This window comes from Microcebus murinus, chromosome 17 (assembly GCF_040939455.1).
Source record: "Microcebus murinus isolate Inina chromosome 17, M.murinus_Inina_mat1.0, whole genome shotgun sequence".
Taxonomy (NCBI): domain Eukaryota; kingdom Metazoa; phylum Chordata; class Mammalia; order Primates; family Cheirogaleidae; genus Microcebus; species Microcebus murinus.
Genome location: NC_134120.1, coordinates 155,434 through 438,034, shown reverse-complemented (window position 1 = coordinate 438,034; position 282,601 = coordinate 155,434). Strand labels below are relative to the sequence as shown.

At 53.9% G+C, this 282,601-nt stretch overlaps 8 protein-coding genes and 1 long non-coding RNA gene across 16 annotated transcripts; 5 read left to right on the top strand and 4 right to left on the bottom strand.

Moving 5' to 3' along the window:
• Nucleotides 1-16,562: 16,562 nt before the first annotated feature.
• LOC142861612 (uncharacterized) lies at nucleotides 16,563-26,408 on the bottom strand. Its single transcript, XM_075993755.1, has 2 exons — nucleotides 26,005-26,408; nucleotides 16,563-16,941 (listed from the first exon to the last, which is right to left on the bottom strand). The coding sequence occupies exons 1-2, from the start codon at nucleotides 26,324-26,326 to the stop codon at nucleotides 16,640-16,642; spliced, it is 624 nt and encodes a 207-aa protein (XP_075849870.1). The 5' UTR covers nucleotides 26,327-26,408; the 3' UTR covers nucleotides 16,563-16,639.
• A 115-nt stretch (nucleotides 26,409-26,523) lies between these two features.
• CTDP1 (CTD phosphatase subunit 1) lies at nucleotides 26,524-79,651 on the top strand. Of its 3 annotated transcripts, XM_012788908.3 has the most exons (13): nucleotides 26,532-27,157; nucleotides 32,250-32,333; nucleotides 33,035-33,128; nucleotides 33,892-34,020; nucleotides 40,423-40,573; nucleotides 42,565-42,655; nucleotides 44,737-44,903; nucleotides 45,998-47,062; nucleotides 48,930-49,071; nucleotides 49,933-50,142; nucleotides 62,604-62,766; nucleotides 70,504-70,679; nucleotides 78,834-79,651. In XM_012788908.3, exons 1-13 carry the CDS (start codon nucleotides 26,844-26,846, stop codon nucleotides 78,970-78,972), a joined length of 2,925 nt encoding a protein of 974 aa, XP_012644362.3. In that variant the 5' UTR covers nucleotides 26,532-26,843; the 3' UTR covers nucleotides 78,973-79,651. The 3 variants fall into 3 exon arrangements, with proteins under 3 accessions (XP_075849898.1, XP_012644363.3, XP_012644362.3); XM_075993783.1 differs by lacking the exons at nucleotides 62,604-62,766; nucleotides 70,504-70,679; nucleotides 78,834-79,651 and adding an exon at nucleotides 50,375-55,802 and having other exon boundaries at nucleotides 26,524-27,157; XM_012788909.3 differs by lacking the exons at nucleotides 62,604-62,766; nucleotides 78,834-79,651 and having other exon boundaries at nucleotides 26,525-27,157; nucleotides 70,504-70,658.
• A 35,346-nt stretch (nucleotides 79,652-114,997) lies between these two features.
• KCNG2 (potassium voltage-gated channel modifier subfamily G member 2) lies at nucleotides 114,998-123,514 on the top strand. The gene is made up of 3 exons (XM_075993771.1): nucleotides 114,998-115,082; nucleotides 115,272-115,996; nucleotides 120,467-123,514. Exons 1-3 carry the CDS (start codon nucleotides 114,998-115,000, stop codon nucleotides 121,355-121,357), a joined length of 1,701 nt encoding a protein of 566 aa, XP_075849886.1. The 3' UTR covers nucleotides 121,358-123,514.
• A 3,233-nt stretch (nucleotides 123,515-126,747) lies between these two features.
• Nucleotides 126,748-162,765, bottom strand: SLC66A2 (solute carrier family 66 member 2). Of its 2 annotated transcripts, XM_020282232.2 has the most exons (6): nucleotides 162,710-162,765; nucleotides 161,951-162,250; nucleotides 155,931-156,064; nucleotides 145,642-145,695; nucleotides 133,400-133,616; nucleotides 126,748-128,454 (listed from the first exon to the last, which is right to left on the bottom strand). In XM_020282232.2, exons 2-6 carry the CDS (start codon nucleotides 162,151-162,153, stop codon nucleotides 128,247-128,249), a joined length of 816 nt encoding a protein of 271 aa, XP_020137821.2. In that variant the 5' UTR covers nucleotides 162,154-162,250; nucleotides 162,710-162,765; the 3' UTR covers nucleotides 126,748-128,246. The 2 variants fall into 2 exon arrangements, with proteins under 2 accessions (XP_020137821.2, XP_075849897.1); XM_075993782.1 differs by lacking the exon at nucleotides 145,642-145,695.
• LOC142861638 (uncharacterized) lies at nucleotides 132,100-133,346 on the bottom strand. The gene is made up of 2 exons (XR_012912861.1): nucleotides 132,997-133,346; nucleotides 132,100-132,943 (listed from the first exon to the last, which is right to left on the bottom strand). It is a non-coding gene; the product is annotated as an uncharacterized LOC142861638 (long non-coding RNA).
• A 14,324-nt stretch (nucleotides 162,766-177,089) lies between the features above and the next one.
• Nucleotides 177,090-181,784, top strand: HSBP1L1 (heat shock factor binding protein 1 like 1). Its single transcript, XM_075993781.1, has 4 exons — nucleotides 177,090-177,557; nucleotides 178,633-178,699; nucleotides 179,742-179,836; nucleotides 181,717-181,784. Exons 1-4 carry the CDS (start codon nucleotides 177,507-177,509, stop codon nucleotides 181,720-181,722), a joined length of 219 nt encoding a protein of 72 aa, XP_075849896.1. The 5' UTR covers nucleotides 177,090-177,506; the 3' UTR covers nucleotides 181,723-181,784.
• A 7,941-nt stretch (nucleotides 181,785-189,725) lies between these two features.
• On the bottom strand, nucleotides 189,726-206,830 carry TXNL4A (thioredoxin like 4A). 5 transcript variants are annotated; one of them, XM_012788920.3, is made up of 4 exons: nucleotides 206,737-206,830; nucleotides 205,316-205,489; nucleotides 193,773-193,876; nucleotides 189,726-190,068 (listed from the first exon to the last, which is right to left on the bottom strand). In XM_012788920.3, the coding sequence occupies exons 2-4, from the start codon at nucleotides 205,466-205,468 to the stop codon at nucleotides 189,897-189,899; spliced, it is 429 nt and encodes a 142-aa protein (XP_012644374.1). In that variant the 5' UTR covers nucleotides 205,469-205,489; nucleotides 206,737-206,830; the 3' UTR covers nucleotides 189,726-189,896. The 5 variants fall into 5 exon arrangements, with proteins under 5 accessions (XP_012644374.1, XP_075849893.1, XP_075849894.1 ...); XM_075993778.1 differs by having other exon boundaries at nucleotides 206,741-206,830; XM_075993779.1 differs by having other exon boundaries at nucleotides 206,693-206,791.
• Nucleotides 206,831-210,185: 3,355 nt separating this feature from the next.
• Nucleotides 210,186-258,716, top strand: LOC105884734 (putative 2-ketogluconate reductase). The gene is made up of 7 exons (XM_012788923.3): nucleotides 210,186-210,434; nucleotides 217,304-217,368; nucleotides 250,330-250,714; nucleotides 251,569-251,740; nucleotides 252,344-252,522; nucleotides 254,189-254,285; nucleotides 258,273-258,716. The coding sequence occupies exons 3-7, from the start codon at nucleotides 250,333-250,335 to the stop codon at nucleotides 258,427-258,429; spliced, it is 987 nt and encodes a 328-aa protein (XP_012644377.1). The 5' UTR covers nucleotides 210,186-210,434; nucleotides 217,304-217,368; nucleotides 250,330-250,332; the 3' UTR covers nucleotides 258,430-258,716.
• Nucleotides 258,717-260,173: 1,457 nt separating this feature from the next.
• Nucleotides 260,174-271,318, top strand: RBFA (ribosome binding factor A). Its single transcript, XM_075993777.1, has 7 exons — nucleotides 260,174-260,498; nucleotides 262,748-262,790; nucleotides 263,394-263,570; nucleotides 264,142-264,254; nucleotides 267,011-267,095; nucleotides 269,554-269,624; nucleotides 270,706-271,318. Exons 1-7 carry the CDS (start codon nucleotides 260,335-260,337, stop codon nucleotides 271,064-271,066), a joined length of 1,014 nt encoding a protein of 337 aa, XP_075849892.1. The 5' UTR covers nucleotides 260,174-260,334; the 3' UTR covers nucleotides 271,067-271,318.
• The last annotated feature ends 11,283 nt before the right edge of the window (nucleotides 271,319-282,601 follow it).

Here is a 282,601-nt window from a genome sequence, read left to right as displayed (position 1 = left end):
GTGGCAGAGGGACGTGGGGACGCGAAAACGTCAACTGCAGAACCCAGCGAGCGTCTGCGAGTGTTCGCTAGGGATTGTTTCCGCCTTCCTGCATGTTTGAGTTTTTTATGCTCTCATAGCAGAATGTGAAATATGGGACTCAGAATCCCACTGATGTGATCCTAGCACTCTGGGAGGCCGAGGCGGGAGGATCATTCAAGGTCAGGAGTTCAAAACCATCCTGAGCAGAGCCATCCACAGCAGAGCCCCCTGTGAGCCCCCTGAGCAAGAGCAAGACCCCGTCTCTACTAAAGATAGAAACAAATTAATTGGGAAACTAAAATATATATATGTATATAAGATTAGCTGGGCGTGGTGGCGCATGCCTGTAGTCCCAGCTACCTGGGAGGCTGAGGCAGGAGGATCGCTTGAGTCCAAGAGTTGGAAGTTGCTGTGAGCTAGGCTGACGCCACGGCACTCCAGCCTGGGCAATAGAAGTAAGACTCTGTCTCAAAAAAAAAAAAAAGAGAGAGAGAGAGAGACTCCCACTGAGCTGGGCAGAGTGGACGTCTGGTGGCTGCTGCTCAGCGTCCTTCCTGGCTTCTCCTGACAAGCACCCAAGTGTTCAGCTGCCCGCCCTGCCCCAGCCCCTGCTGCCACTCAGGGCTGGAGGAACCAACCCAGCCACGCTGCCCCTCCAGCTCTGGCTTCTGGGACAGGACAGGGGACCCTCGCTGTCACAGCCCCCGTGCTGCCAGACACCGCGTGGAGGTGGCGCATGGAACCAGTGCCAGGATGACACAGAAGAGAAAGGGTGAAAACAAGACTGTGGCTGGCAACACCGTCGGGCTGCTGGATGGAACCATCCCTGAGCCCGCACCTTCTGCTCCCATCGGCTACAGGAGCCAGTAAATCCGCCCACTACAGTATCATGTGAGTGGGTTTGAGCAGGCAGAACCCCATGGACACAGCTGGAGTTACCGCTGTATTTCAGTTCCACAGCACCGCGAAGGCCCTGCCCAGGCTAATGAAGCACGCGTGTGCATCCTTAGCACAGTGCGGCCACGCGGCTGGTAACGGTTTGCTCGCGTAAGTGGCTGCGACTGTGGGTAGAGGCTGCTAACTTCAGGGCCGCACGGCCCCACAGGAAGTACCGGCTCCTGTGCGGCTCCTTTTAAAGCCTAACTCTGGGCCAGGCGCGGTGGCTCACGCCTGTAATCCTAGCACTCTGGGAGGCCAAAGCAGACCGATCGCTCAAGGTCAGGAGTTCAAAACCAGCCTGAGCAAGAGTGAGACCCCCCCCTCCACCTCTACTAAAAATAGAGAGAAATTAATTGGCAAACTAAAATATATAGAAAAATGAGCCAGGCATGGTGGCACACACCTGTAGTCCCAGCTACTTGGGAGGCTGAGGCAGGAGGATCACTTGAGCCCAGGAGGTGGAGGTTGCTGTGAGCTGGGCTGACACCACGGCACTCACTCTAGCCCGGGCAACAGAGTGAGACTCTGTCTCAAAAAAGGAAAGCCTGACTCTCCTCAGGGAAGACGGTGCTGAGCAGCAGCAAGGATGCGATTGTGCTCAGGAGGCTGTCCTGGCCCCAGCGCACGAGGCTGGCAACAACTGGGCCTGTAAAGTGTTAGCCGGTTTCCTTAAGGAGCCTCTAACTAAACGGAGGGCCGAGGGGGACTTTCCCCGTGTGAGTGTCCTGCGGCCACGCTGACGCGTCCCGCTGCAGAGAGCTATTTCTGGGAAAGCAGAAACAATAAACTCACAGAAAATACCCATGATTGATCCCAGCTTCCTCTTTCAAAGAAAATCCGGAAGTTTCTCCTTCCCTGTTCTTGTGGGAACCCTCACGGTGCCGGGCACGCGGCCGGGAGTCTGGGGAGCAGAGCCCCCTGTGCCGCCTGGTCCGCCGGGCCCTGCGAGGAAGTTTCCGGAGCCTCGAGTCAGTCCCCGGCTGGGGAGCGATGACTAAACCGTGCGTGTGTTCTGTCCTCTGTGTTGGGACTTGGAAGTCCAATCTTGTCTCCTGGACAAGTAGCAAGAAGGTGAAACACAACACACCAGCCAAACCCAGCAGGGAGGGCGGGAGGGCCGCGCTACCCGCACATTCCAAGATCTGCAGAGACGCAGCCCTGGCCGGAGCAGCGTGGCGCGCGGGAGCAGGCAGGCGGAAGCGGGGTGCCGGAGCGAGATTCTGCCTCAAAAAAAAAAAAAGAAAAAAAAATAAGAGTCGGCTTAGAAGCCTTAAGACAGCACGGACTCCAGGCATTCGAGTTCGGGGTGGTGGGTTTTCTTAGACAGACTCAGGCCCAGACGTTCCGAGATCAGGGGCGCCGTGGTTTGCTCCCAACCCAATCCCCAGGCTCCACACGCAGAATCCTGAGGTCTCGTCGGGGGCCAAGAACGGCCAGACCTGGGAGCCGGGGCCGCGCTGCAGACAGCGCTTGGCAACAGCCGCACCACAAAATGGCGAGGAGACTGCCCCGTCCGAGGAGGCTGCTGAGCTCCCTGCAAGTGCCCGGCCCCCTGGTGACTGAGAGTGGGGACGGGTCCCCACGGCAGCAGCGAGGTCTGCCGGCCCGCTTGGGGGCCTGGGAAGGCAGGTCCCCCGGCAAGGCCCTCCCTGTCTGCCAGGGTCTCGGGACGCCCCGCGCCGCTCGTCCTGCTGGGAGGATGCAGGCCCCTCCCCCCACACAGCGTGGCGAGTGCCGCGGCTGCTCTGTTTCCACACGGGCATTCTGGGCCTGTGCACACGCGTGCCCCGCAGGCCGCACATCCGTGTTCCCTGTTTCCTCGCCCTGTGAGCCTTGGTTCCGCGCTCTGCCGTCTCGGGTCAGAGCTGACCGTGTTTTGTCTACGTTGTGCGTTTTATATCCCGTGCTCGTCTCCGCTCTTCTCTGGGGTGAGGCCGGAGTTAAAGCGAGCGTCAGACCAGCCGGCGCAAAGCCTGGCGGTCTCCCCGGCACCCGGGGCCCTGCGGGGGCGAGCCTCTGCGTGCGGGGAGGCTGGGCGGGCCTCTGCGTGCGGGGAGGCTGGGCGGGCCTCTGCGTGCGGGGAGGCTGGGCGGGCCTCTGCGTGCGGGGAGGCTGGGCGGGCCTCTGCGTGCGGGGAGGCTGGGCGAGCGGGGAGGCTGGGCGAGCGGGGAGGCTGGGCGGGCCTCTGCGTGCGGGGAGGCTGGGAGAGCCTCTGCGTGCGGGGAGGCTGGGCGGGCCTCTGCGTGCGGGGAGGCTGGGCGGGCCTCTGCGTGCGGGGAGGCTGGGAGAGCCTCTGCGTGCGGGGAGGCTGGGCGGGCCTCTGCGTGGGGGGAGGCTGGGAGAGCCTCTGCGTGCGGGGAGGCTGGGCGGGCCTCTGCGTGCGGGGAGGCTGGGCGGGCCTCTGCGTGCGGGGAGGCTGGGAGAGCCTCTGCGTGCGGGGAGGCTGGGCGGGCCTCTGCGTGGGGGGAGGCTGGGCGGGCCTCTGCGTGCGGGGAGGCTGGGCGGGCCTCTGCGTGGGGGGAGGCTGGGCGAGCGGGGAGGCTGGGCGGGCCTCTGCGTGCGGGGAGGCTGGGCGGGCCTCTGCGTGGGGGGAGGCTGGGCGAGCGGGGAGGCTGGGCGGGCCTCTGCGTGCGGGGAGGCTGGGCGGGCCTCTGCGTGCGGGGAGGCTGGGCGGGCCTCTGGAGCTCTTTAGACGTGATTCTTCGGTTTCTGTTCTGCGGCTCACAGGACAGCACGGGACCCGAGCCGGACCGTCGGACCCGGGCGGAGCCCCGTCAGCCAGACAGTCGCGGCAGCTGGCGCCCATCAGCGCCCACGCCCTGTCCGCGCGGCAGAGCTGCCATCGGAGAGCTAAGTATAACCGCGTCTCGTTTCATAGCCGGCGCAGTCAGAAAGCCTCTAGAGTTTTCCGCCCCCTTCCGGAACGCGCATTCGGGAGAACCACTGTGTTTACCGGGCTCTGATGGACAGGCGGCGCACGCGGCCCGCGCAGCAGCTGCAGAACTCGGGCGCTCACGTGCGAGGCCGGGGGCGCAGGGACCGCCCAGCCGGGACACTCAGCTGTCACGTCCAAATAAGCAGGTGTCAGTCTCCCTGCTGGCCCTCAGCCAGGCCTGAGCTTCCTCTTCTGCCTGACGGAGCAGCCCGGGCCGCGGGGAGAAGCGGGTTCACGCGGGGTTCCCTGGCAGGGACTCGGGGAGGGAGTCGGCCGACGCGGGGGCGGGGGGAGCGTGGGGCACTGCCGGGCAAAGGTGGCGGGCCGGGCGGGGACAGACAGCGGGGGGCTGGCGGAGGACGGAGAGCCGGCAGAGCCCCCGGGCGGCACACAGGCAGCGACGCCCACGACCCGGGCAGCAGCCCGCACTCACGTCCGGCGGGCGCGGGCCTCGCGGGGCGGCCTGTGTCCTGGCCCCGTGCTGACCGGGGCGTTCTCCCGGCAGCCTCAGGGACCACGGAGTCCCAGCGGCCGTGCCTCAGTCTCCACTTGTCAAACATGAGGCCGACGCTTAGAGCCGGCAGAGCAGGACGCGCTGCAGAAACAGAAGGGCCAGCGGGAGGCGGGGCCCCTCCTGGCGCGGCCTGCACACCGGCTCCCGGCGAGGCGCTCGTTCTGCTCCGGGCCACCGGGAGCTCTGGCAGAGCATGAGGCGTCTTTTATTTTCTGTTTGTGATTTTTCAGGGATGCTTGTATCCGTTAAGGTCACTAGACATACGGACAGTGACATGAACTTGCTGCATATGCGTGTCTGTGAGCACATGTATGTGCATACACACGGGTGTGCACACCGAGTGCACGCGTGCTGTGGTGCTGTGTGCTGTGTGCGATGGAATGACAGAGTAACGGTGTCTCCACGTGTTGCGTGCTTGCTCCCCTGGCTGGAGCCGGCTTCCCTTTAAGAATTCCCCCAAGTGAAGCTCCCACTTGTGGCTTTTCATGCAAGAGAATGTTGAGGCCGGGAGGGGTGGCTCATGCCTGTGATCCTAGCTCTCTGGGAGGCCGAGGCAGGTGTATTGCTCAAGGTCAGGAGTTGGAAATCAGACCAAGCAAGAGTGAGACCCCGTCTCTACTAAAAATAGAAAGAAATTAATCAGCCAACTAAAAATATATAGAAAAAATTAGCCGGGCATGGTGGCGCATGCCTGCAGTCCCAGCTACTCGGGAGGCTGAGGCAGGAGGATGGCTTGAGCCCAGGAGTCTGAGGTTGCTGTGAGCGAGGCTGACGCCACAGCACTCACTCTAGCCTGGGCAACAGAGAGAGAGTCTGTCTCAAAAAAGAGAGAGAGAGAGAGAGCCGCACTGGCAGGTGCCCAGGCCGTCTGTGCTCACGGTGACGCCACAGCGGGACCCTGCCGGAGGGGGCGTGTGACTGTCCCCGAGCCCACCCTGGGGCAGTCCCTCAGGGAGGACGCAGACATGGTCAGGGCCACGCAGCAGGCACACGTGGCCTGGCTGAGGGGACCGCACACGGGGACCCCAGGACAGCCTGTCAGCTCTCCCCTCGCGGGCGCTGGGAGCCAGTTCACCACCGCCCCCATTCTCAGTTCTGGGACGATTGCTAAACACACAGGGATCTTTTAAATAACAGTCCCATTTCTTTCATTTGTCCATTTTTTTTAATGAGACTTTTGTCCTTTGCCTAGTGATATGTTAATACCAGTAAACTTTCACGTAATGAATTTTGTAAACTATTTTGCAGCTTGTTGAAGCTTTAAAATTTGTGCTGTTTCCGACTGCCTGCCTGCCTTTTTCTTTGTTTTGCCTTTCATTTCCTTTATGTTTAGGAAGTTTTTCTCCATCTTAATGTCAGAAAAACATTCACTTTATTTTCTTCTACTTATTTTATAATTCAATTTAAATTTTTTACTTTTTAAATCATTTGTAATCTTTGTTGGTACATGTCTTAAATTATATAGAACAATTTAAACCACTGTTCTCTGGTTTATTTTGTATTGTTGTTGTTAGTGGTGGTGATGATGAGGGTGGTGATGGTGATGGAGGTGATAGAGGTGATGGTGGTGGTGGTGACGGTGATGGTGGTGATGGTGGAGGTGATGGTGATGGAGGTGATGATGGTGATGACGGTGATGGTGGTGATGGTGGTGGTGGTGATGGTGGTGATGGAGGTGATGGTGGTAGTGGTGGTGGTGGTGGTGATGGAGGTGGTGGTGGTGGTGATGATGGAGGTGGTGGTGGTGGTGGTGGCGATGGTAGTGATGGTGATTATGTTGGTGATGGTGGTGGCAGTGGTGGTGATGGTGGTGGTGATGGTGGTGGCAGTGGTGGTGATGGTGGTTGTGGTGATAGAGGTGATGATGGTGGTGGTGGTGGTGGTGGTGATGATGGTGGTGGTGGTGGTGATGGTGGTGGTGATGGTGGTGGTGGTGGTGATGGTGGTGGCAGTGGTGGTGATGGTGGTTGTGGTGATAGAGGTAATGATGGTGGTGGTGGTGATGGTGGTGATGGTGGTGGTGGTGGTGGTGGTGGTGGTGATGGTGGTGATGGGGGTGGTGGTGGTAATGGTGATGGTGGTGATGGTGGTGGTGGTGGTCGTGGTGGTGATAGAGGTGGTGGTCGTGGTGGTGATAGAGGTGGTGATGGGGTGGGGGTGGTGATGGTGGTGGTGATGGTGGTGGTGATGGTGATGTTGGTGATGGAGGTGATGATGGTGGTGATGGTGGTGGTGATGGTGGTGGTGATGGTAGTGATGGCAGAGATGGTGATTATGTTGGTGATGGTGGTGGCAGTGGTGGTGATGGTGGTTGTGGTGATAGAGGTGATGGTGGTGGTGGTGGTGGTGGTGATGGTGGTGGTGATGGTGGTGGTGATGGTGGTGGTGATGGTAGTGATGGCAGTGATGGTGATTATGTTGGTGATGGTGGTGGCAGTGGTGGTGATGGTGGTTGTGGTGATAGAGGTGATGATGGTAGTGGTGGTGGTGGTGGTGGTGGTGATGGTGGTGATGGTGGTGGTGATGGTGGTGGTGATGGTGGTGGTGGTGATGGTGGTGGTGGTGGTGGTGGTGGTGGTGGTGGTGATGGTGGTGGTGATGGTGGTGGTGGTGGTGATGGTGGTGGTGGTGGTGGTGGTGGTGGTGGTCGTATGGTGGTGGTGGTGGTGGTGGTGGTGGTGGTGGTGGTGATAATGGTGGTGGTGATGATGGTGGTGGTGGTGGTGGTGGTCGTATGGTGGTGGTGGTGGTGGTGGTGGTGGTGGTGGTGGTGGTGGTGGTGGTGGTGGTGATGGTGGTGGTGGTGGTGATGGTGGTGGTGGTGGTGGTGGTGATGGTGGTGGTGGTGGTGGTGGTGATGGTGGTGGTGGTGGTGGTGGTGGTGGTGGTGGTGGTGGTGGTGGTGGTGGTGGTGGTGGTGATGGTGGTGGTGGTGGTGGTGGTGGTGGTGATGATGGTGGTGGTGATGGTGGTGGTGGTGGTGGTGGTCGTATGGTGGTGGTGGTGGTCGTATGGTGGTGGTGGTGGTGATGGTGGTGGTGGTGATGGTGGTGGTGGTGGTCGTATGGTGGTGGTGGTGGTGATGGTGGTGGTGGTGGTGGTGATGGTGGTGGTGGTGATGGTGGTGATGGTGGTGGTGGTGGTGATGGTGGTGGTGGTGGTGGTGGTGATGGTGGTGGTGATGGTGGTGGTGGTGATGGTGGTGGTGGTGGTGGTGATGGTGGTGGTGGTGGTGCTCCGCGGCTGAGAGCCCTCAGGCCTCTGGGCTCGCAGCGGAGCAGGTCTCACACTGACCACGACGCACATGAGGCGGGTCTGGGGCCCGCAGCGGCGGCGGCACGCAACTCCCAGCTCTGGTGCTGGGAACCACTGCCTGGGGCAGGGCTGTGGCCATTGGGGCCTGCCGCCGGTCGGGAAGCGTGAAAGGCAACGGTAAACTCAGCACGAGGACGCCTGCCCGCGGGCACTGGCTTTGGAAATAGGCCACTCAGCATTAATGCCGGCAACAGCAGGGACGGCAGAGCCATGTCCTGCTCGTCTTGAGAAACCGGGTGGGGACACCCTGGTCCCCAGCTGAAGCCTCGGCTGCTAAAAAAAGACTCAGACCCCACACAGCCACACAGGGCCTGTCTGCAGGAGGGCTGCGGGCGCCCGGTGCCCAGCCTGCACACCCCTGCGGCAGCCCCCGTGGCGTGGGATGAGCGTGCGCAGGCAGCGTGAGTCCTGCTCTGGCTTCCCGGGTCAGTGTCTGTGCCGACGGGGCCCCGCCTGCAGCCAGGGCTGGCCACATCCACGCCGCGGCCACACGGCGGCGGCAGCGGTGAGGACCGGAGAGCAGCAGCCTGAGTTCCAGGCCCAAGTCGGAACGACCTGCTGAGCTCACCTGTGCGGCCTGGAGCAGCGATTGGGGAAAACCCGACTCCCCCAGCCTGGAGCTCAGCAGGAACCAGGGGCTGCGTTTGGCTCTGCACCGGCCAGCGGGCTGTGCTGGGGGCAGGGGCAGAGCTGGGCGCGGCTCCACCCAGAGTCCCACCAAGAGGTTTTAAACGTCAGTCTTTGCATTAAAATGAGAACGTTCCCCTCCCTTCTGACCTCACTTGCCTAGCATCTGTGCGGAGGCAACTTTGCCGTGTTTATTTAGACTGTAAATAAGGGAGTTTGACCCAAAAGCTGTTATAAGCTGAAAATTCTCGATGAAAACACTTGCGTAGCGCTGTTTCCTGAGAAGTGTGGTGTGAGAGGCCTTTCCGTTGCCCGCCCCGGCGTGCGGACGGCTGGGGACGGGCACTCGTGGCCTGTCCTGCCGAGTCTCACCCTCCAGCCCACCCGCGCAGGGACGAGGGGCCTTCACGGAGATCGCGGGGGTTGGGGGGTGTCCCTGCCCCGCCCTTGCCTCTAGACGAGAGACAGACACGTTCTCCCAGCCACCGGGACGGTGCACCGACTTCCTCTTCTCTGCCTCCGGCGGGAGGTCAGGCCGTGGGGTCACCCGGAGGCTGCAGGTGCCCCAGGGGGCCTGGCCGCCTGGAGTCCGCGTGGGGAGGCGAGGCCTTGGGCAACCGGGGGGTCCACAGGACATCTTCCTGCAGCACACGGGGAGTCCCTCTGTGGGGCGAAGGGGCCGTCACCTGCCACACCCGGCTCAAGGTCAAGGGGCCCACGGATCAGCCGGCACCCCCACCCCTGCGGGTCTCGGGGCAGCTCCGCGCGGTTCCACACCCACACCCAGCCCTCCCCACGGGCCTGCATCCCGCCTTCCCATTTAGAAAGGAGAATCAAAACAAAAACCGCAGTGTGTCCTTCTGACTGTGGCGGATCAAAGCACCCCAGGAGAAACGGGGGTGCTCTGGGAGCCCCACGCCCCAGGGGCCAGCAGGCTCTGCTCCCGTGAGAACATGCAGGGTCCCCGAAGGGAAGGGCCGAGCCTGCCGTGGGGGGCTGCACCTGTGCCCAGGTGTGGCGCACATGTGACGTGAACTCTCTGTGTAACCTCAGTCAGCACACTCGCCTGGTTGCGCGGCCATAACCATCCTCGTCCCGTCCTCCCAAACGGACGCTGGTCCCCACGAGACGCTGCCTCCCACCCCCACCAGCCTCGGCACCCTCCACCCTCTGCTCTGTGAACTCGGTGACTTGGGGGCCCTGTGTGAGTGGAGTCACAGCGTCCATCCTTCTGTGACTGGGTTTCACCGAGCAGGATGTCCTCAAGGTTCCTCTGTGTGGTCGTGTGTCGCTGTGCCATTCCGCTTCCAGGCTGAATGATAATCTGTCGTAAGAACCAGGCCAGGCGCCGTGGCTCACGCCTGTAATCCTAGCACTCGGGGAGGCCTAGGCGGGAGGATTGCTCGAGGTCAGGAGTTCAAGATCAGCCGGAGCAAGAGCAAGACCCCATCACTACTAAAAATAGAAAGAAATTAACTGGCCAACTAAAAATATATAGAAAAATTTAGCCAGGCATGGTGGCGCATGCCTGTAGTCCCAGCACTCTGGGAGGCTGAGGCGGGAGGATCGCTTGAGGTCAGGAGTCTGAGGTTGCTGTGAGCTAGGCGGACACCACGGCACTCACTGTAGCCGGGCAACGGAGTGAGACTCTCTCCCACTTGCGTTTCTGGGGGCAGCGATGGTGTGCCCCTCTTTTCAAAGCCTGAGTCCTTTCCTTCCCTGTTTACTGAACTAGGTTGTGCATGCTTTGTTTCGAGGTTGCTGTAAATACGGAAAAATAAATCTCACTTCGCACACATAATTTTTGAAGGTCCACTTTTGCCCCAGGGTGGTGACAGTGAAGAATCCAGTCGGGGACCCTCCTGCCAACGTGCGGGCCCGAGTGCCGGCAGGGTCTCCTCGGCACAGGTGCCGGGGACGGGCTCCAGGACCCCAGGGACGCCAGGATCCACAGAGCCCCACGTCCCTGACGTGGACAGTGCAGTTCTCGCGCGTGGCCGTGCACACCCTCCCGCACGCTCTAAATCACCTGCAGAGCTCGTATGACGCCTAATGCGATGCAAGTGCTGTGCAGATAGTTGTTGCATTGTATTTTATTTGTATTATTTCTATTGTTATCGCTTCCTTTCCAAATATTTCATGCCCCAGGTTGGTCGAATCCTCAGATGTGGAAACCAGAGAGACCGAGGGCGGACTGCCGTGCCAAGATTTGGAATAATTGGAGACGGCAACGGTGCCCTCCCAGCTCCTTTGCAGGACTTTGGTTTTGATGCTGCTCGACAGAGATTTGATTAGCCTGGTGAGTCCGTCAGGCCAGGTGCTAAGCTTATCTAATTTACTCATTCATTTCTTTCCTCAACAAAAATTTCTTAAACGCCTTTTATGTTCCCCCCAAGCATTTTAAGCAGATGCTTAATAATAGGAAATAGCACTCCCTTTATGCAGTAACGTTATGCAACACCACGATTTGTCCTCATAAAGGCAATTAGCACATGAATTGCCACCCCCTCCAAAAGAAATTGCAACACTTGATGCCGGGGAGAAATCCTGCCAGGTCTCTGGTGTCTTCGCTCTACTTTCCCCCCAAGGCAAAGCTGGAAGGTGGCCAGGGCGTGTACACGCACGATCTAGCACACTGCCTTCCTGGGCGGGAAATAATTCTGAAAAGGGGCAACAGTATGTTATTGCAGAAAATCTGGAGTGGACCAGACTTCAAACACCATCTCTCCAGTAGCAGTCAAGTTACTGAACTGCTCTGTCTGTCGGTTTCCTCGTCCAGAAAATGGGCACGGTGGGACCTCTGACCTCAGGGACTGTCACTCAAGCACATCACAGCCGGAGCAGGAGAAGCCTCCACACTCCCCACCGCGTCTGCGGCGGGAAGAGGCCTCAGCGCTGAGTGGCTCCACCTGCTCGCCCTGCCAGGTTTGGGTCCCCAACCCTCATCTGCGGGTCTCAAAACTGCCGGCGGAGCCCCACGATGGCCCTCCTATTTCCCGTGGCCCTCGTGGCGTCCGTAACCCCCCGCACAGACTCGGGGTGGCTGATCCCACCAAGGGCCGGCTTGCGTCACCCGCAGGAGGAAGCTCGGACACTGAGGGTCCCCCAGCCGCACCCCACGCACGGTCACCCGACAGCACTGAGCAGACCCAGGGCCCCAGCTCCGGCCGCGGGGGGAGCAGAGCAGCTGCGGCAACTCCCACGGCGGGGGTGGGGGGGCATAAACTGCCCGGTCCCGTGGAAGCTGAGGGACTCTTCCTTAACCCCCCCAGTCCTGCTTCTGCCCCAAAGCCTCAGCCAGGGCACCCACAGGTGCCCATCCTAAATCAAAGGGGGTAGCACCATGGACTTAACATACTCATTATAGTATTTTCTATTACACATGCAAATAAACATGTGATAACATCTAACAAATATTAACAAATACTGAAAAGAGAACTGTCCCTTCCCTTGTGCCGACAGCTTTAGGCGCGTGGCGTTTGGGGAACCTGCCTTGAGGACAGTCTGCCTTTGGGGACCAGCCCAGGATGCCCAAGCTCTGAGGACGGGGCGCACCTGGCGAGGCTGCGGGGGGATGTCGCCACCTAGTGGCCGCCTGCCCCCATTACACCGAGCCCCCAGGTCCACCATCCTCTGGATTTCCAGTGCTACGGAACCTTCTGGAATGAGAAGGCGGAGATGGTCGCTGGGCTGGGTGAATGTCCTAAAAATCCACTGAGTTGGACATCTTAAAGGGGCGAATTATGTGGTATACCTCAATTTTTAAAAAGAACTGTTGTGAAAGGTCTCGCCATGACCAGAAAGAGAAGACGCTGTCGATGTCTCCTTACGGTGAAATCAGGTCACCCAGAGCCTAGGGAGGGCGTCTGGACTTCGTCCCAGGGACCTGGCGCTTAAAGCTTAAAGCTTCCAGGGACCGCACGTCTTAAAAACAGAAATCCGCCGTCTCATTGGTGAATTTTTGTAAGCCACAGCTACGGGTCCCATTAAACACAAGTCTTCCAGGACTCCTTTATCTGATATTGTAATAAGTTCTTCCTTTTTTTAAGGCCGCTTCTCTCTAAAAAGTGCTTTCAAGCTGCGATCACACAGATCGAGAACGTGCAGCTCGCGCCTTCGCCCTCGCCCTGCAGTGGAGCTTGTGGGTGTGGTTAAATTATGATGTTTCATTCTAAGGGGAGGGCGACAAACATCTGCGCCTCGATGGGACCATGTGTTATTACGAGACGCTGCGCCGGGCGTTCCAACATGAGACACGCCTCGCAATTACGCTTTCTAAACAGAATACCCCGCAGAATCCCCACCCATGTCCTCACACACCAGCTAGAGGATCTTCCTCTGCACCTCACTCGGGATTGATCAGTGCAATTATTTCGTAAAGGTCTTTGTCAGTGGATTCAAACTAACCAGAAACAATAATTATTATTATTTAGCATTCAAGTGTTCATCTTCCAGCTGAGAGGCAGCCTCCGGCTTGCACAGCCACAGGTGTGGACGGAGTGGCGATGAAGTCGTGGGTGCCCGGCCTGTCCGCAGGGAGGCAACGCTGGGCCGGGCCCCTCGCTGCTCTGCAGGGAGCAGGCTCCCCTCAAAGGCCTGGGGACAGCCTGCTGCAAGGCCCCTGAGAGTCCTCACACCCCCTGGGTCTGTCCCTGCCGTGGTGCTCCTGCGCAGGGCCCCAAGCAGGCCCCCTTGTCTGTGAGCCTCAGAGAGAATGGGCCCTCAGGGGCTGCCCCAATCTGCCCCCCAGGAGGAGGGCCACACTGTCCAGCAGCGAGAGGTGACGTCCGGTCCGAGGCACCGAGGACGGCAGGCCACACCCAGAGCAGGGTGGCATCTTGGGACCCGTGGAGGGCCACCTTCCCTTCCAAAGGGGCATGCTGCCCGTCAGTGCTGGCTCTGCCCAGCCCTGCCCCCTCTCTTCCACAGCCGTGGACCCTGCACGCCAGCCCCGGCCTCCTGCCGGCCACAGGGCCCTCGGGAAGAGATTCGTCCATCCCCAAATGCCAGTCGTGCTGCGGTTAAGAGACCCTGACGGAGACTCACAAGCAAGAGAGGGGAGCCCTGAGTAGCGAGAGCCCTGAGTAGCGAGACCCCTGGTGAGACAGCAGGCGTCACTGCCAACCGCATTGGAAAAAAAAGGATCATAAGGGAATATTGTGAACAACTTTATGCCAAGGAAGATAAAATGGAAAATTCCTAGAAAGACACAAATCATCAAAACTGACTCAAGAAGAAATACAAAATCTGAATAGACCTATAACAAGTATGAACTTTCATCGGTGATTAAAAATCTTCCCACAAAGTAAAGCCCGGTCCCAGATAGCTTCACTGGTGAATTCTATCAAATGTTTGAAGAAAAAAATAACACCAGTCCCATTCAACCACTTCAGAAAAAAGAAGAGGAGGTGACACTTCCCAATTCATTCTGTCCAGGAGCACCCTGGAGCCGAAGCCAGACAAAACATCGCAAGAACACTTCAAACCCATATCTCTCATGAACACAGACACAAAAACCCTTTCAAGATACCAGCAAACCAACTCCTACAGCATATAAAAGGGATTATAACCTATGACCAACCAGAATTTATCCTAGAATTGCAAGGTGAGTCTAACATCTGAAAATCAACGTTGATTGGCTGATGTGAAAAGTCATCGACAAAATCCAACACCTATTCATGACAAACAAGGAATGTCCTCAACCTGCCAGCGAACATGCACACAAACCCTGCAGCTGACATCATAGCTCATGGGGAAAGACGAAATGCTTCCCTCCCAAGACTTCGAACAGACAGGAAGTCTGTTCACACCACTGCTGCTCAGCGTTGGGCTGAAGGGTCTGATCTGTGCAGTAACCCTTCTCCCAAAGGAAGGAAGGAAGGTGTGCACCAACACACCCAGCTAATGTCTTTCTATTTTTAGTAGAGACGGGGTCTCCCTCTTGCTCAGGTTGGTCTCAAACTCCTCAGCTCAAGTGATCCTCCCGCCTTGGCCTTCCAGAGTGCTGAGATTATAGGCCTGAGCCACCTCGCCCAGCTAAAATACTTAGTATTAAATGTCATGAAAGATGTGTAACATTCGTTCACTGAACACTACAAAGGATCACTGAGTTTTTGTTGTTGTTGTTGTTGTTTTTAGACAGAGTTTCACTCTGTTGCCCAGGCTAGAGTGCCATGGTGTCAGCCTAGCTCACAGCAACCTCAAACTCCTGGGCTCAAGCAATCCTGCTACCTCAACCTCCTGAGTAGCTGGGACTACAGGCACGTGCCACTATGCCTGGTTAATTTTTTCTATATATTTTTAGTTGGCCAATTAATTTCTTTCTATTTTTACTAGAGATGGGGTCTCACTCTTGCTCAGGCTGGTTTCAAACTCCTGACCTTGAGTGATCCTCCCAACTGGGCCTCCCAGAGTGCTAGGATTACAGGGGTATGCCTGGCCCATCACTGAGTTTTCATCACTGAAAACTACAAACATTATAGAAGACCTGAATAAATGGGGAGACATTCTGTTCTCACAGAGTGAAAGGTTCGATGTTGTTTGCATGTCAAGTCTCCACAAATCGCCGTAGATTCGATGCACCGTCAAAGTATCAGCGTGTTTTTGTGGAAATTGACAAATAACTATTTATTGATATGAACCTGAAAAGGATCCAGAATATCCAAAACAATTTTGAAAAAGAGGAAGGAAGTCTGGGAACTCGCACTTCTGAACCTCAGGCTTGCTATAAAGCCACGGTGATCGCGCTCATCTAGCATCAGCATAAGGACAGACATAAAGATCAATGAAGCAGAGCCTGAAATTCCAGGACGTTCACCATCTACGTCGTAAAATCTAACACAGAGTAACGTGTTCAGGAGTCACTGGGGAGAGATTTCTTTCTATCAGGGGCTCTCTCGAGCCTGCCATGGGTTCCCGGGTCTGCCGCCTGCCGTGGCTCTGGCCACCCCATGCTCCGAATCACGCGGAGACCCTCGCCCGGGACCTGCTTTTCGCGCACCCTCTCCAGTGGCTGCAGCGAAACTTGGCAGTGATGAGACGAGAAGCAAATTAGCAGGTAATTTGTGCCTAAATTGCCAGTGAAATTTGTATGGGAAGATTACTTCCTCTAACACATTTAAAATTGTGCATTATGAAAATTTTCAAGCAGACGTGAAAATGCTGACATTCCTATTGCCCCATCCAACCGTTATCAGCTTAGAACCATCCAGCTGTAGACGTACCTGAAACCCCTAACCCTGATTATTTTGAAATGAATCCCATGTGTCATAATACTTAATCTGTAAATGTTTCAGTACGTATCTCCAAGTAATAAGGATTCTTCTGAAACCAACATTCAAATAAATCATCACTGATGCCCTATAGGATTTTTATTTTTAGTTTATTTATTTATTTTATTTATTTATTTTTTAGACAGAGTTTCCCTCTGTTGCCCAGGCTAGAGTGCCATGGCGTCAGCCTAGCTCACAGCAACCTCAAACTCCTGGGCTCAAGCGATCCTCCTGCCTCAGCCTCCCGAGTAGCTGGGACTACAGGCATGTGCCACCAGGCCCGGCTAATTTTTTCTGTATATTTTTAGTCGGCCAATTAATTTCTTTCTATTTTTAGTAGAGACGGGGGTGTCGCTCTTATTCAGACTGGTCTCAAACTCCTGAGCTCAAACGATCCTCCTGCCTCGGCCTCCCAGAGTGTGAGGATTACAGGTGTGAGCCACGGTGCCCAGCTTAGGATTTTTAAAGCTAAACAGAAGAGAGCCTGCCACAGGTGCATGGACAATCTGCAGTCGGCCTATGAAGCCCAGAGATCTCTTTTTAAAGCCTTTTTTAGACCAGTCTGATGATGTAAAGTCAAATGAGCCCTACACTCATCTTTCCAAAATATATACTTTTTCCAGATGCAAAGAATACATTATAATACACAATAGTCAATAGGCTGTTGCTGTTGTTGTGCCAGAATAAGCATGTTAGGAAAAGTAAATACTTTAGAGCTCACTAAAGCATTCACTCCCCTGGAATGTACTGAGTATACCTTTGGTGACAACTACGGCACTGGAAAAGCTGAAAGGTGCCCAGAAACCCTCAGGCTGGCAGGAATGCTCACTATCTGCCTCTGCATCTGAGAAAGGGAATTATTAAATGAAAGCTTGGCTTGGAAATGTGAGCCAGATCCACTCCAAAATATGTTTTATTTTCTCAACACCTGTCTCACAATAACAATAGAAAATTAAAACCAAGCGAATGGGAAGCCTCAAATAGCAAACTCCTCCACGCCTTCTCTCTCTGGCACAATTAACGTTCCAGGGGAAGACGCCAAGACGCAGCAGAATCCTTCCAAGGCCATGGGCTGTCCCGAGAACGGCGGTCACAGCACCCTGCGCCCCTGGCGCTCTGGTCCTGAGGCCCACCCTGCTCAGCCACGCCTCTGCTCAGGAGCGGCAGGCTCCGCCTTCCACGCAAACCGGCCCGTGGGGCGCCCGCGGCCGTCATGGCGACAGGGGTGCAGATGTTGTCTTCGTGCCCAGAGCACATGCGCCCTGGCATTTCCCAGTTGTCGCTCTTTCGGAGATCCACACGGCGTGCTCTGCTGCCTCCTTTAAAATACAGAAACAAACAAGAAGGCAGCGTGTTCCGCGTAGCCAAAACACAGTGCGTTTGTTTTCATGGCTCTTCTCAAAGAGCCATCCCGCTGGAAGTGAAGCGCCCCACGGCTGGCCCGCGGGAGTGGTAAAAAGCGTCAGGGAACAGCCGATTAAGCCGCAATGGCCCTGGCACTCACGCCGTGCAGAACGGAGCTGCCTGGTGCGTGTGTCACTCGCACAGCGCGGTGGTTCTGGAGTTAATCTGCCGTGCAGCAGCGTCTCCACACACGTGCTCTGCACCCAGACGCTGGATCTCACGGGTGACCCGCCCGCCCGCCGACTTTAGTCTCTCCTGCCAGGAGGTCTCTCTCGGACATGTCATCAGGCCCTCCCACCCCGGACGGACGTCCTCTGTGCCACCCTGTCCCGCCCACACTCCCCAAAGTAAAGGGACTGTGAACTTGTGCACCCCGAGGGTTGGCGCTGTCTCAAAGACCACCCCAAAAGAAGAGGAGGAGGAGGAAGAGGAGGAGGAGGAGGTTCGTTGTCCCCTTTGGTCTGTCCGATCCGGTTCAAAACATATGGAGAAGAAAACTCAAAGGGAATTTCCACTTCAGGCGAGAGGCCAGCCTAGATGTCCGGAAGGCCTCAGGCTGCAGAACGGTTAGACCCTGCCTGGGACGCGGCACACGTTCAAGGCCCCCAAACCAACCCAGAAGACGGAAATGCAGTAATAAAATATACAAGGTGGGGTTGCCCCGAGAGAACTGGCCAGTAGCAAATGCCACCAGGCTCCCAGGGACTAACGTCGCCCACGTGTGCGGTCATAGTAAGGAGCGCCAGACACAGGCGGACACGCGGTTCCGTGGAGAGTCGGCGCAGACGCCATCAGCACAGCCACCCCGGCTCTTTTCGTCACTAGGTGCTTGGAGTGTCTTGTTCCATCCTTTCCCTTTTAATCCATTTGTGTCTTTGGATCTAAAGTGAGTCTCTTAGGCCGGGCTCGGTGGCTCACGCCTGTAACCCTAGCTCTCTGGGAGGCCGAGGTGGGTGGATCACTCGAGGTCAGGTGTTCAAAACCAGCCTGACCAAGAACAAGACCCCATTTCTACTATAAATAGAAAGAAATTTGCTGGACAACTGAACCTATATAGGAAAATATATTAGCCAGGCATGGTGGCGCATGCCTGTAGTCCCAGCTACTTGGGAGGCTGAGGCAGGAGGATCCCTTGAGCCCAGGAGTTTGAGGTTGCTGTGAGCTAGACTGACGCCATGGCACTCCAGTCCAGGCAACTGAGTGAGACTCTGTCTCAAAAAAAAAAAAAAAAAAAAGACACATCGCCCGACTTTACGACGGGCAACAGGTGTGAGTGGGCATTTCTTGAGAGGATAGATATAAATGACCAGTGAGCACACGGCAAGACGTCCGATGTCATTACAGGTCACGGAAATAGCGTTAGAGGTCAGGCGAACCGCAACGAGGAACAACTACGCACACCCACTAGGACGCTGCCACGGCTCGACTGTGCCCCCCCAGTCCACGGGCTGGAGACCTGACCCCCAAGGCTGCCCTGTTGAGAGGCGGGGCCTTCAGGAGGTGAGGGGTCCCGGGCTCGCCCTCAGGGCTAGGTTGATGCTGTGGCCGAGGCAGTGATGAGCTCCTGAGGAAGGAGGGTCATCAGTCCCCGGGCACTTTCTCTCTCACCCGGCCGCCTTCCTCCACGGGGCGGCCCAGCAGGGCGGCCTCACCACACGGAGCCCCTTGACCTGGGACTTTCGGCCTCCGGAACCATGACCCAAATGGATTCCTTTCTTTCTTTTTTTTTTTTTTCAGACAGGGTCTTACTCTGTCCCCCAGGCTACAGTGCCGTGGCGTCGGCCTAGCTCACAGCAACCTCAAACTCCTGGGCTCAAGCGATCCTCCTGCCTCAGCCTCCCGAGTAGCTGGTACTTGACGTGGGCTGCAGATACTCACCTGTGCCCGCCAAAGACTGCAGGCGAGTGCGGAGCCCCTGCCCCCGTGCCAGGCCCTCCCCTGTGAAAGGGCCTCCATGACAAGGGCCCGTGGCAGCCTCCTCATGGCAGGGCCTCCGTGACAAGGGCCCGTGGCAGCCTCCCCGTGGCAGCCTCCTCGTGGCAGGGCCCTCGTGGCAGGGCCCTCATGGCAGGGCCCCTGTGGCAGCCTCCCCGTGGCAGGCCGGCCCGACACTGGGGCCCCACAGCTCCGCAGCAGACCTGAGAGGCGCCCCAGCACAGCAGTCTGAAGCCGAAGCTGGGCCCCTGACCTCCCGAGGGAGGCAGCTCCCTGAGTGGCAGAATCGTTGCCTTGGCCGGGCCCGGTAGCTCACGCCTGTAGTCCCAGCACCCTGGGAGTCCGAGGCAGGAGGATTCCTTGAGCTCAGGAGTTCAAGACTAACCTGAGCAACAGTGAGACCCCGTCTCTATTAAAAAAAAAAAAGAAAAGAAAGAGAAAAGAATTGTCCCCTTATGTGCTGGTTGCAGGGACAGAGGAACAGAGGCCCCGTCCTTGCTCCTCTGATCTGACCCCCCCCCCCGGCCCTTCAAGTGGCTGCCAAGACCAAGGAAGCGCAGGCCCCTGTGAAATGCACCCTGACCTTTGCCCTCCTCCCCTGGTGCCGTGCAGGCAGGTCCTACACCCGCCGCTGGGACTCAGTCCAAGCCAGCACTCCAGCCTGTCCTAGCCGGACTGGTCTGGTGCACACCGACTCCTCCCTGCCCAGTCCTCTTGTAAAAAGAGCAAAAATAACATATCAAACAAAACATCAAATATATTCTGTATTACATGTGTTATCAATCATTTATTCAGATAAACAGTATTTGTTGGAAAAGCTGTTCCATTTTGTTTCGACGGCCCTTGGCATGTGGCCCCTTAATTACCTGAGAATGCAAAGGTTCCTCTCCCAGTTTTGGCCTCATGGCACGTTAGTGACCCTTGTCTGCTAGTCAAAAGGTGCAGTGGAGTCTGGAGGTAACATTCCCCAGCAAGGAAAAGTGACAATACGCTCCTTCGGTGTTTGAGCAAAAACCACTCTAGAGAAAGGAGGTGAGACTAGATTTCAGGGTAGAGCTGGCTGCATTACAGCCTGCTTATCTGTGGTCTCCAAATCCACGGTTCTAAGCGTGGAAAGTATTTCCTTCTAGCGTGGCAGCATCTCATCATGATAAACACGGAAAGTTTTGTGTAATTCACTTGGTGGCAAACACGACTCGAGCTGACATGCGGCTATCTGTGGTCTTCCCGTTCCACTTGCATTTTGCTACAGAAATCCTGATGCATTTGGTGACGGTACCGTGCCAGGCCCCAGATGGTCTATGCACACGTTACTCTCCTAAAATCTGGAAAGTTCTGAAATACATCTGTTTCAACGAATCTTGGATAAGAGGTTGCAGCTTATGCCATCTGAGAAAAGAAAAAGAGCTCAGAGCGGTGGGAGCTCGGTGAGGGATGCAGGCCCAGAGACACGGGAACGCGGGCCTTCAGCCATGCCCCACACCCATGCCCAGGGGCAGCTGTTTACAGTCCTCCGTGCCCAGCTGGCTGCCTCACCCACTAATTATCATCATGTTCTTAGAACTTGTGATGCAAAGACCAATGTAGAGCCAATCGATAGCCTATGACATTTTAATCCAAATTCTTGGTAAATAACTCAGGACCTGCCTCCTCTTTTCCTTTAAAAATCTGATTGGGCAGGCACAGTGGATCACGCCTGTATTCCCAGCACTCTGGGAGGCCAAGGCGGGAGGATCGCTCAAGGTCAGGAGTTCCAGACCAGCCTGAGCAAGAACGAGACCCCCTATCCCTACTAAAAATAGAAAGAAATTAATTGGCCAACTAAAAAATATATAGAAAAAATTAGCCGGGCATGGTGGCATGTACCTGTAGTCTCAGCTACTCAGGAGGCTGAGGCAGGAGGATCGCGTGAGCCCAGGAGTTTGAGGTTGCTGTGAGCTGGGCTGAAGGCTGATGCTATGGCACTCTAGCCTGGGCAACAGAGTGAGACTATGTCTCAAAAAAAAAAAAAAAAAAAAAGTCCGCTTGTAACTGCTGGTGATCAGACTGTATGTTCTAGGCAGCTTTAATCTGTGCTCCTGAGTTGCATCCTCAAGCTTGGCCCAAATAATCTCTCATTTTAATTTTGCCTCAGCTTCTTCCTTTTAGTCCAACACTATTTTTCCTTACTATGTTCTCACTTTCTGCAAAATAGTGTCCAGTGAAGAATGACGTGATTCATAATGTGGAAAGGAGAGCTTTCTTATGAAGGGTTGAAGCCTGCAGGCTGGGAATCCTAGCTTTAGGCAGAATACCTGAGAGCAAGCACTTTGAGGGTGAGGGAGGGACAGGAATTTGTGCTGAGTGGGGTGGCCAAATAGACATGCAAGTACTTTAAAAGCTGTGGGAGGAGTCGGGAGTATTTATAAAAGGAGAAACATGCACATGTGCACTTGAGCTTCATGGGTCCCATGTTGAAAAAATGGAGGCCTCAGCATGATCCGAGAGGAAGTTCTTGGCCCTTCGATGTCAAAAGGTGAGGCAGAGGACCCGAAAACCGTCTGTGGCACATCCTCTGTAGACCAGCCAGACCCACTCTGTGGTCACTGGTCTGTCAGGAAAGAGTGCTGGCCAGAGTGCAGAAACTGCAAGGGGAGCGGCATTCGTGATTGGTTGAAGTCAGCAGGGGGGCGGTTTTTCCAAGGATGGGCTCTGGTTGGACCCCCAGGAACCCTGACAGGGTTACCGAGGGAGGGGTGTAAGGAGGCGTGTCCAGCCTCCCACAGGCCATGGCTGGAAACTCAGTGTTAAAGTTTCTCTGCTGTCCCCTTGGCCAAGAGAGGGTCTGTTCAGTCAGTTGGGGGGCTTAGGATTTTATTTTATTTCTCAGTAATTAACTGAGGTCTAGGAAGCTGTTGTCTTTCTTTCCAATAAGGTAAAATTTTGTTTCAACTTGTCTGGTTGGATCTGAGGGCGATCTGGCTGCGACATCTGTCACCCCACTGATCGCCAGGGTTGATTCGGCTGATCTGGCTGGTGAGGCCGGCGTCCCCTTCCTCCCTCACCGCTCCATGTGCGTCCCTCCCGAAGGTGCGCGCTAGGTCCAGGAGGACGACCTTCCCCGCCAAAGGAGGACCATCTTCCGTCGAGGGTATACGAGTAGCTGTGCTCCCCTGCTAGAACCTCCAAACAAGCTCTCAACTTGCCTGGTATTTGTTTTTGTTTTTTTTTTCTATTTCATGATACTAGTAACATAGTTGATTTTTTATTTAATTTTGTTGTTGTTGTTGTTAGAGATAAGGTCTTTCGGCCGGGCGCAGTGGCTCACTCCTGGAATCCTAGCACTCTGGGAGGCCGAGGCAAGCAGATTGCTCGAGGTCAGGACTTTGAAACCAGCCTGAGCAAGACCCCGTCTCTACTATAAATAGAAAGAAATTAATTGGCCAACTAATATATAAAGAAAAAATTAGCTGGGCATGGTGGCGCATGCCTGTAGTCCCAGCTCCTCGGGAGGCTGAGGCAGAAGGATTGATTGAGCCCGGGGGTTTGAGGTTGCTGTGAGCTAGGCTAATGCCACGGCACTCACTCTGGCCTGGGCAACAAAGCAAGACTGTCTCAAAAAAAAAAAAAAATAGATAAGGTCTTTCTCTGTTGCTCTGTTGTCCAGGCTGTAGTGCAGTGGCACCATCATAGCTCACTGCAACCTCGAATACCTGGGCTCAAAGGATCCTTCTCACCTCAGCCTCCCAAACAGCTGGGACTACAGGCATGCGCCACCATACCCAGCTAATTTTAAAACGTTGTTTTTGAGACAGAGTCTTGCTCTGTTGCCCAGGCTAGAGTGCCCATGGCATCAATCAGCCTAGTTCACAGCAACCTCAAATTCTTGGGCTCAAGCAATCCTCCTACCTCAGCCTCCTGAGTAGCTGAGACTACAGGTGCATGCCACCACACCCGGCTAATTTTTTCTATTTTTAGTAAAGATAGGTCTTGCTCTTGCTCAGGCTCATCTCAAACTCCTGAGCTAAGCAATGCTCCCACCTCAGCCTCCCAGAGTGGTAAAATTACAGGCATGAGCCACCACACCCAGCCATTTTTAAATTCTTTTGTAGAGATGGTGTCTCACTGTATTGCCCAGGCTGGTCTGGAATTCCTGGCCTCAAGCAATCCTCCCACGTCAGCCTCCCAAAATGTTGGGATTTCAGGTGTGAGCCACCATGGCCAGAATGATTTTAATGAAAGGTGGCATACCAATTGAAGATAATTAAGATTCACATGCTATAGATCATCCCTATTTGAACTGATTTCAAGACGATATGGCATCTATTCAGGTTAAAGTCATAATCATCTATGGCTAGCTGTACCTATCTACATCCGCCTATCAATTCCATCAATGAGGTATTTCAGAGTCACTAATAACAAATGGTCCTTCCCATTTTATATAAGTTCACACACTGCTTGTAGTAATGAACACCAGCCTTTGTAGAGGGCAACGTGAGCATGTGCGTCAGCGCTCTTTAAGATCAATCCACTGATGCGGGGCATGGAGACCTCTGCCCCCACTTTGTCACCCCAGCATCACCGAGGGCTTGTGCGTGGTTTGTCCTCACGGTACTTGGAGTTCATGGGAATTCCTCATCATCTGGTTGTGTTGTAAATACTGCCCTTGCCCTTAGTTTTACCTGGTTGCTGTGTTTTTAATGGATTCTGAGATACCGAAAAACAATATCACTGCTGCACGATATTCCCACAACCACCATTTTAAAAAATTCCATAAAAATTCTCTGGCCAGCACCACGTTGCCCTTGTAGTCAGGGGGGCAGGGGCTGCAGAAAGCAGACAGGTGTAACTGAACCAAACTGGGTCTGTTTTGCCCATGTGCAACAGAAAGCTGAACACTAAAGCATCAGTTTTTGCAGCAACAAAGGTGTATTATCAGGTGGCCAAAACAAGGACACAGGAGTGGGACTCAAATGTCTTCCCAAGCTAAGGATTGGGGCAGGTTTTATAGTCAGAGGGTCATGAGGCATAATCCAACTGGTCCTGCCATGGGGTGATGCCAGAGCTCGGTCTAATTGGATCCTGGACCTCGCCAGGCAGTGTCCACTTCTTTGGTCCCTGAGCCAGTCCCCACTCTTCAGTTTGAGTACTTGGGTCCCACTGGTGGTTGCACACTTGGTTCATCTGGGCATGCTCAAGTTAGGTGACCATTAATCTGGGGGTCCTTGGCAATTGAAAAACTCACAATTTTGTTACATAAAAGTTGTGGTCTGATGCTGGGACACAGGGACAGACAAAACCTTGTTGCTACAGAAAAATGTTCTTGTAATAGCAAAAAGGTGATAATGGCTGAAAGATATTACTCATTCTGCTGCTGTTATAATTAAGAATTAACATAGTTTCCAAAATGCTTACTATCATGAGAAAAGCTATCATATAATGCCAAGTGTGTGAGAAAGCAGCAAATACAGGACAATCTCAATTGCATAGAAAATTTATATATGTCAGGACAGAAATACACAGAACAAAGAGAACAGTACCACTGTTATTGGGGGAAAAAACTCCAACTCTGCAATAATTTAAGAGATTTATTCTGAACCAATGAGTGACCATGCCGCAGGGGTACACAATTTCAAGAGTTCCTGAGAAAGCATGCCCAAGGCTGTTTGGATACAATTTGGTTTTATGCATTTCAGGAAGATAGGAATTGCAGACAAAATCATAAATCGATACATAGAAGGCCACCTTGGTTTAGCCAGAAAAAGTGTGCAGGAGGGGCTTACAGGTTATAGGTGGGTTCAGGAATTCTTTGATGGGTAACTGGTTAAAGAAGTAAACCTTTCAGACACTGTAATAGATATAAAGCAAAAATAAACCTGTTGCAAAGTTAAAAAAAAAGTAAAGCTTTGTCTAAAGGCTCCTATTCAGTAGAATCTTTTAAGTCTGCTAATCACACAGACAAGTCACAATATACAGACTCAGATCTGATAAGCAAATTAATGGCCTGCAGGTGTGACCTAACCTTTGCCCTGCAGGCCTTAGGTCCTGTTTGTAATTTAATGCTGTATTTCCAGAGTCTGTTTTGTCAGCCTAGTGATTTTTTTGTTTGTTTTGAGACAGTGCAGTGGAGTCATCACAAGTCACTGCAACCTCAAACCGTTGGGCTCAAGCAATTCTGCCTTGACCTCTCAGAGTGCTGGGATTACAGGCGTGAGCCAGTTGTAGTGTCCAACCTCCCTTCCTTTCCTGGCTGGGAACTCAGTTATAAGGTTTTTCTGGCCAGTAAGGACACCGTTCAGTTGTGGTGAGGGCCTTACAATATTATTTTTGGTACACACCGCTCACTACGATTAGGAAAGAAAAACTGCAGCCTGTGCTACAGGACAAACTTTATGAGGCCCAGGCAACATCTGGGACTTCAGTCAGGCCCCCACAGAGCCAGCCAGCCGGCTACTGTTAAAGCTGGCCTGCCCTTACCTTCCGGTTTGTCAATGGAAAAAACCCAAACTCTGTAAAAACATTTTAAAGAAATTTACTCTGAGCCAAACTTCAGGACCATGACCCGGGGTCACGCCCGAAAAGCCTTGAGCAAGTGGACTCGCTGTGGTTGGGTTACAGTTTGGTTTTATACATTTCAGGGAGACAGGGGTTACAGGGAAAGTCATTAATCAATTCGTGGGACATCTCAAAGGGTTATACATGGGTTTAAAGATTCTTTGGCTTGTAATTGGCTAAAGACTTGAAACCCTGTCTAGAGGCTTGCAATGTTTTAACTTAAGAGCTGCTTATCAGAGATAAGCCACTATGTATTTGTTGTGTAAATCGAGGACCTGCAGGTGTTTCTTGCATAGCCTTAGGCCTGTTAATGGGTTACAAAGGATGTCCCAAGAAGGGAGGGGGCATGATAAGACCTGTCTGACCTCCTCCCTCCAGGCAGGCAATTTAGTTCTAGGATATCCCTTCGGCCACGAGGGGTTCCATTCAGTCAGCCCGTGGGAGGAGGGGTGAGACTTAAAATTTTATTTTAGTTCACAGGTTCCTGCCAACAGCCAACGCTACTTTACCGTAAACCCTCACCAACGGCTCAGAAACCGCCTCCGCAGTGCCTGTAACGTAAGCGTCCCCCGGCAGCCGCGCCCGGGACCTCTGCGTCTCCGGCCGCGCGAGCTCGGGCTGCGCGACCTCACACCGGCTCCTGCGCCCGAGACCACCGGGCGGAGGCCGCGCTCTTCCTTCCACGACACACACGGAGGGCGCCCGCGAGTCCCGGAAACTCTGCCGCAGGAATCGGGGGACGAGCCCGCCCCCGCTCGGCTGCAGCAGCCCGCGTCGAAGCACCGGCGTTACGAGAAAGAGAAGCCGCCAAGACCGCGGCGCGCACGGCATGCCGGGACCCGTAGTCTCACGACGCTGCGAGAACCGGCGCGCCCCGGGAGTGGAGGACAGGGTTCGCGCACGGCAAGCCGGGACCCGTAGTCTCGCGACGTCGCGACTCGCGGTGCGCGCCGGGAGAAAACAGAGTTCGCGCTGCATGCCGGGACTCGTATTACGCGGTCGAGCCGAGCGCGTGACGGGGCGGGGGGGGGGCCCCAATGTCCGGCCGGCGCGGCGGTCCGGAGAGACGGCCGCAGTGACGCGCTCCCGCGTGCGGCCCACAGGCTCGGTCCCAGGACGCTTCCGGGCCCGTAGCTGGCGCGGCGCGCCGGGCTCCGCGTGGGCGCCTTGTTTACTCGCGGCCCTGAGCGTGCGTACGCACGCACGCGGCACACGCGGGCCGCCGTGACGTCAGCGCGCTCCAGGAAGCCGGCGCGGGCCGACGGCGGGTGAAGCCGGTGCCGGAGCGGAGCCGCCGCACCCCGGGCCCCGCCGCGCCCTGAGCTCTGCCGCCCGCCCTGCGTTCGCGATGGAGGCGCCGGCCGCGGGCCGCGTTCCTGCCGAGGGCGCGCCGTCGGCGGCCGTGGCCGAGGTGCGCTGCCCGGGCCCCGCGCCGCTGCGCTTGCTCGAGTGGCGGGTGGCGGCAGGCGCGACCGTGCGGATCGGCTCCGTGCTGGCTGTGTGCGAGGCCGCCGCCTCCGCGCAGCCCTCCGGGCCCGCTCCGTCCCGCGCCGCCTCTGGTAGCTGCGTGCGCTCCGCGCGGGCCGAGCGCAGGCTCCGGTCGGAACGCGCCGGCGTGGTGCGGGAGCTGTGTGCGCAGCCGGGCCAGGTGGTGGCCCCCGGGTGAGTGCGCCTCGCCGGGAGGTGGACGGTTCCGGGACTAGGGAGCAGGAGGGTGGCGGGTGTCGGGTCTGAGGGAGGAGGCGGGATCCTGGGCCGGGGACAAGGGTTCTGGGTCCTGGGCCGCGGAGGGGGACGGGTCTTGAGAGAGGGGAGTATTGTGCTGGGAGAGTCCTGCGCGGGCTTGGGTTGGAGAGAGGCGCAGGCCTGAGGATCCAGGGCGGGAAAGTGCCTCCGGGTTGCAGTGCTACAGCTTCTTCGGGGTGGGCAGGGGTGCCCGAAGGGGCTGCGCTCCGTGAGAACGTCGGAAAGAGGACCCAGACACTTCTCCACAGGTGGACGGTCGCCAGCTGTGATTTTGCTGAGGGGCATTTTGAATTGAAAGGAAAACTTCCTTAGCGATCTGGAGTTACTCTTTCTGGGAAAGCAATTGCATTCATTCCTTTCCTTCTGCAGTAGGCGGTCCCCCTCTCCTTTAAGATTCCACTTTTACAAGTTAAGAAAACTCAAGGGTGGCTGTGAGTGCAGGTCTAATTAGGCAAGCTCCAGACTTGTTATTGAAATATAAACTGCTGGGTGTGTGCTTGTTTTTACGTTCTGTAAACTTTGTGAAGCGCAGTTGTAAAACTTGGTGTAGTTCTGCCTCGTGACTGAGGAAGGAGCAGAACTCAGGTCCTGCAGCCAGTGCAGTGACCCTTTGCCTGGCCACAGTGGGCATCTTCGAGGGCTGTCGGAACTTCTGTTCCAGTCTCATAAGGGGATATGTTTCTTTTCGTGAAATGGGTGAGCACGTAAGTGTCCGGTTGATGTCTGAATTTACCAGTGTTGTGCTCTGAGGTTAGGTTGACATGTGGGTACACGTGGCTGAGGTTGTTTCGATTGTAAGGAACAGAAACTCCAGAGAAAGTGTGCCTGCATGCTGTGGGTTGGGTGTGAGAGCTTCCCTCGGGAAGGGACATCACGGTTTCTATGGGCCAACACTCACCCTCCTCTGCATGGCCACTGTGCCCTTTCCCTTTGGCTTGCACCAGCCTGCCTTCGCTGAGCGTCTAAGTGCCTGGTTCCACAGCAGCAAGGACTAGGACAGGGTCATCTTTTCATTGCAGCCCCTCAGTGCCCTGACTCCACGTACCAGATACAGAGGTGGCCCCAGCACATCATTTGGAGATATGGAGCCTGGGTCCTGGCCTTTGACATGGGCGCCCACTCCTGCCCACTGAACGCTGGTGGGTGTGCCCGGGAGGGTTCAGGCCACACCTTCAAAAGGAGCTGTCTGCCTGGCTTCCTTAGAAGGACGGGACTGTGGCTCTGTGGGCACTGTGGTTGGACCTCAGAAGAGTTACCCTACCTTTCTTGGGCCCTAATTAGTGCTTTGTAAGCCCACGGACTGTGGAGGTGAGTCCCAATGCTGGTGTGTTCGCCGGGTGGAAAACCACAGAATAGAAGAGCTCTTCTGGTTTTTCATTCTGCTCCTCTGATTATACAAAAAGAGCCACTGAAGACCAGACAGGTATGTAACTTGGTTATACAGCTAGTTAGTACAGACACTCCATGTTCAAATAAGTTAATGTAGTGAATCCAGCCAACCCAGTACATTGGTTAATCAGCCAGATAGTTAGTTTGATGACAAGTTCCCAACAGTGTGTACCTTACTTTTTTTTTTGAGGTCTCGAGGTGTTTTACAGCAGTGGTTTATCATCATAGGGCTCTTTGAGAAACGGATGTGTTATAGTTTCTCCTCTAAGGAAGCATCTAGGTGGCACCAAAGGTATTCCCGTAATTCAAGAGACTCACTGATTCCCGTGCCACTAATCCATGGATAGCAGTTGAGTCCCTGCTTTAGAGAAAGCCACACCAATATGACATTGAATTTAAAATGCGTCCTCCATTTCCACATGTCCCTGTGCGTGTGTGTACAGGGCGTTTGTGGGCGTTCCATGGCGTGTTGTGGTAATGTGAAGGTAGCGTTTCCAGGGATATTCCTGCGGGCCCTGCACGTGGGGATGAGGAGGAGCGGTTGGCAGAAGCATTGGTTCAAGCCCTGTTTGTGTTTCCTTTGGCAGTTCTCGTCATGTGTTAGGACTCAGTTTGTGACTTTCAGTTGCCTTAGCCTGGTGGATTCCACAGGTGTGTGTGTGTGCAGTTGGGATTCGGAGCTGCTCACTGTTCTGCGCTGTGGGGAGTTGGTCTGAGTGGACTGTGCTGCCCTTGGGGCTGCCGTCTGAAGCCCATGAATGCTGGCCTCCCCCACAATGCCGGCTGACCTTTGTGACACGGTTTGAAAGACAGTTGACTAGTGAGTTTCTGCGGCCCTGTGGGGGCTCTGCTGGCCTCTGTCCATAGAGGCCCGCAGGTAGAGATTGCCCTAATTTTCATTTTACAGCCCATCAATATTGGGTTTCTCTAAAATGTGAGTTTCAGCTGAGTCAGTCTTTGCTGACAATTTACAGTTGACCCTAAACAACACAGTTTGAACTTCAGGGGTTCACACAGATTTGTTTCAACAAACATAGTCTGTTCTGCACATCCGTGGGGTATTTGTGGGCTGCAAAACCTGTGTACATCGAGGGCCCACGTTTTGTGTCTCTGGGTTCTGCAGGGCCCATTGTGGGACTCGGGGATGGGTGAATTTCGACATCTGCAGGGGTCCTGGAACCAGTCCCCTGTGGATGCCAAGGGATGGCTGCGACTGTCTCTGGAAGTCTTCCCAAGGCAGGCTGTGTGTGTCTGTGAGGACAGGAGTACTGCCTTGATTCCAGCCTGGTGCCGGAAGGTGCTCGTCACGAGAGTCCGTCCTTGTCTCTGTGACACTCCAGACGTTGCCTGGCGAAGAGCCGTTTCTGTCCCTCTAAGGAGCCCAGGCCATAGTACTTGCGTTTAAACAGGGTTTCCTGTGGTTTTCTTTCTCCTCTGATCATCAGAGTGGCAGTTCCAATAGCAGCTCCAGGGTTCTAGCCGCTGGCTGCAGACCAGCAGGGCTGGACAGGGAGCTGCTCCGCGGGCAGCCTTCAGCTCTTCCTGAGCAAATCCTGCGGTCACACTCGAGTCTGTTTTACAGTTGATTTGTCTTGACAGCCTGCAGAGGTCTGCTTGAAGTGACAAGTTCCTGAGATCGTTATATGGGAGAACAAGGGTTCAGTTGACGTTTGCTTCAAATGTTTGTGGACTGTTGTGTGTGGCGCCCCTTTTAGAGTGTTTAAATGACATGGCATTTGTACGGACAAGTGTGAAGTGAAATCACAGCCACTTTTGAGCAGAATCTGGCCCTACCCTCAGCTAATCTGGGTGAACGGGGCAGGGGTCCGTTTGTGGTCCTGTCCTGAGAAGAACCCCCCCACCCCGTGCCGATGGCCCCGACCAAGGCTCTTGTCAGGGAGCAGCATCCACCCTCCTGGCAAGTCAGAAAGGCAGGTGTCCAAAGTGGAGTTCTCAGAGGGCTGCCTGACGAGTAAGCAGTAACCCAGCCAGCCAGGAGAGAACGTTGTGAGTTCTGGGCTCGGGTGAAGCCCTGGGGTGGTGGACCATGTATGTGGTCTTGGTACCTCCGGGTTTTATTGAGCTTCTACTTTCCCTGGTTCCTGACTTGTCGTGGGTCCTTTGGGAAAGTCTTGGGCACGCAGCCCTTGGATTTTCCGGGGGATGTTGTCCAGGACGGTGTCGGTGGCTTGTGGACTCCAGGGAGGACCGGCAGTGTCTGGCAGAGGCTGGATGGTTTTACCTGCCCTCTGGGTGTTGTGTGCTCACTTCTGGTCCAGAACGGCTTTGTGTCTGAGGCTTTCCTGCACACTGTTACCCCTCGTCCTGATCTTTTCACAGGGCTTGTAAAAAATGCTTGTTTTTAAGGAATGAAACAGTAACTTTGAAGAAAGATCATTAAACTTATTAAACTGGGGCTTTTGAAGACCAGACAGGAGAGCCCTGTTAGGAAGTGTCGGGAAGCCAGTCCCCTCTCTGCACCCCACAGCATTTCGCTGCGGTTCCTCCCACCCCTGCACATGCCCGTCCTGTTTGCTCCCGGGAAGAGCCCTCCACTCCCTGCCAGGACCAGGGTGCCTGCTGCAGACACGGCCCCCACACACCCTCCTGCGGCGACAGGAGCACCCCCAGCCCAACGTGCCCCGAGTTGAGGGAACCAGACTGGGAGCTGCGCTGTCTACACCCGGCCTTGCCCTTCCTGCGGGATGGGCCCACAGCCTGGCCTCCCCAACCCTCATCCCCTCTCCGGCTTTGGGCACCTGCTCTACCCTGGGGGAGCCACGTCCTGGGGTGGCAGAGTGGTCCCTGAGAGTGTAGGGTGGGGGTGGGGGTGTGTTCAGAGCCGAGCACCCAGGAAGGAAGCAGCTGCTGCCATGTGTGCTGAGGGCAGGGCTGCAGGTGGCTGGGTCCTGCAGGCGCCCTGGCCTCGGAGCCCATGGATGGGCAGGCCGGGGCCAGTGTCCCCAGGGCGCCGCATGCAGGGTCTCTGCTGGGCCGGCACAGCCTCGGCCTGGGGCACTGACCGACCGGCCCGCAGGAGCCAGGGCACTCTGGATCCGGGCTCCTTCCAAGGCTGCTGCCGGCTGACCAGTGTCCAGACGTGCGAAGAAAATAGTTTCTATTTACGTCAGAGATAGGAATATCGTATTAGTTCTGTCAGAAAAACACAGGTGAATCAGAACCGTTCTCTGTGCTTGGAATAATATATGGGATGTAATTCATTGCTTTTTGGTATTATACCAATGTGTTCCTTACTGCGTTTAATTAACACAGTTTTGGTTTTTATAAATTCTCTGTCACAAATGTAAGAGGATCATATCAGTATTTAATGTATTTTGAGGCGATTTTTATGTTGTCCCGAAGCCTCCCCCCCCCCTTGGGCGTGCTGAGTGTTTCCGCTGTTCTGTGGTGTGCACGGCGGAGGGTGGAAGACCCATAGGTGAAAAGTTCCTTCATTTTGTAAGCGAAGAAGTGCACCCTGGAAGGGCAACCTGACCTGTGTGAAGTTAAGCCAGGTCACTGTAGACACGGTACAGATTTCTTATTATTCAGGTGCTCTTTCTAGCACAGCATGATAAACCAAGCAGTTTGAAAATGCATTTCCTTTTGTGTTTTGTAGCACTGTTCTGGTGCGGTTAGAAGGATGCAGCCACCCGGTTGTCATGAAAGGCCTGTGTGCGGAGTGTGGGCAGGACCTGACCCAGTAAGTACCTGCAGAGGGGCTCCGGGTGGGCGCTCTGCTCTCGGATGCCAGATACAGCCTCCCTCCCTCCCTCCCTCCCTCCCTCCCTCCCTCCCTCCCTTCCTCCCTCCCGTGCCAGCTCACGCTCTGCGTTCAGCGCTTTCGCTCCCCAGTTTCTGGGGCCACCTGGTCACGCCAGTGCTCTCTGCAGCGTGCTGCAGACGTGTGTGGTCGAGGTTGTCTTCTCACCCGGCCATGGAGACAAGGGCCATGTGATGCCTGGAGACTGCGCACGTCAGAGGCCCCTCCTCACCGCACTCCCCCGCCCCATCTCACAGTCTCTCCTCTCCACACTGGGGCGAGGTGACCTCCAACGCCAAGTGCTCCTTCTCATTTCTCAGCTTGGCACTGTGAGTCGTTGCTGGGTCTTTTCCCCTGTTCTCGTGTTTGAGGGCTTCTGTTTCCGCGTGACTTTCACAGCGTGTTCCACAGCGAACTCTCAGTGTGTGAGTGCTGCAGCTCCGACTCTGACCAGGAGATCAGGTTTTCATCCGCTTTCCTGTCTTTAGATAGCAGAGGACATTGCCACAGTTGCTGATAGAACACAGTGTGTTAGTGCATGTATGTCAGTACATGTGAATTGAGACAGAAGCTGAAGCCTCGTCACGTACAGTTAAATGTGATTTTTGTGGAGCGAGTAACTCCGACCCTGCGTCCCCCAGGTTGCAGAGCGAGAACGGGAAGCAGCACGTCCCTGTGTCCACGGCGACAGTGTCGATGGTGCACAGCGTGCCGGAGCTGATGGTGAGCTCCGAGGTGAGTCACGTGCCTGAGCGCACTGTGTGTGCACTGGGGCTAAGGGGATGAGCGGATCTGCAGCCGGCGTCAGGCGGGTGCCGTGTGGCGCGCCGCGTCCCTGGGATGTGGGGCTGCCCTTGCTCCCGCTTTCTCATCTGCACAAACGGGTCTGCCTTTGCCGGTCACTCTCGAGGCTCCCTTGGCACGGCCAGTGCCGATGTGCACGCCTGGGTTGGTCTGGGTCCCTTTGAGCCAGGGAGGGATGTGAGAGGTGGCCGCACGCAGGGCTCGGGGTGATTGTGCCACCAAGGGCATCGTGGGGAGGGAAGCGCGGACCGGCGGGGACTGGCGGGGCATGAGGTAGATGGCCCTGTGCAGGCTCCAGGCTGCCCTCTGCTGGAGGGGCGGGGAGGGACCCAGGTGGCGGTAGTGGTGCTGCTGCAGGGGAGCCGGAGAGCCGGGGTGGGAGGTGGGGTGGCGTGGTGGACATAGTGGGGTGGAGGGAGCAGGCCTGCGTCCGTGTGCTGAGGGTACCAGTGCACAGGTTGAAGATGAGACTTGGGTTATCTTTGAAGGTCGGCTTCTTGTCTGCGTACTTCGAGAGCCGTGTGGGCCACTGCTGGTCCAAGGCTTCCTGGCACCTCGCGCAGTCCTCGGTCGGGTTCCCAGGAAGGGCAGGAGGCAGACACCCTCCCGCCACCGGGCATTTCTTGACAAAATTGTATTTTATTTTGGATCCAAATACACTGCCATTTTTCTTTTTTTTTTTTTTAAACTCTAGCAAGCTGAAAAACTAGCAAAGGAAGACCAGCAACGACTGCATCGAAACAGAAAACTAGTGCTCATGGTTGATCTGGACCAGACCTTGATTCACACGACAGAGCAGCACTGTCAGCAGATGTCGAACAAAGTAAGTACCATGAGCACTGTCACGGGAAACCGGGGATCCCATCGTCTCGATTCAAAAGCACCTTATCTTGTGTTTCTGTCCTATGGGTAAGCCTGGGCTTTGGAAGGAGACCAGTCACAGATGTGAGCTCTTTGCCTGTTCCTGGGCTGCTGTAGAACATGTGCAGTCTCAGGGCAAACCACCGCTTCTGGTGTAGGTGCCGCACACGCGTCCCTGTGTGTGCGGGAGCCGCTGTGTGCAGACCCACACTCGCCGCCCTGTGAGGACGCAGAGTCCGCGGGGGGCGGCCTTGCTGTGGAAGGTGTGCAGACTTCAGGTGCTGCTGTGTCCTGGGATCCTCAGGACAGGTGGCCGCCTGGGTCTGTCCTCACAGGAACCAGGTGGAGACGAAGGCTGCAGTCGCTGAGCTGGAATTCCAGTCAGGGAGGCCTGCGGGTCAGGGCGGAGCCCGCCTAGGCGTACGCAGACCTGGCCCACAGTTCAGCTCATCCCCAGGAGGGAGCAGAGAAGTTGAATTTATAGACCAGAAAACTTTAATGCCTGTTACACGTGGCTCACCCAAAGCTGTGTCAGCTTTTGCTGTCATTAGCAAAGAAGACCTCACCAACATTGAGTTAGCTTTTGTTTTTTTTTTTTTGAGGCAGGGTCTTGCTCTGTTGCCCAGGCTAGAGTGCAGTGGTGCGATCACAGCTCACTGCAGCCTCAAACTGCTGGGCTCAAACGATCCTCCTGCCTTGGCCTCCCAAAGTGCTAGGATTACAGGTGTGAGCCTCCACTCCTGGCGGAGTTAGTATTTTTTAAAAGTGTTTGCTATTAAACAGATAATGTGTATGTAGACTCTTAGTTTAGACCAGGGGTCCTCAAACTTTTTAAACAGGAGGCCAGTTCACTGTCCCTCAGACTGTTGAGGGCCGTTGGAAAGTGCGGAGCACATTCCACACATGTGCACTGTGGGCCGGGGACAAGTCAGCTGCTAAGCAGGACAGGCAGCAGCCACAAAAACACCCAGTGGGCCGGATAAATGTCCTCGGCGGGCCGCAGTTTGAGGACGCCTGGTTTAGACCTTGGGTTTTGAAAGGCTGTCTTTTGCTGGGCACACGTGGAGGTCCTGGCACGGCCTTGCGGCTATTCTCTGGCAGGAGGCCAGGCAGATGCCGGAGGGTCCAGCACAGAGCCCAGAGGAGGTGTGGTTGTGACCTGAGGGGTTTGGGGAAAACAAGTTCATGACAACAACATATAGTAGGTTCTGCCATAGACGTCGTCTGAGGGAAGTTCCGTCATTTAAACTTGGCTAAGTGAATCAGTCAGGTGCTACAAGCACGCAGGTGGGGTTCTAGGCAGGTCCCTCAGGTGATCTTGCACTCACATGGCATTTACATTGTTCTGAGTATGGAGGTCATTTAGTAATTGTGATGTGCATGAGTTTCTTTTATCGCTAGAATTCAGTCCCGTTACTCACAACGCAGTTTATGTTTTTAGTAGTACTCGTTTTTGTATAATGTGGGAACTTGTGTAGGACTACGTCATAGGCTTTTGTGCCCAGGCTAGAGTGAGTGCCGCGGCATCAGCCTAGCTCATAGCAACCTCAAACTCCTGTGCTCAAGCAATCCTGTTGCCTTAGCCTCCCGAGTAGCTGGAACTACAGGCATGGGCCACCATGGTGGGCTAATTTTTTCTGTATGTATTAGTCGGCCGATTAATTTCTTTCTATTTATAGTAGAGATGAGGGTCTTGCTCTTGCTCAGGTTGGTTTCGAACTCCTGACCTCGAGTGATCTGCCCGCCTCGGCCTCCCAGGTGCTAGGATTACAGGCGTGAGCCACCGCGCCCGGCCCCGTCATAGGCTTTTGTGCAGCGTAAGCTGTGTGTGTGTTGCCCTGGCTGTGTCTAGTGGTTACTGTGCCTTTGAAGTTGGCCGTTTGAAGTTAGTTTTAAGAGTTTCATTGCTCTTTATTGAGCTTTGTAGATACTGCTTTTATTTGTTGTTTGTTTTACAAATCGAAGGTTTGTGGCAACCTTGCACTAAGGAAGTCTCTCGGTGCCAGTTTTCCAATGCCACATGCCGACTTCCATTCTGTGTGTCACATTTTGATAATTCTCCCAGTATTTCAAACTTACTCATTACTGTCCTTTCTGTTGTGGTGACCTGTGGTCAGTGATCTTTGACGTTACCATTATAATTTCTTTAGAGGGTGCCACAAACCACACCTATATGAGACAGCAGACTGTATATATGGAGTGTGTGCTCTGTCTGACTACTCCGCTGGCTGGCCGTTCCCACCTCTCCCCCTCTCCTCAGGCCTCCTGTCCCCTGAGACACAGCAGTATTGACATTAGGCCAATAAATGACCCTACAATGGACTTGAAGCCTGTGTTCCCCACCCTGGGTCCATGGAAAAATTGTTAATATCTTCCACGATTCTCGTAGGGGGTGCACAGCAGCAGGCGAGTGGCGGGCAAGCGAAGCTTCATGTGTATTTACGTTGTTCCCCATAGCTTGCATCGCAGCTTGAGCTCCACCTACCTCCCGCCCCCCAAGTCCATGGGAAAAGAAAATTTTTTTTTGAGACAGAGTCTCACTCTGCTGCCCGAGCTAGAGTGCCATGGCATCAGCCTAGCCCACAGCAACCTCATACTCCTGGGCTCAAGCGATCCTCCTGCCTCAGCCTCCCGAGTAGCTGGGACTACAGGCATGTGCCACCATGCTCAGCTAATTTTTTCTAGATATTTTTAGTTGACCGATTAATTTCTCTTCTGTTTTTAGTAGAGACAGGGTCTCACTCTTGCTAAGGCTAGTTTCAAACTCCTGACCTTGAGTGATCCACTCGCCTCAGCCTCCCAGAGTGTTAGGATGCAAGCGTGAGCCACCGCACCCAGACGGAAACATTTTTTTTTTTATTGTGAAGCGGTGGGGGGGGGTTGTGAGTATGGGTGCTCAGTTTCCTTGTTTGTTTTTGTTGAGACAGACTCTCACTCTGCCACCCTGGGTAGAGTGCAGTGGGGTCACTGTAACCCAGCCTCCAACTCCTGAGCTCAAGTGATTCTCCCACCTCAGCCTCCCGGAGTGCTGGGATTATAGGCATGAGCCACCTCACCCGGCCAATCCATGGAAAAATTGTCTTCCGTGAAACCAGTCCGAGGTGCCACAGAGGTTGGGACCACTGCTTAAGTGTTCAAGTAAAAGGAAGAGTCACATGCCTCTCACTTTAAATCAAAAGTTAGAAATGATTAAGCTTAGTGAGAAGGAATGCTGAAGGCCAAAATAGGCCAAAAGCTAGGCCTTTTGCGCCAAATAGTAGCTAAGTTGTAATGCAAAGGAAAAATTCTTGAAAGCAATCAAAAGTGCTCCTCCAGTAAACACACAAATATGAATAAGAAAGTGAAACAGCCTGTTGTGAAAGGGAGAAACTGAGTGGTCTGGACAGAAGATCAAACCAGCCACAGCATTCCCTTAAGCCAAAACCTAATCCAGAGCAAGGCCCCGACTCTCTTCAATTCTTCATAGGCCAAGAGAAGTGATGAACTGCAGGAGAAAAGTTTGTTGCTAGCGAGGTTGGTTCGTGAGGTTTAAGGAAAGAAGCCGTCTGCATCACATGAAAGTGCAAGGTGCAGCAGCAAGGTATCCAGAAGATCTAGCTGAGATCACTGACGAAGGTGGCTACACTGAACAACTGACTTGCAGTGTAGACGGAACAGCCTCATCGTGGAAGAAGATCCATCTAGGACTGTCACAGCTGGAGAGGAGAAGTCGATGCCTGGCTTCAGAGCTTCCAAGGCCAGGCTGACGCTCTTGTTAGGGGCTAGTGCAGCCGTGACTTTAAGTTGAAGCCAATGCTCATTCACCATTCTGAACATCCCAGGGCCCTTAGTAATTATGCTAAATCTACTCTGCCTGTGCTCTAGAAATGGGGCAGCAAACCCTGGATGACGGCTCCTCTGTTTACAGCACGGTTTGCTGCGTATTTTAAGCCCACTGTTGAGACCTGCTCAGGAACAGAGCTTCCTTTCAAATATTCCTGCTTATTGACAGTGCACCTGGTCACCCCAGAGCTCTGATGGAGATATACAAGATTAATGCTGTTCTCATGTCTGATAACACAACGCCCACTCTACTGCCCACGGATCGAGTAATTTCAGCTTTCAAGTCTTATATTTGAGAAAGACATTTCATAAGGCTAGAGCTGCCATAGACAGTGATTCCTGTGTTGGATCTGGACAAAGTAAATTGAAAACCTTCTGGAAAGGACTCACCATGCTAGGTGCTGTTAAGAAAATCCCTGGTTTATTGGTGGAGATCAAAAAATAAACATTCACAGGAGTTTGGAGGAAGTTGATTCCAGTCCTCATGGATGGCTTATAGAAGTTCAAGCCTTCAGTGGAGGAAGTCACTGCAGATGTGGTGGAAACAGCAAGAGGACTAGAATTAGGAGCGGAGCCTGAAGAAGTGACTGAACTGTCACAATCTCAGGATAAAACCTGAATGGCTGAGCAGTTGCTTCTTATGGATGAGCAGAGAAAGTGGTTTCTTGAGTTGGAATCTACTCTTGGTGAAGATGCCGTGAACACTGTTGAAATAACAACGAAGGATTTAGAATGTTCCATAAACTTGGTTAAAGCTGCAGGAGTGTTTGAGAGGACTGACTCCAATTTTGAAAGTTCTACTGTGAGTAAAATGCTCTCAAACAGCATCACGTACTACAGGGAAATCTTTCGTGAAAGGAAGAGTCTATCAATGCAGCAAACTTTACTGTCGTCTTACTTTAGGAAATTGCTGCAGCCGACCCCACCTTCAGCAAACACCACCCTGGTCGGTCAGCACCACCACCACGAAGGCAGAACCCTCCATCAGCAAAAAGATTAGTATTTGCTCGAGGCTCAGGTGACTGTTAGTATTTTTTAGCAATAATGTATTTTTAAATTAAAGCATGTACATTGTTTTCTTAGCCATAATGCACACTTAATAGACTACAGCATAGTGCAAACATACCTTACTTTTATATGCAAGGGGTAACCAAAAAATTCTTGTGACTCGTTTTATTGCAATGTCTGCTTTACTGTGGCAGTCTAGAACCGAGCAGTCTCTCAGTGTCTCTGAGGTGTGCCTGCACAGGACAGTTCAAACTAGTCGTGGTGGTTTCTCACGTGCATGATCTGGGAGGTGCCTGTGTCGGGATGTGTCTGGTGCGGTCTGAGCACCAGCAGTCCCGTCTGCATCAGCAGCACTCATTGTACCCTCAGCTCTGCATGCAGCGGGGACCCCTGCGGCCCACACCCACGTCCTGCTGCTGGACCCGTGGGAAGCGCAGATGCAGGGCTCAGGGTGCAGCTACCCCTCCGGAAGCAGGGCACCTGTCGACTTTTTTGCTGCTGAGTAAGGTGCAAGTTGTTACCAACAGTTCTCAATCTTAAATCTTAATAGAACAGCTACATCATGTGACTACTTGGAGCTAATAAAACTTTAAATGGGCCTAAGTTATCTTTTTGTAAAAGTCATTAAAAGTAAATATTTTTTACTAAGAAAATAATATGATTGAAAGGATCAAAGTTTAGCTTTCTAAGAAAGTAAACTTATCTGTACATTATCATATGTAATAAGTTGGTGGTACTAATTTCATCAGTCTGCTAAAGATAATTTGGAAAACCATTTCAGCTTTTGTGTTGTATTTTTAAATTAATAACACTGTATTCTACAAGTATCCATAAGTTAGACTAAGATATCTAGGAATGTTTGGTTTACTTTCTTCAGTAACTCAGGAAAACACTGTCGATATGTTGTGTGGGGATGTATTCTAAGCAATCTACCTGGTTCTGCTATCCGACAGATGTGTTTGAAGAAACACGTGGGTGTCATCACTTCGAGATTCTCTTTTTATTTCTTATCAGACTAATAGTGTGGACAGAAGAGCCAGGATGGAAGTGTGAGGCTCCACCAAAGCCCTCAGAGCCCTTTTAGGGAGGCCTCTGTGACTGTTATGGGTAGTTATCGGGTTCGTTATAGTTATCGTAGGTAGTTAACATTGTCACAGGTAGAGATCAGGAGTAGTTAGAATGATCAGAGGTAGTTGTAATTATCATGAGTAGTTATCACAGAGGCAGTTATCGTAGGTTTGTGTCACAGTTGCTGTGGACAAGTATGGCCATCACAGGTGGTTACTGGAGGTGGTTATTTTTTGTAGTTATCCAGGTAGCCAACAGCATCACTGGTCATCAGGATGTCCCCCTGCGGGGAGGCGGTGCCACTCGCTCTCGGCGCATGCACGGAGAGTGTCGGCGTGGATGGCGTCCTGCTGGCAGGGCGGGCACGTGCGTGTCTTTGACACCTGTGCGAGGTGCGCGGTTGCAGGTGCCGCCTGGGTGCTCACGTCCGCGGGCCGCCCTTCTGACCGTGCTGCTGTTTTTCCAGGGCATCTTCCACTTCCAGCTGGGCCGGGGCGAGCCGATGCTGCACACCCGCCTGCGCCCGCACTGCAGGGACTTCCTGGAGAAGGTCGCCAAGCTGTACGAGCTGCACGTCTTCACGTTCGGCAGCCGCCTGTACGCTCACACCATCGCAGGTCAGTCTCCACGGCTGGCGTGAGTGGGGTTTGGACTGTGAACGTTTAGTCCACGCACGGTGGGTTTTATTTCTCTCCCGTTCTCAACAGTCAGTCAGTCCTTCCTTCCTTCTTTCCTTCCTTCCTTCCTTCCTTCCCTTCCTTCCCCTTCCTTCCCCTTCCTTCCCCTTCCTTTCCCTTCCTTTCCTTTCTTTTCTTTCTTTTCGACAGAGTCTCTCTCTGTTGCCCGGGCTAGAGTGCCATGGCGTCAGCCTAGCTCACAGCAACCTCCAGCTCCTGGGCTCAAGCAATCCTCCTGTCTCAGCTTCCCAAGTAGCTGGGACTACAGGCATGCGCCACCACGCCTGGCTAATTTTTTCTATATATTTTTAGTTGGCCAGCTAATTTCTCTTCTATTTTTAGTAGAGATGGGGTCTCGCTCTTGCTCAGGCTGGTCTTGCACTCCTGAGCTCAAACGATCCACCTGCCTTGGCTTCCCAGAGTGCTGGGATTACAGGCGTGACCCACTGCGCCGGGCCAACAGTGTCTCCTTAAAAATGGAGAAAGGGGCCAGGCGCGGTGGCTCACGCCTGTAATCCTAGCACTCTGGGAGGCCGAGGCGGGCAGATTGCTTGAGGTCAGGAGTTAGAAATCAGCCTGAGCAAGAGTGAGACCCCGTCTCTACTATAAATAGAAAGAAATTAATTGGCCAACTAATATACATAGGAAAAATTAGCCGGGCATGGTGGTGGATGCCTGTAGTCCCAGCTACTTGGGAGACTGAGGCAGGAGGATCGCTGGAGCCCAGGAGATTGAGGTTGCTGTGAGCTAGGCTGACGCCACGGCACTCACTTTAGCCTGGGCAACAAAGTGAGACTCTGCCTCAAAAAAAAAAAATGGATAAAGAAATGTAAGGAAGCTCTCCCTAAAACGCAGCTTTAGTCTTAGCACTGGCAGCGGTATAGTGGTAGTTGGGTGAGATGGTTCTGGCCCCAGGGCCAGGTGGGTGGAGCCGCCAACATTTGGCCAGTATGGGAGTTTGTCAGGACCACTGACACGTGGGAAGATAGAAGGTTCTTTTTTATTAAATGGGTAATTCCAGAAATTAACATACTTTAAAAAGTATTTTGTTGATTATTTCCAAGGGCTCTGAGCCGAGCTGTGTGTGTGTTTGCACTCATGGCCTCCCTGCGGGCCGAGGGCGCCTCGCTGGGAATCAGGAGGGTTGAGCGGGTCACACTTGCTCCTGCTGCCGGGTGAGGACTGGGTGCCTGTGTGGCTCCTCCTCCACGTGTGCCCAGGGCCCTGGTGGTAGCACTGCCCGGACCAAGCTCAGGAACGGGCCAGCCAGGTGGTCACCACCTGTTCTGCCCGTGGACATCAACCCCACCTGGGAGCGCAGTCGAGGCTCTGCGGTGTCCTTGGCAGAGATTGTTAGATTAAATACTTGGAAACCCCAAGGTCTTTACAGATTAGTCTTGGTCTGTTGTTGTTGATGAGGAAGTGAATTTTGAGTCCCCCTTTAAGCAAGAATAATCGCATGGACCGTGGTGTGTGCGTCTCTGCAGTTCAGCCTGTGTAGTTTGAGAGAAGCAGCCTCTACAGACACTTTTCTGCCTGGCACAGCCGAGAGCGCTGCACCACCACCCGCCGGGAGCTTGCGCCACACGGTTCAGGCACAGTGCTCAGGCCACGTGAGGTGAAGAGCCACAGCCGGCGTCCCAGGTAGAACGATAATGTGCTTGTTTACTGATGCAGGTGCTTTCTGTCATTTATCTCACCCATCTAGTTTCTATAGGCAACTCATCAGCATATTACAAGTTTTTTCAAATTAACAGAGTTATAAACACGAATCATATTTGAGAAGTTCCGGTTTACGATGAGAGGGAGGTTGTCTCAAGTGAATGAGTCTTACCGACTGGCGTGAAGAGTCGGTGCTGATTCAGGTGCCGTGTTCAGTGTGATGCAAATGCATCTCAGACGTGTGTCTTTGTCCTGTTTTCTTTCTAAAGGCTTTTTAGACCCCGAGAAGAAGCTTTTCTCTCACCGAATATTATCAAGGGACGAATGTATTGACCCATTTTCTAAAACGGGAAACCTTAGGTATGTACTTGGCCAAGTCCATGGCAGAAACAGCTTACTGTTCTGTTCCCAGTTTAAAACTGTTGAGAATTAGAGCGTAGCTCTCCGTGTTTAACGTTTTCTAGGAATTTAAACACACACTCCTCCCCCCAATTCTGGGTGTACTTGGAAAGTTCTTTTCCAAGCCAGACTCCTCCTCCGCTTGCCGTCTTCCAGGTTGGTGGTGCTGGGACCTCATGCGGTGGCCCTGGCGTCTGCCGGGGAGGCGGCAGCCCTCACCTCCGCCTCGTGTCTGTTAGACAGCCAGGCACCCAGCTCTGTGCTTTCCTACTCTCTGTGTCTGTCCTTGACCACGCCTGGCGCAGGTGGCAGTCAGCCCTTCAGCTCTGGGTTTTCATGCCTGCTCAGAGGCCTCACATCGAGGGTCACGGCAGGAGAGGCAGGAAGCAGATGTGCATCCCACAGCGTTCCAGCCCACACTCTCTGCTCTCCTGCCTTTGAATATCCAGGGAAGGGCAGGCTTCCTGGGGCCTCGGGGACTCCACCGCTGGGGTCAGGACACAGGAGGGTGGAGCTGCATGGGAGGGTGCAGGTGTGTAGGAAATGCCTATGAAGGCATCAAGGTGAAGAGACCAGTCTGTGGGCAAAAGAGCATCTGCAACTTCACCTGGTGTGCACCATCCTCAGTTTTGTGGAGCTCCTGTCCAGAGGGGCTTTTGACATTAGCACTGGCATCTCAGATTTACAATTTTTTTAGCAGCTTGCAAACTGTTAATCTTATCATTTATAACATCCTAAATTATCATATTGCGTATATTTTTGCCTATTGTGATTTCTTCCTTCCATCAGCTTTAGAAGCCCTTCCCGTCGTCTCTGAGCTTTCACGGCAGGGCTGGCTCCTCCCCACTCCCGTGTTAAGGACTGTTTTATATTCTTTGACATTTCTTGCTCGCTCTGTGCGAGGAATTTCCCCATTTCTACTGGCTTTACCTGCCTTTATAAATCTATCCAGTGTCGCTTATTTTTGTGGGTGATGGTAAAACTGTATCACTTCAGCCACAGCAGTTTTTTGGCTCACTCTGGCCACCTGCATCTGAACACAGTCCCTTTTCAGATCCACACAGACTGGGGGACCTCTGCAGGTTAAATATTATTTAAGGAGAATTTGAAGGTATTTATTTCAAAAACAGATCTCTTCTTTTGCTAGTTAGTATTGGAGTGGGCAGATTGAGGAGGGCAAAAGAAAATGAGAGATGATGCTAGTGGCTTATTAAGGAGCAAAGGTTCCCTGAATGAGGGTGTCAGAGTTGAATAGGGACACGTCCCAGGGTGGGTGCAGGTGGTAGGCACCGTGGCTTGCACTGAGGGAGCTGTGGGTGGCTTAGAAAATTCTAAACAGGCAGTTGGGTCTGTGTTCAGAGTCAGCAAATTCATTTCTTTTCTTTTTTTTTTTTTTTTTTGAGACAAGAGTCTCACTCTGTTGCCCAGGCTAGAGTGCCGTGGCGTCAGCCTAGCTCACAGCAACCTCAAACTCCTGGGCTCCAGCAATCCTCCCGCCTCAGCCTCCCGAATAGCTGGTACTACAGGCGTGCGCCACCATGCCCGGCTCATTTTTTCTCTGTATATATTTTTTAGTTGACCAATTAGTTTCTTTCTATTTTTAGTAGCGATGGTGTCTCGCTCTTGCTCAGGCTGGATCCTTCCGCCTCGGCCTCCCAGAGTACTGGATTTACAGGCATGAGCCCCGCGCCTGGCCAGCAAATGCATTCCTTCACAAGGGTCGAGGGGTGTCGTTGTGGCCTGCAAAGCCTGGTCGTTACTCTCTGGCCCTTTAAGGAAGAGTCGCGGACTCCTTGATGCGAGGAGGACCTGGAACACTGGCGCGGACTAGCGCAGTGGCTGCACTGGCGCCTCCTGGGAGCGCTGCGAGCTTGAATGCCCTACAAGACGCCGTCAGGGGAGTCTCTTTCTGTCCCTGATTAACTTCCCATCTGCGGGTTGCATAGAGAGTATGATCTTAAACCATTATGTTTGGCAAAATGAACAATTGTGTCACAGCTTTTAATTATTATCTTTCCTAAATTGCCCGTTTTTACATGTAGAAACCTCTTTCCTTGCGGAGACTCAATGGTTTGCATTATTGATGACCGAGAAGACGTGTGGAAGTTTGCGCCCAACCTGATAACCGTGAAGAAGTACGTCTACTTCCAGGGCACGGGTGACGTGAACGCGCCCCCTGGCTCCCGGGAAGCTCAGACGAGAAGAAAAGGTGGGTCCCCTCTTTCCTGATTCCTTAGAAGGAAATAATTTTCATTTTGCTTGTTTATCTCTTATTATCTCTATTTTAGCTGTTACAGATTCAAGGTTTACTTTCTTTTTGTTTTGCTTTTTGCATTTCAGTAGTTATAGAGGTTTGGGGGTTTATTTATGTAGCACTGAAAAGCAGGATATTTGATTTCAGTTGGGCTTTTTAAAAAACTAGCACTACAACATTTTCTCAATTTGAATAAAGATCAAAGAATGCTATTTAGTTTTATACATCTGAATAGTAGTTTCCATCCCGTTTTCCTTAAATGTGGCCCTGGGATTTGGCTGTGGGCTTCTTAAGATGGTGGCTCCCCTTGTAAGAACCTCTCAGGGCAGTGATCCAGGCCGTGCCCTGGCTTGGACCCCAAGCGTGGTGTGGGGTCGCCTGTCGGGCAGGCGCGCAGCCAAAGTCTGTCCTAAAAATTGATTTTGGTTTTAAGTCTTTCTGATCTTTACTTTTTAAATAAAATATTTTGAGTCATATGTTTGCTGCTGTTGTCACTGAAGTAGAACTTAGGTGTTAAGGCCAAGGGGCAGTGGGGGGCATTCTCGCAGCAGGTGTGGTTGGTGCAGGGCAGGTGGCCATGGCCACAGCCCAGACCTGTGGTCTCTGAGCTGAGGGCACGTCTCACATATCTAAAGGTTGTAAAGCAAAGGGACTGTGCTTGTGTGGCCACAAAGCTCGAATGTTCAGTGCGGGTTGAATATCCCTAATTCTGAACCCCAGAATGCTCTGAAATCTGAAACCTGAGAGCACCAGCAGGATGCTCAGAGGACATGCTCGTTGGGGTGTGTTGGATTTTCAGATTTGGGGTGTTCAGCTGATGAGTTTAATGCATAAATGGCACAATCTGGGGAAGAAATTTGATATTCAAAACACTTTTGGTCCTAAGTATTTCTGATAAGGAATACTCAACCCGTATCTGGCTTTTGACAGCAAAAGCAGGCTGAGGCCTGGCCTAGAGCATGTCAGGTTCATAGCTGGGGCAGTGTACTGCCTCATTCTGAATGTCGTCTCATGCTGTGACAGTAACCCTCCTCTGTGTGCATGTGCAGTCAACCATTCTTCCAAAGGTGCTGTCTCAGAGCAGGCGCCACCTGCCAGGGACCCCGAGGAAGGAAAGCAGGCACCTGGGCCCGAGCAGAGGGACGGCCTGGGGCTGCCCACGAGGCAGCTCAACGGTGGTGAAGCTGTGCCCCAGGGGGACGCGGCCCGGCCCCGGCAGGCGGGTGAGCGGGAGGCCCAGGCCCCAGCCCAGGCCCCCTCCGCCTGCAGCCCCAGCAGCCACAAGCCGGCAGAGGCCCCAGAGCTGCAAAAGCCTCATGAGCAGGGCGGCCGGGGCTCCCTGGGAACGCAGCCTGCCCGGGGCACCCCGGGCGAGGACTTGGATTTCGACTTATCCAGCGACAGTGAGAGCGGCAGTGAGTCGGAGGGTCCCAAGTCGTCGTCCTCCAGCAACTCTGATGGGGAGAGTGAGGAGAAGAGCAGCCGGAGGGAGCCCAAAGCCGCCCCAGAGGGCAAGAGGGCGCTGCCTCGGGCCAGCCCCTCTGACACCGGCGGCGGGAGGCCTGCAGGGGCCGGTCACCCCGGGGAGTCCGGGCCCAGCGTCCATCCTCAGGACAAAGGGCCTGAGCCAGGCGCGCCGGAGGAGAGTGAGCGCGACAGCCTCTGCAGCCTGGGCAACGGCTGCGCGGACAGGAAGGAGGCGGAGACGGAGTCGCAGAACAGCGAGCAGTCCGGCATCACCGCGGGCGAGTCCCTGGACCAGAGCGTGGAGGAGGAAGAGGAGGAGGAGGAGGACACAGACGACGACGACCACCTCATCTACCTGGAGGAGATCCTGGTCCGCGTGCACACTGACTACTACGCCAAGTACGACAGGTACCTCAACAAGGAGGTCGAGGAAGCTCCAGATATACGGAAGATCGTGCCCGAACTCAAGAGCAAAGTGCTGGCGGATGTCGCCATCATATTTAGCGGACTGCACCCCACAAACTTCCCCATAGAGAAGACCCGGGAGCACTACCACGCCACGGCCCTCGGCGCGAAGATTGTCACGCAGCTTGTGCTGAGCCCCGACGCCCCCGACAGAGCCACCCACCTGATCGCCGCACGGCCAGGTGAGTGTGCTGGGCCCTGGGGGTGGGGTGGAGGCAGACAAGGTCCTCTGGTGAGGTAGGGGAGGCTGTGGTGGCCTGTCGTAGTCACTCTTTAAAGTCACCATAGCTTTCCACACTGAACCTTCAGGGCCGTTTGTCAGAGCACTACCTGTGAGAACAGAGTGATAACTACTTAGGTGAAATCCCAATTTGAGCGTCTTATATTTGCCTGAGTGTGTGCTCATCGAGTGCACGCGTCACCCCCAGCTTCGTTGGGTGTTTGTGTGCTCCGTGCACAGTTGGGGCCTTCCCCCAGGAGCAGAAGTTGTGGCTGAGCTGGGGGTTGGGGAATCGAGCTGGGGCACAACAGAGAAGTCAGGAGGCAGGGACAGCAGTCAGGTGGGAGACTGGCCAGCCCTCCGTGCTAGAAGGCAGGTGCTGGATTTCACCTGAAGCACACTCGGGACAGTGACCTGTCGTCCGAGAGTGTGGAGAGTGGGTACGAGGTGTGGCTGCTCCTTGCACTCAGGTCTGCCTGGGACACAGCTGGGGCTAGGGCCACGTGAGACGGAGCCCTGTGGTTGGGCCAGTCTTAAAGGAATGCTCGCACTCACTGGTTATGAAAACAACACCTGATTACTTCCTGAAAATGCTCCTCACAAGCAGTTTGCTTTTTCCCAAATGAAGATTGCAGGAATTGCCTTAGGTTCTGCTCATCAAATTACTGTCTCTCTCTTGACCTCCATCTCCTGAGTGGGGCTTCCGAATACTTGGAGCCACCTCAGGGCTCAGGTGGCTTCGGGGCTTAGCGGATCCCTGGCCAGCTCTTCAAAGGTAGGCATGGGTTATACTCGACTCAGTGGTTCCTGATGGGTCAGGTCATGTCTGATACACGTGTCCATGCTACGCTGAGTAAAGGGTGAGTGGGAGGTGTCTGTCATGGCATAAGATTCTGAGATGGCAGAGGCAGGTGTTCACGTGTCCCTGAGAAACCTTAGGTCCCAAGAGGGCACCTCCTGGAGGCAGTGAGGTCCCTCCTGAGCATGGGGCTCCTGGCCACCGGGAGGGGAAGTGACTTTCCCAAGGACACAGCAGAGGGGCTTGGTTGCGGCTCCCGTCCCGAGCTGTGCTGGTGCCCTCACCTGCTCGGCCCTGGCGGTGGGGTGGCTGTTGGGGTGGAGCTGGGTCTGGGGCCCTGAAGGGCTGGTGGAGGAGCCGAGAGTCCGCTTGGGGAGGAAGGTGGTGTGGTCTGAGTGCTTCTGGGACTGCTGACCGCATAGTCACCGAGGCTGAGGGACACCCAGGTCGATGGTGTAGGGGCGGTTCTGGGGGGTCCCTGGCCTGGCCTCTGGTCAGTTGCTATGTTGGGTCCTGGGATTCAGGCTCAAACCAGGCCTCTGGCCTTGGGCACCACAGGGGTACCATGACACCTGCACTGTCTGTGTGTCACGGTCACGGCTGGAGAGGCTGCAGGGGATGCGGGGTCAGTGGGCAACGCAGCCCTGGAGCTGGCGGGGTGGGGGCGAGGTCTGGCAGGAGCCTCGGGGCCTGGGGAGGGCAGAGGCCAGGGCAGGTCAAGGCCGCCATTGCCCAGCGTGTGGCAGGACACACACTTCAGGGTGTGGGGGTGGGGTCAGCAAGTGCATAGGATCCTGGGGAGGGGCCCTGTGGGCGGTGGCTGCGCACTGGGGAGGGAGAGGGTCAAGTGGCAGGGTCCGGGCCCAGGAGGCCCTGGCAGCAGAGCCTGTGGGCTTACGGAGCAACTGCACAGGTGTAGAGGCCGCCCCTGCGGACGGTCCTTCCCCCGTGTGACACCCTCGCAGCCACTCAGCGCTTCCCAAGCCCAGCGGCTTCAGGGGCGGCCTGACAGAGCACGGTCTCCCCACAGGCACGGAGAAGGTCCTGCAGGCGCAGGGGTGTGGGCACCTGCACGTGGTCAGCCCCGACTGGCTGTGGAGCTGCCTGGAGCGCTGGGACAAGGTGGAGGAGCAGCTCTTCCCGCTCAGGGAGGACGACGCCTGCACACAGAGGTACGGCCAGAGGCCCTCGCCCAGATCACAGACGGACGGATGGGAGACCAGGCTCCCCAGAGACAGGGAGGGAGCTCCGCTCTGGTGGGTGTTTCCCTGGGACCTGCGGGGGGCCTCCGCATCTCCGTCCTGGCCCTCCCCACCTCTCCTCTCCAGGCCCTGTGGACCCACAGGTGAGCTTCAGGAGCTCACGTGACCAGTCACACCTGAGGGAAGAACTGGCACTGCTTTTTCTCTGAGTGTGCTGTGGTGTTTAACAGTGGATCTCAGCATGGTCACGTTCCTCCACATGGGAGTGGTTACAGGAGTCATGCAGAGAGCAGGCTAGGTCTCAGGACGGTGCCAGGAAAAGTGGCCGACCACGGAAAAGCCGTGGTCAGTCGAGGGTATTGGGGCAGGCTTGCAAAATTACATGCAGCGCTCGAAGGTGGTGGTGTAGGGAGACAACGGAGGGGCCCATCTTCTTTCTACATGCTCACAGAAAATGCACGTCTGCCACTGAGAAAGCACTGTTTTGTCAGAAACCCACAGGTGGCATCTAGGGCGAAGTTCCGCAGCGGGTCCCAGAGCATCTGGAGGGTCGGGATCCAAACAGTCCAGTCCTGGGATCGCGCCTTTAGCTCCTGGGGGCTCAGGCCACGGGGGTCCATAGGCTCCGTAGGCGCTGGCAATGGCAAGACTGTCATCTCTCTGCGGTGTAGAGTACTGTATAATTCTTGCACGCTTTTGGGTTCTAGAATTTAAGAATTGGGCGTCTCCTACCTGGTTGAGCTTAGGGGCTGAGGGTGGTGCCTGCTGGGTGACTCACCCTGTGCCCGCCGGGCACCGCCACGCTCATGGCCCCGTTCTCTTGCCCCACAGGGACAGCAGCCCCGCGGCCTTTCCGGACAGGGAGGGTGTGCTCCCCGCCACACTGTTCCACCCGACGCCCGTGCACCCCAAGGCCCCGCCTGGCCCGGAGGTTCGGGTCTACAACTCCAGCACTGGGAAGCTCGTCAGGACAGGTGCCCAGGGCCCCCGGCCCCCGCCCCCGGGCACCCTGCCTGTCCACGGGGAGCCGTCCTCTTTCAGGTACATCGCGGCCCTCAGAGCTGTGCTTCGCCAGCGAGAACTGGCGTGTGGGTTTCCTGAGTTTGTTGTTCTGGTCCTGTGGAGGGATGGCGTCAGGTGTCTGCAGTGGGGACAGGTGATGGCAGAGGCTGTGGAGTCCGCTGGCGGCCTGGCTGAGGACTGACTGATTTAGGGCAACACCTTCCCACTTACACTCCTGGGCCTTTCTGTGTGTTCTTCTGTCCTGTCTTAGGTCCCAGAACTGGAACAGAAATCTCCTGAGTTAGCCTCTAAATCGTCTCGCGCAGGCTGCCTGGCCCTGCCTGTGGCGCGCTGGCTTCCTCTGTAGACGGGCCTCGCCGTGGGTGGTCCTGGGTGCTCAGCAGAGGGTGGGCCACGCCGGCCAGTCCCAACCCCTCCCTGTCCCGCCCTCTGACTCTCCTCCCCGCAGACCCTGCAGGGGTTGGGCACGGCTGTCCCTAGATGCCCTGCCACGTGTCCATGTGTCCACGTCCCCAGAGCAGTCTTGGGAAGTGGCCACAGTGGCACTTTGCAAATAGGCACATGAGGGGGAGAAACTGCCCTGGGCCAGAGGCCCTGGGACCAGGATCGGTGCTGCCCGAGAGAGAGCTGTGCCTGTGAGGGGCCCTCCTGAGCCAGCCGTCCCGCCTTCTCTCCTCCTCTGCGTGGACGCGAAGCCAGCCTCAGCCTGAGGGCGGGTACCCCGAAGGCCACCTTGTACGGGGCTGCACGACTGTTCTGGAGATTTAAAGGAAGAATCTTTGGCTGTTTTTCCTACAGTGGTCATTGCTTTGAAATGCCCGTGATACGCCCGTGATCATGCATCCATTCATTTCCCCTTTCTTTTCTGAGAGCCCCTGACCCTGCCCAGCAGTGGCCCCACACGGTCAGCGCAGAAGCCGAGTGGCCTCCACTCCACCCGCAGTGCCACACGGCCCCGTAGGCCTGCGCGGCTTGGCGAGTTCCCCTCGAGGGGCTTTCGGGACGGGCCGTGACTCAGACCCGCGTTCCTGCCTCTGCCGTCCTCCAGCCAGGGACACTGGACAGGCTGGCCCAGGATGTTTGTTAGAGACCGTGGCTTCCCTCTCTGGATGTGGACGGTTCCCTGGTCGGCCTTGGAACGGAGCCGCGCCAGAAGGAAGAAGGGACGGCACCAAGGCCCCGCACAGTGTCGCCCTCCTGGGAGCTCAGCCCGTAGCCCGCCTGCCTCTGGGTCTCCTGACGGGAGCTGGCACAGGCCTGAGATGCCAGTTTGAGGCAGGCTCTGGGTCACTTATGGTTTTGCCACTTGTAACTGAAAGTGTCATCACAAATTAAACATCTTCTTCCAGCATCATGGTATTTGTTCATCTGCACAGCCGAGTTATGCCCTGTGGCTGCTAGTCGTTTCTCTTTGGAGTCAGTTTCCAAAAGCGGGTCACTGAGTTCAAGGCCACGTGGGTTTTAACTGTCATGGGTGGTGTCAGTGATTTTGCCAAGAGTATGTTGCAGTCTCACCTTCCCCCCAGTGGGGCACATGTGCATGTGGACGGCGTGTCTCTGACACGTCTGTGCGGCTGTTCACGCTGGCAGCTTGAGAGAGCCTGTTCTGTGTAGCATGGGATTTGGCTGTCCCGGAGGGGCGTGTGTGCGTGGTCGGCCCGTGGTTCATGGCAGTGAGCTCCCCCCTCCCCCATGGCCCGGCCGCTCCTCCGTAGAGGCCTGGTGTTGCCTGGCCTTCCCCTTCTGGGAAGTGTTTGCTGTAAGTCCCAGAAAACACCCTGAGGACGCTGTTGGCCACAGACACGTGCGGGCCGTGGCCGGAGTGTCCCCGGTTCAGGGAGCGTCGCCCTTTGGGAGCGATGTGGAACGTTAGGTGATTTTTTAAAAGTGTGACCGTGTTGAGCAGCTGCTGAATGATGGCTGGTGACTGGGAGGTGAGGTAGAAGTGGGCAGGGGGCGTGATGAGGACAGAAATGCATCTATCTGAATAACTCTGGTTCAGGTTGTGCTCTGGGGCGTGCTGCGTCTGGGTTTGCAGCACTGCATGCATGTTTTACTGCCCCGAAGCACTTCAGAGGTGGTCGGTTTTTAAAAACCCAGCCCTGTTGTCCTCTCTGTTAAAATTGTGGTGTGTGCGATTTTGGATTGTTCGTGGTGGACTCGCTTGTTACCAGGTAGTTGCATTCTCTTTGCTGGGATGTTCTTTGTGGTGGTGAGGTCCTCCTCACTCCCTGGGTGTCCCGTGTTGGAACATGAGCAGGACGGAGTGCAGTGGGCTGGCTCCAGCAGGAGGGTGGGCACGGCCAGAGAAGGGGGTGTCGGAGTGCAGGTTCTGCCGCCAGCAGTGTTGGGGCAGGTGTAGCCACCCTGATTTTGCACATTGCCACGTGCGCCCCAAAGACAAGGTTTTTAGGCAGATGTCGTGTCAGCACAGGCCCTGGTGCCGGGGCTCTGAGCTGTGCGCAGGAAGCCACCTGGCACCCTGGCCAGCACGTGCACGGGGCAGACGTCATGTGACCCGCAGGTGGGTTACACAGGATGTGCTGGTATCTGACCCTAGGTGTGTTTCTATGTGGTGGGCATGGTTGGGCCTGGGAGGGCAGGATCAGGATTAGAGGATTTAACGAAAGTCCTGACAAAGTCCTGTAGCATGACTGCTAAAGAACAGGGTCAGGACCGTGTGGTGCCGGCTCGGAATGACTGATTACTATGCAAGGAGCGTCAGCCCCAGCACTCTTTGTGTCCCGTTCGGGAACAGCAGAGCACCAGTGGCGGGAGACAGGGCAAAGATTCTGCCGTGACGGGGGCCAGCGGGGTGCCCTGGGGCGAGGAAGGTGTGTCAGCCCCTGAGGCTGCGCCCTCACCCCAGGGAGCAGACGGGCAGCCAGGTCTGCCTCAACGACACGAGGAGGTTGCTTGTGCGGGAAGAGCCTCCAGGCCTATGCCACTGAAGAGGCCCCAGCACTGGTCTCTTGGCCGGGGTTCCACGGGGAGGGAGGACAGCCTCTGTGGAGCTGCCCCCGGGGTCAGCAGGTGCAGAAAGCGTCAGGCACTGGGAGCTGGTCAGGTGCCGCTGGGGCGGGGCGGGAATCAAGCACAGAGACGTGAGGTGAGGACTCGGCGCTCTGAGAAGAGGGAGGTAGAGAGTGAGCCGTGGCAGGGCAGAGGCCAGGGTGGTGGCAGGGGCTGGCGCCGGAGACTCCGTCGGAACTGGACATGGGGAGTTCCGTGCTCCGCAGACGCAGAGACACTCGGCTCAGGCCAGGAGTCCTGAGGGGCAGCTCCATCAGCAGCACACCTGGGGGTAGGGCTGCTGCTCACACCTGGCTCAGGCCCCGTGAGCTGTGGCTTCCGAGAGACTTGACAAGTCCGGGCACATTCTGCTCACTCCCCTAGAACCTAGAATGCGAGGCTGGAAACAGGCGTTCACAGTTAATGGAAAGAAGTTCTCTCTTCAAGTCCCTTCGTGCGTCCAGCTCTGTTCCTGGCGCAGTGGAGACGATGCCGTGAGTGCGCAGCCCTCGTGGTCAGGGAGAAGCCGCTTGTCAGCGAGATCTGTGCAGAGCAGCCACCAAACGTCTTTCTAGAAGGCTGGGGCTTCATCCTTCAGTGCTAGCGTATTTCTTCATTCACCTTAATTGATTCCAGCCGAGCTGACAAACCTCACTGGGCAACTAGCTAAGGAAATACGAACAATAGGCTTACACTGCTGGTAACTGGAAATTTTCACTTTCCGGACAATGGCACTCATGTCTTAATGGTTACATGACTCGGTTATTGTAGTAGTCTGTATTCTCTAGTATGTTAAAATTGGAATTAGTAGAAACACGACAGCTCTTGGCATTTAAGTGATGCAGCTGATATTTAGTTTCCGAGTTGCATTTTTACAGTAATCATTGCATGATTTAAAGTAGCCACAAAATAAGTATGTGCTGATAGCTACGTGAGCAATACCTGTTTTTTAGAATCTGGTTTTCACACTATTGGAAATAAAATCACCAAACTTTAACTTATTTTTTCTTAAATAGAATAAAAGCATATTGTGTTGAACTATATGGAATGGTTAAAAATTAGACACAAAATTGAGTTTTGAATTATTCAGACTTGCTTAAAGTGTCTGCAGACTAGGTCTTCCTCAGATAGATGAAAAGAAGTTATTGTGGCTGGGCGCGGTGGCTCACGCCTGTAATCCTAGCACTTTGGGAGGCCGAGGCGGGCGGATCACTCGAGGTCAGGAGTTCGAAACCAGCCTGAGCAAGAGCGAGACCCCGTCTCTACTATAAATAGAAAAGAAATTGATTGGCCAACTAATATATAGAGAAAAAATTAGCCGGGCATGGTGGCGCATGCCTGTAGTCCCAGCTACTCGGGAGGCTGAGGCAACAGGATTGCTTGAGCCCAGGAGTTTGAGGTTGCTGTGAGCTAAGCTGACGCCACGGCACTCACTCTAGCCTGGGCAACAAAGTGAGACTGTCTCAAAAAAAAAAAAAAGAAGTAATTGTTATCTGAGAACAGACCGTGCAGGTGTCAGGCTGAACGCCAATGAGGTTGAACACTCTTGTACTTGCATGACACCGGTGGTGTGGCAGTGGATGACCGCACACCTGTGCTGGAACGTGTGTGATTTATGTGAGCAGCAGGCTCAGCTTCACATGCGCTTCACATGCGCCTCCCTGCGCCTGCGATCCCGGGGCAGACACACCTCCCAGCTGCAGTTCGTCCTGATGGCTGGACTGCATAAGATTTCCTCCTCTTTTTAATCTGGAAGTGTGATTTGCACCAAAATATTGCTTTTCTTAAGTTGTTATCAGCCCACTTAGGTTTCCCAAGGACATTAATACGATTTGTTGAAGCGTATACGCCACATAAGTCTTGTGGCGGAAGGTGGCACTGCTGTGTCCTCACCAGCGTGTTGTCCTGGTCTCGTTTGCCACGGGGGCCCTAAATAGCCTTGTCACATTGAATTAATCGCGTCCTGTTTCTCTCCTCGCTTGAACGTATAGGAAACTATATGTTCTCCTGAAATTAGTAAGTGTCGGTACTGCTCGTTATGATATTAATGGTTCTGTTTTCGAGATTGATGAAACGACCAATTTATGTAAGAAAAAAGGAATCCCCCCTTCAGTCTCCTCCTTTCCCTGTCTAAATAAACATAGCTCTAAACACCTGAGGGACTTCTGTCCCTCAGGAAACCTGCGGGGCCAGACCAATGTCCCCAGAGAGCTTTCTGTGCCGTGATGAGGAGCTAGACCTGGATTTGGTCACGTGTATGGTCCAGTCTGGCCATAGCTTGGTAAATGGACTTTACCTTTTCTTTCAAACTCCTGACTTTGAGCGATCCTCCCACCTCGGCCTCCCAGAATGCTAGGAACAGGCATGAGCCACCGCGCCCAGCCAATTTTTTTTGTTGGGTGATACCCAGCATGTTTCATCTTGGTGGCAGAGTGTGACAGGTTCCCTTTTAATTTAAACCCAGAACCTTTCTCCATTTGAGTTGCGTAGTTCCTGCCCATCTCGCACACTGAACACATCCATGTCTCTCGTGCACGTGTCCGCACGTGAGCACAGGGACTGTCAGGTGCAGGCTGTCCCGAGGGGGTCTCCAGTGGCCACACCCCACATCCGACGGGACCACAGTCCATTCCCTGTGTGCCTTGGGGCCCCTGGCAGCCCCCTACATGGCAGAGGCCGCCTGCTGTCTGTGCTCGGACAGCACACAGCACGCCCGTCCCGGGCGCCTGCCCCCCTGCTGTGATGCTGCAGAGCAGCCCCCCCCACACGGGTGGTGGCGCAACCCGTTCCGCGCAGAACCCCGTGCAGACCCCATTGTGACGGGCGCCTGGCGGCCAGTGGCAGTTAGCTCTCCGTCTCCATCTCCGCGTCCTCCTCACCTCAGGTGGAGGGTGTAAGTCTTTGCTTGTTCTTGCTTTGGTGCTTGTGGTTGGGGCCAGGGCGCTGCTCTGGTGGACAGGTGTGTGGGGGTCTCCCTGCGACGTCCGCGTGGGCCAGCAAGCAATGCACCAGGCAAGGCTGCGGTCGCCTAGACGCCCTCGCGCAGGCCCAGAGAACGCTGCCGGTTGGCGGGGCAGCCATCCACCGGCCCGACTCAGAGTGCCCCAGCCCTGGAGAGGCGTGGTCCCCTCAGCCACGAGGAGGAGGCCACTCCTCCCACCCTTGGCTCCCTGAGGCGGTGCTGGCAACGGGAGCCCCGGCAAGAGTGTGTGAGGTCCCCAGGCGTGGCATCCCCTGGAAGAACCGGTGGGGTGGGGGGCACACTGCCTGCACCACCACCAGTCAGAATGTGCATCCCTGCCAGGGCAGCTGCGTGCCGCTAACTGTGAGCACATGATGTTTTTGATAAAACTTCCTGAGATCTTTGTAGATGTACCTGCAGTTGAAGAAGTGATACAAATAGATCATCGGTCCCTGTACCTAGTTTCTGCAGCTGGTAAAAGCCGCAAAACTGCAGCACAGCCTGACACCCCCGTGCCCAGACACAGCACCCCACGCCAGGGCACCGCCTGCACCCCTGCCACCTCCACTGCCCTCCTGGCCACCTCCTCCCTCTCCCCCAGCAGCCACCAGCCTGTTCTCTGTCCCTGCAGTTGTGTCAAGACAATGTAAACATGGGCCACAGACAGCGGAACTTTCTGGAGTTGGCTCTTCACTCAGCACCATCCCCTGAGGGTCAGCCAGGCTGCTGCTGTGTCAGCACCCAGTTGCTTTTTACCGCTGAGCAGTCGTCCGTGGTGTGTGGATGAGTCATCGTCGTTTAACTGTTCACCCGGCAAGCACGCTGGAGTCGTGTCCTGCTTTTCCTGTGAACATCTGTACAGGTGGAGCGTGTCGTCTCAAAATCCAAAATCCACAGTGCCCCCAGACTCAGAACTTTTTAAACACCAACATGACGCTCAAGGGAAACACTCATTGTAGCAGTTTGGATTTTGGATTTTGGATGGTCAGTCAAAACCTATAATGCAAATATTCCAAAACCGAAAGTACTTCTGGTCCCATGTGTTTTTGGTAAGGGAAGTTTTCATTTCTCTGGGATGTGTGCCCGCGGTTAGATTGCTGAGTTACGTGGTGTGTGTCCCGTCTTTATGAGAAACTGTCACACTGTTTTCTGGAACCTCGGTAGCATTTCCCACTCACAGCAGCAGTGCACGGGAGCTCCCGTTGGGGGTGTCCGTGTTTCGTGTGCGTCATTCTGATCGGGTGTAATGATCTCGTGATGACCTAGACTTGCATGTGCTTGTTGAATGATGATGTGGAACATCTTTCGTGTGTTTATTCCTCGTCTGCATATCCCGTTCAGTAGAATGGCTGTTTGTGTATTCTGCCCATTTTCTGGTGGGATTCTTTGGTTTTTACTGTTGATTTTGAGAGTTCCTTTGATATTTTGATACTAGTTGCTAGTTGGGTTTGTGGCTTGTACATATTTTCTCCCAATCCATAGCTTATTTTTCATTCTCTTAGGAGGATCTTGAGCAAAGCAAAAGCTCTTAATTTTCATGAGGTTCTATTTACCAATTTTTTCGTTTAGGAATTGTACTTTGGTGTGGAAGCTATTAATCGTCAATCTAGTCCTAGATCCCAAAAATTTTCTCAGAAGCTTTATTCTGAAAACTCATTATTCTGAAACTCTTAAGAGTTTCATGGTTTTACATTTAATCCTTGGTGATCCATGTTCAGTTAATCTCTGTGCAGGGCGTGCGGCTTGGGCTGAGGCCCATCTCTGGCTCCAGCCCTTCTGTGGGAACGTGCCGGGTTCCCATCCTTGACCTCCCGCGACGCTGCCAGAAAGCAGCTGGGGCTGTGCGTGTTTCTGGGCTGTTCCTCCGTTCTGTGGACATTTTTGCCCTTTTCTTACTCTTGCAGTGAAAGCGTGTCTTCCGTCTCTGAGGATGACGTCAGCTGTAGGTCATTTGTAATGGTCTTTATCAAGTTGAGGAAGGCCCCCTCTATTCCTGTTCTCTGTGTGTTTATTGATAGGATCATGTGATTTTTCTTCTTTACCCTGTTAACACATGGTGGATGACATTGGTTTTTGACCATTGAAACAACCTTGCAACCCTTAAATAAAGCTTGTGCGTTTGTGGTGTGCGATGATTTTCATACATTTTTGTTATGTATTTTTCTTCGTGTTGTTGTTGACCGTGGGTCTCTGATTCTGTGTTTTGTTCTGTCTTCGTCCAGCCCCTCCCCGGGTGGGGTGGTTTGTGGTTTTCCCTTGTCCTCACCGTCTGTATGGGGGCCTCCTTCATTCCTGATGTCCGTGACTTGTTTCTTCTGTTTTTGCGGGGCAAAAGTAGTTGAGGCAGGCCCGAGAGGAGATTAGCTACCTCCCCACGGAGCCAGGTCCCTAAGATAGGAGTCGCCACAGAGGATAAGGAAATTGATAGGCAACAGAGAGAAATAAAAGAATACACAGAGACTAAGGTATAGTTCATATATATATATAAAAACTATAAACATATATGTATATATGTTTATACATATGTATATATATATAAATATAAATAAAGATCAGGTATAACACAGCGGGAAGTTCCTAGGGGACTGGTGTGTCTACATCATGCCAGCAATATGGTTAGATGCATATAGGTTTTTATAATCACGGATATCAATTACCAGTTGTCAGGGTAACATATTTGCATATCAGGGAATGCAGTTGCTAAGGGATACAGGTAGTAGGTTAGGGTCAGAAGTCCTCTCAAGGGGCTTCTACTATCCAGGTGAACAAACAGGTACAAAGTCTTTCAGGAGCTAACTTCTAAAGAGGTAGTTGTCAGTTAACAAAGGTAAAACAAAAGAGATATAGTGACTCTATATTTCTTTGATTAGTTATGGTGGACTTAAAGGTAGACAGACAGGAGAGAACAGGTAGCCCATCTCTAATAAAATAGGTGGTTTATAACCATCGGGGTGCTTCTCTGGGCAAAGCGTACTCATTGTCTCTGGCTCCCATCCTGTGGGCCATGTTTGCCTTGTCTTGTCTTTTAAGACACAGGGAAGCTCACAGATTTTGAGATACCAGGAAGCCTTCATGGAAAACATCCCTACTGGAGATTTGAGAGCTCTCCCATGATAGCAGCCTCTAGTAAGTGAACCATTGAGTCCACACATTCCTTTAGGGCAAAACCCTGCAAACTCCTGTTTCTGTCTTTAATATAGTAATATTAGGTTATAAAACAAAACAATGATCTTATGAGCCACATTTCATTAATTCCTCAATTATATTTTCCCAACATGTTTTTACTCTGTCCATCTTGCTAGAGCTTTGTCAACTTTACTGATTGTTTTCAAAGTTATTTATTTCATTGATATTTTTTCTCTATTTTTTTATTTTCAACTTCATTAATTTATTATCTTTATCTTCCTTCTGCTTACTTTGGGTATATTTCTTACAATTTTTTGCTTCAACAATCAAACATAATTTAGAAAACTCAAAAGGAGGAGGAAAATCCGTAATATTTTTCCTGTATTCTTGCTTCCTTCCTAACAGAAGGGCCCCCTCCGGACTTTTCACCCTCACTGCTCGAGCTCCTTGCACCCTGGCACATCTGCTGCTGGCTGAGTCTCTGGGTCCCTTCATTTCTGAGGATATTTTTACTGGGCAGAATCTGGGTTGATCTGGTTCTTTTTTCTTTAGTGCCTGAAAAATGTCCCATCTTTGTTCTGAACTCCATGGTTTTTGATGAGGAAGCTGCTGTCTCTTTGTCTTTAACCAGAAGCTCATGATGTGTCTTGGTGTGGATTTGGGGGTTTACCTTGTTTGGGTTTCACTCGGCTTCTCAAATTGGAAGGTTTATGTCTTTTGCCAAATCTGGGACATTTCCAGCTGTTATTATTGAGGGTCACCTCTGCCTGTTGTGAGACTCCAGAGAGGTGCGTGTGGTATCTTCTGTTGTCTCACACGTTCCTCAGGCTGCGTTCATTTTTCCTTTTTTATGACCATTTTCCCTCTGTTGTTGAGATACGGTGATTTCTGTTAGCTCCTCACTGACATTATTTTTCCTCCGTATCCTGTGTTTTGCTGTGGAAATCGTCATTGCACTTCCTTGTTTTAGCTTTTATGTTTTCCAGTTCTAAATCTTCCCTGTGGTTCTTCACAACTCTGTTTCTCTGCTGAGGCTCCGTGTTTCCACCGTTTCTCTGTTGCCGTTGCTGGTGGCGCATTTGGCATCTCCGCCTGCTCGGGTCGCCCTGCGCTGCCTCTGCCTGCTCTGTGGAACCTCCCAGGTCTCAGCGGGACGTGACTCTCGACTGAAGCTGGGGCACTTTGACGTCCCGTCAGGGGAGTCTGTCTCCACCGACTCTCCGACACCGCTCCACGCAGAGCTGGCGTCACCACCCTGTGCCTGCCCGTGGGTGGGCATCAGGCTCCCCACGTGGCCCCGACCACCTCCGAGTCCCAAGCGTGGGGCGTGGGACTGCTGGGCCCGTGCTGCTGTTGGCTGGAGTGGAGGGGTCACTGTCAGAGAGATTTTCTGAATATCCATTTGTTAATTCATCTTGCAATAATAATACAGGTGTAACAACACAGGTTACGCTGCGTGAGTCCACCTATCCACGGACTCTTCCAACCAACCGATCAAAAATGCAAAGACGCAGTCTTCGCGAGATGAGAGACCCGCACACGTGCAGGGCTGACTGGGGGACTCGGGTGGGTGCAGACTGTGGTATCTCAGGGGTCCCTGGACCAGGTCCCTGTGGGTTCTGAGGCTAACTGCATTGAACCATTGCTTGTGGATATAATTAACTTTTTTAAAAAAATAAAAATAACTGTTTTCCAAATTGTAAAGAACTCTAATGAGAAGAGTGACTTTGTCTTATATACATACTTGTGATTCTGTCTGGCTGAGCAGTCAGTTTATCGTGTTTTTATTTTGCTATTTTGGTGGAAACGCACAAAGGCTCTGCCCCCACCCCCCACTCCCCACTGAGAGGGGACTTGGAGAGCGCTGGATTTGGCGACTGACCCACACATACCATCTTACAAGTGGAAGGGAAATGTGATTTGGGGGGGTCACTTGCCCATCTGGTGGCCAGCACCCCAGAGCAGTCTCCTGCCCCCACGGGCCCACTCAAGTGTTGGAGGGCCCGTTCTCCGTTGAAGACTGAGCATTCCTCTCCCTCCCGTCAGCTTCCAGCAGAGAGGGTGTTCCTGTGATTGCGTTCCATTTTGGGTTAAAACTATTAAGAACAACTTTTCTGATGGGGGACTATAATATATTTGTTTTTGATAAAAAGAAATACTTCCCCTTTCCTCAGCTTTCCCCGTGTTCACAGCTGGAGCTGCATATGAGCTGGCTTGGCGTGGTCAGCCACGGCTGGCGGGCCTGAGGACAGGGCAGAGTTGTGACGCCTTAACTCCCAGATGAGCTGTCTGTGCGGGAAATCTCACCTCCATTAGATAATACTGGGCTCGCCTAATACAGTGACTTTGACTTAATGCCCCTATTTTCCTTCCCGATAATAAGGTTTTATCCCCTCTCTTCAGGGTCTGTTATGAGGACACCTGTGGTCCCGTGTCAGCCAGAAACCTCCGGGCCTCGGGCTGGCGTCCCCAGGGAAGGTCCCACCCCCCACGTGGCCGTGGGAGGACACACCCAGTTCCACAGACTAGCCCCACCCCTACAGTCGTGGCATGAGGAACACATGCTTAGCCAGACCCACCCGTCTAGATCAGCGTAGCCGGGGGTGTGCAGAGGGAAGAGGCTGCTTCGGACAGAAGTGTGATGCCAGCACAGCAGGCAGTCAGGGCAGCACAAGTGTCCTCGGAACAGAAGCCTGGTGTCTGCTAGTTAATTTATCACAGTAAGACATGATAGTTTAATAAAGCCACACACACAGAATGCTGAGTTATCTTTTCCCATTCTTTATGAACAAGTGATTTCACATCAGCGTACAGAAGTCTGTTTCACAAATTCACCATCGTGTGTGTGTGTGTGTGTGTGTGTGTGTGTGTGTGTGTGTGTGTGTAGCTGGGCTAGGGTATCAATGTTGCCTTATTTGTCTGATGTTTTATAACCCTCTTGACTTATCTTGAGGGTAAATGACACTTCATCATGGTTTCTGGGAGCTGTCCCTCTCCCTTCACATTTGAGCTTCGCTAAGGGATGCATAGAGCTGGGCAGATGCCCTGCGGGCAGCGGTGGTTGGTTGATAAAAGAAAGTAGGTGTCATCTTTACGCAGGAATGAGTACCGGCAGGGCTTGTCACCAGCCTGGCCCAGCCAGCGGAAACATGACACAGTAACTACATGTTGACAAAGCGCTGCAAGCAGGCACTGGCAACAGTGCCGTGTTTCTGCACAACTGAAACGTGCGTGCGTGCGTGCGTGCGTGTGTGCGTGTGCGTGTGTGTGTGTGCGTGTGTGTGTGTTTGCCTAGTCCTAGAGTCAGGAATCTGATTCAGTCTGAGAAGCGCGATTCCAACTGCTTTTCCTCATGTGGCACCTATAAAATTCATTTCAGAGCTGTTCAGCCACATCAGCAGCAGATGTTTGGTGAGGAGCTGCCCGAGGCTCGAGATGGAGAGCAGCCTGGCCCCGCTAGGAGGAGGCGACAGCCCAGTATGTCAGAGACAATGCCGCTGTACACTCTGTGTAAGGAGGATTTAGAGAGTATGGACAAAGAGGTGAGCCCCCCGCACACCCCGCCCCAGGACTCCCAGGCGCCCCCATGGCTGGCGCGCCGCCATGCGCAAGTGGATTTCTGAGTCGCGTACACGCAGGGAAGGTAGAGCTGGAATTCCGTGTATGCGTGGCTGTGTGTGGTTTTGCGTCAGCACTCGTGTTTCTCACGAAAGTTTCCGGTGAAAAAGAGACTCATAGCAGTGCCCAGGGATGCATCAGCCACGCCTGGCACCAAGAACACTCACACACACGTCGGCTTTAGGTTCCGTGGTGGTTAGCCACGTCCCTCTTCTGTTCCCCGGCACCGCGCAGGCCACATGTGGCTCTGTAGTGCGCAGGATGCCTCCCAGGGGCCGAGCGTGCGCGGTGCTCGGGCTGAGACACCCCGGGCTCCCGTGTCTCCACGTGGGCCGTGATCGCACGTGTGCCAGTGGTGGCTGCAGCGTCACGTGGCATCTTGTCATCACACACCAGGCAGCTGGGGCGACTCCAGGGGTAGTGATGGTGCCGGGACTCCGGGTCCACTATGAGGGGGAGACTGGACATGGCGGGGCCGCTCCTGGTCACCCAGACGGAGCCAAGCTGGGAGTCGCTTGTAGACGGTGCCGTCCTGGTCCCCTGGTGTCACCTTCTAATGCGACGGAGCCCAGCCCTTCAGCAGCATACTCAGACTACTCTTCCTCCTCCTTTTTTTTAGTTTCAAAAAATTCAGGGGGTGCAGTGATTTTTGTCACGTGAGTGAATTGTGTCAGACTGAAGTCAGGGCTGCGGAGCGCCTGTCACCAGTGTGGCGCACACTGTGCCCCCCCCACCTCGTTTCCAGTGCCCGTCCCCGTCCCAGGACCAGACAAGTCCTACAGCTGTTCCTCCAAGGACCGCTGTGGAAATTGTGTCACGGGCCCTCCAGCGCACGTGCTCCAGTCGCGGCACCGGCTTGGGGTTCCTGCCGCCCGTGGGTCAGAGCGGGGTTCACGCTCCTCAACAGCAGCTGCCACGCTTGCCCACCGCACGCTGCGTGGCTGGGGAGAGCCTGCTCTGGTCCCACCGGGAGCGCAGTGGGAGCAATCGAGGAGGGAAACGGTCTCTGTTTACCGTCAGCAACAGCAGAAAAGACAAACAGTCAAGTTCAACACAGAATCTTACCAGTGACTCAGGTCATCATCTTTAGACGACAGTTTTTATCTTATGAGGATTAAACCTTTCTCAGGTGTGCTGGATTTCTCTTTTGCCATTTTTCTGTCTTTTTGAACATTGGCTGTTTTTTGTTTCATGAAAATCTTTTCTCTAAAGAAGTTTCTCCCGCCACTTCTTCACCCCTAAGCCCAGACTTGTCATCCTGGGTGGCAGAAGTTTCTCTGTGAGGAGCAGCTGCTGGCTGCACCAGAGGTAGGGGGTGGTTGGCGCCTGCCCCTCTTGTCCCCCCCACCTGCCACACCTGGTTTTCCCGGCCGGGCGAAAAGGGCTCGGCGTCGCCACTGTGCATCACCTCGTCAGGTGCTGGCGACGGCTTTGGCCCTTACGCATCAGCAGAGGGGGTTGGTGAGGCAGTGTCCGTGGTGCTGCTGTCTCCAGACCCTGCCTTTCCTGCAGAGGTAAAGACGCACCTTGGCATGCCCACAGTGCCGTTGTCACGCAGGCCTTGCCTTTCCTGCAGAAGTAAAGAGGCACCTTGAACCTCAGGTTTGGCTTTTCGGGAGCAAATCGTATTGAGAGACAGAGAAACCCTCCTGACTGGGTTCTGCAGAGCTGCGGCTGCTGGTTTATAAGCAGCAGCGAGACCAGAAGGTTTTGTGTCCCGTGAATAGTGAATGTCAGACTCTGCTTCTCAGGGCTCCTGGCCCAGGAGAGGAAATGACGTCACTTGGCCAGGCAGCCAAGGCTCCTGTGCCGCCTCCACCGCGGGTCCAGGCCACCACGCGCCTCCACCCTCAGCTCCCTCCGGGGGCCAGGGCCCTCTCGGGCAGCATCACGTGGTCTCCGCCCCTCCTGTGCAGCCTGGCCGAGTGCAGGACAGGGTGGGACAGACACTGAGCCTGTCTCCTGTCACCGCTGGCACCGGTGGGAGCGCCAGGAAGTCGGCACCGCTCAGCCCTGCCCGGCTCATGCCACTTCCTGTTAGAGGGGAGGTGAGTTTCGACTGGATCAGGTGGAGCATTTCTGCCTGTGTTTGTCTCTTTTTTAATTCTTGAGCATTAAAATCTCAAGATAACATCTCAGACTGTAGGGTGTTTGCTTTTGTGAAGCAGAATGATAACTGACAGCGTTTGAGGTGGTGGTCACGCCGGCACAGCACGGAGACTCCACGCCTGCCCGTCTGCTACTCGCAGAGTTCGTCTGCGATCCCCGCATCAGCGCCCTCCCCCTGACGCGCCAAGTCTGAGCCGCCCGTGGTCTCTCGCCATGCTTTTGTCTTCACGTTTTTGTGCCCGTTGGTGGTCTGCTGTGGAGACGGCCCCCGGCGGGGTGTTGGGGCTGCCTCGTCCCGAGCCTGCGGAGGAGACGTGTGTGGGAGGCGCTTTGGACAGAAACACGGAGCGCAGCCGAGGGCGCTGCTGCGACCTGTGAGGGGGCCTGGGCCACAGGTCGTTACAAACACTGACCACCATTTACACGGCGGCACTTTGTGAGTGAGGATCTCAGCTGCTCCGGCCGTGATCTGAGCCCAGGCGCCTCTGTGCTCCAGGGTGCCTGGCGCGGTGAGTTCCGGAGAACGCCCACGGGGGTCCGTGTGTGTCTTGGATCCCTGGAGAACAGCGCGCACGGTGGGGATGGCGGTGGTGGCGGGATGGCGGTGCTGTAAAACTGACGTCGCAGAAGCTGCTGGGCCCTTCCTTCTCGTCCCCAGGCCAGTAGGGACGCTGTGCTTATTCCCGCCTTTCTAGCCAAACCAGTCGTGACCCTTCCGTTCCGGTAGCGAGTCCACCGTGCTGCCTGTTAGTAGCCGGCACTCTCGCTGGAGCGCTGCCCTGCACACGGTCGGTCCGCTGTTCTCCCTTCACCCTTTACGGTCGTCCCGAGAGCGGAGCGACTGACGCCTCGAGTTCTCCCCTGGAAAGGTGGTGTCTGGCCTGCTCCAAACGCTTAGTTGTTTCCACTTTCTTTCCCGCCGTCATCACCTTCCTCTCCACTGCAGGCTCACCCGGACTTGCCGTCCGCTTCCTGGCAGGGGTCTGAGGAGCTCAGCCGTGCACCTGCAGACTTAGCAGTTCTCGTTACTGCTACTCGTTACTCGATCCAGATTTGGGGCTCTTTGTAACCGCTCTTGGCACCATGTTTGGGGTTTTCTTTGTTGTTTTTGTTGGTTGGTTTGGGAGCCAGGGGAGGATGGTGGCCAGGGCTGCGATTTAGGCGTAGAGACCCTGAGAAACCGTCCCTCGTTGCGCAGAACCAGGCTGCGCTGTGAGCAGCACGCCATGTCCCCTGTGCTGGGTCGGGGAGAAGCCGCCCGCTGTGGCCAGACCCGCAGACTCTGTTTCTGGCGGCAGTTGGCTCGCGAGTCCCCGTGGCCAGTAGGTGTCTGTGTGCGTTCCACCCTCACATGCTGCTCTCCCCTGCGGGGTGGGGGGCTGGCAGATAAATTGAATCTAAGTGATCAGATGACGTAAAGGTTAAAAATCTACATTAGACCACAATTCCAAAGATCACAGATTTTTTAAAAAACAGTCGTTTTATAAATTTACTTTAACTTCCTTATTGAAATGTTTTCTTTTTTATGGGTATAATTTTAAAACTTGCAGTTTGTGTTTTGTTTTGTTTTTTCTTGAAACAGAGTCTCACTCCGTTGTCCAGGCTAGAGTGCCGTGGCATCAGCCTAGCTCACAGCAACCTCAAACTCCTGGGCTCAAGCGATCCTCCTGCCTCAGCCTCCTGAGTAGCTGGGACTACAGGCATGCGCCACCATGCCCGCCTAATTTTTTCTATATATTTTTAATTGTCTAATTAATTTCTTTCTATTTATAGTAGAGATGGGGTCTCGTTCTTGCTCAGGCTGGTCTCGAACTCCTGACCTTGAGCAATCCTCCCTCCTCGGCCTCCCAGAGTACTAGGATTACAAGCATGGCCATGCCTGGGCCATGAGAGCCATCCTCCCAGCCCCTGGTCCACCTGGACTCGGACGCGGAGGTGTGATGGCTCCAGTCCCTCTCCAGCCCCAGGGGGGCTCCGTGTCGCCCTCACTGCTCCGTGCAGATGGAGAGGCTCAGCGTGCGCGGCCTGGGAGGCAGGACACAGCTGGGACGCCGTCCACCCAGGCAGAGCAGCAGGAGAGGAGCAGAGGGCGGGGCCCAGCGTGCGCGGCCTGGGAGGCAGGACACAGCCGGGACGCCGTCCACCCAGGCAGAGCAGCAGGAGAGGAGCAGAGGGCGGGGCCCAGCGTGCTCGGCCTGGGAGGCAGGACACAGCCGGGACGCCGTCCACCCAGGCAGAGCAGCAGGAGAGGAGCAGAGGGCGGGGCCCAGCGTGCGCGGCCTGGGAGGCAGGACACAGCCGGGACGCCGTCCACCCAGGCAGAGCAGCAGGAGAGGAGCAGAGGGCGGGGCTCAGCGTGCGCGGCCTGGGAGGCAGGACACAGCCGGGACACCGTCCACCCAGGCAGAGCAGCAGGAGAGGAGCAGGCCTACGGGGAGAATGCCGAGACGCGCTTTCAGGGAAGCCCGAAAAGCTTCTTAGAAACTGGGATAGGTTTTAATAGAAAGCTGTGGTGTCTCTACTTGAGTTGTAAAGAGTTTTTTTTATTTTAAGTAGAGATTCACACTGTTTAGAGATAATTCAGAACAGGTCGCCTTTTCAGCTTCACTCTGATTTCTGTAGAAATTTGTGCACAGAGGACTTTTGACTCGGATGGCTTTCTTGTTCACACGTTCAATCTTGACTTGTCAACACATTTTCTTCCGCTTGAGGGTGAAGCACCTTCTGTGCATGTACCTCGGGTGGGTTCTCTGCTGGAAACATCTGCTGCAGGTGCAGCCGAGTTTCGGGAACCCCAACAGCCTCCTGGTCCCCTGGCGGCTCCCCCAGCGCAGGCTCCGCGGGGTGTTCCCGTCACAAGTGCCGCGGTGCTGGCTGCTCCCTGCACGGCCCCGGCTGTGGTCGCCGGGCCCTGGCAGCAGTGCTGGGACCCCCAGAGGGCCACATACACACACACACACGCCAGGACCCACAGCCACTGGCCATCGGTGGTTTGCAGGACGGGATGTCTGGTCTCAGCTCACTCCCCAGTCTCAGCAAAGTGGCATCTCCTCCCAGTGAAGGGGACTGTTTATAGCTGGTGGTTTTGTTTCCATTGAATTGGTGAATTTGTTTAGGATCCTTAGAGCTATGAGCTTAGCAGGTTTGTGTGTAGTTTCTTATCTTTGTGAATTAGTGACCTTTAATCAAAGAAGATGAGGACCAAGGCTTGTGTTTGTCACGTGGTGAATGGTCACTTTGATCACTTTGATGTCGGTTAACTGGAGGCCGTAGCTGCTTTGTCCTGAAGAGGCTGCAGAACCTGCAGGGCCAGTGTCGGCAGCCTAGCTCCAGGGCTGTCCCTGTTTCTCCAGGGCTGTCCCTGTTTCTGCAGGGCTGTCCCTGTTTCTGGGAGCCGCCTGCAGCTCCTGTCCACACACGAGCTATGCGAGCCCTGTGCCCTTTCGGGGAGGCAAATACGCCCTTGTAACCATCCCATGCAGAATAAAATAGGCGTGTTTTCCATTGTCTTCAGAATGCTGAGGTAAAGCAAGTGTCTTCTAGAAGCCAGAGGACCCAGCGGGGGCCGTGGGTGGGAGTCCCGGCGTTGTCGTGGTGGCATTTCTGTCTGGAGTAGTTGGGATTGTTCGTAGTATATTCGTGAGACTTTGCACAAATCATTTCTCTTGTGATTATTGTAGTCTGCCATCCCGTCACTTTTCTAGAATTGTCATTTCTTGGAGGTTGTGTGTCTTACTATGGTGTCGTATTTTTACTAGAAATCAGATTCGTTAGCAGGCACTTTGCACGTCATCGTGCAGCACCAACCTAACCCAAGACAAGTGCCGGGAGGCCTCAGCAGGTGTGGGGAGGTCACGCCTTTGCTCCCAGACCCACCTGAATTGCAGGTGCAGAAGGGGAGGGCAGGGCAGTGGAGGGGTGGCCCATGCTGTGGGGGTCGGGACGGTGACAGGACAGACTCCTGCAGGTCAGACTTGCTGGCCTCGAACTCCTGGCCTCAAGTCATCCTCCCACCTCAGTTTCCCAGAAAGCCAGGATCACAGGCGTGAGCCCCTGACGTGCTGACTCTACAGTGGTGCAAAAGTGTAGAAACTGTATTTCAGATTTACAGTTTTGATTTAAAATTGTTTATAATAACTTTATTGTAAGATAGGCTTTGTGCTAGATGATTTTGCCCAACTGCAGGATAACATAAGTGCTTTGAGCACAGTTAAAGCAGGGAGGGCTGGGCTGTGCTGTGCAGCGGGTCAGGTGAATGCGTGTTCCCCTCACCCTGAGTGTACCAGGACGTAGCTGCGTGAAGCGTTGAGAAGCTTCTGCAGTTCTGTACAGACTTGTTCAGAAAGCACAGTTACCTTCTTCATAAAAGAAATTTCTGGAAATTTTCACATATTTTAATGAGTAAAGCAGAATGAGGGAGAAAAAATTCAACACAGTTTAGATAAGGTCGGAGTCTGGTGTGTATCTGATTCAGCGTGCACAGAACGTGTCTCCGCAGACAGCCGGCGGAAGGCGCGTGCACGTGGGTCAGTGTCCGCCAAGCACAGTGCTGGCGAGGACGTCTGAGGGCCTGTTCAGAAGGTCGGTATGACGCTGACGCGGCCGGTCGCTGGTGCCTGCGGCTCTCCTTTGCCGTTGGATTTCACTGTGACGGTGAACAGGCCGACCCGTCTCATCCTGCCTGTCTCAGGGGCCCTCATTGCTGGGCTCTTTCAGAACCTCCCCCAGCCGCCCCTCGAGGTGGGCGTAGCTGGGGCACGGGGTGGCCCTGCCCTGGGGGCAGCCTGAGATGCTGCTGCCTGGCTGCAGGGGGGGGGGCAGCCAGATGTGCACTCTCGTACCCGCCCGGTCTCTGCACCGCGCAGGGGAGGCCAGATCTGGCGCACACCCACCTCGCGGAGCTGTCCTTCCTGCCGCGTGGCGGGGCACAGTCAGCACCCGCCCAGGCGTCCCTGGTGCCTCCACCCCTGTGGTCTTTGTCCTTGGACACTGGAGCGGAGGCCACCGAACATTGTGTGCCCCGGACTTGAGGGAAACCAGGGAGAAAGCGAGTGGGCCGGTGTCACCGCCTCCCTGCTGGCCGTGGGGTCTCACCCAGTCCAAATTCCAGGACTGTGAGGACCAGGGTCCCTCCTGGAAAACCTGCTACTCAGGAGTCGTGGTGTGACTCTCCTTGATCTTGAGAATTTCAAACGAATGCGCTGGTTACTCACCACGGAATCGCCAGTGTGCTGGACGGAAGTGAAGTCCCTGTTGGAGTAACTCGCTGGAGGGGCTTAGACTGACTCTGCTGAGAAGCAGGGCAGCTGCTCCGGTGTGCTGGGTGTGGGCTTCTCAGAACCTGCACCATGGGTTTCCCCTGACGCTCCTCGGATTTGCTTTTACGGACTGGTTCAATTTCAGACTGCAGCATCCGAGGAGGACTGGAATTAAACCTCCAACGGGTGCCCCAGCTATGTTCAGGGGTTGGTGGCGGACTCTGCCGTGGACGGGGTGGGTGGCCTGGGGGCTTTGGCAGGCGTCCGTAGCCCACTGACTCTCTGCACTTGCAGGTCGATGACATCCTAGGAGAAGGCAGCGACGACAGTGACAGTGAGAAGAAGAAGCCGGAAGAGCAGGAGGAGGAGCCAGAGGGGCGGCCGCAGCCCGGGATGCCGGAGCCCTGCAAGGTGCTGCCAGCAGGGGCGGCGTCCGCGCCTAGCGAGAGGAGCACAGCCCGGGGGCCCAGGTGAGGGCGGGGCTGGGGCCCAGGTGAGGGTGGGCCGGGGAGGGGAGGCCAGCCCCTGCCCGGTCTGACATCTTCCTCAGGACTGACGTGGTTGGGGGCACCGACCCCTCGTAGTTGAAAATGCATGTGTGACTTTTGATGCCCCCAAAACTGAATTACCAACAGCCTGCTGATGATCAGAAGCCTCACCAAAAACACAGTTGATTAACCCAAGCTTTGTATGTGTAGCACAGTGTTCTTATAACTAAGCAAACTACAGGAAAGAAAGTACTCAGAAAATCATATGGAAGGGAACGTATATCTACAGCTCGTTTAGTGGAAGTGGATCCTCACACAGGCTTTCGTCCTAGTCTACCTGCTGAGCAGGCTGAGGGGGAGGGCGGTCTTGCAGTCCTGGCCGGGCAGAGGCGGGTCCCACGTGTGGTGCGTGTGTGCAGCAGCTCACGCCCCTGCTCAGGGTCAGTGCACCGTGCCGGTCTTACCGGCAAACAGGACAGTCAGTGTTGTCTGCTTCTGGGTTCCATGCTTTGTTGTTGACGGCGATGTGCTGGGTGTGCCACTGTCACACAGAACAGTAGCAAGAGAAACCTACAGGCAGAAAGCAAAGGCCGGTTACATCAAGTAGCGGATTTTGCAAGCTAACATTGACAAACTACTGCATTCCTGACAACATGGATTTATATCAGTTTTCTTATGATTTCAAGTATTACCAGGGCAAATTGAATTTTTTCCCCTTCAGAAAGTCTGTGTCGAGTGTAAGGGGTGACACCTGTGCCCGTGAGTGTCCAGCCGTCCAGCCAGCCTGGTCTCTGGAGGCCGCGGTGAGGTCCCGGGGCGGGCGGAGCCCTGCGGCCCCGCTGTGCTGCATGGCGCCAGCACCGTTCAGCAGTAGCCCGTCGGTGGAGTGCGTGTGTGTGGTCTACACATGGAACCACTGGTCGAGGACATTGTCGTCCTGCGAGTTAGGGGTGATGAATGGTGACAGTGCTGGTGCTCCCCGGGTGCCTGCCAGGTGCTCCCACTGTGGGTGCGGCAGGGGTGGGAGGACGGAGAAGCCAGACTGCCTGCGGGCACCAGCAGCCCTGCAGTGACCGGCACAGTCCCCTGTGGGTGCGGCGGGGGTGGGAGGACGGAGAAGCCAGACTGCCTGCGGGCACCAGCAGCCCTGCAGTGACCGGCACAGTCCCCTGTGGGTGCGGCAGGGGTGGGAGGACGGAGAAGCCAGGCTGCCTGCGGGCACCAGCAGCCCTGCAGTGACCGGCACAGTCCCCTGTGGGTGCGGCGGGGGTGGGAGGACGGAGAAGCCAGGCTGCCTGCGGGCACCAGCAGCCCTGCAGTGACCGGCACAGTCCCCTGTGGGTGCGGCGGGGGTGGGAGGACGGAGAAGCCAGGCTGCCTGCGGGCACCAGCAGCCCTGCAGTGACCGGCACAGTCCCCTGTGGGTGCGGCGGGGGTGGGAGGACGGAGAAGCCAGGCTGCCTGCGGGCACCAGCAGCCCTGCAGTGACCGGCACAGTCCCCTGTGGGTGCGGCGGGGGTGGGAGGACGGAGAAGCCAGACTGCCTGCGGGCACCAGCAGCCCTGCAGTGACCGGCACAGTCCCCTGTGGGTGCGGCGGGGGTGGGAGGACGGAGAAGCCAGACTGCCTGCGGGCACCAGCAGCCCTGCAGTGACCGGCACAGTCCCCTGTGGGTGTGGCGGGGGTGGGAGGACGGAGAAGCCAGGCTGCCTGCGGGCACCAGCAGCCCTGCAGTGACCGGCACAGTCCCCTGTGGGTGCGGTGGGAGTGGGAGGACGGAGAAGCCAGGCTGCCTGCGGGCACAGCAGCCCTGCAGTGACCGGCACAGTCCCCTGTGGGTGCGGCGGGGGTGGGAGGACGGAGAAGCCAGGCTGCCTGCGGGCACCAGCAGCCCTGCAGTGACCGGCACAGTCCCCTGTGGGTGCGGCGGGGGTGGGAGGACGGAGAAGCCAGGCTGCCTGCGGGCACAGCAGCCCTGCAGTGACCGGCACAGTCCCCTGTGGGTGCGGCGGGGGTGGGAGGACGGAGAAGCCAGGCTGCCTGCGGGCACCAGCAGCCCTGCAGTGACCGGCACAGTCCCCTGTGGGTGCGGCGGGGGTGGGAGGACGGAGAAGCCAGGCTGCCTGCGGGCACCAGCAGCCCTGCAGTGACCGGCACAGTCCCCTGTGGGGTACCTCACTTCACAGCAGTGGGGCGCAGAGTGAGCACGGATGCACCTGCTGGGGGTGTGATTTAAGAACTTGGTCTCTAGAACCTCCTCTCAGCTGCTGCAGGACCAGGGGCCTGTGTTCTCCTCTGCACCCTGTTTCCTGCTCTGTGAATCGGGGACGGGGAGAGTGACATCAGCCTAGGGTGGCGCGAAGCGGCAGCGGCGAGCCTGGGCCAGCACGGGCTCGCTCGGGGTCTGTCGGCGCCGCTGTCCCCAGCGTGGTGTGGGGAAGCTTCACCACCGCCCCAGGTATTTTGCTGGCGAAGGCCAGCAGTTCCCAAGCTGGGAGTCCGTCGTTCAGCTGGCCCCTGCGCAGCGACGTGCCAGAAATCCCAGCAGCACGCGGAGCCGGCGCCAGACAGCCGGGTCGTAGGATCCTTCAGAGAGAGAGCACTGGTGTGCAGCTCTGCGGTCCTGCAGGATTCGAGCAGTTTCTCTCAGAGCTTCTGCACTGTGTTTGCCTGTGGTGAAGCCACCTTCACCAGCTTTGTTGAAATGACGTGAACCTGTTCTGGGAGAGACTTTAAATTGCGTTGGGTGGTGACAAGCCTTGGTCTTCTCCACGAGGATTCCACGGTGGTTTTGCTTGGTTTTGTCCTCTCTCTGGGGTCGGTCGATGGTCTGGGCCCAGCCTGGGGAGGGGAGAGCTGTTGGGGGCCCTCTGAGTGCCCCTCCCACACCCCAGGCTGGCGTGGAGCTGGGCAGGTTCGGGGCGTGTGTCCCTTGCTCGTGTGTGATGGCTGCCACTGTCTTCTCGTGTGCTCTGGTAGGAGGAGCTTTTTGCCCTGGCCTTGCTCTCCCTGTCCCTCAAACCAGGAGAGAGAGTCCAGGCGCCACGGCGCAGCGCCGTCCTTGCCTGCCAGCCCGATGCCCACAGCCGGGATAGAGCAGGGCGGATTGGGAAAGAACCTTGCTCCCAGCTGGTCACCGAGTCGCTGGGTTGGGGTGTGGTTTCGACCCAGCTCCGCCTCCTGCTGCAGCACTCCGCAAGCGAGCTCAGGAGGGAGCTCAGAAATGGGCAGGGCCTGGGAGTCCGGGCTCCAGCTGTCATTCCGGAAACTGTCCTGCTCCTGACTCCTCAGGCAAGGAGGGTTGGGGGCCCGAACTTTCCTCGTTGTTCTGCCTCGTTTCGTGCGCTTATCTGACCGTGGTGGTCTTAGAATTTCAGAGTGAAAGGGTGAAGCACCCAGGCCTGGCGTGTTATCCCGACCCCACTCCGGAGCTTGCTTTCCCTGGTCACCAACAGCCCTCGCCCTGTCCTGCGGCCTCTCTCTTCCTTTCCTGGATCTCCGTGTGCGTGTGGCCGTCTCCATGGCGTCCGCGTTGTGGACGTGTGGCAGTTGGACTCTGCCCACATGTTCCACCAGCTGTTGGTTTGGGCTCACTCCTTCCCTTCCCATGGAGTTTGGAGAACGCGGTTGTCTGGTTATGTTTTGTTCCTGTCTGGGGATGGAACCAGAAGTGTGGATTTTTTGAAATTGTTCTCCAGTATTTTTACTTGAAATCAAATGTGTTCTGAGTTTTGTTTTGTTGTGTGTATTAGGACATTGAGGTTTCATGATGACTCTTCCCCGTGTGTGACGACGCGTTCCATACTGCAACGCAGGCGGGTTTCACGCGTGTTCTGGTTGGCAGCACATCTTGCTAATTTTGCACAGCCAAGCTGTTTTACGGAATCTTCTTTTTTTTCTTTCTTTGCCACCCGTTAATCTGCTTCACAGTCTTAATACCACTTGACCTTGGAAACAGTTCTTAACAGGAGGAGGAAAGTTGCATTTTTACTTGTCCCCCGAGAATGGATTCAGTCTTCTCTGCAGTCCACAGACACCAGGTGCCTGCTGTGCGTGCAGCAGTTTCCTGGGCACTTTCATTCCTCACAGTAAATCCTTCAGATAAAAAGTCAAGTGTATATTTGAGAAGCATTTGCCCAAACGAGGTATTTTCAAAATGTTTAAAATACCCACGAACACACCCTCATCGCCACCATCCGCAAATAAGGAAGAGCAGTGGGCCCGCGATTAGGCAGGTCTTGCCTGTCAGGTTTGTTTTCCAGTGAGCGCTCATTCTCGCTGTTGGCAGCAGGCTACTCACAGCTCACAGAAGGCGACTCTAAAATACAGCTTAAGACTCTTCCTCCAGATGGTCCTAGAGCTAGTGGAGAAGTGAAAACAACGTCTCCCTGACTGCCAGAAGATACAGTGCGGCGTTGCTGGTAACTGTCGCGTTAGCGTCGAGAAGGTGGCGGTAGCAGCTTTCGTCGTGTGTTGACAGCGACAGCAGCCAAAGCCTGTTCCTGAGCACCAGGGAATTTTAGGCCTGGCGCCGTTTCCTGTCCCATCTGGCACAGCGATAAACTTGTGCGGAGAACAGCGCCACGTTCACAGGCTCGGCGTCACGGTGCACACGCCCAGCCGCTGGCTCTCGGCTCTCCTCGGGCGCGGTCGGCGTATGCCACGGCCAGTGTGGCTCTTCCCGGGTCTCTTCCGCCTCCTTTCCTTTTAGGGCGGTCACATCCGCTCCCACGCCTGCACACGTGCGTGCAGACTGCGCCTGGACGCCCGTGCCGAAACATTGTTCACCTGTGGCAGTTCACCAAGCAAGGTGCTCTCTAGGAGAGAAAAAGGAGCAGAAGAAACGTTTGAAGGAATGATGGCTTCTCGTGTTGAGTGGGACAGGGTGATTTACATGTGCCAGGAGCTGAACAGACTGCAGCAGGATGAGCACGGAGATTCACACGCACACGTCACGGGGAGAGCACGGCCCGCACAGAGGGGCCCGCCAGATCAGGGAGCACCACGAGTCCTCCTCAGGAGCCGCGGGCAGAGGCAGGGAGGGACACATGTCCCTGGTGCCCCAAGCTGCCAGCTGAGATCCTGCGCCCAGCAAAGCTGCTGGGCACAAGGGCGAGAGCCGCCCAGAGGAGAGCGAGGGGCATGGCTGGCGGGCTGCTCCTCGCACCTGCGGCCGGCTCGCCGGGCTGACAGCAATGGCCGGGACAGAAAACTGAGCCCAGCCTCGGTGATCTCGTGACCACACAGGACAGAGTAAACACGTTTCTTCTCTTCTCTTGACTGATTCACAGAGTGCTGCAGTTGACAGCACAGGACCATTTGTGTACAGACACGCTGTTGGCTTGTAGTGTGTAGACGCGCCGTGTTCACCAGTGACAGCACAGGGGCGGCGGGCGGGTGGGAGAGCTGCCTTGGGTTAAGGGACTACGACAGATTGCAGTGTGAGTTCGCAGGGCGAGGGCGGGAGCAGGCACGGCACGGCAAGCGAGCAGGCCCGTGTGCAGACGCAGTGGGGCGCGCTGGCTCGGCGCTCGGGGATGGAGGACTATGCAGGTGCCAGCGACGGCACTGCAGGGTCGAGTCCGCAGCATGTGGACGCGGGGTCGGGTCTGGGGCGCACAGATGCGGTGTCGCGACAGGCGACGGCACAGAACAGGGCAGGGGCGGAGTCCTGCACACGCGACGTTTCTATCTCTGAAGTGAAACTAGGATACATCTGAAGTAGGTCCTGATCGTGCTAGGTGTGCATGGTGAGCCCAGAGCAGCCACTAAGAAACTAGTTCAAAAAATACATGGTCAAAAGTCACTAATGAAATGAAAATGTTACAGGAGGGAACGTTTGCTTAATGCAAAAGAAAGCAGTAACGGAGAAACAAGAGCAAAAAAATACATGAGACGTAGGAAGAACAAAGTGGAACAGCAGATGTGAATTCAAGGATATCAGCAACATTAAATGTGAATGGACGAAATAATCCATCAAAAGGCGACGTCAGCGGCTGCTTAGAGAAACGTGATCCGCCTGTGTACGGACTGCAGGAAACATGCTTCAAATTCGGAGACACAAACAGACCGAAAGCAGAATGAGGAGGAAATATACGTCACACAGTGGCGCAGGGACTCAGCCGCACCCCAGACGCCCGCAGGCTGCCCCACCACGAAAGCAGACAGACCGACCCCAAAACCCACATGGGCATGGAAGGCGCCCGGCGCTGTGCTCAATGTAAGAAGAGCCGTTGGCACCGACACTGGCTCCCCCGTAAGCATGTCTGAGAAAGCCTGTCTATACAGCACGTCCACAGCTGCCTCACACACGGAGTCGCACCACACCTGACTCTGACTAGCCGTGTCCGTGTCCCGTCAGATGGCCCCGCTGTGCGCCGTCCTGCTCTTTCCTCTCCTCCAGACAGACCGGCCCAGTGTGACCCGCAGTCTGGAACTGCTCCACGGTCATCCGACCCCATCGGGCTGGGCGCTGGCGTGCAGTGGTGACCACGCTGAACAGCCGTGTCTCTGGGTCGCGAGTGGGGGCGCTCCCTGCACCGTGGCAGCGTGTTCAGACAGCTGAAACAGTGGAGGGGAAATCCACATACGTTATTCATCTTCTTATTCTTGCCTTATTCCACATAGAGTCTCAGATAAGTTTTTAAGCTTTACATTTTTCCAGAATTGAATCTGTTAGGGTTTCTCTGCGGACGTGTGCGGCTCGCTGTGAAAACTGTGTGAATATTTCGTGTTTCACTAGCAGGAAACGCAGCCGTGTCGGCCGCAGACATCCGCTAACCAAGGCTCCTAGCTGCTTCTAGTTTCTGAGATGGTTTTTCAGTGGTTACTGCTCAGTGCTGCGCTTTAAACACCGTCCTCCACACGTTCACCGCAAGCCTAGGGCCTCGGTGGTCCTTCACGTTGTGGAATCTCGGGCTTCCTCCCCCTGCGTCTGCTCCTCCCTCCCTCCCAGGGTCCCGCCGAGCCGTCCTCCCCACGGGCGAGAGCCGAGCACACCTGCCGGCCACCCGCCAGGGGCCAGTCCCAGGGTGGGGTCAGGAAGGCGTCACTCCCGGCAGAGGGCCAGGCCGTGTACCCTGCGGCCCAGCCCCACCGAAGGGGCCAGGCCTGTCCCCTGCCGAGCTTGGTGACCCAAGGTCCAAGCTTGACCTGGGATCCCTCCGTCCCGTGGTTCGGATGGGCACGTCCCCTGGCCGGCGTGGGTTTTCTCTCTCACCCCACAGCAGCAGCTCGAGGCACGCCCTGGGGGCCGGGACTCTCGCTGATCGTGCTGATGGTGTTCCTTCTGCCTCGCAAGTAAACTAGGTGACTCTTAGCACCAGCATCAGCAGTCAGACTGCTACTGTGCCACAGTGTGAGTGTGTTAGCTCACACTGTGTATGTGTTGCACGTGTGCGATATGTGCACCTGCACGCGTGTTACATACGTGTGCGTTAGCTATGTTGTAGGTATGTTAGCCAGACGATGCTTTTAAGCCACCCACCTGTAAGGGCAGGCGGTCGCCGAGTCTCCTGGGAGCGGCAGGGCGGTTTGCAGCCTGTGGCGCCTCGCTTGGCCGCGACCCAGGGCCCTGGCGGCTCCTTGGAGTTCTGGGTCGAGCCCACGGGCGCCCCTGAGGCTGGGGTGGGCTCGGCAGCCCGTGGGCGGACGCCCGGTGCTCGCTCTGGCCAGTTGTCAAAGTGATCATTTCAGCAGCTGCCTGTGGCCGTGAGTTTCAAGGCGATGAACCCCGTAATGACCTCGTCCGATCACCTGGGGACGCACCTGTGCGGAGGTGTCTGCCGTGTGTCGCTGCTGACGCGACATCAGCGCGTCACCGCGGCAGGTCGCCGTGCTTGCCGTGTCCTCTGGGTCACAAGCACTTGTCATCTGGCATTCTGGGGTCAGGTGAAGGGCTCCGTTGTCAGTGATCTCACCACGTCCTGGTGCGCAGCTGGGAACCAGGTGGTTTCCGCTGGCGCCGGTCGGCCTGTGCCGTCCCCAACACAGCCCGGGGGCGGGGTGCAGCGAGCACGTGTCACGCTGTCCTTGGCCGCAGAGCTGTGCGTGTTTCTTGCAAGCACAGCTCTGAGCGACAGGGACGGCGTGTCTGGGTGCCGAGGGCGCCTCTCACGCGTGCGCTTCTCTCCGCAGAGGCCACAAGCGGAAGCTGAACGAGGAGGACGCCGCCAGCGAGTCCAGCAGGGAGTCCAGCAACGAGGACGAGGGCAGCAGCTCGGAGGCGGACGAGATGGCCGCCGCGCTCGAGGCCGAGCTGAACGACTTCATGTGACCGCGGGCCCCGGCGCGGGCGGAGCCACGACACCGGCCACGCCCCGCCTCGCAGACCCCAGGCGTCCCGGGCCGCCTCCAGTCTCGGGTGCTTCTCTCCAGAAAGACGTGTATGTTTTGTAGAGCTGCACACACAGAAACACGTTATTTTGCAGAGAAATGGGTGTTTTTAAGAAGTTTTACTGCAGGAAAGTCTACTTTTGTAAGCAACGGTGTGGAAGGGAGTCGGGGTGCTATGCCAAAGAGCCCCCCGGGGCCCGCGGGGCCTGGAGTGGGCTGTGCGTGCGGGGCCGGGCAGGGCGCCCCTGGCGCGCAGAGCACGCGGCGCAGGGCGAAGACTGGGAGAGGCGTGGAGAGCGGCGCGTGGAGATCCGGGCTCGCATCCTGCCGTGCACGGCTGAAGCCATCAGAGTCTGAAAAGACTCTCACCCGAAACAGAACACGTGTGCACAGAGCACGGAGGCCGGCACGCGCTGGCCGGCGAGCGCCCGCTGTCTGCGGTGACGGGTCCCTGTGCGGCCCCGCCGCGCGGCCCAGCTGCCGCCGGTGCCCTGTGCGGAGCGCCGCGCTCGGGGCAGCCTCTCGCTGCTCCGAGAAGCCCAGGTGGAGTTTCTGTGCCTGTTTCATACCTGACCCACCAGGCGGTTTCTCCCACTCAATAAAGTCCTTTTTGTAAGTTCTCTCTCGGTGCCCTGAGCCTGCGGGCGTCTGGCTCCTCCACGCTCCTCTGGGTGCAGCTCGCTCGCCAACGCGCGGGCTGGGGTCCCGCTGGAGGAGCGGGGCGTGGCAAGGGAGGGCCGGGCCGGAGGCGCAGGCGGAGCTCGGGCCTCGCGCACTGCAAGCCACGCGACGCTCACTCCAGCGCTCGCGAGGGGGTTCCACGTGTGGGGAACAGAAGGCCGTGTTGTTCTGACTGTCAGCCGTGTGCAGACCAGACCCCAGCCCTGGAGAACGGGGTGTCCTGCGGCGTCTGGCAGGCACGCGGACCACAGCTACTCGGTCTGCCTTCGGACCCCGTTGTCCTGAGGTCTCTGGACAGAACGCCCGTCAGGGACGTGGCCGCAGCCCAGCGCTGCGCCGTGGGTGGAGGAGACCAGGCCGGCACCGTGTCCCTGTGGCGGCTGGCGCCCCAGTCTGCTGTTATGAGAAGAGAACACGGCCTGGGACTCCAGCCGGGCGGGTTTGTTGTAAGGACGCCGAAGTGCAGCTTCAGCCAGCTTAGATCCGATCCGCACAGCACACCTTCTTGTTTCCTTGGTTAATTACCAGATTGAAAGCTCAGTGCAAGGCTAAGGTTGTGTACGATTTATACTCTTTTCAGTTGTAAGTAACAGTCACGGCCCCAGGCGGCTTATCTGCAGGTACTGACTCTTCTGAGAACTCCTGGGTGGAGCTTCAGGTACAGCTGGATCCAGGTGTTCACCAGATGCTCAGCTGCCATAGGTGAACCCTGTTGTGGTTTGTCCTTTCTCTCTTGGCTTCAGCCTCTGTGGGCCTTTTCCACATCGTAGCTGAGGTGGTCAGACTCTGTCCACACCCGAGTGATGGGGCCAGAGGAGACAGAGCCACCACCGTTGACCCCGGGAATGGGTGTCGGGCAGGTGAGCAGATCCAAGGACCAAGGCGCAGTCCTTGCCTCATTCTCCCTGAGGTCCGTGACTGCAGGGACCTTCCACAGCAGCGATAATCGAATCTCCATGTTTTCCAGCCCAAATTTTTTCTGTGAAACTTTAGAGGAGGGAAAAGAATCCTTGACGGTGGATCTGTACGAAGAGGCAGAAATGGAAGCCGCAGGGCTGTGGATGGCAGCAGGCGCGTAGGCTGGTGTTTTCTGGGACACCCGCGTGTCAAGGGTCAGCTGCATTGTCGTGCGTCTGACTCGTGGTTAAGTGCCCATCTGGGGCACTGGACCCGAGGACGCGGGTGCCAGGCCGGCGGCCGCGCCCCTGCGCACTCCTGTCTGTGCGGTGCGTGTGCGGGTTGGGCTCCACGTGTGGTCGGGCCGTCTCCAAGGGGCACGTTCCCCGAGTCCCCGATTGAGTCTTCCCGCCCATGGCCTGTGGAAGGTGAGTGGCGGGTCCCCTCCGCACAGGGCCCTCGGGGCCTCTGGCCGCCCTCGGCGGCGGGTGCCCAGCAGAGCGGCCACGGCGGCTCCCGCCGTCCGGTGCTCCGGTCGGGCCATGGCGAAGCCACAGCAGTGGGACGGGAAGCGCCAAACCCACCGAGGGCGGGGTGTCCAGCTCGCCCCCCAGATGGCCGTTCCTGGCACAGACCAGGCTGCCTGCGGATCAGGTCGCGAGGCGGCGTCCCCACCCGTCCCTCCGGGTTGTGAGCGCGGAGTCGGACCGGCGGGCAGGGAGCCCTGGCCTGAAGGAGGCGGCTGCACTCGCCCTGCCTGAGCGCGTTCAGCCACAGGCTTGCAGCGTCTAGGACGGATGGGCGGGGAGTAAAAATAGGTTTTCACACCAACCTCCCAAAGATAGCGAAGGTTCCTTTAGTTTACAAGAGCACAAGCAGGGAGTGTGTGTGCCGGGTGGGGGAGGCAGAGAAGGGCTGCCTTCCTTGTGAAGCCTGGGAATAGCTCGGGATGCCTTCGGTCTTCCTCCCAGCAGCGGGTCCCGGAGAGCTGTGCCCGTTCACACGTGTCCCCGGGCAGGGACGTCCATCCTAGCAGGTCTGTCACCACCAAGAGCAGGTCCTGGAGGGCTGTGCCCGTTCACACGTGTCCCCGGGCAGGGACGTCCATCCTAGCGGGTCTGTCACCACCAAGAGCGGGTCCCGGAGGGCTGTGCCCGTTCACACGTGTCCCCGGGCAGGGACGTCCATCCTAGCTGGTCTGTCACCACCAAGAGTGGGTCCCGGAGGGCTGTGCCCGTTCTCATGTGTTCCGGGCAGGGACGTCCATCCTAGCGGGTCTGTCACCACCAAGAGCAGGTCCCGGAGGGCTGTGCCCGTTCACACGTGTCCCCAGGCAGGGACGTCCATCCTAGCGGGTCTGTCACCACCAAGAGCGGGTCCCGGAGGGCTGTGCCCGTTCACACGTGTCCCCGGGCAGGGACGTCCATCCTAGCGGGTCTGTCACCACCAAGAGCAGGTCCTGGAGGCCTGTGCCCGTTCACACGTGTCCCCGGGCAGGGACGTCCATCCTAGCGGGTCTGTCACCACCAAGAGCGGGTCCCGGAGGGCTGTGCCCGTTCACACGTGTCCCCGGGCAGGGACGTCCATCCTAGCAGGTCTGTCACCGCCAAGAGCGGGTCCCAGTCTCCGGGTCTCTGGTCTTGGCACTTCAGGACGCACACTGGCTCCCAAGCCTTCGGCCCCAGGCTGAAAACGACACCACCAGCGTCCTTGGCTCAGTGGCCATCCCGCGTGGACTGGGCAGCACTGCGTCTCACGGGTCTGCGGCCTGTGGGCCGCCGGTCCTGGGGCTGCTCCTTTCCCGCGGTCCCGGGAGCCGCCCCCGCAGACGCCTCTGCGCGTCTCACCGCCCGTCTCTGGAAACGTCCTGTTTGCCGTGGTGCACGGTTCTCTTTACACATCACTGGCTCCGATTTGCTGACGTTCTGCTGAAGATTTTTGTACCTGTGCTCGAGAGAGGCGCTGGCCTGTAGATTTCTTTCCCTGTGGTTTCCTTGGTTTTGTCATGAGGGTGATGCTGCCTCACGTGAGGAGTTAGGAAGGGTCCTCTCAGTTTCTCCCTTCTGGAAGAGATCGCAGGGAACTGCTGCAATTCTTCCTGAAATGTCCGTTCGCCGTTGGGCCTGCCGGGCCCCGGTGCGCTCTGTCCCGGGACGTCGCTGAGTATCGGCTGACGGCCGCCTGTCGCAGGCACAGCCCTATTCAGAGTCTCCATTTCCTCCCGTGTGTTCTGGAAGACTGTGTCTTTCAGGAATGGGTCCGTGTCACTTAAAGGATCGAGACTCTGGGCACAGAGTTGTCACAGTGTCCCTTCCTTGTCCTTCAGTGTCTGCAGGGTCTGCGGTGATGGCCCTTCGTGTCACCGTGGCCTGGCCAGAGACCTGCCACTTTTATTTTTCTTTTCAGATACCTGGCCTTTGGTCTCCTTGATTGCCATGTATTCATGTTTTTAATTTCATTTATTTCTGCTCTAATTTTTATTTTTTTTTTTCTGCTCACTTTGGAGTTAATTTGCTCTTCTTTTTCTAGTTTCCTAAGGAAGAAGCCTAGATTATTGGTCTTAGATTTTTCTTCTTTTCTACTATACGCACCCAGCGCTATAAAGGTCTGTGTAAGCACTGCTTTTGTTGCAGCATCCTACAAATTGTAACAGGTTGTCTTCTCATTTAGTTCAAATATTCTTCAGTTTCTCCTGAGGTTTCTTCTTTGACCTATGTGTATCTGGAAGTGTGTTGTTTAATCTCCAAGTATTTTGGAATTTTCCAGCTATTGTGGATTTCTCATTTAATTCCATTGCTTAGAGCACAGTTGTGTGATTTATATTCTCTTACATTTGTAAAAGCGTGTTTTGTGGCCCAGAATGCGGCCCGTCCTGGTGAAGCTCCATGTCAGCGTGACCGAAGTGTGTGTATGGCCGTTGCCGGGCGAAGGCGTGTGGGCGTCTGTTCTGTCCGTTCGGCTAGTCCCGCTGCTGCGGGTTCTCTGCACCACCACCACCCGTGACGGGCGCCAGGAGCGTGACGCCGCGTTTGTGTGTTTCCCGCAGTCCCGCGGTTTTTGCCTCGGGTCTGTTGGCTCTGCTGTTCGGCACACGCGTGTCCAGCGTTGCTGTGTCTTCCTGGAGAACCGGCCCCTTCGTTATCAACAAATTGCTTATCATGAGCAGACTGTTCTCTGTTAACCGGGAATAAGAAAAATAGAAGATTTTTTGTGTGTGTCAGAGTCTCACTCTATTGTTGTTGGTTTTTTTTTTTTAGAAGATTTTTTTTTTTACTTCTTCTTTGATGCTTTTCCTTTCTTTCTACAGACCTGAGTTTCTGAGCTCTATCATTTTCCTCTGTCTGAAGGACTTTCTTTAAAATTCCTTACAAGACAGGTCTGCTGGCAGCAAATTCCTGGAGTTTTTGTTTGAGAAAGTCTGTTTCTTCTTCACTCTCGAAGGGTGATTTCACGGGATACAGAGTTCCAGGTTGCGGAGTTTTCCCGCGAGGAATGTTCGGTTTGGGCTTCTGCTCACTGGCGTCTGAGAAACTGATCTCATTCTCGCCCTCGCTGCCCGGAGGTCTCACCATTGGTTTTATGCAGTTTGAGTGTGGCGTTCCCAGCTGCGGCTTTTGGCATTTATCCCATTTGTGTTCTCTGAGCTTTCTGGATCTGTGGTTTGGTGTCTGATACCAATTTGGAGAAACTCGGTCATGCCTTCAAATGCTCCTTCTGTCCCTCCCCCTCCCTCTCTCCCTGGTATTCCATTCAGCGGCGGTCACACCTTTCCTAGTCATCCCACAGTTCACGGACGCTCTCTTCTGCGGTTTGGGGGTTTTCAGTCGTCGTTCTCTTCGCTTCTTAGTTTCAGCAGTTTCTGTTGTCAGATTCTCCAGCTCAGAGATTCTTTCCCCACGTCCCGGCTTCCGTGAAGCTGGTCGAAGGCGTCTGGGCCAGTGGGGGCTGGTTCAGTCCCTCGCATTTCCTTTTCATCCTCAGAACGTCCGTCCCTGCCGTCCCAGTCTGACGGCCCCAGCACCTCCGCCCCATCCAGGTCTGGTTCGGGTGTGTGTTTTGCCTCCAGCATCCTCGAAACCGTGGCGATTGAGGCCTTTGTCGACGTGGGTGGGGTGTGCGGAGCTGGGGCTGGGGTGGAGGTGTCGGTCCCGGCGAGCCCGTGCGCTGGGCTTGAGCCTGAGGGCCGCCTCTCCGGTCCCCATAGGTGGGCGGGATGTCTGGGGGCTGGCCTCCAAGCGCAGGAGTTCGCTTTGGTTATCGCTGTGGTGTCCCTCAGGAAGTGAGCTCAGTGGTGTCGGGTGGACAAAGGAAGAGCCCTTTCCGCCACGTGCTGTCTCGGCTCGGGGACCCGCCAGCACCCCCCTCCTCGCAGGTCACGGAGTGTCTTCTTTCTCCACCTCCAGCGGGGACGTCCTGCTCGCCGAGACTGCTTCCCGGACGTGACTGTCGGGGCCAGCTGGGAAGACCATGGGGAGGGCGTGCGGCCCCGTGCCGGCGGGAATCCCTGGTCCGGTGGTTTCTCCCGTGTCTGCCCGGCTGTTTGAGCAGGGAGATTGGAGAGGCCGTGCCAGGAACTGTTAGCCAGAAATCTTTTTTAAAATACCCTTTGTACTTTGTTGAATGTTAAATATAATCAAACATAAAAGAATGTGCTTATGAAATGTGTGTGCTCTTTAAAGAACAGAAATGAATAAAATGGGGCAGGCAGACAAGAAAAAGAGACGAAAGGCCTCCCGGAGGCAAAGGGAGAAGAAAGGCTGTCTGCGCACACGCGTCTGTCTGGTGCATGGAAAATCCCGCAGAACCCACCAAACACCCTCGGGCGGGGTAAGTTCAGCAAGTTTGCGGGACACGCGGTCAGTGCACAAAACTCCGTTGTGTTTCCGTACACCAGCGGTGGACCTCCCAAATAGAGCAGTGGAATCAAAGCAATGAAATACAGAGGGGGCGTCTAACAGGAGCTCAGAACACGTGCCCGGAAAGCCGTGCCTTCAAAAGCAGTTAAAAAAGCTCTGAATAAATAGACGTCTGTATTCCCGGTCAGCAGGTTTAACACTGTGAGTGTTCATTAAGTTTCAGAAACTCCCCAAACTGATCAGATTCAAGGCAATCCCTGTCAAAATCCCGGCTGCCTTTTTTGCAGAAATTGATACGGTAACCCTGAGATTCATATAGAAATGTGAAAGGCCCAGATTACCCAAATTGATCAAGAAAAGCAAGAACTAACTTGGACTCGAGTTGCCGCAAAGAGTTACCAGGACAGTGTGGGGTTCGGGAAACAGAATTGACAGCCCGGAAACAAACGCCCACACTGTGGCCAGCTGAATTTTGACAAGGGTCCCAGCTCGATTAAAAGGGGAAGAAGGCCAGGCGTGGTGGCTCACGCCTGTAATCCTAGCACTCACTCTGGGAGGCTGAGGCGGGAGGATCACTCAAAGTCAGGTGTTCGAAACCAGCGTGAGCAAGAGCGAGACCCCGCCTTTACTAAACAAATAGAAATTAGTTGGCCAACTAAAAATATACAGAAAAAATTAGCCAGGCATGGTGGCGCATGCCTGTAGTCCCAGCTACTGGGGAGGCTGAGGCAGGAAGATTGTTAGAGGTTGCTGTGATCTAGGCTGGCGCCACTGCACTGTAGCCCAGTCAACAGAGTGAGACTGTGTCTCAAAACAAAAGGAGGGCAGGAAGAGAAGTCTTTCCAACTCCTGGTGCTGGGAGAGCTGACCCTCCGTGTGCACGAGAGTGAAGTTGGACACAGCACCGTCTATGAGGACGGGGACTCTCCCCTGCAGACCCTGACGTGGGCCGGCGTCCTGGTCTCACTGGGAAAGGCTCGTGTGCGGGGGGATTTAACTTGGCGTTCATCCGTGTGGCTTGCCAGTCAGCTGAGCTCCAGGGCACAGTGACCCTAAGGGACTGTGGCTCCAGTGTTTGTCCTTAAAACTATGTGACGTGAAGTATACTGCAGAGACCAGACATAGAAACACACCTGCTGAGGACAGGCTAAGTCGTAGGGGTGTGTGTGTGTAGCTGTGGTTTTCCGTGTCAGTAACAGAAAGAGATGCAGGCGTGAAACCCACATGCCTGTGAACTTCAGTTTTCTTTGCATGTGTTGTGTCATAGACACACGTGCGCATGGGAAGGAAGGAAGGAAGATTACCCCCGGCCCCAGCAGCAGCGGCGGAGCAGACACTGCCTCTTGGTGGGGCCACAGCCGCCACGGTTTTGCGGGAAATGTCAGGAACCCTTCTCAGTTACTCCCGCCCCTCGGCCACGCAGGCCGGTGGGCAGAGCCTGGCTGTGGGCTCTGAAGACGCCTGAGGCTTAATTTTGAATCTTCGGTGGGAATTCCTCCCACGCCTGCGAAGCTGCCGTGGGTGGGTCGAGCCCACGAGGGCTGCGATGAGCGCCATGGCAACCCAGCGCCAGCGAGACCCCCCAGCCGAGCCGCGTCCCCAGACGTCCAACCATTACCTGTTGACCAAAGACCGCGAGCGGCCGTGGCAAGGAGGGCCTCACCCTGCAAACACACCTGCAGACCAGAGACGGGGCCTTCTCAGCGCGCTCCGAGGAGCGGCCTACGGAGATTTCACACTGGCAGAGACGGCGCCCGAGCTCTGGGAACAGCACCGGGAACGGCCACGACGGGACGACCTCAGGCCTAGACCGCAGGTCTCCCTCCGCCGGCTGGCCCGGGCCGGGTCTCCAGCTGTGTCTGTTTCTGTTCGGCCAACGGCAGAAAGGGACATCCGTGGCATTTGCACGAGGTTTGCCGAGAACGCGGAGATGGGGCTGTCCCGTCCTGCCAAGTCCGCCGGTTCTGCTTTAACTGGAGCGTCTCCGTGAGCTGCCGAAGCCCGTTCAGTCTAATCTGACGAGCACATCCACGAGCCCGTGAGGGACGCACAAGTGCGGTTCTGTTGGCAAGTGAGGCGATGCCTGTCCCTGCCGGTCCAAAACTTCTCTCCCCGGCCGGGACCCCGAGTGCGGCCGCCTCGGTGATCTTTCTCCTCTGTGGTCAGTTTCCCAGACGAGCAGTCCTGGCCTCCAGACACGTTCCTTCTGGCCTCTGCCCCGTGGCGGCCGCCCTCTGGCTGTCCGCTCGGGCAGAGCTGGCTCCGGCCGCTGGACCTGCAGCGCCCGGGCACCCTGGTCCCTGCGCTGGCGGCCCTCTCCTCGCTCACCTGGGGGAGCACAGAGCCGAGCAGGTCGGCTACAGCCTCTGCTTCGGGCTCTTATCCGAGCACAGGCGGGTGTTGTGTCCTTGGGGAAACCTCAGAGACCTCTGGAGCCAGAGCAGTAGCCGAACCAGTCCGGGGGGTCCTGGGCACACCTGCGGCGCCGAACGGAACAGGCCAGAACGTTCTGAATTACGCCCTGGCTATATTTGGAAAGAGCGCAGAATACCAGTTGATGACAAGGGACTTTTCTCCCTGTGTGTGTTTCATAACAGCATTTATCTTCTGCAAGACCTGGTATTACTCTTGAACCAGTGGGCTGTTGATTTCCTCTTAAAATTCAAATTTTCACTTTTATAACTTGGCCAGAGTCCAATTTGACAAAAAAAAAAAAAAAAAAAAAAAACCCACATTTTAAAGCTAGCAGCATTTGGCGTTTCTTCCCCTCAGTAGCAAATGCAGCTCTGATTGCCGAGGCCACCTCGGAGCAGCAGTCACTTGCTGTGCCTGCCTGGAAGCTGCGGAGCCTCTTCTGATTTCCGGTCCGCAGGTATTGGGGGTGAGGAACGTTCCAGTCACCCCACAGCAAGCTCGGGGAGTCGTGAGCAGGCGGCAGTTGGAGCCCTGAGCCTCCATCTTCGCTCTCTGTGGAAGGTGCTGCCCCTGCGGCCCCACGGCAGAGCCTGCGCACAGAGCTGGGCACAGGCTGTGGCCACCATGAAGGTCCGGTATCCTGTCTTCTCCGTGGCCACGACTGCCCCGACCGAGGCCCTTGGAGACCGTTTGCTAAAGCACAAGAGAGCGGACGCATGAAGGGTTCGTGGTCGGTCTGAGTGAATGACACTCCCAGCAGTCTCCCCTGCAAATTCCCACGGGTCTTGGATGACCAGGGTCTCCGAGTCGCCCTGTCAGCCTTGGGCCCCCCTGGCTGCGGACCCCACGTCCTAGAAACCCAGGAAGGGCCCAGCGTGGAGACAGGCCTCTGTCAGAGCACACCCGGCATGCCGCTCGGTGGATGCGGGGGCTGCCAGGTACCTTCATCAACTACATCGCTCACCCCAGTGGCCTCACCTAAACCCAGACCCTGATCCTAACCCAACACTGACACCTAAACACTAACCCCAAACCATCCTGACCCTAACCCTAACCTAAACCCAGACCCTGATCCTAACCTAGCACTGACACCTAAACACTAAACCCAAACCATCCTGACCCTAACCCTAACCTAAACCCAGACCCTGATCCTAATCCAACACTGACACCTAAACACTAACCCCAAACCAACCCTGACCCTAACCATAACTCTTACACGACATAGCTCACCCAAGTGGCTTCCACACCAACCCTAACCCAATCCTGACACTAACCCCTATCCCTTACACAACAGCTGTCACCCTAGTGGCCTCCACCCTAATCCTGACCCTAACCCAATCCACTAACCCCTATCCCTTACAAATGGCCCTCACTCCAGTGGCCTCCACCCTAACCGAATCCTGACACTAACCCCTATGCCTTACACAACTTTGCTCACTCCACTGGCCTCCACCCAAGCCCTGACTGTAACCCAACCCTAACCCTAACACCTAAACCCTAACCCTAGCTCCTACCCTAACACCTAAACCCTAATTCTAACATTAAACCCTAACTCCTAACCTGTGGCAGCAATTCCTTGCCAGTTTGTTCCCACTTCACACGCGACTTGGCTTCCCCGAGCACCTGCGTGAGGCCAGGCCCAGGTCTGGCTCCTGTGGACAGGGCAGAACTCAGTAAGCTCCGCCCCGGACTAATAATCGTGGGAGCCTTTTGATTTTCCTCAAATAAAGTGATCCTTTTAAAGAGTTACTTCTGATGTTCATGACTGCATCAGATGAGTAAAATTTTATATGCAAAGCAAACTTGGACTCAGCATTCCTGCCGGTTACCAGGGAAGGACTTTTCTGTAAGATTCCTCACACGGCAACTATTTCCCAGTTCCAATAACCAGGGGAAACCCCATGCGGAGGGGCGAGGGAGGGAGCCGTGCAGAGGGCGGCACAAACGCCTGTGCCTGCCTTGGGAGAGTCTGACCCCGAAGCAGGACTGCCCATCCACGGGGACATCACAGGGATGATGTCACCTGAATGACATCACAAAGGATGACACCATGGGGATGACATCATAGAGATGGCATCACGGGGATGATGTCATAGGGATGACATCACAAGGGATGATGTCATAGAGATGATGTCACAGGAATTACATCACAAAGGATGACACCATGGGGGTGACATCACAGGGATGATGTCATAAGGAAGATGTCATAGGGATGGCATCACAGGGAGGACATCAGGAGGAACAGCAGCTGGTTTGGGGCCTGGATGTTCTATCCACATCCAGGTGTCCACATCCCCTGCAGGACAGAGGACTAGACATGCGCTCACGCATGTGCAAGCGTGTCCGGCCAGCTGAGAGGTCAGAGGGCACTGTTCACACAAGACCACCCCCTGACACCACTGGCCAGTGCAGGGTCCCCAGACCCCTCGGGCTGGCTGACTCGCTGGGCAACTCGCAGCGCTCAGGCAAGGCTGGCAGTCCACGAGCCACAGCGGCGCTTGCTGCCGGGACAGGACACGGAGGAGCCCTGGTCACTCGCGGGGGCTCTCTGGGCGGGCCCCACGGGCTCGCGGGGGCTCCCTGGCCGAGGCTGATTGGCTGGCTGCCCACGCAGATGCCCGGTCTCCAGCCCTCCAGGACGCGGCTGACGCTGCTGGACCCCAGACCCCACTCGAGTCTCACGGCTTCTGCCCGTCCATCGGCCCCAGGAGCGCCCCCCCCAGCGCCCTCCTGCCGCGTGGCCGGCCCCCGAGAGGTGGGTCTGTCTGCTCCGTGGCCTCCGCGGGGCTTTGTCTCTGGGGCCGGCACAGCGAAAACGGTGGTCGTGGGTTTCTGTTTGTTTCCAGACCTAACAGTCTATGGCAGTGCGCACTGCGTGTTCCCAGACCACACGTCGCACACGCGGTGAATCTCAACCGCCGCCTCTGAGGGGCCAGGCTGGCCAGGGGGGACGGGGCTTTCTGTGCAGGCCGGGCAGGGCCCGAGGCCTGTGCTTTCTTAAATTGGTTTTTTTTTTTTTTGAGACAGAGTCTCACTCTGTTGCCCGGGCTAGAGTGCCATAGTGTCAGCCCAGCTCACAGCAACCTCAAACTCCTGGGCTCAAGCGATCCTCCTGCCTCAGCCTCCCGAGTAGCTGGGACTACAGGCATGCGCCACCATGCCCGGCTAATTTTTTCTATATATATTTTTAGCTGTCCAATTAATTTCTTTCTATTTTTAGTAGAGACGGGGTCTCACTCTTGCTCAGGCTGGTTTCCAACTCCTGACCTTGAGTGATCCTCCCGCCTCAGCCTCCCAGAGAGCTAGGATGACAGGCGTGAGCCCCCGCACCCGGCCAGAGGCCTGTTCTTGCGTCTAGTTTTCTCCAGACGTCCTCACTCCCACCCACAGCTGGCGGTCATGCAGCCCTTTAGGGGCGGCTGGCCCCAGCTCCACAAGGACTGCCCCACCCGGGCTCCCCCGGGGCTCTGGGCTGCGGGCGGCAGTGGGGCCCTCGTACCACGCCATCCGTGCAGAGCCAGGCACCCGGCCGGTCCTGGTGTCTCCTCTCCAAGGGCTGCGGACCGAGGCGCCCGATCGCCCGGGCCCCCATCGCCCGGCCCAACCCCTGGCCCGGGCACGGCCCTGCCCTGTCCTCAGCCACAGTGGCAGCGAGAGGTTAAGGACAAGGACAAGGCTGACCCTGGATCTCCTCCGAGATGCCCGGTCCCTGTCCCCGTCCCTGGCACAGGCGGAGGGACGGCGGAGGGAGCGGGGCATCACGTCCGCAGGCCTGACTTCCCTGGGGACCTGTCACTCCGCAAACTGGGGCACGGCGCGAAGAGGACAAGATGTCTCCACGCTTCGCATTACTCAGCACTTTCTCAGGAGCAGGCAGCGGGGCGCCGGGCGCTGGGCCACACGGGTCGGCAGGCACCGGGAGGGACGTCAGGATGCGGGCACCGCCAGGGAGCCGGGCAGGAGGGGCGGGAGAGCCCGAGAGTGGCCTGGGCCTGGCGCACAGGTGTGGCGGCTAAGCTTTAGAGAGGAGCTACCTGAGGTTTCGGGCAGGGGACAATGAACGGAGAGCCTGTTTCCGGAAAATCCCTCTGACTCCCCTTCCATTCCTTCGCCCAGAAGAAAGAATTCGGGAACGAAGCCGCCATTGCAGCCAGGACTCAACCCCCTGCTCCTCCAAACCGCCCTGTGCCCAGCCCGTGCCGGCTCCCCAGGGCACAGGGCACAGGTGCAGCCCAGACTGCGGGGTCCCCAACCAGCGCCTGAGAGTGACACGGGGGCTGCATGTGCCCCCAGGAACGCTGAGAGGTGGCACCTGTCAGCTGTCTGTGCGTCTGTCCCTCCCATGGGAGCAGAGATGGCTCCACGATGGGAACGCTCCGCACCACAAGCCACTCAGCGGGCAATTAAGGGAAGTTCTTTTTTTTTTTTTTTTTTGAGACAGAGTCTCACTGTGTTGCCCAGGCTAGAGTGAGTGCCGTGGCGTCAGCCTCGCTCACAGCAACCTCCAACTCCTGGGCTCAAGCGATCCTCCTGCCTCAGCCTCCCGAGTAGCTGGGACTACAGGCATGCGCCACCATGCCCGGCTAATTTTTTCTATATATTTTTAGTTGGCCAAGTAATTTCTTTCTATTTATAGTAGAGACGGGGTCTCGCTCTTGCTCAGGCTGGTTTCGAACTCCTGACCTCGAGCAATCCACCCACCTCGGCCTCCCAGCGTGCTAGGATCACAGGCGTGGGCCACCGTGCCCAGCCTAAGGAAAGCTCTTGAGCGAATGAAAAGAAATTATTTTACCACGGTAGGAAACTTAATCGCCGACGGCGGTGTCTGTGTGCAGACGGGTTTCCCGTCGCCGTGGATTTGACAGGGATGAGGACGCGGGTGAGCGGCTGGCGGCCGTCGCGAGCCGGAGGGCGAGGCGCTGGAGTGCGAGCCGACCTAGGGCTGCCCGACACAGGCACAAGTGAAGACGCGCAGACGCGCCGGCTCGCCCCGTCCTTGCTCTCCGCTGCCCCACGGGAGCCCGTCCCCAGGACGCTCGGCCGGGCACCTGCGCCAACGCGCCGAACGCTCTAGCAGGAGCGCAGCCCCTGACCCGCGCCCGCTCTGCCCGGGGCCCGCTCCGCCCGGCGCCTGCTCTGCCCAGGGCCCTCTCCGCCCCGGGCCCTCTCCGCCCAGGGCCCTCTCCGCCTGAGGCCCTCTCCGCCCGGGGCCCTCTCCGCCCAGGGCCCTCTCCGCCTGAGGCCCTCTCCGCCCGGCGCCCGCTCCGCCCCGCGCCCGCTCTGCCCGGCGCCCGCTCCGCCCAGGGCCCGCTCCGCCCGAGGCCCTCTCCGCCCCGCACCCGCTCCGCCCCGCGCCCGCTCCGCCCGAGGCCCGCTCCGCCCCAGGCCCGCTCCGCCGGGGGCCCTCTCCGCCCCGCGCCCGCTCTGCCCGGGGCCCGCTCCGCACCGCGCCCGCTCCGCCCGGGGCCCTCTCCGCCCCGCGCCCGCTCCGCACCGCGCCCGCTCCGCCCGGCGCCCGCTCCGCCCCGCGCCCGCTCCGCACCGCGCCCGCTCCGCACCGCGCCCGCTCCGCCCGGCGCCCGCTCCGCCCCACGCCCGCTCCGCACCGCGCCTGCTCCGGCCGCGCCCTCTTCGCCCGGGGCCCGCTCCGCCCCGCGCCCTCTCCGCCCGGGGCCCTCTCCGCCCGGGGCCCTCTCCGCCCCGCGCCCTCTCCGCCCCGCGCCCGCTCCGCCCGGGGCCCTCTCCGCCCGGGGCCCGCTCCGCCCGGGGCCCGCTCTGCCCCGCGCCCTCTTCGCCCGGGGCCCTCTCCGCCCGGGGCCCGCTCCGCCCGGGGCCCGCTCCGCCCGGCCTTCCAGTGCGGGGTCTGGGCTTGGGCCCGCCGCGGAGAGCGAGCGCAGACCTCGGGCGGGGCTCGCCCGCCACGCGGAGGAGTGAGGCCTTGGCAGTCAGATCCCGCGGAAACTTGCCAGCGGAGCTGGGATTGCTCCGCTCCGAGGAGGCAGAAGACGGCCGTGCGCGCGGCAGCTCGCGTCCCCATTTTTAGCTCCCGCAGTTCCTGCGTGGGGCTTTGGGCATCCGGGGGCCGCCGGGGCCTTCGCTTGCGGGCGGCGCTGCCCGGGCCTCGCGCCTCCGGCTGGTTTCCCGTGCGGAGCCGGGCGCGGCGTCCCTCGGTGCAAGGGCTCCGGCACGCAGAGAGGGGCCGCCGTTGTGCCCCGCCCGGCTCGGCTGAGACGCTGAGCTGTCCTCGCTGGAACTGGCAGGTCCTGACCTGCCTTGCGGCTCCAGAGCGCGGTCCTCAAGCTCAGAGCTCGGGCGCGGACGCCGGCAGGGGCTCCGCACGGCCCTGACCAGGACGCTGTGACCCGCCAGGGCCACCCACACATGGGAGGCCACCGAGAGGTCTGTCTCTGTCTCTATCTCTGTCTCTGCCTCTCTGTCTCTATCTCTGTCTCTGTCTCTCTCTGTCTCTGCCTCTCTGTGTCTATTTCTGTCTCTCTCTGCCTCTGTCTCTTTATCTCTATCTCTGTCTGTCTACCTCTATCTCTGTCTCTTTATCTGTCTCTGTCTTTGTCTCTTTGTCTCTCTTTGTCTCTCTATATCTCTATCTTTGTCTCTCCGTCTCTATCTCTGTCTCTGTCTCTATATCTGTCTCTTTGTCTCTATCTCTACCTCTGTCTCTATGTCTCTCTGTCTCTTTGCCTCTGTCTCTACCTCTGTCTCACTCTATCTCTGTCTCTCTATCTCTATCTCTGTGTCTCTCTGTCTCTATCTCTGTCTCTGTGTCTCTGTCTCTGTGTCTCTATGTCTCTATCTCTGTTTCTCTATCTCTGTCTCTGTGTCTCTCTGTCTCTGTGTCTCTCTGTCTCTATCTCTATCTCTGTGTTCTGTCTCTGTGTCTCTGTCTCTATCTGTGTCTCTGTGTCTCTATCTCTGTCTCTGTGTCTCTCTGTCTCTATCTCTGTCTCTGTGTCTCTGTCTCTGTCCCTCTCACTCTTGCGCTTTTTCTCTGCCCAGCCTCCTGCCTCTGTGATCCGAGCGACGGTTTTCTGCACCCTTTCAGGGAGACTGCGGCTGTGAACAGCAGGGCCGGGTGGACGGCGTGGCCCCCCCAGGTACACCGGCCCCTGGTCAGGCTTCGCCCTTCAGCCTCTGCCCCGGTTTGACGGCAGCACAGCTGAGCGCACGGCCGTCTCCTCCTCCCCCAGTTCTCCGACCCGTGAGGCAGGAGCCGAGTTCGAGGAGGTGCCGCTAGCCCGGCACACGGGCGCCCAGCGGGCTCCCGGCACGACGGGGTCAAGCGTTCACGGAGCTGGAGAGAGGCAGCGCTCCTCCCCAAGGAGCGCGACCAGGACTCCCGCCACGCAGGACGCAGGGCGGCGAGGGAGAGGTCTTTGCCTTAGCCTGTGGGGGGAGAGCAGCCCCGTCCCCCGGGGCCACCGCGGGGCACCGCGCAGGGCGAGGCAAGTCGAGTGAGTCAAAACGCCACCACAGCACGCCCCAGGCTGCTTCCAGGAAGCGCGGCAGGAGTGGCCCTGGACGGCAAACTCACACACCCAAATTCCCCGCGGCCAAGGGCTTCTGCTCCGCTGTGGACCGGAATTAAGTGGTGAGACGCTCTGGAAGAGGGATTCCGGCGCTCGCTGGATCACAGACATCCCAAAATGACAGGAGCGATGTTGAGAACCGTTATGTAAATTGCCCACTAAGGACCCTGCTTACTAAAGTTCACCAGGCTAAAAATAGCGCATCCTTGCTGCCCTTGCGGCGCACGAGAAGGGACGGGCGGCAAACCCCAGGCCCACAGCTGCTCCCTGCCACGCGGCCCCGAGGGAAGGCGGCTGCCGCCGGCCGGGACTCGCCAGGGCCCCTTCCGTCGGGAGCTGAGCGTGCAGAGGGATTCGCCTTGAACAGGCTCCCGGAATTGCACTCGTGCAGGTCCCCGCAGCCCGCCTGTCCCCGCGGGGAGCGCCGTCTCGCTCTCTGCTGCAAAGAGAGCAAAGGACGGGCCCCTGCTCTGCAAGGCCACCGTCCGCAGACAGCACGCTGAGGGCCAGCAGCCACATCCTCGCCCCGTCTGGAGCGCGAGTTGAGAGGAGCTCGAGGGACAGCCGTGGACGCAGCGCTGGGGGAGTCGGGGTGGAGGGCGAGGAGTGGGGAAGACAGGCGGAATCGTAGGGAAGCTCCAAGCGAGACCACAGCGTCCCCAGACGACGGGACACGCTGGAGCCCTCAGAGCACAGAGCAGAGGAGGAAGAAGCGAGAATGGCCAGCGGGGCCTCCGGGAGGGCCGGGTGGGGGCGGCCCGAGGGACTGCGTAAGGGCGGGACACGTGGCCGCGGCCACACACACGAGGAACAGCAGACACAGACGCGTCTCCAGGGAGCAGCCGAACCAGCCCGGACGGCGGCGTGGCGCAGGCCTGCCGCCTCAGTGGCACCAGAGGGGTGGCAGGTACCAGGACAGGGAAGGGGAGAGGAGAAAGCTCAGAGCCCAGCGGGTGGACGGAATGGCGGGCGTGTCCAGCAGGCGGACAGGGTCCGGGCGGGCGTGGACAGAGGAGAGTCTGCAGGAATTCTCGTCGCAGGGCAGGAGGCGGCGCCAGGCCCTCAATACCTGTCACCCCCCAGGAACCTCAGCGGGACCACGGGGTGCGAGCCCGTCTGTGGCGTCCAGGGGCTGGCAGGGAGGACGGGGGGCGCCCAGAGGACATGGGCGTCTCCCCGGGCCGGCACACAACGCAAGGCAGACCGTGCGACGGCCGCGCCAGTGATGCACCAGAGCCCCCGAGACGCACACCTGTGCAGGTGAATCCCACAGAATCCGAATGCTACCTCGACGGACCTGCCACCAAGTGTGGGCGGATAGAAACGCCATCTTGTTTTGGAAAGAAGCTAGGAAGTAAAAATTATAGCTGAATGTCTAGAAGAAAGTTACCAGCATGGAAAATATTAGAAAGTAAGTAATTTGAAGGCCGGGCGCAGAGGCTCACACATGTAATCTTAGCACTCTGGGAGGCTGAGGCAGGAGGATCACTCAAGTTCAGGAGTTCGAAACCAGCCTGAGCAAGAGTGAGACCCCTTTGCATTCCTCTTCTTGTACTAAAAAAAAAAAAAAAAAAAGAGTGAGACCCCTGTCTCTACTAAAAAAAATAGAAAGAAATTAATTGGTTAACTAAGAATATATAGAAAAAATTAGCCAGGCATGGTGGCACATGCCTGTAGTCCCAGCTACTCGGGAGGCTGAGGCAGGAGGATCACTTGAGCCCAGGAGTTAGAGGTTGCTGTGAGCTAGGTGGACACCATGGGACTCTAGCCCAGGCAACTAAGTGAGACTGTCTCAAACAAACAAACAAAAGAACCAAATAACTAAAAAGTGCGGGTCAGGAGGAGAACACAGACACACACATAGGACTGGAGAGCCCCAAGAAGCCAGGACCGCCTGGAGGCGTGGGGGGTGCAGAAGCGGCTGGTGGCTCCGGGCTGGGCAAGCAGAGGTGGGCTCTGCAAAGGGGCGAGGGGCCAGTGGCACTGGGCACAGTCACAGCAACAAGACACGGTGCCAGGACCAGAGGCAGCCGGGGCAGAGCCGGGCCTGGCGGTTCCCTCCCAGGAGGCTCCCCCAGCCCCCCATGTTCATGGGGACGCGGACGCCAGCATGGGGTGCTCGCCGTGCGCCGGGCACAGGCGGAGGCTGCCGTGAGCACCTCGCTTACCTGTCAAGTGCTCCTGAGGGAGAGGAGTCCTGGCCGGCTCTGGTCCTGCAGCTAGGAACGTTTCCTGGCCGGGAGCACATGCCCGCCAGGCAGACGCCACTCACCAACCAGCCGTCCAAAACGCGGAAGAGCCTCCCGTCCTGTCAGGGACGGCCATGCCAGGCATCTCCTGCTCTAAATTCAATGAATGTTTCCATGGAGAAAAAACCTCCTTTCCAAGGCCTGGTGCTCGGGGCTGGAGCTGAAGGAACATTTCCTTCTGGTGGATGCAAATGACAAACACCCACCGCACCAGAGGGCCACCGCAGGCACCCGGGATCCACCACACGGGAGCCTCTGGAACCTCCTGGTGATCGGCCCGGGACAGGTGACTCACACACACAGCACTGTCCTCCTGGCCGAGTCCCCGTGGATCTGCTTCAGGGCCCTCATTTCTCCCACTGTACCCAAAGTTTACTGTGGGTGTGCTCACGGGGGAGAACACCAACTGTGCCCCTAGAATACCCACGATGTGAGTGTGCCTGGATGAGTGTGTGGTACGAGTGTGCACCTGCACGAGTATGAGTGCAGGTGAGTGTATGAGCTGAATGCGTGTGCACCTGAATGAGTGTGCACCTGCACAAGTATGAGTGCAGGTGAGTGTATGAGCTGAATGCGTGTGCACCTGAATGAGTGTGCACCTGCACAAGTATGAGTGCAGGTGAGTGTATGAGCTGACTGTGCACCTGCACGAGTATGAGTGTAGGTGAGTGTATGAGCTGAATGCGTGTGCACCTGCACGAGTATGAGTGCAGGTGAGTGTATGAGCTGAATGCGTGTGCACCTGAATGAGTGTGCACCTGCACAAGTATGAGTGCAGGTGAGTGTATGAGCTGAATGCGTGTGCACCTGAATGAGTGTGCACCTGCACAAGTATGAGTGCAGGTGAGTGTATGAGCTGACTGTGCACCTGCACGAGTATGAGTGTAGGTGAGTGTATGAGCTGAATGCATGTGCACCTGCACGAGTATGAGTGCAGGTGAGTGTATGAGCTGAATGCGTGTGCACCTGAATGAGTGTGCACCTGCACAAGTATGAGTGCAGGTGAGTGTATGAGCTGAATGCGTGTGCACCTGAATGAGTGTGCACCTGAATGCGTGTGCACCTGAATGAGTGTGCACCTGCACAAGTATGAGTGCAGGTGAGTGTATGAGCTGAATTCGTGTGCACATGCACGAATGAGTGCATGTGAGTGTATGAGCTGACTGTGCACCTGCAGGTGTATGAGTGCAGGTGAGTGTACAAGCTGAATGCGTGTGCACCTGCATGAGTATGAGTGCAGGTAAGTGTATGAGCTGAATGCGTGTGCACCTGCACGGGTATGAGTGCAGGTGAGTGTATGAGCTGATTGAGTGTGCACCTGCATAAGTATGAGTGCAGGTGAGTGTATGAGCTGAATGCGTGTGCACCTGCAGGTGTATGACTGCAGGTGAGTGTATGAGCTCGCTGCATGTGCACCTGCACAAGTATGAGTGCAGCTGAGTGTATGAGCTGAATGCGTGTGCACCTGAATGAGTATGAGTGCAGGTGAGTGTATGAGCTCGCTGCGTGTGCACCTGAATGAGTATGAGTGCAGGTGAGTGAGCTGAATGCGTGTGCACCTGCAGGTGTATGACTGCAGGTGAGTGTATGAGCTCGCTGCATGTGCACCTGCACAAGTATGAGTGCAGGTGAGTGTATGAGCTGAATGCGTGTGCACCTGCATGAGTATGAGTGCAGGTGAGTGTATGAGCTCACTGCATGTGCACCTGCAGGTGTATGAGTGCAGGTGAGTGTATGAGTTACTGTTTGCGCACCTGCGCGAATGTGAGAGCGCCCTGCGCAGAGCGGGCCCCGGGTCCCCTAGAGCTGCCGGCGCTCGCTCCAGTGGTCGCGCTGGCTCCGGGCTCCGCGTGGGGCCCGCGCTGGGTGGTTGGAGGTGGGGGCTGTGGGCTCCGGAGATGCCCTGAGCAAGGCGCGGAGCCCTCAGTGTCCCAGCCCCCAGGTGAAGTTGCGCGCGGGGCCGGCCAGGGCTGGGGCAAGGCGTCGACACGGGTCCCGGCGGAGCAGACAGAGCGGCGGGCGCAGCTGCGGGTCGCGTGACGGGCGCCGGGAGCGGGGAGGGGCGTGGGGAGCGCCCCCTCGGGCGCCGGGCCGGGGCGGGGCTGTGCCGGGAGCCGCCCCCGCCGTGCTCGGCGGCCGCGCCGGCGGTGGATGGAGGTCCTGCCGCCGCGCCGCGCCGCGCCCCGTCCGAGCGCGAGGGTCCTGCCGCCGCCCGGGTGAGAAGCGGGGAGCGGGAAGGCGGCATCCGCGCCAGGGTCTCCGGGAGGGCCGGGCTCCCCGGGCTTGGCTGGGGGCGCACCGGGCTCCCGCGGAGAGGGGGCGGGACGCAGGCGAGTCCTGGGCGCGCGGCTGCCCTTCCCGGGCCTCTGCCGCCCCCGCCGCCGCCCGTTCCCGCACGGGCGCGCGCACAGCCGCCCCCTCCCCGCCTCGCCGCGGACCCGTGCGGGGAGAGGGGCCGCCGGGCAGCGGCGCATCCTGCGAACTCGGGGCTCCAGCCGCCGGCGGCCGGGCCCTCCCTGCTGGGCCGGTGGGAGCCGGGCTGGGGCGCGGTCCGGACAGTGGTCCCGGAGGGCGAGGAGGGGCGTCCGCCGGGGGACGTGGGCTCTCCCGGCCGAGCGCTGCCCCGAGCCGGGAGTCCCAGGAGACAGGTGCGCCCGGCGGCTTGGGGTGACCGGCAGAGCCCCTCAAGCGCACCTCGTGGACAGTCACAGAGCAGGGCCGCAGCTGCAGCTGCCGGCGTGACTCGGGGACCACTTGCCACCTGCCCGACACCCTGGCCCAGAGCTTGCTTTGGGCTCCGAGGGACCCACCTGCCTTGGGAGTCAGGGACGTCTCCTTCCCTGCTGGCTGCTGGCTGCGCGACCCGGGCCCCGGGGTCTGCCCAGGCCGGTGTCCGTGTCCGCGCTGAGAATAGCAGACTCCGGCCCTGGGAATCTCCAGGGATTCAGGGGCGGAGCTGCTGGACTCCCCCACCTGCCCAGGGCAGCAGCTGCCAGCCCAGCCCGGCGGTTGTAGACCCCAACCAGGAGGGGTAGGGAGGCTCTGGGAACCCTCCTGGGAGTCCAGGGGGCTCCACAGAGCCCAGCGGGGTGGGGAGGGAGACCTGTGCTCCCCCATCCCCTGTCCTCTGGGGGGGTCCACGGTCTGGCTGGCCCCGAAGGTGTCACTTTCTTGGTAATTCCTGGCGGGCCGGTGGATGGAACCCCTGGGGGTCTCTCACACTGCGAATGGGGGGCGTTGCGGCAGGTTTGGGGCACGAAGCCCTCTGGCTGCTCCGAGGGTCACCAGTGTCCGTACCAGGATGATGGCATCTGACCCTAACCGGGCGAGGTTCTGAAGACACTGACTCTTACGTGGCCAGCGCCCATCTGTATATTCACCTTGTATGAATTCAAAGTGTTTCTCTTTGATACCCTGAGACTTCCATAATTTAAGAAAGACTGGTGTTTTGTAGGCACGGGAAGAAAAGGAGGGAAGCGAGTTCTTAGCCGGCACAGAGGCGGGAGGCAGAGCCCTGCGTGTGCCAGATGCTCGGGAAATATGTGCCGGTTGATTAATCATTCGAGTCATAATTAAGAGTTTCCACCTAGCGTATGGCCGGGGGCCACAGGACGGTAATTACAGGTGTGGGTGCCGCGTTAACAGGTCGTATCCAACACAGGGGTCGGCAGGAAATGGCAGGGCGTTGGGTTCTGAGCGTGCTGGGAGCGTGTGGCTGCCGGACTGCGCAGCCTGGTCCTTCTGTCGAGGGTTTGGGCCGGGCGCCCAGAAGGAGTGAGCCTCACACAGGCGCCAGGAGGGCAGGAGGCGAGCAGGCCTGTTGCAGTGGGAGGCCCCGAGCAGGCAGCCCGGCAGGCAAGGGGGCGGAGAGAGGGAGCAGATGGGACCTGTGAGCTCCGGGGCCCAGGGGGCTGGCGGAGGCGGGCGGGGCGGTGGAGGCCGCCTGTTTCTGGGGAATGGAGACGTTTCAGGACCAAAGCTCTGTCCGGGGACGCCCTTCAGCCGTGAGCAAAGGAACCATGGTGTCCCCGCCTGGGAGAAGCGCAGCCCCCCAACGGTGCCCGGGAGCCCGGCTGTGCAGCAAGGTTTGACCAGGGTGTCAGAGACCCTGCCCCACCGCAGCGTGGGGTGCCGGACCTCGGGCCACACCCAGACCCGCTGGCCAGAGCTGCTTGGGCACCTGGAGTTCGGACGCGCGATGGGCCCTTTGGCATCAAAGAAGCCCGACCACTTCTCTTCCACGCACAGCAGCTTTCCGGAAGGAATTTCAGCAGTCCTCTCTCCAGGAGGAGCTGAGGCGGACAGGGCTGGTGAGCTGGTTCCTCTCCTTGGAACCGCCTGGCATCACCTGTGAGCACCTGGAGATGTCTCTGCTCGCCACGGAGCAGATGGGTAGTGTCTAAAATCTTGGAATGTAAAACAAAAAAAAAGAAAAAAGAATAAACCTGCGTGAGGAGCCACTTTGAGAAGCGACCAAAGCAAACGCCAAGTCAGAATAGGCCCCTCGGGGAGGCAGGGAAGGGCGCGGCCCAACCCGCGAGACTGACCGCCCGGTTCAACCTCTCCCAGGGGGGTGGGAGCCGCGGCCTTCTGGTTTCAAGATTGTTCTTTTTTAAGCACCAAAGGAGGCAAGAAGAGCTTCGTCTTTCTCTGCTGCACCCCTTGTAATAAAAGGATGTGCTCTGTAAGAGAAAGTTCCCCAACAGTAGGACGCTCTGCGGGCTAACAGATGGTGTCCCGGTGGGGTCGGCCACGCTGACGTCGGCCTCATCGGCCACCAGACGTGGGGCACGTCCCTCGCCTGTGTGGCCTCTCGTCCCTCCCCTGCCAGGTGGGGAGGTTGGGCTGAGTGACGTCTGTCCGGGTTTCAGAGGAGAAGCTCGTGCCATGACAAGGGAACTCAGTAATAAACTCACTCAAAGAGAAAACACGCAATCTTTTAATCTGATTGTGAGTTTGGGAAAAGACTAACTGAAATGCGATGTAAAAATAGCACAGAAGCCCTTCATGTTGCTCTCGTCAGTTACAGGAGCTGAGACTGTGACGAGCTCTGCAGGACAAAGTGCACCCACTTGCGAAGGCAAACCCGGGCTCTGGAGGGGCCCCGGGGAGCTCTGTGTCCTCCTCTCCCCGCTGGAGACGTGTCCCTCTCTTAATTTAGCGGCTCACCTGTCTGCCAAGGACTCCTGGCCCAGTCGCCTCGGCCAGGCACCTGTGCAGGGCCACACCTGCTCATGCTGTAGCAGTTCCCAGACTTAAAGCCCTTCTTGGGTATGTATATATATATATATATATATATATATATAATGTTTTTATGGGGTTTTTCTGAGACAGAGTTTCACTCCGTTGCCCGGGCTACAGTGCCGTGGCGTCAGCCTAGCTCACAGCAACCTCAAACTCCTGGGTTCAATCGATCCTCCTGCCTCAGCCTCCCGAGTAGCTGGGACTACAGGCATGTGCCACCATGCCCAGCTAATTTTTTCTATATATTTTTAGTTGGCCGATTAATTTCTTTCTATTTTTAGTAGACAGTGTCTCGCTCTGCTCCAGCTGGTCTCAAACTCCTGACCTCGAGCGATCCTCCCTCCTCAGCCTCCCAGAGTGCTAGGATTACAGGCGTGAGCCACCGCTCCCGGCCCCTTCTGGTGTATATTTAACCTTCCCAGACATCGAAGCAACAAGCGTTTACATCTGAGACTGCACCAGGCTGGTGCTGAGCGCAGGAAATCAAAAGCTGGAATCACCGGCCAGGGGCTGAGAACCTCAGACCCCCGCAGGCTGATCCGACTGCCGCGGCCCTTTCTGTTTCCGCGGAGGGTGGGCGAGTGGGGAGTCTGTGGCATCCCAGTCGTCCCGAGCTGGCCGGCTCCGCTCTGGGGGTGGGCAGAGGCCCCGGCCGGCCTGGCCTCCAGCTCTGGGCCCCACCTGGGTGGTGCCACCACTCACGCCACTCCCGCTCCTGGGGACACAGTGGCTCCCTGGGGTCCCTGCAGGGGCTCCCCTTGGTGGATTGGGGGGGGCTGGAATTTGTATTCCCAGCACATATCCGAGGTGCCTCTCACCTTTGGGAAGTTTGGGAAACGCTGATTTGTGGTTGTGACTGGCGCTTTCGCAGCGAGATGCAATCGGCCTTTTCCCATATCGTGGGTTAGTTTTGTGTGCTCTGGTCAGGACGCAAAGCGTCTTTCTTACTGTGGGTTTAAAAGTTCTGGAAAGACCCTGCCCAGACTGTGCAGCTGCAGGCCCACGTCCCCCCGTCTCTGAGCTCAGGAGGAGGGCACAGGCGCTCGGGGCAGGTAAGGTGGGCGTGGCTGCCCCAGCCCCCTCGGCCAGGCCAGGGCGCTGGTTCTCGGCACTTGGCACCTGCCGGACCTCACCCAGGCCCTGCCCTGCTCGGGGTCCCACCTCAAGGACGCCTCCAGCCGCCCTGAATGGTGACCTGTGTGCGCTCCCTGAACTGCCCCCCACGGCTAGCTGGACAGGAGAGACACCTGTCACAGCCCCTGGGGCTCCCTCCCTGTCTCCCTCCCTGTCCTGGAGGGGAGTCTCTGTATGCAGATGAACGAGGAAGGCCTCTATGACAAGCTTTATATTGGAGTGTTTTATTTAACGTCATAGCCATCAATGCAATGGAGTGAAAACGCTTCGGTGAAAGAAAACGCCTTAAAAATTAATGCTGCGGCCTCACAGGGATTGGCCCAGAAGTCCCGGGCGCGCCCGCCTCCTGGCTGGGCCTCCTTGCCGGGGGGCTCTGGCCGAGGGGAGCCCCCAGGCAGGGCCGCTTCCCTCTGCGCTCTGAGCACAGCTCCCCGCGCCCCCTGGCTCCGTCCCTCGGGAAAATGACAGCTCTGCGAACACATTTTCTTGATTTAGTTTTCTTTTGTTTTCTGCCAAAAGAAAAAAAAGACATCTTTTAGATGAGGGAAGATAGGAACTGTATATCACTGGCTTCTTTAACACTTGCCAAATTAGAAACAGAAAAATTCTGGAGTCAAGAGAGGCAGTGGGTAGGAGCTGGTGAGCAGCGATCAGGACAGGCAAGTGGGAATTTTGGCTCTAGGAGTCGGAGTGTGTTGCTTTTCCAAAAACCTGCAGGGCTGCCTGGGGTCCTCGTGGCCTTGGGAGGAGCCGGTCCCAGCGGCCTCCCCTTGCCCAGGGTCCAGACCGCCTGCACGGCTCTGCTCGCCCGGTGGCTCCGGCGGCTCCTGGGGTCCACACCAGCCGGAGCAGCGGCCCAGGCCTGGCTGCTGAGACCCCCGGCAGCTCAGCTTGGGGGGCACAGCTGCCGTCCCGGCCTGTGGTGAGAGGTTTCTCAGCACAGAGATCTTGTCCCTTTTGACAGGTACGTGGGCAGTGGGTGCCCACCAGGCTCTGCCAATGCCGTGGCCCCGGCCCCTGTGCGGCGTCTTCTGTACCACCAGTGCTGTGCCTCGGTTCTCCTGCCTCTGCACTCGCCGTCTGCCTCCACCGCTGTCCCCCAGCCCCATAGGAAAGGGCAAAGAAGCCGGGCACAGTGGCTCACACCTGTAATCCTAGCACGCTGGGAGGCCGAGGCGGGAGGATCCCTCAAGGTCAGGAGTTCGAAACCAGCCTGAGCAAGAGCGAGACCCCGTCTCTACTAAAAATAGAAAGAAATTAATCGGCCAACTAAAAATATATAGAAAAAATTAGCCGGGCACGGTGGTGCATGCCTATAGTCCCAGCTCCTCGGGAGGCTGAGGCAGGAGGATTGCTCGACCCCAGGAGTTTGAGGTTGCTGTGAGCTAGGCTGACGCCACGGCACTCACTCTAGCCCGGGCAAACAGAGTGAGACTCTGTCTCAAAAAAAAATTTAAAAAGGAAAAAAGAAAAGAAAGGGCGCCGAGAGTGTTCTGGCCCACTGGCTGGTGGCAGCCCTCGCTCCTGGGCCTGCGTGGGCTCCCTTGGGGCCGGCTCTGACAGGCTCCGGCGGGAACTTAGTGCCCGTGGCCAGACCACAGCCCACCTGCCAGGTGTGCTCACAGGGCTCCGACGCTCGCCGCCCCAGAGTGGCCGCGGGTGGGTCACGCCGGGCAGGTGTCCCCTCACAGAACAGTGGTGGTTGTCACCCCAAAGGGAGTGTGGCGTCAGGAAGAAGCCAGTGCTGAGCCCGAGGGGGACAGCTGGAGAGAGAGTCTGCCGGGTTTCCAGGTACAACAAATACGATTTTAAAATGCCTTTTGTGACTTTTCCTCTCGTTATAGAAGGAGTATGTATTTTATCACAAAGGACTTGGAACTCTAAAGAGAAGTCCTTGAGCGATCCTCCCACCTCAGCCTCCCAGAGAGCTAGGATTACAGGCGGGAGCCCCCGCGCCCGGCCCTCGGCGGCTTTCTGCTTTCTGTCCTGCCGAGTTTTGGCGCACGCGTCTCCCCAGACTGCTCCTTTCCCCACACGGCGGTCGCTGGTCGCAGAAGGACAGTGCGTGCCGACGGTTCCTCTGTGCCTGGCCGGCCTCGGCTGCGTGTGGCCACAGGGCCCGAACAACGTTCTAGCAGACGATTCTGAGCGTTTAGGAGGAGCTGGATTCTGTGGGAAGAGCTGGGACCAGACAGACCCCTCCATCCTCTGACACCTGGAGTCTGGCTGTGGGGACGGGAATATGTTCAGACACGCACACGCCTCGCGGGCGGGGCAGAGCCGGGCGCACACGGGAGTGGCGAGGCCTGTGCCTGCGTGTGTTCACGTGCAGCTCCCCAGAGTCCGTGTGGCCCTGAATAACCCACCCAGGGACACAAGCCGGCCTCCCAGGGCGGCCTCCCGCCTCCGGGTCCTCATCCTCGGGTCCAGGTGCACCTCGGCACCCGTCGAAAGCCTCCGTCCTCCCGGCGGGACTCGGTGGTCACCTGTGCACACGAGGCAGCTCCATCCTGCCAGGAAGCTCACGCGGAAGCCCCCATGTGCTCCAGGCCAGGCCACTGAGGCCCTGGGCGGTAGTCACCTCGCCGGGGTCGGGGCCGAGGACGGGAGCGTCAGATGGATGGCCTCGTGGGGTCCTCCGTCGTGCTCTCGGAGGCCCAAGGTGTGGCCTCGCTCGCCGCTGGCCCCGAGCGCCAGGCGTCACCTGGGCCCCTGCAGGTGCTCCGGGAGGGAGAACTGCACAGCCAGAGGGCGGTTGTTTTTCTCAAATGACTTTTTTTTTTTTTTTTTTTTTTTTGAGACAGAGTCTCACTCTGTTGCCCGGGCTAGAGTGCCGTGGCGTCAGCCTAGCTCACAGCAACCTCAAACTCCTGGGCTCAGGCGATCCTCCTGCCTCAGCCTCCCAGGTAGCTGGGACTACAGGCATGTGCCACCATGCCTGGCTAATTTTTTCTATATATATATTTTTGTTGGCCAATTAAATTCTTTCTATTTTTTAGTAGAGACAGGGTCTTGCTCTTGCTCAGGCTGGTCTCAAACTCCTAACCTCGAGCAATCCGCCTGCCTCGGCCTCCCAGAGTGCTGGGATTACAGGCATGAGCCGCCGCACTTGGCCTCAAATGACTTTTTTTAGAAAATTGTGGGAAAACTAACACCTGGTAGAAGGAAGCTTCGGAACGTGGACTTTCTGAGTCTTCCTTGCAGTGTTTCCACTTGCCGATGGAACGGCTTCTGTCTCTACTCTTTGGCACCTGGGACTGCCCTGCTTAGACTGTGCCCACGGCCCTTTCTCAGACTGAAGCCAGAATTGAGCAGACGGAGCCTCCCCAGGCACAATCAATCAGTAAGAAAGTAACACTTGGGGTCGCTGTCTGCAGGCACTCAAAATGGTCCAACGTTTGACATACCACTGTAGGCTTTCCTGCAACACAGCCTCTAACAAAACTAGGCTGTCCCGCACCCCTGGTAATAGAATTGTTTACCTTTATACCAAGAAGGCTGGGAAAGCCCAGAATCTGCATGTGGTGTGCGCCCAGGTAGACTTTGAGGGGTTCGTGCTGTGAGACCTGAAGTTCTTATGAGGTCGTCTAAAACAAGAAAACATGTCAGCAGGGCCTATGGTGGTTCCATGTGTGCTAAGTGTTCCTGACAGGATCAAGCGTGCTTTCCTTATGGAGGAGCAGAAAATCGTTGTGAAGGTGTTGAAGGCACAAGCACAGACCCAGAAAGCTAATTAAGAAAATGAACCTTTCTTGAGGAATAAAAATGAAAAGGCTTAAAAAAAAAAAAAAGTAACACTCTTTCTCTCCTTTCCAGCTGAGGGCATTTTCAGAAGCGGGCGTTGGCTCACGAATGCTAGAATGAGAAAGTTAATGGACGGAAGGTTTATATCCTTCCCCTTCCACCCTTCCTCGTGGGCCTAAGATTTCTGGAGCATCTCAAATTTCCACCAGGGACAAACTCCCTCCACCTTTTTTGTTTCAATAGCCTGCAACCTTGGGCTGCCTGGAGCTGGCCGGCCCTTTGCGCTGGAAGGAATCTGGGGGCTGCGGACCCAGGAGAGGCCGCGTCTTGCCTGCGAGCCAGCGGCGGGCGGCGGGCCGGGCTCTGGCGTCTGGTGCCTGCAGTCAGCGCCTCGGGTCACATCTGCGAGACAGCCGCGCTCCCGCGGGGGTCGGGCGGCCAGGGAGCCCCTCGTCCGCTGTTCCGCGAAATCGAGGTCCTCAGGGGGAGACCCACATTCGCAGGACTGCGCGGCCAGGCACCTCCGACAAACCGCTCGTTGCCAACGTCCCCGGGCGCTCTCCAACGGCGCTGCGACCCGGCAGCCCTTCCGCTCCTCGGCAGCGCCCCGGCGCTCACGGCGTCCCGCAGAGCAGCAGGTGCCTGCGGAGATCCCGCCCGTCACCCCTGAGCCCGGAGGGGGTCCCAGGAGGGCGTTCGCTGTGCCCTGCAGAGCAGAGGAGAAGCGGTGGGGGTCGGGTTGGGAGCTCAGCTCAGTCTCCGGCGTGAGCAGCGAAGGCTCCCAACGCTGGGTCTTCGCGCGCCGGGCCAGCCCTGCCTCCCCGCCGGCCCGCGTGCCCTGACCCCGGGACCTGCCGGGCTCCGAGGCCGCCTCTGCAGCTCCGGAACCCCGCGTGCGCACGCTCGCAAAGCCACGGGGTGCATGGGCAGGTGCTCTGCGCCAGGGACGTGGCTTCCTGGCTTGGACCTCGCTCACAGGAGGCAGGACGTGTTTCTCAGGGGGCGTGACGCTAGAGTCCTGCAGTAGAATAGAAGGAGTGCAGCCAGGCGCGGTGGCTCAGGACTGTAATCCTAGCACTCTGGGAGGCCGGGGCGGGAGGATCGTTTGAGCTCAGAAGTTTGAAATCAGCCTGAGCAAAACAAAAGTGAGACCCCGTCTTTACTAAAAAATAGAAAGACATTAATTGGCCAACTAAAAATATATAGAAAAAATTAGCCGGGCATAGTGGTGCATGGCTGTAGTCCCAGCTACTCGGGAGGCTGAGGCAGCAGGATTGCTTGAGCCCAGGAGACTGAGGTTGCTGTGAGCTAGGCTGACGCCACAGCACTCTAGCCTGGGCAACAGAGTGAGACTCAAAGAAGAAAGTGGGACTTCTCAAAGAAAAAGATTATAAGGCGTGCTCACCTATTCCGGGAAAAAAAAGATAGTGACTGAACAGGCAGAGCCACTCTCAGAGTCAGACACTCCTCCCGCCCTCTGGGGTCAACAGGGCCAGAGCGCCTCCTCCCCTGCTCCGGTGCCTGCAGTCAGCTCCAGCCCAGCCCTTTGCGCAACAGCCTCTCAAAGCCCCGCCCTGGTGCCGCGGCGGTCCGGGGTGCGGGCAGAGAGAGGATGCCCCGGGACCCGTGTGGCCCCTGTGCGGTGCTTCTCACGAGCAGACAGTTCCTACTTTAAGTCAGAACCTGACTTTATTTTTAAAGAAAAGGAACTTGGAAATAGTCTAAGGTGGGAAAAAAATATTAGGTAAAAAGGGACAAAAAAGTCCACTTTGAAAGGACGCATTGGAACAGAGCCAGGCGCCGCTGGAGACAGAGGACGGAGGGGACAGAAGCCACTATGCCCGGCAGGGAGCGCGGACGCGGGGCCGCCACCCGGCACCTCTGCGAGGCCACTCAGCTTTGCGCCCGTCTGACGTCAGACACGTGATGTGAAATCCTGGCGAGTAAAGGCAGTGGACGTAGAAACCAAAAACTGAAGCACAAACTAGAAAAGTCTGGAGGGACATGTTCACGCCGCCCTGGGTGGCGAGGGTCGTGGGCCCTGGCGGCAGCAGCAGCTACAGTCAGGCTCTTCCCAGCGGAAGAACAAAGCCGTAGAAACAAACCCGAACTCAAAGGCAAACATCAGTTGCGTTTCTATGTGCTGGCAGGGAGCAGTCGGACAAGGAAATTAGGGAGACATCACCATTTATAATAGCCTCAAAAAGAATAAAATATCAAGGAAGAAGTTTAACCTAAGAGGCATAAGACTTATGCACTGAAAACTGAAAAACATACTGAGACCAGGGAAAGATCCACATAATTGGAAAGATACCCATGCTCATGGATCGGAAGACTTGGCATTGTTAAAGTGGCAATATTCCCCAAACTGGTCTATAGCTTCAACACAATGCCTATCAAATCCCAACTGCCTCTTTTTGCAGAAATGGACAAGCTGATCATAAAATTCATGAAGAATTGGCACAGACCAAGATAAGCCAAAAAAAAAAAATCTTGAAAAAGAACAAAGTTGGAGTACTCACACTACTTACTAAAACTTACTACAAAGCTACAGTAACTGAAATGGTGTGGTATTGGCGTAAGGAAAGACATGTCAGTCGATGGAATAGAATTGAAAGTCCAGAAATGAGCCCACACATCTGTGGCCAGCTGGCTTTTGGCAAGAGTGCCAAGACCGTTCAGTGAGGGAAAGAAACAGAGCCAGGACAACTGGGTTCCACGTCCAAGACAATGAGTATCCAACATATCCATGATACAATAGACAGAATCATTCATCAGGAACCAAGAAACCAAAACATAAATGAATGAAGACAACAGACACCAATACCAGGATGAATCAGATGTTGGGATTATATGGCTAATATTTTAAGGTAGCTTTCACCAATCAATTATGGGTTTAAGATACTTCATCATTTATGGTTTTTTTTCTGAAATAAATGAAAGAATAGAAAATCTAAGCAAAGAAATATTAAAAAACATGAAATTATAGAAATGAAAAATACAAAAACTGAATTAAAAACTTGCTATGTGGGGCGACTTCCGGGGCCCCCGCTCTTGGGTCCCAGAACCTCGTCCACAAAAAATAAAAAAAAATAAAAAAAAAAAATAAAAAAAAAAAACTTGCTATGTTGGTGGAAAGCAGAGAGGAGATGACAGAGGATATAATCAGAGAATTTGAAAGATAAATAGAAATCACCCAATATCAATAAAAGAGAGAAAAAGGACTAAAAAATATGAGTTGAGTCACAGGACCTGTGTGACGATAATGAAAGTACCAACATTCATATTATGAGATCCCAGAAAGAGAAGAAAAAGAGAGTAGGGCTGAAAAAATATGTGAAGAGAGAATGCCTGAAAAGCTCCCAAATTTGGCAAAAGACATAAACCTACAGATTCAAGAAGCAGAGAAGAAAAACAACAGGAAAATCTCTAAATGCTTGGAAATCAAATAACATACTTTTAAATTATCAGTGGATCACAGAGGAAGCCACAAAGGAAATTTTCAAATACATAGAACTAAATGGAAATGAAACTACAACAGATCAAAATATCCAGGATGCAGCCAAAACAGTTCTGAGAGGGAAATTTATAGTACCAAATGCTTACAGACTTAGAAAAGAGGAAAGTTCTCAATAATATAAGTTATGAAATTGAATTAATTCTTTAAAAACTCCTAAAAAAAGACATGTCCAGGCCCAGGTGGTTTTACTGGAAATTCTACCAACATTCAAAGAATTTATTCTATGGTTTTACTGGAAATTCTGCCAAACATTCAAAGAATTTATTCTATGAAACATTCAAAGAAGAGGAGTGAACACTTCCTAACTTACTTTATGAGGTCAGCATTACCTGGTGACCACACTAGAGACAGACAGTACAAAAAAGAAAATGATAGATCAATATTTCTCATGAATTTAGATACAAAATCCTCAACAAAACGTCACCAAATTGGATCCAGCATTGGATAGAGTTTCTGAGCCAAGTGAGATTTAATCCAGGTGTGCAAGGCTGGTTCAATTTCAAAATCAATCCATATAATCACCACATCAACAGAAGAGATAGATAATCGTATCAATTGATGCAGAAAAGCTTTTGACAAAAATCCAACACCTAGTAGTAATGAAAACTCCCAGAAAACTAGAAGTAGACCCTCAAGTTGATAAAGAACATCTACAAGAAAATGTACAGGTAATATCGTACCTCCCCTCATACCTAAGGGTGCAAGACTGATGCCTCCCTCCAAGATGAGGAATACTGCAAGGATGTCCACTGTCACCAGTTACTCACTGTAGCACTGCAAGCTAAATAGGGCAATAGAGGGAAATACATGGCATATAAGTCAGCTATTTACAGATGTCATGATTATCTATTCAGAAATTTCTTCCAAGAAACATACCAAAAAACAATCCTAGAAGCAATAAATGAGTTCAGCAAAGTTGCAGGGTAAAAGATTAAAACAAAAATAAAATTGCTTATAGCCAAGTTTGGTGGCTCATGCCTATAATCTCAAGTACTTGGGAGGCTGAGACAGGAGGATCACTTGAGCCCAGGAGTTAGAATCCAGACAGGGCAACCTAGCAAGTTGTTTAAAAGAATTGCTTGCATTTCTATATACCAATAATTAACATGTGAAACCAAGACTAACCAAGGCTAAAAACACAGGCTATTTACAATTACTCCAAAAAATTAAATACTTAAGTATAAACAACACAAAACATCCCCAGAGTTCATATACTGCAAATTACAAAATGCTGATAAAAGATAACAAAGCAGACCTAAGTAAACTGAAAGACATACCATGTTCATGGATTAGGAGGCTCTACAAGGTACGGGTAGGTATCTGTTCTCCTCAAACTGATCTATAGGTTTAACACAACTTTTATCAAAATTCCAACATGGCTTTTTGTAGACAGGCTTATTCTAAAATTTATGTGGGAAAGCACAGGGCTGTCAAACAGCTGAGACAATCTCAGAAAGGGAAGATGCAGCTGGAGGAATTGCTCACTCTCATCCCGGATCCCCATGGGGCCGGCTGTGGACACCTGCCAGGTGACAGGAGAGGGGCTGTGCTTGGTGGAGAGATACGCAGCCGCCATGCTTACGGGAGGAGCAGAGGAAGCCGCCGCAGGAGCCTGGTGCAGACAGTGAACAGCCAGGAGGGGGCGGCGGGGTCAGCTCAGGACGTGCCCTGGACAGCGGAGACCCAGGAGCTGATTGGCCACGCCTGGGCCACCCCCCTGCAGTCTGGTCTCCCATGTTTTTTGTGGGGGTTTTTTTGGTTTTCTTTTTTTTTTTTTTTTTTTGAGACAGAGTCTCACTTTGTTGCCCAGGCTAGAATGCCTTGGTGTCGGCCTAGCTCACGGCAACCTCCAATTCCTGGGCTCAAGCGATCCTCCTGCCTTAGCCTCCCTAGTAGCTGGGACTACAGGCATGTGCCACCATGCCCGGCTAATTTTTTCTAGAAATTTTTAGTTGGCCAATTAATTTCTTTCTATTTTTAGTAGAGACGGGGTCTCACTCTTGCTCAGGCTGGCTTCGAACTCCTGACCTTGAGCAATCCTCCCACCTCGGCCTCCCAGAGTGCTAGGATTACAGGCGTAAGCCACCACACCCAGCCTCCTCCCTGGCCTTTCTGTTGGCTGGTTGTTTGTCCCCACTAACCTCCTCTGCCTCAGCCAGCCATCACTAGAACTTTCCTACACGTGTCTTTGACAAACATTACCCAGGTGGCAGCCACAGCGCTGGGGACATTCCAGGGTGAGCACTGGGAGTCCGTCTTCCCCGGAGCAGGCAGAACGGGGACAGGAGCCGCACCTGCCGGCGAAGCAGGTCTCTCTGTGGCTGCGCTACCAGCGCTGGGCAGGGCGTGGCCACTGCTGTCGGGGCACGGGCCGAGCCAGGAGCTGGTGTGTTAAAATGCTGCGAAGCTCATTACTGTTCCTGAGACTCAGCTGCTGTTTCTCAAGTGTTCCGTGGTTAGTTTCCAGAGTTCAAAACAGTCGGCTCTGACAGTGTTTACCCTGTTTCTTTGCTTTAAGGGAGGGATGGACGTTGGGGCTCCTTGCTCTGTAATGTCCCCGTCACTCAGAACCTGCAGGGGGCCAGGAACACCCTCGTCTGGAAGGTCTCGATGACTTGGACGCTGGTCCAACACACACACTGCTAGATCACTGGGCTGGGACTGCCTCTCTCCCCCAGACACCCGAGACCCTCCCTGACAGGCGGGCCCGTCTCCTAGGCCGGCGCGGTGGCTCACGCCTGTAATCCTAGCACTCTGGGAGGCCAAGGCAGGTGGATCACTCAAGGTCAGGAATTCGAAACCAGCCTGAGCAAAAGCAAGACCCCGTCTCTACTAAAAATAGAAAGAAATTAATTGGCCAACTAAAAATATATATAGAAAAAAAATTAGCTGGGCATGGTGGCGCATGCCTGCAGTCCCAGCCACTCGGGAGGCTGAGGCAGGAGGATCGCTTGAGCCCAGGAATTTGAGGTTGCTGTGAGCTGGGCTGACGCCACAGCACTCTAGCCCGGGCAACAGAGTGAGACTCTGTCTCAAAAGAAAAAAAAAAAATTCCTTCAAAGCCTATGCCGTGCTGATGTCTTCCGTTTACTCTTACATGTTTCTTGCCCTTGGTTCCTTCAAGTCCCGTCCACACTGCGTGCGGCTGAGGTTTCTGAATTTTCTCCGCTGTAATGCCAGGTGCCAGGGCCACACCCCTCGAGCTCTGTTTGCCAAAGAGCAGGTGGCTTTATTTCTAAACATGCCAACAACCGGCTCCGGCGGGACCACTGAGGCAGATTCTGAAGGGGGCCTGGGCATCTATAAAACCTTTCTTCCACCATGCATTCCTCGGCCCACACTTCGAGGACGTTTTGCTGTTCTCTCGGCCTGCGCCCCCGACCCGGGTGCCATCTTGCCCGTTAGGAGCTTGCAGAGGTGAGAGAGCAAAGCTCCACCTGGACTCACAGCCCTCCCCAGGGCTGGCGTCGCCGCCTGGGCTCCGCCTCCTGTCAGGTCAGCGGCGGCTTCGGGTTCTCACGGGAGCCCGGACCCTACTGTAAACCGCACGTGGAGGGATCCAGGTTGTGCTTCTTAGGAGACTCCAACGCCTGGTGGTCCGAGGTGGAGCTGAGCGGTGATGCTAGCGCTGGGGAGCCGCTGCAAACACAGATTACCATTAGCAGAGAGGACTGACTGCACGATGAACCTGTTGGAATCGTCCCGAAACCATACCCCGCAGTCCATGGGGAGACTGTCTTCCGCGGAACCGGCCCTGGCGCAAACAGGTGGTGCACCGCTGCTCTAGGCCGTGCCCAGTCGCCACTCGCCCGAGCTGGCGAGCTGGAGGGGCCCTGTCTGGCTTATTCATGGCAGGAGAGGAGGCGGGCGCGGGCGCGGGCGCGGCCCTCCCGGGTGGGGCTGCTCCGTGCTGTCCCGCCCCACCCTCGCGGCCTGACACCCCTTTCCGTTTGCAGGCCCAGCCGGCCGTCCCCGCGCGGCGCCACGACCTCCGCGGGCCATGGCCTTGCAGCGCGGGCCGGCGGAGCCCCCGGGCGCGGAGCCCCCGGGCGCAGGCGGAGCCGGCCGAGGCAGGCGCGCGCCCCGGCACGTCATCATCAACGTGGGCGGCTGCCGCGTGCGCCTGGCCTGGGCGGCGCTGGCGCGCTGTCCGCTCGCGCGCCTGGAGCGCCTGCGGGCCTGCCGCGGCCACGACGAGCTGCTGCGGGTGTGCGACGACTACGACGTGAGCCGCGACGAGTTCTTCTTCGACCGCAGCCCGTGCGCCTTCCGCGCCATCGTGGCGCTGCTGCGCGCCGGGAAGCTGCGGCTGCTGCGCGGCCCGTGCGCCCTGGCCTTCCGCGACGAGCTGGCCTACTGGGGCATCGACGAGGCGCGCCTGGAGCGCTGCTGCCTGCGCCGCCTGCGCCGCCGCGAGGAGGAGGCGGCCGAGGCGCGCGCGGGGCCGGCGGGCCAAGGGGCGCCGGGGAGCCCGGCCCGCGCCCTGGGGAGCCCGGCGCGCGCCCTGGGCCCGGGCGGGCGGCTGGAGCGCGGCCGGCGGCGCCTGCGCGACGTGGTGGACAACCCGCACTCGGGACTGGCGGGCAAGCTCTTCGCCTGCGTGTCCGTGGCCTTCGTGGCGGTCACGGCCGTCGGCCTCTGCCTGAGCACCATGCCGGACATCCGCGCTGAGGAGGAGCGGGTGAGAGCGGGCCGGGGGCTCCTAGGGCCAAGGGCGGCAGGGGGTGGACAGGGGTGGGGGTTGTGTAGATGGTTAGGGTCAGGGGCCAAGGCCGGGGATTGGACAGGGGACTAGGGGGGCAGACGAGGGTAGTGGGAAGTCAGGGTCAGGGGTGGTAGGGTCAGGGACCAAGGCCGGGGATTGGACAGGGCACTAGGGGGGCAGACCGGGTGGTGGGAAGTCAGTTAGGGGTCAGGGGTGGTAGGGTCAGGGGCCAAGGCCTAGGGCTGGACAGGGGACTGAGGGGGCAGACGAGGGTGGTGGGAGGCAGTTAGGGTCCGGGGTGGCAGGGACAGAGGCCAAGGCCTAGGGCTTGGCAAGGACGGGCATGGCAGGGAAGGGGTGTGCAGGTAGGGTCAGGACCATGGGCGGGTGGCTGGGCTGAGGACTCCCTATCTAGTGGTGGTCTCTACTAAAAATAGAAAGAAATTAATTGGCCAACTAATATATATAGAAAAAATTAGCCGGGCATGGTGGCGCATGCCTGTAGTCCCAGCTACTCGGGAGGCTGAGGCAGAAGGATCGCTTGAGCCCAGGAGTTTGAGGTTGCTGTGAGCCAGGCTGACGCCACGGCACTCACTCTAGCCTGGGCAACAAAGTGAGACTCTGTCTCAAAAAAAAAAAGTTCTTAGATATAACATCAAAAGCATGATCCGTAAAAGAACAAAATTGATAAATCACACTTCATCAAAATTTAAAACTTTTGTCTGCGAGAATTAAAAGACCAGCTTCAGAGTGGGAGAAAATGTTTGCAAATCACGTATCTGACGAAAAGACTTGTAATTAGATGGCATAAAGCACTGTTTAAACTTAACTGTAATAAAACGACCCATTTAAAAAGGGACAAAAGATTTGAAATTTTTTTAAAAAGATGCTTCACCAAAGAAGACATGAATGGTAAATACATGAAAAGATGCTCAGCCTTATCCGTTACTAGGGAAATACAAACTAAACCACAGTGAGACGTCAGCTCCATGCTGGAAGGGCTGTAATTTCAGACTCAGTGAGCCGGCAGGAGTAGGTGCGGCCGCTGAGCGCTGGGCCCGCGCGTGGGTGCGGCGAGGAGAGCAGCTGCGTCTCTTCCTTTTTTTTTTTTTTTTTTTTTTTTTTTTGAGACAGAGTCTCACTCTGTTGCTGGGCTAGAGTGAGTGCCGTGGCGTCAGCCTAGCTCACAGCAACCTCAAACTCCTGGGCTTAAGCAATCCTCCAGCCTCAGCCTCCCGAGTAGCTGGGACTACAGGCATGCGCCACCACGCCCGGCTGATTTTTTGTATATATATATATTTTAGTTGGCCAATTAATTTCTTTCTATTTATAGTAGAGACAGGGTCTCTTGCTCTTGCTCAGGCTGGTTTTGAACTCCTGACCTTGAGCGATCCTCCCGCCTCAGCCTCCCAGAGTGCTAGGATTACAGGCGTGAGCCACCGCACCCGGCCTCACTAATGATTTTTTTTCGGTATATTTTTTAGTTTTTTTCTTTAGTGGTTGCTCTAGGGTTTACCATATACAACTTGCCAAAATCTGCTTCAGATTTGCATTAGCGTCATTCAGGTGAGGTACAGAAAGGTTACACCTGTGTAGCTATAGTCACTTTTCTCCCCGTTGGTGATATTGTTATACATACTATATCTGTCACTGTTACAAACCCAACGATACATTATTATATTACATTACATGTAATTACATACATTATTGTGTTACACATAATTTATATACATTATTGTATCACATATATATATTCTGTCATTATACTGTTACAGCTGTTCCCACACAACTCCTTTGTGCTTTTTATTGGCAAATACCTTGCACATATATTACGTTTCTATATGCTGTAGGCCTGACAATACATTATATACATATTATTTTTATACAATTGCTTTTCAAATCAGTTAAGAGAAGAAGTAAGAAAAAATGCATTTATAGTGTCTTTTCTAATCACATAATTGCATTTACTGGTGCAGCTTTGTTTGTGTGGATTCAGATTTTCATCTAGGGTCACCTGAAGTGTTTCATATCCCTTGAAAGGCAGATCTGCTAGCAATGCATTCTCTCAGTTTTTGTTTACCTGGGAAAGTGTTTATTTTTCACCTTCATTTTTTAACAGCTTTGCTGGATGTGAGATTCTTAGTTGACAGGGTTTTTCCTTTGAGCACGCTGAATAGATCATCCCGCTGCCTGCTAAGACGTTGGCTGTTAGACTTGTGGAGCTTCCCTTGCGAGTGACGCTTCACTTTCCTCTTGCTGCTTTTGAGACTTTCTCTTTGTTTTTTACTTTTGTTATTTTGTTGTGATTACATTTATTTCTGGGTCTCTGTGTTTATCCTTCTTGGAGTTCATTGAGCTTCTTGGATGTGTAGGTTATTGCTTTTCAATAAATTGGGAGTTTTTTCAGCCATTGTTTCTTTGAATATTTTTTCTCCCTTCTCTTCTCTGTTGTTGGTGCACATTATAGTGCTCACATTTCCTGAGTCTTCATTTATTTTTCTTTTTTTCTCTCTGTCCTTCAGCTTGCACAAATGCTACTGAGCTATCTTCACGTTCGATAATTCTTTTTTTCTGCCAGTTCAAACCTAGAGTGTTAAGTTTTTCTAGTGAATTTTTTAATTTTTTATTTCAATTGTACTTTTCAACTCCATAACTTCCATTTATTTATTTTTTTAATTTCTGTTTCTCAGTTGATAGTCTTCATCTGTGGCATTTCATCATGCTTTCCTTTAGCTTTGTGAACATGTGCATAGTGGCTACTCTGAAATATTTTTTGTTAAATTTGATATCTGGTCACTCTCACAGGCAGTTTCTGTTGCCTGCTTTTTTTCCCCAGGATATAGTTTATACTTTCCTTCTTTCTTTTTTAACATGCCTTTTGACTTTTTTTTTTGTTGGAAACTGGACATTTTAGACAACATATTCTAGCAACTGTCAGTACTACTCCCCATCATGGTCTTGTTACTCACTTTGTTCTTTTAGCACCTGGCTGGGTTGTTCTGGGGAAGGCTGTGCTGAGCCTCTGGGTGCGCCCACAGTCACTCTGGGATGGGGGTTTGGGTAGGAAACTCCTCCTCTCTTTCACTGGCCACGCCCAGCTGTTAAACTCCACCAGTAGCCCACTGACAGCTCTATTTTCAACAGTGTCCCAGGGCATAGGTTCCTCTACAAACTAGTCAAATTGTGGCTCCTCGGTAGTTTCTTTCCTTTTTTTTTTTTTTTTTTTTTTTTTTTTTTTTTTTTGAGACAGAGTCTCACTCTGTTGTCCAGGCTGGAGTGCTGTGGCATCAGCCTAGCTCACAGCAACCTCCAACTCCTGAGCTCAAGCTATCCTTCTGCCTCAGCCTCCCGAGTAGCTGGGACTACAGGCACGCGCCACTGTGCCTGGCTAATTTCTTTCTATTTATAGTAGAGATGAGGTCTCGCTCTTGCTCAGGCTGGCTCAGTAGTTTCTGAGGTCAGTGTCTGATGCTGTTCTGACCTCAGGGGTCCCCCCCCCCCCCGCCAGCGATCTTACTCCCTGGTTCTCTCCTGCGAACTCAGCAGCCTACAGTCCACACTGTGTCTTTAATAGATCCACGAATATCCTCCTAATTCCCTTCACCCCAACTCCAGTGTTCTGAGAGCGACCTTAAGGTTTAAACTCCATGTTCTGCTGCAAATGAAGTCACTTTCTCTGGGAAGAGACTAGGTTAGAATCTATCCCTTACTTCCTCCTCCTCCTCCTTCCAGGCAAAATCTCTGAGCCCGGCTCTGGAGCTGGGGATGGAACAAGAAAAAGCTTCAGTCTGAGTGACACCCCCTCTCTAGGAGCTCAGTGCTTGGGGGCGGCACCCTCAGACCGCATGGGCTTGGAGTCACTGCCTCTCGCACCCAGACGGGGCTCTGAGGCCTCATATTCTCAACCTGCCACACTCGAGGTCCAGGTTCTGGTCCCTGAGTGGCCCCATCCCTCCACTGGACTCTCCCTGGGCCCCCACTCCAGCAACAGGTAGCTGGAGGTAGAATGCAGATTGCTGGCAGCCGGCCCTTCCTGGGGAGAAAGCTCCCCATGTGGGCGCTGTGGGAGAGGGGCCTCCCTGCCTTGCTGGGCTGGGAGGGAGAATGCAGTCTTGGCTCAAACTCCACAGACTAACCTTTCTTGCTGAATGTTCACAGATTTTCTCGAATAGATGTTTTTCTTCATCTGCTATTTGCTCAGAAGGCCATTGCCAGAGGCTTTAAGTGCTTAAGGGTTTTTAATGATTTTCACCAGTTTCCTGGGTCGGCCAAGCTCATTGGTGGCTCTCTTGCATTAATTGTGCCTCCAATTAAGACTTTTTTTTTTTTTTTAACAGGAATTGGGCCTTTGCAGGGGCACGCTTCCCCGGGTGGGGTGGGAGAGGAAGGGCAGACTCCCCGCGCCCTGGGCGGCCTGGCCCCAACCGCGGTGCCTTCTCCCCGCAGGGCGAATGCTCGCACAAGTGCCGCAGCCTCTTCGTGCTGGAGACCGTGTGCGTCGCCTGGTTCTCCTTCGAGTTCCTGCTGCGCTCCCTGCAGGCCGAGAGCAAGTGCGCCTTCCTGCGGACGCCGCTCAACATCATCGACATCCTGGCCATCCTGCCCTTCTACGTGTCGCTGCTCGTGGGCCTGGCGGCGGGCGGCCCCGGGGGCAGCAAGCTGCTGGAGCGCGCGGGGCTGGTGCTGCGGCTGCTGCGCGCGCTGCGCGTGCTCTACGTGATGCGCCTGGCGCGCCACTCGCTGGGGCTGCGCTCGCTCGGCCTGACCGTGCGCCGCTGCGCGCGCGAGTTCGGGCTGCTGCTGCTGTTCCTGTGCGTGGCCATGGCCCTGTTCGCGCCGCTCGTGCACCTGGCCGAGCGCGAGCTGGGCGCGCGCCGCGACTTCTCCAGCGTGCCCGCCAGCTACTGGTGGGCAGTCATCTCCATGACCACCGTGGGCTACGGTGACATGGTCCCGCGCAGCCTGCCCGGCCAGGTGGTGGCGCTCAGCAGCATCCTCAGCGGCATCCTGCTCATGGCCTTCCCCGCCACCTCCATCTTCCACACCTTCTCGCGCTCCTACTCCGAGCTCAAGGAGCAGCAGCGGCGCGCCGCCAGCCCCGAGCCCGCCCTGCGCGAGGACAGCACGCGCTCGGCCTCGGCCTCCGCCTCGGCCGCGGAGGACAGCTCGCAGGGCTCACGGGGCTCACGGGGCTCACGGGGCTCGCAGGGCCGAGACGGCAGCGGCCACCCTGACGGCGCGCCCTGGGAGCGTCCCCGGCCTTCTCCTCCTCCTCCTCCCCCCTCTGTTTCCTCCGATTTCAAGTTTTCTATGGCTGGCCAGATACGGATTCAGTAAGTTCCAGAAACTCCAAGCCTGCAGCTCACGCCAGACTGCCGCGCTGCCTTAGGCCTCGCCTGACGTTCGCCTTCAGCCCGGGTGGCCCCGTGGGAACAGAGGCCAAAGTCCATGTCTCCTTCCGGGCTCAGCCCTGCTCACAGCCCCCATTCCACCACAGAGTGCCCTTGGGGGGCGTCCTTGGGCCCCCAGATGGTGACAAGGGCTTCCTGACACAGCCACTAACCACCACCCCCTGGATTCCGGTTGCAGAGCCCAAAATTTCCTTGTGGGAATTTTAACCATTTTCCTGCCTTCCAGGGCAGGAATCCAGGCCTGTGGGACATCTTCGCCCTCTAGAACACCTCCTCACCCCTAGCGGGACATTTCCCTAAGACTGAAATGGAACAAAGAACCCCTCTGCCCTGCAGCCCTGGCTTCGGCAGGGGCAGGAAGGGATTCAGGGAAGAGCTGGGTGACTCCTTCTCCGGGCAGCTCCTGCAGGGCCCTCAAAAGCATGAGCCTTCTCTGCTCCGTGGAGACCAGCCGGGATGGCACTTTCCAAATCTTGCCACTCCATACTTTCATCTCAGTGATCCCAGCCTGAATACCTGAGACGTCTCAGCCCACAGCAAGAGGGTCCTGCTGTCCAGGTACAGGGAGCTTGTCTGGGGGCCGGTGGCTGTGCTACTGCAGACACTCTCTGAGTCGGCCGGAACAATAGAAAGCACCAGCCTCCTGCACGGCTGCCAGTCGAGTGGGTTGCTCTTGGGGCACCGCTGTGCTCTGTGGGGTCTGCCGCAGAGCACGGGGCGCCTGGGGCCAGAAAGGGGGGTTCCTGTGATGGGCACGGCATGAACCACCAGGGCAGGGCACCCCTGACCGAGACAGCATCCCTGCACCTGGCCTGGTCGTACAAAGCACTCTCCACGCCCACAGCTGCAAGCCCGTCTGCAGAATCCCAGACTGTACAGCAAGCCCAGCCTCACGCTGGCCCTGCTGCCCCGGGGCAGGGCCAAGAACAGAACCCAGGGTGCGAATGGGCTGAGAGTTCCACATGAGCCTGGCTTCTGTGGGGCGGAACACCATGACACAGCCTGTCCCCACCTCTGTCTCCCTTTCCTCAGCCAGCACCAGCACACACAGCACCTGGTGGACACACTCCACCCGGAGTCTGCCGTCAGGGTGCTGGGATGCTGGGAAACTTGGTCTGGCCAGTGACCTAGACAGTTCCTCCAGTTTGCTCAGATTGAGCAAAGCCAGCCGTCAGCACAGGTGAGGCCTCGATCCCACATCTGCCTCCCAGGGACCCCACGTGTCCATGGATCCTGACGTCAGCTCCCTGGGGCAGAAAGGGGAAGCCGAGCTGCCCACGGTGGACCAGGCCAGGTGTGGCACCTGCCCAGCGAGCCAGTCTGGAGAGCAAGAACCCCGGGGCTCCACTGCCACTCCTCAGGTGCACAGACCTGCCCTGCTTGCTGCACCTGTCCCCTCCCTGCAGGACCACACATCCCAGGCCAGCAGGGGTCTGAGGGACACGGGTGTGCAGCCAGGACAGGGAGTGCAGCCTCACTCCTCCTCGGGGGAGTACCATCCCCCAAAGCTGTGGTGGCAGCCAGGTGGCACCTGAGAGCAGCTTGGCCTCAGCCCTGTCTCCTCCCAGCCAGGACCCACACCCCTCTCACAGGACAGCCTTGGAGAGGTGCGAGCCAGCCACCCGGCAGGCGCAGCAGGGCTCAGAAGTCACGAGAATGTGCTTGGCCAGGGTGAATGTCACCAATAGGGACCTGCTGGCTATTTTACTTTAGCCATAACAGCTTTATCCAAGGTACGAGAGGGAATTCCTTTAACTGGGGCGTGTGTCCAGCTGAGGTGACAAGTGTCCCTTAAATGAACTGGCCTCATCAACATAGCGAAAATCACACCCACCAGCCCCAACCGTGCACACCTGCCACGGCTACTCCTGGAAGTCACCTCTAAGGTCAAGGGAAGGGTTCCGGGTTCTAGGAACTCTCCACCACTGTCCCAGAAAACCTACGAATGTTCCACCCCAGCTCAGCACAGAAGGGGACCAGCACAGAAGGACAGACGCTGACCTTGGGCAGCACTGCCCCCTTGAGGATCAGTCTGCTCTTTGCTTCAGTCCTAGAGTGTACTTTGCTTTCAATAAATCTGCTTCTGTCTACACTTCACGTCTTAATTCTTCTCTTTTGCTGGTTACCCTGCCCTTGAATTCGTTCCTGGGTGGGGTTCGTGGACCCTCTCTGCCGGCCCGGTGGTCTGCACTGGTATCACGTGGTCCTGCCCGGGCAGGGGCGAGCAGACCCTCGCCAGAGGACAGCGCTGCCGGTGAGCTTCCTCTTGTGCAGCCGGCGAAGACCCTGAAATAGACCCGCACTGTCACTCCCGGGGTGGCAGCCTCCCGTCCCACACTGGGCTGCAGTGGTTCTGATGTGGGAACCTGGGAGCCCTCAGACCAGGGGCCCCCGGAGCAGGGGGGGGTACACTTCCACCTGGGCACAAGGACCACCGACCCGGGGCTGCCGTTCCCTCGGGGAAGGGCCCACCTCTGTGCCTCAGTTTCCTCACTGTGAAAGCCACAGTTGTCCCAGAGTGATCCCAAAACTGGCTGCACCCTGAAGATGCACGGCCCCGGTCGCTGCCGTTGAGCTCCGGCTCTCCTGGCACCGTCTTGCAGCATTCGGGGTGACTAGTGCCAGAGACACTCCGGGAACCCACTAGCCTTGATCGCCCTGCTCACCACCACCTGTGCTGGCGCCTTGAGCCCAACCCCACCGCACCTGCTGACCTCACCCCAACCCCTGACCCCACCCCACCCGCTGACCCCACCCCACCCGATGACCTCACCCCAACCCCTGACCCCACCCCACCCGCTGACCCCACCCCACCCCCTGACCCCACCCCACCCGCTGACCCCACCCCAACCCGACCCCACCCCACCCGCTGACCCCACCCCACCTGCTGACCCCACCCCAGCCCACCTGCTGACCCCACCCCAACCCCTGACCCCCCCTACCTGCTGACCCCACCCCACCCGCTGACCTCACCCCAACCCCTGACCCCACCCCACCCGCTGACCCCACCCCAGCCCCCCACCCGAGTGTCTGGAGATGGATCCGCATGAGCAGCTCCGGGACTGCACAAGCTCGCTGTCAGTGTCGGGCGTCTGGAACCCCACGTTTGCTGCTGAGCCCTCACGCTGGGGAAACCGATCTGTGTGGTCCCTCTGTGGCCAGCAGGTGCCGCACGAGAGCTCCCAGGGTCCTGCCAGGCTCTGCTCCGCTCCAGCGTACGGTGCTGCCCAGCGAGACCAAGTCTGCTGTCCGCCCTGGCACTGCCCGTCCCCACCACACACCGCCACGTGCCCTGCCACACGCCCTGCCACGCACCCACACATGCCCCACCACACACCCTGCCATGTGCCACCACACGCCCTACCACACACCCCACACATGCCCCACCACACACCCTGCCACGTGCCCTGCCACACGCCCTGCCACGCACCCACACATGCCCCACCACACACCCTGCCATGTGCCACCACACGCCCTACCACACACCCCACACATGCCCCACCACACACCCTGCCATGTGCCCTGCCACACGCCCTGCCATGTGCCACCACACTCCCTACCACACACCCCACACATGCCCCACCACGCACCCTGCCATGTGCCACCACACGCCCTACCACACACCCCACACATGCCCCACCACGCACCCTGCCATGTGCCACCACACGCCCTACCACACACCCCACACATGCCCCACCACGCACCCTGCCATGTGCCACCACACGCCCTACCACGCACCCCACACATGCCCCACCACATACCCTGCCATGTGCCACCACACGCCCTACCACACACCCCACACATGCCCCACCACACACCCTGCCATATGCTGCTACACACCCCACCACGCGCCCCACCACTCACCCTGCTGTGTGCTGCCACACACCCCACCACGCACCCTGCCACATGCCCCGCCACACGCCCCACCACGCACCCCACACACGCCCCGCCACTCACCCTGCTGTGTACTGCCACACGCCCCACCACGCACCCCACACATGCCCCACCACTCACCCTGCTGTGTGCTGCCACACGCCCCACCATGCACCCTGCCACATGCCCTGCCACATGCCCCACCACGCACCCCACACATGCCCCACCACTCACCTTGCCATGTGCTGCCACACGCCCCACCATGCACCCTGCCACGTGCCCTGCCACATGCCCCACCACGCACCCCACACATGCCCCACCACTCACCCTGCTGTGTGCTGCCACACACCCCACTATGCACCCTGCCACGTGCCCTGCCACATGCCCCACCACGCACCCCACACATGCCCCACCACGCACCCCACACATGCGCTGCCACATGCCCCACCACGCACCCCACACATGCCCCACCACGCACCCCACACATGCCCCACCACGCACCCCACACATGTGCTGCCACGCGCCCCACCACACGCCCCACCACGTCTTCCCGCTCCCAACACGCTGGCCCCACAGGGAGGAAGAGCCGGGAAATACAGATTTAGGGTTTGGGGAAGAGTGACCTCGGGTACTTTTTGGAGAAGCTCACGCTCCAGCCAACAGCGGCACACACAGCCCCTGCCCAAGGGCTGTGCAGACCTGCCCTGACCTCGAGATGGCAAAGCTGCAAACACGTCTCTTGGCCTTTAAATGAGACCCTGCCCATCCTTTAGGGCTGCGGTCCCCACCCCCGGGCCAAGGGCCAGTACCCGTCTGTGGCCTGTTAGGCACCGGCTGCACAGCGGGAGGTGAGAGACGGGCAAGCCCCACCTGTACTCACAGCCGCTCCCACGGCTCCCATCACCGCCCGACTCCGCCTCCTGTCAGCTAAGCGGGCCATTAGACTCTCACTGGAGCCGCACCCTACTGCAAACCACACGTGGAGGGATCCAGGTTGTGCCCCTGATGAGACCCCAACGCCCGGTGACCTGAGCTGGCGCTGAGCGGTGATGCCGGCGCTGGGGAGCGGCTGCAAACACAGATGATCATCAGCAGGGAGGACTGACTGCACGACGAACGTGATGTGCTTGAATCATCCTCCCTCAACCCTGGTCCTTAGACAAACTGTCTCCCACGAAACCGGTCCCTGGTGCCAAGAAGGTTGTGGACGGCTGCTTTGGGGCAGGAAGGTGGGAAGCAGGAGGCTGTGTGCACCGCCACGGGCCAGGGCGGCCGACCCACCAGTGGTGGGCGGAACCTCAGAGCTGCCCCCGGGCTGGGCTGCCGCTGGGGGCTGGGGGGCAGCCCAGGTCACACGGGGACAGCGGACAGACTCCGGCCTCCGCCCGGCCCCTCACACCGCGCCGGGCCCGCCATTCACTCCAAGTCGCCACACGGGGGACATTCCGTCATCACACCTGCAACGGTGACGTTTTAATTTGGAGGAATTAACATTACAGACATCTCCGTTTTAAAAAAATAGAAATTTTCAAAGCATTTTACAGAGAGCCGAGGAAGATCCTCACGCGAACATTCAAGAGGTTTCCGAGGAGCCTCGGGAAGGGGGAGCAGCGCTGGGTCCCCTCCTGCCGGCCAGAGGTGACACTCGCCGTGCACGGCTCCGCGCACACAGGCGGCACCTGCACGGGGAGCGGCCCCTCCGCCAGCGGAAGGGAAGATGGTGCCACGGGAGCCACGGGAGCCACGCGAAGGCATCCAGAGCCCCGGGCTGGCTGGAGCCAGCACAGGGCTGAGCGTGGCACGGCCACGTGTCAGACGGAAAACCAGGGTGGGCGGACGTGGGTGCTGAGGTCAGGCCACGGCTGTGGACACTGCAGACCCAGAACTCCGCCGGCCGCTGGGCCCGGGGACTGTGGACTGAGGCTGTGGCGGGGCCCCATGCCAGGCTGCCCCTGCCCAGGAGGTCCCGCCCAGGACGGCAGCAGCAGGGCCCACCCGTGGGGGCACCGGCCTGGCACCCCCTCCTGACCCGAGGCCGTCTCTGTCCGGAAGACGGACATTAAAGCTGAGTCTGGCCAGTGTGTGCAACGCCCTGAACCAAGGGACTCTCCCCAGGGGAGCCCTCCGGGGTGTCAACCCCCTCAGCCTCCCACACCCCACAAGGGCCTCCACGTCTGTCTAAGGGACACCCCCAAGGACCCGAGGGGCATCAGAGGCCCTGACCCTCACACCTGAGCTCGCCGGGCAACCCCAGCCAGGCTCAGAGCGGGCCCGGGGTGCACACGCCAGCGGCTCCAGGAAGAGGCAGAGCAGCAGCCAGGTGTCCGGCCCTGCGGGCCTGGGGCGCATGCCAGGTGGGTGCTTAGGAGCACAGGCACCTGCGTCCTCCTGGCCCCTTCCCCAGGGGTGGAGAGGACCTGGCCCTGCCCTGTGCCGCCCACGCCGGGCAGCGGAGGACGCCCCTCCAACCGGGGCATTGGTGAGGGTCCCCAGGCTCTGCTCACGGGACTTGCGGGGTCTCAGACACCTGCCCCCTTCATGTTTCCTGCACAAGGTCCTGGTCTGCTCGCCCCGCCCCGTCCTGGGGGAGGACGTCCTGGGGGCTGAGGCGGATGCGGGAGGCTGGGCAGAGACGGGGGCAGGGCCGCCGTGCCCGCTTGCGTGTCTACAAACACAACTCGGGTTCAGGGCAGGTGTTTGTGAGCAGAAGCGGGAACAGATGCTCACTCTGCCGTCACCTTGAGAACACCTGAAACCCAGCCCTGGGAGTCACGCCTGCCCGGGCCGTCCTGCGGCGGGGAGCACAAACGCCGCCCGGCCCTGCCTCTCGCAGCCCGCCCAGCCCATGCAGAGGCTCCTCGAGAACCTGATGCCCTCCCCGTGCCGGGAGGACAGGTGGGCAGTGTCTGTGGCTGGCGGCCACTTTGTCCCGCCCGGCTGCCTCAGAGGGCCTTGGCGCTGGCAGGGTGCGCGGCGTGGGGCGCTGGCTTCTGGGGGTGGCAGGCGAAGGCGTAGGCCTGCGCCAGGATGGCCAGGTCCACCAGCACCTGCAGCAGGCCGCACACGGAGAACTGCAGGGGCGCGCCATTCAGCAGGAAGTAGGCCGTCTTGAAGGCGTCGCCGCTGGTCCACATGAGCACCATCTTTATGCTGAGGAGACACAAGCCAGAAGGTCAGCTGTGTGACCCAGGAGGTCGGGGGACACCTGGGGGTCGGAGGACACCCCAGGAAGTTGGGGGGGCACCCCAGATTTATCCCACCCCACCCACCCGAGATCCCTCTGTGGGATTGGAGATAGAGGATAGCGCTCCCCTGGCCAGGGGTCCTGGGGGCTCCAACCCCCAGCGTGCAGCTGCAATACCCAAGAACTGGGCGGGGTCGGCCCCGGCCGCAGGGAACAGCAGGGCTGCGTCCACAGAGCCGGGACCTCCGGTCGGGCAGCCCTGTGCTGCCGGGAGGAGCGGCATTTCCCCCAGAGCTCCTGCACCCCACAGCCCGCACCCTGGGGGGCCAAAGGCACAAACCAAAGGCTGCCGGGCCGAGGGCCAAGGCCAGGCACGAGCAGAGCAAAGCTGCTTCCCCCGGCCTTCTCCACGCCCGAGACCCTCGGGGTCTCCGTTATTGGTCATCGGTGCAAACTCTGCCTTCATATGTCTCTGTCAGTCCCCGCGGCACAGGGACCTTGGTGAGTGAAGAAGGAACATCCGCCACCCACTGTCCTGGGCCACCCGCATCCCTCTCTGCCCACTGTGTCTGGCGCCCTGGCCTGGCTGGCAGCAAACATGAGCACCCCTCCCTTCCTGCAGGACATACATCTAAATTAAACCCGTTTCCATGGGCAGTCTGAATGTTTCACAGCCAACGAAGCCAGACCACACAGCCCAGGGGCTGCTGGGCCACCAAGGAGGAGGGGTGCCGAGGAGACGGGGACACACCGCCTGCCCACGGGAGCCACGTGCACCTCTGAGCCTCAGCCCCAGTTCACCGAAAATCCAGGGCTCGGGGAGTCCCCACGTGCAGGGTCAAGAGACAGAGACCGCAGCTGGGAGTGCAACATGGCGAAAGGAACCGCCAGGCAGAGGCAGAAATGCACTTGCACCTTCTCCTCAAGCCCACGCTCAGCTACAGGCGAGTCCTATCAGCCTCTGAGAACATAAATGTGGCTTGGTAATTAAACCCACAGGAAAAACCAAGACGGTGTGAGATTATTCCACTTGGGTCAGTTTTGCTAGATCATTATGTCATTTCCTGGGTCCTGGAGGACTACAAATTTACCTCTAAGTATTGCTTTAACTGCATCCCACAAATTTTGATATGTTTTGTTTTCAGCTCGAAATATTTTCTAATTTGCTTTGAGACATCCTCTATGATTAACAGATTATTTAGAAGTATGTTGCTTAGCTTCTAAATCTTTGGAGATGAATTTCTAACTTAATTACATTATAGCCATACAACATAGTTTGGATGGTTTCAGTTCCTTTAAATAAATCTTTATGACCCAGTAAATGGTCTGTTTTGGTGAATGCTCAATGACCATTTGAAAAGAATGCATATTTTGGGTAGAGTGTTCTATAGATGTCAATAAGATTCACTTGGCTACTGGTGGTGTTCAGATCATATCCTTGATGATTTTCTGTCTTCTTTTTCTCTCAATTAATGAGGAGAATTGAATTCTTTAATTGTGGATTTGTCTTTTCATTTGTACCAGCTTTGGCTTTATGCATTTTGAGGTTCTGTTGTTCAGTGCATATGCGTTTAGGATTACTGTATCTACTGGTGAATTTACCTGTTTATCATTATGTATTGTCCCTTTTAATCCAAAGCAAATTTCCTTTACTTTGTCTGATATTAATATAGCTATTCCAGTTTCCTTTGATTCATGTATGCATAGTATATATAGTTCACTCTCGTACGCATCTTTCCCAGCCTTTTATTTTTAACCTATGTCACTATATTTAAAGTGGGTTTTTGATAGACAGCGGGTGGTTGGGTCTTATTTTTATAATCACTGTGAAAATCTCTAGCCTTTAATTGGTATGTTTCAACCATTTAATGTTCTTATTGATATGTTTGAATGTAGGTCTACCATTTTACTTTTCTGTTCTCAAATTGTCCCTATTTTTTATTCCTGCCTTCTTTTAGATTATTGTAAATGTTCTTAGTATCCCATTTTATCTAATGTGTTTTTCACTGTGTCACTTTGTATAGGTTTTTTTAGTGCTTACACTAGGGTGGTAGTTCCCAAGTGGGAATGGTTTTGCCCCCGTCTCCCCATTCCATCTGGCGATTTCTGGAGACATTTTTAGTTGTCACAACTGGAAGAATGCTACTGACATCTAGTGGCTAGAGGCTGTGGCCACTGGTAAACATTCACAATCATAGGATACTCCCCTACAATAATACCAGTAGTGCTGGTGCTGAAAAATTCTACTCTAGGGAATTATAATATATTTAACTTTTCAGAGTCTGCTTAGAATCAGTATTTTATTGCTTCACGTGGAATGAGGAAACCTGACCCCCATAAGGCTGTTCTAGCCTCCCTCTTTCATGCTGTAGCTGTCATATGCATTATACCTACGTGCACTGAAAACCCCACCAGACAATGTTACAGTTTTGCTGTTAAGCTTCACACATATTTGAAAAATCATCAAAGAAAAATAATCTATTATGTTTACCCAGATATTAGCCATTTCTGTTGCTCTTCCTTCATTCCTGGAGTTCCACGTTTCTGTCTGGTACCGTTTCCCTTCCAGCTGAAGAACTTTAACATTTCCTTTAAAGCAGGACTGATGGCAATGCATTCTCTTGGTTTTCCTTCATTTGAGAAGTGAAGTGAAAACTTCACTTCACCTTTATTAATGAAGGATATTTTTGCTAATATAAAATTCTGGGTTGACAGTCCTTTTCTTTCAGCATCTAAAAAATGTGCTGCTTCCTTCTGATCTCCATGGTTTCCGATGAAAAGTCCACAGTAATTCAAACTGTTGTTCATATAGATAGATATAGATATATATCCTTTTTTGTCTGATTTCAACATTTTTCCTTCGACTTTGGTTCTTATAAGTTTCTGATGTGACACATGTTTGAGATTTACTGAACTTCTTAAATCTATGTTACCGTTCACCAAATTTAAGGTATCTTGAGCCTATTTCAACTTTTTTTTCCTTTTTCTTTTTTGTTTCTTTTTGTGAAACAGGGTCTCTCTCTGTTGCCTGGGCTAAGAGTGCAGTGGCATCATCATAGCTCACTGCAACCTCCAACTCCTGGGCTCTAGTGATCCTCCTGCCTCAGCCTCCTGAGTAGCTCGGACTACAGACACACGCCAACACGCTGAGCTAATTTTTCTATTTTTAGTAGAGATGGGGTCTTACTCTTGGCTCAGGCTGGTCTCAAACTTCTAAGCTCAAGCAATCCTCCTGCCTCGGCCTCCCACAGTGCTAGGAATACAGGTATGAGCCACCATCCCAGCCTATTATTTTTTTCTATACCACATTCTTTCTCCTCTGGACTCAGATGACATGAATATTAGGGCTTTTGGTATTGCCCCTGACTATTCATATTTTTTTCAATTGCTTTCTGTTCAGAATAGATACTTTTTGTTGGTTTGTCTTCAAATGCACTGCTTCCTCTCAGCTTACATTATTGTATTTTTCAACTAAAATATATTTTTTTAATACCTTCCACTTCTCTGCTGAGATAGTCTATGTTTCCACTCATTTTAAGAGTATTTGCTCTTACTCTATGGAGCATAGTTATAATAGTGACTTTAATATTCTCAGATAATTCCAGCATCTGTTTTGCTTTGGATTGGTATCTGCTGATTATCATTTCCTTTGAGAGTTGAGATTTTTCTGATTCTTCATGTGTAATTTTGGTTTATAACCAGCCTCCCCTGCCTGACTAGGGCTGGGAGCCAGCCAACCCCTCACTGCACCCCAACCTTAGCTGCCCCCACCTTCAAACCCCTCACCTGCCCTGCCCTCCCTTCCTGTGGGAACATTCTGGCAGCTCCTGGAAGGCTCAGATACCATCTGACCCCAGGATTCTGCTCCCAGGTACATACTTGAGAGAAAGGAAAACACACATCCACGTGAAATGTGGACGTGGGCGTGCACAGCAGCACATTCACAACCGCCTCCGAGCTGCTGCACAGCCCCAGTGTCCATCCGCAGAAGGATGGATGAGCAGCACTTGCTATAACCATGCCACAGAATATTCCTCAACTGCAAAAAGGAGCAAAGCCCTGACACAGGCTACAACATGCGTGACCCTGAAAAACATCACGCTCAGCGACAGAAGCCAGTCACAAAAGGCCACATGTTGCATGACTCTGCATGTGAAGTGCCCAGAAGAGGCAAATCCACAGAGGCAGACAGTGGGTGGGGGTGGCAAGTGGGAGTGACAGCTCGTATGCCCGGGACTCCTCTCTAGGGTGCTGAAAATATTCCGAAATTAGACTGTGGTGGTGGCTGCACAATTCTGAATATACGGAAACCCCTCGGCGGCACGCCGTGAAGGGGGTGTGTAGTGTGCGAGTGGTGTCTCTCCCTGTGGGACACGCTGGTCTCTTGTTACCACAGTGCTGTCACATCGAGGCTCTCGAGTGAGCCACGGGAAGGGTCTTTGCTCGTCCCTGGTGCTGGCGGTCACCCTGCGGGCATCCAGGCTGGGCCGGCAGAGGGTATGCCGCACTTGGTCTACGGTTCCAAACTCCAGTCCCACCCACCTCTGCCAGCGGTCAGGGTGGAGGCCACAGCTGGGGCCTCGGGGACAGTCAGCGGCCTGTGTCCAGCAGCCAGGGCAGGTTCCAGGCAGCTTCCCCACCCCCAGGCTCGCTGTCCCGCACCCCTCCCCATCTGGGGCCACACCTGTTCTCTGTCCCTTCCAGCCACCCTCAAGCCCTCCCTCCCCTCAAGCAGCCTCTGTCTCAGCGGCCCCGCAGGCACAGCCGGCCGACCCTGTGCCGGGCTAGGTGCTGCCCCTCGGCCCTCGCACACAGACACGTCTGCTCAGACAGGAGGGCCAAGGGCCCATGTGCTTAAACCTACCTGGCTCTGTATCTGGCAGCTTTACAGTGCTGATGAGAACATCCTACCTCATGCCCTCCGTGGACCGGTGGCAGTGGTTGCGGTAGAGCTGTGGCACGCCCAGCATGGCCTCAGTAAACACAGCCAGGAAGCCCAGGGTCTCCACGAACAGGGCCGAGTCGATGGACAGGTACGTAATGTAGCCCGCCACACCTGTGAAGGCCAGGACACACTGCACGTAGTCCGAGAAGCTGCTCCAGTGCCAGAAGTGGTGAGGGTCGAAGTCTAGGACAGACAGAGAGAGCAACTTCAGCTGGGTGTGCAGGTCAGGGAGACAGGTGTGCAGGTAAGGGGTGCAGGTGAGGGGTACAGGTGTGCAGGTGTCCAGGTGAGGGGTGCAGGTCAGAGGTGCAGAGGTCCAGGGGTACAGGTGAGGGGTGCAGGTGAGGGGTGCAGGTAAGGAGACGTGAACTGAGGGAGAGGCAGAGGCCAAGGTCAGAGTGAGGAGACAAAAGCTGCGTGTTTTCTGGTCCAGGCATTTCTGAGGGAAACTTGTACATATATTAAGTCAACACAAAACATGCTGAAGTCAAGCCAGGTGCAGTGGCTTAGGGCATGCACCTGCAGTCCCAGCTTCTTGGGAGACAGGCAGGAGGATCACTTGAGCTCAAGAGTTCAAGGCTGCAGTGAGCTGCCATTGTGCCACTGCGCTCTGGCCTGGGTGACAGAGCAAGACCCTGCCTCTTAAAAATAAGAAAAAAAGATGCCAAAATCCTTAAAGTTCATCTTCGCGTCTCTGGGAGGCAGCACCACATGAGGACTGCACCAGTCTCGGGACTCTGATCCCGGGCCAGAACCACAGGCCCCCAGGGACACCAGGCTGGCCAGGGGTCTCCTTCCCTCGGGGACACAGGGAGTCGCAGTCCCTGCCGCCAGGGCTGTCATGACAACAAACGAGTCAGTCTTGATTCTTGTTATGTGCCTGCCCTCGACGAGACCGACATACACTGTCACCACCCACTTGGCTGTGTGCTCGCAAACACTTACACAAACTGCAAATTAAACAAGGCAGGTGAACACGCAGTGCCCTGGGGACAGAGCGGCTGGGCTGTGGGGAAACATCAGGTAAATGGGGAGAGACCGCCAGAGGCCTGCCAGGTGCAGGAGGCTGAAGGGCCCCTTCCCCAGCAGGGTCAGAGCAGGGCCCAGCCGCAGGCCCCGCACACGGGCAGGCGTGGCGGGCGGGGGCTGGACAAGGGGTGTCCTGGCTGCACCCATGAGCCCCTCCCGCAACCTGTGCAAGAGCACTTAGCAAGAGGCGGGGCCTGAGGTCACTCGGGGGCGGGGGGGGGGGTCACCTCCTGGAACACAGGGGAGCTGCAGTGAGGGGGAAAGGCCTGAGCAGGACGGCTGTGCACAGGTGGGCTGTGGACACAGGACACCAGGTGGGGCCCAAGGACAGGCCTGAGCAGAGTCAGCTGTGCACAGGTGGGCTGTGGACACAGGACACCAGGTAGGGAACAAGGATGGGCCAGTGCAGGACGGCTGTGCACAAGTGGGCTGTGGACACAGGACACCAGGTGGGGCCCAAGGTCAGGTCAGTGCAGGACGGCTGTCACAGGTGGGCTGTGGACACCAGACACCAGGTGGGGCCCAAGGACGGGCCTGAGCAGGGTCAGCTGTGCACAGGTGGGCTGTGGACACAGGACACCAGGTGGGGAACAAGGATGGGCCAGTGCAGGACGGCTGTGCACAGGTGGGCTGTGGACACAGGACACCAGGTGGGGAACAAGGATGGGCCAATGCAGGACGGCTGTGCACAGGTGGGCTGTGGACACAGGACACCAGGTGAGGAACAAGGATGGGCCAATGCAGGACGGCTGTGCACAGGTGGGCTGTGGACACAGGACACCAGGTGGGGCCCAAGGACGGGCCAGTGCAGGATGGCTGTGCACAGGTGGGCTGTGGACACAGGACACCAGGTGGGGCCCAAGGACAGGCCAGTGCAGGGATGGCTGTCACCGGTCAGCTGTGGACACAGGACACCAAGTGGGGCCCAAGGAAACCCAGGTCTGAGGTCAATCTGTATGGGACCTTTCTATTTTAGCTTCTCTGAGGGAGTCATTAGTAAGTGAAAAATAGATAATCCTCATTAAACAGTTTTTGAGAAAAAGAACAAACTTGGACATACTTACCTTATACCATATACAAAATTTAACCTAAAATGGATCAAAGAAACAAATGTAAGGCCTAAAACTATAAAGCTCTTAGAAGAGAACATGTAGAAGCCCCTCATGATGTTGGGTTTGTCTATGACTTCTTGGCTATAACACCAAAGCACAGGCAACAAAAGACAAAGCAATAAGTCGCACTTCATCAAAATTTAAAACTTCTGGGTTTCAACGCACAAAAATCAACAAGGTGAAAAGGCAACCGATGGAAAAAGAGAAAACACTTGCAAACCACGTATCTGCTAAGAAATGACGTCCAAAACACACAGAGCTCCTACCGCTCAACAATGAAAAAACCCAATTAAAAAATGTGCAAAGGCTGAAAAATATGTTTTTCTCCAAAGAAGATCTACCACTGGCCAACAAGCACATGAAAAGACGCTCACCACCACTCATCATATCAGGAAAACGCAGACCGAAACCACGAGGAGATACCATGGCACACCCAGCACAGGAGCCACTATCGAAAAAGCCAGGAGGCCAGTGTCTGCTGGTGGAGACGTAAATGGGGCAGTTTCTGTGGAAAACAGCTCCTCAAAACTATTAAAAGTAGAGTTGCAGGCCGGGCGCGGTGGCTCACGCCTGTGATCCCAGCACTCTGGAAGGCCGAGGCGGGAGGATCACTCAAGGTCAGGAGTGCAAGACCAGCCTGAGCAAGAGTGAGACCTGTCTCTACTAAAAATAGAAACAAATTAATTGGCGAACTAAAAATATATAGAAAAAATTAGCCGGACATGGTGGCGCATGGTGGTAGTAGTCCCAGCTACTTGGGAGGCTGAGGCAGGAGGATCGCTTGAGCTTGAGAGTTGGAGGTTGCAGTGAGCTAGGATGACGCCACCGCACTCTAGTCTGGGCAACAGAGTGACATTCTGTCTCAAAAAAAAAAAAAGAAAAACAGAGTTGCCGCGTGATCCAGCAAGCCCGCCTGGGCGCACACCCACAAGAACTGAGAGCAGGGCCTTGCACAGCGTCCCCACACCTGCGCTCACGGCAGGGTCCGTCACAACCGTCGCAGGTGGAAGCCACCGCAATGCCCACGTCCGGCGAGTGGGACAGGCCCACGGGGACGTCATCCGGCCTTCTCGAGAAGAGATTCCGACACCTGCGGCAAAGCGGTGGTGCAGCCAGCCTCGAGGCCAGCGAGCGGAGTGAACGAGCGGGTGGGGGGCAGACGTGTGTGATTCCCCACACGAGGCCCCAGACAGCCGGACGCTGGGGGCGGGGCGGGGCGGGGCGGGGCGTGAGTGCTTCCGGGAGACAAGTCTCCGTCTGGGAAGACGGACGGGGGCAGCTACACATTGTATTTACTTATTTTTGAGACAGAGTCTCGCTTTGTTGCCCAGGCTAGAGTGCTGTGGCGTCAGCCTAGCTCACAGCAACCTCAAACTCCTGGGCTCAAGCAATCCTCCTGCCTCAGCCTCCCGAGTAGCTGGGACTACAGGCATGCACCACCATTCCCAGCTCATTTTTTCTATATGTTTTTAGTTGGCCAATTAATTTTTCCTTTTTTTTTTTTTTTTTTTGGTAGTAGAGACGGGGTCTCGCTCTTGCTCAGGCTGGTTTTAAACTACTGACCTTGAGTGATCCTCCCTCCTCAGCCTCCCGGAGTGCTAGGATTACAGGTGTGAGCCACCGAGCCCAGCCTGCACATTGTGTTTAATCCCACGCAGCCGACTCTGCACCGGGTAGATTTTATGCTAAATATTTTACCACAATAGGAAAAAATGGGGAAAAAAACCTATGAAAGGGGTAAAACAATTCAGAGAACACGCTTGTGTAGGAAACCCAGTCCTGCGCAGGCCTGGCCAGCGTTGGACCCCAGAAACAACCCCAGGAACACAGATGCTCAGGTTGGGGCAGGACCGTCATCCTGGAGGAGCCTGAAGGAGGTCGGACCCCTCCCCCCAGCAACCGAGGCAGGGCCTGGGGGCCCAGGCGTGGGCAGAGCCACACGCGGAGTCTGTATTTGCTGGTGGCCACATCAAATTACAAAACGAAACCGCTGAAATCAGTGCTAACCCTGCATTTCACCACCCCAATACATCTAAACACAACCATCTCGACAGGAACCAACCTGCGAGAAACCTCAGCTGCCCAGTGTTCTCCCTCCCGTGCCAGGGCTGGGGCGCCTGGCACACTCGGGGAGCAGTCTACACCCCAGATGCACCCTGGGCAGGGTCCACACAGCAGTCCCAGTTGCTGCTGGGAGTCCCCAAGAGGCCAGTTGGCCGCAGGGCTGGCGCAGAGGGGGCAGCGACGGGCAGGTCAGGCCAGCACCGGCCTCCGGGCCGCGGGGAGGGGTGGCGGGGTCGTGGCCATGCGAGGGCGCCCAGGTGCAGAAGCCGACCAGGGCCGGTGAGTGATGAGCAAAGCCCGGGTCACGGTCTCGTCACCCAGAGAGAAGACCTGGGAGCCCCGGACTGTCCACAAACCCGGGGTGACTCAGCATGAGCCTGTGTCCCGCTGCCCGGAGAAGGAGCGTGCGTGACACCTGGGGCCGCGGTGTCCCCAAGGCGAAGCGCGGAGTGAGCTGGCGTCTGACGGAGGCAGGGCTTTGGCACAGGTGTGGGCGGAGAAGGGCGCAGCCAGGAGGGCGCCTGCTATGGAACACGCATCTCCCCGTCCCCTCGGGGACCGGGGACCGGGCGCCTGGCTGGCAGAGCAGGGAGCCTGAGGGCCACCTCCGACCCCGCACCGCGGTGACCCGTCTCCTGCGGGCCGCCTCAGGCCCCTGCTCTGCCCGTCCACACCCTGACGCTGCATTGCAGGCGGGTTTTGCAAAAGGCAGTTTGCCCGAGTGACCCACACGGACTGCCAGAAACCACACACAGTCAAGGCAAACCCCAAGCAAGTGCAAAAGCGAAGCCCACGTCCTGTCCTGCTCCCCTCCCCCCCAGCGGACCTCGGAGGACGGAGCCCCCCAACCACGGCCAAGCCCCGCCCACGTCACTGACTCCCCGGAGGGACATAAGACTGAGGATCTCTCGGGAGGGGGGGCCCAAAGACCCCGGCACCCCGGCCCACAGGAAACACAGCCAGGTGGCCTCACGCGGGGACACCCCTCGGCGGGGACACTCCGGGTGTCTGCAGAGGCGCCGCGGCACTTCTAGAAAAAAGGCCACGCGTCCGGAGAGGGGCAGTGCCACGCAGGTGAGTGCGCGAGACTCGCCGCCGCCCCACAGGAGGGTCACCAGAGAGACGTGCACGCAAAATTGGCCAGTGTCTACACAGCAAGAAGCCATTCACAGGGCGGAGCGCGGCAGAAAACACCGCGCACAGACTCGAGCTCAGAGCTCTTCTGGAGGCGAGAGGCGGCGAGAGCAGGTAACGCCCAGCCGCCGCACGGCGCCTTGCCCGAGGACGCGGGGGCACGCACGCGGGGACACGCACACGGGGACACGCACGTGGGGACACGCACACGGGGACACGCACGCGGGGACACGCACGCGGGGACACGCACACGGGGACACGCACACGGGGACGACTGCACGGCGCCTTGCCCGAGGACTCGGGGACATGCACGCGGAGACACGCACGCGGGGACTCGCACGCGGGGACACGCACTGGCCTCGGGACCGGACGGGGGGACACGCACGCGGGGACACGCACCGGCCTTGGGACCGGACGGGGGGGACACGCACACGGGGACATGCACGTGGGGACACGCACACGGGGACGACCGCACGGCGCCTTGCCCGAGGACGCGGGGGCACGCACGCGGAGACACGCACACAGGGACTCGCACGCGGGGACACGCACCGGCCTCGGGACCGGACGGGGTGGCGCGCCACAGCCAGCCGCCACGGGCGCGAGGCCACGGAGAGGGCCGTGCTGGGAGACGCACCGAATCCGCGTGTGGGCGCGGCGCGCTCCCGCTTTAGCTTCGCGACCGTTTCCATTGTTACTTTTTTTTTTTTAACTTCCCTTTAGAAAGCGGTGAAATCAATATTTTTAAAAATAAAAATCGACTCTTCATGAAAAACCAACCCCCAAATCCTCCCTCTTCCCTCAAAACCCTGGTCAAGCTGCTAACGCCCGGCCTTGCAGGGCCGATCCGTGACCCCCCCACCCACCCCAGGCGCTCAGCTTCCCGCCTGACCCAGCCCAGCCTGGGCAGCTCGCTGGGACCCGCCTGGCCCCACGAGGAGGCTGCAGGAGCCATCAGGGCAGGCCCAGGGAGCAGAGGGCTCACCCAGGGAGCACAGACAGGCGGGGGCAGGCTGCAGGGCACTGGGCAGGTGGCCCTCGCCCTCCCTCAGCCAGCACCAACTTTTCTCCATCCTAAAGATCAGGGACACAGGCTGGGCGCGGTGGCTCATGCCTGTAATCCTAGCACTCCGGGAGGCCGAGGTGGGAGGATCGCTTAAGGTCAGGAGTTCAAAACCAGCCTGAGCAAGAGTGAAACCAGTCTCTACTAAAAATAGAAAGAAATTCATTGGCCAGCTAAAAATATATATACAAAAAATTTGACGGGCATGGTGGCGCATGCCTGTAGTCCCAGCTACTCGGGAGGCTGAGGCCGGAGGATTGCTTGAGCCCAGGAGTCTGGGGTTGCTGTGAGCGAGGCTGACGTCACAGCAGTCTAGCCTGGGCAACAGAGTGAGACTCTGTCTCAAAAAAAGAAAAGTCTATGGAGTGTGTTAAAGGCAAATAGCAAACAGAGAAGCATTTATCCAAGAACATCCCCTAAATGGCAGTGGGAACTACCAGTCTGTGACACGTGTGAGTCAGGAAGAGGCTCCGCTGCCCCAGTGCCAGCAGGGCGATGGCTTCTCCAGGAGCACCAGGTGCCAGCACTTCCCACCCACCTGCTCGGCTCCAGGCCCCTCCCCTGCCCAGCTTGGGGCTCCACCCCAGGCTCTGTGGTCCCAGCTCACAGGGTGAAGGCTCCTGTGAGGTGCAAATCAGGTGGGGTGTCGCCCAAGAGGCTGACAGCTGCCCCTGCCACCTGCTCCAGAGCAGAGGCTCCGAGGCGTGGCCCGGAGCTGGGGGTACAAGAACAGAGAGCCCTGGAGCCCCCCCACCCCAAGGGAAGAACCACTTAGACCAGAGCTCGGGCAAGCTGGAGCTTAGGGATGCTGGCAAACAACAGAGACCTTCACAGTCAGCAATTCAGAGGAAGCCATGGCTCCAAGAGCAGCTCGAAGTTTACCTAGGGACAGCCAAGAGGAGCCCTCCTTGGGCAGCCATCAGACTGCCACCCCTGCCCAGCCGTGGGGTAGTACATGCCCTGGGGCGTCATCAGATCCAACAGCAGGTATAACACCTGGGGACAAAGACCCCGCCCCCCTCTCCCACCAGGCTTCAGGGACAAAGCCAGCTGGGGTCACCCCCCTGCCCGGGGAGGAAGAGCCTCAGAGACCACACTAGTCCAGCCAAATTATGAACAAACCAGCAAGCATAAACCACCCTCCGACCAAGCCAGGGATCAGTATCCACAGCTGCTGTTACAGTTTACCTAAGATGTCAGTTTGCAACAACAACAAAATCAGATATACAAAGAAACAGGAAGAATGTAGCCCATACACAATGGGAGAAAACAACAGCACAAAAACTGCTTCTGAAGAGGCACAGATGTTGTACTTAGCAGAAAAAGACTTCAAAAAAGCTATTATAAATATATTCAAAGAAACTAGAGAAAACATGCATAAAGAATTGAAAGAAAGTATGATGACAATATCGTATCAAATAGAGAATAACAATAAAGAGATAGAAATTATAAAAAAGAGCCAAATGGAAATTCTGGGTTTGCAAAGTACAACTGAAATAAAGTTTTAAAAAGAAGAAGAAGAAAACTCACTATGAAGGCTCAACAGAAGATTTGAGCAGGCAGAAGAATCACTGAACTTAAAGATCAAGAAAGATTATGCAACCTGAAGAACGAAGAGAAAATAGAACTAAGAAAAATGAACAGAGCCTCAGAGAAACACGGAACGACGTTAAGTGCACCATGTATGCATGCGGGCTGTGCTGCAGGAGAGAAAAGGCAGGAAAACTACTCAAAGAAACTACAACTGAAAACTCCCCTAATATGCTAAAAACATTAATCTACATACCCAAGAAGCTTGACAAACTCCAAGGATCGTACGAACAAAGAGATCCACACCCTGACACATCACAGTCTAAATGTTCAATGCCAAAAAACAAAAGACAAAACTCTCGACAGCAACAAGAGAAAAATATTGGTCACTTACAAGGAAACCCCAATAAGATTAACAGCGGACTTCTCGTCAGTAACAATGGGGTCCAGAAGGCAGTGGAACAACACATTCAAAGTGCTGAAAAGAAAAAAAACTGTCAACCCAGATTCGTACATCTCCCAGAACTTTTTTGTTTTTAGAAAAAAGGGGGGAGGGCAGGAATAAAGATACTCCCAGATAAATAAGAACTGGGAGAATGTGTTGCTAGCAAACCCACCTTACAGAAAACAAGTAAGCTCTTCATGCTGAAAGCACAAGCCAGCCGATGTGACTCGAATCCACACGAAAACACAGAGTGCAGGTCAAGGAAACTGTGCAGGTCATTGTGAAACATAATATAAGTGCATATTTCTTCTCCTTTCCTCTCTTAACTGACTGAAAAAGTAGCTGCATAAAACAATATGCTTTGCATTATTCGGGGGCCTTTAACATACAGAAATGCAAAACGCCTGACAATAATAGCACACGTGAGTGGGCGGGATCAGAACTGTGTCGGAGTGAGGAAGTGACAGCAAATGGCGACACATTCACAGAAGGAAATGATGAGAACCACAAATGGCAAATGACAAGGTTAAGACAATAATTATAAATGTGTGCTGATTCTCCTTTCTTCGCTCAACTTTCGAAGACAGAAGTTATATAAAGGAACAATCAGAACGATGTTTTATTAGATGTGTAACATATGTAGACACAACATGTATGGTGATCTCACCGTTAGAAAGGCAGGGGGGAAGAAAACTACACAGGAATAAGGTTTCTATCTGGAGTTAAGTTAGTATAAATTTGAACTAGGTTCTGATAAGCTAAGATGCATATTGTAAGGCCGGGCACAATGGTTCACACCTGTCATCCCAGCACTCTCGGAGGCCAAGGCGGGGGATTGCTCGAGGATAGGGGTTCGAGACCAGCCTGAGCAAGAGCGAGACCCCGTCTCTACTAAAAATAGAAAGAAATTAATTGGCCAACTAAAACCATATAGAAAAAATTAGCCAGGCATGGTGGCACATGCCTGTAGTCCCAGCTACTCTGGAGGCTGAGGCAGTAGGATTGCTTGAGCCCAGTTTGAGGTTGCTGTGAGCGAGGTGATGCCACAGCACTCTAGCCCAGGCAACAGAGCGAGACTCTGTCTCAAAAAAAAATGCATATTGTAAGCTTTAGAGTAACTACTAAGAAAATATCTCAAAATATATAGGTAAAAAATTATTAAAGAAATTAAAATGTTATGCTAGGATATAGCCACTTAAGACAAAAGAAACCTACCTATACAGAAGCAACGACTGAGGGGAAAAAGACAGAAGACATGGAAAACAAAAAGTAAAATGACAGATGTAAGTCCAAACACATCATAACATTAAATGTGAATGTGATAAACAATCAAATCAAAGGGCAAAACTGCCAGAATGAATTTTTTTATGCTTTGCTTAGAGGAAATTATTGCTATAAACACCCATATTAAAAAGGAAGAAAGAAAAAAAATCTCAATTCAGTAATCTAACCTTACGTGTTAAGGAACTAGGAAATGAGCAAACTAAACCCAAAGTAGGCAGAAGGAGAGAAAGAACACTAGAGTGGAATTAGATAAACTAGAAAATTAAAAAACAATAAGGAAAATCAATAAAACCCGAAGTTGATTCTTTAACAAGAACAATAAAATTGACAAGGCTTATCCAGACTTTGGCAGTGAGGGCGTTTCAGAGAGACTCAAATCACTGACGTCAGGAATGACAGCGGGATTGTCACTCACAATCTCACAGAAACGAGAGGGACAAGTGGATGCTCAGAAAACCATGTGGCAATAATATCTAGATAAGGTGGAATTAAATATGTGAAGTGGACAAATTGCAACACAAACTACCAAACTGACGCGGGAAGAAATAGAAAATCTTTTTTTTTTTTTTTTTTGAGACAGAGTCTGGCTCTGTTGCCTGGGCTAGAGTGCCGTGGCGTCAGCCTAGCTCACAGCAACCTCAAACTCCTGGGCTCAAGCGATCTTCCTGCCTCAGCCTCCTGAGTAGCTGGGACTATAGGCATGTGCCACCATGCCTGGCTAATTTTTATATATATATATATATATATTAGTTGTCCAGCTAATTTCTTTCTATTTTTAGTAGAGACAGGGTCTCACTCTTGTTCAGGCTGGCCTCAAACTCCTGACCTTGAGCGATCCTCCCGCTTCGGCCTCCCAGAATGCTAGGATTACAGGCATGAGCCACCGTGCCTGGCCAAAAATAGAAAATCTTAATAGACTTATAATGAGAGATTAAATTAGAATTAGTCATTTAAAAACTGCCCACAAAGGAAAGCTCAGGCCCAGATGGTTCATGGGATAATTCTACCAAATATATAAAGAGGAATCCTTCTTCCTCCCCCACAAAAAAAATTTAAAAAGGAGGGAACACTTCCAGCTTTTTTTCTTTTTTTGAGATAGGGTCTCACTCTCTCCCCACTGGGTACAGGGCAGAGTGCGGTGGTGTCATCGTGGCTCACGGCAACCTCACACTGTGGGGCTCACAGGATCCTCCTGCCTCAGCCGACTTATTTTATAATACCAGTATCATCCTAATACTAACACCAGACAAAGCCATCACAAGAAAAGAAAACTACAAACCATTATCTCTTATGAATACGGACACAAAAATCCTCAACATAATACAGAATCCAGCAACAGATAAAAAGTGTTATACACCACGATCAAACAGGATTTATCCCAAGAATGAAAGGTTGGTTCAACATACAAAAATCAACCAACGTGATATACCATAATAACACAATAAAAAACACATGGTCATCTCAACAGACACAGAAAAGTATTTGGTAAACTCTAATATTCTTTCATGATAAAAACACAAATGCAGAGGGCAACTATAAAAATCCCATAACTAACATCACACTTAATGATGAAAGATGGAACACTTTCTCATGAAAGTCAGGAACAAGACAAGCATATCCATGCTCTCCGCTTCTAACCAGGGTAATTAGGCAAGAAAAAAAAATAAAAAGCAACCAACTCTGAGTGGAAGAAGAAAAACTACCTCTATTTGCAGATGACAGAATTATATATATAAAAAAAAAACTTAAAGAATAGACTAAACAGCTATTAGATCTAACAAACGAGTTCAGCAAAATTGCACAATACAAGATCGATATGAAATGATTTTATTTCTACAAAGTAGCAATGAACAATTCCAAAATGAAATTATTAATAAGAAAATAATTCCATGGACAACAGCATCAGAAAAATAAAATGCTTTGGAATAGATTTAACAAAGAAAATCCAAAACTTGTAACCCGAAATTTGGTCCTTTCTTCCTCCCTCCCTCCCTGCCTCCCTCCCCCCTACACATAAACACACACACACACACACTCACACACATAAACACACACTCACACATAAATACACACACATACACACACTCACACACACACACACTCACACATACATAAACACACACACACACATAAATACACACACATACACACACTCACACACACAAACACACACTCACACATACATAAACACACACTCACACATAAATACACACACATACACACACTCACACACACAAACACACACTCACACACACAAACACACACACAAACACACACACTCACACACATATAAACGCACACACTCACACACATATAAACGCACACACTCACACATACATAAACACACACACACGCAATGGCAGACTTCCAAGAACCACTTCTCACTCAAACAGCGAGCCGTGGGGTGGTTAGTCTGCGGGGACATGCCAGGCCTAGTGGGAGACCGCATGCATGGTCTCGAGGCAGCACGATGACAGGGTCACGGGAGCAGAGCTGCAGAGAGGAAGGAGCCCGTTGTCGCAGGTGCAGCCTCATGCAGCGGGTACATACCCAGATAGGACCGCCTGGGGGGGCCTTTGGTTTCTTCGTCCTTACTATCTGCGGCTACGTTTTTGAGAAGAGGGAAAGAAACAGAAAGGGGGAAAAGACAGAAACAGACTGGTTTTAACACTGGTAAACAACTGCGCCTCCCAGCCCTTTTTGCACTTCTTTAAAAAAAAAAATTGGATCAGAAATACCACAAGATTGTAGTGTCTGTGAATTAGAAAATTCACTTTCTAAACTATTTTTCCCTAAAAACTATTTTTCTAGTATCATAAAAGTGAATGGAGAGAAGGGGAGAAAAATTTCAGGCCAAAAATGAAAGTCATCACATTTTCATTTAATTTCTTGGGTCAAAGAGGGACGGACGAGGCCACCACGTGCCTGCTGCGCTGATAGAAAGCAGCGTGACAGACCCACTTCTCTCTTCCCTGGAACCCCGGCTGCACACAAGCCGTGGCTGTGACACAGTTGTAACGCAGCGGGCGAAACTCTTCAGAAGGCGTCTTGATAAAGCTGTTTCAGAGCATGCCCCACAAAATGCTGTGCAAGAACACCTGGCTCAACACGTGAATTTGACAAGTGCATGGCAGAGACACGGACAGTGACGGGCAGGTGAGGGGCAGGAGTTGGCCAGACCTGTCAGCCCAGCCCGAGACCCAGAACGGCAGGTTGGGACTGTGCTGTGCTGTGTCCTCTAGGTGGCGCTGCAGAGGCCTCCCGGGCTCAGGATTTAAAAAGAGACACAGAGGAGTCAGGAGGGATCAAAGAGGTGAGGTCAAAGGTTGCCTCCCTGGCACCTGCCCCAGGCAACTGGGACTGGACCTGAAAATGGAAATTTGGCAAGCAAACAGCTAAAAGCAAACACTAGACAGACCTCTGTCCCCGGACTCTGCAGCTCTGCCTGCAGGTAGCTGCTCCTGAGAAGTGGCATGGGTGGGAGCCGGGGCGTCTCCACCAGACCTGAGGGTTTGCCCTCCGGGGTCCCGGGGTCCCAGTATAGGGACTGCCTTTCCTCGGCTCCTCCCTTCTGCTGCTTTGGTCCAGCCCAGACCGATCTCCCAGCCACTGGCACCTCTTCTAAAGGCCAAGACCCAGGCAGGGTGGGCAGGAGGGACCGCCCACGGGAGGAGGATTGTTCAGGACGTGGGCACCTCAGCCACAAGCAGACTTTGTTCTCTCTCGTCCCCAGGCCTGCGAGTGCAACACTGACCAGCAGAGCACTGGAACACGCGGGGCGTCCAGCACAAGGCTCACTGGAGCGGAGGCCCCGAGTGCGGGAGCACAGGTGTGGGCTGAGCACAGGTGTGGGGCTGAACACAGGTGTGGGAGCTGAGCACAGGTGTCAGGCTGAACACAGGTGTGGGCTGAGCACAGGTGTGGGCTGAGTACAGGTGAGGGCTGAGCACAGGTGAGGGCTGAGCACAGGTGAGGGCTGAGCACAGGTGAGGGCTGAGCACAGGTGTGAGGCTGAGCACAGGTGTGGGCTGAGCACAGGTGTGAGGCTGAACACAGGTGTGGGAGCTGAGCACAGGTGTTGGGCTGAACACAGGTGTGGACTGAGCACAGGTGTGGGCTGAGTACAGGTGAAGGCTGAGCACAGGTGTGTGACTAGGCACAGGTGTGTGGCTGAACACAGGTGTGGGGGCTGAGCACAGGTATGGGCTGAGTACAGGTGAGGGCTGAGCACAGGTGTGGGGCTGCCTGCCAACAATGGGAAAGGGAACCCGCAGGCGGGGAGCGGGCATGGCGCAGGTGCAGGGCGTGTCCCACCCATGGCTCTCCTGGGCTGCACCTGCAGCCACCTAAGGTTCATGCAGCGCAGACGCAGGGGACAGCGTCTGACACTGAGAGACCAGGCAGGGACGTGTCAGCAACCGCCAGTTCCACAGGCTGCCCTGGACACGGACCGCAGCCCAGGCACCCAGGGTCCAAGAGTGGCCTCAGCGACCTTTCCACTTCCTCAGAGCCATGACACTCCCACCAGGGCGTGGTGTCTGCCACTTCCCCCGCGGTCACAGGTGGGCTCGGAACATTCCGGTTCACAAAGGGATGCTGTGGTTTCAAGGCTAGGTCATAAAAAAGGTGCAGCTTCCCCCTGCTCCTCTCAGAAGGCTGCACCTGGAACCTGCCACCACGCTGAGGACACCCAGAGAGAGCATGGGGGGCACACGGGTGTCGCCGAGGGAACCGGCCAGGCCCCAGCTGACGGGCAGCACCAGCTGCTGCAAAGGGTGAGAGAGAGAGAGAGAGAGACAGACAGCGAGAGAGAGAGAGAGAGACAGAGACAGACAGACAGCGAGAGAGAGACAGACAGCGAGAGATAGAGAGAGACAGCGAGAGCAAGAGAGTAAGAGAGAGAGACAGACAGACAGTGAGAGAGAGACAGCAAGAGAGACAGACAGCGAGAGAGAGACAGCAAGAGAGAGAGACAGACAGACAGCGAGAGAGAGACAGCGAGAGAGAGAGACAGACAGACAGCGAGAGAGACAGTGAGAGATACAGACAGCGAGAGAGACGGACAGTGAGAGAGAGAGAGAGAGAGAGACAGAGACAGACAGACAGCGAGAGAGAGACAGACAGACAGACAGCGAGAGAGAGACAGCGAGAGACAGCGAGACAGAAAGAGACAGTGAGAGAGAGACAGACAGACAGCGAGAGAGAGCGAGAGAGAAGGAGACAGTGAGAGAGAGACAGACAGACAGACAGCGAGAGAGAGACAGACAGTGAGAGAGAGCGAGAGAGAAGGAGACAGTGAGAGACAGACAGACAGATAGCGAGAGAGAGACAGACAGCGAGAGAGAGCGAGAGAGAAGGAGACAGTGAGAGAGAGACAGACAGATAGACAGCGAGAGAGAGACAGACAGCGAGAGAGAGCGAGAGAGGAGACAGTGAGAGAGAGACAGACAGACAGACAGACAGCGAGAGAGAGACAGACAGCGAGAGAGAGCGAGAGAGAAAGAGACAGAGAGAGAGAGAGAGACAGACAGACAGCGAGAGAGACAGCAAGAGAGAGCGAGTGAGAGAGAAAGAGACAGAGAGAGAGAGAGAGACAGAGGCAGCAGGCAGGCAAGTGAGCTCCAGGGTCCCAGCCCGGCCTCTGAGAGCCACTCCAGCTGTCACCTAGGACAGCAGAGGCCGGCTGTCCCTGCCAAGCTCGACCCAAAGTGCAGACTCATGAGCAAAATAAATGTCCTTCCAAGTCCTGAGTTCCAGGCACCTCGTGGAGCAGCCCCAGAGACTGGAGACAGGGGTGAGTCAGGTTCCCATACGGCCAGCGGCGGGGAGGCTGGCAGAGGCCACCGCCTGCCTCCCGAGAGCACCACTGCGCCAGTGAAGGGGGGTCTGGTGGGGGAGACGCCCTGGCGCAGTGGAGGGCGGGGCTGCAGGGCTGGGTGGGCACAGGGAGGGAGACCCCCCTGGCACAGTGGAGGACGGGGCTGCAGGGCTGGGTGGGCACAGGGAGGGAGACCCCCCTGGCACAGTGGAGGACGGGGCTGCAGGGCTGGGTGGGCACAGAGAGGGAGACCCCCCTGGCGCAGTGGAGGGCGGGGCTGCAGGGCTGGGTGGGCACAGGGAGGGAGACCCCCCTGGCACAGTGGAGGACGGGGTTGCAGGGCTGCAGGGCTGGGAGGGAGACCCCCCTGGCACAGTGGAGGGCGGGGCTGCAGGGCTGGGAGGGAGACCCCCCTGGCACAGTGGAGGGCAGGGCTGCAGGGCTGGGAGGGAGACCCCCCTGGCACAGTGGAGGGCGGGGCTGCAGGGCTGGGAGGGAGACCCCCCTGGCACAGTGGAGGGCGGGGCTGCAGGGCTGGGAGGGAGACCCCCCTGGCACAGTGGAGGGCGGGGCTGTAGGGCTGGGAGGGAGACCCCCCTGGCGCAGTGGAGGGCAGGGCTGCAGGGCTGGGAGGGAGACCCCCCTGGCACAGTGGAGGGCGGGGCTGCAGGGCTGGGTGGGCACAGAGAGGGAGACCACCCTGGCACAGTGGAGGGCAGGGCTGCAGGGCTGGCTGGGCACAGGGAGGGAGACCACCCTGGCGCAGTGGAGGGCAGGGCTGCAGGGCTGGGTGGGCACAGGGAGGGAGACCCCCCTGGCGCAGTGGAGGACGGGGCTGCAGGGCTGGGTGGGCACAGGGAGGGAGACCCCCCTGGCGCAGTGGAGGGCGGGGCTGCAGGGCTGGGTGGGCACAGGGAGGGAGACCCCCCTGGCACAGCGGAGGGCGGGGCTGCAGGGCTGGGTGGGCACAGGGAGGGAGACCCCCCTGGCGCAGCGGAGGGCGGGGCTGCAGGGCTGGGTGGGCACAGGGAGGGAGACCCCCCTGGCACAGCGGAGGGCGGGGCTGCAGGGCTGGGTGGGGACAGGGAGGGAGACCCCCCTGGCACAGTGGAGGGCGGGGCTGCAGGGCTGGGTGGGCACAGGGAGGGAGACCCCCCTGGCACAGTGGAGGGCAGGGCTGCAGGGCTGGGTGGGGACAGGGAGGGAGACCCCCCTGGCACAGTGGAGGACGGGGCTGCAGGGCTGGGTGGGCACAGGGAGGGAGACCCCCCTGGCACGGTGGAGGGCGGGGCTGCAGGGCTGGGTGGGCACAGGGAGGGAGACCCCCCTGGCGCAGTGGAGGGCAGGGCTGCAGGGCTGGGTGGGCACAGGGAGGGAGACCACCCTGGCACGGTGGAGGGCGGGGCTGCAGGGCTGGGTGGGCACAGGGAGGGAGACCCCCCTGGCACAGTGGAGGGCGGGGCTGCAGGGCTGGGTGGGCACAGGGAGGGAGACCCCCCTGGCGCAGTGGAGGACGGGGCTGCAGGGCTGGGTGGGCACAGGGAGGGAGACCCCCCTGGCGCAGTGGAGGACGGGGCTGCAGGGCTGGGTGGGCACAGGGAGGGAGACCCCCCTGGCACAGTGGAGGACGGGGCTGCAGGGCTGGGTGGGCACAGGGAGGGAGACCCCCCTGGCACAGTGGAGGACGGGGCTGCAGGGCTGGGTGGGCACAGGGAGGGAGACCCCCCTGGCACAGTGGAGGACGGGGCTGCAGGGCTGGGTGGGCACAGGGAGGGAGACCCCCCTGGCACAGTGGAGGGCGGGGCTGCAGGGCTGGGTGGGCACAGGGAGGGAGACCCCCCTGGCGCAGCGGAGGGCGGGGCTGCAGGGCTGGGTGGGCACAGGGAGGGAGACCCCCCTGGCACAGTGGAGGGCAGGGCTGCAGGGCTGGGTGGGCACAGGGAGGGAGACCCCCCTGGCACAGCGGAGGGCGGGGCTGCAGGGCTGGGTGGGGACAGGGAGGGAGACCCCCCTGGCACAGTGGAGGGCAGGGCTGCAGGGCTGGGTGGGCACAGGGAGGGAGACCCCCCTGGCACAGTGGAGGACGGGCTGCAGGGCTGGGTGGGCACAGGGAGGGAGACCCCCCTGGCACGGTGGAGGGCGGGGCTGCAGGGCTGGGTGGGCACAGGGAGGGAGACCCCCCTGGCGCAGTGGAGGGCAGGGCTGCAGGGCTGGGTGGGCACAGGGAGGGAGACCACCCTGGCACGGTGGAGGGCGGGGCTGCAGGGCTGGGTGGGCACAGGGAGGGAGACCCCCCTGGCACAGTGGAGGGCAGGGCTGCAGGGCTGGGTGGGCACAGGGAAGGTGGTCACATAGGCCCAGGCAAACCCAGACGAGCCTGTCAGACTTGGGTGGCACACGGGGCGGGGACAGGGACTGTCCAGGTGACGTCCAGAGATGTCAATGAACCCCGAAATGCCTGCGAAATGGCAGTTGACCCTCCCACACAGCAGGTGTTCATGGCTTTACTGAGAGATAATTATATGCCATAAAGACTCACCCTTTTAAGTGCGCACTTCAATGGTTTTTAGTGTGTTCTCAGAGTTGTGCAACCACCATTGCTGTCTTGTTTTCTAAAAGAAGCCCTGCACTTATTAGCAGTCAATCCCCTCTACCCTCCCCAAGCCAGGTCCATTCTGGGACTCACGCTGAGATTTGGGGCAAATGTTACAGAAATTTAACGACCCAACTTTGAGCCCCAGAAAACTGTTTCTCAGATAACCCTGAAGAGGAAAAATATACATTATAGAACAAAGTTAAATTTTACAAAAACGATAATCAATTTAAAATAAAATGAAACAGATGAACCCTGCCTCGTGTCCAGCCGGTGCGTGCCTGCTAAGAATCGTGGTTCCTGGGGACTTTCAAATGCCACGACCTGACCCTCCATCCCTGGTCCTGAGCCCATCACCCTGGCGCTGGCATGGAGACTCTGACTCGGGGTGACGCTGTTACTCCCGGTCCTTGAGAAACGAGCTGGGACAGGCGGGAATCCGGTGGAGCCCAGGCCCCGCGGCCTGGCCAGGCCTCCAGGCTGGAGGTCGAATGGGAAGAGCCGGCCATGCACTCATGGGTGTTCCACCAAGAACCCTAACCCTAACCACTAACCCTAACGCTAGCTCTGCCCACCGGAAAGGCCAGACCGACAATCACCGACGCAGCCATCACCCGAGCCCACACCGTGGTCTCCAACGCCACGTCCCAGACGCGAGAGCTCCTCGGAGAAAGGACCGCGTCTAGATCCAGGGCAGGAGTCCAGGTGCGGCAGGGAGCGGCTGGCGACGCCAAAGCCGAGGACGGGGACTGGGAGACCCTCGTGCCGGGCCGGGGGCTCTGGAGCCACCTGCAGCCCCACCTGCCTGACAGAGAGCACCACCGAGTGCAAAGAGGACAACGGAGCGAAATGCCAAGTACCCTTCGATCCACGCATGCAGAATAACACAGAAATAAGGTGGCCGTCGCAGCAGGGTGCCGGGGAACCAGCTCTGAAAACTGGTAAACAGAGGGAGACCTTCCGCTGTAAATCACCCATCACACAGCCCAGCGGCAGGCGTGGGGCAGCCTCTCCCCACGGCAGCGCCAGCAGACGCCGGCGTTCCAGAGCCTCCGCCGGGCACACGCCCCCTCCGCCCGTGCCGAGGACAGGAGACCTGGCGCCCCGCGCAGCGGGAGAGCAGTCCTGAGAACGACCAAAGGAGCCAGGCATCAGTTATCTTTAAAAATGTCCTTTTACGGAAAGAGCCAAGGATGGAGGACGCTGTCCTCGGCCACAGACCGAGGACACAAAGACCCGAGGAACCACCACGGGGCACGACCGGGGGAGACTGGGCCCAACTCCCAAATCCACCTGCGGAGGAATTGCTGGGAATCTCGTAAGAACGCGGACTGGGGTCAGTGACCTCCCCGTTTCCAAGCACCCAGGTGTGCACGCAGGTGCATCGGGGCGCCACAGGCGAACCGCCGCAGACAGACTTACGCAGAGAGAGGAGGGAAGGGAGAACACACAGATTTAAAGAGATTTCAGGCCGGGCGCAGTGGCTCACACCTGTGATCCCAGCACTCTGGGAGGCCCGGGGCGGAAGGATCGTTTGAGCTCAGGAGTTCGAAACCAGCCTGAGCAAGAGCGAGACCCCGTCTCCATTAAAAATAGAAAGAAATTAATTGGCCAAATAAAAATATATAGAAAAAATTAGCGGGGCATGGTGGCGCATGCCTGTAGTCCCAGCTACTCAGGAGGCTGAGGCAGGAGGATCGCTTGAGTCCAGGAGTTTGAGGTTGCTGTGAGCGAGGCTGACGCCACGGCACTCTAGCCCAAGCAAGAGAGCAAGATTCTGTCTCAAAAAAAAATACAATAATTCCTGAACACATGAACTGCGTCCCTGTCTGCACAGTTAGGAGTGGATTTTCCACCTGAGGTCGTGCGGGGCCTATCGGGGACCCAGAGGTCGTGGGACGTGGCCCCGCGGTTCACGGAGGAGGCCGCGCAGGGGAGCGAGGCTGGCCGGGCGGGTTGACCTGCCGGCCCCGAGGCCATGGTCCCCGAAGCCCCCCCCCTCCCCTCCAGCCTCAGGTCACCGTGTCCAGCACCCCAACCTCAAGGACAGGGCGGGTCCGCTCTCCACGCTGCTGTGACTGGCTGCCCCAGACACGGCGGCAACGGCGGCACAGAGTGACTGCCCCAGGGCTCTGGATCCCAGAAGTCCCACGTGGGACTCGGGGGCTAAAATCAGGGCTGTGTTACCTGCTCATTCGAGTTGCTTTTGGCAGAGCTGAGTTCCTTGCGGGGTGGGACCGAGGGCCGTGTCCTTGCTGGTTCAAAGTGACGGCCACCCGGCTTCTGGGGGCCCCACCAGCCTCAGAGCCGTGGCACAGACCACCGTCGAGGACCCCTGCGATTAGCTCAGGCCCACAGAGACCGGCCCGGACAAGCTTCCCATCTCCGACCCCCTTCATCGCGCCAGCAGTCACTCTGCACGTGGCACGGGTGCAGGGCCAGAGTGTGGACCTCTGCAGCCACCGTCCTGCCCACCACAGAGGGGCCCCTGGTACAAATTCAGCTTCCAGCCCCAGCTCTGGAAACAGATTCACCATTTTAACTCAATCTCAGTTAATCAGAATAGAAGCATTTCTTTGGAAGAACGTGCATGGAACATTAGGAATCCACCGTCCCACTCTCTTACCTAAAACACCCCTCTGATGACGCTGCCGGAAGAAGGCAAGTCCTGCTCCTGCCCACCTGAGCCCGCACCTGCAGGTAAGAGTCCCAGTGGGGCAGGTGCAGGGTGCGGGTCCTGGAAGGTCTCCCTGCACTTCAGCAACCTCACGTACATACTAGCCTCAGGCTGGCTGCACGGCCCGGATCCTCACAACCTGCGATCTCTGGCACCTCGCGTCTGTCCAGCGTCGGGGCCTGCCCAGTCTCAGACAGTGGCACGGAGCCGTCCTCGGGTCTATGGCCCGAGAGCGGCAGGAACACAGAGCGAGGTGTGTGCCCCTCTCTCTGCTTCCAAACCTCCCCCGGAGAACGCTGCTGAGGATGCCGGCCCTGCAGCCTGTCCAGGTCACCGCTGAGGTGCCAGGGGGCGTGGATCGTGCCATGGGAAGCTCGAGGCCCGGGGCTGAGACAGACACTTGCGAGAAGAACGCCCACATGACCCGAGCGGAAATGGAAAGCCACAGCGCCTCACCTGGCACGGGGTCCTGACCCGGCTCTAAACCCCGGCTTTCTGGGCGAGATCGGTGATGTGACTGGCACCCTCCCTGGAGTAATGTCAAACCCACAGCTCAACCGGGGAAGAGAGCGGGTGCTCAGAGAGGAGAAGTGGCATCAGCAGGGGAGCGAGAACAAAACGCACCGGAAGCAGACGTCCGTGGCCACCTTTACCCTGAAAGCGGCGCCGACCGGCCGGCCGGCCACCCCGCAGAGCTGGGCGCTCTCTCCACAGCGACCGGAACGAGAACGCGAACGCCTCTCGCTGGCGACGGAAGCAGACAAAAGGGAGGAGGATGGGCCCTCCTGAACGGGAAGAACACAACGACCGGGAACAAGAACACAGGACCCACTGCCCGGAGGATTCAAACGCACGGCAGCCCCAGAACCAAACAGACGCTGGAGAGGCCTTCCCCAAGCAGCAGCTGAGATCAAACCAGCTCCCTCACTCTCTCCCCCGATGGCCCGCAGACGAAACCAAAGTGCGAGCTGTCTTGGATTTAGTGACTAGAAAAGCAGGAAAAGGAAGGCTTTAACCCTTCCACAGAAGGAACCCGCCGGCCTACACGTTCACACGGAGAAGGCCGGGCTGGAAGGAACTCGAAAAAGGGAAGGCGAAAACAGCAAGAAATGCTCTCTATTTTCTGAGCTGCCAAAAGTTAAGGAGTGGCACATGCTAAGTGCTAAGTGTGTATTAAGTGTGTGCTAAGCATGTGCCTGGTCCTGCCCAGATCCCAGCACCACGGAGCAAGCAGCCCGTGTGTGCAGCCACACGGCAGAGTCACGGTCCCGCTGCGGCAGGACTCGGGTGCACGCTAACCGGCACGTGGGAAGGACCCGTCACCTCGCTACGGGGGACGGTAACGCAGGGGCGGCTTCGGGCAGGAGCTGCAGGTGGGCGTGAGGCTGCCCTGTCAGGCACCCCCGTTCTGCGGCCCCCGAGAGCCTAGACACAGACAGAAACACGCTCGCCGCCCTGACACAGACCCGCAGGCGCCGCCGTCCCCACCAGGGGAGTGTGGGAAGGTCGCTTGCGTCCTCGCCCGAATCCCAGTGAGAAAACCATCACGGCCTGGAATTGCTTCCCGGGACAAAACGTCCAAAGCCATTCCACGCCCTGAAAACGCCACTGCAGCTCCAGGCAACTGCACACTGGGCGAGACGCAAGCTGCTTATCTAACGCTTCTCGGGCTTCTGTTCGCCGCGTGGACGCGAGACCAGTCTGCCTGCCGGCTCGGCGGGGCTCTAGTCCCGGAGCGGCCGACCACCCACCTGTGAAGGAGCGGCGCCTGACGTTCAGCTCGTTGGCCACGCGGACCTCCGTGCAGAGCTTCAGCATCAGCAGCATGGTCGAGATCATGACCACGCTCTGCCACAGCAGCGGGGACTCGAAGTGCCTTCCGAACCTGGGGGCGAGAGCCGCTGCGTCAGGAGGCTGCCGGACACCAGCCCTCCCACCCGGGTCCCCAGCAGCGCCCCGCAGGGAGGGGCCCGGGGACGGCCTTGAGCGCCACCGTGGCCACGACAGCCAGACCCACCCTGAGCACCGCGCCTGGGCTTTCCCAAACGCCACGTCCCCCTCCCCGGACGCCCTGGGCCGGTCACACAGCGCCCGCCAGGCCCAGATGCCAGCTGGGGGGGCTGAGTCCCTCCCACGGCCCAGGGGTCTGAGGCCCTTCCTGCTTCTGGATCACGGCAGCTGCCCCTTCCTTCCCGGGCGAGGTGGGGTCGCCAGGCCGGAGCAGACGTGCACGCCCAGGTCTTCTGCTCACTTTCCGCCGTGTTGAGCGTCTCACCGACTCCACCTCAGGCCTCCGGAGGGCAGAACCACAACCCCGAGACTGGCAGGAGCTGGATGCCCCCACCTGGCCCCACGGCCACCATGAGGCTGGAACCTGCAGGGTCACCATCTCCAAGGCTGGGCTGGGACGGGGTGTGCCAGAGCCTTCTGCAGCTCCAACCCTAACCCTAACCTGAATTCCCACCACAGTCAGCCTCCAGAGCTTGTTTGGGCAGACGGGCATTTCCGGAACTTGAACCGGTGGCCGGCACATCAAGGTCAGGAGATGCCATACTGCTAAGTTCCCAGCCGCCCCTGCACTGAGGAACTAGAAACCACCGCAGCCCGCACCTCTCTGTCCGCCTCTCACGCAGCTTGGTGCCGTGGGCAACGCGCTCTGTGCGCTTCCAGCAGAGGCTGCCTGGGGTGAGGCCACGAAGGGCGGCTCCCGAGTTCCTCGCCCCACCTGGCAGGAGCCCCCCTCGTCAACCCACCGGTCCACATGGGCCTGCCCTGGGAGACCCCCGCCCGCCGTCCAGCCCGGCTTCCGTGGGAGGGAACTACACCAGATTCACGCAAGAAACAAAGACAGCAAAAGACGTCTCACCGGGCTCAGCAGAGACACTCGTTGCCACCAATTTGTAAATGGCAACCTTGGACGCAGCCTCATCTCCCCGCCCTCAAAGAGCGTGTCTTTGAAAGGTCTGCCTCCAGGACAAGGAAACATGCTCCACAAATGTGGAGAACTGACCCTCAGAACCCTCTGGCACTGCAAGCCCGAGCTGGGAAAGTAGCTCACTGCCAGGGTGAATTCCGACCAGCTGCGCCTCTCGGGCAGCTCTGAATGCTCCCTGGGCAGCGGCAACCGCACCAGCAGCACCGCCCGGGGGAGAGGCCCAGCAGGCGAGAAGGGGCTGCCTGACGGAGCGGGTTCCAGGTGAGGCTCCCACTGCAACCAAGAAAAAGTCGCAGATGATGAGGCGGTGTGGGGTGCAGGGGGCTGAGACAGACTCCCAGAGAGTGGCCACACCGAGTCCAGGAGGCCGAGGCCCCCCACCTTCTGGGAGCTTGGCCCCCAGAGCAGCTGCCTGAGGTCGTGGAGACTCGGAGCTGCAGGAAGGCAGCAGAGAGAGCGGCCCAGGCCCCGGGGTAGACAGAGGGCTGGGCCGGGGTTCGGCAGACAAGCTGTGTCACCAGGGTCACCCTGGGTCCCGCTGCCTCCTGGAGCCTGTCCCTGGTGAGGACCCTGAGAAACACACAGGTGAGAGCTTAGATAGAAGCAGAGGGAGGGCCGGGCGTGGTAGCTCACACCTGTAATCCTAGCACTCTGGGAGGCTCAGGCAGGTGGAGTGCTCAAGGTCAGGAGTTTGAAACCAACCTGAGCAAGAGCGAGATTCCCTCTCTACTAAAAATAGAAAAAAATTAATTGGCCAACTAAAATATATATATATATATATATATATATATATATATATATATATATATATATATATATAAAACTAGCCTGGCGCGGTGGCGCACACCTGTACTGGGGAGGCTGAGGCAGGAGGATCGCTGGAGCCCAAGAGTTTGAGGTTGCTATAAGCTAGGTTGATGCAACAGAGTGAGACTGTCTCAAAAAAAAAAAAAAAGACAGAACAACACCATTTAAGATAAAATGGGAGGGGGAACAGAGGTGAACATTTAACCAATTTTAGGATGAAGAAAAAGATAATGTTTCAAAAAGCACAGCTTTCCACAAAAGATGTAGAAGGGACAAAACAAGTATGGAACAAAATTCAACATCGTTAGTAATTTTAAAAAGCTAACTAAAATAGAAAGATGCCAGCTTTTACTTATCAAATTGGTTTAACTTTTCTTCCTTTAACGATAACAGTCTGTGTGGCAAGGACTTTGCAAGAGCACTTTTTCCTCTCCTGCCCCAAGGGTGTGGGCTTATACAGCCTCTTCCAACAGCAAGAGCTGGGACAGCCGGCAGACAGGAGCGGGAGCCTTCTCCTCAGAGAAGCGCTGAGCTGCCCCGTCTGGATCCGGTTCTGTCGGGTTCTCCATGGGTTACAGCACACACGTGTCTGCCCGGAGAGAGACAACTCCTCCGCTTCCCCAAGTGACAGAAAAACTCCAGTGGAAGGGCCGGGCGCGGTGGCTCACGCCTGTAATCCTAGCACTCTGGGAGGCCCAGGCGGGAGGATCGCTCAAGGTCAAGAATTCGAAACCAGCCTGAACAAGAGCAAGACCCCGTCTCTACTATAAATAGAAATAAATTAATTGGCCAACTAATATATATAGAAAAAATTAGCCGGGCGTGGTGGCGCATGCCTGTAGTCCCAGCTACTCGGGAGGCTGAGGCAGGAGGATTGCTTGAGCCCAGGAGTTTGAGGTTGCTGTGAGCTAGGCTGACACCACGGCACTCACTCTAGCCTGGGCAACAAAGCGAGACTCTGTCTCAAAAAAAAAAAACAAAAACAAAAACAAAAAAACTCCAGTGGAAGAGAAGTTGTGATTCTACTCCCCTATGTAACACTGAATCCATCAACCTCAGTAGCAAAATGTTGCGAGTTCTCCGATACACTGTTTTCATTCTGAAGAGCCCACGGCTCCCGGTCTGCAGTTCTCCGGTAGGTGCAGGAGGCTATGGGCCACCAGGAGCACACGTCAGCCCTGCACACGTTAGCTGCGAGGCACCGCCCAGCCCTTCCCCTGGCTCCTGACACCACAGACGCCAAATCCCGCCTGTCAGCATTTCCTGAATGTGATCTGCTGAATGCTAGTTTTGCAAAGTGATGTAAGAAACAAGAGGAGCATTACCTAAGTTTCAGAATTTCTAGGTTACACAGTTAAATCAGCCCTTCAGGACTGCAGAAGCCCTCATATGCGTGCACCCCCAATGGGGCCAGACGCAGCCCAGAGGGCCTGAGCTCTTGGAAGCACTAAGATCCCAGCCACACGCTGTCCTGGTGTGGGCCCACCTGCTGTCTCACTGGGGCCTGCCTCAGCCACCCTGCTCTCTCCCGCCCCACACCCCGTGTGTGCGCATGCATGCATGGTGGGGTGTGCACATACGTGTGCGATACACTCCACGTATCCCTACTGCTACAGCGCAAACCCTGAAGATTCCAGCCCAGTGTCTGGCACATGGGAAACCCTCAGAAACCTGCTAAATCAAAGAGGGTGCTAACCTAGCAGGGCTAGCGCACAACGGAAGTCGGGCAACACGCAGCTCCAGAGAGAAATAGGTTGATCATCGCATCACCCTCGGAGCAGAGGGCCTGGGTGGGCAGAGGATGTGAAGCTGTTTCAGAGTTTTGGACGCCCCCCCCCCCGCCGCAGGCTGTCTGCTGCGTTTTGCTGGGCGGGGTGTGGGGAAGCACATCCCCAGGGTGGAGAGACTCTCAAGGTGGGACCAGCACCCTCTGCCCTCCCTCCTTTCTCCCACAGTTCCGGAATGTGCTGTGGACTAGGGCCCTGCATGTTCCTGCAGTGGCCACAGAAGCTGTGAGTAACCCAGGTCAGCTCAGGATGTTGGTTCTATGCAAGAGAGCAGAGGACAAATGTTAGGGTCCCGTAGAAGGCCGCCCTATGCACCATTAGGAAAGAGTTCAAGAGAGAACGCCCAGTCCACCATCTTCACTGGGAACCCCTGCTCTAAACGTCTGTCAAATGCAGTGACGAGCTGGCACCAGGGAACTGGCTTAATTTCCAACTTCTCCAAACCAGATACTTAGGTGTGTGTCAGATAGCTTCTTCTGGCCATTTTGAACCATAAGCATACTGGGGAGGAAGAACTTCTAAATAGAACTTTTTCCCATTTGGTAATCCAACCTCGGGCAGTTCTCCTCCATTAATTTACAGAAACGCATTGCACCACCCTACAGATAAGTACAATGTTCCTTCAAAACCTAAACACGGGGCAGGGAGAGGTGGGGCAGGGCGAGGTGGCCGGATTGCTCAAGGTCAGGAGTTCGAAACCAGTCTGAGCAAGAGCGAGACCCCGTCTCTACTATAAATAGAAAGAAATGAATTGGCCAACTAATATATATAGAAAAAATCAGCCGTGCATGGTGGCGCATGCCTGTAGTCCCAGCTACTCGGGAGGCTGAGGCAGGAGGATCGCTTGAGCCCAGGAGACTGAGGTTACTGTGAGCTAGGCTGATGCCACAGCACTCACTCTAGCCTGGGCAACAAAGCAAAATTAATTTTTAAATTAAAAGAAAAACCTAAACACGGGAGCCTGGGCCACGTGGCGGCCGGCTGGCGGGCACGCTGACCCTAACCCGGTGAGCTGCCCCAGTGCACCCCCTGCATGACAGAGTAAACAGCAGCATTAGGCACAAGTATATTTAGGGACCTGCCTCTGTTCACCTTACACTTCATTAAGGCCACTTTAGGGCACCCAGCCACCATCTCTACCCCCAGCCAGAGGGTTAAGGGGGAGGAAGGAAGGGATCCTCAAAGTGAACCCCCTCTGGCCCCTGCCCCAGACACGGCCTGACCCAGAGACAAACCTCCAGACAAGACTCAAACTCAAAAACGAAGCTGCACTGGGCACCTCGGAGACAAATTCTCCTGGGAAGACACAGTGGACTCCCGAGCTCCCCGTCTGAAAACCTCCAGGCAGGGCAGACCAGCACACAGTGGACAGCGAGCCAACAGCTGCCGGAGGAGGCCAGGGCTGGCACAGGACGCAAAGTGGCAAGGAGAGAACTTCCGGGCACATCCGTCAGAACTCACCAAACTGCACACTTAAACTGGGCACATGTTACCTAATGCAAGTCAGGCTTCCAGAAGGGTCATTTAAAAACCAGAGAGTAAAAAGGCAGACACTCAGCGACCAAAGGCAAAAGCAGAGCTCTGGACACCAGAGCTGCCTGGAGCCCTTCCCTGCCCTGGGACCTCCCAGAAGACGGGAAATGGGGGCCTTGTGGGCCTTAGAATGCAGCTGTGGAACCTCTTCTCATTTCCTCTGAAATTCACCCTCCCAATTACTGTCTGGCTTCAACTGCTAAAATTAACCTCAGCTTCCTCAGCAGAATGCAAATAATAATAGGAAGTCCGCCCACAGGGTCAAGAAAAAATAGTCTCCACGTAAGTGTTACCCAGAAAGTTTGACTTCCTAAGAAAAAGAGGAAGCAAAGCAAAGAAAAACCACAGGACAGCGCGTCCCGGCCCGGAGGCCCTTCCTCGCTCCCTAGGTCGGTCACCCCTCGCGCTCCCTCGCCCCTCCCCCACCGCCAGTGCAAATTCCCGGGGCGGGGAAGGGGGGGCAGCGCCCAGCAGGCAGCCCGGGGAGTGTTTGAGGAGTGTATGTACGCCGCACATTAATCGAGGAGGTAGATCCGGAGATTATTTTGAGGTTCTCTGCTCCAACGCCACCATTTTTTCGGAAAACAAAATCATAGCAAGTGGCGACTCGCCTGAGACCACTCATCTGGTCCCTGCAGGCTGGGGCCCGACCCGCCCCCACTCGCCGGGGCCCCGCCGGCCGCCCCGACAGGAGGAAGCCCCAACTCACCAGAAGAGGATCCGCAAGATGTTGGCCACCAGCAGCACCAGGCACACGTAGACGGAGAAGCCCTCGGCGTTCTGCGTCCTCCGGATGTCGCGGTACTGCGGGATGTACGGCACCACCCCTCCGAAGACCATGGCCCCCGCGGCCCCCCAGGCGGCCAGCCGGTGCAGCGGGACCAGAAGCCAGTCCAAGCCTTCGGCCTCCATCGCGAACGCCGCTCCGGACGCCGGCCGAGGCCCCTCCGCTCTCAGCGGCTCCGGCGCATCGCCGCCGCGGTCCCGCGCGCCCCTGCCCCGCCGGCGCCTGGCGAGGGAGGAAGGGGGTGGAGAGGTCGAGCCCCGGCCGGAGGAGGCCGGGCGCGGGCGCACCTGCGCGTGACCGCGGGAGCCCAGCGGCAGGTCCGGGCGCAGAGCGCAGCGCTCCGCGGCCACAGCCGGAGGCCCGGGGCGCACGCGGGGCTCGGCAGGGACCTCCCGCTGGGGCAGCGCGCGCGGGGCCGGGGTGGAGGGGAGGCGGCCCGGGGCCGGGAGCGCGACCAGGAGGGCGCAGCCCCGGGTGGGAGACTTATGGCGCGCGGGGTGGTTCAGCCCGGTGGGGGAGGAGCGGGGGAGCCGGGCCCGGAGGGGGGCCGCGGGCCGGCGGGGCAGGCACGGCGGGGGCGGGGGAGCCGTGACGCGTGCCCTGGCCGGGCGTCCTGGGTCCCGGGGCCGCCCTGCATGGACCCCGGGAAAGGCCGGGCGGGCGGGCCCGTGCGCCCCTTACCCGCGCGCGCTCCGCTCGTCCGCGCCGGTGCCGGGCAGCCCCGCCCGCGTGACGTCACAATGGCCGGAGCCCCGCCCACCCGGGACGGCGGAGCGGCGCCGCTGGGTCCTAGAGTGCGCGGGCAGGGCGGGCGGGGCACCCAGACCCGGCAGGGGCGGTGGCGACTTTTGGGCGCAGGGCCTCGTCGGCCTGGGTCACAAAATACCTGCCTGGTCGAATCGCATCCTCAGGCCAGGCGCCCGTGTGGACCCGTCTCCAGCTATCCCGACGACCGAGGGCTCGTGTAGACGCGGCGCGCGGCCTTCGAGAGCGGAAAACGCGGTCCCGGGATGGGGAGGGCGGGGTCCCGGGATGGGCAGGGCGCGGTCCCGGGATGGGCAGGGCGCGGTCCCGGGATGGGCAGGACGCGGTCCCAGGATGGGCAGGGCGGGGTCCCGGGATGGGCAGGGCGCGGTCCCGGGATGGGCAGGACGCGGTCCCGGGATGGGCAGGGCGGGGTCCCGGGATGGGGAGGGGGGGGTCCCGGGATGGGCAGGGCGGGGTCCCGGGATGGGGAGGGCGGGGTCCCGGGATGGGCAGGGCGGGGTCCCGGGATGGGGAGGGCGGGGTCCCGGGATGGGGAGGGCGGGGTCCCGGGATGGGCAGGGCGGGGTCCCGGGATGGGGAGGGCGGGGTCCCGGGATGGGCAGGGCGGGGTCCCGGGATGGGGAGGGCGGGGTCCCGGGATGGGCAGGGCGGGGTCCCGGGATGGGCAGGGCGCGGTCCCGGGATGGGGAGGGCGGGGTCCCGGGATGGGCCGGGCGCGGTCCCGGGATGGGCAGGGCGCGGTCCCGGGATGGGAGGGCGGGGTCCCGGGATGGGCCGGGCGCGGTCCCGGGATGGGCAGGGCGGGGTCCCGGGATGGGGAGGGCGGGGTCCCGGGATGGGGAGGGCGGGGTCCCGGGATGGGGAGGGCGCGGTCCCGGGATGGGGAGGCCGGGGTCCCGGGATGGGGACGACTGAGTCCTGGGATGGGGAGGGCGGGGTCCCGGGATGGGGAGGGCGGGGTCCCGGGATGGGCAGGGCGGGGTCCCGGGATGGGGAGGGCGCGGTCCCGGGATGGGGAGGCCGGGGTCCCGGGATGGGGACGACTGAGTCCTGGGATGGGGAGGGCGGGGTCCCGGGATGGGGAGGGCGGGGTCCGTCCCGGGATGGGGAGGGAGGGGTCCTGGGATGGGGAGGGCGCGGTCCCGGGATGGGAGGCCGGGGTCCCGGGATGGGGACGACTGAGTCCTGGGATGGGGAGGGCGGGGTCCCGGGATGGGGAGGGCGGGGTCCGTCCCGGGATGGGGAGGGAGGGGTCCCGGGATGGGGAGGGCGCGGTCCTGGGGCGGAGGAGGACGCCAGGCTGAGACGTGCCCCTAGCGGCGTCACCTGAGCGCAGGGCGCCCCGCGGATTCCAGGAGCGTTTGTGCCCATTTGCTGTGTGGAGGAGCCTGTCCAGCTCGGTCCTGACCCGGGAGACCTGCAGAGCCTGACTGGGAGTTTGCTGTGTCAAGAGGCAGCTTCTACCCCCGAAGGTGGTTGACAGATCTCCAGGGAGGCCAGGGGCATCCCTGGAAACCAGAAAGCCCACCCTACCTGTGTCTCTGTTCCAAAGCAAGTACCCCAAGAGCAGCAGCACCCAGGATGGGCCACTACCACCGCGGGAGCTTGTTGGGTACGTTGGTATTGAAGAAATGCTGGCCAATGCTTGCTAAGAGTTCCACAGGCCTTACCTCAACCACACAATTCTGTGAGGTGAACCACTAGGGTGGCCCTTTACAGAAAAACAGAGAATTCCTGAGTCTGTCACCTGAGCAAGGGACAGAGGGAAGGCCCTCAGGAAACGGGCTCCACTGTGGGCCCTCCCAGCCAGGCCTGGCTGCCCAGTCTGGCCCCCCCAGCAGGTGAGGCTCCAGGGCAGAAAAGACGGGCTGCGAGCCCTGAGGGTCTGTGTGCAGCATGCCCTCATATCACCCAGGCTCTGCTTGGGGACTGCAAGGAGGGACGGGCTGATGAGGGGAGCCCGCATCCTCTTCTCCCCAGTCCACCCGGCCTGGCCTCCTGCCTCCTGCCTTGCTGGTTTTGTGGGAAATCGTAAGAACCGTTATGGCCTGACCAAGAGCAACCCCCCCCCCCACCGTCCTGAGGTTGTGCGGAGGCCCCTAGATGAAACGCAGGGTGCCCACACCCCTCCACCTCCCCGCTGCCTCTGAGGCAGCGCTGTTCAGAGCGGCTCACCCTGGGACGGGTAGGTAAATAAAAACACTTGCAGAAGACAGCTGCAGCAGGGCTGGGAGAGAGAAAGTGGGCGTTCCCGCCTGGCCACATCCTCCTCCCAGCTCTAAAGCTGTTCCATTCTCTCCCTCCTGGGGCTGCAGTAAGGCCACGGCTTCCCTCCCGACCCAATGGGGCATCTCACCTCATTGGTCCCGAATGTGTGTAAGAGAATGTGGAGCGCTTGGGCAAGCTGGTGGCCGGCTTGCGGCCTGCTGCCGCCCACGGGGCGCCAGGTTGTGCCTCCAGCAGTCCCACTAGGGGGTACAACCTTGCATACTCCGTACAGAACCTCACCCCAGAGGGCCGCAGTGGGGTGAGCTGATGACTGCAGAGCGGGTTTGCACCCTTTGAACGCCACCCCTCCGGGGTCGGAGCCTCCAGTCTATGAGGTCAGAAAGTCCAGCATGCCGGCTGCATGGCCTTCAGCCCTCCCGGACAGAAGAGGCCGAGCACGCAGGGCAGGCAAACAGCCCCCAAGGGTGTCACGTCCTAATCCCAGAAACCTGTGACTGTCACCATATGCAGAAAAAATGTTTTCCAGATGAGATTAAATTGATCCACCTTGGATTACCCGGGTGGGCCATAAACACAGTCACGTGAATCTTCATAAGAGGAAGAAGGAAATGTGAAGGCACAGGGAAGGGCAGGCCAGGTGGAGCGATCTGAGGACGTGGCCTTGGAGGCTGGAATGATGAGGCCACAAGCCAAGGAGTGCTGGCAGCCACCCGAGGCTGGAAGCAACAAGGAACCAATTCCCCTAGTAGCCTCTGGGGGATCGTGGCCCTGCCAACACCTTGACTTCAGCCCAGTGAAACTGACGTCAGACTTCTGGCCTCCAGAACCCTAAGGGAATAAACTCCTGTTATTTTAAGCCACCTAGTTCACAGTCATTTGTTACGGGAGCCGCTGACTGGAAATCAACACAGAAGCCCAAAGCGAGTGACCGAGAAGACCCTCAGGAGGAGGCAGAGCTCTGTTCATCAGGAGAAAGTCACTGGGCTCTCCGCCCCACGCCGCAGGGTGTTCCGTGAGCACAAACACACCGGGAGCCCTTTCTGAAGCTGCCCGATGAACGGTGCTTCTGAAATGGAAAGTGAACAGGAGGGACCTTGGTCCTGAGAGCTGGGACACTAGCAGAGGGCTGCAGGCCCCTCGCCCAGGCTCTGAAGGAAACCTGGGAAGGAGACTTAATGGAAAAGCCACGCCAGTAATTGGGCTCTGCCGCGCGGCAGTGGAGAACTCCCAGCACCGGCTCCCGCGTGGAAGGTGCTTGGCAGTCGTCACTCCCATCCCTCTGGCAAAAAGAGCCGTGGAAACTGCCAACCAGGAGCAGAGAACTGGGGCAGGACAGCTGGTGCCCTGCGGCCTTAGGAGACAGGCACACCCAGGGAGACACAGCACCTGAGACCACTCGCCACGGCAGAAGCTGCTGGGTGAACTGGTTTTGATGGAGAAGTAGGCAACTCGCAGGACAAGATGGGCAATGTCGGGGTAGAAACAACAGGACAGAATCAAAAGAAAATGGTGGAAATCAGGGCCGTGAGCAGAAGTAAGGAAAGCTGTCCCAGGTTCATGCGCTGACATTACAGAACAAAGGACAGAATCGGGAGTGAAGATGTGTCAATAGAAACTTTCCAAACTGAAGTGCAAGGAGAACAAAAGATGGATCAACACCACAACAGACCACCCAGGAACAAGGCAAAGGGATGTAACCAGGGCAACAGGAGCACCAGAGGGGCGGGCGGTGTGAAAGATTTGGCAGAATGGTGAGGACATTGCAAAATCAGTGACAGCCACCAACTGTAGATCCAGGAAACACAGACATCAAGCAGGACAAATGACAAAAAAATAAAGCAAAACAAAACAAAAAACATACCTAGGCTTGTCATACATATTCCAACTGAATTGAACCAAAAACAATGAGAAAATCTTGAAGAACGGCCGGGCGCAGTGGCTCACACCTGTAATCCTAGCACTCTGGGAGGCCGAGGCGGGCGGATTGCTCAAGCTCAGGAGTTTGAAATCAGCCTGAGCAAGAGCGAGACCCCATCTCTACTAAAAATAGAAAGAAATTAATTGGCCAACTAATATGTATAGAAAAAATTAGCCGGGCATAGTGGCACATGCCTGTAGTCCCAGCTACTCGGGAGGCTGAGGCAGTAGGATTGCTTGAGCCCAGGAGATTGAGGTTGCTGTGAGCTAGGCTGATGCCACAGCACTCACTCTAGCCTGGGCAACAAAGTGAGACTCTGTCTGAAAAAAAAAAATTGGGGCCGGGCATGGTAGGTCACGCCTGTAATCCCAGCATGTTGGGAGGCCAAGGTGGGAGGATTGCCTGAGCCCTGGAGTTTGAGACCAGTCTGGGCAACACAGCAAGACCCCATCTCTACCAAAAAGAACAATTAGCCAAGTGTGGTGGCCCATGCCTGTAGTCCCAGCTACCCAGAAGGCTGAGGATCTCGGCATGAAATGTATCTCGGCAAAATGTGTCCTGCGGCTTCTGCTACCAGAGCAGAAGGAACTTCCTGCCGCATTTGCTAATGACTCACTTCAAACCGCTACCTGCGAGCCAGATCTCCTCTAAAGAAGGTCGTAACCAGAAATGAATCGTGGGTCTGTGCCGTGATCCGGAAACCATGGCCCAGTCGTCCCAATGGAAGTCTCCCGGTTCTCCATGCCCGAAGAAGGCTCAGCAAAGTCACAGCAAGATCAGGCCCACGTTGACTGTTTTTGGATTGGGAAGGTGTTGTCCATCACGAGCGCGCTCCTCCAGGCCATAAAGTTAATAAGAAGTGCTACCTGAATGTTCTTCCTCGGCTGAGAGATGCAATGCGACAAAAATGGCTGCAGCCGAGGGCAACCGATGATTGGCAGCTTCCTCACAACAGCACGCCGCCCAGGCGTCACCTCTCATGCAGAGCTTTCTGGTGAAACATCAAATCACCCAGGTGACTCAGCCCCTACAGCCCAGATATGTCCCCCTGCGACTTCTGGCTTTCCCCAAAACTAAAATCACCTTTGAAAGAGAAAAGATTTCAGACCGTCGATGAGATTCAGGAAAATATGACGAGGCAGCTGCAACATGGCGTCCTCAGTTCCGTAACATGCTAAAGTTGAACCGTGACGTGTTCCATGTGGATTTGCGGTACCATTCTAAAGCATCTTGGCTATTGCAGAGACAGGTTTAGCCAAAATTTTGTCTCTGCAAGAACAGATAACTTTTTTTTTTTTTTTTTTGAGACAGAGTCTCGGTTTGTTGTCCAGGCTAGAGTGAGTGCCGTGGCGTCAGCCTAGCTCACAGCAACCTCAAACTCCTGGGCTCGAGCGATCCTTCTGCCTCAGCCTCCCGAGTAGCTGGGACTACAGGCATGCGCCACCATGCCCGGCTAATTTTTTATATATATATCAGTTGGCCAATTAATTTCTTTCTATTTATAGTAGAGACGGGGTCTCGCTCTTGCTCAGGCTGGTTTTGAACTCCTGACCTTGAGCAATCCGCCCGCCTCGGCCTCCCAAGAGCTAGGATTACAGGCGTGAGCCACCGCGCCCGGCAAGAACAGATAACTTTTATGAAAAACAGAATCAGCAATGTGAATTTTTTTTTTTTTTTTGAGATAGTCTCACTCTGTTGCCCTGGCTAGAGTGCGAGTGCCGTGGCGTCAGCCTAGCTCACAGCAACCTCAGACTCCTGGGCTCAAGCAATCCTGCTGCCTCAGCCTCCCAAGTAACTGGGACTACAGGCACCCGCCACCATGCCCGGCTAATTTTCTCTCTCTCTCTCTCCATATATATATATATACATATATATTTATTTTTTTTTTTTAGTTGACCAATTAATTTCTTTCTCTATTTTTAGTAGAGACAGGGTCTCACTCTTGCTCAGGCTGGTTTCAAACTCCTTACCTTGAGGGATCCACCTGCCTCAGCCTCCCAGAGTGCTAGGATTACAGGCATGAGCCCCTGTGCCTGGCCCAGCAATGTGAATTATTGAAAAAAAATTTTATTGTTGTTGTTGAGATGGTCTCATCTGTCACCCTAGGCAGAATGCGGTGGCATCATTGCAGCTCACAGCAACCTCCAACTCCTGGGCTCTAAGCAAGCCTTCTGCCTCAGCCTCCTGGGTAGCTGGGACCACAGGCACATGCCATAATGCCCGGTTGGTTTTTTTTTTTTCCTTTTTGGTAGAAACAGGGTCTCATTCTTGCTCAGGCTGGTTTCGAGCTCCTGAACTCAAGCGATCCTCCCGCCTTAGCCACCCAGAGTGCTAAGATTATAGGTGTGAGCAACCACACCCAGCCTGAAAGATTTCTATAGAAATAAAGCATTTCTGTGTGATACCATGTCAAATCCAAACAACCTGAATATTTCTTTGCAAGGTAAAACTAAGTCTACATATGATATGTGGCAAAAAAATCCAGGCTGGGCGTGGTGGCTCACACTTGTAATCCCAGCACTCTGGGAGGCTAAGGCAGATGGATTGCTCGAGGTCAGGAGTTCTAAACCAGCCTGAGCAAGAGCGAGACCCCATCTCTACTATAAATGGAAAGAAATTAATTGATCAACTAAAAATATATATACAAAAAATTAGGCGGGCATGGTGGCGCATGCCTGTAGTCCCAGCTACTCGGGAGGCTGAGGCAGTAGGATCTCTTGCGCCCAGGAGATTGAAGTTGCTGTGAGCTAGGCTGATGCCGCCGCACTCGCTCTAGCCTGGGCAACAGAGTGAGACTCTGTCTCAAAAAAAAAAAAAAAAAAAAAATCCAAGCATTTTGAAAACTACTGTTTTCAAAACACTTTTTCTTCAAAAGGAAATTGTAGATGAACATTTTCCCCAGCCAGCAAAGGTCACTGATGAGCAGGATGGTGTATGTGAATCATTTGAAGAATACTCGGCTGTTATTAAAGAGCTATTAATTAAAGAATACAATGAAAGGCTCACTGACTTTGAGAATCATGACATCACACTCAAATTGGCATTTCAGCCTCACCTAGTAGATATCACCTGGCACCTGAAGAACTACAGACGGAATTGATTGAGTTTGGGCCATGTGCGATGGCTCACGTCTCTGTAATCCTAGCACTCTAGGGGGCTGAGTCAGAAGGATCCCTCAAGGTCAGGAGTTCAAAACCAGCCTGAGCAAGAGACCCCATCTCTACTAAATATATAAAGAAATTAATTGGACAACTAAAAATATATAGAAAAAATTAGCCAGGCATGGTGGCGCATGCCTGTAGCATGCCTGTAGTCCCAGCTACTCAGGAGGCTGAGCCCAGCATTTTGAGGTTGCTGTGAGCTAGGCTGATGCCATGGCACTCTAGCCCAGGCGACAGAGTGAGACTCTGTCTCAACATAAATAAATAAATAAATAAATAAATAAATAAATAAATAAATAAATAAAAAGTCATTGTTTGATGCTAAAAAAGATGCAATTGAAATATGGAAAAATGCAGTAGAATACCCACGGCTTTGGCAACATGCCCGAAAAATACTTTCTTGCTTTTCAACCACTTACTGCTGCGAATCTACATTCTCCTGCCCAACCCAAGTCAGATGCCCTTAAGGTCACGAATGATGGACACCCATCTAGAGGATCAGCTGACACTGCGGACCTCCATCCTGCAACCAAATGTTCACAAGCCTTCCAACACAACAAAGTCACTGAAAGGTTAGTTAACTTAAAAATTAACAAATAGTTTTCATTTTTTGAAATTGTGAATAAGTACATAGTAGTTAGGCTTTTGCGAAATAACGTACCATTTTTAAGTATATCTAATGGAAGTTTCTTGAATGCAGCCTTATTTGATTACAGCTAAATGAATGCAGCCTCCAACATGGCAAGTTCGCCACTCCTGGTTTAGAGAAATGGAGAAAGTTATGGACAAACCTGGCAATATATAGTTGTACCCTGGATTTTATTATTCATCATCAGAGGTGTGGGAGGAAGACTCTTTAAAAATTCTTTTTAGATGGAAATTTTCCTTAAAATTAAATATAAGACAATTGTCTGAATATTGATTGACAATACCTTATAAATAGATTTTACTTTAGTTTTTATTAAACTTGTATTCTGTACAATGGAAATAAAGATTGCCTTTCAACAACAAACTCAATGTATTGTATTAGAGGATTTTCCCCTGAACATAGTTCCTGAAATTTAATGTCCTTAACAAACTGTGTTTCCCTATTCTCACTTCCATATCAATGTGTTTGTCTCCCATGCAGGCAGGACCAAGAATTTGATCCCTAACTGGGCACTGTAGTTGAAAAACCAACCAGGTGCTAGGTGTAGAATGACAGATCCTATTTCCCCAGCAGAGATTGGGTTCTCAGGGTTAGCAGAGAGTTTCTGAGTTCCCACTGAGCCAAGGAGATTGTAGTTGAGAAAGATCAAGCATATATTAAAAAAATACAATGGGGCCAGGCGCGGTGGCTCATGCCTGTAATCCTAGCACTCTAGGAGGCCGAGGCGGGCAGATAGTTCAAGCTCTGGAGTTCAAGACCAGCCTGAGCAAGAGTGAGATCCCGTCTGTACTAAAGATAGAAAGAAATTAATTGGCCAACTAAAAATACATAGAAAAAATGAGCCGGGCATGGTGGCTCATGGCTGGAGTCCCAGCTACTCGGGAGGCTGAGGCAGGAGGATTGCTTGAGCCCAGAAGTTTGAGGTTGCTGTGAGCTAGGCTGATGCTATGGCACTCTAGCCCGGGCAACAGAATGAGACTCTGTCTCAAAAATAAATAAATAAATAAATAAATAAATAAATAAATAACAATGGGAGAGCCAAAGATAACCAAGGGTTTCCCAGGTCCTGGAATTCTTAGCCTAGGGTTTGAAGCTGGGAAAGTGTACTTAAAATAACATTATTGTGGTGAAGTATACATAACGTAACATTTACCATTTTCACTATTATTAAGTCCACACTTCTGAGGCATCGAGGACACTCACATTGAGTGCAACATCCCATCATCTCCAAAATTGTTCCTCTTCCCAGACGGAAACTCTGCACCCATTAAACTCGAACTCCCCATGCCCCTCCCCAGGCCCTAGCACCACCATTCTACTGTCTGTCTCTATGAATTTGGCGACTTTAGGGACCTCATATAAGTGGAGTCAAACAGTATTTGTCCTTTTGTAACTGGCTTATTTTATTTAGCAAAATGACTTCAAAGTTCATCCACGTTGCAGCACACCAGAATTTCCTAGGGCTTGGTAGTATCACCTTGTGTGTACAGATCACATTCTGTTTATCCGTTCGTCTGTCAGTGGACACTCCGGCTGCTTCCACCTGCTGGCTGCTGTGAACATGGGTGTGCAAATATGTGTTCCAGCCCCTGATTTCAGTTCTTTCAGATCTATACCCAGAAGTGGGATTGCTGGATCATATGGTCATTCCATATTTAATTTTTTTAGGCACTGCCAGACTGTTTTTCCATAGCAGCTGCCCCATTTTACATTCCCACCAGCAATGTATAGGGGTCTGATTTCTCCACATCATGGCCAACACTTGTTGCCTGTGTTGCCATAACAGAATACTCAAGGCTGTGTAATTTATTTTATCTATTTTTATTTTATTTATTTATTTTTGAGACAGAGTCTCACTTTGTTGCCCAGGCTAGAGTGAGTGCCGTGGCGTCAGCCTAGCTCACAGCAACCTCAAACTCCTGGCTCAAGCAATCCTGCTGCCTCAGCCTCTCGAGTAGCTGGGACTACAGGCATGCGCCACCATGCCTGGCTAATTTTTTCTATATATATTAGTTGGCCAATTAATTTCTTTCTATTTATAGTAGAGACGGGGTCTCGCTCTTGCTCAGGCTGGTTTCGAACTCCTGAACTCAAACGATCCGCCCGCCTCGGCCTCCCAGAGAGCTAGGATTATAGGCGTGAGCCACTGTGCCCGGCCTGGGCTGTGTAATTTATAAAGAACAGAGATATATTTCTTACAGTTTTGGAGGCCTAGAAGTCCAAGATTGAAGGGCTGGCATCTGGCGAGGCCTCCTTGCTATGTCCTCCCATGGCAGAAGGCGGAAGGGCAAGAGAGTGTGAGAGAGAGAAAGAGAGGGAGCGAGAGAGACCAAACTCATCCTCTGATCAGGAACCCATTCCCATGATACCTAATCCACGTCCACAATAAGGGCATGAATCCACTCTTGCGGGCAGAGCACCCACAGCCTAATCACCTCTTAAAGGCCCCACTTCTCAACATTGCTGCATTGGGGATTGAATTTCCAACACACGAACTTTGGAGGACTCATTCAAACCATAGCAAATGGTATCTCATTGTGGTTTTGATTTGCATTTCCTGGATGACTAGGGATGTTGAACATCTTTTCATGTGTTTATTGGCCATTTCTATATCTTCTTTGGAGAAACGTCTATTCACGTCCTTTCCATTTTTAAATCTAATTTAATATTTTATTTTTTATTTTATGTCTTTTATCTTATTTTATATAGGGTCTTGCTCTGTCACGCAGGCTGGAGTGCAGTGGCGTAATCATAGCTCACTGTAACCTCCAACTCCTGGGCTCAATTGATCCTCCTGCCTCAGCCTCCCAAGTAGCTGGAACTACAGCCTGGAACCACCTTGCCCAAATAATTTTTAAAGTGTTTTGTTGAACAGGTTGGTCTCTCAACTCCTGGCCTCAAGTGATCCTCCCACCTTGGCTCCCCAAAGTGCAGGGATTACAGGCGTCAGCCACTACACTTGGCTCTTTCCGAATGTTTGAATCAGGTTGGTTTTATTGTTGTTAAGTTGTAGAAGCACTTTATATATTCTGGACACCAGTTCCTTATCAGAGATATGATTTGCAAGTATCTCTTCCTATTCTGTGGGCTGCCTTTTCACTCTGTTGGTAGTGTCCTTTGATGCACAAAAATTTTAATCTTCAGGAAGTCCAGTTTATCTATTTTTATTGTTGTGGCCTGTGCTTTTGGTGTCATATCCAAAATATAATGGCCAAATCTGATATAATGAAGCTTTTCTCCTATGTCTTTTTCTAAGAGTTTTACAGTTTTGGCTCCTATGTTTAGGTATTTGGTCCATTTTGAGTTAATTTTTAGACGTGATATAAGGGAAGCGCAGCTTCCTTCTCTGGCTTGTGGATATCCAGTTGCTGGAGTGCAGTGTCATCATCACAGCTCAGTGCAGCCTCAAACTCCTGAGCTTGAGAGATCCTCCTGCCTCAGCTTCCTGAGTAGCTGGGACTGCAGGCACGAGCCACCATGCCCGGTTAATCTTTTAACTTTTTGTAGAGACTGGATCTTGCTATGTTGCTGGTCTTGAACTCCTGGCCTCAAGTGATCCTCTCACCTCAGCCCCACAATGCGCTGAGATTATAGGCATGAGCCACTGTGCCTGGCTGGGAAGATGTACTTTTATGCCAGAGAAAGTCAAGTCAGGCTTTATAAGATAGACCATTCACTCAGGGTCTCAGTCACATCACTCAACTTCTGGCCCAGCTCCCTGACCTCCCATGACAGTGATCTGAGCCTCCCTTGCTCTAAGAATGAGGGATACTGGGCCCCACTGTGGGACTGCCTGCTGCCTTGGGCCTGCCAGGCATCCTGGAGCTGTTTCCTGAAGGATGGGGCTGGGTCATCTCCATCACATCCAGCAGGAGCTTTGTTCCAGGCAGTCCCTTGTCGTCTGCCCAGACCTGCGAGCCTGCCCTGGTGGGGCCTGGGGCTGTCCTGCTCAGGCTGCTCTGGAGGCCTGCCCTGAAGGGACCTGAGGCTGGAGGGACGGCTTGTGCGAGCCTTGCCTGGTGGCCAAGGCACGTGCAGGCCGAGATGGGGCTCTTCCTGTCGGCAGTGCTGGCTCCAGGCTGCTAGGGGCAGGCTGGGCACCTGCTGTTACGTTGTCTGCAATGGGAAAAGCGTGCCACGGGGAGCCTGTGGGCCGACACCCTGCAGCTGGCCAGCACCTGAAGGTGGCCAGCACCACGGGGTGCTCGTGGGCCCTCCAGAGTCCCTGCTCAGGTGTGCCTTCCCTGGTGTGGATGTCAGGAGTGCTTTATTACTGGTCAGCTGGTGGCATCTGAGCCATGTGGCTCCTGAGCCATGTGAAAAGCAGTGGGCCAGCCAGGGAGCGGCCTCGCACCCTCGTGCATCCTGTTTGCTCTGCACCCCTGTCCCTGAAAATCAGCTGGTGCAGGGCCGGCAGTGCCAGCTGTCCCTGGAGTAAAGCCTGGTCTCAGTGCTCTCAGAATAAAGGAGGGGAGGTGCCAGGACCTTCTGGAAGTAAGGAAAGAAGGAAGGCCGTCTGACAGGTTTCATGCCTGTGGGCTGAAGAAGGACCCCACCCAAGTCCCAGCCACCTATGTCCGGCTCCTCCCATCTCCGGAGACTAGAACATTCTCCAGAGAGTCTGGTAGGGCTGAAGGCTGGCCATCTCAGCTCTTTGCCTTGTCTCGCTCCTGAATAATTTCCTGTTTTCCTTGAGTTAGCTCGCGTGAGTTCTGGTCCTTGCAACCAAAGCGTCTTTCAGACGGAAACGTGGACTCACTGCCCTCATGCCAAGCAGCCGACTTCCTGGGCACAGGGCTGGCTGCACCCTCTCCTCCCCACCCTCCGCCTCCTCCTCAGCAGCCTCAGCCTTCAAAGAGAAACCAGAAGCGGTCTGACAGGATTCCTCGCCCCTGAGCCATCCTTGGGCGGCAGCTCAGCCTGCCTTTCCCTGAGCGCCCAGAGTCTGTTGCAACTGTTCCCATCTCAGCCCCTCTCAGAGAAGGGAAAAAGAGGAAGACGCCAAAAGGACACAAGAACTGGCAAAATGGCCATGCTTTTAAAAAATTATCATTTTAATAGCTTTGAGATACAGTTCATGTATCATAAAATCCACCCATTTAAGGGAACAAATCATTGGGTTTTAGTGTGTTCCCAGGGTTGTGCAACTCTCACCAAAATCTAATTCTAGAACATTGTTTGTCCGCCCCCCCAAAGAAATCCCTGGCCTCTTGGGCAGTCCCTGCCACTCTCCCGCCTGCTTTCTGTCTCCATGGCTTTGCCTGCTCTGGACGCTTCGTGCACACGGAGTCACACTGCCTGTCCTTTTGCCGCTGGTGTCTGCACCACGTTCACCCCTGTTGCAGCGTGTGTCAGGGTTCCTTCCTGTTTACGGCTGAGACTCGCCATCGCACAAAAGCACGTCTGCCGAGGGGTGACAATGCCATGTTGTTGTGTCCCTGGGCGTCCCCCAGGGGTGGAGTGGCTGGGTCACCGCTCACTCTGCTGAGCTCTCTGAGGACCAGCCCAGCAGCCGCCCTGCGCCACATCCCACCAGCTGTGTGTGGGTGAGCGTCATTCCCACACCGTCCAACACTGTTCTTGTCTAATTCTAGCCGTCCCTGTGGCTGCGAAGTGGGATCTCACTGTGGCTTTGATTCCGTGCTCCCGAGGACGGCGGTGTGCGCGTGCCTGGCCTTGTTTTACCTGTGCACACATTCAGCAACCCTGGGGAACGAGTCCTCACTGGGCTGGGCTCCCCGGCTGCCGGCGTAACCCGGAGACTCTGCTTTGCTCCCACAGAGCTCCAAGCCCGAGAGCGAACAGACGTGTGAACAAAACAGGTAACTGCTGAGCACAGGGGCCTGGGAGGCCGGTCACCCCAGGCGGCCCACGAGCCACCACTCGAGTCTGAGACGGGAAGGACCCTGGGGTCTGGCTTCCAGAGACACACGGAGGTGTGTGTTGGGGGTGGGGGGTCAGGAATGGCCACAGCCGTTCTAAAGTTGACATCTGCAGAAACAGCAGAGTGGAGAGGCGGCAAATTGACCGCCCAGGCGGTGGCGTGTTTGGGGCTGGGTGGCCCCAGATCGCCCTGAGCCTCCAGGTCGCAGGTTAGAGAGGCGGCAGCGCCGCTTGAACACAGGTTGTGCGGAGAAAAGGCAGGTGGTGGTGCCAGGGGCTGGGGGAGGGGTCCGCGTTTGGCGGGGGCGAGCCCGGGTTGGGAGGATGGAAGCCTGGAGACAGCCGCGGCTCGGTTGCGCCGCAGTGTGCGTGCTCATGCCGCTGGACTGCGCACCTGGCGTTAAGATGGTGACTTCTGTCATGTCTCCTTTACCACAACTACAACAGTAGCAGCCCCGGCTCCCCTGGCGACCGCCTGCTTCTCTGACCGCAGGACACCGCGCCCCGCCCAGGAGCCGCTCCCGCCCGGCGCCGGCCTCCGCGCAGGTGCAGCATCCCGCAGGTGCAGGGTCCCGCGGGTGCCGCGTCCCGCAGGTGCAGCGTCCCGCAGGTGCAGCGTCCCCCAGGTGCAGGGTCCCGAAGGTGTTAGGGGGCCCGCGGGTGCAGGGTCCCGCAGGTGCAGCGTCCGGCAGGTGTAGGGTCCTGCAGGTGCCACGTCCCGAGGTGCAGGGTCCCGCAGGTGCAGGGTCCCGCGGGTGCAGTGTCCCGCCAGGCAGCCTGGCTGCGGGCTGCAAAGGGGCCAAGCGGGGAGCCGCTACCACGCGGGACTGGACCTCACGCCCCGGGCCCCACGCTCTGGCCTGCAGCCACATGGACACGCGGGGCCCAGAAACCCCCGGCGGGGCCGTGCTTCGGGACGCGGTGAGTGCCTGTTCCCGCATCCCCTCCTCCACCCGCTTCCTCCATCCTCGCGTCTCCCCGCCCTCCCTGCCTGGGTCTGCGGGGTGGGTGCGGGACGCGGTGAGTGCCTGTTCCCGCATCCCCTCCTCCACCCACTTCCTCCTTTCTCGCGTCTCCCCGCCCTCCCTGCCTGGGTCTGCGGGGTGGGTGCGGGACGCGGTGAGTGCCTCGGTTCCCGCATCCCCTCCTCCACCCGCTTCCTCCTTCCTCGCGTCTCCCCGCCCTCCCTGCCTGGGTCTGCGGGGTGGGTGCGGGACGCGGTGAGTGCCTGTTCCCGCATCCCCTCCTCCACCCACTTCCTCCTTTCTCGCGTCTCCCCGCCCTCCCTGCCTGGGTCTGCGGGGTGGGTGCGGGACGCGGTGAGTGCCTCGGTTCCCGCATCCCCTCCTCCACCCGCTTCCTCCTTCCTCGCGTCTCCCCGCCCTCCCTGCCGGGGTCTGCGGGGTGGGTGCGGGAGCCTCCCCGCTCGCCCCGCCCGAGTTCCAGACCGGGGACACTAGTCCCGAGGAAGAGGCGTGGGCTCTGCAGGGCGCGTTAGGAGGCGCAGACTAATCCGCGGTCACGCAGACGCAGGCGGTCCGCGCCCAGCTGGGAAACCGCCCAGGGTCTGTGAACGCGACACGACTCGCTGTTGGCGACTTAGCGAGATTCCCGCACCGCCTGGTGCGCTTTCGCGGCTCCAATGCCAGCCAATAGATCCGCGGAAGTGTAAGAGAGCCCCACTCTGAGAGGCTGCGGCGACTTCCGGTCACCTGGAGGGGCCTTGAGGAACCCAAGTTACCCAGGTCGCCTCTGTCTGTCAGGTGCCGGTCTGGTTCCCCGCGGCCAGGTGAGGGAGGCCAGGCCTCTCCCTAACTCGGCTTGCACGCGGCTCTATCTGTTGGGAAGAGTTCCTTCTTCCGCTAAACCGAAAGGCTTTGGCGCCTTTGTCAAAAGTCAGAGGACCATTTGTGGACGAGTCTATTCCAACATACTTAAAGTGCCGTACACTAGTAGTAAATGTTATATTCAGTTGCCTTTTGTTTCATTTTTTCAGGCAGAAAATCTGATTCAGGAACTTCAAGAACATTTTCAAGCTCTGACTGCAACATTAACCATCAGAAATATCCTTTTCTATCTTTCACAAATGCTGCAGTGCTTTCCCACTGCTAAACTGTCTTGGAGCATCTTTTTTTTTTTGAGACAGAGTTTCACTTTGTTGCCCAGGCTAGAGTGAGTGCCGTGGCGTCAGCCTAGCTCACAGCAGCCTCAAACTCCTGGGCTCAAGCAATCCTCCTGCCTCAGCTTCCCAAGTAGCTGGGACCACAGGCATGTGCCACCATGCCCGGCTAATTTTTTGTATATATATTTTTAGTTGGTCAATTAATTTCTTTCTATTTTTAGTAGAGACAGAGTCTTGCTCAGGCTGATTTCGAACTCCCAACCTCAAGCAATCCACCCACCTTGGCCTCCCAGAGTGCTAGGATTACAGGCGTGAGCCACCACGCCCGGCCTTGGAGCATCTTTTTGCTGTCTGCTGTCGGTAGATGATTGTCTGCCTAAGATTTCCCAGTACTTACCTTTGACATTTTGTGTGGCATCCTGGTTGTGAATTACCATTCTCTCCTAGCAGGTTTTACTTCCTGTGTGACCAGCAATACCACACATTTGGCATGGCAAGTATAGATTACAAGGAATACTATGTACAGTAGGCCCAGCTAACTCCGGAGACCAAGGCAGGAGGACGGCTTGGGCCCAGGAGTCTGAGGCCAGCCTGGGCAACAAAGCAAGAGCCCCGCCCCCGCCCTCCCCATTTATAAAAAATAAGTTTATTTCTACTATTATATTTACATGCTTAGAGTTTGGCTAAAACATACCAGACGGCCTCATATCCGCAAATCTACGTCCAAGCAAGGGGAGCCCACTTTTCACAACCGAGCTCACAGTTCAGTGGTTAAAGGTACACACCAAGAAAACTCGGGGAAAGTAGCTGACATGCACCCACATTACGGCTGCCTCGGAGGCCCTCATTTTGCAGGGTGCATCTGCCATGGCATTTCATGAGTACCCAGGAAGAGCAGATGCAATTGGAGGGAGGGTCTTCGAGGGTGTCTTTGGCTTCTCGGGGCTCCCATTCTACACATGCAGTTCTCCTCAACATTGTACTGGAAGAAATGGGGCATCGCATTGAGGACTTGCAGAAGAATGTAAATGACTTAATGGTGCAAGCTGGGATTGAAAACTCTATTAAAGAACAAATGGTAAGGTCATTGTTACCTTTCACATATCTTTTGATTGCTTTCACCCTGAAAAATATAATCCCATATTTGTTCACTATGAGAATTATTGCCTCTGTGCTACATGAAAATCTCTAGAAATAATAAAAGATATTCCCAAATGCCCTTTTCTAAATAGACTAACTAAAACATTCTGTCATAATTCCTTAAAAAGTACACATTTAAAATGAAAAACTGTATTATTTAAAAATCAGATTTTATTTTCACTCTTCCCCTTAAGTTAGTCTTCAATCAAAACACACAAATCATAACAAGTTAACTACAGAACTGGTAGTTTCTTTTTGAGATTACATGTTCATGTAACCGTTTAAAAAGGATTCATGTGTACATGAAGCCCTGACACATTCCATGACTGGTCCTGAGGACCCCACCCTGGCCACCTGCAATGGGAACGTTCCCTTTCTGGTGGAATTTCACACTTATCCTTGAAGATGCACATAAATACTGAGTTTCGGGTAGTAGACTGGATTTACGTCCATGTAACATATATGGAGATATATAACTTTGTTTTATTAAAGCATTCACGAATATTATAATATTCTGAATATGCAAACATATTTTAATTGAACAATTTAAACAAATTAAATTCTCAGTAAACAATTTGTTTACTGAGAATGGTTATCCTAAATCAGCTGGCAAATTATCCTGTTCAATCAGAGCTAGTTCACTGATCAGTGACCTATTAATATCTAAAGCTGGTATTCTGGTAAATAAGATCACTGTAAACTGTGTCCTCTAAACAGAAGCTGCAAAACATCAAAGGGGAGGGTCTCTAAACTTTCATCTGCAAAGTGAAAAAACAGAGCTTTACCTGTTCAGCTCGAACAGGTCCCACCTGCCCAGAAGCAGCCTTCTCCAGGCTGCCTGGATTCTAAGCCTTCACCCTCCCACATCAAATTCCAGATCTCTTGAGGCCCAGGCACCCATCCACCCAAAGCCAAGGGCTTGAGGGCAGGGCCCACATAAACCTGGCCTAGCACAGGGAAAGGCACGGGTAGCAGTCCGGCAACTACTAGAATGAGGATGAACTGCCCAGGGTCCAGCTGGCTGTTTCAAATTAGATTAAGACATAATTAATTATTAGCCATCAATTAAATGGTTAAGTCATTGTCAAAACTTCACTTTTTTGATGCACATACAGCCATAAAGGCAGCATGAGAGAAAGATATCTAGAAGTTTATTTAAAAGCTGAAAAAAATTTAAAAAACAAAGCTCAAAATGCCTTTTAAATTAAAAGAAAGACCAAAAAAAAGTAAGTTTAAATCTGTCTGGATCAGTCTGTGAGTTGGTTATGGGAGGGTAGAGTGGATTTCAGGGGATTCTGCAAAGACCTAAAATTGTGCTTCTGTTGGGGAGAAGAGTCCGTTATCCTGAAATGTTAAAAGCTGTCCTGCATCCTGATAGAGTTGACATTTTATCAGCCTCCCCAATAAACTACAATGTCTGTAATACTTTTTCTGCATTTATTTAAAGTACAAAATAAGAAAGAATAAAAAAATAATAAAATGCAAATAGGTGACATACTATTGGCAAAGTATGATTTCCTGGAAAATCTTGATGGTTAGATGGTAACGGAGAATCACCAACATGATGTAATGTTTTCTCGTTTGGAGGGTGCACCCCGTTGATTCATTTTGAGTTTCAATCCACATCGACTCCCCTTTGACTAAAAGGAAAATCATTTAACATTTATGTTTTTCTGTATTCTGAATATTTCTGTACAAAAATGTTTTAATATGGGAAATTAAGGTACTTTATTGAAAACTTTGGATTTGGATTTATTTAATTGTACTTTAATTGGTATATAAATCAACCATTACTTCTCTCCATATTTTTTCTTACAGACCTGAAGATGTTATTAGACAAGTCACTTGAAACTGTAATAAAAGGAAAACTCTACTTTGAGTAATAATCTATGTAATACGATTCTGATTTTCTGCATTTAATTTAAAAATTCATTTTAGTAAAATAAGAGAATAAAGGAACAAAGACAATGAAGGAAGAATATAATTCAGAGGTGACAAAGCACTCACCAAAGATGGTTGTAAATAACAGAATATTTCTCAATGCATACCTAGTATTTACGCACTGTGGATGAAAAGCATATAGCTATATTAGTTCAAATATTTTTCCAAATTAAAATTCTATACAGATCTTTTTTAAAAAAGATCATAAGCAGTTTTCCAACAGAAGCTGCATTCCAGCTCATTTCTAGTCACATGCTTTTTAGAAAGACTCATTTTAATATGTCTAGTCCAAATAGATTCTCACAGCAATTGTTCTCCAAACTAAATAAGACTCAAAAAACTCCAAACCAAGTCAAATCAAACCAAACTATTAATAAAAATAAGAAAACACTGTAATCCTAGCACTCTGGGAGGCCGAGGCAGGCGGATCGCTCAAGGTCAGGAGTTCAAAACCAGCCTGAGCAAGAGCAAGACCCCATCTCTACTAAAAATAGAAAGAAATTGGACACTAAAAATACATAGAAAAAATTAGCCGGGCATGGTGGTGCATGCCTGTAGTCCCAGCTACTCGGGAGGCTGAGGCAGAAGGATTGCTTGAGCCCAGGAGTTTGAGGTTGCTGTGAGGTAGGCTGATGCCATGGCACTCACTCTAGCCTGGGCAACAGAGTGAGACTCTGGCTAAAAAAAAAAAAAAAAAAAAAAAAAAAAAAAAAGTGATTGAGAAATTCAGTCTTTACTTCCTAAAAGAAACCAGTTATCCTTCATGAATCTTACCTTTTATTGGCGTTTGTTGTTATTGCTGTTGTTTTTACCAAACAGAGCTTTCCTGAGTCCTGAGGTTAACCCTTCACCCACTCCACCCTGTAGAAGTAATTGCTAAGGAAAGGATTACCATTCAAGATTACTTTTCAATTCACTCCTCTCCAAGCCAAAATAAAACACAGCTATTATTACCTTAAAAACAAGTCAATTATAGTCTCTCTTTAAAAAAAATACCTGTGTATATTAAATCGTATTCATACAAAACTCAAAATTAAGACAGGCATGGTGGCTTATGCCTGTAATCCTAGCATTTTGGGAGGCCAAGGTGGGAGGATCGCTTGAGCCCAGGAGTTCCAGACCAGCCTGGACAACATGGGGAGACTGCGTCTCTACAAAAATTTAATTAAAAAAATTGAAAAATGCAAAATCACTCATAATTCTACCAATTAACCACTGTTAACATTTTCTATGCATACAAATTTATAGCTGATCATATTGCTTATAATGTAGTATCCTGTTTTCTTTTCACTTAATCATAAACATTTCTTCCTTGTGAAAATTTCATGCACACTTTTTTCTTTGGCTGCCTAATATTCTATCTTAGGGCTGTAATAATTTAAACTATTTAGCTTAAGTGTTAACTAGCCTCTTGGACATAGAGGTTATTTTCCACTTTCACGCTGTTGTAAATGATGCCAGGATGAGCAAGTGCCCAGGAGGTCTCTGTGTACTTCATAGGGTCAGCAGCCGGATGGAGGGCAGGGCATCCAGCCACACGCATCTGGGGAGGAAGCACCTTGGACACTCCAAACAGCAGCGTCCCAAACAGCCAACGCAAAGCTTCATTAATAAAATTGCATCATTTAAATTCAATATTCTTGGTGGTTTAAAATCATAATAGTTCCATTTGATTCTGTGACGAATCTCAAAGCATAATTGTAATTGTAATTTTAGCTGTAATTGTAATTTTAGTAGAAGCTACAGTAGATATTTGAGTTGAAGTAAACCAAACAGATTTGAATCCTCATCAGTAACACAGAACACAGATTATAAACCCAGTATTTTAAAGAAATTAAGTATTAATAGAAAAGAAAGCTTCAATTAATTATTAACTAAAATAAAAACTTTCAGACTGTAAAAATATACACTAACTTCTTTATAAATAAAGTTCTAAGTTGATCTCCTTTATAGGCTGCCATCTAACATCTCAAATATCCGTGTAAACCACAGACACCCACCTTTAAGGAAATCATTTGGCTTTATATAGTATCAGTACCTGTTTAAACATCTTCCTGACATTTTTATAAGTGATTGCTGTTTTCTACCAACTTGGAAAATTACAAATATGTAAGAAGCTCTGCAAGTTTTCATAAGGAAAAGAGAAATAGACAAATTTATTTATTTATTTATTTTTGAGACAGAGTCTCACTCTGCTGCCCGGGCTAGAGTGCCATGGCATCAGCCTAGCTCACAGCAACCTCAAACTCCTGGGCTCAAGCAATCCTCCTGCCTCAGCCTCCTGGGTAGCTGGGACTACAGGCATGTGCCACCATGCCTGGCTAATTTTTTCTATATATTTTTAGTTGGCCAATTAATTTCTTTCTATTTTTAGTAGAGACAGGGGTCTCACTCTTGCTCAGGCTGGTTTCGAACTCCTGAGCTTGAGCTATCCTCCCGCCTTGGCCTCCCAGAGTGCTAGGATTACAGGAGTGAGCCACCATGCCCTGCTGAGAAATAGACAAATTTACATGGGTTAAACACTCTTGTTCTACTTTAATATTCATTGTTTAAAGTTGTATATCCCTAAAGTCAATACAAAATTTATGTAGAATGCAGTTTACTCATAGAATAAGTAAAATGGAGCTAATTCAATATCAAATGCAATATTAATATACCTATAATTTAAAACTCATTGAACACAAAGTTATGAAACTTGAGAAAACATAAAGCTATAACAAAGGGTCAAATAAAGTAGTCTGGTTGCAATTTTCTGAAGTTTTAAATTTTCAAATTTTAAGTGAAAACACACAACTTCCTTTATCAGAATATACTTCTTATTTAACATGCAAACCAAGCTATATATTAAACTTGTAACATCTCCACTTCAACCATGTCTCTTGCTTGATGTATCACCACAGACTTTCATTTTATTTTTCTTAAAGATGGGTTTTGCGATGCTACCCAGGTTGGACTTGAGCTCCTCCTGGGCTCAAGCGATCCTCTTAAGTCACTGGGACTACAGGCGCCACCGCGTCCACTCCAGCACTGGAGACGCCTAACTCTCTCCCCTCCAAACCTTCTTCTACACTAGGGTCAGAAAGATCTTCCCAGAACTGGAGCCTGGTCCTGTTACCCTCATTCCCAGGGCGAAGGCTCCCGCAGCCCAGAGCCCCGCAGCACTGACTGCGCGCCCCGGTTCCCAGGCAGGCCCAGCGGGCCCCCTTCTGGAAAGCAAGTCCCTCACACTCTTAGCTCGCCCCTTTAAATCTGCAGCCTGACATGGTTTCCTGGGGACCCCTCCCTGAACCCGTCTGGGCCTGCTGTCCTCTGTCCGCGGTCCCCAACCCTGCGCCGCCCGCGCATCGGGAGGAGCGCGCACGGCGGGCGAGCGCAGCCCCACCTGGCCACAGCCGCTGCCCACCGCCCGCAGCCCCCAACCCGAACCCGAACCCGAACCTACACCAGCGGCCGCAAGAGCGCGCACGGCGGGCGAGCGCAGCCCCACCTGGCCACAGCCGCTGCCCACCGCTCGCAGCCCCCAACCCGAACCCGAACCGAACCCACACCAGCGGCCGCGCCAGCCGCAGGAGCACGCACGGCGGGCGAGGGCCCGGCGCCGGGAGCCGCCGCAGACACTCCTGGTCCGCAGAGGCTGCGCCACAGCGGGCGGTTCCACCGCTTCCCCATGCGCTACAAGGTAGTGACGGTAGAAACAAAGTGCACCATAAATGCAGCGCGCCCGAACCATCCCCCTAACCCCCGCAGAAAAATTGCCCTCCAGGAACCAGTCCCTGTCGCCAAAAAGGCCGGCGACCGCAGCTCTGCGTGACCGCAGGGGCCACGTGGGCATCACAGCTGTGACCTGGGACCGTCCTCCCCAGGCGGCTGCCGCATGCACTCCGCTCACCACTGCGTGCCCAGCGCTGGCACAGCCCTGCCAACCAGAAACTGCTCAAATTGTCTGGAATTAATGCGTTCAAGAGTTTCAAAATACTTTGCCCTCTTTTACTTGATGCTTTCTGTTTGTGGCCCGTGAGAGCACGGCCACTTTCCTGAGGGCTGGAGGGTGTGGACCAGCAGTGACCGCGGGAAGACCAGCTCCGTGTCCTTAGTAGAGCACCAGAGACCGTCCAAGGCAACACGAACCTCGACAGGATACTGTGGGCATTCCTTCTATAACTTTTGAGGATGAATGTAAAAATGCCAGAGTGCGAAGATCAGACCCATTTTAAAATCCATTAATAAAAGTGACGCAGGGAAATCTATTCAAAACAGCACCCACACGTGAAGCAAATCCCCAACATGTGTCCACTCTGGGTTTCTGCCCAATTATCACATGAACTTTCAGGTAAGAAACTCAGTGACTGCCAGGCTGGTGGCTCACGCCTGTAATCCTAGCACTCTGGGAGGCTGAAGCCGGAGGATCACTTGAGCTCAGGAGTTGGAGACCAGGCTGAGCAAGAGCAAGACCCCGTCCCTAAAAAAAAGAGAGGAAAAGAAAACTGGTGAGGCCACAGATCGCCCACACTTCAACTTGGCGTGTGGTCTGTCAGGGTGGGCTTACACGTGGATGCGCTGGTTGTGTAGTGTGTGTCTCAAGCTCCCCTCTGTGCGAGATCAGTGCAGGCACAAAGAGGCCCCTGGGACGCCTACAGCAAACATAGGTGACCTCAAGTTTTAACATTTCAGACCTTTATTCTGAATATCTTAAAACATTATGTCTCTGGGAGGCCGAGGCGGGCGGATTGCTCGAGGTCAGGAATTCAAAACCAGCCTGAGCAAGAGTGGGACCCTGTCTCTGCTATAAATAGAAAGAAATTAATTGGCCAACTAATATATATAGAAAAAATTAGCCAGGCATGGTGGCACATGCCTGTAGTCCCAGCTACTCGGGAGGCTGAGGCAGGAGGATTGCTTGAGCCCAGGAGATTGAGGTTGCTGTGAGCTAGGCTGACACCACGGCACTCACTCTAGCCTGGGCAATAAAGTGAGACTCTGTCTCAAAAAAAAAATAACAAAAACATTATGTAAGTGACACCATTCTGGATGTGGCCTGCTCCTCCTCTTGCTTTTCTGTTCTGTGGTGTGAGATTCACCTGTCGACAGGTGTGGCTCTGGTTCAGTTTCTAACTGCTCTGTAATAGTCCTTTGATGATCCATCTTCTATTAGTATTTGACTAGTAGTGTTTCCAAATAATGCTGCAATATCCTTGCCTGTCTCTTTGTGTACACGTACCAGTTTCTCTAGGAAGTTGATTACTTACTCTAGTCTGAACCTAGGGGCACTGCCTCTGTGTTAGCTGCCATAACTAATTTCTGGATTTTGCCTAAAAGCCATCCTGGGAAGATGGGAAGCAGGAACCACTACTTACTTCCACCTTGATAAAAGCAACATGAAACAGCAGATGAAGCAAGCAAGGCTCAGTAGCTACACAGACCTAGGTTTCAAGTTTGTATTCTCCGTTGCTGGTTGTTAACTTGGGGAACTATAAGCTTTAATTTTCCTGTCTGCAAAATATCTACCTTGTAGGTGGTTGTAAGGATTTGAGAAAATTGCTTGCAAAGCACTTAGCTCAGGGGAAGGTAGACAGTAGATGCACGAGATAAACTTGGAACAGAGACTAAATCACTATGAATTCAACTATGTTGTGATCACAAAGCACCAGTGAAAAAAGTTACTAAAATCATGTGTGAATGAACTTACTACAATGTATACATATTATGGACTGAATGAATGCTTATGTCTTCCCAAAATTCTGAGTTGAAGGCGTAACCCCAGTATGTCTGTATTTGGAGTTGGGGCCTCTACAGAGGTAATTAAAGCTATGTGAGGTCATAAAGGTGGGCCCTGAACTGACAGGAATGGTGCCCGTGTAGGAGACACCAGAGAGCCTGCCTGGTCTCCCTCCCTTGCACCGAGGGAGGGCCTGGTAAGGACGCAGTGAGAAGGCGGCCATCCCCAAGCCAGGAAGGGAGCCGTCGCCAGAAACCAAATCAGCTGGAACCTTGATCTTGGGACTTCTAGACTCCAAAACCATGAGAAAACAAATTTCTATTGTTCAAGCCACCCAGTCTGTAGTATTTTGTTATGAAAGTCTGAACAGACTCAACATTTACAATAACAGGTGTCTGGCAGGTGGGAGGGGATGGACACACTTTAAGCCCTGAATCGAGGGGGGAGGGGAGGCAAGGGCAATATATGTAACCTTAACATTTGTACCTCCATAATACGCTGAAAAAAATATAAAATAAATAAATAAATATTTACAATAAATATACAATAAATTTACAAATGTGGCAGATAATTTTTTGCTTACCTTTTTCTGGTAACAGCTAATAAAGCTGTTATCAATAAGAGATATGCGGGGGGCAAGGGCAATACACATAACCTTAACATTTGTACCCTCATAATATGCTGAAAAATAACCCAAATTTAAAACACACACACAAAAAAGAAGACATATAATTCACATACCATACAATTTGCCCAATTAAAATATACAATTCAATGGTTTTTTATATATTCAGGATTGTGCAACCATCAACACAATCATACACATTTTAATCATCTTAAAAAAAAAAAACAAAACCCTGTGCCCATTGGCTACACCTCCTCATTCCCCCTCCCTCTCAGTCTTAACCACCACTAATCTACTCTCTCTGTGGATTTGTCTATACTAGACATTCCATATAAGTGGGATCATACAATATGGACTGACTGGTTTCTTTCACTTAGCCTGTTTTCAAGGTTCATCCACATTTTAACATGTATGTATCAGTACTTCATTTCTTTTCACAATTGAATATTTCATTGTATGGAGGGATCACATTTTGTTTTTCCATCCATCTCTTGAGGGTTTCCACATTTTTGACTACATGAAGAATGCAGCCATATACAAGTTTCTGTGTGGACATGTGTTCAGTCCTCTTGGGTGTACATCTAGGAGTGAGATTGCTGATCAAATGGTACCAACATGATCAACTTTCTGAGGACCAGACTGCCCATTTCCCAAAGTGGCTGGACCATCTTATATTCCCCCCAGCACTGAGTGAGGGTTCTGATTTCTCTACATCCTCACCGACACTTGTTATAATCTGACTTTTTGATTCTAGTGACCCTAGTGGGTGTGAAGTGGTATCTCATTTTGGTTTTGATTTGCCTTTCTCTAATAGGCAATGATGCTCTGTATCTTTTTATGTGCTTACTGGCTTTGTGTTTTACCTTATTTAGAGAAAAATTAGGAGTGTCATATTGAATGTGTTGTATGCCTGGTACTTGAAGTCATATGGATTTTTTTCACCAACCCGTCACTGTAATATGATTTTCCATATTTTATACATGGGAAAACTAACACAAAAGATTAAACTATAAATTTTCATTTGAATTTTAAATCAATTTAAAAAGCATACACTCATTTGTATATTTATGTAAAAAATGGGTTTCACTCTTTTTAAGTACTCCTTATGTTTCAACAGTAACAATAAACCAGCCAGGTGCAGTGGCTCACACCTGTAATCCAGGACTTTGGGATACCAAGGTGGGATGATTACTTGAGGCCAGGAGTTTGAGACCAGCCTAGACAATACCTACGCAATAGCATCTCTACAAAAAACAAAATTAACCAGCTGTGGTGGTGCATGCCTGCTGTGTCCCAGCTACTTGGGAAGCTGAAGCAGGATTACTTAGCCCAGGGGTTGGAGGCTGCAGTGAGCTATGATGACTCCAGGCAAGGCAACACAGTGAGACCTTAACTCAAAAAAAAAGAAAAAAGAAAAAAAAAAAAAAGGAAAGAAATACAAGAGCCTCATAGGTAAGCACCTTAATCTCACTCCAAAGGTAAAGATAAGAATTCACTTTGACTACCAAAATCAGTTAATCTATACATGAAGTTTCGTAAGCACAATTATGACTGCTATCACAGCGTGTTTATTCCAGCTAGTTAAGGCCCTGTAGTCGTATCTCAGCAATCCTCCAGCCCTTGAGCTTCATGTACTTTTCCAAAGGCTTTAAATAATTCGAAACATCTCCACATGAAAGCAGCTCCACATGTGTCCACAGACTGCGGCTCCCGTGCTCAGTATCTGTATTTGGTGGAGTAGTCCTTGGGAGACACGACCAGGCCTCGGCCTTTGCGGGCCCCGCGGTACACAGTCTCTATGATGTCCACCATCTCCTGCTTGTCCTCCATGGCCCAGTTAATCTTGTTGTTGTTGCCGGTGCCCAAGTCAATCATGATGTGCTTGTTCCTGCGGAGAGACCAGGGCGTCAACCCCACACAAATCCCACAAGTCCATGGAAAAAGCCATATTTTTCCTGTTGTTAAGACAAGAACACATACACTCAAGAGAGTACTCCATGATTTAGGTAGAAGATGGGAAACAACCTAAATGTGATTTTTAAAGATGCAGTGCATTGTCCACCAAGCTTTTCCCATATTTTTCTGCACTTCTTTAGGACAAATATCCTAAAGATTAAAAGGTCAAAGGACACAGTCACTTGGAAAGACACTGTTTTCCTGAGGATTATATTAATTTGCCTGAAAAAAGCAATACATACATTTTTCATAGTGCTCTTATGAGCACCTGGCATACATTTTATTAAAAGTCCTACAATGGTGAAATGAAAATGACAGTTTTTTTTTTTTTTTTTTGAGACAGAGTCTCACTCTGTTGCCCAGGCTAGAGTGAGTGCCGTGGTGTCAGCCTGGCTCACAGCAACCTCAATCTCCGGGGCTCAGCGATCCTACTGCCTCAGCCTCCCGAGTAGCTGGGACTACAGGCATGTGCCACCATGCCCGGCTAATTTTTTGTATATATATATTTTAGTTGGTCAATTTATTTCTATTTTTTGGTAGAGACGGGGTCTCGCTCAGGCTGGTTTCGAACTCCTGACCTTGAGCAATCCGCCCGCCTCGGCCTCCCAAAGTGCTAGGATTACAGGCCACGGTGCCCGGCCGAAAATGACATTTTAAACTCTATAATTAGGGAAGTAGATAATTCTTTACATGTATATCTTGTTTTGTTTTGTTTTGTTTTTGAGACAGAGTCTTGCTCTGTTGCCCGGGCTAGAGTGCTGTGGCGTCAGCCTAACTCACAGCAACCTCAAACTTCTGGGCTCAAGCGACCCTCTTGCCTCAGCCTCCCAAGTAGCTGGGACTACAGGCATGTACCACCATGCCTGGCTAATTTTTTCTATATATTTTTAGTTGCCCAGCTAATTTCTTTCAATTTTTTTTTTTCAGTAGAGACGGGGTCTCGCTCTTGCTCCAGCTGGTCTTGAACTCCTGAGCTCAAACGATCCTCCCGTCTCAGCCTCCCAGAGTGCTAGGATTACAAGCATGAGCCACTGAGCCTGGCCTTGAATGTATTTATCTTTTAAGAGGCCAACTCAATGTGAAGATGATGAGGATGAAGACCTGTATGGTAATTCACTTCCACTTGATGAACAGTAAACGTATTTTTCTCTTCCTTATGATTTTCTTAGTAACATTTTCTCTAGCTTACTATATATTTTAAGAATACAATATATAATACATATAACATACAAAATATGTGTTCATTGCCTATGTTATTGGAAAGGCTACTGGACAATAGTAGGCTTTTTTAATAGTTAAGTTTTAGGGAGTCAAAAGTTACACTGAGATTTTCAACTGCATGGAGGGTCAGTACCTCTAACTTCCGAGTTGCTCAAGGGTCAATGTATACACAATGGAATACTGAATACTATTCAGCTATAAAAAAGAAGGCAATCCTGCCATTTGTGATGGTATGGATAAGCCTGGAGGAAATTATGTTAAGTGAAATAAGCCAGGCACAGAAAGACAAATCATCACATGATCTCACTCATGTCTGGAATCTAAAAACGTTGATCTCATAAAGTAAAGTAGAACAATGGTTACCAGAGGAAAGAGTGGCTAAGGGGGCAGGGGCTTGGAGAGATGTTGGTCAAAGAATATATATTTACACTAGCACTCTGGGAGGCCGAGGTGGGCAGATTACTCCAGGTCAGGAGTTCAAAACCAGCCTGAGCAAGAGCGAGACCCCGTCTCTACTATAAATAGAAAGAAATTAATTGGCCAACTAAAAATAAAATATACAAAAAATTAGCCGGGCATGGTGGCACATGCCTGTAGTCCCACCTACTCGGGAGGCTGAAGCAGGAGGATCACTTGAGCCCAGGAGTTTGAGGTTGCTGTGAGATAGACTGACGCCACGGCAGGCAACAAAGTGAGATTCTGTCTCAAAAAAAAAAAAAAAAAAAAAAAAAAAAAAGAATATATATTTACAGTTAGAAGGAACAAGTTCAAGAGATCTATTGTACAGCATGGTGGCTAAATTTAATGACAATATATGGTATTCTTTTTTTTTTTTTTTTTTTTTTTGAGACAGAGTCTCGCTTTGTTGCCCAGGCTAGAGTGAGTGCCGTGGCGTCAGCCTCGCTCACAGCAACCTCAAACTCCTGGGCTCGAGTGATCCTTCTGCCTCAGCCTCCCGAGTAGCTGGGACTACAGGCATGCGCCACCATGCCCGGCTAATTTTTTTTTTTTTATATATATATCAGTTGGCCAATTAATTTATTTCTATTTTATAGTAGAGACGGGGTCTCGCTCTTGCTCAGGCTGGTTTTGAACTCCTGACCTTGAGCAATCCGCCCGCCTCGGCCTCCCAAGAGCTAGGATTACAGGCGTGAGCCACAGCGCCCGGCCCAATATATGGTATTCTTGAAAAATGCTAAGAGAGTGGATGGAAGTAGTCTCACCACAAAAATAACTATGTAAGGTTATGTGTTTGTTAATTAGCTAGGTTTAACCATTCTGCAATGTATATATACTTCAAAACATCATGTTGTACACAATAAATACATACAATTTTATGTCAATTTAAAAAATAAATACATTAAAAAAATTTAAAATAGCCTGGATTGTTTAGGTGAATCTAACTAATCACATGAGCCCTCTGAAAGCAGAACATTTTCTCAGGCAGAACTCCAAGCTGGAGAGACCCAACATATTGGTGCTGGCTGTGACAACTCAGGGTCCCCAAGAGCAGAGAGGCAGGGCCCATAGCAGCAGCAAACAGATCCCAGACCCACCACCACAAAGGACAGGCCTCAGACCAGAGCCTGAACGAGTCAAAGGGGATTCTTGCTCAAACCCCTCAGACAAGCACGCTGTCCATGACAGCTCTGGCCTGCTGAGACCTTAGGCAGAGACTCCAGCTGACCCTACCTGGACGTCTCGCCTACAGAACTGTGAGGTAAGAAATGGGTGTTGATATGAGTTGCTAAATTTGTGCATGTGTTAACACAGAATATAAAATGAATACGCACCCTACACAACCCACCTAGACCTTCCTTACCCATTAGGAGGCTCTACCTTTGGAATATGGTCTAATGCTTATATTGCTATTTACCAACCTCTATGGTAACTATAGTAAGAAACTTTGACAAGTAATAACAATTTCAAATGATGATTTCTTTCCAAATTAAATCTGCACGATAGAATTTTTAAGCTGATAAAATAATCTTGTATTTATAAGCTAAGTAATTAATTTCAGGTTTTCCCCTTGGATATAAAAAAAGGACATTAAATAAAATCATTGATATATTTAATAACTGACTTACTTTAAAACATTTTTAATCAACAGATTATAGTTAAAGGTATCTTAAATGTCAATAAGAATGTCTTCCATTTTATTGTATTAATACTTTACATAGGTTTCCAGGCAAAGTTGTGTCAAAAGGGTAATTTGTTACTGAGCAAATACTAAAACTTGAATTCTTACTTTGAATTTTTTCAAAGTAAGAATTTAAAGGATCCACAGTGCTTGCCTGGTGAAACAAACTGGACTGTGATAGAACCATATAACCCACTTTCTTCTAAAAATATCTCAGGTATATTAAACTTCGACAACAATATTCCGTTTAAATAACAACTTTTAAGATAACGTACCTGAAGAAAAACATGACGGTACATGGATCATATAACTCATACATTTTGTTGAAGTCAGGTACTTCTGTTATATCCACAAGATAAATAACTGCAAAATTTTTCACCTAAAAGTAAAGGAGATTAAAAAAAACCCACTAAAATAACATTTTGATTTGGATTTCATTCTATAAAAAAAGTTATCAAAACAAAATCAAGAATTTGTGTATAACAGAAAAGTTTTCAAACTATTCAACATTTTTTCCCAGTAGAGCTAACACACAGGAAAATAGTACGCCATCGGGACCCTCAGTGGCTGGCTACTTAACCTTGCGTCAGCAGTCCTCAGAACAGTTGGGAACAGCTAAACTTCGCTCAGGCAACAAGTTCTCAAAGTCCTGTGGAAAACACCCACAACTATGAAATTCACACTGATCTAGTAATAATCTATATGAACTTTTACAAATTTGTACTTTTACAAACACTTAACGACACGCATTAAACAAATGCTCTAAAACATGTCTGTAGAATCTAGCCATCTGGCCCCCATCATATAGGTTTGAAAACTTGAAAATACTAATAGTACTACAAATGATATTGTATACAGCAAGTTTTCTAAAATTTTTTAACTACAGGTTGGATCAGAGAAGATTTATGAAAACCAAAAAAATATAAAAGTAAAATCACCTTCAATCCCAACATCCAGAGGTGATTGACGTTAGTGTTTTTGCCATTCTTTCCCATCATTTTTTCTGGGTATATTTTAAAAAATCTGTTTATACTTCCCTAACAAAATGTGGTCATAATGTAATCATACTACATTTTGTATCCTGCTTTAAATATGAGCATTCTTGAACCTGGTGAGGCAGCTCACACTTACAATCCTAGCACTTGGGAGGATCACTTGAGCTCAGGAGTTTGGGACCAGCCTGAGCCAGAGCGAGACCCAGGGCGAGTGGTGCACACCTGCGGTCCCAGCTACTCGGAAGGCTGAGGCAGGAAGATCCCTTGAGCCCAGGAGTTGGAGGTTACAGCGAGTATGATGATGCCACTGCACTACAGCCAGGGTGACAGAGCAAGATCCTGTTTCAAAAAGACACGAGCACTCTCTTAGGTAAGACGAGGTCACACTGGAGGGGTGGGCCCCACCTAACATGACAGCTACGTGAAGACACAGCCCTGGCAGCACCAAGGACTGCAGCAAGGTGTCCACAGGCCCAAGGACATCAGTAGTTGCTGGCAGCACCAGATGCTGGGAAAAAGAGGGACACTCCCTGGCAGGCTTCCGAGGGAAAGTGGCCCTGCCAACACCTCAGTGTTGGACTCTGGTCTCCAGAATCATGAGAGAATAAATTTCTGCTGTTTTAAGTCCTTTAGTTTATGGTGTTTTATCATGGTAGCCACAGGAAACCAACACAACATGCACAACATTTCTTCATGTAATTCTAAAAACCTGACTATAATTTATAGAGGAAATAACATATGTGAGATTTGCATTAAATACTGTAGCCTAAAAAACGAGGGGTTAGATAACAAGACAAGTAAAATGTTGATAATTGTTGAAGCTGGATGATAGGAATGAGGGTCGCTATCCTCTCCTCTCTGCTTCTGGGAATATTAAAAATTAATACGGAAATTTAAACCACCACCAGAGAGAGGGAGGGACAGAGGGAGAGGAGAGAGAAAGAGGAACAGGGAGAAAGCTCACACTCGATGAGACCCCTCTGGCCCTGCAGCCTGGTGGAGAGAACCTTGATGAGACCCAGCACGCGGCACGCGCTGGATGCCTGTGCGTCCCACATCCGTGTGTCGCTTTTAAAAACCCAACTACACCTGCACATTTGTATCACACAAACTGCTGAGTTGGATTATTCTCAGTGAACACCTGTTTCTGAAACTCTGGTTTCCTGCAGTGTCCACAGGGAGAATGTGTTTGTTAGATCGCTAGAACCCAATTTTATCTTCATGATAAACTAATAAACTGTATTCTGGTTTTATTTAAAAACAAAATACCCTACTATAGAAATTAAGACCATAAAATGGTCACAGACATTAGGAAAGTGGAGGCTGTATGTCATTTTTATCCTTTCAATGCCTTTTTCAGGGAAAGAAACCATAAATACCAGTAAAAATTATATTAACTTCTAGAGTCACAAGGCAAATATTATTTTAAAAATCAAGTTGACAGGGCTATAAATTATGTACTGTAGAAAAAAGTAACATCACAAAAATTATCCTTTTTTATTCTATGTAAAAATATTAAATAATATAATCATTTGTGGTTTTTAATGATTTGTGGGCATTTAATAATCAGAAGGTAACTTGAGTAAATGTAATGTTTAAAGACAAACATGTATCTCCTCTTGCCTTCAAGCTCTGGCCCATGGCATCTAACCCCCAGGAATTCTAACAGAAGCAGATGATCACACCAGCTCATGTCCTACTATTTCATCACGAGTTTCAGGAACATGTGAGAATCCACTATGTGCAAGGCACTTCTCACTCATGAATTCTAATTTTTCCACACCCCTAACCAGACTTTGTTAATGTTTTACATTTGATGAGATTAAGGCTCAGTCAGGTCTCACGACGCCCAGCCACATGGGGAAGTGGCAGAACTGAGTGGCAGAACTCAACCCAAGTCTGGATGAGATTTCCTAAACTGAGCCTTGAAGCAACCAGCATTCCCACATGCGGCAGGAGCCGGGGCCTAGGGAGGATAAGGAATTTGTCAGGCTAAGAGAATTCCACGTGTGAAGAGAAGATCTGAGAGAGCAGCCAAGTCTCAGCTGTCACACCCAGAGCAAGGCAGCAGAGGTGCATGGAGAGGCTGGAATCGCAAGCAGGGATGCAGCCGCAAAGGACCTTTTATACTTAAGGAGCCTGGGCTGTTATTTATTTATTTTTAAGTAAGGCAGTGTGGGTAAAGAGTTTGGTTTCATACACACCAAGTTTGAGAAAACTAAGGGAACATCCAGAAAAAAGTTATTATAGGCAGTGACGGCACAAGCTGGAGCTGAGCAAAGGAGTCTGGGCTGGAGAGAGTCACCTCACCGCTGCCACCTGCACCCAGCAGTGACCCCAGCCAAGGCAGCAGATGTCGGGAAAGGAACAGCCGGGAGGTGCACCAGGGAAGGCACCCTCAGAACCCAGGACAGAAGACTCCAGGGAGGGAGCTGTGCCAAACACCCCCAAGAGGTCAAGAGGGGACAGAAAGCATCTGTGACTCGGGCTCATGGAAGGTCACAGCGACAATGGAAGACTGCAGGGACTGAAGCCGCAGGGAGGACTAGAGAACAGAGGTGTTCAGTGTGAACAGGCAGGAGCTGAGAGAGAAGGTCTGGAACAGGCAGGCAGAGGGAGGAGGTGCCTCTCCCCTGAGCACTGCCTCTCGGTGACATGAAAAATGCCATCTGTGGGCTAGGAAGAGGGGGGTCAGAGGAGCTAAGCCAAGCTAAGCGGAGCAGCAGGCCTCCAAGAGCCATCTTCAGGGTGACTGAGGGCACTCACCTGAGGGGCTGGGAAAAAGCCACTGCCACATACTTCTCTGCAGGGTCGGTACCTGATTTCCTGGCCAAAGTTTAGCCTGCCAGTTTTTAAGGTTCTGCCTACACCTAAATTTCACTAAGCAGAGATAGTCTCTTCTATCACTTTGCACATAATGAAACAATGAAAGACGGCATGGCCCATGTCTGCAATCTCAGCACTTTGGGAGGCCAAGGTGGGAGGATCATTTGAAGCTACGAGTTCCAGACCATCCTGGGCAATATAGTGAGACCTTGTCTCTACAAAAAGAAAAAAATTAGTAGGACGCAGTGGTGCGTACCTGTAGCCATAGCTACTTGGGAGGTTGAGCCAGGAAGAATGCCTAAGCACAGGAGTTCAAGGCTACAATGAGCTATGATCATGCCACTGCACTCCAGCCTGGGCAGCCAAATGAGACCCTATGTTTCTAAAAAAATAAAAATAAATAAAAATGACAAATATTGTTAACAACATTAAAGAATAACCAAACACAGGAAAAAATCCTGCCTCCTAAAGCATAAACTGCCAGTTCAAAGAAAGCCCAGGACACATTCCAGAGTTGACAGGAATTACTTGGTCGAGGAGACCCTATTGCCTCCAATCTCCCAAGTTAAAGCAGGAATTGACAGGAGAAGCCACATCCTCCTCAAAGTGATTAAAACATTTCATCTATTATTTTGTAAATGAGAGCATTTAACTATTCTAATTCAATGAGTTCACGTAATTTTCATACTGTAAATGATAATTTTATAATAAGATTTTGAAAAAATGCCTTATTTCTCCTTTTCTTCAATAATGAGCAAGAAAATTGTAGGTCATCCAAAAGTAAAACTGAACCACAACTAAGTGACACCACAGTACTTAATTTTTTTCTATCTTTCTATATAAATTATACCATGGTTCTTCAAATTAGTTTGAAGCCTCACAAGAGTAGAGAATGATATCTGCTGTTGCCACTGATTTATTCTCAGAACCAAACAGTATCTGACACAAACAAGGCACTAGCTAAACTTTAAGAATAAAAATGTTTTAAAAACTCAAGGAATATATCTTTTTTTTTCCTGAGACAGAGTCTTGCTCTGTCGCTCAAGCTGGAGTGCAATGGTCTCATTATAGCTTACTGCAACTTCAAACTCCCAGGCTCAAGTGATTCTCTTGCCTCAGCCTCCCCAGTAGCTGGGACGACAGGCGAGAGCCAGGACACCCGGCTAATTTTTCTATTTTTAGTAGAGACGGGGTCTTGCTCTTCCTTAGGCTGGTCCTGAACTCCTGAGCTCAAGGATCTTCCCGCCTCGGGCTCCCAGAATGCTAGGATTATAGGCGTGAGCCATTGCACCCAGCCTATTGTTATTCAAGATGTGTTTTTGGCCCAGCATGGTAGTACACACCTGTAATCCCAGCACTTTAGGTGGCCCAGGTGAGAGGATTGCTTGAGGCCAAGAGTTTGAGATCAGCCTAAGAAACAGAGGATTGCTTGAGGCCAAGAGTTGAGATCAGCCTAAGAAACAGAGCAAGACCCTGTTTCTACAAAAATATGGAAAAAAAAAAATTAGCCAGGCATGCGGTAGTCCCAGCTGCTTGGGAGGCTTAGGCAGGAGGATTTACTTGAGCTCAGGAGTTCAAGGTTCCAGTGAGCTATGATCATGCCATTGCACTCTAGCCTGGGCAACAACCCTCCCCCCAAAAAACCATGTGTTTTTGGAGGAAATGGATTTAATAATACAATCGTGAATTCAAACAGTCCTGCTTTAGGAGAGGGTCTAGTCCAATGTTTACTTAGGGGCAGTGTCCTGCCAGGAGGCTTGTGTACTTCTAGTAAGGACAGGACCCTCCTCTAGAACGCTGTTCCAGTCAGGGTAGTTCTGTGAGGAAATGCTAACATAGCGCCTCAGCTGCCTGTGTCTCTCCTCCAGAACTCACGTGCCAAAGCCAGTCCTGCTGCGGCTTGCAGGGACCGTGCTGTGCTGCTGCTACGTGGGCTGAGATGCAGAATACGGTAGTAGAGCTATTTCTCCTGAACATTTCACATCCACTAATAAATTTGCAGTAAACTAAAACTGTGCATTTTTTACATAAAACTGAAATTAAGCTAGGTGTCCACTATTTTTTTCTCCACTGTAAAAATGTTCATTTTGAAACTATACAAATGGAATGGAAAAGCCATTGGCTTGTATCAGCCCAGCATTTTTATTTTAAACAAGTTACATAACTTTAAATAACATATGGCTGGGCCAGGTGGCTCACGCCTATAATCCCAGCTCTCTGGGAGGCAGGCAGATAGTTTGAGCTCAGGAGTTCGACCAACCTAAGCAAGAACGAGACCCAGTCTCTACTATAAATAGAAAGAAATTAATTGGCCAACTAATATATATAGAAAAAATTAGCCAGGCATGGTGGCACATGCCTGTAGTCCCAGCTACTTGGGAGGCTGAGGCAGCAGGATTGCTTGAGCCCAGGAGTTTGAGGTTGCTGTGAGCTAGGCTGACGCCACAGCACTCACTCTAGCCTGGGCAACAAAGTGAGACTCGGTCTCAAAAAATAAAAACAACAACAACATTCTATCCAGAAGCACGGACCCCAGTTTAAACCCCAGTTCTGTGGTTTTCAAGGCAAACTAATTTGCAATGCCTGTCTCAAGGAGCCATCCTGGGACCCACAGGAGATACCCAACTTCCCAGCACTGTGACAGCTCAAAAAACAGAAACTGTTCATTCCTGTGTTCTCCTATCACTGGACATTTTGGATATTTCCAATTTTGCTAAAATTACAGCAAAATTCTCACTGAGCATAAAACTACATATAGTTGGGCTTTTTTTTTTCCTACTTAAGAGGCAGAACTACTGGCCCCTAAGGCATGATGACTCTTAAGGATCTTTCATATAATGCCAAACTGCTTTCTATAAGGATCAATTTTATTCCCACCTGAACATTATATGACTTTAACCCCAACCAGGTAATGCCACACCATTAAATGTCTTTTAACCTTTAATATACCTAAGTGATGGCCGGGCGCTGTGGCTCACGCCTGTAATCCTAGCTCTTGGGAGGCCAAGGCGGGCGGATTGCTCAAGGTCAGGAGTTCAAAACCAGCCTGAGCAAGAGCGAGACCCCGTCTCTACTATAAATAGAAAGAAATTAATTGGCCAACTGATATATATATAAAAAATTAGCCGGGCATGGTGGCGCATGCCTGTAGTCCCAGCTACTCGGGAGGCTGAGGCAGAAGGATCACTGGAGCCCAGGAGTTTGAGGTTGCTGTGAGCTAGGCTGATGCCACGGCACTCACTCTAGCCTGGGCAACAAAGTGAGACTCTGTCTCAAAAAAAAAAAAAAAAAAAAAAAAAAAATATACCTAAGTGACAATATGAACTGTTTTAATGGGTGTTTCTTTGAAGTTTTACTTATTAACCATTGGAATTTCTATTGTTTTTCAAGTTCATTGCCCATTTATCCATGGTGTTTTAAGTTTCTCTATTTGTGTAAGTCGTGTGTGTGTGTGTGTATTTAATCATAAGCCTATATCTAAAACAACATTCTGCGTACCGTATTTGTAGTAATCTTCACTGTTTGTTGAATAGTACAGATTTTTTTAAACCAAGTGCCGTATGTAAAAATTTCATTTATTTGCATTCTATAACTTCAATCCTATCAAGTTGTTTTTTAATATGTATTTTTTAAATCATCTCTATAAGAGTATTTTTTCCAACCTTGCTGCCTATTCATTTCATAAGCATGCTTTCTTTTTCTTCAGGCATGCCAGTGATCAGAGTGCTGAGCAGTCCTGCATGCCACTCAATCTATCTCTAAGTCACAACTGAATAACTCTACAGAACATACAGCCAAAGGCCACCACATGACTGCCAACCACCATTCCACACTTCTGTATGAAGTTCCTCAACCAGCTAGAAATCCACATAAGATTCTGGAAAAAGTAAAGTGTCAATTTTTACATTTTTAGGTAATTCATTTCAAAGCCATCAAAAAACTGAGTGCTAACTTTATTTTCTAAAATTAATACTTGCTCTGATTAGCCCATTCATAATAATTTGAAAATTTTGTAATGTGAGAGAAGTAATGACAGTAACAACAGTGGCTAATGAATGATTACTCAATGTGTCACTTGCTATGTGACAGGAAGTGTTCTAGGAAACCTTTACATTAAGTCAATCCCACAACCACCCTATGAGTTAGGTGCTATTATCTATTTTCTACAGATGAGCAAGATGAGTCACTGGGACAAGTCTGCAAAGACCACACAGCTAGTAAGTGGCAAGAGCAAAGCTCCAGTCTGCACTTCCAACCACACTTCCCACCCTTCATGCCTTCCTTGCTCCCAGCTACAAGCTTGTTTTGAACCAGAGACAAAAATACGTAGGGAACACCAAAATACACAGTTTGTTTCTACAGGACTCCTCATCTGGCTGAAGGTTGACTTCTACTGGTTCAATTGACTGTAATCCTTAATGTGATGTTTATGACAAATCCCCTACTATCATTCCTAAAAAGTTCTTAAAATGTACTATCGTAAATATCACCAAGGATATTTTAAACGCTATTTGTTTAGGCTTTTTAACACAAAATTTAAATGTCCTATTAACACAATTTTAACATAAAAATTAAATGTCCTATTCTTACCCAAGATGGAATTTAGGTAACAGTGAACCCCAAAGCATTGCTGTGAGACAAACTGTGTTTCTACAAAATGGAAAAAACAGCCCAAAGGTACATGAAAATAGTTCCTCATCAAAACTGTACATAAAATCAGCTGTTAAAAACTTCATTTTTTATTATCAGTCTTATCAAGTAAATTGTCCCACATTTATTAACAGCAAACTCTGGACATCTGTCAAATCTTTAAGCACATCTCCATGTCTTCAGACTAACTTTCTTCATTAAGTTCACAGCTCAAAGCTGATCCAGCATGCGGTGGGGACAAGCACCGCAGAAATAGCAAATCAACATAACACATTCCAGGAGAAATGGTATAATCAAGTCCAGCCTGAACATTTGGAACTTTACTCACTTTAAAACAGCTGGGTATCCAAACGGGGCTCGTACCAAGATGAGGAAGACCCCGTTATCTGCCATTTCTGCAGAGGGAGATTTTTAAATACAGAGTTACATTGCTCTTTATACTAAAACCTTAAATTGCAAAATTTCCTGTTGAGCTTTCCCCAAAAAGGGCTTCCGGAATTATGAGTTCATATTTTGCCCTTATACTAAGAAAGTAAAACATTGACACTTTTAATGCATTTAAAATTTGCACTTTAATAACTATAATATTGCATTAAAAGTTCATTAATAAAATAATCCAAATTTTTGGACCAAAAGAGACTAATTTAAAAGGCCAAAGAAAAATACCCCAAAGTGAGCCCAATTAAGCTCTCCTTATCAACAGGTTCAATACCAAATAAAGTGCGTGTCCACTAGTAATAATACAGTGATTCAGTCTATAACTGATATACCGGAATTAGAAAAGAAGAGAACAAATCTGGTAAAGTCCCCAGACACTTACATTAACATATAAACTCTGTTTCCTAGCTAAGAGTATTTTACTGAGCTTTGCTCAGATGTGCCCAGTCAAAGGCTCACATCTCTAGCCACCCAAGCCTAGTGCTGAGGGCAGCAGGATCTGACCACCACCTGATGTTTACTCCACCACCTGTAATGTAGAACAGTGAAAGATTCCAGAACACATATCTCAAGTTATTTCAAAGTCAATAAAGCCGAGAATTACTTATAGGGAAATTACTTTTAGTTGATTCATCACTGAATTTCAGCAGTATCTGCCCTTGTCCACTATTGCTTAAGCAATGGAAAACTGGTTCCCAGGCAGGCACTAACTCTCTCATTACTTCTGACCCCTGGCAGGCAGGATGCTCTGCATGTGGGAGAACTGCTGTTCTCAGTGATCCCCAAGTACCTCCTCAAGGCCTCACTGTCTCAGTGTCCTAGAGTAAGAGGCTGGGAAATAGCTGACAATCAAAGCATCCCTACTCTAATTTTGACCGCCACTGAGGGGTTTCTGAAAACTGTGGCCCTAATAAAAAAACAAAACAAAATCTTGCAGTCTTACTGGATTAAAGAAAAAAAAAATGAAAATTGTGGCTCAAAGTCAAAGTCACATCAGAATTCCCTGGGGAGCCTCTTTAAAAAGCCATTTCTGAGGCCGGGCGCAGTGGCTCACGCCTGTAATCCTAGCACTTTGGGAGGCCGAGGCGGGCGGATCGCTCAAGGTCAGGAGTTCGAAACCAGCCTGAGCGAGACCCCGTCTCTACCAAAAATAGAAAGAAATTAATTGACCAACTAAAAATATATATACAAAAAATTAGCCGGGCATGGTGGCGCATGCCTGTAGTCCCAGCTACTCGGGAGGCTCAGGCAGTAGGATCACTGAGCCCAGGAGATTGAGGTTGCTGTGAGCCAGGCTGTCGCCATGCCACTCGCTCTAGCCTGGGCAACAAAGTGAGACTCTGTCTCAAAAACAAACAAACAAACAAACAAACAAGCAAACAAACAAACAGCCATTTCTGGACCTCTCTCTAGACCTGTAGAATCAGAATCTCTGAGCTGCATTTTAGTAAGCACCCCAAGAGATACTTAGGACAACTAAAACATAAGAACTGTCCATAACACTCTGCCTCTCGAACTAAATAGGAGACAGTAAAAATTAACGAATGGCAGGTCTTTCCTTTCCTAAATATAAAATACATACTTCTTGGCTGGGTGTGGTGGCTCATGCCTGTAATCATAGCACTCTGGGAGGCCAAGGCAGGCGGATCGCTCGAGGTCAGGAGTTCGAAACCAGCCTGAGCAAAAGCAAGACCCCGTCTCTACTATAAATAGAAAGAAATTAATTGGCCAACTAAAGATATATAGAAAAAATTAGCCGGGCATGGTGGCGTGTGCCTGTAGTCCCAGCTACTCGGGAGGCTGAGGCAGAAAGATCACTTGAGCCCAGGAGTTTGAGGTTGCTGTGAGCTAGGCTGACGCCACAGCACTCTAGCCTGGGCAACACAGTGAGAATCTGTCTCAAAAACAAAAACAAACAAACAAACAAACAAACAAAAATATATATATATCCTTCTCTCTGTTAGTATTTACTCATAGGAGTGACTTTAACCCAGCCTGTACTAGCATCTGTGAAAAAAAGATAGCTTCAATGTTTCTAACTGTTCATTACAATGAATGACCTCTCAAATTGCTTATAGAATATGTCAAATATGACAAATATTTTATTAACACCTTAATATTTTTGTCTTTGCCCTATTGCTACAATTACAAAAACCCAAATAAAAGTTATCCTAAAACTGCCATAAGGAAATTAAAGAAAAGGAATTAAACCTCTGGTAATACAATAGTGTCCTACAAACAAATGCCACAGACCACCCAGTATACTAATATTAAAAATTCAGGGAAACTATTTCTAACGAAAGCACAATTCTATTTTCTCCTGATGTTTTCTGCATTTGAATCACTCTAAAGTATAAATCACATGACTTACAAAGAGCATGGCAGGATAAAGAAAAAAAAAAAAACCCTCCAAAATAAAAAGAACAGGATTTACTATGCTATTAACATACAAGTTCTGCTTTGTAAATACAATAAACAAGGAACCAAAAAAAAACGCCCCATTTAAAGCAAGCTATTTAAAGTGAGCTTTAACGTTCTCAATAAAGCCTGAAAATGTATTTTGTTCACTGCACTAAAAATTTTGAAAAAACACTATAACAATAGAAATGATTAACTTATTTGGGAGGAGGGAGATCATGAACCTCTTTAAAGTTTTAAAAATCATAGAAACTTCTCCCAGGAAAAGATAAATTATTCTGCACATCACAAAGGTAAGAATCTGCATATTGTTTCTTCTATTGGTAAATGGCTCGCTACATTAGAAATTAAGCCATTAAGAATGAGTATACGATACCGTTTTCAATCTCACTTTTAATTTACACTGCCACTGGCAAGGCAAAAGAAATCCCAACACAGTGACGTTACCCGGCAGATTGCGGACGCGACGCGAAGAGAGCGGGCTGCGTTACCTTCTCAGCTATGCTGTACAGAACCTCGTCCATTTTCATACAAGTGGGGTCCCAGTCGTGCCCGAACCGAATGACGACGACTCGGTCCTCCTCCGAGAGGATGGCCTGGTCTACCTGCCAGCCATTGTGCAAGTGCGGGAGCATGTACGACATCTTGGCGGCCGGACTGGGTGCCTGTGGAGGGGACACCGCTAGCTGCTTCTCCGCCGAGGTGCGCTCGCGGGGACCCCACCAGCAAGCTTCGCCAGCGCGGGCGGCCGCTGCGGGGCGGGCCCTCCAGGGCTGGGAAGGTGGCCTGGTCCAGAGGCCACGGGCAGAGGCCACTGCCGGGCCGGGCCCCCTCGCCCCAGGCCTCCCACCCCGTACCATCCTTATCCCCCCAAGTCTCCCTCACCCCCGCCCCCACCCCGTATCATCTTATCCCCCCAAGTCTCCCTCGCCCTCGCCCCCCGCCCTGTACCATCCTATCCCCCCCAAACCCCCCTCTCCCTCCACCAGACCGCCACCCCGTACCATCCTATCCCCCCACCCCCTCCTCACCACCTACTCCCTCACCCCGGCCCCCCACCCCGTACCACCCTTGTCCTCCCAGGCTCCCTCGCCCCGGTCTCCCACCCCGTACCAGCCTATCCCCCCAAGTCCCCCTCATCCCGGCCCCCCACCCCGTACCAGCCTATCCCCCCAAACTCCCGCTCCCTCCACCAGACCGCCACCCCGTACCAGCCTATCCCCCCACCCCCTCCTCACCACCTACTCCCTCACCCCGGCCCCCCACCCCGTACCACCCTTGTCCTCCCAGGCTCCCTCGCCCCGGTCTCCCACCCCGTACCAGCCTATCCCCCCAAGTCCCCCTCATCCCGGCCCCCCACCCCGTACCAGCCTATCCCCCCAAGTCTCCCTCGCCCCGGCCCCCCACCCCGTACCAGCCTATCCCCCCAAACTCCCGCTCCCTCCACCAGACCGCCATCCCGTACCAGCCTATCCCCCCAAGTCTCCCTCACCCCGGCCCCCCACCCCGTACCAGCCTATCCCCCCAAACTCCCGCTCCCTCCACCAGACCGCCATCCCGTACCAGCCTATCCCCCCAAGTCTCCCTCACCCCGGCCCCCCACCCCGTACCAGCCTATCCCCCCAAACTCCCGCTCCCTCCACCAGACCGCCATCCCGTACCAGCCTATCCCCCCAAGTCCCCCTCACCCCGGCCCCCCACCCCGTACCAGCCTATCCCCCCAAACTCCCGCTCCCTCCACCAGACCGCCATCCCGTACCAGCCTATCCCCTCAAGTCCCCCTCACCCCAGCCCCCTCACCTCGTACCATCCTTATGCCCCCAAGTCCCCCTCGCCCCCACCAGGCCCCCTAAGCTCCGCCCCCTCACCCCAGCCCCGCGAAGCCCCCTCACGAGGTCCCTGCCGCCCGCACCTACGGGCAGCGTCAGGGGCTCCCGCCCAGGAATTTCTCCCGGCGTGCAGGCGCCGACGCCGCGCGCGCGGACGCCGTGCGTGCCGACGCCGTGCGTGCCGACGTCGTACGCGGCGGCGGCGGGACTTTTTGGCCGCGGTTCTGGCCGCAGTTCTAGCCGCGGGTGGGGCCAGACGAAGGTGGGTGTTGGACGCTGCCTCAGTCGCCGACGCCGAGGCGGCCGGGGTGGCCCGTCACTGAGCTGGTTCCTGAAGGCTCGTGGGCTTCTCGTTTCCGTCCTTGCAGGCCTGGGAGCCGGCCCGGAGCGTGGGTGCCGGGCGGCCTGCGCGGCGGGACCGTCGTGGTGGGGGCTCAGGTCTCATTCTGTAACGGGAAGGCACAGAGTGTCCGCGCAGGCTTAGCCGTGGGGGCTGCAGCCACGTCGGGGAGTGCTCGGTAAACTGCGGTATCCTCTGGGAGCGGGGGTGGAACACAAAATGACCTGTACCTCGTAGGCACAAGGTACCCACTTGGAAATCTGAGCCTTTATTGTCATGATTAACCTCAGCCCGTTGACGTCTACAGAATCCCCCAAAATTAGCGTCTTGGCAGTCAGGCTTTTCAGGCATAATAAACACAGTCGCTTAACTTCTCACAAGCAGTTTATTAACAAAAGAGTTCTCCAAGCTAAAGCGTAAGACTCACATGTCCCCAAGTAATTTATTGAAACTAGTTTTTTTAAAAACGTTTTTCTTTGCGGTAAAATATATGTGACATAAAATTGATCACTTTAACCATTCTTAAGGGTGTAAGTTCAGTGGCATTAAGTACATTCATATTGCGTAGCCATCAACACTGTTCCATCGCAGCCAAAACTGAGGCTGGAGTTGCTCCAAAAGCAGTGGCAAAGAAGTCCTCACAAGGGAGTGCCCCAAACTGTCCTGATGTGAGACCAGTTTGGGATTCCAAAGAAGGCAGTGCAAAAAACAGGGCGATTGGTCCAAAGGCCTTATTAGAGGAACTAATACACAAAGTGTCAGCAGTCATCCTTGTGGATAGCAAAAGAGTTGTTCTATCTGAGTATGTCCTCCATGAGGGGATTGGGGCATGGAGTTTACATAAAGGCTCCAGGAATTTGGCTCAGGGCCAGGGCTGGGTTTCGTCAGTGTTTTGGGCAGCAACCAAAACATTTTTAACAGTGTCTGGGAATGTTCAGGAGCCCTGTGTGGGTTCAAGCCTGCAGGGAGAAACATGCAGCTGGCCAGGTAACAGAATAGTGAAGGCACTCTATTTCTTGGTCAGGACAGAGAAAAATGTGGGAGGAACTGGGCCACCGTACAGAATATAAGAAAACTTGGGGGAAAATTTTGAGATAATTTCTTTCCAGAAAGTTGTGATATGATGTATATTCCCATTCTCATTCTCTTCCCTTTGGGTGCTTCCCGCTACCTCAAGCCAAGCAAGAACCCTCACTTTGGGTGGCATGGGGTCAGAAGGGAAAAGACCCTATCTCTGGGGGCTTGATCTTTGCTTAGCTGCAGAAATCTCTGGGTCCATGCTTACTAAAGGGGCTTCAGTTGAGCTCTTTCGAGAAACCCTCAAAATCATACACAGTATGTTCTCTTTGAAAGGAGCCAATGCTTAACCTTATACTAAGAGTAATGCAAGTATCCAACTGCAGAAAAATAAACAGGTATACTTATTGACGCTATATAGCTGTAAAAATGAATGCTTACACCTCCACATATAAATAGGGACAAATCTCACACATACTGTTAAGTTCAGAAAAAAGTACATCACAGAAGACTATGTAAAGTATAATCCCATTAAAATAAAATGCAAAACCATGCCAAACCATATATTGCTTAGGCAAATATATGTATATAAAAGAAGTAAAAACCATAAAATTCCAGATAGGGGTTGCAAGTGGGGCAGAGAGGAGCACAGGGAACTTCAAAGGTAATGATATATTTCTTATGCATGGGGTGCATAACCAGGGGCTTATTTTATTGCCATTCTTTATACCTTATGCATGTTACACTCTTTCGTGTGTATACAATAAAAACGTTAAAGCCAGTTTTGTCAAATTTTTATTTTTTCAATATATTGAGTACCGGCTTAACACAGGAGATATTGTGGTAATTTGTGGATTCTTTTCGCTGGATGAATTCTCTAGAGCCCTTTGGGTAAGTAGTTGGAAAAGAAAACTTCATCTTTTGTGACTTACTGGTAATACTTTATGCAAGGTGAAACTTAAGAGATTTGTTATGAACTTTAAAGAGTAAAACTGTGTTTAGTCACTAAACTTTCAAAAACATGCTGTTTTGGGAAAGCCTTATTCCCTTTATTTGCCTTTCTTTCATTCTTCATTCAACAAATGTTTATTTAGCATGTACATGTATGTGCCAGACATGATGTCAAATGCTAGAAACTCTTGTGGAGTCTAGCAGAGGAGGCTAACTACACAGAAAATCATCAGGGTATCATGATGTAAGAGCATTTAGCAGGGGGGAACATACTATTTGAGAAGTTCAGGAAAGGCTTTTTTCTCTAAGAATGTGATATTTAAGTTGGGACCGCAGGATGCCTAACAATCTACCAGGGACGGGCGTGGGGGAAGGTTCAGGAACCCGGGGAACCACCCCTAGGCAAGAATACTTAAGAGGAAACAGAAAACGTGGACTGGCTCTATGGGAGCGCCCCGAGGCGTGTGCCAGGTGGGCGGGCTCAGGATTTGGGCTTCACCACAGGAGCAAGGGATTAACGTGCCAGAGTTGTGTGTTTCTCTTGTACACATTTAGGCTGCTGCGTGCAAGAGACAACTGTACGTGAGGAAACCCGAGCTTTAGATTATTGCACCAGGGTAGTGAGAGCTAATGTTCGTTTCGAGGTCTGACCTGGGGATAAAAACCAGAGACACAATCAGAATGGCGCCATAAATCGAGATCCCGGGTGAAATACTGTTCCCCAGAGAGGTAACTTAAGTGACATATTACCCAAAAGACGACAATTAACACTGTCAAAGCTTTCTCCACATTCTTGTTTTTAATTTGGGGGTGAACACCTCGCCTGGTCACGCTCCGTACCCCGCTTGCGCGCGCTCCCCAACCCCCCGACGGCTCGATGCCCCAGTAGCGGCCGGCGCCGGGCAACCTCTTCGCCCGCACAGGACTCTGTCCGGGTCTGCGTCCGCGGCCGTAGCTCGCCCCGGGGTGCCCAGCCCTCCGCCATCTCTGCAGCAAAACCCACAATCCCGCCGGGCACCGTACGCACACACACTTCCGGTACGCGCCGCCGCGACTTCCGCCGCTCCCGCCCGCCCTGAAGGAGCGGACGGAGGGGGCGTGACTAGGCCGCAGGAGCATGGGCGGGACCTGGTTTGGGGCTGGGGCGTGGCCGGGACTGGAAGTGGGGCGGGGTGAGGCGTGTCCGAGGAAGTGTACGCGCGGGGGGCGTGGCCGAGCTGGCGCGGGGGCGGGTCCAGAGCAAGGCGGGGCTCCAGAAGGGGCTGGGCTCTGGGCAGGTCGCCTAGTGCTCTTTGACCTCCCGGGGGTCCGGGTCGCACTGTGGTGCCCGCGAAACCTGGGTTGTTTTGGAAGATAAGTGGAACCCTCTGACGTCGCGGGGCGGCCCAGGTGTGGTGCCTTGGGGCCTCACGTGGGACCAGGTGGGCTGGGCCGGATCCTGAGACCCTTCAGAAACTCTGCCGGGACCTGAAGGTCAGTTGGGACTCTATGTATTGCTCGTCTGTTCTCTAGGCAATAGCAGATTAACCTATGCATTGATGAGCTTCAGGTTGACGCGACAGATTTTATAGATCGCATTTACTTTTTTGCATGAATCTAGTTATTTATTTATTTATTTATTTTTGCCTTTTGTTTATGCTAAGACACAGTGACATACTGGTGTTTTTATGTTATTTTTTTGAGACAGAGTCTCACTCTGTCACCCAGGCTGGAGTACAGTGGCACCATCACAGCTCACTGCAGCCTCGAATTCCTGGGCTTAAGTGATCCTCCTGTCTCAGCCTCCCCACCTTGCCAAATAATGACAAAGGCCTAGAGCAGGGGTCCTTTTTAAACAGGGGGCCAGTTCACTGTCCCTCAGACCGTTGGAGGGCTGAACTATAGTTTAAAAAAAATGATGAACAAATTCCTATGCACACTGCACATATCTTATTCTGAAGTATAAAAACAAATGGGCAGGGGAATGTATGATGGGTTTGATTTTTATATCAAATCATCAGGCATGGAGAAATATCTTTTAGAAGTGTTAAAATAAATGTTCCTACTGTATATTTAAAATTAAAAAAAAAAAAATGGGCAAAATCACCCACATGTGGCCCGAGGGCCATAGTTTGAGGACGCCTGGCCTAGAGGCTGCATGAGGGCTTATGTTAGCCGGCCTTACTCAAGGGGGAAATACCGAATTATTTTTAAGGACTACTTAAAACTATAACAGATAATACAAAGCTGGTGACAGAGTCTGTCCACAGTGAGCTCCTGGGGGCCAGAGACTCCAGGGATCACATATTGTAGTCAGAAGACTTTGTTTGTTGGAAAAGGCAACAAATAAAGGAGTCCCTACAACCTCACTGGAAAGCACCTTACCAGGTACTTTTAACACACTCTTGCGCTGTAAAATTAAAGGCAGTTGCTTCTTAGATTCACATCTCACACCTAAAACAAGAACCTGACCACACCTGGACCTCTGAATCAGTCTCTGACACCTGCCTGCAATTTTGGAAAACACCCGAGGCTCAGCCGGTCTCCAGAGCAACAACCAAAACAGACGTTCTTCGTGAGACGTTGGCCCAGGCCAGTCCCTGTGAACCCTGAAATAACTCATTCTTACCATACTCGCTATAGATTATATTGCCAAAAACTCTGAATGCTTTAACCAAGATATCATAGAGGTTGTTTGGTGTCTACAGAATCTCCCTTGGTATAACTTTCTAGAATGGAGTGGTTATGAATTTCCTTGTTAGACTCAGAAAAGTGTTTTACCTGTTCACTCTCCTTCCCACGGTCTCCTCTATCTGCCCGCCCCAAAACTTCTCCTGCTTCCCTGCAAACCTCACCGATTTCCCCGCCAATGGAGCCCACATGACTTGGTATGACACAGAGCCGCTGAAATGAAGGCCACCGATTGGAACAGTTCTCTAAACATTCCCAGAGGGGCCCCCTTTTCAGGGCACCTCTACTTTAAGGCACTCATCAAACACGATGCCCTGCAGGAATATTTACCTAACAATGCCTGAGGATGATTGTTGAGGGATCCAATCAGACAGAATGCTGCACAGCCATAGATATTGATGACAACAAGCTTAGACAGTGCCTGAGGCTGACTGGAGAAACTTCACGCCTCCTGTGTAACCTGCGCAGCATACACTGCCCAGCGACCAGCAGCCCTGAGCTGGTGGGCGGACGGCCTTACCTGGCACCACCCGCACTGACACTGCCTTAAAGACCTCTTCATGGGATCAGCTGTGGTGGACAGAGACCCCGGACAGCACAAATTCCACCCAAGCAAGGGCACCTCTGGGAAGCCTTATGGAACACCCAGACAAGGGCACACTCAGGCGTAGCCTCCATGCACCTGCAGTTGTTTGGGACACCCAAGGGTTCGGGGTTGACTCCACTTATCCAAATGCACCGATGCCATTGGCATACGATGGTCACAGCATTCCCGGTGGATACAACAAAGTTGGCCTTCCAAAAAACTGAAACACCACCTCACTGGACAGGTCTGGGAACTGGGGTTGGTGTATTGGGACAAGCCCAATTTATGGCTTGTGAAGAGAGGCATCCCTTAGAGAAAATTCCCTCTCAAAAATCGGTCACTGCAGAAGGAATGCTGGTCCAAGAGGAGGATAGGGACAGGAAGCTGCCCTGAAGGATGATGCCGCACTCATCACGTGGGTACAGGAGACCAGACAAGCCGTGAAACACACTCCCAAACCCAGAGGCGGGAGCCCACATGTACTCTGACCCGGCGGGGCCATGTCCAGGTTACCGCAAGTGGATCTGAGCAGCCGTGGGGAGTGGCCTGTGGTGCCCAGGGCTGAGGCTCAGTCTGCCCCTGTGGACGACATGTGGGTCCCCAAGTTTATGGAAATGTTTAGATGGCAAATGTGACCTCAGACACTGGACTCTTAAAGCTCAGGGGCCAAAGGTGAATGAGGCTCAAGGGTATTCTGTCGTCCCACCAGCAGGCATGGGACCACTGCAAACAGTATGTGGACGCTGGTGGCTGCTCCGGCGCGTGAAAACACAGCTCCCGCTTCCCTCTCAGACTGTGAAAAAGGGAAGGAGAATGGTTGTGCTTCAAACCACTTGGAACCCTATTTTCCCCAAATTTGGACCCTAATATCCACCCCCATGAAATATAACAGTATATGGGAAAGGCCATCTTTGTTGGGAGAGACAGCAAAATGGCACTGTAGAATAAAACAATTTCTCTTGTAACAAAACCTCTTTTTCTCTCCCAAATACTGGTGTATGGTGCGACACCACGGTGGTGGGAAAAATAGGTCTGTCAGCTGTAAACGGGTTCTATGACAGTTCAGACACTGAAGACCAGATGTTTCTCGAATTCGATTTATACCCTCCTCGGGATGTTATGCCTATAAAGGTGTTAACCAAAAAGATAGAATGAGGTTCATAACCTGGAAAGGAGAGCTTTATTTACCACGCAGGGCTGAGGCCTGCAGGGGCCATTCCAGCAGCTCCCCGGCCACATGCCAGGGACATGTGCTTCAGGCAGGGACAGTGGGGATAGGAGGTTACACTGAGCAGGTGGCCAAATACACAAATTTTTTTTTTTTTTTTTTGAGACAGAGTCTCCCTTTGTTGCCCAGGCTACAGTGAGTACCGTGGCGTCAGCCTAGCTCACAGCAACCTCAAACTCCTGGGCTCAAGCAATCCTCTTGCCTCAGCCTCCCAACTGGACTACAGGTACACGCCACCGTGCCCGGCTAATTTTTTCTATATATATTAGTTGGCCAATTAATTTCTTTCTATTTATAGTAGAGACGGGGTCTTGCTCTTGCTCAGGCTGGTTTCAAACTCCTGACCTCGAGCAATCCACCCGCCTTGGCCTCCCAGAGTGCTAGGATTACAGGCGTGAGCCACCGCGCCCAGCCCAAATACATATATTTGACACACTGTAGGAGGAATTGTGAATATTTATGAAAAGAGAAACAGGTGCCTGTTGCAATTATGTTTTAATACCCCTTTATGGGTCCATTCAGTCAGCAGGGGGCTTAGGATTTTATGAATATTTTTGAGTTCACAGACCATTTGGCTAGAAGAAAAGTTAAATGTATTAGATTCTGACTTGGTGTTGGTCCTACAATCCTCAAATACAATTAGCCACAAGGTTCAAATGACCAATGGCAAAGAGGGTAACTCTGACAGGATGAGGTGGGAACCTGCAGCCTAAGGGCCACGTGTGGCCTTCTGGATTCCCAAGCATTGCCCCTTGACCAGAGCCAAACTTCACAGAACAAAATGTTTTGTAAAATTTGGATTCAGGGCTGGGTGCGGTGGCTCACGCCTGTAATCCTAGCACTCTGGGAGGCCAAAGCGGCGGATCGTTTGAGCTCAGGAGTTTGAGACCAGCCTGAGCAAGAGCATCTCTACTAAAAAAATAGAAACTCTGGGGGGCTGAGGCAGGTGGATTGCTCAAGGTTGGGAGTTCAAAACCAGCCTGAGTGAGACCCCATCTCTACTCAAAATAGAAAGAAATTAATTGACCAACTAAAAATATATTTACATTTCCATGGTAAGACTTGGGAAAAAAAAATAAATAAAAATATATTTACAAAAAAAAAAAACTAGCCGGGCATGGTGGCACATGCCTGTAGTCCCTGCTACTCGGGAGGCTGAGGCAGTAGGATTGCTTGAGCCCAGGAGATTGAGGTTGCTGTGAGCTAAGCTGATGCCACAGCACTCACTCTAGCCTGAGCAACAAAGTGAAACTCTGTCTCAAAATAAAATAAAATAAAAAAATAGAAAGAAATTATCTGGACAGCTAAAAGTATATATAGGAAAAATTAGCTGGGCATGGTGGTACGTGCCTGTAGTCCCAGCTACTCGGAAGGCTGAGGCAGGAGGATCTCTTGAGCCCAGGAATTGGAGGTTGCTGTGAGTGAGGCTGATGCCATGGCACTCTAGCTCGGGTAACAGAGTGAGACTGTGTCTGAAAAAAAAAAAAAAAATTGGATTCACTCCAAAGGCCACACTCAAGGATCCAGAAGGCCACACGTGGCCCTGAGGCCACAGGTTCCCCACCCCCGACACCACAGATGACCGCATGGACAGCTGTAGGAACAAGCCCTCCTAGCCCTGGGACCTGCGGGCTGTCATCTCACTGGCTCATGCATCCCGGAGTGATCTTTGGCCAACAAGGGAGCTGAGGACTGAACTCTGACCTTTTTTTTTTTCTTGCCCAAATTCCTGTCTAAGAGACATGGGGAGCCAGGCCTATAAGTGATAAAATCTCACTAAATGGGTTTTATTAACCTGGTATCATGGGGCTCACTTGCCAACCTGACTCTGGATAGTCACGTGGCAGATAGCAGATCCCCTTATCTTAGCTGAAGCATTTCTTTTTGTTGACTCCAGGTCTTGAGACAAAGCTTAACTTTTTTTTTTTTTTTAATATTGGCCAATTAATTGCTTTTCATTTTTAGTAGAGACGGGGTCTTGCTCTTGCTCAGGCTGGTTTCGAACTCCTGACCTTGAGTGATCTTCCTGCCTCAGCCTCCCAGAGTGCTAGGATTGCAGATGTGAGCCACTGCTCCTGGCCAAAGCTTAACTCTTTCAACCAGTTGCCAACTAAAGAATCCCCAAAACCTGCCTCTGGCCAAGGCAGGAGGATCAGTTGAGCCTGGGAGTTGGAGGCTTTAGTGAGCTGTCACGCACTCCAGCCTGGGTGACAGAGTGAGACTCCACCTCTAAAACAAAAGAATAGACTTCGAGAGAATGTGAAGGGAGAAAGGGAGGGAAGACGAGAGAGCCACTTGGTGCTACTTTGAGGCAGATTTTGGGAAAGTGAGAAAGATTTGAGGAATATTGAACTTGAACTCACCTGTCAAATGTCAAAAGAGAGGAGTAATGTAAAAAGAAAATCCAACTCTCAGGACGAGAAGCCGTGAGGTTGGTGGACTAGAAGCAGCCAGCACATGCTGCTCTCAAGGAGAGGATCAAAAGTTACAAGCAGATATTCAGCTATGGACGGACAGCATGGAGAAAGCATTGCAAATCTTCAGACATTAGAGATACCTGAAGTGAAGTAGAGGGAGGTGGGTGATCCCTTTGAAAAGATTGGCACCTGGAGAAGAAAGGTACCTGGAGGGAACGTCCACATGTGGGGAGGGGTCAGAGGAGAGACCCCCAGGGCTATAGGCCCCCCTGCGGAAACTGCCATCCCAGCTGTGGGGGCCCCGCCCCCCTGCGGGCCTCCGAACTGATCAGGGCCTGTTTGGAGACTGGGTGGTGACGTCGTACCAACCTGCTGATGCCACTCTGAGCTCTCACGGTCTGCACAGAGATCAGCCTCACTGCAGTCACCTCCACATCACCCTGCCAGGCCAGGGAGGGAACCAGGGGTCCCTGCGACTGGGAACCATGCGCCCCCTCCCCTGCCCTGAGACCTGCATGGGGAGAGGGCTCTGGCCACTTGCCTGTGTTCCCGCCCACGCCTAAGTAGTCCCAAGGCAGTGGCAGCAGTTTGGTTTTAAACATTTTAGAGAGACAAGAATTGCAGGAAAATCACAAATGATTACCTGGAAGGTAGGCAGTGATTTGTCCCAAACAAGTGGGACATCTCGCAGCAGGGGCTTACAGGTTATAGGGGGGTTTAAAGGTTCTCTGCTTTGTAATTGGTTAAGAAATGAAGCTTTTCCTGGCTGGGCGAGGTAGCTCACGCCTGTAATCCTAGCACTCTGGGAGGCCGAGGCGGGCGGATTGCTCGAGGTCAGGAGTTCGAAACCAGCCTGAGCAAGAGCAAGACCCTGTCTCTACTAAAAATACAAAGAAATTAATTGGCCAACTAATATATATAGAAAAAAATTAGCTGGGCATGGTGGCGTATGGCTGTAGTCCCAGCTACTTGGGAGGCTGAGGCAGGAGGATTGCTTGAGCCCAGGAGATTGAGGTTGCTATGAGCTACACTGATGCCACGGCACTCACTCTAGTCTGGGCAACAAAGCGAGACTCTGTCTCAAAAAAAAAAAAAAAAAAGAAAAGAAAAAGAAATGAAGCTTTCTCTGAAGGTTTGTAATGTTCTAAGTTAGGCAAGTCTGTTAATCAGAGATAAGCCTCAGCATATGGACTCAAGCAATCTGCTAAGCAAATTGGTGGCCCTGCCCTCCCTCTGACCCCCTGTGTCCCCCTCGCCCTCTCTCCTGCACCCCCGCCCTCAGTCAGGGCTGCTCCCCGGCTCCCACAGCTCAAGGGTCAGTGGACCACACACCCCTCCTTGTCCCAGGCAACGCCTACCAGGAAACTGTATAAGTCTCTGACTTTCCTTTGAAAGAAGTGGAAGTTCATTCTACTTTTCTTTCTGGATCTCAATTTTCCAGGGCCTTTAAAAGAAGAAAATCCTGAATTTAGAGCCTTGAGTCTGTTGAAGGGAATTCCAACAAAGGTAATATTATTTTTCTTAATTAAAGCAATCATCTTAATAATTAATAAGTAATTTTTTATCTGTTGTAGCAGGCCAGGTTGGACAGCATCAGGAAAATGCACGTAGCAGTCAGGAAGGGTAAATGCCTGAACTATCACGCCGCTAGGCAAAAACAAAGCTATAAGAATCTTTTTTTCTTTTTGAGACAGTCTTGCTTTGTTGCCTGGATTAGGCTGAGTGCCATGGCGTCAGCTTAGCTCACAGCAACCTCAAACTCCTGGGCTCAAACGATCTCCTGCCTCAGCCTCCTGAGTAGCTGGGACTACAGGCATGCGCCACCATGCCCGGCTAATTTTTGTTTCATTTTTAGTGACTGGCTAATTTTTTCTATTTTTAGTAGAGACAGGGTCTTGCTCTTGCTCAGGCTGGTCTCGAACTCCTGAGCTCAAGCGATCCTCCCTCCTTGGCCTCCCAGAGTGCTAGGATTACAGGCGTCAGCCACCACACCCAGCCAAGAATCTTGATTTTCCTAAATTTCGTAGGTGGAAGGGCCCTGCTGGCGATCACATCAGACTTGTCCAGCATGGGACCCTTCAGGGGCCACCTGTCCTCTCAGCCTCAGGATGTAGAAATCAGGGAGGAGAAGGGACTGGGCATGCAGTCGGCCCTGACCGGGCACCTGCGGGGTCTGCCCCACAGTCACCGCTACGTGGCCTTCACGTCTGACTCCGGCCTGTGGTTAGATGGTTGGACTGGTGCGCGTGGCAAGGAGTTGTGGCGCCAGAGGTCGAGCCCGTGCTCTCTGCTGCTCTGGTTCCCCGGCGGGGCTCTCGTACCCTCTTCCTGGGCAGCGAACCCGGAGGATCTGGACCTTTTCCAGGCGCAAATGCTGCACAGTGTGCGGTGGTTGTATAACATATCGATGCCCTTTAGCCAGTGTTGGGGAAAGACGGAGGCCACGAACCAAACCACCTGCCTGTGAAAGAAATCAAAATATTCTTATCTGGGATAAAGCCATTTTAATATTTTACTCAAAGTCAAAAAAGTAAACACAAGGTTTTTGTCTTTTTACCAGTTATGCTCTGATCTTTGAACAAGTTTTAAACATTCTTTAGCTTTGTTTTTCCTGCCAAGTTACAGTGACCCAAAGATTAAAAAAAAATGCATTCATTAGCCTCAAGGCTTGAAAATTGACAGGTTCTCTTTTTAGAGGAAAGCTATAAATGTTAAAAATAGAATCTTGTTTTTAATCAGGAACAAGGCACACAAAGCTGCATTTAATTCCTGTGACAGGCAACAGCATACTTTTTGTTTCACAGTGGAAGCCGGTCAGTCTTAGGAGTTGCGAGTTGCTGTGAAGGGTTAGCGCGACTGACTGAAGGCGGCTCAGGGCGTCCCTCCGACATGTGCCCTGTTCTGTAGAAGCCGGAGATGAAATCCCTGTGCCTGATGAGCCTTCTTATCAAGGGTGCACGGTTGAGGCCACAGGAAATCTGTATAAACAAACTGTTAACACTTCCCTATTCTGGACCCAGCTAACTGCCCTGTACCAAGTGGCCTTATCACTTCACCAACTTTCTGTTTCGTCCAATTCACTGTGTGAATGACTGACTCTAACTGCATCTCTGGACTCTCGTGGCCTCTGAAGGCTGCTGAACAGGTAGAACTTGTATTAAATGGCAGTTTAATTCTCTGGCCCTGCTGGGAGATGAAGGGGGAGCTTTGCCCCCCAACAGCTGCGTGCATGAGTTACCCTAACACTAGTGACTGCAGACCAACACGGATCACTCCCCACCAGCTGCGTGCATGAGTTACCCTAACACTGGTGACTGCAGACCAACAGGGATCACTCCCCAACAGCTGCGTGCATGAGTTACCCTAACACTAGTCACTGCAGACCAACACGGATCACTCCCCACCAGCTGCGTGCGTGAGTTACCCTAACACTGGCGACTGCAGACCAACACGGATCACTCCCCACCAGCTGCGTGCATGAGTTACCCTAACACTGGTGACTGCAGACCAACAGGGATCACTCCCCAACAGCTGCGTGCATGAGTTACCCTAACACTAGTGACTGCAGACCAACACGGATCACTCCCCACCAGCTGCGTGCGTGAGTTACCCTAACACTAGCGACTGCAGACCAACACGGATCACTCCCCACCAGCTGCGTGCGTGAGTTACCCTAACACTAGCGACTGCAGGTTAACACGGATCACTCCCCACCAGCTGCGTGCGTGAGTTACCCTAACACTGGTGACTGCAGACCAACACGGATCACTCCCCACCAGCTGCTTGCATGAGTTACCCTAACACTAGTGACTGCAGACCAACACGGATCACTCCCCACCAGCTGCGTGCGTGAGTTACCCTAACACTAGTGACTGCAGACCAACACGGATCACTCCCCACCAGCTGCGTGCATGAGTTACCCTAACACTAGTGACTGCAGACCAACATGGATCACTCCCCACCAGCTGCTTGCATGAGTTACCCTAACACTAGTGACTGCAGACCAACACAGATCACTCCCCACCAGCTGCGTGCGTGAGTTACCCTAACACTAGCGACTGCAGACCAACACGGATCACTCCCCACCAGCTGCGTGCATGAGTTACCCTAACACTGGTGACTGCAGACCAACACGGATCACTCCCCACCAGCTGCGTGCGTGAGTTACCCTAACACTAGCGACTGCAGGTTAACACGGATCACTCCCCACCAGCTGCGTGCGTGAGTTACCCTAACACTAGCGACTGCAGGTTAACACGGATCACTCCCCACCAGCTGCGTGCGTGAGTTACCCTAACACTAGTGACTGCAGACCAACATGGATCACTCCCCACCAGCTGCTTGCATGAGTTACCCTAACACTAGTGACTGCAGACCAACACGGATCACTCCCCACCAGCTGCGTGCGTGAGTTACCCTAACACTAGTGACTGCAGACCAACACGGATCACTCCCCACCAGCTGCGTGCATGAGTTACCCTAACACTAGTCACTGCAGACCAACACGGATCACTCCCCACCAGCTGCGTGCATGAGTTACCCTAACACTGGTGACTGCAGACCAACACGGATCACTCCCCACCAGCTGCGTGCGTGAGTTACCCTAACACTGGTGACTGCAGACCAACACGGATCACTCCCCACCAGCTGCGTGCGTGAGTTACCCTAACACTAGTGACTGCAGACCAACACGGATCACTCCCCACCAGCTGCGTGCATGAGTTACCCTAACACTAGCGACTGCAGACCAACATGGATCACTCCCCACCAGCTGCGTGCGTGAGTTACCCTAACACTAGTGACTGCAGACCAACACGGATCACTCCCCACCAGCTGCGTGCATGAGTTACCCTAACACTGGTGACTGCAGACCAACACGGATCACTCCCCACCAGCTGCGTGCATGAGTTACCCTAACACTAGTGACTGCAGACCAACACGGATCACTCCCCACCAGCTGCGTGCATGAGTTACCCTAACACTGGTGACTGCAGACCAACACGGATCACTCCCCACCAGCTGCGTGCATGAGTTACCCTAACACTGGTGACTGCAGACCAACACGGATCACTCCCCACCAGCTGCGTGCATGAGTTACCCTAACACTAGTGACTACAGACCAACACGGATCACTCCCCACCAGCTGTGTGCGTGAGTTACCCTAACACTGGTGACTGCAGACCAACACGGATCACTCCCCACCAGCTGCGTGCATGAGTTACCCTAACACTGGTGACTGCAGACCAACACGGATCACTCCCCACCAGCTGCGTGCATGAGTTACCCTAACACTAGTGACTGCAGACCAACACGGATCACTCCCCACCAGCTGCGTGCATGAGTTACCTTAACACTGGTGACTGCAGACCAACACGGATCACTCCCCACCAGCTGCGTGCGTGAGTTACCCTAACACTAGTGACTGCAGACCAACACGGATCACTCCCCACCAGCTGCGTGCATGAGTTACCTTAACACTGGTGACTGCAGACCAACACGGATCACTCCCCACCAGCTGCGTGCGTGAGTTACCCTAACACTGGTGACTGCAGACCAACACGGATCACTCCCCACCAGCTGCGTGCATGAGTTACCCTAACACTGGTGACTGCAGACCAACACGGATCACTCCCCACCAGCTGTGTGCGTGAGTTACCCTAACACTAGTGACTGCAGACCAACACGGATCACTCCCCACCAGCTGCGTGCATGAGTTACCCTAACACTGGTGACTGCAGACCAACACGGATCACTCCCCACCAGCTGCGTGCGTGAGTTACCCTAACACTAGCGACTGCAGGTTAACACGGATCACTCCCCACCAGCTGCGTGCGTGAGTTACCCTAACACTAGCGACTGCAGGTTAACACGGATCACTCCCCACCAGCTGCGTGCGTGAGTTACCCTAACACTAGTGACTGCAGACCAACACGGATCACTCCCCACCAGCTGCGTGCGTGAGTTACCCTAACACTGGTGACTGCAGACCAACATGGATCACTCCCCACCAGCTGCTTGCATGAGTTACCCTAACACTAGTGACTGCAGACCAACACGGATCACTCCCCACCAGCTGCGTGCGTGAGTTACCCTAACACTAGCGACTGCAGACCAACACGGATCACTCCCCACCAGCTGCGTGCGTGAGTTACCCTAACACTAGCGACTGCAGGTTAACACGGATCACTCCCCACCAGCTGCGTGCGTGAGTTACCCTAACACTAGCGACTGCAGGTTAACACGGATCACTCCCCACCAGCTGCGTGCGTGAGTTACCCTAACACTGGTGACTGCAGACCAACACGGATCACTCCCCACCAGCTGCTTGCATGAGTTACCCTAACACTAGTGACTGCAGACCAACACGGATCACTCCCCACCAGCTGTGTGCGTGAGTTACCCTAACACTGGTGACTGCAGACCAACACGGATCACTCCCCACCAGCTGCGTGCATGAGTTACCCTAACACTGGTGACTGCAGACCAACACGGATCACTCCCCACCAGCTGCGTGCATGAGTTACCCTAACACTAGTGACTGCAGACCAACACGGATCACTCCCCACCAGCTGCGTGCATGAGTTACCTTAACACTGGTGACTGCAGACCAACACGGATCACTCCCCACCAGCTGCGTGCGTGAGTTACCCTAACACTAGTGACTGCAGACCAACACGGATCACTCCCCACCAGCTGCGTGCATGAGTTACCTTAACACTGGTGACTGCAGACCAACACGGATCACTCCCCACCAGCTGCGTGCGTGAGTTACCCTAACACTGGTGACTGCAGACCAACACGGATCACTCCCCACCAGCTGCGTGCATGAGTTACCCTAACACTGGTGACTGCAGACCAACACGGATCACTCCCCACCAGCTGTGTGCGTGAGTTACCCTAACACTAGTGACTGCAGACCAACACGGATCACTCCCCACCAGCTGCGTGCATGAGTTACCCTAACACTGGTGACTGCAGACCAACACGGATCACTCCCCACCAGCTGCGTGCGTGAGTTACCCTAACACTAGCGACTGCAGGTTAACACGGATCACTCCCCACCAGCTGCGTGCGTGAGTTACCCTAACACTAGCGACTGCAGGTTAACACGGATCACTCCCCACCAGCTGCGTGCGTGAGTTACCCTAACACTAGTGACTGCAGACCAACACGGATCACTCCCCACCAGCTGCGTGCGTGAGTTACCCTAACACTGGTGACTGCAGACCAACATGGATCACTCCCCACCAGCTGCTTGCATGAGTTACCCTAACACTAGTGACTGCAGACCAACACGGATCACTCCCCACCAGCTGCGTGCGTGAGTTACCCTAACACTAGCGACTGCAGACCAACACGGATCACTCCCCACCAGCTGCGTGCGTGAGTTACCCTAACACTAGCGACTGCAGGTTAACACGGATCACTCCCCACCAGCTGCGTGCGTGAGTTACCCTAACACTAGCGACTGCAGGTTAACACGGATCACTCCCCACCAGCTGCGTGCGTGAGTTACCCTAACACTGGTGACTGCAGACCAACACGGATCACTCCCCACCAGCTGCTTGCATGAGTTACCCTAACACTAGTGACTGCAGACCAACACGGATCACTCCCCACCAGCTGCGTGCGTGAGTTACCCTAACACTAGTGACTGCAGACCAACACGGATCACTCCCCACCAGCTGCGTGCATGAGTTACCCTAACACTAGTGACTGCAGACCAACATGGATCACTCCCCACCAGCTGCTTGCATGAGTTACCCTAACACTAGTGACTGCAGACCAACACGGATCACTCCCCACCAGCTGCGTGCGTGAGTTACCCTAACACTAGCGACTGCAGACCAACACGGATCACTCCCCACCAGCTGCGTGCATGAGTTACCCTAACACTGGTGACTGCAGACCAACACGGATCACTCCCCACCAGCTGCGTGCGTGAGTTACCCTAACACTGGTGACTGCAGACCAACACGGATCACTCCCCACCAGCTGCGTGCGTGAGTTACCCTAACACTAGTGACTGCAGACCAACACGGATCACTCCCCACCAGCTGCGTGCATGAGTTACCCTAACACTAGCGACTGCAGACCAACATGGATCACTCCCCACCAGCTGCGTGCGTGAGTTACCCTAACACTAGTGACTGCAGACCAACACGGATCACTCCCCACCAGCTGCGTGCATGAGTTACCCTAACACTGGTGACTGCAGACCAACACGGATCACTCCCCACCAGCTGCGTGCATGAGTTACCCTAACACTAGTGACTGCAGACCAACACGGATCACTCCCCACCAGCTGCGTGCATGAGTTACCCTAACACTGGTGACTGCAGACCAACACGGATCACTCCCCACCAGCTGCGTGCATGAGTTACCCTAACACTGGTGACTGCAGACCAACACGGATCACTCCCCACCAGCTGCGTGCATGAGTTACCCTAACACTGGTGACTGCAGACCAACACGGATCACTCCCCACCAGCTGCGTGCGTGAGTTACCCTAACACTGGTGACTGCAGACCAACACGGATCACTCCCCACCAGCTGCGTGCATGAGTTACCCTAACACTGGTGACTGCAGACCAACACGGATCACTCCCCACCAGCTGCGTGCATGAGTTACCCTAACACTAGTGACTGCAGACCAACACGGATCACTCCCCACCAGCTGCGTGCATGAGTTACCCTAACACTGGTGACTGCAGACCAACACGGATCACTCCCCACCAGCTGCGTGCATGAGTTACCCTAACACTGGTGACTGCAGACCAACACGGATCACTCCCCACCAGCTGCGTGCATGAGTTACCCTAACACTAGTGACTACAGACCAACACGGATCACTCCCCACCAGCTGTGTGCGTGAGTTACCCTAACACTGGTGACTGCAGACCAACACGGATCACTCCCCACCAGCTGCGTGCGTGAGTTACCCTAACACTGGTGACTGCAGACCAACACGGATCACTCCCCACCAGCTGCGTGCATGAGTTACCCTAACACTAGTGACTGCAGACCAACACGGATCACTCCCCACCAGCTGCGTGCATGAGTTACCTTAACACTGGTGACTGCAGACCAACACGGATCACTCCCCACCAGCTGCGTGCGTGAGTTACCCTAACACTAGTGACTGCAGACCAACACGGATCACTCCCCACCAGCTGCGTGCATGAGTTACCTTAACACTGGTGACTGCAGACCAACACGGATCACTCCCCACCAGCTGCGTGCGTGAGTTACCCTAACACTGGTGACTGCAGACCAACACGGATCACTCCCCACCAGCTGCGTGCATGAGTTACCCTAACACTAGTGACTGCAGACCAACACGGATCACTCCCCACCAGCTGTGTGCGTGAGTTACCCTAACACTAGTGACTGCAGACCAACACGGATCACTCCCCACCAGCTGCGTGCATGAGTTACCCTAACACTGGTGACTGCAGACCAACACGGATCACTCCCCACCAGCTGCGTGCGTGAGTTACCCTAACACTAGCGACTGCAGGTTAACACGGATCACTCCCCACCAGCTGCGTGCGTGAGTTACCCTAACACTAGTGACTGCAGACCAACATGGATCACTCCCCACCAGCTGCTTGCATGAGTTACCCTAACACTAGTGACTGCAGACCAACACGGATCACTCCCCACCAGCTGCGTGCGTGAGTTACCCTAACACTAGCGACTGCAGACCAACACGGATCACTCCCCACCAGCTGCGTGCGTGAGTTACCCTAACACTAGCGACTGCAGGTTAACACGGATCACTCCCCACCAGCTGCGTGCGTGAGTTACCCTAACACTAGCGACTGCAGGTTAACACGGATCACTCCCCACCAGCTGCGTGCGTGAGTTACCCTAACACTGGTGACTGCAGACCAACACGGATCACTCCCCACCAGCTGCTTGCGTGAGTTACCCTAACACTAGTGACTGCAGACCAACACGGATCACTCCCCACCAGCTGCGTGCGTGAGTTACCCTAACACTAGTGACTGCAGACCAACACGGATCACTCCCCACCAGCTGCGTGCATGAGTTACCCTAACACTAGTGACTGCAGACCAACATGGATCACTCCCCACCAGCTGCTTGCATGAGTTACCCTAACACTAGTGACTGCAGACCAACACGGATCACTCCCCACCAGCTGCGTGCGTGAGTTACCCTAACACTAGCGACTGCAGACCAACACGGATCACTCCCCACCAGCTGCGTGCATGAGTTACCCTAACACTGGTGACTGCAGACCAACACGGATCACTCCCCACCAGCTGCGTGCGTGAGTTACCCTAACACTAGCGACTGCAGGTTAACACGGATCACTCCCCACCAGCTGCGTGCGTGAGTTACCCTAACACTAGCGACTGCAGGTTAACACGGATCACTCCCCACCAGCTGCGTGCGTGACTTACCCTAACACTAGCGACTGCAGGTTAACACGGATCACTCCCCACCAGCTGCTTGCATGAGTTACCCTAACACTAGTGACTGCAGACCAACACGGATCACTCCCCACCAGCTGCGTGCGTGAGTTACCCTAACACTGGTGACTGCAGACCAACACGGATCACTCCCCACCAGCTGCGTGCATGAGTTACCCTAACACTAGTGACTGCAGACCAACACGGATCACTCCCCACCAGCTGTGTGCGTGAGTTACCCTAACACTAGTGACTGCAGACCAACACGGATCACTCCCCACCAGCTGCGTGCATGAGTTACCCTAACACTGGTGACTGCAGACCAACACGGATCACTCCCCACCAGCTGCGTGCATGAGTTACCCTAACACTGGTGACTGCAGACCAACACGGATCACTCCCCACCAGCTGCGTGCGTGAGTTACCCTAACACTGGTGACTGCAGACCAACACGGATCACTCCCCACCAGCTGCGTGCATGAGTTACCCTAACACTGGTGACTGCAGACCAACACGGATCACTCCCCACCAGCTGCGTGCATGAGTTACCCTAACACTAGTGACTGCAGACCAACACGGATCACTCCCCACCAGCTGCGTGCATGAGTTACCCTAACACTGGTGACTGCAGACCAACACGGATCACTCCCCACCAGCTGCGTGCATGAGTTACCCTAACACTGGTGACTGCAGACCAACACGGATCACTCCCCACCAGCTGCGTGCATGAGTTACCCTAACACTAGTGACTACAGACCAACACGGATCACTCCCCACCAGCTGTGTGCGTGAGTTACCCTAACACTGGTGACTGCAGACCAACACGGATCACTCCCCACCAGCTGCGTGCATGAGTTACCCTAACACTGGTGACTGCAGACCAACACGGATCACTCCCCACCAGCTGCGTGCATGAGTTACCCTAACACTAGTGACTGCAGACCAACACGGATCACTCCCCACCAGCTGCGTGCATGAGTTACCTTAACACTGGTGACTGCAGACCAACACGGATCACTCCCCACCAGCTGCGTGCGTGAGTTACCCTAACACTAGTGACTGCAGACCAACACGGATCACTCCCCACCAGCTGCGTGCATGAGTTACCTTAACACTGGTGACTGCAGACCAACACGGATCACTCCCCACCAGCTGCGTGCGTGAGTTACCCTAACACTGGTGACTGCAGACCAACACGGATCACTCCCCACCAGCTGCGTGCATGAGTTACCCTAACACTAGTGACTGCAGACCAACACGGATCACTCCCCACCAGCTGTGTGCGTGAGTTACCCTAACACTAGTGACTGCAGACCAACACGGATCACTCCCCACCAGCTGCGTGCATGAGTTACCCTAACACTGGTGACTGCAGACCAACACGGATCACTCCCCACCAGCTGCGTGCGTGAGTTACCCTAACACTAGCGACTGCAGGTTAACACGGATCACTCCCCACCAGCTGCGTGCGTGAGTTACCCTAACACTAGTGACTGCAGACCAACATGGATCACTCCCCACCAGCTGCTTGCATGAGTTACCCTAACACTAGTGACTGCAGACCAACACGGATCACTCCCCACCAGCTGCGTGCGTGAGTTACCCTAACACTAGCGACTGCAGACCAACACGGATCACTCCCCACCAGCTGCGTGCGTGAGTTACCCTAACACTAGCGACTGCAGGTTAACACGGATCACTCCCCACCAGCTGCGTGCGTGAGTTACCCTAACACTAGCGACTGCAGGTTAACACGGATCACTCCCCACCAGCTGCGTGCGTGAGTTACCCTAACACTGGTGACTGCAGACCAACACGGATCACTCCCCACCAGCTGCGTGCGTGAGTTACCCTAACACTGGTGACTGCAGACCAACATGGATCACTCCCCACCAGCTGCTTGCATGAGTTACCCTAACACTAGTGACTGCAGACCAACACGGATCACTCCCCACCAGCTGCGTGCGTGAGTTACCCTAACACTAGCGACTGCAGACCAACACGGATCACTCCCCACCAGCTGCGTGCGTGAGTTACCCTAACACTAGCGACTGCAGGTTAACACGGATCACTCCCCACCAGCTGCGTGCGTGAGTTACCCTAACACTAGCGACTGCAGGTTAACACGGATCACTCCCCACCAGCTGCGTGCGTGAGTTACCCTAACACTGGTGACTGCAGACCAACACGGATCACTCCCCACCAGCTGCTTGCATGAGTTACCCTAACACTAGTGACTGCAGACCAACACGGATCACTCCCCACCAGCTGCGTGCGTGAGTTACCCTAACACTAGTGACTGCAGACCAACACGGATCACTCCCCACCAGCTGCGTGCATGAGTTACCCTAACACTAGTGACTGCAGACCAACATGGATCACTCCCCACCAGCTGCTTGCATGAGTTACCCTAACACTAGGGACTGCAGACCAACACGGATCACTCCCCACCAGCTGCGTGCGTGAGTTACCCTAACACTAGCGACTGCAGACCAACACGGATCACTCCCCACCAGCTGCGTGCATGAGTTACCCTAACACTGGTGACTGCAGACCAACACGGATCACTCCCCACCAGCTGCGTGAGTGAGTTACCCTAACACTGGTGACTGCAGACCAACACGGATCACTCCCCACCAGCTGCGTGCGTGAGTTACCCTAACACTAGTGACTGCAGACCAACACGGATCACTCCCCACCAGCTGCGTGCATGAGTTACCCTAACACTAGCGACTGCAGACCAACATGGATCACTCCCCACCAGCTGCGTGCGTGAGTTACCCTAACACTAGTGACTGCAGACCAACACGGATCACTCCCCACCAGCTGCGTGCATGAGTTACCCTAACACTGGTGACTGCAGACCAACACGGATCACTCCCCACCAGCTGCGTGCATGAGTTACCCTAACACTAGTGACTGCAGACCAACACGGATCACTCCCCACCAGCTGCGTGCATGAGTTACCCTAACACTGGTGACTGCAGACCAACACGGATCACTCCCCACCAGCTGCGTGCATGAGTTACCCTAACACTGGTGACTGCAGACCAACACGGATCACTCCCCACCAGCTGCGTGCATGAGTTACCCTAACACTGGTGACTGCAGACCAACACGGATCACTCCCCACCAGCTGTGTGCGTGAGTTACCCTAACACTGGTGACTGCAGACCAACACGGATCACTCCCCACCAGCTGCGTGCATGAGTTACCCTAACACTGGTGACTGCAGACCAACACGGATCACTCCCCACCAGCTGCGTGCATGAGTTACCCTAACACTAGTGACTGCAGACCAACACGGATCACTCCCCACCAGCTGCGTGCATGAGTTACCTTAACACTGGTGACTGCAGACCAACACGGATCACTCCCCACCAGCTGCGTGCGTGAGTTACCCTAACACTAGTGACTGCAGACCAACACGGATCACTCCCCACCAGCTGCGTGCATGAGTTACCTTAACACTGGTGACTGCAGACCAACACGGATCACTCCCCACCAGCTGCGTGCGTGAGTTACCCTAACACTGGTGACTGCAGACCAACACGGATCACTCCCCACCAGCTGCGTGCATGAGTTACCCTAACACTAGTGACTGCAGACCAACACGGATCACTCCCCACCAGCTGTGTGCGTGAGTTACCCTAACACTAGTGACTGCAGACCAACACGGATCACTCCCCACCAGCTGCGTGCATGAGTTACCCTAACACTGGTGACTGCAGACCAACACGGATCACTCCCCACCAGCTGCGTGCATGAGTTACCCTAACACTGGTGACTGCAGACCAACACGGATCACTCCCCACCAGCTGCGTGCGTGAGTTACCCTAACACTGGTGACTGCAGACCAACACGGATCACTCCCCACCAGCTGCGTGCATGAGTTACCCTAACACTGGTGACTGCAGACCAACACGGATCACTCCCCACCAGCTGCGTGCATGAGTTACCCTAACACTAGTGACTGCAGACCAACACGGATCACTCCCCACCAGCTGCGTGCGTGAGTTACCCTAACATTAGTGACTGCAGACCAACACGGATCACTCCCCACCAGCTGCGTGCATGAGTTACCTTAACACTGGTGACTGCAGACCAACACGGATCACTCCCCACCAGCTGCGTGCGTGAGTTACCCTAACACTGGTGACTGCAGACCAACACGGATCACTCCCCACCAGCTGCGTGCGTGAGTTACCCTAACACTAGTGACTGCAGACCAACACGGATCACTCCCCACCAGCTGCGTGCATGAGTTACCTTAACACTGGTGACTGCAGACCAACACGGATCACTCCCCACCAGCTGCGTGCGTGAGTTACCCTAACACTGGTGACTGCAGACCAACACGGATCACTCCCCACCAGCTGCGTGCATGAGTTACCCTAACACTAGTGACTGCAGACCAACACGGATCACTCCCCACCAGCTGTGTGCGTGAGTTACCCTAACACTAGTGACTGCAGACCAACACGGATCACTCCCCACCAGCTGCGTGCATGAGTTACCCTAACACTGGTGACTGCAGACCAACACGGATCACTCCCCACCAGCTGCGTGCGTGAGTTACCCTAACACTAGCGACTGCAGGTTAACACGGATCACTCCCCACCAGCTGCGTGCGTGAGTTACCCTAACACTAGTGACTGCAGACCAACATGGATCACTCCCCACCAGCTGCTTGCATGAGTTACCCTAACACTAGTGACTGCAGACCAACACGGATCACTCCCCACCAGCTGCGTGCGTGAGTTACCCTAACACTAGCGACTGCAGACCAACACGGATCACTCCCCACCAGCTGCGTGCGTGAGTTACCCTAACACTAGCGACTGCAGGTTAACACGGATCACTCCCCACCAGCTGCGTGCGTGAGTTACCCTAACACTAGCGACTGCAGGTTAACACGGATCACTCCCCACCAGCTGCGTGCGTGAGTTACCCTAACACTGGTGACTGCAGACTAACACGGATCACTCCCCACCAGCTGCTTGCATGAGTTACCCTAACACTAGTGACTGCAGACCAACACGGATCACTCCCCACCAGCTGCGTGCGTGAGTTACCCTAACACTAGTGACTGCAGACCAACACGGATCACTCCCCACCAGCTGCGTGCATGAGTTACCCTAACACTAGTGACTGCAGACCAACATGGATCACTCCCCACCAGCTGCTTGCATGAGTTACCCTAACACTAGCGACTGCAGACCAACACGGATCACTCCCCACCAGCTGCTTGCATGAGTTACCCTAACACTAGTGACTGCAGACCAACACGGATCACTCCCCACCAGCTGCGTGCGTGAGTTACCCTAACACTAGCGACTGCAGACCAACACGGATCACTCCCCACCAGCTGCGTGCATGAGTTACCCTAACACTGGTGACTGCAGACCAACACGGATCACTCCCCACCAGCTGCGTGCGTGAGTTACCCTAACACTAGCGACTGCAGGTTAACACGGATCACTCCCCACCAGCTGCGTGCGTGAGTTACCCTAACACTAGCGACTGCAGGTTAACACGGATCACTCCCCACCAGCTGCGTGCGTGAGTTACCCTAACACTAGCGACTGCAGGTTAACACGGATCACTCCCCACCAGCTGCTTGCATGAGTTACCCTAACACTAGTGACTGCAGACCAACACGGATCACTCCCCACCAGCTGCGTGCGTGAGTTACCCTAACACTAGTGACTGCAGACCAACATGGATCACTCCCCACCAGCTGCTTTCATGAGTTACCCTAACACTAGTGACTGCAGACCAACACGGATCACTCCCCACCAGCTGCGTGCGTGAGTTACCCTAACACTAGTGACTGCAGACCAACACGGATCACTCCCCACCAGCTGCGTGCATGAGTTACCCTAACACTAGTCACTGCAGACCAACACGGATCACTCCCCACCAGCTGCGTGCATGAGTTACCCTAACACTGGTGACTGCAGACCAACACGGATCACTCCCCACCAGCTGCGTGCGTGAGTTACCCTAACACTGGTGACTGCAGACCAACACGGATCACTCCCCACCAGCTGCGTGCATGAGTTACCCTAACACTGGTGACTGCAGACCAACACGGATCACTCCCCACCAGCTGCGTGCATGAGTTACCCTAACACTAGTGACTACAGACCAACACGGATCACTCCCCACCAGCTGTGTGCGTGAGTTACCCTAACACTGGTGACTGCAGACCAACACGGATCACTCCCCACCAGCTGCGTGCATGAGTTACCCTAACACTGGTGACTGCAGACCAACACGGATCACTCCCCACCAGCTGCGTGCATGAGTTACCCTAACACTAGTGACTGCAGACCAACACGGATCACTCCCCACCAGCTGCGTGCATGAGTTACCTTAACACTGGTGACTGCAGACCAACACGGATCACTCCCCACCAGCTGCGTGCGTGAGTTACCCTAACACTAGTGACTGCAGACCAACACGGATCACTCCCCACCAGCTGCGTGCATGAGTTACCTTAACACTGGTGACTGCAGACCAACACGGATCACTCTCCACCAGCTGCGTGCGTGAGTTACCCTAACACTGGTGACTGCAGACCAACACGGATCACTCCCCACCAGCTGCGTGCGTGAGTTACCCTAACACTAGCGACTGCAGGTTAACACGGATCACTCCCCACCAGCTGCGTGCGTGAGTTACCCTAACACTAGTGACTGCAGACCAACATGGATCACTCCCCACCAGCTGCTTGCATGAGTTACCCTAACACTAGCGACTGCAGACCAACACGGATCACTCCCCACCAGCTGCGTGCGTGAGTTACCCTAACACTAGCGACTGCAGACCAACACGGATCACTCCCCACCAGCTGCGTGCGTGAGTTACCCTAACACTAGCGACTGCAGGTTAACACGGATCACTCCCCACCAGCTGCGTGCGTGAGTTACCCTAACACTAGCGACTGCAGACCAACATGGATCACTCCCCACCAGCTGCGTGCGTGAGTTACCCTAACACTAGTGACTGCAGACCAACACGGATCACTCCCCACCAGCTGCGTGCATGAGTTACCCTAACACTGGTGACTGCAGACCAACACGGATCACTCCCCACCAGCTGCGTGCATGAGTTACCCTAACACTAGTGACTGCAGACCAACACGGATCACTCCCCACCAGCTGCGTGCATGAGTTACCCTAACACTGGTGACTGCAGACCAACACGGATCACTCCCCACCAGCTGCGTGCATGAGTTACCCTAACACTGGTGACTGCAGACCAACACGGATCACTCCCCACCAGCTGCGTGCATGAGTTACCCTAACACTGGTGACTGCAGACCAACACGGATCACTCCCCACCAGCTGTGTGCGTGAGTTACCCTAACACTGGTGACTGCAGACCAACACGGATCACTCCCCACCAGCTGCGTGCATGAGTTACCCTAACACTGGTGACTGCAGACCAACACGGATCACTCCCCACCAGCTGCGTGCATGAGTTACCCTAACACTAGTGACTGCAGACCAACACGGATCACTCCCCACCAGCTGCGTGCATGAGTTACCTTAACACTGGTGACTGCAGACCAACACGGATCACTCCCCACCAGCTGCGTGCGTGAGTTACCCTAACACTAGTGACTGCAGACCAACACGGATCACTCCCCACCAGCTGCGTGCATGAGTTACCTTAACACTGGTGACTGCAGACCAACACGGATCACTCCCCACCAGCTGCGTGCGTGAGTTACCCTAACACTGGTGACTGCAGACCAACACGGATCACTCCCCACCAGCTGCGTGCATGAGTTACCCTAACACTAGTGACTGCAGACCAACACGGATCACTCCCCACCAGCTGTGTGCGTGAGTTACCCTAACACTAGTGACTGCAGACCAACACGGATCACTCCCCACCAGCTGCGTGCATGAGTTACCCTAACACTGGTGACTGCAGACCAACACGGATCACTCCCCACCAGCTGCGTGCATGAGTTACCCTAACACTGGTGACTGCAGACCAACACGGATCACTCCCCACCAGCTGCGTGCGTGAGTTACCCTAACACTGGTGACTGCAGACCAACACGGATCACTCCCCACCAGCTGCGTGCCTGAGTTACCCTAACACTGGTGACTGCAGACCAACACGGATCACTCCCCACCAGCTGCGTGCATGAGTTACCCTAACACTAGTGACTGCAGACCAACACGGATCACTCCCCACCAGCTGCGTGCATGAGTTACCCTAACACTGGTGACTGCAGACCAACACGGATCACTCCCCACCAGCTGCGTGCATGAGTTACCCTAACACTGGTGACTGCAGACCAACACGGATCACTCCCCACCAGCTGCGTGCATGAGTTACCCTAACACTAGTGACTACAGACCAACACGGATCACTCCCCACCAGCTGTGTGCGTGAGTTACCCTAACACTGGTGACTGCAGACCAACACGGATCACTCCCCACCAGCTGCGTGCATGAGTTACCCTAACACTGGTGACTGCAGACCAACACGGATCACTCCCCACCAGCTGCGTGCATGAGTTACCCTAACACTAGTGACTGCAGACCAACACGGATCACTCCCCACCAGCTGCGTGCATGAGTTACCTTAACACTGGTGACTGCAGACCAACACGGATCACTCCCCACCAGCTGCGTGCGTGAGTTACCCTAACACTAGTGACTGCAGACCAACACGGATCACTCCCCACCAGCTGCGTGCATGAGTTACCTTAACACTGGTGACTGCAGACCAACACGGATCACTCCCCACCAGCTGCGTGCGTGAGTTACCCTAACACTGGTGACTGCAGACCAACACGGATCACTCCCCACCAGCTGCGTGCATGAGTTACCCTAACACTAGTGACTGCAGACCAACACGGATCACTCCCCACCAGCTGTGTGCGTGAGTTACCCTAACACTAGTGACTGCAGACCAACACGGATCACTCCCCACCAGCTGCGTGCGTGAGTTACCCTAACACTAGTGACTGCAGACCAACACGGATCACTCCCCACCAGCTGCGTGCATGAGTTACCCTAACACTGGTGACTGCAGACCAACACGGATCACTCCCCACCAGCTGCGTGCATGAGTTACCCTAACACTAGTGACTGCAGACCAACACGGATCACTCCCCACCAGCTGCGTGCATGAGTTACCCTAACACTGGTGACTGCAGACCAACACGGATCACTCCCCACCAGCTGCGTGCATGAGTTACCCTAACACTGGTGACTGCAGACCAACACGGATCACTCCCCACCAGCTGCGTGCATGAGTTACCCTAACACTGGTGACTGCAGACCAACACGGATCACTCCCCACCAGCTGTGTGCGTGAGTTACCCTAACACTGGTGACTGCAGACCAACACGGATCACTCCCCACCAGCTGCGTGCATGAGTTACCCTAACACTGGTGACTGCAGACCAACACGGATCACTCCCCACCAGCTGCGTGCATGAGTTACCCTAACACTAGTGACTGCAGACCAACACGGATCACTCCCCACCAGCTGCGTGCATGAGTTACCTTAACACTGGTGACTGCAGACCAACACGGATCACTCCCCACCAGCTGCGTGCGTGAGTTACCCTAACACTAGTGACTGCAGACCAACACGGATCACTCCCCACCAGCTGCGTGCATGAGTTACCTTAACACTGGTGACTGCAGACCAACACGGATCACTCCCCACCAGCTGCGTGCGTGAGTTACCCTAACACTGGTGACTGCAGACCGACACGGATCACTCCCCACCAGCTGCGTGCATGAGTTACCCTAACACTAGTGACTGCAGACCAACACGGATCACTCCCCACCAGCTGTGTGCGTGAGTTACCCTAACACTAGTGACTGCAGACCAACACGGATCACTCCCCACCAGCTGCGTGCATGAGTTACCCTAACACTGGTGACTGCAGACCAACACGGATCACTCCCCACCAGCTGCGTGCATGAGTTACCCTAACACTGGTGACTGCAGACCAACACGGATCACTCCCCACCAGCTGCGTGCGTGAGTTACCCTAACACTGGTGACTGCAGACCAACACGGATCACTCCCCACCAGCTGCGTGCATGAGTTACCCTAACACTGGTGACTGCAGACCAACACGGATCACTCCCCACCAGCTGCGTGCATGAGTTACCCTAACACTAGTGACTGCAGACCAACACGGATCACTCCCCACCAGCTGCGTGCGTGAGTTACCCTAACACTAGTGACTGCAGACCAACACGGATCACTCCCCACCAGCTGCGTGCATGAGTTACCTTAACACTGGTGACTGCAGACCAACACGGATCACTCCCCACCAGCTGCGTGCGTGAGTTACCCTAACACTGGTGACTGCAGACCAACACGGATCACTCCCCACCAGCTGCGTGCGTGAGTTACCCTAACACTAGTGACTGCAGACCAACACGGATCACTCCCCACCAGCTGCGTGCATGAGTTACCTTAACACTGGTGACTGCAGACCAACACGGATCACTCCCCACCAGCTGCGTGCGTGAGTTACCCTAACACTGGTGACTGCAGACCAACACGGATCACTCCCCACCAGCTGCGTGCATGAGTTACCCTAACACTAGTGACTGCAGACCAACACGGATCACTCCCCACCAGCTGTGTGCGTGAGTTACCCTAACACTAGTGACTGCAGACCAACACGGATCACTCCCCACCAGCTGCGTGCATGAGTTACCCTAACACTGGTGACTGCAGACCAACACGGATCACTCCCCACCAGCTGCGTGCGTGAGTTACCCTAACACTAGCGACTGCAGGTTAACACGGATCACTCCCCACCAGCTGCGTGCGTGAGTTACCCTAACACTAGTGACTGCAGAACAACATGGATCACTCCCCACCAGCTGCTTGCATGAGTTACCCTAACACTAGTGACTGCAGACCAACACGGATCACTCCCCACCAGCTGCGTGCGTGAGTTACCCTAACACTAGCGACTGCAGACCAACACGGATCACTCCCCACCAGCTGCGTGCGTGAGTTACCCTAACACTAGCGACTGCAGGTTAACACGGATCACTCCCCACCAGCTGCGTGCGTGAGTTACCCTAACACTAGCGACTGCAGGTTAACACGGATCACTCCCCACCAGCTGCGTGCGTGAGTTACCCTAACACTGGTGACTGCAGACTAACACGGATCACTCCCCACCAGCTGCTTGCATGAGTTACCCTAACACTAGTGACTGCAGACCAACACGGATCACTCCCCACCAGCTGCGTGCGTGAGTTACCCTAACACTAGTGACTGCAGACCAACACGGATCACTCCCCACCAGCTGCGTGCATGAGTTACCCTAACACTAGTGACTGCAGACCAACATGGATCACTCCCCACCAGCTGCTTGCATGAGTTACCCTAACACTAGCGACTGCAGACCAACACGGATCACTCCCCACCAGCTGCTTGCATGAGTTACCCTAACACTAGTGACTGCAGACCAACACGGATCACTCCCCACCAGCTGCGTGCGTGAGTTACCCTAACACTAGCGACTGCAGACCAACACGGATCACTCCCCACCAGCTGCGTGCATGAGTTACCCTAACACTGGTGACTGCAGACCAACACGGATCACTCCCCACCAGCTGCGTGCGTGAGTTACCCTAACACTAGCGACTGCAGGTTAACACGGATCACTCCCCACCAGCTGCGTGCGTGAGTTACCCTAACACTAGCGACTGCAGGTTAACACGGATCACTCCCCACCAGCTGCGTGCGTGAGTTACCCTAACACTAGCGACTGCAGGTTAACACGGATCACTCCCCACCAGCTGCTTGCATGAGTTACCCTAACACTAGTGACTGCAGACCAACACGGATCACTCCCCACCAGCTGCGTGCGTGAGTTACCCTAACACTAGTGACTGCAGACCAACATGGATCACTCCCCACCAGCTGCTTTCATGAGTTACCCTAACACTAGTGACTGCAGACCAACACGGATCACTCCCCACCAGCTGCGTGCGTGAGTTACCCTAACACTAGTGACTGCAGACCAACACGGATCACTCCCCACCAGCTGCGTGCATGAGTTACCCTAACACTAGTCACTGCAGACCAACACGGATCACTCCCCACCAGCTGCGTGCATGAGTTACCCTAACACTGGTGACTGCAGACCAACACGGATCACTCCCCACCAGCTGCGTGCGTGAGTTACCCTAACACTGGTGACTGCAGACCAACACGGATCACTCCCCACCAGCTGCGTGCATGAGTTACCCTAACACTGGTGACTGCAGACCAACACGGATCACTCCCCACCAGCTGCGTGCATGAGTTACCCTAACACTAGTGACTACAGACCAACACGGATCACTCCCCACCAGCTGTGTGCGTGAGTTACCCTAACACTGGTGACTGCAGACCAACACGGATCACTCCCCACCAGCTGCGTGCATGAGTTACCCTAACACTGGTGACTGCAGACCAACACGGATCACTCCCCACCAGCTGCGTGCATGAGTTACCCTAACACTAGTGACTGCAGACCAACACGGATCACTCCCCACCAGCTGCGTGCATGAGTTACCTTAACACTGGTGACTGCAGACCAACACGGATCACTCCCCACCAGCTGCGTGCGTGAGTTACCCTAACACTAGTGACTGCAGACCAACACGGATCACTCCCCACCAGCTGCGTGCATGAGTTACCTTAACACTGGTGACTGCAGACCAACACGGATCACTCCCCACCAGCTGCGTGCGTGAGTTACCCTAACACTGGTGACTGCAGACCAACACGGATCACTCCCCACCAGCTGCGTGCGTGAGTTACCCTAACACTAGCGACTGCAGGTTAACACGGATCACTCCCCACCAGCTGCGTGCGTGAGTTACCCTAACACTAGTGACTGCAGACCAACATGGATCACTCCCCACCAGCTGCTTGCATGAGTTACCCTAACACTAGTGACTGCAGACCAACACGGATCACTCCCCACCAGCTGCGTGCGTGAGTTACCCTAACACTAGCGACTGCAGACCAACACGGATCACTCCCCACCAGCTGCGTGCGTGAGTTACCCTAACACTAGCGACTGCAGGTTAACACGGATCACTCCCCACCAGCTGCGTGCGTGAGTTACCCTAACACTAGCGACTGCAGGTTAACACGGATCACTCCCCACCAGCTGCGTGCGTGAGTTACCCTAACACTGGTGACTGCAGACCAACACGGATCACTCCCCACCAGCTGCTTGCATGAGTTACCCTAACACTAGTGACTGCAGACCAACACGGATCACTCCCCACCAGCTGCGTGCGTGAGTTACCCTAACACTAGTGACTGCAGACCAACACGGATCACTCCCCACCAGCTGCGTGCATGAGTTACCCTAACACTAGTGACTGCAGACCAACATGGATCACTCCCCACCAGCTGCTTGCATGAGTTACCCTAACACTAGCGACTGCAGACCAACACGGATCACTCCCCACCAGCTGCTTGCATGAGTTACCCTAACACTAGTGACTGCAGACCAACACGGATCACTCCCCACCAGCTGCGTGCGTGAGTTACCCTAACACTAGCGACTGCAGACCAACACGGATCACTCCCCACCAGCTGCGTGCATGAGTTACCCTAACACTGGTGACTGCAGACCAACACGGATCACTCCCCACCAGCTGCGTGCGTGAGTTACCCTAACACTAGCGACTGCAGGTTAACACGGATCACTCCCCACCAGCTGCGTGCGTGAGTTACCCTAACACTAGCGACTGCAGGTTAACACGGATCACTCCCCACCAGCTGCGTGCGTGAGTTACCCTAACACTAGCGACTGCAGGTTAACACGGATCACTCCCCACCAGCTGCTTGCATGAGTTACCCTAACACTAGTGACTGCAGACCAACACGGATCACTCCCCACCAGCTGGGTGCGTGAGTTACCCTAACACTAGTGACTGCAGACCAACATGGATCACTCCCCACCAGCTGCTTTCATGAGTTACGCTAACACTAGTGACTGCAGACCAACACGGATCACTCCCCACCAGCTGCGTGCGTGAGTTACCCTAACACTAGTGACTGCAGACCAACACGGATCACTCCCCACCAGCTGCGTGCATGAGTTACCCTAACACTAGTCACTGCAGACCAACACGGATCACTCCCCACCAGCTGCGTGCATGAGTTACCCTAACACTGGTGACTGCAGACCAACACGGATCACTCCCCACCAGCTGCGTGCGTGAGTTACCCTAACACTGGTGACTGCAGACCAACACGGATCACTCCCCACCAGCTGCGTGCGTGAGTTACCCTAACACTAGTGACTGCAGACCAACACGGATCACTCCCCACCAGCTGCGTGCATGAGTTACCCTAACACTAGCGACTGCAGACCAACATGGATCACTCCCCACCAGCTGCGTGCGTGAGTTACCCTAACACTAGTGACTGCAGACCAACACGGATCACTCCCCACCAGCTGCGTGCATGAGTTACCCTAACACTGGTGACTGCAGACCAACACGGATCACTCCCCACCAGCTGCGTGCATGAGTTACCCTAACACTAGCGACTGCAGACCAACATGGATCACTCCCCACCAGCTGCGTGCGTGAGTTACCCTAACACTAGTGACTGCAGACCAACACGGATCACTCCCCACCAGCTGCGTGCATGAGTTACCCTAACACTGGTGACTGCAGACCAACACGGATCACTCCCCACCAGCTGCGTGCATGAGTTACCCTAACACTAGTGACTGCAGACCAACACGGATCACTCCCCACCAGCTGCGTGCATGAGTTACCCTAACACTGGTGACTGCAGACCAACACGGATCACTCCCCACCAGCTGCGTGCATGAGTTACCCTAACACTGGTGACTGCAGACCAACACGGATCACTCCCCACCAGCTGCGTGCATGAGTTACCCTAACACTAGTGACTACAGACCAACACGGATCACTCCCCACCAGCTGTGTGCGTGAGTTACCCTAACACTGGTGACTGCAGACCAACACGGATCACTCCCCACCAGCTGCGTGCATGAGTTACCCTAACACTAGTGACTGCAGACCAACACGGATCACTCCCCACCAGCTGCGTGCGTGAGTTACCCTAACACTAGTGACTGCAGACCAACACGGATCACTCCCCACCAGCTGCGTGCATGAGTTACCCTAACACTAGTGACTGCAGACCAACATGGATCACTCCCCACCAGCTGCTTGCATGAGTTACCCTAACACTAGTGACTGCAGACCAACACGGATCACTCCCCACCAGCTGCGTGCGTGAGTTACCCTAACACTAGCGACTGCAGACCAACACGGATCACTCCCCACCAGCTGCGTGCATGAGTTACCCTAACACTGGTGACTGCAGACCAACACGGATCACTCCCCACCAGCTGCGTGCGTGAGTTACCCTAACACTGGTGACTGCAGACCAACACGGATCACTCCCCACCAGCTGCGTGCGTGAGTTACCCTAACACTAGTGACTGCAGACCAACACGGATCACTCCCCACCAGCTGCGTGCATGAGTTACCCTAACACTAGCGACTGCAGACCAACATGGATCACTCCCCACCAGCTGCGTGCGTGAGTTACCCTAACACTAGTGACTGCAGACCAACACGGATCACTCCCCACCAGCTGCGTGCATGAGTTACCCTAACACTGGTGACTGCAGACCAACACGGATCACTCCCCACCAGCTGCGTGCATGAGTTACCCTAACACTAGTGACTGCAGACCAACACGGATCACTCCCCACCAGCTGCGTGCATGAGTTACCCTAACACTGGTGACTGCAGACCAACACGGATCACTCCCCACCAGCTGCGTGCGTGAGTTACCCTAACACTGGTGACTGCAGACCAACACGGATCACTCCCCACCAGCTGCGTGCATGAGTTACCCTAACACTGGTGACTGCAGACCAACACGGATCACTCCCCACCAGCTGTGTGCGTGAGTTACCCTAACACTGGTGACTGCAGACCAACACGGATCACTCCCCACCAGCTGCGTGCATGAGTTACCCTAACACTGGTGACTGCAGACCAACACGGATCACTCCCCACCAGCTGCGTGCATGAGTTACCCTAACACTAGTGACTGCAGACCAACACGGATCACTCCCCACCAGCTGCGTGCATGAGTTACCTTAACACTGGTGACTGCAGACCAACACGGATCACTCCCCACCAGCTGCGTGCGTGAGTTACCCTAACACTAGTGACTGCAGACCAACACGGATCACTCCCCACCAGCTGCGTGCATGAGTTACCTTAACACTGGTGACTGCAGACCAACACGGATCACTCCCCACCAGCTGCGTGCGTGAGTTACCCTAACACTGGTGACTGCAGACCAACACGGATCACTCCCCACCAGCTGCGTGCATGAGTTACCCTAACACTAGTGACTGCAGACCAACACGGATCACTCCCCACCAGCTGTGTGCGTGAGTTACCCTAACACTAGTGACTGCAGACCAACACGGATCACTCCCCACCAGCTGCGTGCATGAGTTACCCTAACACTGGTGACTGCAGACCAACACGGATCACTCCCCACCAGCTGCGTGCATGAGTTACCCTAACACTGGTGACTGCAGACCAACACGGATCACTCCCCACCAGCTGCGTGCGTGAGTTACCCTAACACTGGTGACTGCAGACCAACACGGATCACTCCCCACCAGCTGCGTGCCTGAGTTACCCTAACACTGGTGACTGCAGACCAACACGGATCACTCCCCACCAGCTGCGTGCATGAGTTACCCTAACACTAGTGACTGCAGACCAACACGGATCACTCCCCACCAGCTGCGTGCATGAGTTACCCTAACACTGGTGACTGCAGACCAACACGGATCACTCCCCACCAGCTGCGTGCATGAGTTACCCTAACACTGGTGACTGCAGACCAACACGGATCACTCCCCACCAGCTGCGTGCATGAGTTACCCTAACACTAGTGACTACAGACCAACACGGATCACTCCCCACCAGCTGTGTGCGTGAGTTACCCTAACACTGGTGACTGCAGACCAACACGGATCACTCCCCACCAGCTGCGTGCATGAGTTACCCTAACACTGGTGACTGCAGACCAACACGGATCACTCCCCACCAGCTGCGTGCATGAGTTACCCTAACACTAGTGACTGCAGACCAACACGGATCACTCCCCACCAGCTGCGTGCATGAGTTACCTTAACACTGGTGACTGCAGACCAACACGGATCACTCCCCACCAGCTGCGTGCGTGAGTTACCCTAACACTAGTGACTGCAGACCAACACGGATCACTCCCCACCAGCTGCGTGCATGAGTTACCTTAACACTGGTGACTGCAGACCAACACGGATCACTCCCCACCAGCTGCGTGCGTGAGTTACCCTAACACTGGTGACTGCAGACCAACACGGATCACTCCCCACCAGCTGCGTGCATGAGTTACCCTAACACTAGTGACTGCAGACCAACACGGATCACTCCCCACCAGCTGTGTGCGTGAGTTACCCTAACACTAGTGACTGCAGACCAACACGGATCACTCCCCACCAGCTGCGTGCATGAGTTACCCTAACACTGGTGACTGCAGACCAACACGGATCACTCCCCACCAGCTGCGTGCGTGAGTTACCCTAACACTAGCGACTGCAGGTTAACACGGATCACTCCCCACCAGCTGCGTGCGTGAGTTACCCTAACACTAGTGACTGCAGACCAACATGGATCACTCCCCACCAGCTGCTTGCATGAGTTACCCTAACACTAGTGACTGCAGACCAACACGGATCACTCCCCACCAGCTGCGTGCGTGAGTTACCCTAACACTAGCGACTGCAGACCAACACGGATCACTCCCCACCAGCTGCGTGCGTGAGTTACCCTAACACTAGCGACTGCAGGTTAACACGGATCACTCCCCACCAGCTGCGTGCGTGAGTTACCCTAACACTAGCGACTGCAGGTTAACACGGATCACTCCCCACCAGCTGCGTGCGTGAGTTACCCTAACACTGGTGACTGCAGACCAACACGGATCACTCCCCACCAGCTGCGTGCATGAGTTACCCTAACACTAGTGACTGCAGACCAACACGGATCACTCCCCACCAGCTGCGTGCGTGAGTTACCCTAACACTAGTGACTGCAGACCAACACGGATCACTCCCCACCAGCTGCGTGCATGAGTTACCCTAACACTAGTGACTGCAGACCAACATGGATCACTCCCCACCAGCTGCTTGCATGAGTTACCCTAACACTAGCGACTGCAGACCAACACGGATCACTCCCCACCAGCTGCTTGCATGAGTTACCCTAACACTAGTGACTGCAGACCAACACGGATCACTCCCCACCAGCTGCGTGCGTGAGTTACCCTAACACTAGCGACTGCAGACCAACACGGATCACTCCCCACCAGCTGCGTGCATGAGTTACCCTAACACTGGTGACTGCAGACCAACACGGATCACTCCCCACCAGCTGCGTGCGTGAGTTACCCTAACACTAGCGACTGCAGGTTAACACGGATCACTCCCCACCAGCTGCGTGCGTGAGTTACCCTAATACTAGCGACTGCAGGTTAACACGGATCACTCCCCACCAGCTGCGTGCGTGAGTTACCCTAACACTAGCGACTGCAGGTTAACACGGATCACTCCCCACCAGCTGCTTGCATGAGTTACCCTAACACTAGTGACTGCAGACCAACACGGATCACTCCCCACCAGCTGCGTGCGTGAGTTACCCTAACACTAGTGACTGCAGACCAACATGGATCACTCCCCACCAGCTGCTTTCATGAGTTACCCTAACACTAGTGACTGCAGACCAACACGGATCACTCCCCACCAGCTGCGTGCGTGAGTTACCCTAACACTAGTGACTGCAGACCAACACGGATCACTCCCCACCAGCTGCGTGCATGAGTTACCCTAACACTAGTCACTGCAGACCAACACGGATCACTCCCCACCAGCTGCGTGCATGAGTTACCCTAACACTGGTGACTGCAGACCAACACGGATCACTCCCCACCAGCTGCGTGCGTGAGTTACCCTAACACTGGTGACTGCAGACCAACACGGATCACTCCCCACCAGCTGCGTGCGTGAGTTACCCTAACACTAGTGACTGCAGACCAACACGGATCACTCCCCACCAGCTGCGTGCATGAGTTACCCTAACACTAGCGACTGCAGACCAACATGGATCACTCCCCACCAGCTGCGTGCGTGAGTTACCCTAACACTAGTGACTGCAGACCAACACGGATCACTCCCCACCAGCTGCGTGCATGAGTTACCCTAACACTGGTGACTGCAGACCAACACGGATCACTCCCCACCAGCTGCGTGCATGAGTTACCCTAACACTAGTGACTGCAGACCAACACGGATCACTCCCCACCAGCTGCGTGCATGAGTTACCCTAACACTGGTGACTGCAGACCAACACGGATCACTCCCCACCAGCTGCGTGCATGAGTTACCCTAACACTGGTGACTGCAGACCAACACGGATCACTCCCCACCAGCTGCGTGCATGAGTTACCCTAACACTAGTGACTACAGACCAACACGGATCACTCCCCACCAGCTGTGTGCGTGAGTTACCCTAACACTGGTGACTGCAGACCAACACGGATCACTCCCCACCAGCTGCGTGCATGAGTTACCCTAACACTGGTGACTGCAGACCAACACGGATCACTCCCCACCAGCTGCGTGCATGAGTTACCCTAACACTAGTGACTGCAGACCAACACGGATCACTCCCCACCAGCTGCGTGCATGAGTTACCTTAACACTGGTGACTGCAGACCAACACGGATCACTCCCCACCAGCTGCGTGCGTGAGTTACCCTAACACTAGTGACTGCAGACCAACACGGATCACTCCCCACCAGCTGCGTGCATGAGTTACCTTAACACTGGTGACTGCAGACCAACACGGATCACTCCCCACCAGCTGCGTGCGTGAGTTACCCTAACACTGGTGACTGCAGACCAACACGGATCACTCCCCACCAGCTGCGTGCGTGAGTTACCCTAACACTAGCGACTGCAGGTTAACACGGATCACTCCCCACCAGCTGCGTGCGTGAGTTACCCTAACACTAGTGACTGCAGACCAACATGGATCACTCCCCACCAGCTGCTTGCATGAGTTACCCTAACACTAGTGACTGCAGACCAACACGGATCACTCCCCACCAGCTGCGTGCGTGAGTTACCCTAACACTAGCGACTGCAGACCAACACGGATCACTCCCCACCAGCTGCGTGCGTGAGTTACCCTAACACTAGCGACTGCAGGTTAACACGGATCACTCCCCACCAGCTGCGTGCGTGAGTTACCCTAACACTAGCGACTGCAGGTTAACACGGATCACTCCCCACCAGCTGCGTGCGTGAGTTACCCTAACACTGGTGACTGCAGACCAACACGGATCACTCCCCACCAGCTGCTTGCATGAGTTACCCTAACACTAGTGACTGCAGACCAACACGGATCACTCCCCACCAGCTGCGTGCGTGAGTTACCCTAACACTAGTGACTGCAGACCAACACGGATCACTCCCCACCAGCTGCGTGCATGAGTTACCCTAACACTAGTGACTGCAGACCAACATGGATCACTCCCCACCAGCTGCTTGCATGAGTTACCCTAACACTAGCGACTGCAGACCAACACGGATCACTCCCCACCAGCTGCTTGCATGAGTTACCCTAACACTAGTGACTGCAGACCAACACGGATCACTCCCCACCAGCTGCGTGCGTGAGTTACCCTAACACTAGCGACTGCAGACCAACACGGATCACTCCCCACCAGCTGCGTGCATGAGTTACCCTAACACTGGTGACTGCAGACCAACACGGATCACTCCCCACCAGCTGCGTGCGTGAGTTACCCTAACACTAGCGACTGCAGGTTAACACGGATCACTCCCCACCAGCTGCGTGCGTGAGTTACCCTAACACTAGCGACTGCAGGTTAACACGGATCACTCCCCACCAGCTGCGTGCGTGAGTTACCCTAACACTAGCGACTGCAGGTTAACACGGATCACTCCCCACCAGCTGCTTGCATGAGTTACCCTAACACTAGTGACTGCAGACCAACACGGATCACTCCCCACCAGCTGCGTGCGTGAGTTACCCTAACACTAGTGACTGCAGACCAACATGGATCACTCCCCACCAGCTGCTTTCATGAGTTACCCTAACACTAGTGACTGCAGACCAACACGGATCACTCCCCACCAGCTGCGTGCGTGAGTTACCCTAACACTAGTGACTGCAGACCAACACGGATCACTCCCCACCAGCTGCGTGCATGAGTTACCCTAACACTAGTCACTGCAGACCAACACGGATCACTCCCCACCAGCTGCGTGCATGAGTTACCCTAACACTGGTGACTGCAGACCAACACGGATCACTCCCCACCAGCTGCGTGCGTGAGTTACCCTAACACTGGTGACTGCAGACCAACACGGATCACTCCCCACCAGCTGCGTGCGTGAGTTACCCTAACACTAGTGACTGCAGACCAACACGGATCACTCCCCACCAGCTGCGTGCATGAGTTACCCTAACACTAGCGACTGCAGACCAACATGGATCACTCCCCACCAGCTGCGTGCGTGAGTTACCCTAACACTAGTGACTGCAGACCAACACGGATCACTCCCCACCAGCTGCGTGCATGAGTTACCCTAACACTGGTGACTGCAGACCAACACGGATCACTCCCCACCAGCTGCGTGCATGAGTTACCCTAACACTAGTGACTGCAGACCAACACGGATCACTCCCCACCAGCTGCGTGCATGAGTTACCCTAACACTGGTGACTGCAGACCAACACGGATCACTCCCCACCAGCTGCGTGCATGAGTTACCCTAACACTGGTGACTGCAGACCAACACGGATCACTCCCCACCAGCTGCGTGCATGAGTTACCCTAACACTAGTGACTACAGACCAACACGGATCACTCCCCACCAGCTGTGTGCGTGAGTTACCCTAACACTGGTGACTGCAGACCAACACGGATCACTCCCCACCAGCTGCGTGCATGAGTTACCCTAACACTGGTGACTGCAGACCAACACGGATCACTCCCCACCTGCTGCGTGCATGAGTTACCCTAACACTAGTGACTGCAGACCAACACGGATCACTCCCCACCAGCTGCGTGCATGAGTTACCTTAACACTGGTGACTGCAGACCAACACGGATCACTCCCCACCAGCTGCGTGCGTGAGTTACCCTAACACTAGTGACTGCAGACCAACACGGATCACTCCCCACCAGCTGCGTGCATGAGTTACCTTAACACTGGTGACTGCAGACCAACACGGATCACTCCCCACCAGCTGCGTGCGTGAGTTACCCTAACACTGGTGACTGCAGACCAACACGGATCACTCCCCACCAGCTGCGTGCATGAGTTACCCTAACACTAGTGACTGCAGACCAACACGGATCACTCCCCACCAGCTGTGTGCGTGAGTTACCCTAACACTAGTGACTGCAGACCAACACGGATCACTCCCCACCAGCTGCGTGCATGAGTTACCCTAACACTGGTGACTGCAGACCAACACGGATCACTCCCCACCAGCTGCGTGCATGAGTTACCCTAACACTGGTGACTGCAGACCAACACGGATCACTCCCCACCAGCTGCGTGCGTGAGTTACCCTAACACTGGTGACTGCAGACCAACACGGATCACTCCCCACCAGCTGCGTGCATGAGTTACCCTAACACTGGTGACTGCAGACCAACACGGATCACTCCCCACCAGCTGCGTGCATGAGTTACCCTAACACTAGTGACTGCAGACCAACACGGATCACTCCCCACCAGCTGTGTGCGTGAGTTACCCTAACACTGGTGACTGCAGACCAACACGGATCACTCCCCACCAGCTGTGTGCGTGAGTTACCCTAACACTGGTGACTGCAGACCAACACGGATCACTCCCCACCAGCTGCGTGCATGAGTTACCTTAACACTGGTGACTGCAGACCAACACGGATCATTCCCCACCAGCTGCGTGCATGAGTTACCCTAACACTAGTGACTGCAGACCAACACGGATCACTCCCCACCAGCTGTGTGCGTGAGTTACCCTAACACTAGTGACTGCAGACCAACACGGATCACTCCCCACCAGCTGCGTGCATGAGTTACCTTAACACTGGTGACTGCAGACCAACACGGATCATTCCCCACCAGCTGCGTGCATGAGTTACCCTAACACTAGTGACTGCAGACCAACACGGATCACTCCCCACCAGCTGTGTGCGTGAGTTACCCTAACACTAGTGACTGCAGACCAACACGGATCACTCCCCACCAGCTGCGTGCATGAGTTACCTTAACACTGGTGACTGCAGACCAACACGGATCACTCCCCACCAGCTGCGTGCATGAGTTACCTTAACACTGGTGACTGTAAACCAACATTGATTACATCACAGTTGCTTTGGGTCAGGAATCCAGAAGTGGCTTAGCTGGCGCAGCTGCATCCCTCCCGGCCTGTGCGGCAGTTGGCAGGCCTCAGAAACTCTGCTCCCAAGTCATCTGCGAGCTGGGCAATGCCTTCCCCCGGGAGAGAGACAGAGAGTGGAGGCACGGGGAGCGAGGCACCGAGACAGAAGCTGGGGTCTTCCTTCAGCCCTCCTCCTGAGTAAGTGCAGCCACACTTCAGGCGGAGACCCAAGGGTGTGACTTCCAGGAGGGACCACCTTGGGGCCACCTCCCCTGCCCGCTGTCCATTAAAGGGCAGAAATTAAGCCCACGTGCGACAGGGGAGGTGGGCACAGTGGAGACTTTGCACACAGTGCTGTGCGTCTGTTGTCTTTCAGGTTTTATAGGACTTTGTCCAGGAAATGAAGTGCATTCCAGGCCTGCTGTAATTTAGAAAGCCTGTGGGTGGCAGACATTGCATGGGCTGTTCCCGTCCGTCTCTCTGCAGGACATGGAGGGTGGGGAGCTGCCTGGAGTCTTGGTGTTTGCACTTGAAGGACCCCATGGAGTATGTGAGAGTCACATTGGAGAGCTGCAGAAACACTTCCGTCTCATTACCATGGCAGAATTTGTGGAAAATAAAACACAATTCCGCCAGAAGATCCAAGCCATATACATATGGGGTGGAAAGCCGGCCATCGACCGGGAGCTCCTGCAAAGCCTGCCTTCCCTGAAGATTGTCGCCAACGGGGGAGTTGGCGTGAACCACCTGGACCTGCAGCTCATCGCCAGCCTCGGCGTGAAGGTGTCCAACACGCCACACGCTGTCTCTGACCCCACGGCAGACCTGGGGATGGCCTTGTTGCTGGCCGCAGCCCGCAGAGTCCTTGAAGGTAAAACATCCATGGAAGATTGTAGTTTTCCAAAGAACCAAATGACAAATGTTTAATAACATACATGTTAATTGTGAAATATGCAAATAGGCCCAGGCGTGGTGGCTCACACCTGTAATCCCAGCACTTTGAGAGTCTGAGGCAGGAGGGCCGCTTGAGGCCAGGAGTTCAAGACCAGTCTCAGCAACATAGCGAGACTCTGTCTATACAAAAAAATAGAAAAGTTAGCTGGGGCCAGGCGTGGTGGCTCAGATAATCATTAGCATTTTTTAAGCAATAGTCTTTTTTAAATTAAGGTATATAGGCCGGGCGCAGTGGCTCACGCCTGTAATCCTAGCACTCTGGGAGGCCGAGGCGGGCGGATTGCTCGAGGTCAGGAGTTCGAAGCCAGCCTGAGCAAGAACGAGACCCTGTCTCTACTAAAAATAGAAAGAAATTAATTGGCCAACTAATTTATAGAAAAAATTAGCCGGGCATGGTGGCGCATGCCTGTAGTCCCAGCTACTTGGGAGGCTGAGGCAGCAGGATTGCTTGAGCCCAGGAGTCTGAGGTTGCTGTGAGCTAGGCTGACGCCACGGCACTCACTCTAGCCTGGGCAACAGAGTGAGACTCTGTCTAAAAAATAAATAAATAAATAAATAAAATAAAATAAAGCATCCTACCAGGAGGCCCTCATTTTGCTTTGGAGAAATTGTCATTTGTTCCCGTCCTTCAGCTCTCCCTGAGACAAAATTGTGTGAACGGCGTGGCCCAGGCACAGGGGCCTCTGCACTCTGCCAGAGTCCCGTGAGGGCTGTGGGTTTGTTCACGGGAGTGTCATGTCCACGGCTCATCCTCCACGTGGCGTGTTTCAGGCTGTCAGCTGGCCGTCGCCCCGGACGCAGGGGACTTCTGTGTGAACTGGATGGGTCAGGAGGTGACGGGGGCCACTCTGGGCATCGTTGGCATGGGCAGCATCGGCTACAAGATCGCTCAGAGGGCCAAAGCGTTTGAAATGAAGATTCTGTACCACAATAGGACCCGCAGGTAAGTTCAAAGAGTGGCTTTGGAACTGAGTAGAACTGACAGCTGCTCCTCCTACAGTGTGGCTGGGTGTGCTGTGTCAGCCGGGGAGAGTCAGGAGAGGGTTGGTGTGACTGCTCTGTGGGCAGCAGCGTCATGAGCACCTGGATGCAGGTTGTCAGCTGAAAATCAGCTGTCTGGGGTGACCAGAGCAGGAGTTAAGATTCAGCCAAAACCAGAACAAAACAGAAAGCAAAACCCCACCTGCATCAGACCCTGTGCGACCTGCTTTCGGGTCAGGCACTTTTTGTCTCTTGTCTGGGATCTTCGGTGAAAGCATGTCTGGGTAGGAGGGGTGCCGGGCCTGTCCCAGGCTTGGGGGCCCCAAAACGGGAGGAGGGAGCACCTGCCCCAGGAGCTCAGGGTCTGGTGGAGATGCTTCGGCCAGCGATTCCGAGGGCTTGCAGAGGCTGGCGGGGGATGACCAGGCTCCGGCCTCCTGGGCCCACGTGAGTCTGGCCCAGCGGGAGGCCGGGCTCTGGGTCCCCTGGCAGGCTCCTCCCAGGGGGGCAACGAGATGAATTTCCAGCGAGAGGCTGTGATGTTTCTTCCTTGGTGCCTTCCCAGGAAGTTGGAGGAGGAGGAAGCCGTTGGGGCCACTTACTGCGAGAGCCTGGACAACCTGCTGCGGCAGTCGGACTTCGTGATGCTGGCGGCCAGCCTGACCCCCCGGAGCCGCGGGCTGATCGGGCGGAGGGAGCTGCGGCTGATGAAGCCCTCCGCCATCCTCGTCAACGTCGGCAGAGGTGCACGGGAGCCCGGGACAGGCCGCCCCTTGTGCGCGTCTTGGCATTTCTAGTCCACCCTTTTTCCTAAATGATGCTGTGGTCTGAAAACCCACTTAGATTGGTGGCAGGGGGATTACGGGACTTTTACTTTCTATTTAGAGATATTCCCGATTTTTATCTTTACAGCATTTTCAACCTCAAATTATTGATAGTAACAAAAAGGATGAGAATGCCACAATATGGGTGTCTTTAAATCTCATGTCTTTATGGAGATGAATTTTCTTTTTTATTTTTTTGAGACAGTCTTGCTTTGTTGCCCAGGCTAGAGTGAGTGCGGTGGCGTCAGCCTCGCTCACAGCAACCTCAAACTCCTGGGCTCAAGCAATCCTCCTGCCTCAGCCTCCCAAGTAGCTGGGACTACAGGCACATGCCACCACACCCGGCTAACTTTTTTCTATATATTTTTAGTTGGCCAATTAATTTCTTTCTATTTTTAGTAGAGACAGGGTCTCGCTCTTGCTCAGGCTGGTTTCGAACTCCTCACCTTGAGCCATCCTCCTGCCTCGGCCTCCCAGAGTGCTAGGATTACAGGCGTGAGCCACCATGCCCAGCTGAGATGAATTTTCTGAGCCATCGCTTTCAAAAATAACTTGGTGTCACTTTGGTTATTTGACGTTTACATGTCAGAAGAAGCAGGCTCTGTGCTGTAACCAGGTGCGGCTGTAGGTCGGTGGTGGCACTTAGCGGGAAGGGCTGGGCAGGTGGTGACCTCTGCAGGCTAAGGCCAGCTGCACGGACGCAAAGCCTGGTGCTGCTAATGTGCACCACTGGAGTTCGGTTCTCTCGTCTATGAAACGAGAAGGAGAACCACGCTTCCCAGGAAACCTCACGGCACTGAGCTAATGGCACTGTTCAAAAGTTCCCTGGAAACTCAGGCCTCGGAGGCAAGCGTGAACGGCTGGCGCAGCCTCAGCTTTCCGGGCTTCTGGGAAACAGCCCAGGAACGGCCTCAGAGGGGGCTTCCTCCAGCGGCCACGTGGGCAGGCGCCATGTCCGGGTCACAGCCCTGGGCAGTGGCCACGGGTGGGCATCGAGGGTGGGCCTCAGCCTGAAGGGAAGGGGCATTTCTTCTCAGCTTCTGCTGCTCAGACTCACATGTGATTTTGTGTTTGAAACCATAGTTACAGAGCACGCTTGGGTCGGCTTAATTTCCAAATGCAGGCATCAAGCTAGTTGGGAGCTGTTTGCTCAGCTCGAACCCTGTGGCTTTGGGAGGTGGTGAGAGATAGGCCCAGGCTCAGGGTCAGACAAACTCGGGCTTGAATCTCAGGGTTGTGTTAGGAGCCGTGTGATCTCGGGCACGTCTGTAACTATGGGCCTCCGTTTCCCCACCTGTGAAAGGAATACTGGCCTTGCTGGGTTGTTTCAGGGTTCGGAGTGACAGCATGCGAGCAGGGCTCAGCTTTCTCCTGGGCATGTGGTGGGCTCAGGCCTGGTTTTTATTACATCTAATAAAAAATCAGGCAGTGTGAATCCACATGCTCTTTGTCAAACTTTTGCTTTACCTTTAAGCGTGTTACTGGAACAAAAGTGAGGCGTGTTTGAAACAGCAGCTGGCGTGGCCAGCACTGCTCCCGCGCACTGCCAGGCTGTGGTGGTCAGAGCTGCTGTCTCGTTGGCCCAGGTCTGCTGGTTGATCAGGACGCGCTGGTGGAAGCTCTTCAGACCGGGGTCATTAGCGCCGCAGCGCTGGACGTGACCTACCCGGAGCCCCTGCCCAGGTAACAGCCACACAGACTGTTGCAAATGAAAAATCATGCAAATGAAACGAATAATTAACAGAAATTAAATCATTTCTTTTTTTTTTTTTTTTTACCAAATCACTCAACTGGAGAAATCATTTCTTATTTTAAGTTTTTTTTTTTTTTTTTTTTTTTGAGACAGAGTCTCGCTTTGTTGCCCAGGCTAGAGTGAGTGCCGTGGCATCAGCCTAGCTCACAGCAACCTCAAACTCCTGGGCTCGAGTGATCCTTCTGCCTCAGCCTCCCGGGTAGCTGGGACTACAGGCATGCGCCACCATGCTCGGCTAATTTTTTATATACATATCAGTTGGCCAATTAATTTCTTTCTATTTATAGTAGAGACGGGGTCTCGCTCTTGCTCAGGCTGGTTTTGAACTCCTGACCTTGAGCAATCCGCCCGCCTCGGCCTCCCAAGAGCTAGGATTACAGGCGTGAGCCACAGCGCCCGGCCCTTATTTTAAGTTTTAATCCCTCTGAAATTCTTGGTATAGTGGTTCAAATTTATTTTCTTCCAAATTGTACTTCAACTCTACGATTTTTCCTATTGAATTAAAAATAGGAGGGGCAGTGTCCACAGACGGCGTCAGGGAGGTGTAGAGTCTCGGCCAGAGAGGGGCCTGAGCAGGCGACCTGTCCCACTGGGGGCAGCGGCTCAGGTGCAGGCTGTGTCCAGCCCGAGGCCCAGAGAGGAGCTGGGGTGCCCCAGGCAGTGGCCCCGGGGATGGAAGCTGCGTGAAATAGCTCCTGACCCAGCAGGCAGCCCCCCACCTGTGACCCCGCTTGCCCTGGGAACGCCCCTTACACCCCAACTCAGGAGACTTTTAGTGAGATAAAATCAAAGTTATTCCCTCAATTGCTTTTAAGCAAACGTGTGGAATTCTACATGCATCACACTTGCTTGTGTATTTTGACCCAGCGGTCCAGGCTGTTGGGACTGGAGTCTCGATTCTGTCATTTGTTAGACAGAGACGCCTCCTGGCTTTGACTTCTGTCCAGGAGACAAGTTACGGTCACATATTAACCAAACTGAATGTCTAAGTTTACCAAGGGCGACCAGAGAACTTACAGGTGTTTCTGAGAAAAATGGTATTTTATGTAGAACACAGGTTCTCTGAGTGTCTCTTGTACCTGAACTGAACTGGGTCCAATGGAACCAACCGCTGAAGCACCGATTTTTGCAGCGAGAAGAGCTTATTGTCGAGGGAATTGGAGTCAGGTTCCGGTGGAGTCCTGACTGCAAAGGGAGCCCCTGGGCCAGGAGTCGGGCTGCGGGAGATGGGCCGGAGGGAGGTGCCTGGGCTGGGCCGTGGCCCTGCACGCTACGGTAGCACGGGTTTAGTGTTCAAGCAGCAGTGGTGTTTCCCTGTCAGCCAGTCTGACCCCATAGGTTATGTCTGTGGGTTTTTGATCATGGGCCACTGCAGATTTGGCACGCTGGGGAGACCGGTCCTGTTCGAGCTTTCATTTCAACTTGGGGGAGAAACTTTGTTGCTGCCCACCACAACTGTGCTCTACTGTGGAAAAAAGAAATTTTTTTTTTTGAGACAGAGTCTCGCTTTGTTGCCCAGGCTAGAGTGAGTGCCGTGGCGTCAGCCTAGCTCACAGCAACCTCCAACTCCTGGGCTCAAGCTATCCTGTTGCTTCAGCCTCCCGAGTAGCTGGGACTACAGGCATGCGCCACCATGCCCGGCTAATTTTTCTATATAAATTAGTTGGCCAATTAATTTCTTTTTATTTTTAGTAGAGACGGGGGTCTCGCTCTTGCTCAGGTTGGTTTCGAACTCCTGACCTCGAGCAGTCCTCCCGTCTTGGCCTCCCAGAGTGCTAGGCTTACAGGCGTGAGCCACTGCACCCGGCCGAAAAAATATTTTAAAAAGCAGAAACTTCAGGGTTATTTAGTGACACTACATAAATATTCCTTGCTTTACGAAAGGATTACTACCAGATCGTTTGTAAAAAGAAAAAATGTATTTGCTAACGATGCCAGGAGCCCCCAGACCACCCTTAGATTCGATGATGTGTCTGAAGGACTCAGAGAACTCAGAAGAGCTGTTGTTCTCACAGCTGCAGTTGGCTGCTGAGAAAGGAGCAGGTGCGTAGGATGGAGTCCAGCAAACACCAGGCCCAAGCTCCCCCAGACCGTGCGGACAGCACCGCCCCCTCCACCAACAGTGCATGACAACACACGTGGAGTGTCTCCAGCCACGGGAATGCACTTGGGTGTCCAGGGGTCAGTCCTGTAGGCGTGGGAGCCTGCAGGTTTGACCTTAGCTGCCTGGGCTCCGGCCCCCCGAGCTCAGATGATATAGCACACAGATGCCCAGGTGAATAAAACAGGCATTCACCATAACTTACACTGTTATCATAAACCATTCAGCATTGCTCACGGCCCCACACATAAAAAGACTCTTACCAGGCAGAACATCTCAGGGGCTCAGAGGCTATCTCCTAGCAGCTGGTCAGGGCCAGTCCTTTCTTCAGCATGTGCAGGATTCCGCAGCCCAACCTGCCAGCCAGGTTGACCCTTCACCACATGGCCACACCCTCCCCTGGCCTCAGTGCTCCTAACTAAATGGTCACATTTACTTGAGCATTTGTTCAGTGTAGTGTCTGTCTGACAGATACAGTATGACGGTGTCTGATTTTGGAGGAGCCAGTGTAGGGGAGGGATAGATTTAGGGAAACAACGAACACCCTCTAATGCCATTACATTCATTTTTGTATCTTTGACTATTAATAGTTTACTTGTTTCCCCCTTGATGTACTGGTATTTATTTATGTCTTGTGATTAATTGTGCAGAACAACTTAGCATACGATTAGCTGATACTTAGCTACACCCAGTTTTTCATCAGGCCAGCCATTCCCCCTTGGTGTTGCATCCACGGAGACTCTAACTCCGTCTCTGGTACAGTCGGTCACCCATCCATGCCAGTGTCACTGTACGACTTACTGGCAGAGGGTTAGTTACCGACAGAGTCAGTGCTGCGCCACATCGCAGTGTGGTAGCGGCACAACCGCTTTCACTGCAGAACAAATTGTGAATAGTTACACATGCTTTCTATGCCTTCTGAACAGAGTCAGGCCTTGCCTACATACCAGATATTATCATGGACAGGGGTTGGTACAGCCTGCCTGATCTGGCTGTTTCTGGGTTCTGGGGCAGCCACCCTGTCTTAGTTCCAGCGTGTGCTGTTACAGAGAAGGCCCTCTTCCTTCCTGTGGGGCACGTGGGTGTTCTTCCTGCCCTCTCCGACTGTACCAGAGGATGTGTGTTCTGTCCATTGGCCCCGGGTAAGGGCGGTCACTTGCATTGGCGTGAATCACAGGGGCCCCCAGAGATCTTCCATCTGTCTGGGGTCGATTCTCACAGGTGTAGCCCCAGAGCCACAGCCAGGATGGAAGGGTACTTCAGCTTCTGTCTGTGGGAATATTGTCCAGAGACCCTGCTGGGTGAGGTCACGGCCCTTTTCCAGTGCCAGGCTGTAGTGTCACCGTCGTTGTGTCTGACCTGCCTGACCACCTTCCGCTGCCCCCCATCTTCCCAGGCTGACTCCATCCCTTGCCTTCCTCCTGGAAGAGAATGCCCTCTAATCTGCTAGCTCCAGTTAACACACCTTTTCTCTCTGAATGTCACCCCTCATTAAAGCGAAGCCAGCCTAGAACAGCATTCTCTTCTAAGGCCCTTCCTGTCTGATCGGCTAGTGCCGTTAACCAGCCGCGCATGTTGTGCCATTGTGAGCTGATGGCCTGAGTGCAGTCAGGATGCATGTTTTATACCCAGAATCCTGGGCCTCCCATACCAGGGTCTTTGGAGTAGTGTTACACCTCAGGGTGACTTAGCGTGAGTAGGCCTGCTGTGGCCTCCCCCACCCAGGGTAGGGGTTCCTCTGGGAGATGAAACCAGAGTATGGAGTTAAAGAGACCACACAACTCTGAACAGTCTTCCTCGGTTACTCTGATTCCAGAGATCATCCTTTGTTGAAGTTGAAGAACGTCACCCTGACACCTCACATTGGAAGTGCCACGCACCAATCCAGACGGCAGATGATGAGGGACATGACTGACAGCATCCTGGCTGCTCTTGGTGGCCGTCCCATCCCCAACGAAGTGCTGCTGCACTGATTCCCAGGGCGAGGCATGGCAGATCCCTGGGGAAATCATATTTGGTGTACCTTATCAACGTCCCGCCCAGCACGTAGGCGCCTGTTATGTTGGCTGGGCAGGCTCTCAGGATGGGCGTGGTAGCGAACTTCTGTGGCAGCCGTGGTCTCAGCATCCTCAGCGCTGCTCTTGAGGGAACTTGTTTTTCTCATTCGTAAATGGGGCACAGAGAAGAACTGCTTGTCTAAAGTCTGGGCTTGCAAATAGCTGAATTTTGATTAAAGCCCTAGGCTTGGTTTTAGTTTGGATTTGGATTTGTTCTGTGAATTTCCTAGTGCACTATTGTGTGAAAAAACCCAGTTTCTCCCACTGCACTGTCACAACATGCTTGTAATGCCAGATGTGTGGGAATTTCTCCCCACTAGCAAGCAAGCAGTACTGTAGCAGATACCACCCAGGTGTTCTCTAATCTGTCTACCTGGGGATGGTGTCGGAGCCCACAAGTTGAGGGCTCAAGCCCACAAGACTGCCCCCCTTCAGATACTGGTCAAAAGTCCAGGCCTCTGGAACTTCTGACTGACTGGCTTCACCTTGGGGTTCCCAGGATCCCCTCTTTAGGTTCAATTAACTTGCATGTTTACCAGATTATTACAAAGGATATTTTATTTTATTTTATTTTATTTTATTTTATTTTATTTTAGTGTTGCTCTGTCACGCAGGCTGGAATGCAGTGGTCTGATCATAGCTCACTGCAGCCTTGGACTCCTCAGCTCAAGCGATCCTCCAGTTCGGCCTCCCAAAGCGCTGGGATTACAGGCGTGAGCTGCCATGCCCGGCCATAAACGATATTTTAAAGGAGAAAAATAATCAGGCAGATGAAGAGACACACAAGGCAAGGTCTGGAAGGGTCCCGAGCACAAGAGCGCCTGTCCTGTGGAGTTGCAGGTGTGCCCGGCCTCCCGCACACCTGCCCGGTTCAGCTGCCCAGGTCTTTGTGCCCCATCCTGCTGGGCCTTTCGTGGAGAGCTGGTTAGGCGTGGACAGGCGTGTAGAAATGCCACCGGGCAAAGGGCGCGCTGTGGCACTCAGGCTGAGTGGGGAGGCCCAGCAAGGCCTCCCTGACAGCACCGCCGGCCCGTGTCGCCACCGCAGTCGAGGGTTTCCCTGCAGCCGGATGGCAGGCAGGCGGGGAAGCTCAGGGCCCCGCCTGCGAGGAGAAGGGGTGCGGCCGGGCAGCAGAGCCAGGGCCTGTTCTCCGAGGCCTCCAGCGCCCGGCACTGTCACAGAGGACTAACACGGCCGAGGGAGATGGAGCGGGGGACGCGCAGCCACCGGGACCTCAGGTCGGGTCACACGCCGGCGCCGGTGCCGCAGCCCCGCGCCAGCGTCCACTCCGCCAGCGCGGGACTCGGTCGGTGTCGCGCCGTGAAGTCAAACGCCTCCTCCACGCCCCGCCCACACACCGCAGGCCCGCCCCACGCCCGCTGTCGCCCCGCCCAAACGCCGCCTGCCCCGCCCACGCACCACCCGCCTCGCCCAGCCATCGCCCCGCCCACACACCGCAGGCCCGCCCCACGCCCGCTGTCGCCCCGCCCAAACGCCGCCTGCCCCGCCCACGCACCACCCGCCTCCCGCCCAGCCGTCGTCCCGCCCACACGTCGCCACGCTCGGCTGTCCTGCCGGCCGCCCACATGCCGCTCCGCGCAGCCGTCGCCCCGCCCACACGCCGTCACGCCCAGCTGTCGCTCCGCCCACACGCAGTCACGCTCAGCCGTCGCCCCGCCCATACGCCTCTCCGTTCAGGCGTCGCCCCGCGCAGCCGTCTCCCCGCCTACACGCCGTCAGGCCCAGCCGTAGTCCCGCAGTCAGGTTGCTTGCCGCTGGTCCCTTGCCCTGCTCGCTGTCGCCCGGGTGTCGCGCCGCGGCATGTGGGCTCCGGCCGGCGGGCTGTTGGGCCCCCGCGCGGGGCTCCGGGCGCTGCTGTGCGGCCGGGACGCCGCGCTTCTTCCGGGCCGCGCGCGGGCCCTGCACGGCTCCGCAGTCGCCTGCGGGAGCAAGAACTTGCTCAAGAAGTTTGCCTCCAAGTCCAAGTAACGCAGCGGGCCGGTCGCGTCCACGCGGGGCGGGGGCGGGGCACGGGGCGGGTCGCATTCACGCGGACGGTACCGGGGTGTCGAGTCCACGCGGGGCCGTGTCCACGCGGGACGGTGTTGGGGTGGGTCCCGGGCCCCGCCCCACGCCCAGGCCGCGGCGCGCGCGTGGCCTCCCGGGTTGGGTGCCCACCACTCACCGTTGGCGTTTGCAGTGTTCCCACACAGTCTGCTCACGAACGAGTGTGGGGTTAAAAAAAAACAAAGTGATAGGTATATTTATTTGATTTTGGTCGCCGGAGCATTTTTCGTGACAGTAGTTTCATCCAATAAAGAGGGAAGGAAGGAAAAATACGGGAATTTTCCTTCTGTGTTAAGGCCAACTTTCTGTGTGGTCTTCACTGGAAAAGCGGAGCTTGTGGCGACAGTTGCGGTGAATGAACCGACGCTGCTCCGTATTGCTCACTGACGCCCTGGTTCCTGAGAGCCTCCCTCGTTCCATGTCGTGTCTTGTCCCAGATGGGCTCCCCTAGACCGTACAGTGTCACAAACTTTCCGTGTTTGTTTTGTTTTTGTTTTTGTTTCTTGTTTTTGATGACCGTAACAGTTTTGAGGAGTGCTGGTCAGGTATTTTTAGGATGCCCCTCTGTGGGAATTTGCCTGATGTTTTTCTTATTATTAGACGTGGGCTGTGGAGTTTTGGGAAGAAGACCACAGAGGTAAAGTGCCCTTCTTGCATTATAGCGAGGGAACACACCGTCAGCACAGCTTGTCACTGTGGATGCTGGCCATGGTCACTCGACTGAGGTGTTGGCCAGGTCTCTCTGCTGTAGTGAAATGTGCCCCTTTCCACACTGTGCTCTTTGGGAGAATGTCACTATTTGCTGTTCATATGATGAGTGGAGAGTTACACTCATAAATCACTTGGCATTCTGCATGGGAGGTGTGTCTCTTCTCCCCCATTTATTAACTTATTCATATCAATATGAACTCGTGAGTTAAAATCCAATATTTATTTTTTATTTTATTTATTTTATTTTTTTTGAGACAGAGTCTCGCTCTGTTGCTCGGGCTAGAGTGCTGTGGTGTCAGCCTAGCTCACAGCAACCTCAAATGCCTGGCTCAAGTGATCCTCCTGCCTCAGCCTCATGGGTAGCTGGGACTACTCAGCCTCCTGGGACTATAGGCATATACCACCATGCCTGGCTAATTTATATATATATATATAAAATATATATATATATATATATTTTAGTTGTCTGGCTAACTTCTTTCTATTTTTTTAGTAGAGATGGGGTCTCGCTCTTGCTCAGGTTGGTCTCGAACTCCTGAGCTCAAATGATCCACCCACCTCGGTCTCCCAGAGTGCTAGCCAATATTACTTTATTTTGCTTTAATTGTTCCAGCTTTGGTCATGGGGAGCTCTAGCTCCTGTATCCCTTTAACAGGTCCCATCATTATAGGGCTTCACTGTGTTTTCCGGCATATATGTGTGTATCTAGCACTTCTTTACTTCGTGGCACTACAAGACACTCCAAGTGTATCTTGTATATTCCTGTAGCAGCTGTAGAATCAGGCTTTCTCCAAGGAGCCATGGTTCCTTTTATTGGAGAGTGTTGTTAGAAACCACAATATGGGTGCTGGATGTGTTTGCTGCTGCTGGCCTGTCTTTTGGGCCTTCTCATCTGACAAAGCAAAAGATACATGTGTTTATACCAACATTTAAATATACACTCACCTATAAACACTTCTGTGTGCAGCCATGTGCCTCCAGCTCTAACGCACACCCATGAATCATCCTACCTTCCTCTTGCCTGGCTGGAGCTCCCACTCCTGCCGGCCGCTGTCCATTGTGTGCTCTCGGGGTTGGCAGTCTCAGTGTGTGCACAGCAGCATCAGGATCATTTGCCTCTGCTCCATGGGAAGCCACTTCATCAACCAGACTGTAGTGTTTACGTACAGGGCAGTAGGTATATTTTGAAGATACTCTTTCTCTCCCCTTGGGACTAGAAGTGGACTTGGAGTAAAAATATGAGCTAGAATTAACACCATGTTCAGTCCCTCCCCCCCAGCCCATGGTGTTGTCAGTTAAATGTCAAAGTTTTCTGGAGCTCCAGAAACAGAACTGTGTCCAAGTTTAGCCCTTTACAAATAGTTGTGTCGTCATAAGCTGTTGAGTGAACATATACAACTTTTTCTTTTTTAACTTGCCATCACTGTCCAACATAATTTTTATTTCTTCCCCACAGAAAAAAGTTTTGGTATGAAGGTCCGTCCTTGGGGTCTCACTTGGTAAGTACAGCGTAGCAGCGGTGAGCCACTTTCTGATCTCGGTAGGAGTGCAGTTCCAACTGTGGGCAGGACTCTTGCTTGACAGCCTTTTAGTTTCTGTTTTAGAGGGAACAGCGTCTGTGTGGATGGGACTGGATACCATTGGTAACGTGGAATTTTGACCTTTTCAGAAAAAATGTTCTGACACTAATGTTTTCTAGAAAGGCATATATATTATCAAATTCCAATGTGGTAATGTCCATTCAGTTTAGTGTGTGTGTAAACTGTAAAAGTTTATACAATAAATGGCCACCATTAGAAAAAATAAATACATCATGTACATCAACAACTATTGACTTGAACCTTTAACAGAGTGAATTTTATGGTATGTGTATTATATTTCAGTACAAATTTTTTTTTTTAAAAAATACATACTGGTATATAGGTGAAATCTAGGAGGATCTGAATCAATAAACCAACCTTTATCTTCACGAAAGCTGAGGTGGCTGAGAGGAGTCTGTGTTGTGTCCGGTGGTCCACTGAGCCCTTCCCCCTTGGTGTGGGTCAGCAAGGTCTAGTGCACAGTTGTGATGCTGGCCTCTTGTGCTCTTTTTCCTGGTGGAGACTCACAAGCCATCCAAGTTGGACTTGCTGGTGCAGAGTACTTCGAAGAAAACCAGGAAGGAAGACCACGTGCGCCTGAGGGCCCTGAATGGCCTCCTCTATAAAGCGCTGTCTGATCTGCTGTGCACCCCTGAAGTGAGTCAGGAGGTCTGCGACCTGAACCTGGAGCTCTCCAAGGTACCCCGCAGGGCCGAAGAGCAGAAATTGGGCTGGATAGCAGGCCTGGCATTTAGTTCACGTGGCCCAGTCTTGCCTGACAGTTAAAATAAGGCACCTTTTCTCACACAAAGTCTTAGTTGTGGGTTGCAGAAGCGATCATTGGTCTGGTCATTTGAGCACTACAGACAGATGGCCCAGTCTGTCATGCAGAGCAAAGGTTTCACTGCTCACAGACAGCACCTGGTAGAAGGTCTAGGGATATGTGTGCCCCTTTCCCTCAGTACGTGGATGAAGGAGATGCTTCCTCCAGCCCACTCGGTGAGGTCAGCCAGGGGAAATCAGGAGGAGAAGCGGCAGTAGGGCTGTTTCACTGAGGGCAAGTGGCTGTAAAGCTTGTGCTGCAGGCTTGGGCTGGTCACCCAGGTGGCTGGTGGCACCTGGAGAAGGGGCAGGCAAGACTTGGGTCCAGGGTGTGCCCCTGGGACACTGGCTTTGGGGCGGGAGAGGTGTAGGGAGCTGTTGTTTTCCTGAATGTTGTCTGTCTTGAAAGCCCACATAAACTAAAATGTGATTTGCGGGTGGGTCTCAGGTCTCCCTGACTTCAGACTTCTCAGCCTGCCGCGTATACTGGAAGACAACTCTCTCTGCGGAGCGGAACGCCCACGCACAGGCTGTCCTGCAGAGAAGCGCTGCGTACATGAGGTGAAGGCGTTTGTTTTCTAAATGTACTTGCTCTTTGCTTGCACCTTCAATTTCCCAGCTGTTTCCCTTGTAGGTGGACTTTCCTAATTTCTCATTAAGTGTTTCTGCTTTTAAGGAAAGTTTTAGAGGTACTTTCTAGAATTTCAGAGTATAATTTGCATTTTCATATAAGCCATAGTCTGGGTCAGCATTTCTCTGTGGTCTAGGAGCCCTAGGGATCTGGAGATCCTTTTGGGGGTGTGTGGGGGTGAGCAGTTCCTTCACCTTCTCTCTGTGTGTGCACTGAGGTGTGCAGGCCGTGGTGGGAGCTGCTGGTGCCTTGTTGCCAGCGGTAGCCTCAGGGCCACATGTCACATGCTCACGGTGAAGAGTTTGCCACTTAAGAATATCTTTGCTGAATAAGCAAAAATTAGTCATTTTATTGACTCTTGACCCTGAGTACATGTCGTTTTAATATTCTGTGTAATGGGAAGTACACACAGATCACCTGCTGTCTGCTGATGGACGATGGTTGTGGCAGGGAAAAACACCGAACAGAAAAGAATGAGTGAGGCTGGGCACGGTGTCTCACACCTGTAATCCCAGCACTCTGGGAGGCTGAGGTGGGAGGATCACTTGAGGTCAGGAGTTTGAGACAAGCCTGAGCAAGAGCAAGACCCCGTCTCTACCAAAAATAGGAAAAATTAGCCTCTACCAAAAAAAAAAAAATCAGCTGGGCATGGTGGTGCATGCCTGCAGTCCCAGCTACTTAGGAAGTAGAGACAGAAGAATCACTTGAGCCCAGGAGTTTGAGGTTGTTGTGAGCTATGATGATACCACTGCACTCTACCTAGGGTGACAGAATGAGACTATCTAAAGAAAAAAAATATAGTGAACAGGTTTGAGTGTTTGGCAGACATTCTCTCAAAAACAAGTGTGTGAACCTTCCACTTGAGGGCAATCAACTGACCGTATCTGTTGCCAGTAATAAAATTTAGGCTTTCAAGTGAAAATCAGAATTTTGGAAAACTTATATTCACTACTGTGAGCTTGACAGCTTCTGGGTACTTGAAGACTCTTCTGATGACCTTGGCAGTGCCGTTAACAAATGCAGTGTTGTATAATAAACCTGGTAACCATGTCAACGTGTGGAAAATCTGCATAACTTGGTGAGCCATTGCTTTCCAAGTGACCAGTGTGTGAGAGGACAAAACCATGCGTGGGGAGATCTGTTCAAAGTGCCAGCTAGGTCGGTGGGTTTCAGTGTGGCAGAGCGGGACGTGTTGGTGTGGTTTCACATTCCACGCTGTGACTAACCTTTAACAAACGACCAGTGTTTAGCTGTCGTGTGGCGTGGAGGAAGATCCACACTTTCCTAAGGGCCACTAAACGCTCTCTTTTCCCAATTACTTGTAACTCGGTGAAGCCAGGTTTTCTTATGTTTCCACCCGGGTAAGGACAGAATGCCGAAGCAGTGTTGAGATCTCGCTGCCTTCCGTTAGGCTGGGCCTTGGGGAATGTGCAAGTAGGTAAACAATGCCATGATTCTTGCTAATTTTTTTAATGGAATGTATAGTTATTTTTCATTTAAAATGTCTATGTGAGCATTTAGTGGGTTTAGTAGTATTTTAAGTGGCTTTAAAAAGACGTGATTTTTACATTTCTCAGTTTAATTTCTAGTACAGTAAATGCTGATAAAACCCACACAAACAAAAAGTTCTTTTGGATGCTCAATAATTTTGTTTTTTTTTTTTGGGATGCTCGATAATTTTTAAGAATGTAAAGTCTTCCTGAGACCAAATATTTTGAGAATTGCTGAGCCTCTTTATTTTGAACTTCTTTATTAACAACTTCTTAAGAAAGAAGTTGTTCAGTTTTCTCTTCGGTTTTAAAAAATTTGGAAGTCCAGCTCACCAGCCACCACCTGAGAGCTGGAATTCCTCCTTTGTGCTCTGCCTCTCACTTTTCCCCTCTGGCCTCCTCCCCTCTCGTCATGCCCCCTTCTCAGGGGAGGGGGCAGAGGCTAAGAGGTCAGTGGCACGTGGAGTCTGTCCTGGTGCATCCACATGGTCATCACTGACGTCCCTACAGCAGTCCCCAAGAGTCTCTCCAATTGCGTATCACAGATGGCCAATTTTACCTTTTAATATTAAATATTTAACAAAAGCAAGAAAATGAGAGATTTTCAACAAATGTTGAAATAGCATTGTTTTCTGATTTTTTTAGGCAATCAGAAAATTCAGTTGTGCTGACTGTCCCTCTTTCCAGCTCTTGTGGTCACCCAGGGCCTAGCGTCAGGTTTCTTCATAGCTACCTACCAAGGGCTGCAGTCACGGTTTCACTGGACGCATGCCGCACCTGGATTGACCACCTCTCTTTGCGTTGCATGACGTAATGCAAAGGTTTGGGGACTAGACACAGTCGTAGCTAGTCTGGGTACTTGAGGTTTGTGTCGTGCCAGTGACTGTCCACCAGGTGGAGGTCAGGCTGGCAGTCACAGGCCCCAGAGCCCAAGGCCCCTGGGATGTGCAGGGACACCGCAGGTTCAGGTCAGTCATTTATAAGGATCTCAAAGCTGCATTGAGAGAATGAGAAACAACTGCAGTTGTGATGCGCTTTGCACCCCTTTGTGGTGTGGAGCTGGCTGAAGCTGGCTCTCTGGACTGGCGTTTTCATCTTCGGGTTCTACGATAGATACTCCTGTCTCCTGCTGCCCACCATCGGGCTGCTTGGCAACGCGCATGGTGCAGCTGCGAGAACCCACTCTCTCCCTCCAGGCACCTTCTGATGACCCAGCAGACACTGAGGAACATGCCCCCGATAGTGTTTGTTCAAGACAAGGCAGTCGCAGCACTAGCTGAGGTGAGGTTTTTGAATAATTAACTTTTTATCATGTAAACTTTTATGTGAGTACAAATTTAAATTTGTGCTCATATAAACTACCAGTTGTTGAGTATTTAATTATTTATTTATTTTTTTTTGAGACAGAGTCTTGCTTTGTTGCCCAGGCTAGAGTGAGTGCCGTGGCGTCAGCCTAGCTCACAGAAACCTCAAACTCCTGGGCTCAAGCAAACCTCCTGTCTCAGCCTCCCGAGTAGCTGGGACTACAGGCATGCACCACCATGCCCGGCTAATTTTTTCTATATATATTAGTTGGCCAATTAATTTCTTTCTATTTATAGTAGAGATGGGATCTCACTCTTGCTCAGGCTGGTCTCGAACTCCTGACCTTGAGCAATCTGCCCACCTCAGCCTCCCAGAGAGCTAGGATTATAGACGTGAGCCACCGCACCCGGCCGAGTATTTAATTTTTAAATACCGAGAAGATAATGCACAGTTTCTCTGTTCCCAGCCCCTAGAGGTGACTGCGTCTTCTGGCTTTACCTTTTTATGCTTATCACTATAACTGACAAGGAAACGGAATCTCTGTTCCTTGATTCACAAACTGGAGGCAGCCAGCACTGCACTCCTGTGCTTGCCCCCACCTCGCACCTCCTTCCTCTCGACTGACCAGGCCACTGTTGTTCTGCACCATTGAGGCTCATAAATTTATATCTGTCTTGTGACTATAAGTGTTTCTATTGTGATGATCCTTGCTTAGAGATGGGTTAATTATAAAGGTTAAAAACCTGTACACAGACACACATATATATCTTTATCTGGGTAGTGATTAGCAGGTAGTAAGGTTGTTATACCTTAGAAATGTTTACCAAAAATAAGTAAATAGAATTTATAATATTATAATTATCTAACTATTATTCACTGTAGGACTGGTTAGTATTTGGATCCACAGAAGGAAAATATCTAATTTGACATTTTGTCTTTTGTTACTCGTTGTATAGGTAGCACTAAAAGCATTAGACAGGTAATAACCTTGACAGATCCAGGATTTCCCTAGCTAGAAAAAGAGACAAGAGTGAAGTGACGGTCCCCAGCGTAAAGAATCAAAGGCAGTGTCGGTGTAGCAGTGTGCCTGGAGGACAGCAGGAGGCCTTTGCCCGCACCCTCCTGGGCTTTTCCTCGGAGCTCCCACCCACGACCTCCCCTGCCCTGGGGAGGGCCCCGCCCCCGCCCAGCTCTGCGGGCTCCTGCCCAGGCACGGTCACCCGACGGGGAGGCAGGTGCTGTCTTGAAGCAGGCAGCTGTCTGGCAGGATCTGAACATGCGTGGCACAGGCTGCTCAGGGCATCCCTGGAGGCTGTTGAAACAAGGAGGTTTAGGCTTGGGCAGGACTGTCTGGTGAGGTCTGGGTTGTTACCCCAGCATAGAATGTCACCTGTGCCCAGTGTTCAGGTCCCTCAACCTCTGCAGAGCCAGACTCCTGACTTTGTGAATTCCCAACATGTTTTACCTTGTCTTGTTAGGAGGCTTTTTCTCCCTCAAACATGTAAGTTCTATGGCAAAATTGAAGCATTTTACAAAACTACATTAGAAACCAGTAAATGTGGCCGGGCTCAGTGGCTCACGTCTGTAATTCTAGCACTCTGGGAGGCTGAGGCAGGAGTATTGCTCAAGGTCAGGAGTTCGAAACCAGCCTGAGCAAGAGCGAGACCCCATCTTTACTAAAAAAAATGGAAAGAAATTAATTGGCCAACTGAAAAAATAGGAAAAAAAAATTAGCCGGCATGGTGGCGCATGCTGTAGTCCTAGCTACTTGGGAGGCTGAGGCAGGAGGATTGCTTGAGCCCAGGAGTTTGAGGTTGCTGTGAGCTAGGCTGACGCCAAGGCACTCTAGCCTGGGCAACAGAGTGAGACTCTGTCTCAAAAAAAAAAAGAAAGAAACCAGTAAATGTTATTTAATTCAACTAATGTTTAATTAGTGTTTTCATAAATTTGACTGACATTTACAAGTTTTATTTTTTATTTATTTATCTTTTTGCTTGAGTCTTGCCTTGTAGCCCAGGTTGGAGTTATAGTGGTGTCATCACAGCTCACTGAAGCCTCGAACTCCTAGGCTCAAGTGACTCTCCCACCTCCACCTCCCAAAGTGCAGGAACTACAGGTGTGAGTCACTGTGTCCAGCCAGAGACTAACATTTACAAGTTCTTAATATAGTTTTATAGCTCTAAAAAAGCCTCACTTCGTTATCAGGGAAAATGCAACATGTTAAAATAACAACACGGTGTTTGAAAGCAGAAGCTGTCGAACAGGTCCTAGTATTTGGGGAGAGTCAATCGAAGGAATGTCGTGCAGTGCAGTGAGAAGATCTGTCGTTGAGCCAGCGCAGGAAGGAGGCGTGCTGGAGCCCTGTGGAGCTGGGCTTTACTGCACGCGTGCAGAGGCAGGGCTCGCTGCTCACCCTGCGTGTGTTCCTTTTCAGATCGACCGCTTACTGGTAGTAGCTGACTTTGGACCCCCAGATGAAGAACACGTCGTACCAGGCAATTTCAGGTGATACATGTGGACGTAACTTTCAGTTCCCCGGTGTAAATTCCAGGTGTGGAGTTGCTGTCTTCCATGGCAGCTGCGCAACCTGTGCTGACCTCTGGCGCTTGCCCTGAGGCCCAGCGTCCACCTGTAGCAGGTTCATTTTGGGCCTGGCCACGTTTACACAGTGAAGGCCTCAGTGGTCATCCAGGACCCTTCCTGTCAGGAAAGGGGTCCCCTGTGAGTCTCTCGTCCTCTCCATTTGCTCAACATGGTTTTGTGTGCCTGCTAGCGCTGGTCTAGCACTGGCCCTGTCTAGCACTGGGGACGTGTCTGTGAACAGCAAGCAGTCCCTGTTTCTGGAGCCTGTGGTTTGCTGGGGACCGACAGGAAGCTGTAGATGTCACAGAAGAGTCAGTGTGTGAGGAGGGGTGTGCTGGAAGCTGGGGCTGGGAGAACTGGGGGGTAGCCTGCAGAGGTGACAGAGCCTGGGGGAGGCAGGGGTGTTTGGAGGGTGTTTGGGGGGGCTGTCCCAGCTCACAACACAGGGCAGGGTCCTCAGCAGCATCAGCATCCCCTGGACACTGCTCCCAACTCCAGTTCAGCCGCCTGCCAGGTACTTGTGACGCTTCAGTGTGAGAACTGCTGAGCCAGACACAGCCCCACGTGACAGCCAGCCTGGCACATCCGGAGTCCTTGGGGTGCAGTGGGGGGAGGTGGGGCAGGGAACTGAGCCCTTCCTGAGCAGAGTGTGGGAGGGTCCAGGGGCGTGGAGGCACCTCGTGCAAATGTTGCTGTCCTCGCACCTGAGCAAGGCCTGATAGGCTCCACCCATAACTCTGGCCTGGTGCCCTGGCCTCTTTATGATGTGTTTAATGACGACACAGGTTCCCATGTCGGGACCGTGCTGGCCACTGGGCTCTGACGCTGGGGAAGGGCACAGCCCAGCCCACCCTCCCTCGCTCTTGTCTCTGTCTCCCTCGAACTGGCATCCAGGGGCTTCGCGAGCAAGATAAGGGAGTGCCCATGGTGGCGTTTGGGTGAGGGTGCTGGGTCTATGGCTTGGCTTGTGCTTTGTGTGAAGGCTCCTCTTCTACCCTTCCAGGGACCCTGACGGCCCACCCCTGTGTGACACCGAAGGACTGGCCACACACTCAAGTCTGTGTGGGATCGATCACCAGGCGCTCAACAGGCAGATCATGGAGTACAAGAGGAGGAGAGAGGGCAGGCTCGGGGCTGCAGCTGGGCCAGGGCCAGCGGCCGAGCTGGCAAAGCCCATGGTAAAAGGGAAGAAGAAGGCCAGGCCCCGTGCGGAACAGGACAGCTCCCTCAGGAGTTACCTGGCAGGCGAGGACGACCTGGATGACGCCCCAGGTCCTGAGAGCCACCCTCAGGACTCAGAGGAGGAGTGGGAGGCAGACAGAGGAGGCAGAGGCACAGATCACGGGCGCTATGCCGGTGGGTAGGTGGGCGTCAGCTCTGCCTGCTGTGGCTGTGGGGCCTGTACCCAGCCTGAGCATGTGAGAGAGCCCATTGGCATGAGGTGCAGCCTGTGACTTCAGTCGGCTGGTGGCTTCGTCTGCTCTTCTGCCACGTCCATGGTTTAGCTCTTCCATGTTTCTAAACGTGATTTCCTACAGAAAGTCGGTGTGGTTTTTCCTCCAACACTCTGTGTGTAGTCAAAAAAGTAAACAGCAAGTTCACAAATTCTCACAAAAGTGAAAATAGTAAAATAGTGTCTCAGTGATGGTGGCACAGGTGCCTCCACCTGCAGTGTGGGCTGAGAGCTGGTGGGTGGCAGTGAGTTCTGGGCCCAGGGGCCAGCGCAGCAGTGTGGGCTGAGAGCTGGTGGGTGGCAGTGAGTTCTGGGCCCAGGGGCCAGTGCAGCAGTGTGGGCTGAGAGCTGGTGGGTGGCAGTGAGTTCTGGGCCCAGGGGCCAGCGCAGCAGTGTGGGCTGAGAGCTGGTGGGTGGCAGTGAGTTCTGGGCCCAGGGGCCAGCGCAGCAGTGTGGGCTGAGAGCTGGTGGGTGGCAGTGAGTTCTGGGCCCAGGGGCCAGCGCAGCAGTGTGGGCTGAGAGCTGGTGGGTGGCAGTGAGTTCTGGGCCCAGGGGCCAGCGCAGCAGTGTGGGCTGAGAGCTGGTGGGTGGCAGTGAGTTCTGGGCCCAGGGGCCAGCGCAGCAGTGTGGGCTGAGAGCTGGTGGGTGGCAGTGAGTTCTGGGCCCAGGGGCCAGCGCAGCAGTGTGGGCTGAGAGCTGGTGGGTGGCAGTGAGTTCTGGGCCCAGGGGCCAGCGCAGCAGTGTGGGCTGAGAGCTGGTGGGTGGCAGTGAGTTCTGGGCCCAGGGGCCAGCGCAGCAGTGTGGGCTGAGAGCTGGTGGGTGGCAGTGAGTTCTGGGCCCAGGGGCCAGCGCAGCAGTGTGGGCTGAGAGCTGGTGGGTGGCAGTGAGTTCTGGGCCCAGGGGCCAGCGCAGCAGTGTGGGCTGAGAGCTGGTGGGTGGCAGTGAGTTCTGGGCCCAGGGGCCAGCGCAGCAGTGTGGGCTGAGAGCTGGTGGGTGGCAGTGAGTTCTGGGCCCAGGGGCCAGCGCAGCAGTGTGGGCTGAGAGCTGGTGGGTGGCAGTGAGTTCTGGGCCCAGGGGCCAGCGCAGCAGTGTGGGCTGAGAGCTGGTGGGTGGCAGTGAGTTCTGGGCCCAGGGGCCAGCGCAGCAGTGTGGGCTGAGAGCTGGTGGGTGGCAGTGAGTTCTGGGCCCAGGGGCCAGCACGGTAGAGCAGGCTGAGAGCTGGACCTGCCGGCCCTCCAGAGCTGCTGAGCAGGACCAGCACCGGGGCTCTGTCCTCCAGGGGGCGCTGGCACAGCCTGTGCAGCAACTCCTCCTCCTGGCTGAGGCCGTGGTTGAGCAGATAGTGGGAGTCTGTGGGTTTGGTGGGGCTTCCTGGCTAACCCTGGCCATGACAGCAGGTCCAGTCACACTGGAAGCATAGCAAATTTCCCCCTCAGCGCCTGTGGCCGGCTCGTGTGTATTTTCTGAAGTGCGTCCAAACATCCGGCAGACCTGGTCTTTGCCTTCTGGAGAGCATGTGACCATGACACGGGAGCCATTAGAGTGCCTGTGAGTCGCACTCAGTCTTTTGTGTCACCTCCAAGGCAAAGGCTCGCTTAACTGTTTATCAGAAGAGAAGACACGCGTTACACCTGTAAGTGTCTCCTGATTCGGCTCTGTTTCCTCATGCCCTGGCCCCTCTCAGCTCTCAGGTCCTAAATCCTGCACTGGCTGCAAACTGGCCAAGCTGCATAGGCCGGCGTCACCTCCCTGAGCCCTAGTCTGCAGTCAGCACCATGGGCCTGGAGCTTACCACACGGTGTTCTGTGAGAATCGAGGTGGCACGTGGTAGGTGGGTACTTGCTAAATGCAGGGTCGTTTGTGTGGAGAGAGCTGGTGCAGGAGCAGATCTGTGGTGGCCGGTGTGGTGTGTTGTGTACTGCAGTGGAGGCTCCGGCAGGGAGTTGGGTGGAGAGCCTCAATGACCCGCAGACAAGTATCTTCCCAGGGCAGTAGCCTTCCTCCCTCTGGGCCTTCCTCCCTCTCTGTGCTGCAAGCCCTTCTCACATCTCAGCTGTAAACGTCTTGGATTGGTGGCAGTCTATTTCCCATGGTGGTCCAGGAGTGAGGCAGCATCAGAGCCCCTGCCCTCAGGGTGGCTTTCCTCGGTTGCTCCTCCAGGTCCCCAAGGCCCCAGGACCTTGTCATAGGAGAAACCCGTTTTACATCAGAAACTTCAGGTACTTTGCAAACCTGCCAGCCACCATGAGGGGGAAGAGCCTGGGTGTATTTGTGTGTCCTAGGAAGAAGGGACAGAGCTGGAGGAAGGACAGTCTGTGCCCAGGTCAGCTAGAGGGAGCGGAGGCCTTTCAGTGCCTGGCTTGCCGGGGCAGGGGGTGGTGGGAACAGAGGGAGGGCAGGAGTTGTCTCTCTGATCGGGACCCAGTGGTCGTCAGTGTCTGTGGCCGATGCTGGCAAGCACACTGAAGTAAATTGATTCTGTATTTCTAAAAGTAACTTGTTTTTGTTTTTTGTCTTTTTTTTTTTTTTTGAGACAGAATCTTGCTCTGTCGACCAGGCTAGAGTGCAGTGGTGTCATCACAGCTCACTACAGCCTCAAACTCCTGGGCTCAAGTGATCCTCCTACCTCAGCTTCCTGAGTAGCTGGGACTATAGGCACCCGCACCACGCCCAGCTAATGAGAGACAGGGTTTTGCTCAGGCTGGCCTTGAACTGAGCTCAAACAATTCTTCGGCCTCCTAGAGTTCTAGGATTACAAGCATGAGCCACCACTCCTGGCCTAAAAGTAACTTTATACTTTATTTTTACAGAAGTACTATATGTTCTTTGTTAGAAAAATCTAGAATATAAGATACCAACAAAATGAAATAAATAAAAGCTCCATGTACTCTAATCTCCCAGTGACAATTCATGTTAAATTTTGATGTAGAGCCGGATGTGTTGGGGTGTGTCTGCAGTCCCAGTGCCTTGGGAGGCCGAGGTGGAAGGATTGCTTGAGCCAGGAATTTGGGGCTGCAATGTGCCATGATTGAGCCTGTGAATAGCCACTGCACTCCAGCCTGGGCAACAGAGACCTTGTCTCTAAAAATAATTTTGGCAGGTATATTTTTCCAGTCTTTTTCCTGTGAATGTATTTACAAGATGGGATCATTTTGCGTACACTTCTTTTTAGGATAAGTTTTTATTTTGGAACATTCTCAAACTTACAGAAAAGTTGAAAGTCTAGTACAGAAGGTTTTTTCTGAACCATTTGAGAGTCAGCAGCCTACTTGATACCCATAACCACTGTTGATGTGTATTTCCTATAAACAAGAACATTTTCTTACAGAATCATGATGCAACCATCAAAATCAGCATGTTAACACTGACATATTAATACATCCCAGACTGGTCACGTAATTTGTGGGGCCCCATGCAAAATGAAAAACTAGGGTGCCTTGTTCAAAACTAATAAATTCAAGATGGTAACGGCAGAGGGGTAAACCGAGTGAGGCCCCACGCTGCATGCCTGACGCACCCAGCCAGCCCTGATGCCTCAGGTGCTCAGCCCTGTGCTATCTGCGTTTGCCCCAGTGCCGTCCCTGACTGCACAGTGCCTGCCGCCCTCGCCTGGAACGGCTCTTCTGGCTTCTCTGAGCCTTCCTGGGATTTTGTGGTGTGCAGCCCAGTCGTTTGTGGGGTGTCTGGCAGTTCAGCCTATTTAATGTTTTCTCATGATTAGATTCAGGACTGAAGTCTCCGGCAGGAACCTCATAGCATCAACTCTGTGTCCTCAGTTCTGGGCTGTCGGTTCCTGGCCGGGTTCACCGAGGTGCACTCAAGAAGGCTATGGCTGTCGGCCCTCCACTGAGGACTTACTCTCTTCTTGTAATAATGAGCATTTCTGGGGAGGTACTTAGAGATGATGTAAATGTTTAGTTTTATTCAGTTGTTTAATCAGCACGAACTCAGGGTTTCCTGTTTTATTCAGTAGTTATTCATTTGTTTTGATGTTTAAATTGTCCCTAATTTGGCCAGTGGGAGCCTGTATTAGTTTCCTGCGGCTGCTGTAACAAATTACCCCAAACTTGTCCCACAGCTCTGGAGGCCAGACGTCCAGGATCGGGGCGTGGCAGGGCCCACTCCCTCCAAAGGCTCAGGGGAGGGTCCCTTCTTGTCTCTTTCAGCTCTGGTGGCCTTCAGCATTTCTTGGAAATATGAGAAACTATATATATATGTGTGTGTGTGTGTGTGTGTATATATATATGTATGTATGTATGTATTCGCATCTCCTTGCTTACAAGGTAGCATATTGTACATATTCTGAACTCTGCTGTTCTTGCTCAGTGCTCAGCCCCAGGGTCTAGAGAGCTCCCCTGGGGTCACCACACGGAGTGCTTCCTTAGCACAGTGCACCTCTGCCCCCTCGCTGCTGCACTGTTCCATTAAATTGCCAAATATACTGCATTTCTGTATGTTATGGATTCAACAATATGTAATGCACATTGTTTTGTACAATTTCATTTTAAATCAGTTAAGTGAACAGTACACATTTGTTTTATATTTTATAATTATATAATTGCCTTTACTGTTGCTCTTCATGTGGGTTTAGGTTTTCATCTGGGGTCACTTGCTTCCAGCATGAGGAGCCTCTTTCATGTTTTCTTGTAAGGCAGGTTTGCTAACATTGAATTCCCTCTGTTTTTGTTTATCTGGGAAAGTCTTTATTTTGCTTTTGTCTTTGAAAGGTGGCTTTGCTGGATATAGGATTCTTGGTTGACAGGTTTTGTTTCCCTGTGAGCACTTCGAATGTGTTCTCCCCTCCCAGGCTCTGTGGTTTCTGCTGAGAATCAGTTGTTAACCTTGTTGAGGTTTCCTGTGTCGTTTTTCTCTTGCTGTTTTAGTATTTTCTTCTTGTCTTTTCCTTTTTGCTGTTTTATTATGATGGGTCTGTGAATCTTTCTTTGCTTATTCTATGTGGAGTTAGGTGTGTCTATTATTGACGGTTTCTTGTTACTTTGGGGACATTTTAAGCCATTTTCTTGAATATTTATCTTCTTTTTTCTCCCTTTCCTCCCCTTCTTTCCATTATATGTAAATTGGTGCATTTTTCAGTGCCCTGCATTTCTCTGAGGCTTCTTTTTCTCTCTATTCTTCTGATTGCATCATCTCTATTGATGTGTTTTCAAATTTGCTAATTATTTATCCTGCCAGGTCAAATCTATTATTGAGCCCTCTAGTGAATTTTTCATTTCAGTTATTATGCTTTTCAGCTGCAGAATTTGTTTGTTTTGTGAACTAAAATTTTTAAGGCTCACCTCTCCCCAAAGGAATATCCTAAAACTAAATTGCCTGACGGGAGGAAGGAGGTCAGGCATGCCTTATCATGGCCCCCCCCCTTCTTGGGGATATCCTTTGTAACCCATTAACAGGCCTAAGGGTATGCAAGACAAACTTGCAGGTCCTCAATTTACACAACAAATCTATGTCTGGTGGCTTATCTCTGATAACAGCTCCTTCTGTTGAAACATTCCAAGACTTTAGACAAAGCTTCATGTCTTTAACCAATTACAAGCCACAGAATCTTTAAATCCACCTATATAACCTGTAAGCCCCCACTTCAAGATGGCCCACCTTTTCTGGCCAAACCAATGTATGCCTCTCAGGTATTGATTGATGACTTGACTTGTAACCCCTGTCTCCCTGAAATGTATAAAACCAAACTGTAACCCAGCCATAACCAGTCCACTTGCTCAAGGCTTCTTGGGAGTGGCTCCAGGTCATGCTCTTCAGATTTGGCTCAGCATAAATCCCTTTAAAATTATTTTACAGAGTTTGGCTTTTTTCCACTGAGAGTTTCTATTTTACAATTTCTGTCTGGTTGTTGGCATTCTCCCCTTGACGCAGTGATGCCTTTGTATCTTCCACTTGTTTATTATCGTTTCCTTTACTTCTTTGAACGTGTTTATAATGGCTTCTTTGAAGGCTTTTTCTGTTATTAATAAGTCCAACATCTGGTCACTGTCACAGGAACTTTCTGTTTCCTGCTTTTTTCTTGGTGCACAGTTCATACTTCCCTGTTTCTTTGCCTGTGCTGTGACATTCCTTGAGGTGATACATGTGGCAACTCTGGACTTGCTACTGTGATTTACTTGCTTATTTGCTTAGTGACTGTCTGGGTTGTTGTATTGGAGTCCATCTCCTCCCACCTCTGGTTCCCAAAGTGTTCAGTATCTAATGTTACTCCTCAAGGAACTCAGCAGTCACCTGGGATTTAGTGAGGGCTCTCCTAGACTCTTTCCTGACCACACCCAGATGTTCAGTCCACCAGTTGTTCTATTGTTTCAACAATGCTCTGGGGCATGAGTCACTCCACAGCCTAAAGAACCAAACCTAGGACTCTTTGAAGGGATAGTTCCTGAGGTCAGTGTTTGAGATTTGTTCTGACCTCAGGTAGGCTCCTTCTGGCTGCCTTCCCCAGCTCTCCTTGGCAACAGTATAACCTTTATCTCCAGTGCATCTACCAGTCTCCTCCCACTCACCTGCCAGCATGACTGCCATTGTTTCTGAGAGCACCCTTAGGCTTGAACTCCTCCATGCTCTGTTGCAATGAAATCAGTTCCTTTGGGAAGACATTAGGATTTATCTGCTTTATAGCAAAAATCTACAGCCAAAATCTCTGAACCACACAGCCTTGAAGCTGGGAGTCGGGGGGTGATCTTTTCTTGAGTGACGCCAGTCATCACTTGACTTGGAGTTGAGGTTGGGGGTGGCAGTAGCCTGAGGTCCTGGCCTCCCTGGGGCGAAACCACCACCAGGACCCCAGTACTCTCAGCACAGCCGGTGGGAGGAGAGCCCTGGTCCCACAAGTGGGCGCTGTGCAGAAGGGAGTCTCTGCCTCTGGCTGCACTCGCACGGGATGGGCAGTGCTGACGTCCTGCACTGTGCAGGAGGAGAACCCTCTAGCCATAAGCTGGGGGTGAAGGGATTCTGGTTCTTGAGTCCACCAGTGTGGAGGAGAGCTTCGTTTCGCTGTGGCAGCTCTCCAAGCAACGTGTATGATGTGCGCCCTTGTGAGCAAGCAGGAATACAAGTGTGCTCTGAGGAGCCTGTCCCGTGGGAGCAAGCAGGAATACAAGTGTGCTCTGAGGAGCCTGTCCCACCATGGGAGCAAGCAGGAAGTACAAGTGTGCTCTGAGGAGCGTGTCCTGTGGGAGCAAGCAGGAAATACAAGTGTGCTCTGAGGAGCCTGTCCCATGGGAGCAAGCAGGAAGTACAAGTGTGCTCTGAGGAGCGTGTCCCACCATGGGAGCAAGCAGGAAGTACAAGTGTGCTCTGAGGAGCCTGTCCTGTGGGAGCAAGCAGGAAGTACAAGTGTGCTCTGAGGAGCCTGTCCCACCATGGGAGCAAGCAGGAAGTACAAGTGTGCTCTGAGGAGCGTGTCCCACCATGGGAGCAAGCAGGAATACAAGTGTGCTCTGAGGAGCCTGTCCCACCATGGGAGCAAGCAGGAAGTACAAGTGTGCTCTGAGGAGCGTGTCCTGTGGGAGCAAGCAGGAAGTACAAGTGTGCTCTGAGGAGCGTGTCCCACCATGGGAGCGAGCAGGAAGTACAAATGTGCTCTGAGGAGCCTGTCCCGTGGGAGCAAGCAGGAAGTACAAGTGTGCTCTGAGGAGCCTGTCTCGTGGGAGCAATCAGGAATACAAGTGTGCTCTGAGGAGCCTGTCCCGTGGGAGCAAGCAGGAATACAAGTGTGCTCTGAGGAGCCTGTCCCGTGGGAGCAAGCAGGAAGTACAAGTGTGCTCTGAGGAGCCTGTCCCGTGGGAGCAAGCAGGAATACAAGTGTGCTCTGAGGAGCGTGTCCCACCATGGGAGCAAGCAGGAATACAAGTGTGCTCTGAGGAGCCTGTCCCGTGGGAGCAAGCAGGAATACAAGTGTGCTCTGAGGAGCCTGTCCCACCATGGGAGCAAGCAGGAATACAAGTGTGCTCTGAGGAGCCTGTCCCGTGGGAGCAAGCAGGAAGTATAAGTGTGCTCTGAGGAGCCTGTCCCACCATGGGAGCAAGCAGGAATACAAGTGTGCTCTGAGGAGCCTGTCCCACCATGGGAGCAAGCAGGAATACAAGTGTGCTCTGAGGAGCCTGTCCCGTGGGAGCAAGCAGGAATACAAGTGTGCTCTGAGGAGCCTGTCCCGTGGGAGCAAGCAGGAAGTACAAGTGTGCTCTGAGGAGCCTGTCCCGTGGGAGCAAGCAGGAAGTACAAGTGTGCTCTGAGGAGCCTGTCCCGTGGGAGCAAGCAGGAATACAAGTGTGCTCTGAGGAGCCTGTCCCGTGGGAGCAAGCAGGAAGTACAAGTGTGCTCTGAGGAGCGTGTCCCACCATGGGAGCAAGCAGGAATACAAGTGTGCTCTGAGGAGCCTGTCCCGTGGGAGCAAGCAGGAAGTACAAGTTTGCTCTGAGGAGCCTGTCCCGTGGGAGCAAGCAGGAATACAAGTGTGCTCTGAGGAGCCTGTCCCGTGGGAGCAAGCAGGAATACAAGTGTGCTCTGAGGAGCCTGTCCCGTGGGAGCAAGCAGGAATACAAGTGTGCTCTGAGGAGCGTGTCCCGTGGGAGCAAGCAGGAATACAAGTGTGCTCTGAGGAGCCTGTCCCGTGGGAGCAAGCAGGAATACAAGTGTGCTCTGAGGAGCCTGTCCCGTGGGAGCAAGCAGGAATACAAGTGTGCTCTGAGGAGCGTGTCCCACCATGGGAGCAAGCAGGAATACAAGTGTGCTGAGGAGCGTGTCCCACCATGGGAGCAAGCAGGAATACAAGTGTGCTCTGAGGAGCGTGTCCCACCATGGGAGCAAGCAGGAATACAATTGTGCTCTGAGGAGCGTGTCCCACCATAGGAGCAGTGTCCATGGGACGCAGGGCTAGCCTGGACGGAGATATTGCAGCTGTGTGGGCTGGGGAGGGCCAAACACTGCCTTCTGTGAAGTCTAAATTTTCAGGAAACATACTGGTTTCATGTAAAGGAGGTTCCATTGGAGCACAGAAAGATCTGACATTTGTGTTTAGCCTTATGTATTATTGTTATTAAATTAAATACATATCCATTTAATTAAAACTCAAATATTTTAAATGATGTCCTTCTCTTTTCAAATATGCCATTTCATTGTATCCTAGTGATTTGCCTTGAGCGTGGCTGCCGGCAGCCACAGGTGCGCAGTTGGACATCTGCGCCACTCAGTCGCCACGAAGCCTGTGGAGAGCGTCATTTCTATCGCTGATTTTCTTTCATTTTCTCATTTAGTTATTAGTACCGTCCCTTGCACTAACCTGATGCTTTCTTGATCACATAAGTGCCGCTGTTTTATTGGATTAGGTCTCTAATTCCCTGTGCCCTTGGCCAGGTCAGACTTGCCCCTAGCTGGCTTGGCTGCTGCCTCTCCTGCTTCCCAGGGACTGAAAATCTTTCTTCTCAAGATCTTCGACAGCCTTGCCGGCAGCGCAGAACGGTGCTTGGGGCTGGTGGCCCAGGAGCCCTGAAGAGGCAAGTCCTAGGCTTGGTCCTAACTAGGAGATGCTCCAGGAAGGCACCTATTCTCCTGTTGCATGGGTAAAAATTAAAATGTTTGAAAGCAGATTCGTTGTGACATGCTCTTCTTCTGTGTTGCCAGCAGTGGGTGCCATGAGGGCCCTCCTGCTGGCACACAGACGCGGCACCCTTCCACCCAGCTGCCCCTGCGGGAGTCCACCCTGTGGAGCACCCTGTCTAGCTTGGGACTCGGCAGGAGCAATGAGAAGTCACGGTTGCAGCGAGAGCGGTGCTGTGAATATGAACCTTCTAAACAAAACCCTGAAATATTAAAATCAGTGTGTATACTCTGCAACTTCGTAGAGTCAAATCTAAAGCAATACCAAGAGCTAAATAGTCAGGGCTGAATTCCTGGGGGCCTGTGAGAACCTTTTATATCAAAAGGCATGTTTTTGAAAGTGGCCTGGGAAGGTCCCTTTGTTCTTACATTGCGAAGCCAAGCGCGGATGGAACGGAAAGTTTAGCGGGCGGCCACACCCAGCAGCATCCCAGTAACACCTTCCATTTGAACACCAGGTCGAGTGGCATTTGTGGATGCTGCGGATAAATCCCCCCGTTGTCAAGGTAAATAAAGACCTAGTCGTTGAACTTCACCAGTTATGTTTCCTCAAGAATGTGGACAACGGCTGGCTTTGCACTGACGATATTTCCAGAGTGTCGTGTGTGGTGTCTGCTGAGTGCTTTGTCCTGCTGGTGTGTTGACTCTTCACCCCATCAGCAGCTGGGTTCAACTTGAGAAAAACATAACGCAGGCTGGAGTTTCTTTGATCATGCTCTGGTGTGATAAATAAAGGAAAGAGGATGATTGTGTAAAAACAAAACTCAACATGGAATTCCTGCTTCAGGTAGGGCAGGTGGGTTTACCAGGTCTAAGTCCGTCCACTTGAGAAGCAAAAAATATATATGTCATGAGAAAAGCATCTTGTCGCTCTTCTTGGTTTTCTAGTAAATAGAAGTGAGCAAAACACTGCTATGGAAATGAACACTTTTTTTTTGAGACAGGGTCTCACTCTGTTGCCCAGCTAGAGTGCCGTGGCATCAGCCTAGCTCACAGCAACCTCAAACTCCTGGGCTCCAGGAATCCTCCTTCTTCAGCCTCCCGAGTAGCTGGGACTATGGCCATGCACCACCATGCTCGGCTAATTTTTTCTATATATTTTTAGTTGTTCAATTAATTTCTTTCTATTTATAGTAGAGATGAGGTCTCACTTTTGCTCGGGCTGGTTTCAAACTTCTGACCTTGAGTGAAACATCTGCCTTGGCCTCCCAGAGTGCTAGGATTACAGGCGTGAGCTAGGAAATTAATATCTTAAGATGAATTTTTTAAAAGGTATCAGGAGTAGTATCAAGAATGTAATGGTGCGTTAGGTAACCTGGAATAAATGGTTTTCCTATGAACCCTAGTTGAGGTAAAATTATTGAGACTTCTAAAGAAATATCCTATTTTGAAACCAAGTTTTTTAAAAGGCCCACATTTTTTGTTAGTTGTAAAGGCTGATAATTCTAAGCAAGTTATTTTTGTAACTGTGCTCAGAATATCCATAGATATTAACTGATGCAAAGTAGATTTTGCACATTAGATATTGGAATGTAGGATCATTGCTTCTTACCACAAATTTATGATGTTTCTCTATTGGTGTTACATTGAGCCAAACCCGTGATTTTGTTAAATATATCAACTTTGTTTTTCTATGACCCTTAAATACTGTAAAATATCTAGGATAGTTCTAGAGATGGCGAAATTTCACAAGACCAAACCTTGGGATGTACAAGGCATTATAATACAATGGCCTAAATTTAAATGAAAAAGGGAGAAGTTTGGGCTGAAAGCTCTGACTATGGCACCACCAGCGACAAGTAGAACTGAGGGTTTGCAGCTTGGATCTTGT

Coding starts and splice junctions, on each gene's coding strand:
- LOC142861612 (XM_075993755.1), bottom strand. CDS start 26,326: ATGCCGTGCGCGCCGCGGTCTTGGCGGCTTCTCTTTCTCGTAACGCCG. Junction 16,942..26,004: donor GCCGTTGGTGAGGGTTTACG/GTAAAGTAGCGT, acceptor TGTATTTTAAAG/GAGGCAGCAGAGCACGCCGT.
- CTDP1 (XM_012788908.3), top strand. CDS start 26,844: ATGGAGGCGCCGGCCGCGGGCCGCGTTCCTGCCGAGGGCGCGCCGTCG. Junction 50,143..62,603: donor GGGGAGCCGTCCTCTTTCAG/GTACATCGCGGC, acceptor AATTCATTTCAG/AGCTGTTCAGCCACATCAGC. Junction 70,680..78,833: donor AGCACAGCCCGGGGGCCCAG/GTGAGGGCGGGG, acceptor TTCTCTCCGCAG/AGGCCACAAGCGGAAGCTGA.
- KCNG2 (XM_075993771.1), top strand. CDS start 114,998: ATGAACCTGTTGGAATCGTCCCGAAACCATACCCCGCAGTCCATGGGG. Junction 115,083..115,271: donor ACCGGCCCTGGCGCAAACAG/GTGGTGCACCGC, acceptor TTCCGTTTGCAG/GCCCAGCCGGCCGTCCCCGC. Junction 115,997..120,466: donor TCCGCGCTGAGGAGGAGCGG/GTGAGAGCGGGC, acceptor TTCTCCCCGCAG/GGCGAATGCTCGCACAAGTG.
- SLC66A2 (XM_020282232.2), bottom strand. CDS start 162,153: ATGGAGGCCGAAGGCTTGGACTGGCTTCTGGTCCCGCTGCACCGGCTG. Junction 156,065..161,950: donor ATCTTGCGGATCCTCTTCTG/GTGAGTTGGGGC, acceptor TCTCGCCCCCAG/GTTCGGAAGGCACTTCGAGT. Junction 128,455..133,399: donor CGGTCCACGGAGGGCATGAG/GTAGGATGTTCT, acceptor GTGTCTCCTCAG/CATAAAGATGGTGCTCATGT.
- HSBP1L1 (XM_075993781.1), top strand. CDS start 177,507: ATGGACACGCGGGGCCCAGAAACCCCCGGCGGGGCCGTGCTTCGGGAC. Junction 177,558..178,632: donor GGGCCGTGCTTCGGGACGCG/GTGAGTGCCTGT, acceptor TCATTTTTTCAG/GCAGAAAATCTGATTCAGGA. Junction 178,700..179,741: donor TGCAACATTAACCATCAGAA/ATATCCTTTTCT, acceptor TCAACATTGTAC/TGGAAGAAATGGGGCATCGC.
- TXNL4A (XM_012788920.3), bottom strand. CDS start 205,468: ATGTCGTACATGCTCCCGCACTTGCACAATGGCTGGCAGGTAGACCAG. Junction 193,877..205,315: donor TGTACAGCATAGCTGAGAAG/GTAACGCAGCCC, acceptor CTTTACTTTTAG/GTGAAAAATTTTGCAGTTAT. Junction 190,069..193,772: donor ACCGTCATGTTTTTCTTCAG/GTACGTTATCTT, acceptor GTCTCTCCGCAG/GAACAAGCACATCATGATTG.
- LOC105884734 (XM_012788923.3), top strand. CDS start 250,333: ATGGAGGGTGGGGAGCTGCCTGGAGTCTTGGTGTTTGCACTTGAAGGA. Junction 250,715..251,568: donor AGCCCGCAGAGTCCTTGAAG/GTAAAACATCCA, acceptor GGCGTGTTTCAG/GCTGTCAGCTGGCCGTCGCC. Junction 254,286..258,272: donor TACCCGGAGCCCCTGCCCAG/GTAACAGCCACA, acceptor CTCTGATTCCAG/AGATCATCCTTTGTTGAAGT.
- RBFA (XM_075993777.1), top strand. CDS start 260,335: ATGTGGGCTCCGGCCGGCGGGCTGTTGGGCCCCCGCGCGGGGCTCCGG. Junction 260,499..262,747: donor AAGTTTGCCTCCAAGTCCAA/GTAACGCAGCGG, acceptor TCTTCCCCACAG/AAAAAAGTTTTGGTATGAAG. Junction 267,096..269,553: donor CAGTCGCAGCACTAGCTGAG/GTGAGGTTTTTG, acceptor GTTCCTTTTCAG/ATCGACCGCTTACTGGTAGT.